This window comes from Pieris brassicae, chromosome 3, assembly GCF_905147105.1.
Source record: "Pieris brassicae chromosome 3, ilPieBrab1.1, whole genome shotgun sequence".
Lineage (NCBI taxonomy): Eukaryota > Metazoa > Arthropoda > Insecta > Lepidoptera > Pieridae > Pieris > Pieris brassicae.
In genome coordinates this window covers 6,691,755-6,934,237 of record NC_059667.1, presented here as the reverse complement: position 1 = coordinate 6,934,237, position 242,483 = coordinate 6,691,755, and the positions used below count along the sequence as shown (strand labels likewise).

The 242,483-nt window shown below is 34.5% G+C and overlaps 21 protein-coding genes across 37 annotated transcripts; 8 read left to right on the top strand and 13 right to left on the bottom strand.

Annotated features, from left to right (window-relative positions):
- The first annotated feature begins 1,202 nt into the window (after positions 1-1,202).
- On the top strand, positions 1,203-3,780 carry LOC123707094 (zinc finger protein 529). Its single transcript, XM_045656882.1, has 4 exons — positions 1,203-2,069; positions 2,406-2,603; positions 3,126-3,229; positions 3,310-3,780. Exons 1-4 carry the CDS (start codon positions 1,250-1,252, stop codon positions 3,763-3,765), a joined length of 1,578 nt encoding a protein of 525 aa, XP_045512838.1. The 5' UTR covers positions 1,203-1,249; the 3' UTR covers positions 3,766-3,780.
- A 1,446-nt stretch (positions 3,781-5,226) lies between these two features.
- LOC123707273 (E3 ubiquitin-protein ligase TRIP12) lies at positions 5,227-36,789 on the top strand. 6 transcript variants are annotated; one of them, XM_045657178.1, is made up of 39 exons: positions 5,227-5,567; positions 11,003-11,274; positions 13,163-14,073; positions 14,274-14,372; positions 14,459-14,550; positions 14,669-14,767; positions 14,943-15,048; positions 15,687-15,760; positions 16,657-16,753; positions 17,299-17,490; positions 17,761-17,951; positions 18,704-18,892; positions 19,098-19,246; positions 20,105-20,240; positions 20,867-21,031; positions 21,309-21,483; positions 21,902-22,120; positions 22,229-22,407; positions 23,067-23,270; positions 23,594-23,726; positions 24,952-25,033; positions 25,308-25,474; positions 25,825-26,005; positions 26,946-27,141; positions 27,362-27,537; positions 27,678-27,870; positions 28,368-28,480; positions 28,898-29,023; positions 30,072-30,196; positions 30,528-30,680; positions 30,894-31,111; positions 31,402-31,493; positions 31,817-32,051; positions 32,449-32,907; positions 33,175-33,363; positions 33,738-33,906; positions 34,448-34,564; positions 35,405-35,584; positions 35,869-36,789. In XM_045657178.1, exons 2-39 carry the CDS (start codon positions 11,219-11,221, stop codon positions 36,063-36,065), a joined length of 6,834 nt encoding a protein of 2,277 aa, XP_045513134.1. In that variant the 5' UTR covers positions 5,227-5,567; positions 11,003-11,218; the 3' UTR covers positions 36,066-36,789. The 6 variants fall into 6 exon arrangements, with proteins under 6 accessions (XP_045513134.1, XP_045513137.1, XP_045513132.1 ...); XM_045657181.1 differs by having other exon boundaries at positions 17,758-17,951; positions 21,929-22,120; XM_045657176.1 differs by having other exon boundaries at positions 17,758-17,951; positions 35,869-36,788.
- Positions 36,790-36,835: 46 nt separating this feature from the next.
- LOC123707274 (transmembrane protein 256 homolog) lies at positions 36,836-37,980 on the bottom strand. Its single transcript, XM_045657182.1, has 3 exons — positions 37,720-37,980; positions 37,312-37,587; positions 36,836-37,239 (listed from the first exon to the last, which is right to left on the bottom strand). Exons 1-3 carry the CDS (start codon positions 37,789-37,791, stop codon positions 37,096-37,098), a joined length of 492 nt encoding a protein of 163 aa, XP_045513138.1. The 5' UTR covers positions 37,792-37,980; the 3' UTR covers positions 36,836-37,095.
- Positions 37,981-40,921: 2,941 nt separating this feature from the next.
- On the bottom strand, positions 40,922-52,753 carry LOC123706729 (inter-alpha-trypsin inhibitor heavy chain H4-like). Of its 3 annotated transcripts, none has more exons than XM_045656105.1 (22): positions 52,595-52,753; positions 51,167-51,298; positions 50,188-50,411; positions 49,705-49,815; positions 49,125-49,378; positions 48,073-48,176; positions 47,871-48,002; positions 47,526-47,726; positions 47,024-47,183; positions 46,746-46,913; positions 46,330-46,464; positions 46,051-46,217; positions 45,156-45,302; positions 44,795-44,974; positions 44,391-44,478; positions 44,234-44,275; positions 43,330-43,434; positions 42,849-42,935; positions 42,617-42,679; positions 42,210-42,388; positions 41,365-41,513; positions 40,922-41,131 (listed from the first exon to the last, which is right to left on the bottom strand). In XM_045656105.1, the coding sequence occupies exons 2-22, from the start codon at positions 51,281-51,283 to the stop codon at positions 41,086-41,088; spliced, it is 2,859 nt and encodes a 952-aa protein (XP_045512061.1). In that variant the 5' UTR covers positions 51,284-51,298; positions 52,595-52,753; the 3' UTR covers positions 40,922-41,085. The 3 variants fall into 3 exon arrangements, with proteins under 3 accessions (XP_045512061.1, XP_045512062.1, XP_045512063.1); XM_045656106.1 differs by lacking the exon at positions 52,595-52,753 and adding an exon at positions 51,690-51,708; XM_045656107.1 differs by lacking the exon at positions 43,330-43,434.
- Positions 52,754-54,565: 1,812 nt separating this feature from the next.
- LOC123706810 (GTPase-activating protein) lies at positions 54,566-77,650 on the bottom strand. The gene is made up of 16 exons (XM_045656265.1): positions 77,104-77,650; positions 72,792-72,912; positions 68,962-69,751; positions 68,432-68,547; positions 67,795-67,987; positions 63,996-64,144; positions 62,539-62,755; positions 62,041-62,244; positions 61,612-61,755; positions 60,591-60,685; positions 59,809-59,919; positions 59,385-59,521; positions 58,755-58,896; positions 57,605-57,819; positions 57,066-57,198; positions 54,566-56,906 (listed from the first exon to the last, which is right to left on the bottom strand). Exons 1-16 carry the CDS (start codon positions 77,186-77,188, stop codon positions 55,574-55,576), a joined length of 4,185 nt encoding a protein of 1,394 aa, XP_045512221.1. The 5' UTR covers positions 77,189-77,650; the 3' UTR covers positions 54,566-55,573.
- An 860-nt stretch (positions 77,651-78,510) lies between these two features.
- Positions 78,511-81,075, top strand: LOC123707088 (histone-lysine N-methyltransferase SETMAR-like). Of its 2 annotated transcripts, XM_045656873.1 has the most exons (5): positions 78,511-78,621; positions 79,987-80,081; positions 80,225-80,427; positions 80,643-80,808; positions 80,954-81,075. In XM_045656873.1, the coding sequence occupies exons 2-5, from the start codon at positions 79,997-79,999 to the stop codon at positions 80,995-80,997; spliced, it is 498 nt and encodes a 165-aa protein (XP_045512829.1). In that variant the 5' UTR covers positions 78,511-78,621; positions 79,987-79,996; the 3' UTR covers positions 80,998-81,075. The 2 variants fall into 2 exon arrangements, with proteins under 2 accessions (XP_045512829.1, XP_045512828.1); XM_045656872.1 differs by lacking the exons at positions 78,511-78,621; positions 80,225-80,427; positions 80,643-80,808; positions 80,954-81,075 and adding an exon at positions 78,866-79,780.
- Positions 81,076-81,471: 396 nt separating this feature from the next.
- Positions 81,472-83,056, bottom strand: LOC123707087 (serine/arginine repetitive matrix protein 2-like). The gene is made up of 3 exons (XM_045656871.1): positions 82,809-83,056; positions 82,332-82,727; positions 81,472-82,241 (listed from the first exon to the last, which is right to left on the bottom strand). The coding sequence occupies exons 1-3, from the start codon at positions 82,834-82,836 to the stop codon at positions 81,535-81,537; spliced, it is 1,131 nt and encodes a 376-aa protein (XP_045512827.1). The 5' UTR covers positions 82,837-83,056; the 3' UTR covers positions 81,472-81,534.
- Positions 83,057-84,876: 1,820 nt separating this feature from the next.
- LOC123707408 lies at positions 84,877-87,528 on the top strand. The gene has a single exon (XM_045657424.1). It carries the CDS (start codon positions 84,965-84,967, stop codon positions 87,083-87,085), a length of 2,121 nt encoding a protein of 706 aa, XP_045513380.1. The 5' UTR covers positions 84,877-84,964; the 3' UTR covers positions 87,086-87,528.
- Positions 87,466-92,293, bottom strand: LOC123707409 (mitochondrial DNA helicase). Of its 2 annotated transcripts, XM_045657426.1 has the most exons (11): positions 92,153-92,293; positions 91,790-91,981; positions 91,447-91,673; positions 91,112-91,376; positions 90,703-90,850; positions 90,404-90,560; positions 90,058-90,207; positions 88,986-89,174; positions 88,723-88,911; positions 88,370-88,456; positions 87,466-88,042 (listed from the first exon to the last, which is right to left on the bottom strand). In XM_045657426.1, exons 2-11 carry the CDS (start codon positions 91,905-91,907, stop codon positions 87,740-87,742), a joined length of 1,833 nt encoding a protein of 610 aa, XP_045513382.1. In that variant the 5' UTR covers positions 91,908-91,981; positions 92,153-92,293; the 3' UTR covers positions 87,466-87,739. The 2 variants fall into 2 exon arrangements, with proteins under 2 accessions (XP_045513382.1, XP_045513381.1); XM_045657425.1 differs by lacking the exon at positions 92,153-92,293 and having other exon boundaries at positions 91,790-92,138.
- A 257-nt stretch (positions 92,294-92,550) lies between these two features.
- On the top strand, positions 92,551-124,297 carry LOC123707407 (mediator of RNA polymerase II transcription subunit 12). Of its 4 annotated transcripts, none has more exons than XM_045657421.1 (48): positions 92,551-92,987; positions 93,106-93,265; positions 93,343-93,534; positions 93,739-93,849; positions 93,930-94,031; positions 94,236-94,416; positions 94,718-94,893; positions 95,317-95,678; positions 97,294-97,443; positions 98,503-98,590; positions 98,795-98,940; positions 99,379-99,520; positions 100,049-100,156; positions 100,979-101,104; positions 101,974-102,116; positions 103,090-103,226; positions 103,620-103,702; positions 104,060-104,257; positions 104,335-104,447; positions 104,785-104,967; positions 105,453-105,597; positions 105,766-105,955; positions 106,150-106,241; positions 106,376-106,484; positions 107,234-107,451; positions 108,077-108,247; positions 108,639-108,779; positions 109,830-109,950; positions 110,085-110,126; positions 110,642-110,827; positions 110,910-110,997; positions 111,230-111,393; positions 111,745-111,868; positions 112,475-112,584; positions 112,878-113,028; positions 113,224-113,468; positions 113,988-114,192; positions 114,269-114,316; positions 114,494-114,633; positions 115,450-115,552; positions 115,842-115,940; positions 116,684-116,798; positions 117,983-118,098; positions 119,169-119,269; positions 120,695-120,992; positions 121,422-121,715; positions 122,420-122,497; positions 123,711-124,297. In XM_045657421.1, exons 1-48 carry the CDS (start codon positions 92,793-92,795, stop codon positions 123,930-123,932), a joined length of 7,212 nt encoding a protein of 2,403 aa, XP_045513377.1. In that variant the 5' UTR covers positions 92,551-92,792; the 3' UTR covers positions 123,933-124,297. The 4 variants fall into 4 exon arrangements, with proteins under 4 accessions (XP_045513377.1, XP_045513378.1, XP_045513375.1 ...); XM_045657422.1 differs by having other exon boundaries at positions 104,057-104,257; positions 114,000-114,192; XM_045657419.1 differs by having other exon boundaries at positions 104,057-104,257.
- Positions 124,298-130,310: 6,013 nt separating this feature from the next.
- Positions 130,311-130,944, top strand: LOC123707237 (nucleoside diphosphate kinase). The gene has a single exon (XM_045657120.1). The coding sequence runs from the start codon at positions 130,415-130,417 to the stop codon at positions 130,874-130,876; it is 462 nt and encodes a 153-aa protein (XP_045513076.1). The 5' UTR covers positions 130,311-130,414; the 3' UTR covers positions 130,877-130,944.
- A 138-nt stretch (positions 130,945-131,082) lies between these two features.
- On the bottom strand, positions 131,083-138,291 carry LOC123707236 (zinc finger protein 3-like). 2 transcript variants are annotated; one of them, XM_045657118.1, is made up of 11 exons: positions 138,157-138,291; positions 137,607-137,804; positions 137,185-137,494; positions 136,778-136,909; positions 136,183-136,326; positions 135,336-135,452; positions 134,722-135,025; positions 133,815-133,905; positions 133,236-133,312; positions 132,302-132,459; positions 131,083-131,778 (listed from the first exon to the last, which is right to left on the bottom strand). In XM_045657118.1, the coding sequence occupies exons 2-11, from the start codon at positions 137,739-137,741 to the stop codon at positions 131,633-131,635; spliced, it is 1,614 nt and encodes a 537-aa protein (XP_045513074.1). In that variant the 5' UTR covers positions 137,742-137,804; positions 138,157-138,291; the 3' UTR covers positions 131,083-131,632. The 2 variants fall into 2 exon arrangements, with proteins under 2 accessions (XP_045513074.1, XP_045513075.1); XM_045657119.1 differs by lacking the exon at positions 138,157-138,291 and adding an exon at positions 137,932-137,992.
- Positions 138,292-138,907: 616 nt separating this feature from the next.
- LOC123707165 (general transcription factor 3C polypeptide 6-like) lies at positions 138,908-140,038 on the bottom strand. The gene is made up of 3 exons (XM_045656997.1): positions 139,854-140,038; positions 139,581-139,751; positions 138,908-139,362 (listed from the first exon to the last, which is right to left on the bottom strand). The coding sequence occupies exons 1-3, from the start codon at positions 140,011-140,013 to the stop codon at positions 139,223-139,225; spliced, it is 471 nt and encodes a 156-aa protein (XP_045512953.1). The 5' UTR covers positions 140,014-140,038; the 3' UTR covers positions 138,908-139,222.
- An 8,064-nt stretch (positions 140,039-148,102) lies between these two features.
- Positions 148,103-148,926, bottom strand: LOC123706813 (endothelial differentiation-related factor 1 homolog). Its single transcript, XM_045656270.1, has one exon. It carries the CDS (start codon positions 148,785-148,787, stop codon positions 148,347-148,349), a length of 441 nt encoding a protein of 146 aa, XP_045512226.1. The 5' UTR covers positions 148,788-148,926; the 3' UTR covers positions 148,103-148,346.
- A 303-nt stretch (positions 148,927-149,229) lies between these two features.
- On the top strand, positions 149,230-162,873 carry LOC123706811 (probable nucleoporin Nup54). Of its 2 annotated transcripts, XM_045656267.1 has the most exons (14): positions 149,233-149,429; positions 149,498-149,617; positions 149,720-149,818; positions 150,177-150,391; positions 150,893-151,025; positions 151,748-151,904; positions 152,722-152,830; positions 154,367-154,550; positions 155,142-155,230; positions 156,114-156,281; positions 156,863-156,982; positions 162,066-162,153; positions 162,287-162,428; positions 162,486-162,873. In XM_045656267.1, the coding sequence occupies exons 1-13, from the start codon at positions 149,369-149,371 to the stop codon at positions 162,418-162,420; spliced, it is 1,677 nt and encodes a 558-aa protein (XP_045512223.1). In that variant the 5' UTR covers positions 149,233-149,368; the 3' UTR covers positions 162,421-162,428; positions 162,486-162,873. The 2 variants fall into 2 exon arrangements, with proteins under 2 accessions (XP_045512222.1, XP_045512223.1); XM_045656266.1 differs by having other exon boundaries at positions 149,230-149,429; positions 162,287-162,872.
- A 133-nt stretch (positions 162,874-163,006) lies between these two features.
- On the bottom strand, positions 163,007-168,299 carry LOC123706812 (zinc finger protein GLIS2-like). Of its 2 annotated transcripts, none has more exons than XM_045656268.1 (5): positions 168,237-168,299; positions 164,485-164,635; positions 164,098-164,318; positions 163,798-163,945; positions 163,007-163,604 (listed from the first exon to the last, which is right to left on the bottom strand). In XM_045656268.1, the coding sequence occupies exons 1-5, from the start codon at positions 168,266-168,268 to the stop codon at positions 163,038-163,040; spliced, it is 1,119 nt and encodes a 372-aa protein (XP_045512224.1). In that variant the 5' UTR covers positions 168,269-168,299; the 3' UTR covers positions 163,007-163,037. The 2 variants fall into 2 exon arrangements, with proteins under 2 accessions (XP_045512224.1, XP_045512225.1); XM_045656269.1 differs by lacking the exon at positions 168,237-168,299 and adding an exon at positions 167,164-167,257.
- A 1,125-nt stretch (positions 168,300-169,424) lies between these two features.
- Positions 169,425-191,348, bottom strand: LOC123706721 (UPF0676 protein C1494.01-like). The gene is made up of 7 exons (XM_045656087.1): positions 190,663-191,348; positions 176,558-176,673; positions 175,764-175,898; positions 175,055-175,208; positions 173,432-173,646; positions 172,594-172,707; positions 169,425-171,904 (listed from the first exon to the last, which is right to left on the bottom strand). The coding sequence occupies exons 1-7, from the start codon at positions 190,730-190,732 to the stop codon at positions 171,683-171,685; spliced, it is 1,026 nt and encodes a 341-aa protein (XP_045512043.1). The 5' UTR covers positions 190,733-191,348; the 3' UTR covers positions 169,425-171,682.
- Positions 191,349-191,591: 243 nt separating this feature from the next.
- Positions 191,592-193,465, bottom strand: LOC123706722 (NEDD8-conjugating enzyme Ubc12). Its single transcript, XM_045656088.1, has 4 exons — positions 193,233-193,465; positions 192,987-193,120; positions 192,391-192,558; positions 191,592-191,788 (listed from the first exon to the last, which is right to left on the bottom strand). Exons 1-4 carry the CDS (start codon positions 193,339-193,341, stop codon positions 191,648-191,650), a joined length of 552 nt encoding a protein of 183 aa, XP_045512044.1. The 5' UTR covers positions 193,342-193,465; the 3' UTR covers positions 191,592-191,647.
- Positions 193,466-193,829: 364 nt separating this feature from the next.
- Positions 193,830-201,987, top strand: LOC123707059. Its single transcript, XM_045656831.1, has 6 exons — positions 193,830-194,145; positions 194,227-195,523; positions 195,968-196,130; positions 197,662-197,924; positions 198,279-198,462; positions 199,533-201,987. The coding sequence occupies exons 1-6, from the start codon at positions 194,083-194,085 to the stop codon at positions 201,523-201,525; spliced, it is 3,963 nt and encodes a 1,320-aa protein (XP_045512787.1). The 5' UTR covers positions 193,830-194,082; the 3' UTR covers positions 201,526-201,987.
- Positions 201,988-202,218: 231 nt separating this feature from the next.
- Positions 202,219-227,527, bottom strand: LOC123707050 (collagen alpha-1(I) chain-like). The gene is made up of 32 exons (XM_045656820.1): positions 227,346-227,527; positions 226,460-226,672; positions 224,741-224,900; positions 224,150-224,312; positions 223,275-223,722; positions 222,441-222,544; positions 221,672-221,782; positions 220,746-220,940; positions 220,533-220,607; positions 220,263-220,373; positions 213,380-213,640; positions 212,618-212,815; positions 211,930-212,046; positions 211,766-211,856; positions 211,493-211,590; positions 211,267-211,428; positions 211,075-211,119; positions 210,794-211,000; positions 210,231-210,482; positions 209,970-210,150; positions 208,312-208,454; positions 207,956-208,172; positions 207,248-207,408; positions 206,900-207,169; positions 206,441-206,602; positions 205,951-206,166; positions 205,600-205,852; positions 205,032-205,178; positions 204,068-204,219; positions 203,428-203,543; positions 202,834-202,936; positions 202,219-202,418 (listed from the first exon to the last, which is right to left on the bottom strand). The coding sequence occupies exons 1-32, from the start codon at positions 227,410-227,412 to the stop codon at positions 202,281-202,283; spliced, it is 5,337 nt and encodes a 1,778-aa protein (XP_045512776.1). The 5' UTR covers positions 227,413-227,527; the 3' UTR covers positions 202,219-202,280.
- Positions 227,528-234,397: 6,870 nt separating this feature from the next.
- On the bottom strand, positions 234,398-240,348 carry LOC123707656 (probable maleylacetoacetate isomerase 1). Of its 2 annotated transcripts, none has more exons than XM_045657914.1 (5): positions 240,198-240,348; positions 239,396-239,570; positions 236,558-236,676; positions 234,942-235,159; positions 234,398-234,620 (listed from the first exon to the last, which is right to left on the bottom strand). In XM_045657914.1, exons 1-5 carry the CDS (start codon positions 240,207-240,209, stop codon positions 234,506-234,508), a joined length of 639 nt encoding a protein of 212 aa, XP_045513870.1. In that variant the 5' UTR covers positions 240,210-240,348; the 3' UTR covers positions 234,398-234,505. The 2 variants fall into 2 exon arrangements, with proteins under 2 accessions (XP_045513870.1, XP_045513871.1); XM_045657915.1 differs by having other exon boundaries at positions 234,942-235,138.
- Between the last annotated feature and the right edge of the window lie 2,135 nt (positions 240,349-242,483).

Genomic DNA, 242,483 nt, shown 5'->3' with positions numbered 1-242,483 from the left:
ATAATTCACAACCTTTTTACCGAATTCTAACAAGGCTAATCCTTCAAATGCAAACACAAATCTATTTCTTAATGGCATGTGTAGTCTCAATCTTAAGTTTTGGTATGTAAGTATGTATACATAATCTAATCATTATTGTAAAAAGTTTGCGATGCTTTAACAATGTCAAGTCATTCAAGAATATTTTTGTCTCTACTAGATAAGTTTATTTATACTTACTCTAGCTAACTAGGGTTGTCTGGAGGAACTGCACTTGGCAATCAGAATACCCTTTTATATCTTTTGCTACTTTCTGTTCTTATCTATTTTAGTGATATTTATTTATTAGCAATCATAACAATCAAATATACAGCATTTACAAATTTCTTAAACTATATAGTATTAATAAAAATAATTAAAAGAAAATTAAAACAAATTTTAAAAGTTTGGTCCCCGTGGCAGTGTACTTTTAACGCTGGCAGCATTTCCTCGCTGTATTGCGTTTTGCTCAACGATTAATCGTTGAGAGAGGAAGGTCCAGCACTTGGATCACCGGTACTATCTACCAGGTGCCAACTTAAACCTTTAATGAGCGCCTGTGCACTTGAATCCCAAGACCCAAGAGTCTACTCGAAAGTGAACAATATCGAAGTTGGAGGAAAGACTCTTACATTTCAGCCGTTCATTATTTTCCACCTGCTTTGCTGGTGCGACAGCCTCAACTTTTTTGATTGTCCGAGGGGGGTGAGACACACGTAGCATCCCATACCGTCCCATCTTCCAAGGAATCGACGACATCCCATCCGGCCGCTTGCCATCATCTCATCGTAGCGATGCAAGTTAACATAGATTTCTGTTTTTTGATAACTACACATAGAATACAGTATGGTACATAATAAGAAAATACAACCAGCGTACAAACGACGCCACGAGTTTAGGGTAAAGAACAGCAGTAGCCTAACACTACTCTTAAATTAATATCAGTAGATATTTATGTAAAAACAATATTAAACCTGTCGATTATTTTATTTGTATTTTTTACATGAAATTTTCAATGTATATATATTCGGAGATAGAAAAGACCCTTTTTAGTTTCGGGACCTTTTTAAACAGTAGAAAAGTTTACGTGCAAAATTACTTGAAATGTTGCCAAAAATAGACGCGTAATCCTCCCAAAATAACTCCAATGAAGATTAGTTTCTTACTAACAGCGGAGAGTTACGCTAACGTGTTTTTATATCATTTTGCCCAAAATAGCGTTTTTATTAAAATGAGTGCAGACGCAGCCACAATTCCTTGTCCTGTTTGTTTGCATATTGGTACCTTTAATACGGTCGAAACACTTAAAGAGCGCTTAATATTTGTGTCTACCAATAAGATTGTGTGTCCCGTTTGTCAAGAAGAGGTGAATGGGTTGGATAAATTAACCATACATTTATTCAGTCACGTGAATATTTCTGCAATTGTACAAGAAGACAGGAGGCAAAAGGACAATAAACAAGGTACTACCCCAGAAACCCAAGTACCATCAGAAAATGTAAAAAAACTAAAACCATCTATACCTAAAAATAAATCGTATGCTACACCTGTGAAGTTTGTTAAAATATATCCAAAATTGCCTGTCGTGGCTTTAAATACGATGCCAGTTATAAACAGCAATGTGACAAACAACTCCTTATTATTAACTACAATTAAAACTAACAGTCCAATTGAGACAAATAATAATAAATGTAATATCTGTGGAGTACAATTTATAAACGAAGAAATCTTTAAAATGCATAATAGTATTATACATAACTTAGAGGATAAAACAACTCAGCCTACAAAATATAACTGTCATCTATGTTCCAAATATTTTAAAATGCGGGGTTCGCTTATGGTGCACTTGAGAGTAGCTCATTATGGATTTACACAGAACTTTGAAAGTGACTTAACAGACGCGGGAAATAATAATGTGAACAAGAAAATTGAAGAAATTGAGAAACCGATGACGTGTTGTAGAAATGATGGTAAACAGTGGCAATGTGACGTTTGCAACAAATATTTTACAACAAAATATTTTTTGAAGAAACATAAACGGCTACATACAGGTTAACAACTCTTAAGGTAAACTATACTAACAAATAACTAAAAAAATCCATTATAATTGTTAACACACCAAAAACACGCTATTATTGAACATTCATTAAATTAAAAATTATCCATTTCATTTATGAAATTGTTCAACAATTGTCATCGTTTGTCTTTAATAACAAGCCTACTGATAATATCTACGTTGCTAGCATCGTCAGTTAGTTTGATAACATTTTACGTCAGTATGAATGTGAAAACCCAATATGAACGAAAGCCGCATCCATGATTCATGATTGATTGAATAGATTCTGGAAAGTCCATCTCTTTATATTTAATAAGATTTTTGCCCGCAGGTGAAACCCCCTATGCCTGTTCGCAGTGCAACAAGACCTTTACATTTCAACAATCTTATCACAAACATCTCCTTTACCACAATGATGACAAACCACACACCTGCACCTACTGTGGTCGTGCTTTTAAAGAATTATCTACTTTACATAACCATCAGAGAATACATACAGGCGAAAAACCGTTTGCCTGTGAAACTTGTGGTAAAGTTGAAAATATTAATTCTTGAACCTTGATAATGATTTACCAATATAAAAACGCTTTAAATTCTTGTGAAAATGATTACCTTAGATATATGTATATTGAGAGCAGTGTCGGCCTAGTAGCTTCAGCGTGCGATTGTCAACCCTGAGGTCGTAGGTTCGAACCCCGGATGTGCACCAATGCATTGTCTGTATGGGCATTTAACACTCCCTCGTACGTTGAAGGAAAACATCACCTAGTTGCGCCTATTAAGGCAAAACAAATGATACAGAAATCGAAATTGATACAGAAATATGAGGCCCAGATCTAAAAAGGCTATAGTGCTAATGATTTATATATATGACACTAACCAGGTTAAATAATTGAATATTATAAAGGATGCGTGTTCGCTCTAACTTATTATTTTCTTAATTTCAAGTAATTATTATAGATAAAGTACACATTACGCAAATGGAAGTAAAGTTTATTTGAAAACTAACGAGAAAGTTGTATATATTTTGTATCAACGTCTTTACTTTCAGGCAAGTGCTTCCGCCAGAGAGTGTCGTATTTAGTTCATAGAAGAATACATACAGGGGCTATGCCTTATAAATGTACCGCATGTGATAAAAGTTTTAGGTATAAAGTGAGTACATATAATTATCGCGGTTATTAAAGTAGTTTTAATAACATACATATTGAAATTACAATCTTTTTCATTGTCAGGTTTCTCAAAGGACACACAAGTGTCCATCGCAACCACCAGGAACAGTAATAAGGAAATCGTGCGAATTAGTTGAAAAATTAAAAAAAACTAAACGCTCACCCATGTCGAGTCCCAAGTCGCAAAATGAATCTATACACAATTCTTACCCAGAAGTGTCTGAAGCTAATGCTGAATTGGTCCGCACAGGGGCTCAATTATCATTAGAAGATATGGAATCAGAAAATTTCAGTATAATATCTGATAATATTGTTGGAAATTCACACGGAATTAACATGTTGAATAATATAGCATCAATTAGTCATAAGAAGCAAGGAAAAAGCAATTCATATAATTCTGAAATCGATGAGCTGATAGAATCAATACCAGTGCAAGTTAAAAATATTCCTTCCCCCTCTGATATATTAAAAAATCTTTGCCTTACAAATGAGGAGGATTACTTAAGTATTCTTGATTAAACCTTAATTAAATTATTGATTTTTAATTATCTTGTTGATGAAATCCTGCCACCATTACGTACTGTGCAATCGAATACAATATATTAGGTTCTTACATATGAAATTGGCGTTTTGTCGTAATGGTAACTTTGATATCAAATATCTTCTGTTTGGTTAGGAATTCCAAATTTGTACAGCTACTACGAGTACGAGCATTTGTTTCTCGAACACCATGATTCATTTTCCCGCTTCATTTTTTTTTCGTCACTCTTTTTATAAAATGGAATATTGACATATTAAACATAACAATCTCCCGGTATTTACGAGTACGAGTTCTACCGTAGCACCAGTGCTGTAGAAATGGGGTCGAAGGATTAATTATGTGTATGGAGGCAGTGTCGCAAAAGAAAACACAGAGTTTCTTTCTGGAAATTTCAACCTGCAGAACAAGCCCCGTGGAAGCCGATTCATCGCAAACCACGTCTAAGTTACCTGCAGGCACTCGAAGCAAATTGGGAAGGTGAAAAAGCTTGAAAGGTACCTCACGAATTGAGTGAAGTAAATCGACAAACGTTTGTCGAGTGCTGCGTTATATTATTCAACCGGCACAATAATTAAGGAATTTTAAATCATATCATTACCTGTGATGAAAAGTGGACCCCTACGATAATCAGAAGCGCTCATCGTAATGGCTGAACCCAGCCAAAACTGCAAAATAAGCGAAAATTAGCTCCGAAAAAGTTTTTAGTACCTACCGGAGTCGTTCACTATAACTTTCGGCTACTGCAAACCATGATGGAATAGCTAGCTGCTAAACAACCAAGTCTAAACCGCTCTAGGCCACTACTGCTTCACGACAACGCTAGACCAAATACTGCTACCAAATTTGGTAGCAGTCTGTGATATGAATGTCTTAGACATCCACCATACTCTCCGGACCTTGCTCCAACAGATAACCATTTTTTAGAAATTTGGATAACTTCTTGAAAGGTAAAAAATTCAACTCTTATGGGGCAGTCGAAACCACCTTTAAAGATTTTATTGATTCCCGTCCGAATTGTTTTTTTAGTAAAGGAATCAATACCTATAACATTGCAAAAATCCTTAGATAACAATGGTACATACTTTGATTCATTAAATATATATGCAATTTAAAAAAAAAAACCTCCCATACAAAACGCCAATTTCACGTGTAAGGACGTTATATTATTACATCCTGCAATGTTCAAACTGCGAAGCAGTTAGACGTATAACTAAGTGTTTATAGAAAAAAAACAATATGTTTTAAATTGGTATTTCATTAAAGTTAAAATAAAATATTTACTTAATTATTTGTTTTTACCAAATTGCAACTTGGTGTTAGCCACTCAATTTTTTACCTGTATTAAGTATATTTTACAGACCATCTATAACACTGTGTTGCTACATCAAAAACGTATAGTTACCTATAGAACAAGCTCTAGTCTTTATGGTGAAGATAACTATCGGCCAGCTGTTTTTGTTCCAAATGTTTGGATTCTTGAAATGGATTAAAATTGAATAGTGTCAAATGATTACATTGAATCAGTGCCAATTACTCTGAATGCGTTTATGTGGTGTATTTTTATGTTTTGTGTAATTAGAGATACCTACGGGTCGCTTCCTCATGACAAAACATTAAATCGATTCAGCATTTTGTTAAATTTACAACACCACAAATGCAGTTCAAAGTAGCATTCAATTACGTAGTATTTTTATGATTTTACGCATTGGATTCGCGTAAACTCTGTGTGCTGTTAATTTTCGTGAACAAAATCGTCGATAAAAGCTTTTCCATTGTAAAGGTAAGATTTTTTGCTACTTATTGAGTATAAGTATATCTATGATTAATCAATAATAGTTTGATGAATGTGGTGATGATGAATCTTGCATGTTGCAATATTATTATACATGTTTAAGTAGAAGGAATTCTCAACCTTGATATTTAAACTTATTTCCCTTAATCGTATTTTATAAGCACCTAAATGGTTCTCTTTGTAACAAAGGAAACTATTGTCTCTTGAAATATTATTTATTAGTATTTACTTAATTGTATTTTAGTCAATTTAATTCATCCTACCTTTTATTAAAATATCAAAAAATTATAAATTAAGCAGTTATTATGTTGAGTTTTTCTTTGTGCTGTTACATGGAACCTGTTAATGCCATTTAGGTCATAACAATAATATCACTTTGTATATCTAGGCCATGTTTTGAATGTTCAATTCTTGACACATTTAGTGTGAAATTAAAAGTTATCACAATATACATAATTATTTCAAAGATAATAAAATATATTTAATATTTTTAATGTTTCTGTAATATTGATATTATTTTATTTAACATGCTTATTTTATATTAAAAATATTTTAAATGATTATCTTTGTGTACACAACTTTTTTTAAGTAAATCCTTATTTAAGTAATGCAATATGGTTAATAAGTTAAGATTGTTAGCATTTATTTGAACCAATAATAATACTTCCAGTATTAGAAATTAAATCATATCATTTAAGTGGTCTTGTATCAAAATATGTATTAGTATTTTGTGTAATTATCAATATAGTGTAAATCCACAAGGCAAGGAGCATATACTTTATGATAAAGAGTATAGTCATTACATTAACTTACTGTATAAATTAACACAACAGTAAGTATTACAAGTGGCTTGAACCTTAACCCACACCAGGGATTACTTTTTCTAATGTTCCTATAATTATGTATAAAAGTGTTGTTTGAATAATTGACTCTTAGAATATATTGTTTTTACCCCAAACATTAATTATTTGTTTGGGGTAAATATAATATAATAATAAATATTGTAATGAACAATATATTCAAAATTACACCTTTCCTTCATTCTATGGCAAGAAAGTCTGGATTCTCTTTTAAGCATCTGAAATACACATTAATCATTATGATTTACAAGTAGTAATTAAATTATAGGCACTTTTTATTTCTTCCCTTTATTATAATTGGAAAAATGGTTATCTTGGCCTAAAGAAGGCTAAGACTTATCTTTAAAATACATTATATTTTATAATTTACATGAAAATCATTCATTTTATTTTTAGCTATTTTGAAATCACTTAAGAAGAATTAAATAAAATCAAATGTATATTATTATTATTAGTACATATTGGTGCATTCAATTTAAAAGGTAGGAGTAGGAATTTAAAATACTTTTATTACAGCAATGGACACGTATTTCGTAATATGTGACGTCATCAATGCGCTGTTGGTAATTGCTGATTCAAACTGTGATATCATTAGAATTATTATATTGAGTCGTACTGTGATTGTGCTTAATTTTACTTATGACTATAGATAACAGCTAGAGCATTTGCGAACATGACGTTCACAAGAATATCCTTCCGTTGTCAACTAGGGCTAGATCTATGTACATACAGTTATGAGCGTGGAGGCAGGGTGGATGTTTGATCCTCGGCACCTCTATCGATCCGGCTCTGTCGCGGCCCGGACAAGCTATACTTAGGCTATAGACTATACTTCGTTACCTGGTTCCATACAGTCTTTTTAACAAAAATAATTCAGCAACAAAATCGTGGCCTGTTAATAGTTCCGAAAGTTCGACGAAAGTAAGATCTCTCTACCTACCCTCACGCGTTGTCGAGTCTCACCAATACCTTCTATGACTTTTCTTTGTTGTGTCAATTTTTTATGAAGTACACATTCTAGAGATCCGAAGAACTTGACTATCGCGAAAATCATTATAGGCTATTTAAGTAACAGTCATATTAAAGTAATAATGTTAATGTAAACAGTGGTAAACTGTAATGAATCCCTACTATATATTGTTTTACTTGCTTACCCACGCCTTAGTAACGTAACGAACATAATGCAATTTCCGACAAGGTCGTTTGATAAAACTGTTCGCGTGTACATACGTAAGGTATACCTAGGCATATTGATTGCTTGTTAAATAATTATTACATAGATTCACTATTTGCTCGAATACCTTAAAAGGCAAGGCAATAAGCCTTTTTGGAAGCGTTTATTGAAGAGCTTGATGATTTGATTGTTACTTTAGCTCCAATATTCATCAGCCACCTAAAATCTCTAAATGTGATGATTAATATTATTTCACTTAATTAAATTAGTATTCAAATTTCATTTACGTAATTTATTATACTTTGATACAATAGAAGCAATTAGTACTTTGTAAATTAAAGATATCTTATGACAAAGAGAACAGAGAAATTCTTTGTCAATAGATTTTTAGTTAAGAGTGTCTTCGTGTCTTTATTTCCCTTAAGAGTATATGCGCTAGAAGGTATATCATTATTTGATTTATGTACAAAGTAAAGGAAATATTTATTTGTATTCTGTATGCAGCGATAATCCGTAGTCTTTGGGCGCATGGTTCATTGCGCAACATGGTTGTCGTAACTCGTACCTTTTGGTTCTATGTTGGAGATATTGTTACCAGTTGCGACACCATAGCTTTCACTGAAATTTAACCTACAAAATCCCATTTTTATGTATTTAATAAAAAGGAAAGCCTTTAAGATTAGTCTTTGTTTGATTCAGTGATAGACTATTTTGCTGTCTTAGTTCTGGATGTACAGATGGAATGCACATTTAGGGTTGGTATAAGATTTTATATAATATGTCTTTAATTACAGTAAATATACAATATTTTAATCGTTACGAAGTTCAATTTTTCTAATTGAATTCTAATAAGTGTATATGAATCTGTAACAAAGAAAAACATGTTCGCATGTAAATTATTTTTAGTATAAAGAAAATACAGATTTAAATTATGCATTTCAAATAAAAAGGCATTGGGTGACTTTTGCAGTCTACAGTGCAGGTATAGTGAACAAGGCAAAGATTTAGACTCCTTTTTGTTATTTATTTAAACAAAAGTAATTTACCAACAATCTGTTTGTCTTGAACGCATTGAAACATTTTTAAGGTTTGTAGTATTTTATTAAAATACATTAAACGCATGTGTGGAAAAGCCCGTTTGAAACTATTGTAGCTAGTAAAAATTGCGACAAATTTCAATTTCTACCAAAAACCAAATATAATACCTAGGTATACTCTGGTGGCACACTCGTTTCAATAATGCTTTGTTTCTTGTCTTTGCTATTCTTTGTTCACACATTTTTAAATAATGCTATGTAGGTCAGCAAAGCTATATCGCATAATCGTCTGTGTTAGCTAAAGTGATTATTAATGCTTACACATCTATTTTAATGGTTATATGTCGTAAACGAAAAATTAATTGTTATTTTGTATTTATTAATAGGGTTCTGACAGTTTAGTGCATACTGCTAAATCAAAGGGTCGTTAAGGTCACTGAACCCATAGGGAACCAAAGACGAGTGTTTCGCCACTGGCGGGGGCGCGGGAGCTGCGAAGGCCCGGTCGTTGACTCCCCCTTGCACTGTAAACAGATTTATTTTGATAGTATGTGTTTGGATTATCCCGAATTAGTTCTAAAGCCCTTTAATCGCTGTCTGATACTTTTTAAATCGGGAAAAAATTCGGCAATATTGACCAAAATTAGGCAATATATATTGTGAACTCAAGTATGAATCACGCTATGAACTAATTATTCTTATTGTTGATTAAAAATAATATAGAATGAAACAAGGGAACCTCTATTAGTTTTGGTATCAAGCCGATCATATAAAAGTGAATGTTTCCAAGCTACTGAACCGGTGTGCTAACGGTTTGCGGGATCAAAATAAACCGTGCTATAGTTGCAGTTATGTTTATCGACTCTGAGCCAAACATCAGCAGAGACCGACGGACTTGATAATGTGACTGCATATCGTTATCGTCATTTCTAACGCATACAAAATCTGCAAAACTATCTTTCTATAATCAGATTTTTTTTTGTAAACTGTATATCTGATTGTTATAATTCTATTATGTAAGTTCTTATTATAAATATTAAATTTGTAGTTTCGCTATTACGCTTTAAATTATATTAAAAATAATTTCAAGCGTCCACGTACAGAATAATTATCGTAATGGCTCTGTGTTTCGGAAGGGTTAAGTTCGTTTCAGGCTTGACCACTGATTTCTGAGCAACGAGGCCATCAGGTATTGCACGTGCCCTCAGTACCTACTATCGGGTTGACGACCCATGGCCTTGGGGCGCAGACCCTTTACGATTTAAAATTACATTTTAAAAATAGAAATACAATCAATACAAATAAAACACGCTGAATAAAATGTGACGTATTATTTTTTTTATTTATTTACATTACAATTTAAGTGACATTTCAAAGAATTTAGAAAACATACATAATAATTCATCGAAGTATAATGAAGTAAACATAGCAGAGAATTTTTGTGAGCATGTTTATAAACATTACATTTATCTTGAAAGATAGGTAGAAATAACTGACCACACAGTGATTAATATAATAGTGATAATAATAATGAGTGCATACTGAACTAATGAATGTACACAAGGCTGGTTCAATGTGCTTTGTTCCAACTTTCAACTTCCACTATTGATCCAGAATCTCGCGTTCACAGAGACCCTGACCAGACAAGTACCTACTGCCTACACAGGTAGGCGCAAATAGAATTAACCAAACCTATTCAAGTTTTACTACCTGCTCATGCTTTGATACTTTCAAAATACACATTGCACTATTACTACGATGCTAACTATAAAAAAAACTAAATTTCAATTATAATTCTTTTTCATAGCAAACTCATCTGCACAAGATTTTATTACAATTACAATGTCGGTTCTTTTTTATTAATATATAACTTTTTAATAAGAAAATTGGGTAGTATTGTTTGACTATAAATTAATTTAATTTGATATTTTTTATTCTAATGTGTTATTTATACATAGTGACATGTAGAAGTATTTTTTAATAAAAACATTTGTATATGGTAATTTTGGTAATGGCAATTTTCCCCGATTTTATGGCCATGCGCAAGCGGTAGCGTTGGCAACATTGATTTAGTTTGTTTGACAGACGGCCAGCTGTGACTTGCAGTGAATATTATTGAAAAATACGACGAATATCGCCCTTGATGTGTCATTTCTTTTAGTATTTTTCATAAAACGTGGTCTAAATAATATTTAACATCTTGAATTGCTAACTAATAATATCATTCCGAATTGAAAACAATCGAAGGCCTGCTTCGGTGGCAGGTATCGTGTTCTAATTAATAATTGATATGTTTATGTAACGTAGTGTTATGTTCATTTCTTTTGCTGATTTTCGTTATCTTTGTTCCAGATTTGAGGAGAAGTTTAACATTTATTATCTGTATATTTTGCAAGTGCAGTAAGTGAAATAGTTTAGTGGAAATAGGTGATGTGGTTTTGAAGTTTGCTATAGTGGATGCATAGACAGTGGTTCAGTGTTCGCCCGGGCATGGTTCCGGGCAGGTAGCGGGCGCGGGCGGCCTGCGCAGGCCACACACAAGCAGCCCCGTTTTTCTCAGCGTCGTCTATGGCCGAGCAACACACCACACCGTCGCACTCTGCACTCACGAGAGAGTCCAGCAGGTAATATAATCATGAACCTGGGACACAGTAACCATATTTGATTAGTAGATAACACCATGTCAACCCACGATGGTGTGGGTTATCCTGTACAGGCCATGCTACAGTAATGTGTACCAATATGAATCTATTTCTTATAATGATTTTGACATGAACCAGAAAATGAACCATTCAAAAAAATATTAAAGTCATCAACAATCAAACTTACAGTGAGAGTTATGTAAAACTTTTTATGTTTAGTATGTAAAAAATACTCATTACTTCATTCAATTATTCTTGTAATTAAGCAGTCCTAGTACCTATTATGATGTAAAATATTGATATCTTAGTCAGCATACCAACAACTCATACAGGCAATAAGCTTTACATTTATGTGTTTCTACTTGACAAAGAATAAATTGTGCTGTTTTTTTATTTATAGTACCTACCCTCATATTTAATTCATAATTATAAATAAGGGTTGGTTTAAATATGATGTGTTTTAAAAATTCTTTGAAAAGATAAATATTTTAAGATTTTATTATGATGCAACATATAGTAAAGTCAATTTTAATCAGAATCTTTTATTATCTATTCATCATTGTCTAATATTTTTTGTAATGGTAATAATTTATTTATTTGTTTATTTTTTTTTTTGGTTTATCAGGGTTAAGTGGTAATCTTACATAATAGGAAGGATTTACTCAATATTATTTTCTCGTGTTATCAGACTTTCTCAACTAAGCAATGTTTACAATATCCCACAAATATTGCTGTATATTTTTCATAGTACTAACTAGTTACGAGAAACTAGAAATATATAACTATTCATATTTTGTACTGTCCAATTAGCAACTCATGGAAATAGTTAAACTAAATAAAACTCCAATAAAATCTAAGTTAACAAATTAAAGCAATACTCATGAATAAGAAAAAATATAATCAGCATGGTCATGCCTCAAATTAACATTGTTTCCACCATAAAAATAAATAATCTATGATTAGTCTCTGTAGTCAAATTACAAATTCCAAATTGTTCAGCATTTGACACAAAGTGTTCTTTAATATTTTTAAAGTATTTATATTGATTAGACTTTCACATATGTTTGTTTACATGAAAAGCACCTTGACATTTTAAATAAGGCAAAAATAGTAAGATTATTTGAATGTAAGGATATATTACTAAAACTCGGTATTGCCAAGACTTGTGATAATGTAACAATTCTAAACCCCCAAATTCTTATATTTAACATGGAATACTTTTTGAAAGTTAAATGAGTATTTCTCCAAACTTGTTTGCTATGTCTAGAAGAAGAAAGAAGAGAACTAAGAGTACAGTGCAATAACAATTTTACCATCATACAAAATAATTCAATTAATTGTGTAAATTCTATGTCGTTAAATGGAGAGAAGAAAAACGTATAGATAATCCATTACTCCTATTAGTCAAGGTCAACAACAGTCTTCATGTGCAAGCAATCCTAATTTGTAAACAAAAGAACGAATATCTTAGAAAGTCTGTATCCATGATGCCGACAGTCGAGTTCATAGTGGGTTAGGATAATATAACGACAAGAGAACGTAGACAGCTGCGTAATTTTTACTAATTTTAGCAATTTAAAAAGTACTTTTATCCCTCAATTGTTGTCGTTATTGAGAGTGGGAGTAATGCTATGTAGAGTGTATCATTGTATGGAAGATAAGATAAACCAACCAAAGCCAATTGATTTCGACCCTTTAGGGAGATTGACGTGAAATCAAGGGACGTTACATAGAGTTTACTGTACTACACAAATTGATTTCGCTGAACTAATCGTTTACTTTTGTCATTTTGCGAAAACCAATTTTAAATGTTGTTAGATTTACACTATCAAAATAAATTATTAAGTGAAATTATTGAATTGTTTTGCAGGTCTTCTCCTAGCAGGGTGGTGGGCGGTCGGTGCTTACGTAACGTGCGTAAGGCGAGCACCAGTCGTCGCAACAAACGCACCGCGACGTCGCCCCAACCGCATACCAGCCGCGAAGCTGTACCGGAGTCCCCAAGCTCTAACATTGAATTACGAAGAAGTTCACGTCTGGTTAACTCGCTGCCCAGATCTGATTACTCACTCTCTGAAAGGTGGTCCTACGGAACGGACGTATACGAAACCCGATACGATACTTCAGATTCAAAACACGGTGATACCCCACACACAGCCGGTGAACACTCAAAACGTCGCCGAACTTCATTGAATGACAAGAAAAAACCCAAAAGGCGTTTATCGTCAAAAATAAGTGAGTGCATAGCGTATTGCACACGTTCACGGACTGCTCTTAGGTCTGAGAGTGTTTGTGAGCAATCCAAAAATACAAACGCACAACCCGCGCAACGTTCCATACATATTGCTACCACATCTTCAGCTCCTCAAGCCACATCGAACCTGAGTGAAGGAGGATTATTGCCATTGGACGAACGAGACTACGTGTACTCCCCCTTCAGCTCCTCGACTGTTACTGACCTACTTGATTCAGATTATTCCGTCTATAGTCCAACGGCCAGCCGAAGGAAGGGAAAGAAAAGGAAACGACCATCACATCGTTCACTATCAACTAGAAAGAGTAGTTATTGCTTGTTTGAAATAGAAGAGCCCAAAAAAATTAAAATAGACGTGCGGACAAAAGATCCAGCAGAAACAAAGATTACTTTTAGTGAGAGGGCATCTCTTGATCAAGATACAGGAAAAGACCCGCTCAGTGCTCCAACGTGTACATATTCATTACGAAAACGTCATAATCGAGACCTCGGCCCGCCCACATCCACTGTTGTCAACGACAGTTCAGGTAAACATATCAACAAATTCCTATTTACTTTAGTAAACAAATGTCGTCTAGTCCAAACGTCATATGAATATAGCATTTATTATGATGATATAATTCCGCTATTTAATATTGAACTGAGCTAGATTGCTTATCAGATGTCTTATCATTTATTAAGTGCATTTATTGTAGATAGTATGAAACATTTGTATGTGTTGTTACAGTGAATACGACAACAAACGACACATCGTTTCTTTCGGATCGTAAAAGCGCAACCGAACGCGGCAGGACTGTATCTCCGCCGCCATTTAAAGATCTACAAGGTAACTACTAATTAGCTTCGATTTATTATTATTATAGCTATTAAATTCAATTAATGAGGAAATAACTGTTTAATTATCTATTTCAGAAGCTAGTTCGTCAAAACCGCATTGTTCTGATAGCAAACTACTTATTGTACCCCGAGATCTACCATACTTACGACAAACTAACGCCAGAAGAGTGAGTATAACATTTATATATTTGTGGAAATATTTCAGATACTTTTTTAAATTAATAAATATATACTTAATTATATTTTTGATTATGTGTAATAATAATTAATGCATCTCAATAAAAGAGTATCGCTGCTGCAACGGGTGCTACTCTGGGTGCTTGTTTGACGAGAGGAGCTAGCACCTCTCAACGGCAGAGGCAGGAATCTTCATCCAAGAGACAGGTTTGTACCGTTCGTACAATTTTTTTTAATGTTGTAAGACTTATTTAATAGTATATTGTTTAAAGATGACATAAATATAAACATTAGAAACAAGGTTAAATTGTTGATACATATGGTAAAAAAATTGCCAATGCTGATTTGGTGTGTTCTGAATTTTTCGGTCGGTTTTTATTAGTCGAGCGGGGGCGGGGCCGAAGAGCCGGGCAGTAGCGGCCGGCGTGCGCGCACGCGCGACATGCCGCAGCCGCAGCCACATAATACCGCGCGTAAGGACAAACGAGGTAATGACCTAATCATTAACTTGGGTTTTATTTATTATTTTTCCTTTTTCACATATAGTAAATAAGAAAGCAAAATGTACAACAATACATGACGGGGAAGAAAATTACTTTTTAGTCATTTTTTTCTAGCCTAACGGACTAGACTGTTGCTTTCGAAATTGCGTATAATATAATCTATATTATGGCAAGGCTAGAGTTTAATTATTCCAGATTTATAATGCTGATCATGTACTTGGGGTCATAACGTAACTTTAAACAACCAGCTCATTAGTAATCAAATAATTAGAATGATAGTGTTTCTTTCTAAGGAAGATTAAGTACCCTCTCATTAACACCGGAACTAATTTGACTTTTGGTCCTTCAACACAAGAGTATGGAATTAAAAAAAACCGGCATAGCATACACGAGCCTTAGAAGTGTTGCTGCTTAAAAAAATGGTTTCAATCCCAAAATTAGATATCACTTTTCGAACTCATAGTCACTATTTTCTTCATACTTCATGAAGATTAGAAGTGTTGATACATTTCTACCATATTGTTATTTTATAACACGCAAGGACAAATGATAACACTTTTACTACAATTATAAAAATTAAGACGTGTCTAATAATACATTTTTATCTATGACTTATTTTAAAGGTAAAAGCAGTCTGGGTTCGTGCGCAAGCACAGGTGCTGCATCCAGCCGGTCTCATTCGCAATCTGTAACCACGGTAAGTACCTATTAGGTTTATTAATGAATGTGTTAAGGAACGTAACGGCCCCGGAATACATACAAGGACGGATTTGTATTTATATATAGAATCTTGAATACTTTCAGAATGTTCAAGATAAATGTGTTATGAGTTTTAAACAAAATTATAGAAAAAGAAAGTCCAATATAAAATCGTAATCTTTATACATGTTATATTTCTGAATTGTATTGTCTACGGAAAATTCTACTTATATTCGAGAATATTCTTAAAATCTTATTCGGTAATAGCGCACATTAACTAAGTACTCTTTCGGCTCATTCTGTTAGTTAATGTGGTGCAATTAAATTAATATTTATTATAAATAATTATTATGTATTTGACCAGACCGACTGTGTTACTCTCGGTGTATAAGCGGGTTGTCGTCTTGTCTGCTGTCTGAATATATAGTGTTTAATAATAATAAAGCCTTTACTAGTAAATTGAACTGTGTGACACCGGTCGGTAACTGTTACGCGTTTCCGCATGGGCCTTCCCTAGTGATTGCCTCATTATCCTTTGTCTTACTCGGTCAGGTAACTCTCGCTATTTCATCCTTGTAGACTTCCTCCTTGCTTTTGCCTCTTGGGCACCATTCGGCTATGTCCCTACTCCAATTTACTACTCATAGTTAGGTGATCTGCCCATTTCCAATTGTGTAATGTAATGACGTCAATGATTTTGTTTTGTTAGGTATTGCGGTTAATTTTGTTTTGTCTCTTAATTTTACGTTAAATATACGTTCCATGTTTTGTTGGCAGGGCTCAAGTTGATGGATATTGTGTTTAGTCGCTTTCCATATTTGGTATCCTTATGCATAGAAAATGCTTAAATTTTCTTTCATCTTTAGCTTCCAAACCAAACATTCTTATTTACAGGGTGCAATAGCGTCCACATCGTCTACGCCGCCTGTGTCTGCCTCAGCGGTATCAATGCCTGATAACGCTTCCAACGATGCCAAGCCTAAGGGCAAAGGTGTGTATACTGTTTGTAAACACTTTACTCACTAACATAGTATTAAAATATGTTTTTCATAATGTGTAAAAGCTATTTTAACATTTAACATAAGGTTATTAACACAGAGTTCACAACACAAAAAAACATGTGTGTGTACTAGTGTACACACGTAAGATGTGAAACTTCTTCATGACCTTATTTTTCGAAAAATGATCTACTATATGCAACTTTACAGAAATTGGTTAAATAATGTTAAATATAAAGCTTAACAAAAGCAAAACAAAAGGCTTTTATTGTCATAGAAATGAATACAAATATTACAATTATTTCATTTTACTAAGATTATTACAGAATTTCATTAATTGTAATATAATTATTACTATCACTGTTATTGTTATTATAATTTTTTGTTATTAATGGCTTCGAATCTTTTCCAATCAACCGTGGTAGGGACTAGAAAACATTGGAAAAATGTGACGCGTAACGGAATAATGTGACGGTAATTTTTTTCCAACCCCAAAAATCAAGTTTCACTTCAATAAAAATTGACCGAATATTTCTAGCATCGTCACCGGCGGAGGACTGCAGCGGCGGCGGCAGTGGCGTTGGTGGTGCCGAAGAGTCTTCTTCCGAGGAAGGAGAAGTCGGACGTCTACAGGCGCTGCTCGAAGCTCGTGGTCTTCCGCCACACTTGCTGGGAGCCCTTGGACCCCGGATGCAGCATCTCTTACATAGGACTGTGACTGCAAATTCTGGTAGATATTTCATGTTAATTTTGGGTCTACTTACAGGCCGATTTTAATACTCAAGTACTACTAAAATAATAATAACGACAATTACTTCCCTTATAAACATGAATTAAAGATATATTAGGCCTATACCATAGACAAGAATCATTTGAGTTACTTTGACAATCCTCAATATATACACTCTATTTTAATATTTTTGGTCTTATGGAGTCTCGAAGAGTTATTGAACTTTTCTAAGTATTCAAATTACTAAACCGATAAATACCTTTCGAGCAGCGGCATCGAAGGCGGCCCAGCTGCTCTCCGGTCTCCAAGCGACCGGTGATGAAGGGCAGCAGTTACAAGCGGTGATTGAGATGTGTCAACTGTTGGTTATGGGCAATGAGGATACACTCGCTGGTTTCCCAGTACGACAAGTGGTACCTGCACTTGTCAATCTATTGGCTGCCGAGCATAACTTTGATATGGTAAGATTTGATTACATTTTACTCTGGTTTATAGGAGAAATATGTTTTTGTTTAGTTGTATAAAGTACTACTTGATAATCTTTATAAATATTGTGTATACAAGATATGAAGTGTTTTCTAGTTATAATTACTAAGCTAAATATAATTGTATAAAAATTATTGTCACTCTTTGTACATAACCTACTTAATTTTTTTTAGATCTTCAATTATTTTTAGATATGGTTTTATTTCTTGATAATTGAATGAGGAATTTATAAACACAAATTACTCGCAAAAACGCACTAATTACACACACAAAATTATTCGAGAAGGTTCCGATCTTCCCTCTCTCTCGTGTATTATTCCGTCCTTGTCCCACACCTAGATAATTCGATCTAGAGAATTTCCTCATCAAAGGGGGTATAACAGCTAGGCCTGAAAACGCATGAAATCTACACCACTCCACTGCACATGTTGTGAAACTGCCTGAAAAAATGCTTAAGCCTCCTGAAAACTTGGGTAACATGTGCAATTTACAATTTTCTAATATGTGATTGAGCCTCAGCTGAAACGGTCAGAAATCACATTTCAGCCTGCCGAAAAATTCCATAACTAGTGGAAAAATCTAGAAACATTGCAGTCAACTCGTCTTGGTAACAATATATTATAGTAGGTCCTGTTTTTCTTAATTTTATACAACCCAAAGATTGAGGGTATATAGAACCGTCACTTAATCGTGATAACAATTAATATATGTATATTCTTTTCCTCAGATGAACCACGCCTGCCGTGCCCTCACATACATGCTAGAGGCTTTACCGCGTAGCTCTGGGGCAGTGGCCTTAGCCGTGCCTGCCTTCCTAGACAAACTGCAAGCCATCACCTGCATGGATGTTGCTGAGCAATCCCTCACAGCACTGGATATGCTATCCAGGAGACACTCTAAGGCGATTTTGCAAGCGGTGAGAAAATATTTTTATTTGTTAATGGCGATTTCTCTGAAATTGATTAGGAACCCTCCCTTATAGTAAATTATTAATAACCGGTTTTCTTTAATTCAGTCAATTCTGCAGTTTTACAAAATTAACTTACATCAACCTCTTTTTAATGCTGAAAATTTTCCAGCATGGTTATAAAAAATAGTAGGTAAAATGTGTTTGTTTTTAGCGCGGTGTGTCAGCGTGTCTCACATACCTGGATTTCTTCTCCATCAACGCTCAGCGGGCCGCGTTGTCGATCACCGCCAACTGTTGTCAAAATCTGACACCGGACGAGTTCCATCTTGTTAGAGAATCTCTTCAATTATTGGCCAACCGGTAAGCTTTATTTATAATAACATATCTGAAGTTTTGGAGGATATTTTTCTTGAACTGCAAAAGGAAGAATCCAGAGAATCGCTAACCAACCATTTTTTAGAGGTACTGTGTAGGTAGTAGGTGTTATTAAGAATTAGGGATCACAAATTTAATACTCAAATACTTACTTACACTTTCTTCGCCCCCATCGGCGAGTAGAGACCATGTCTCCCCGCGCGCTGCAGCCCCCACCAAGGGCATCTATACAGACCGCCCCCGTACCGCCCTGTATTAGCAGGGTGCGAACACAGACATCACCCGAAGGGGCATATGCCCCAAACGGGCCTAAACTCCGCCCTCGCGAGGGAGGATGTAGCAAAAGCTACCTTACCGCACTTCGCCCAAAGTTCTTTCTCTTGAGAAAACAACACTATACACTCACTAACAATCTTAAGCAACATCTTGTGCTCAAAGCGAAACAACACTTGTTGTGCAACAGTAGTAAATTTATAGTATGTGTTACGTAGAACTTACTACTTCATGTAAATATGATCATAGGTATGTCAAATGGATGTGAGTAGCTGCCCCCAACTCGGGGAGTCCTGCTGTAATGCACTATCTCGTTTTCCTTATTATGTGTAATAAAAGTTTTTTCTACATAATACATAGAATATGATTAATAAACTTCTCTATATATTTAGGTAATTTGGTTCCAGTATATTATTGTCCATCTCGATTGCCCTGATAATATAATATAATATATTGCATCAATATACACAATGACCAGTTGTTATCATAATAATTCGAAAACAAATGTACATGAAATCTGATTTTTTACTTCATTGCTTAAAAATGTTATATAAATTCAATGAATTTCAGATTAACAATCCAAGACAAGAAATCGGTAGAATGTGTTTGCCTGGCATTTTCCCGTTTAGTGGACAGCTTCCAACATGATCCAGCTCGTTTACAGGAGATAGCCACGCCTGAATTGCTCACCAATTTGCAACAGCTTGTAAGTACTCTTAAATTATATGAATTGAGGGTGTTACAATTTAAAATAAGTTACCATCAGTTATAAAAGGAGAACAAAGTTATGCCCGGTTTAAAAAGCTACTAAAACTCACACAATTAATACATACAAATAAGTGCTAAAAATTATGTATACATATATACTAACAAAAATAAAATAACACAACCTATGTAGATTAAGTATACACCTCTAAAGTTAAAATATACATTTGTAACTACTATTCGTATTAAACAAAAACAAATAAAATCGAATAGTTAAAATGTTTTATAAACCATGTATATATACCCAAAATATATAAATAGAATAATAAACTAAAAATAAAATTGTCTAATAAAAAATAATATAATAAATATAAACTAGCTATATCAGACTATGCCATCAATGCCACATGTACAATATGTCTATATTTTGCTTAGTTGACTGATCGAGTTTATTGCGTTTACCCAAAATTTTTGTTACTGTTATGTTTTTGTTATTTTATATACCTACATCTATGCGCCCTAATTATTAATCTTAGTTTTATGTATTGTTTCTCGAATCTCTATGTGAATTGTTTAGCAATTCTTATGAGAAATAAATTTATTCTTAAACCGTAAAATTTATTTCAGCTGGTAGTACAACCACCGTTGATAGCTGGTAACACCTTTATCACGGTACTTCGTTTGTTGTGGGTGATGTGCGCCGCTTGCCCGCAACTAGCACTCGCTCTACACCAACGTTCCATAGCTGATACCTTGCTTTGTCTGCTGACTGGATCCACCGTTCATCATGAGGTAAGGACTACAAAGTCATGTAAGGTTTTTATATAAAATAAACATTTATACTTTATATGCTACTGCCAAAATACTTTTTAGAAATATACATAGATTGATATAACATTTCATTGAATAACGTTTTTTTGTTACATTCTCTTAAAACCCTTGAAAATAAAATCTCGAAACGATTTAAAATAAAATAAATAATTTGTAATTACTTAACAATTCAAGTTTCTGGATACCGTGTAGCTTACTGGATACCGTGTGATCAAACATCTGATATTTTACATTACAGCAAGTAGAGCTATTACCACGGCTGCCACAAGAGCTGTATGAGATTACCTGCCTCATTGGTGAGCTGATGCCGCGTTTGCCCACTGACGGCATATTCGCCGTTGACGCACACTTGGATAGACCCTGGTCTGCTAACACCGAACGCGGGGCACAATGGCAATGGAGAGATGATAGAGGTATAAAAAATTAATTTACGCAATTTTCTGTTAAGCTAAGCTTTTCTGGTAGCTTTTCCGGATAACTTAAGTCTACATGAAACGAGGGTAACTTGAAATGTAAGAGATAGAGATATAGAGACATACTTTTATAGAAAAATAATTGATTGAGTTGTTTCAAATTGCAGAAATTTTGAACTGTTTAAAGCAATTTTTTATGTTTTTTTTTATTTGCATAACATACTAATTATATAAGATATACATCATCGCTAACAGTAGTTTTAATTGTATGCGGTCGTGTGTTTATCTGCGTCTGTATTTTCACTATTGTTTGTATAAAGAAATTCTTCGGGAATGAATCCCAGGATCTCGCATTCGTGAGAGCTAGGCGGCTAGTGCGTGTAGTGAAGTATAGTTGAATCAACCTACACCTGTGTAGGTGTATGGCGGTGTTATTCTTGGGCAGAATGTCGAGCGTTGGAGGCGGGAGTCAGCGGCTGCGAGGAAGAAGTCTGCCTGGCAACCCTCGGGCGCTCCTACACGGTGGACCTGACGGCCATGCAGCAGCTCAACGACCACACTGGCACCGCGAGGCCTGTGCAGCGTCTGCCTCCTGCTGCTCCGCCGCCTACCACTGCTGATGGAAATCCTGCGCCAGGTGGGTTAATATTAAAAAATTCTAAGTTTTCATAGCATTTATTTTAATTACAAAAGAGTTTATTACAATTTTACATGTAAAATATCCCAATTTTCTGTACGTTCTCAGATCCACGTATAGCCATGGTGCGGACGAGCCCGTCTCTCGTACGTGCACTATTAGCCGTTCTGCACGAGGTGTATTGGAGCTCAGCTGGGCCTGCCGTGCGCTCTCAGGCCCTCAAAGCCATATTGCGCTGCGTGTATTATGCTGACGCTCAGTTGCTTCGACAGGTGCTTAAGACTCAGGTAAAAACATTGCATCTTATATATAGGCCTATATGTTTTCTACTTTTGTGACGAAAAATTACATTAAAATTGCAACTTGAAGGACTCCCTTTTGCCTGGGATACTATTTACCTAATCGAATATCGTAACAGAAGATATTGAAAGCATAGTATTGTCTTTTGTTAACATAGCTTTTACACATTCAAAGAAAACAATTTTTTTTTGTTAGTCGATACCAACTCTGGGGAAATAAATCAAATAATACAGCTTTCTTGACTGAGATACTTTTGACATTCAACACCTTTTGTCTTCAGTCTCCGTGACCACGCACGCTGTAAAGCACGTGAAACATCAGAAAAAATTCTATTTATAATTATAAAATTTATTATATATTAAAATTATATTACATAATTTTAAATATAAATTAATACTTAATAATATTATCGTAAACTTATGTTTACGATAATACAAATAGCTTTAATCCGGTTAAAAAATTGTTTTCTTTCAATATTGAAAGAAGTTTCATACGCCTTACAAAGTGTTTCCGGAGCAATGGCTAGTAAGTTAAAAATATCTAAAAGTGTGTCGGCAACGGTTTATAAAAGCCCTAGTAAGAACAAATAGTCTGAAACGTGATTCATAAGTGTCAAGTCTCTTCTTAACTTCTAAATTTCTTATAGGTTATATCCTCTCACATCGCGGGTATGATGGCATCCAGTGACCTTCGCATAGTGGTGGGGTCCCTTCAGCTTGCAGAAATCCTGATGCAGCGTTTGTCCGAAGAAATGGGCGCCCAGTTTCGTCGTGAGGGAGTTCTGCATCAAGTTGCTCAGTTGGCCCAAAAGGCGCCTGCACCTCAGCCCGCTAGGCAGGCCAAACTTAAGGTATAAAAAAATGCCTTTTAAGAGAGAAAAACATTTACGAAATTAAAGAATTTATATTGAATATCACAATTAAGAAATTACGTTGTTTATTTAGTTATACTGGTGACTTCGTATAAGTTGTATAAACACTTATGTAATATTCCTCTTACAAATGTAAAATATGAAACAGCTTTGGTTTTACAGCTCGACCTTATTCGAAGAATGATACATCTATTTAGTTAGGTACCCTTTGGGGCTTCTTATTTTGCTATACAAAAATCTACAATCTCTTTTCTATTCAACTGATTTGACGCCGGACCTATATAGATTGTATTTGTTTACAGTCTCCGAGCGGAACAAGTGTACGGGGTACCGGCAATGCATCTCCACCAGCTTCTACGTCCTCATCTCCTCTGGAGCACAATAATATATCACTCGCATTTTCCGCATCTGGATCTTTCATCGCAAGCACTTTACGTGAGTTTTTTTTAAATAATTTGTATACATCATTTCTTTATGTCTTTTTACAAACTCCTACTTATCCAATCCTATAGGACTGGATCGTTTTGATTATTTTTTTATGCGTTCGTTTTTTGTACGTGTGACGTGTGTATAGTACAATGTTATATACAGACTTCAACAAGACTATATATTTATAACAATTGAATAAATGCGAAATAATGTAATGCTAATTGCTAAATGTGTTGAAGAGAGTTGCTACGTCTGGCTATAATCTAGGGCCGTAACTCCGGCGATTAAGGTAATCACCAACGCTTAATAAACTAAGTGAGCAAAATGTACAGACGTGGCTCGTTCACAATCTTTTTTTTTTCAACTATACATTCAACAGTGCGATGATATATAAATTAAAAATTAGCCTATTCATTTGTTTTTTTTTATTATAAAGGACCCCCTACATACTAGCCTATCGCAGGCACGCAGTCAGGTAGATATGTGACCGAGTAACTAAGTAGGGGAGTGTCGAAGTCTCCCATTTCTTAAAAAGTGATATATTAACTTTGAGGGTTGGCGTCTTCCGCTTGCCTATACATTAATAATGCCATAAAATAATTAAGCCTCAAAATTTTATACAGAAATCATTATAAATAATTTTAATTTTTCAAGCACCTCTTATAGAGTATAGGCCTCCTCCGACTTGCTCCATCTCTCTTTATCTTGAGCATTTTTGTCCCAATCTTCTCCACCAATTTCTTTAAGATCGTCAGCCCACCCTGCAAGAGGGCGACCTCTCTTATTCCTTTTGTTCCTTTCCATCGTGTTACCCTCTGTCCATCTGCCATTGTTCATGCGAGTAGAATGGCCCGCCCATTAACAGTTTTTTTGCAATGGGACAGTTCATCAATAGCTCTTGTTTTCATTCTTATTACTTCTAATATTGTAATTATAGTTTATATGTAATATTAAGTTAACTTCATTTCCTACAATACCAGTAAATAGCTTAAACTAAGGTAATGTTCATTATGTTTTGACACTACGTTTATTTGTCCGAGATACTGCACTTGCACTTATATTAATTACCCTACACTAGTTTTAGTAACTCAAAACTTTTAGTTCTCATTAGGCGTCTTTTATTAAACTTAAAATGACAAAACTGAATGTACTGTACCCCTACTTAAGTTAACGGAAATAAACTACTTTGAAATAACATATTCTAAATATTGATAATATATGTATTTTTCAGTGGCAGCTACTGAAGCCGGGATGTCGGAAGCTGGACCTGCAACGTCAGCATCCACTCATCAAACAACCACATCTGTTCATAGGTTTGTTTCTTTTAATAACATACATTTCTGTTTTGTGTGTAGTGTCTGTTTCTGGCTGTTATTGTCTAAACATTAAGGTTATTATTATTACACACTTATCAAACTAAATTTACTGATAATATTTAATAAATAATTCAAGAAATGTTGATTTCAAAGAGCAACAATTGTGCTCTAGTCTGGTTTCATAAGAGTTGCCAACAGGCAGGAGATGCCACATTAATTTTTATTAAATAACAAAAAAGATTACAACTTATACAAGAACGCATTCCATTAGATCCGGCAGTCCGCTGCAACTGGCTGATATGTTGAAGCGCAAGCGCCCCGTGAAGCGTTCGGGTGGCGCAGGCGCACGTAGACCGCGGACTCGTGAAGAAGTGACTTTGGGACATCACGCTCTCGGACAGGCTCAGCCGCCTGCCGCGCCCACAACGGCACCGCATTGTACGTAATATTCGTCATGTCCGCTATCTTGAAGTTATATCTTATATGTATGTATATTATAAATTAAGTGCAAGTTTTGTAAAGTATATAAAAGTCGTTTAGTATTATACATGTTCTGTGCAGACATGGGTGGATATCTGAAAAACTAATGAACCGATTTTGATAAAACTTGTTCTCTCTCCTAAGTTGGAATGTTTAAATAAAAATATGATCGAATCCCGATTAAACTATTACTCTTATATTTTTCGAAATCAGTAAAAACCTCCAAAGAGTTTTATCAATATATGCAGTTTGGCATGTTCTTTGTGAACCTTCAAATTAAATAACTTCAAAATAAATATATTCCACAGCATCTAACACGGCATCGGCGGGTAGATCAGCCAACCGTGTAGGCGGGACGTCTAAAACATCTTCATTCCTGTCGTCACTGAATCCGTCGCGTTGGGGTCGGTCGCCTCATGCGCACACGCATAAGGACGCTGGTCTTCTCGCATCGCCACATGCGTCGGCTAATTTGTCGCTACAAAACAAGTTAGTAGTCAATTTATAATTAAATTTAGGACACACAAAATTTTGTGTGATTATTCGTATAGTTAGTAGTATTAGGGAGTATAAATTAAGTTGAACATTTTTAAAAGACCGGCAACGCACTCGCGAGCCCTCTGGCATTGAGAGGGTTCATGGGCCGCGGTATCACTTAACATCAGGTAAACCTCCTGCCCGTTTGCCCCGTTCTATATAAAAAAAAATAAGGACTCATGTAAATACATTTGGGGAAACGAATAGAAACTGATTAAAATTTAATACCTAAAAAAATTAGTGGTCCTTTTTAGGTCTGGGCCTCAGATTTCTGTATTTGTTTTCGTGATCATTTGTTTTTTCTAATAGGCAAGTAGGTGATCAGCATTCTGTGTCTGAAATACGCCGTCGACTTTTTGTGTCTAAGGCATGTGTGTGTTTTTCAACGTACGAGCAAGTGTTATACGCGTATATAGTATAGTATATACGCGTATAACCTACGAGTTCAGGGATGAGAGTTGCATCCTGTATCCACTAGACCAGCACATCAGATATCTATGTTTACTTTATTTTCTTGCATAACAGTAAATTTTTAATTATTCAAAAGAATACAGACAAAACTGTAACTTTAATTTAAACAAGATTTAAGACAAATAATGGAGAATGCAAGGCAATTCCTTTTTTTCTTTCTTTTTTTTTACATACTAAGGTTGCTTAAAAGAGATCGCTTATTAGCGATAAAGCAGCCCGTTGCCTCCTTAATAGTCTATGTTATTTGTAGTGTAACTAAGTTTAAATAAATAAAATCTTAAATTCTAACTAAAATATACCTAGGTCAAATATTTTAAAGAAATTTAGTATTGTATGTTTAGAGATTTTTCTATTTTGGTGTTAACTTTATATTATGGTCGAGGAGTTTGAGGCAGATAATGCATTATAATAATGTGTTCAGGGAGAAAGTCCGCGAGTGGATAGAGTGCGTAGCGAGCCGCCTTCAACGCGAGTGGGGCGCTTTGGGCGGCGGGGGCGGCGCCCTGCAGCAGTTGGCGGCACTCGCCGTTGCTTTGCCGCGCAGGGCTGATTTGGCACTCGACCCGTTGCTAGTACTGCGGGACACGCTTGCGAGACATGATCTGTCGCCTTTTGAGGTATAGTATAAATTTGAGAGGGCTAAAAAAGGGTCTTAATCTCATTAATTTTTTTTTTAATTTCTCTTAACAAATATGGTCTAAAAATGAAGATGATTATAACAAATAGAAAAAAATAATTAGATATAAATAAAACAAGAGGATTAATCAATTCCAAATACATTTCCTATTAACACTTATTTAATCACGATGACATATATAAATTTGTATACTTTATCAGGTGAATCACTCCGGTGTCATCGGCGCCTTACTCCAATTCCTAACTGGGTCGGAGTCAGACTCAGAGGAGCAGGAAGGTGAAGGCGAGGGTCGGGACTCAGCCGAACAAATCGCAGCTTGTGAAGACCGTTTACGACTCTTCTTACATGTCTTCGCTGATATGCCGCTTGCATCCGAGTGAGTTTCAAATATACATTCTAGCTTTTTCATTGTAAATATATTATTTACACTACTTAAGCTGTAACTAAGACAAGCTGATAACTTTTTTTAGGTTTGTTTTTAAAATATTTAATTATTTTGGTTTTAAAATTTATTAGTGAAAACGAATGGATGGAAAAAGCTAGCAGTATCGGCGGTTTTGCTTCAATCGGCGCAGGCGCATTAAGCGCACTGGTGTCAAAGGTGAACGCGTGCGTGTCGCACTTGGAACAGTTTCCTGTACGCGTACACGACTTGCCCGCTCGTCCTGCCACCTCAGCGCTTAAGTTCTTCAACACGCATCAGCTAATGGTAATTATTTTTTAACTTACTCAATATTCTATCGCGTGTCTCTATATGTATGAATTTTCCATTGGCGTAATCAGGAACTATAATATTAATGCATTCTGATAGTCTCGCGAGTAAGATTTTGATTACGTAAATTCTAATAAAATGAAACCACTTGAAATAAAAACAATAACGCTTTGTTTTTAAAAACATTTGTCAAATATCTTCGGTAGTATTGAAATAGTCATGTGGCAAGTGTATATTGTCATATTTGTCTACCTTTAAAAGTGTAGTCAAACTATTCCGCATGTGATACATTTCTGGTCATATGTTCTCTCAATACTCGTGAAATAAGAAATGTTATTTCTGATTATAATAGATAATACATATTATAATACAGAAACATATAACATTATATTCTATCGTATTCTATGAACAGCCCTATTTCTATAGGACAAAGATTTTACGTACCCCTTTACAACTGTTCGAATAATATGCATAATTCACATTTCCTAATGTAGATACAACCGTTACAGTGTGATCTCAAACGTCATCCAACATGTACCACATTGAAGCAGTGGAAGGGAGGAGTGGTACGGATAGACCCCTTAGCATTAGTACAGGCCATTGAACGGTAAGATTTCAGCATTTTTATAGGATAACGGAAGAGGGTGAAATTTTGATAGGATTTTCCATTGAAACCATAAAAAGTTCGTCAATTTTATAAACGTTCAGTTATATGTATATAGCGTGTAAAACTCTTGACAAGTTTAATTAGAGGATAGTTGTACGCTTAAGTACGTGCGTAATTGTGTTATGTTACTAAATAAATTTCTCTCATAAAGTGTATAATTACGTCTTTAGGGTATAGTAGAGTTTCGTGAAACGTATTTAAATTGGAATTATTCCATTTATAAATCGATGTAAAAATGTTTATCTCAGGAACTTACTGACTTATGTCCTTGGGTATAAAAGAGGCACTTCATTATTTCTAAGAAATTAGAGATTCAAATAGAAGTCGGCTTTGAATCACTCATCTTTGGTAATACAGGTATCTAGCACAGCGCGGCTATGCTCAAGCCCGTAGTCGTGAGGGCACAGGCCCCCATACTGATGATGAAGCCGCCTCCGATGACGACGTTGAAGACACACTTGCTACTACTCACCATGTCGCTGAGTAAGCAGATTTTTACTTACTTCTCCATGTTAATTTATCGCAGATACAATACAAATAAAAGCAATACGAGTACTTATCATATTTATATGTGTGTGTGTGTGTTGTATTGAGACCGCTATGTTGCTGTAAATTTTAAATCTACAATAGAAAATTTCTGTTTTTAAATACAGTATTAACTCTATATAACAACACAGAAGGAACTGTGCATTTTATGGCGTTATAGAGAGTAGTCGATAAATGGAGAGAAGAAAAAAGTATAGATAATCCATGACTCCTACTTATTAGTCATGATCAACAACAGTACACGTGCAAGCAATCCCAATTTGTTAACAAAAAAACGAATATCTTAGAAAGTTCGTATGCATGATGCCGATAGTCGAGTTTATTGTGGTCTAGGATAATAAAGCTACAAAAGAACGTACACAACTGCGCAGTTTTTACTAGTTTTAGCAATTTAAAAGTACTTTATTACTTAATTCATATCGTTATTGAAAGTGGGTGTAAAATGCTACGTAGAGTATATTATAGTATGGAAAACCAACCAAAGCCAATTGATTTCGACGCTTCAGAGAGTTCATCGGTAAATTGAGGGAGTTTTCTTGTATTTGATTACTGTTGTATCTCATTTAAATGAAAACAGCGGCACTACAACCGATATAGGTCTGAGCCTCAAACTTCTATATCTGCTTCATGATCATACGCCAATCTAATATGCACCTAGGTCAGCCTCCTGTGCCTGACACACGCCGTTGACTTTTTGGATCACCGTTCAAGCGAATGTTAAATGCGCTGCGGTATCTCAATATTAACTTCAAAGATGATAAGTTGGTGGTGCTTTTAAAAAATATTCATTTCACCTGAAAGCCTCACGTACAGCAACGAACGTGAATCAAGCTAATTTCTAGACAAAAATAAAACCGCTATAAGCTGTATTGGACGGAACTTAATGATTTTGCAGAACGTGCACATATACATTTACTAGTAAACAAATTTAAACTGCAAAGGAATAATATGTATCGCAGTTTTCTAAAGATTGACTTTTATACAGGTCGGATCATAAATTGGAGTTTCTAATTGGAGATACGGTTTTGCCGTACAACATGACAGTATATCAGGCTGTAAGACAGTTTGGTGAACAAAATGACGCAGACACTGACACAGAGACACCTCTGGGTAAGTTGTTTTTACTTAAACTTTCTATTAATGCTATATAAACATATTTAATTAATGGGCAAGAATTGACCAACTTTAGTTTACTTGTATAAGACACCAGATGCAGAAATATTTATTTCGTACTTCGACAGCTTCTTAATTATATATAATAATTATACTAAAGATGGAATTGGTACATAATATATAACAAAACGTTGAAGCATTTACGAAAATAAAAAAGCAATAAAAAATATTAAATACATTTAACTAAGTAATACCTAATTGGATATTTTTAATACAACTTTTAAGTATATTCCGCGTTAGCAAGTTGAAAACATATAATATTTTGCAGCAAACGCCGGTATATGGGTACAAACACACACAATATATTATCGCGCTGTGGAAGGAGGCGAACAGCCACGTGCTGACTCTTCTACGTCGCGTAAAGGAAAAGGACAAACGACTAAAATGTCTTCACGACGGAAACCAGACTTATTGTGGACTGGTATGTAGACACATCAAACCAATTTGATATTTATTTGTAAAAATCTGACTATGAAAAACAATTTATGCCAAACTAAGTTCGTTACGTGTACGCGTTAACACGAGACATACGTCATGTTTCAAATCCGTCCAATAACATTCGAAAACGTTTCGTTATACATTCTAAAAAGGTTTGCCCCATCTGTATCAGCTAGTTTTGCTTTTAATTTTACAGAAGGCGTAGTACCGGCACAGTTAAGCTCGCTAGCGGTAATGCTGCGGTCTGGTGCGATCTCAAAGTGGGGCACAGACATGAATGACGCATCATTGCCTGCCCTGGCTCTGCTCCGAGCATTGCATGCCCTATCTCGGCACTGGCATACGTTGTACCGTGCTGCCTGTTTGCCTGACCATCGCTCGTTAGTGCCCAACTCGGACTTTATTAATACGAAGGTATACATTTTTTTAATACTTTAATTTCTTGTCTATGGAACAACTTTATTGTTTGATATTTTAGTTTAAAAAATCATTACCATCATTACATTATTGTACAAAAACCCTTAGAATAATACTAAAAAACGCATATTTAACGTAGGAATATAAAAAATATCCTTCTGTATGCAAACGTCATGGCGGATGGATTTCCGGATCCGGTTAACCGGCTCATTCATGTTACTTTTATGTTTATAGGCAATAATGCACATAATATTTTCTGGATTATTAATCTTTATAACTCTTTACAGCTTGCCGCAAAGGCAAATCGACAATTACAAGACCCACTTGTAATAATGACTGGAAACTTACCGCCTTGGTTGAAGAAAATTGCATATGCTTGGTAAGTTTAATTTCATATAAACACTTACGGCGAGGTATGCATTTATCATCGTATGTATTATAACAATATAATGAGTTTGAAATAGTTTATATTTTTACTGCTACCAAACTTTTTAAAATACCAATTATTTAATATTATTTATAAGTATTCAGTTTCTTTCATCCATAATATACAATTATGTGGAAATTAACAGCAAGTAACTCACATAACTCAATTGGCTTTATTATTATTATTTTACGTGCATTAAAGTGCGGCATTCATTAAATGGTGTTCTTTTTAAATGGGAATAATATCATTACATAATAAATTATATTCTTTTATAGCCCCTTCATACTGCCGTTCGAATGCCGTCACCTATTGTTCTACGTGGTGTCCTTCGACCGTGACCGGGCCTTGCAGCGTTTACTAGAAGCGGGAGGAGAAAGGGGAGCTCCAGCTGGAGGCTCCAGTGAAGCAGAGAGAGTGGCCCCGAGGTTGGATCGGCGCAAGCGCACCGTGCAAAGGGACAATGTGCTGAGGCAGGCCGAGCATGTTATGCACGAGTTTGGACATTCAAAGGTAGCTCAATTTAATCTAAAAAGCTTAATTGTTTTTTTTATCTCGCCATCCACGACTTGGAAATTCGAATAAACGTTAACTTCTATAATTAATCCAAGTACATATTATCAAAATAAAGTTGTATACACATGAATCTCTTACGAAAATTATACTAATATTTCTAGTAACTACTTTAGTTTGAGTGAACAGTGTTGGCCTAGTGGTAAAACATCGTGAGGAAACCGGCTTGCCTTAGACCCAAAAAGTTGACGGCGTGTGTCAGGCACATAAGGCTGATCACCTACTTGCCTATTCGATTTAAAAAAATACAGATACAGAAATCTGAGGCCCAGACCTGAAAAGGTTGTAGCGCCAATGATTGATTAACTACTTTAGTTTAATGTCACAACTATTGCAGGCTCTGTTAGAAATCCAATACGAAAACGAAGTTGGCACGGGTCTCGGGCCGACATTAGAATTCTACGCGCTCGTATCGCAAGAGTTGCAGCGGGCTGATCTCGATTTGTGGCACGGCAGTGAGAACTTCAAACAGAAGCCCACGTCATTTGGTGGGGAGATAGTCAAAAGCCAGCCAGCAGTGGTCTCGGATAGGTCTTCGGATGCCGCCACCCGTTTAGCTTCTTCAGTGCGTGACGCATTGAATCTTGACGACGACCGTTCGCCCGAGCCGTCTGACTTGGAGAAGGAGACCTCCATACCTTCCCCCGCACCTGACGCCACTTATGTTTCATGGCCGTGTGGCCTTTTCCCACAAGCTATCGGCAGGAATGCGAGAGCCTCTCATCTCTCAAGGGTGAAAGCTAAATTCCGCTTCCTTGGAAAGTTTATGGCTAAAGCGGTAATGGATTCTAGAATGGTGAGTTAAAATGTTATGAAAATGAAAATCCCAAGGCGTCACGCGATTTTTAAAAATTTCTCTCAAATCTTTTTTTAAATTTATGTCGATATTATTTGTTTTTGTTATATAGAGCATTTATGTTTTGTATATATTTTATTAATAATTTAAAGTTTTTTCTTAGTTGAGCATTATATACATATACATTGAGCGTTGTATAACTGTTTTTCGTTAAGTGGACCTATACGTAGAACTGTGCACGTTAACATGCGCGTATACCGTGTACAGGTGGACATTCCCCTATCGGTGTCCATGTATCGATGGGCAGTAAGCGAGCAGCAGTGGCTCAATCTTAGCGACGTACGACACGTCTCTCCTGAACTGTGGCGGTCGTTGTGTCGCCTGCGACGCGTCGCCGATCGGGCACAGGCTATCGCCACGGATGATAACTACTCATCTGAACAAAGGAATCAAATGGTATTTAGTATTGCCTTTTGTTAACATAGCTTTTACACATTAAGAAAACACTTTTTAAACGGACTGAAGCTATGCATTAAAAACGTATAATTATTTACATAATTTTACTTGCTTTATTTACGTGCTTTATTTACGTGCTTTTCAGCGTGCGTAGTCACGGTGACTGAAGACAAAAGGTGTTGACCGGCTCAAAGCACGCGAAACGTCGGCAAAAATTTGTACATTAATAATAATACATAGCTTCAATCCGCTTAAAAAGTGTTTTCTCAAATGGTATTTACATCATTATATTTGAATTTAATAGATATAAAAACCAATAAATGGTATGTGATTTTTAATTGTATAACATAATATTTGTATATGGTAAAAATTAGATTAACGCTTTGGAGCTGGATGGATGTCCTATCGAAGAGCTGGGTCTAGATTTTATCCTTCCTGGAGACGGATGCACAGAGCTAAGGCGCGGCGGGCGGGACATACCCGTCACGGCTCACAACTTACATCATTATATCGCCCTCGTCACACACTGGCTGTTGTATGAAGGTATGGAAATAAATTATTGAACGGTCACAAATGCCGGAAGGCTGCATCAAATTTGATAATTACTTCCTTGGTAGAGATATAGATCACGGTTTGTATAAAGAAAATACAAAAAGATACTTTTTCTCTGTCTTAGATCTAGTACATTGAGTAAGATAGACTGTAAGAGTATATTAACTGAGGCTGGCTATATATCACGGTTCAATCGAATAAGTCTAATCTGTTTACGAAATAAATCTAGACTGTTAATATCAATGTTTAATTTCAAATATAAAAAAATTACTAATAACAACAGTTACTGGCCTGGTTATGTCGATTTTTAGGAAATTTCCCATAGACAACGCAAAATTTCCGCCGAGATTAATAAAAAATTTAATAAGTACAAAATCGTTAATTTTCATACGTTGTTCGAACGTGTAATAAACTCCCTGCATTAGAAGCATATGATAAGTATATCTTAGACTATTTAATAATGAATATTAGACTCAAAGTAGCGGAGGCAACTCGGTATCGGACAAAGTAAATAATACTTATTTTTCTCCAGGTGTAACAAAACAGATGGACGCGTTTAAAGAAGGTTTTGAATCAGTATTCCCGTTGGCCAATCTCAAAATATTCTATCCAGAAGAATTGGAACAAGTCTTCTGTGGCAGTCCATCAGGTATAATCAACGATTTACACTGTTTCGACACGTTTTTTTTACTTTGGCTAATATACATTGACTTCCTTATACCAGATATCATTTTCATATCAGCATCTGAAACAATACGAGATATTAGTATAATACTGGCAAATAAACAGACCGAAAGGAGGTCGTAACACATTATTTGCTTTATTATAACTTATATTTATTCAAATGTCAAATGTTATTTAAAAAACTAGTTCTATATAAAAAATATTACTGGCATTTCTGTAGGCGCTTTGTATCCTATAAAACCAAATCAAATCAAAAATGTTTATTGTGTCTCAAATTTTACATTAAATACATGAGTTGAGACAGCCCTCGTAAGTAGTCAGAGACAATGGTTGGGGTTGACTCGCTACTTCTCTTATTTATACAAGATTGACACGGCTGTTAGAAAACAATACAAAACAGAACCCTGCCAAGAAGCAACGCCGGTAAAAAATTAAATAAAATGTAATTCTCATAGTTTCTCTGAAATTTCTATGAACTTATTCTATGCATGTGTGTCTGTGTGTTTGTGCGCGTGTGTGCTGTGTGTATGAGAGTGAGTGTTTGTTGTTAGTATATAATTATGTATGTATGTCTCAAACTAGCGAATTCGTACTAAAATTTGCTCAGATCACATATTTTAAAGTTTTTAGCCAATCTGTTATAACTTTCTTACATTCATACAAAAATCTCTAGGATGTAATTGAAGTTTAGAGTTTATTTTAATCCTATCCTATAAAACAGGTATTAAAAACATGGTGTTTAATACTGTAGTTTTCGGATGGCAATTTCCATATATAGGTTTTTAAAAATATAATTTATCCTCAGGCGGCAGAGAGCAGCGTTGGGAGCCCCGTATGCTTGCAGATTGTATTCGACCAGACCACGGATTCAACGCTGAGTCGCGTGCTATACGTATGCTCATAGATATACTGGCCTCATACAATCGGGAGGAACAACGGCTGTTCTTACAATTCGTTACTGGAAGCCCTCGCCTACCCACTGGTGGTAAATACCATAAATCTATTTACTTCAAAGTGAACTTGAATAACCTATTTATTTGTGCTGCCTAACTGTACTGATCCTCAATATTTACTATAACTCATTTCTCAAACAACCTTCTAAAAATATTTTATATGGTTTAAACATTGAAACATCTTATCTGAAATATGTTTTTAATGGAAACGATGCAGGTACTTAAAGCGAATATGGGTCCAACATATCCGCAGTTACGATATTAATAGAGATTTATAAAGCCTTATTTTCGTTATTGAGCCGCATTTCTCTTCCAGGCTTCAAATCTCTAAACCCGCCGTTGACGGTAGTCCGTAAGTCGTTGGAGTCGTCGTTAGACCCGGACGAATACTTGCCGTCAGTGATGACGTGCGTGAACTATCTCAAACTGCCCGACTACAGCAGTGCCGAGGTGATGCGTGCCAAACTGCGACTCGCCGCCTCAGAAGGACAGCATTCCTTCCATCTCTCCTAAATTGTCGTTTATTGTATATGCTTCATACCTCCATCGTGTAAATGTTAAATGCGGTTAGTGATATTAATAATTACTATATAAATCGTTTTGCAGCATCGGACTGCTGTTTATGTGCAATTGAGAGTGATTTAATTCAGTGCGACAGACACTAAAGGTTCTGTGTTCTATTGTTTGTTAGATTTATGTAGATTTCAGAGATATGTTAATACTTATATTTTGCGTTAATTTAATTTGATAGTCTTATATTATCATTATTTGGAGAAGATTTTTTAATTGTCTAAAAACTCAAGAATACTGTTTGTCACGTTATCTAACATTCAAATTTATTCTGTAGTAAAATGACATGTAAAAAATATCAGCCCTTAGAAACTAATGATTCTCCATATACTGTATTAAGTGTGATGTGGACTATGGCTTAAGAATTGTGAGCAACTGTAAGTAGCTGAGCTCATATTGCCACTATTGTTTATGATAACATAAGCTAATTTTAATGGACCATCAATAGTCTCTTTATGAACTTCTATGCGTTACTATAGCATTTACAACCAAATGGTGTGTTTTGATTAATATTTAAGTATCATAAAGGAATAAAAAAAGTGCAAAATTTAATATGTAACAATTTCAATAAAACCATGTAAACAATACTATTTCGCAATTTCTTTTTTGTCCTGTTATAGAGGTAATATTGTTGTAGACACTAAAATGGCATCTATCCAATATTCGCACTCAACCTGTTGGAAATATTTGTAGAGATTAATTAAAACAAGACATGTATTGATAAACTTTTAATAAAACTATTTACAGCAGAGCAATATAAGGATATCAAACTGAAAAACATAATTTCTATCTCTTCACCTTCAAGAAATGTGATGTGAAAAATAAATTTTATTATAACAATACTTAAAACTTACTCTAAAAACTGAACTACTAACACATTAAATATAAGATATTACAATTAAAGCATTGAAGCTATATTTTCTACACCCTATACCCTATAATGAGGAATGAAAATCTACCAAAAATTGCTATTTTACAATACCATAGCCAGCCAGCCAAGAATTAGACAGGAACCTCCGATGGGTGTGAGTCTCCTAAGTGCACGCTCTCCTGTAAATGCGTGATAGTAACATGTGCCGCAAAAGAGTCCCATGCCAGTAATGAAGAAAGAACCAGCCTAAAATAAGTTAAAACAATTAATTTTTTTCATATTAAGTGATCTTTCAATAAAGTTAAGTCTAAAACTCACAATGTAAGGTCTCCTACACAAGGGGACTGTCATTAACGCTAAAGTGTGCAGAAAGTGAAATCTGTTAGCAGTTTCAAATATCTTCTTTAAGTCTTCCTTAGTCTCAGTTTCTGAGAAAGTGCGATGAGCCCCCATCGCACCTAGAACAACAGCTGCAGCTCCACTTAAGCCTGCTATCCTTACAAAGGGTCCAGCCTGTCGTGCTAATTCCCAAAGTGGCATTTTAATGATTATGGTGGCTGGTGGTGATTCTATAGATTTACTTTTAAATACTCCCTAAAAATAAAATAATTATATATTATCCAAATAAATCACAAATAATACATCCAGATAATATAAAAAATGGCTGAATTCAAAAACTACTAATAACGAATTTGCTATGTCATGCTGTAAATTACAAAAACTTACAATATTTCGTAAAATATTCATAGCTCCCTCCGTCACCGTATTTATCATAAGTGTATCGACCAGATTCACCATACCTTTTAACTTTTACGCAATAATTATTTTCAAACGCTGAGGCTCAAAATCAAGGTTCTTTTGATGTGTAAATAATGGAACAATAAGTTTTCCTCTTTTAAAGAAAGTCAGAAAATTCTTATTGATTGGGATTAACAATATCAAAAAATCAATTTAATCAGTTACGGTTATCTTAAGTCTGCCCAGACATTACTGATTTTGTCAGATTACAGAATTGACAATGACAAATATTTACTAATCTGCGTATCTGTGACGTCTTTCGTATAAACTATATTGTGGTGTTACCACAAAATTTACTCGATAATTTAGTAAGTCTCAAAAATTACTCTGAGTCCCTACGATTATTAATTTATTATATGAAGATACTTCAAAAATATGTTGGTTTTTCACCTATAAGTCCACGCTAATTCTAGTTTCAGTATCTCACCCTTAAAATAGACTTTAGATGGTTAGAAAACGTGTAAAACGTAAAAGTAGGACATCTAGTCTATTTGGCTTGAGACGTTATATAATGGTTTAACATTATAGAATGGTGTGTAATACCTTTTCAGAATCCCTATTGAATGCGCCAAAACTTGTAATACTACTAATACTACGGTAGAGTTTTTCTTTTCCCAGAGGGGTCCGAAGTAAACAAAAACTTATGATTTGAGAAAATTTTATATCGTATAACTTAATATTAACTTCAATACACCCAATAAATAACCAGAAAACTATGTCTAATGCAAGGTCAATACTCATCAGTACCAATCTATTGGATATTACGAAAAAGATACAGGTGTACATTTTTTTCGAATATTATTAAGAATTAGTAAAAAAAGTCAATTTTCTTTTAAAAACGTAAAATAAATGATAACTGTGCAGGGGTTGAGCTGAAGGACCTCTCGTAGAACAATTTTTAGCTGCTGATGACCCCAACTAACCCCTAGTTGCGATTGATCCACGATTTTTGGGCAAGTTGTATAGATGAATGACAAAACTTTTTAAAGTGATCTTTTGCTGATTTTGGTGATCATAAATTTATTAATCAAATTTTACGTGTTTTTCGCTAAGAAGCCCCTTCTGTCGCAACTCCACTTTTTGATGACACTCTTCTTAAAGCCGCAACCAGCATCGGATTACTTGGCGTTGACATATCGAAATCATTTGGAGGAAAAGCTCTCCTCACCTCTGGGCGGGAGCTGACCAGTACTAGCTCCTTCCACTTGACCGTATTCAACGAAAAGTCGAATCGTCGGCGACCAATCCCTTTTGATATTGGCTTGATCCCTTGACATTGTGTAGAGATGTGGAGTCACTCTACATCTTCTACTGCATTTACCATGGCGATTGTTCAGAGGAATCGTTCTGATTAAAATCTGCAGCTGAGTATCATTATTGGACGTCGAGGCAGAATACGAAATTCGACCCGTATCACCTCGATGTCTGTCGTTCCACAACTGAGCGTTTTTTACGGCAGTTTTTGCCGGGCACTACCAGTATGCGGAAACAGCTGCCCACTGAAGTACTCGAACCAATGCCACTTAGGGTCCTTCAAGAAAAGAGCGACGAACTCGCGAGCCCTCTGGCATTAAGTGTCCATGGCCGGCGGGTATCACTTAACAAGAGATGATCCCCCTGTCCGTTGGCCTCCTTTTCTAAATAAAAAGAAATTCTGTTGCCTGTGGGTCTAGCTGTACCGCTACCGAAAAGTTTCTGCAGTGTAAACTCTACATATAATGACACTGAAGGGTTTTATGGCGTTAAGAGTGTTGTAGTTAAATGGAGAGAAGAAAAAATTATAGATAATCCATGACTCCTACTTAGTCAACAGTCTACACGTGCAAGCCCAAATCCCAATTTGTAAACAAATGAACGAATATCTTAGAAAGTTCGTATGCACGATGCCGATAGTCGAGTTTATTGCGGGCTAGGATAATAAAACGACAAAAGAATGTACACACCTGCGCAGTTTATACTAATTGTATCAACTTAAAAAGTACTTTATTTCTCAATTGTTGTCGATATTGAGTGGGTGTAATTTTTTATTTATTTTATTTATTTATTAACACTTCGTTACATTACAATTTTTTTAAAAATGAACATATTTAAATCAAAAGGAGGGTAAGGAGGTAATGCTATGTAGATTGTATCATTGTATAGAAGACAAGCTTAACCAACCAAAGCCAATTGATTTCGACGCTTTAGAGAGTTCGTCGGTAAATTGAGGGACGGTACATGGATACACTGTATTTGCAGTACAATTGTATGAAAACCAGATATAATACAAATTGTTTTAATATGTTTCTTTTACATACCTTTTTTTATGAAGGAGGTAAAAATGCACAACTGCAGGCCCGCGAGCGCATGCAGTCGCTATCGCGGGGACTGTGGGGATGGTTAACTCTTATCCCTCTGCTAATCAGAGGGGAGAAACCCGACCCACTAAAATTTCCTCCTGAGCCCTCCATATCGCCTGCTATGCCGGACACATTCAATCTGAATGAATGACGTCCCCCGGGAGTCGCACTAGGCATTCAACCCAGGGAACTCAGGCGAATATGACTGCATACGGGCTCAGCGACGGCGCAGCGGGACGCTGTTGGGCAAACGCTCCTCGCGTCTTTCCCCCGCGCCCCCGCCTCACCGCCGCCAAGCACAATCTCCCGGCCATCGCCACGCACCTCCCGCTGACACTCGGCAGCCTCCTTCTGCAGCAGAACACGCTCACAGAAGAAGGCTACCGCACGCCATGCCTTTTGGCTACCAAGCATTGCTTGTTTTACATACCTAGTCCATATTAATGCAACTACCACAAATATATTTCTACAATTTAACAATGTTAAAAACACATCAACCTAAAATTTAATTTTTATTCATACAAATATCGACAGCTGCGCTAGGAGCCTACGTGCCAGCGGGGTCCGATAAATAAAATACGGCAAACATTCTTTTATTTTCTTTCTATTTCAAACCTTTTCTATTGCATACGTTTTCATTCGTTTGCTGTGTGCATGTGTCGGCATGTCGGTAGGTGGCGCCCATAGTTTAATATATACAAACTTTTTACCCTCTTCTATGTACCATATCGTACAAATAGTTTGATTAATCAGCATAATATGTACTTAATAAGACACAATAAAAAACCTTATTTAATATTTAAATATATATTAACTAAATATAAGGCATGAAACTACGTTGCCATTTTTTCCAGCGCTCTTGTGATTACCTACTGCTTACTTATAAAAGCAACTTTTCATTTATTTTTGACTATATTTAATCTCATTAGAAGGTATATTTATACATTCACGTTTCTCATGACTTATCGACGTCATCATTCCCACAGCATATTCCAGCATACCTGAAAATAAGATATCTATTTGAAAAAACAGTATAAGAAAGTTTCCCAAGTGAAAGAAAACAGATAAACACTTTAGTCGTTATAATAAATTACATTGGAACGAATTTGCATAGCTCGTCGTTTATCCATGCTTAGCACCCAAATAAATAATAAAGTAATAAGTATATGTATTTCTGTCTAGAGCTCGAATACAGGAACTAGTATAAACGTTATGATGATATCTAAGTACGAACCCATTTCCAACAACACAATAAAACTCTTCATATTGCTCCATGGTGACATTCTTGGCTGAACGGCATCGCGTCAGATACACGCACAATCCTGCCTCACCACCTACGGCCTTCTCACAACTAGCATCACCTCCGGTAGTTCTTGGCACTGGCTACATATATTAGTTTTCATTAATTTATGAAGGATATTGATTTGAAAGAATTGGTGAAAATAACTACAGCAGCAACGCCATATTTTGTACGCTTTTCGTTTACATGTTTCGGTAAAAAAAACGATTAAACATTGCTTTACTCAGCGAAGGTAGCGTTGCAAATACAAAAGTCATAGTAAGCCGGCTAATATTAACATCGAATAATAAGCGAACCGACCGTCAGCTGCCCAAGTAGCGATGGGTGTGGTTGTGACAGGTTGCAAAAGTCGTACAAAAAAGTAATATGTAGTAGAAACGCTGACTGAAACTGTTTTCATAAATTGTTAACATCGTACTGAGCTGTAAAAAATAATCAGCTGCATCGTGGAGCGGGGGCTATGCGTCAGCTAAGAAGTTTTTTCAGGTAAGAATGATGTTAAATATACATCAATCAGCAAAAAGAAAAGAAAAAAATCAAGCGGCATACTTTTAATTTTTTTTTAAACCACTTTCGCAACCTTCCAAGCCAACACCCACTGCTGGTGCGCCAGATGACGCTTGGTTCACTTGTTACACATCCGAGTTATATTGAAAATAATGGCAATCGATCGGCGTAAAAACACTAGCTAAAATGCTCCCGGACTAGACAAAGACAAAATAAAGAAGAAAAATTTGATGAGGTATTATTAATAATAAAATTGTATCTATTATACGAACATCAGATTTCCCAGGCAGTTTGAGGCTAATTTCAGTACCATTAACGGTAAAATTGTAGGATTTAGTATAAGCTTCACACAAAGTCGCGACCCATGAAACGTCCGCTAGTGTGGATTGGTGTAACACGGAGGCAGTTGTTGAAGAAAATTGCGAATCCAATGATGACGAAATACGAGTGTCTGTAATGCAAGTACATATTATTTTATTACATTTCTTATTTAATCTGTGAGCTCGAATTATTGTTAAATATTTGTTAAAAACGTTAAATAAGCAATTCAATATTGTTTAATGTAAAATTAATTCTTTTTCTTATGCCTTATAATAGCTGATTATAATAAAGTCTTTAATCACAGATTATTATCGTACAAGTTGCACTTGTACAACAATAAGATAGTTAGGATACATACCGATAATATCTGCATCATATTCTTCTTCTTCAGCGTGATAAGATCCAAAATCAGCGTGCGGACCTAGTACATTAGTTAACATCAGTTGTTCAGCTTTCTTAGCTCATAAACATTGACGGTTTTTTTAAGATTAGACTTTTATATAAGAACTTGAAAAATAAGATTACGATAAACACTCACAACTATAACCATAGAGCGGAGAAGTAAACAGTGCATATAATGGTAAACTTACTCATGAACATCGGCGACGCTGGCAGAGCAGATGAAGCAAAATAATTCAGGTTTGAGGAGATGGCGCTGGGCATGTGTCCAGACAAGGCTAAAACATAATAGGCTGTTAGGCTGTACAAAGGACTCGTGAAGTGGAGGTTACAGATATTATTAAGGGTCAAATTTTACAATATCAATGAAAAAATGTCTGTAAAAGATGAATTACATAGTATTTCGAGGTCAAACGTATGCCGGGTTGCATGCGATTAGCGGGATTGTGGTTTGGGATGAGGTATAAAGCTTATGCCTAATAAAGTGTTGAAATTTCTATAAAATGAAGCGGTGCCAGTGCACCAGGCTGAAAACGCACCGAGCAATGAAATTTGGGGACATATTAAATGTGTATGCGTAAGGAAAAGTGAATAGGCTAAATGTCATTTCCCTAACCTTGGAGAAATTCTGCAATGACAATACCGGTGAAAAGCCAAATCGCATGATATTACCTAATACTTTGTTGGATGATTGTATAGAATTGTACATTGAGGCAAAAGATGGGCTGCGTGGCAAGTAAACCGGAAGATAGTGTGATTTGTAACCGGCTTTATTACCTGCAAAATTGGGAAATTTATCATAACCCTTATGTGGGAGAGACTACGCTATGGCAATTCCTCTTAGTTAAAACGTTTAAAAATATTTACTTAACTTATAAATCAGTTTCTAATCTCAGAAAATTGAAAGCAGTATTAAAAAACACTGAACTCAGCTGGAATAGCAATTATATTTATTTTATAGAAAAAGTAATAAAACAATTTATGTAACTTTAAAAGGAATTTTTAAAAGCCAATCTGTGATTGACTTTTACGGGTAGTAAGACGAGTTAGTGTTTTAGCGCTAGTTCGCATTAGTAATAAGAGGTAAATTAGTGTAAGCAGTTAGTGTAACACATGAACAAAGTACAATCATCTAAATAAAGAATATAGGAAGTGCTTTGGAAACTTTTCTTATTTATACTCGTCTATTCTTATATCATAAAGCAAAAGTTGGTATGTTTGAAGTTTGCAAAATGCAATAATATATTTCTCATTGAAGCTTTTGTTGCGTTTGTCGCTGCGTAAAGATTTTTAGTAACGCAATTTTACTTGCAGACAGACAATGCTTTTTACAAATAATGTTTTATTTCCGAAGGTTTTTTTACAAAGACAATATTAACCCTTGTCCAAGTTAAGCCTATTATGGGTAAAATATCTTAGTACCTAGATGTCAGGCTCTATAGTCCCACATAGAAACTGCATAAAACCTGCTTTGAACACAATCGTAATATATTCATTTCATCAGAAATAATAAATGATTTCGTGTTGAAGATTGTCGATTAAAATACGGAAATACAATAGTATGTTGCATACTTACGTATTGCACTTAATTGTGATCCATAAGCAGCATATTCTGGCCCTGAAATGAATGCATTTTCTTTCATTTAATATTATTCGTTTAAAATTCTATTATTAAAGACTAAAAGTTTTTATTTATTAACTTGAATATAACAATTGTAAATATTTTAACTTACGTTGGGAATCAACTGGCTCAGTGTTAACAGCATTTGTTGCATTGGGCTTAACCACGACAAGAGACGTTAGAGGTGTCACAAATTCGTACTGAAATAGGTCAATTGTATTCATTGTGTAAAGTAATAATAGTAAGTGTATCTAATTGAAAATGAAGGTATTTTATTTTTTACGTTCATTAAGATACGTTATATAAAAAAATAACTGAGAATGTAAACAGTGAAAGAACAAAGTATATTTGCTCTTGAACATATATTAACATTATAGTTTTGAGCGGGAACCAATCGGTGACATAGACATTGTTTCTGCCCTGTACAAAATATTAGCTGTATTTTTAGTCTATTTTTATTTTTATATATATTGCGTTTGTAAATAAATATGTAACAGCAGATTGCTTTAACTGTACCTGTAAAGCTATTCCTAGGGCTCGCTTTTCTGGGCTTGTTTCCGATTTGTCATCTCCATCAATAGCGTCCTTTTCGTCTAACAATTGTTTGATGGTGAGATACGCCCACAACCTCTCCAGCGGCATGTACTCATTTTTAGTTTTACTTACTGAGATTTTCGGTGAAATTGTGTACTTTTTCTGAAACACGTAATTACAATTAAGATTATACAGTATGTTAATGTACTTATAAAATGTTTGTTAGCTGTGAAATTGTCATTATAATTCATTTCTCATTCTAGACGTTACCCGCCGATTATATAAATTCAACTACAGGTACGTTAGTTAAGAGAAAATATTCTATAGATTTATTTATATTTACCTTGCCGTGGCCATCGTCGACATTAGAGAAACCTGTCACTTGTGGCTCGATCACTTGCGCGTTGTCCTCAACTCTTCCGGCAACAACCAACTCAGAACCTTCATACACAGCGCGAAATTTGCTGCGAGTTACCGAACCTTCTTTGACCTATTTAAATAAGAGTAAAATGTAAGCGAACGCAAGATATAGCTACGAAGCTTCTATATTTTATAATAACAATTCAGAGGCACTGCTTTAGGATTTTTAGGTTTAAGGCAAAACTCTTCTAGCTTAAGAGTAGACGGAACTATATCGATTTATTTCGAAAGCACTGACCAATGCTAATAAATTATTCATTGAAGTAGGGAATACCAAGTTTAACAACCAATTTAAATTACTACACAATTAATAAACAAATACAGTGTAAGATTTCGAAAACAAGTCATACAAACAACTCATACAAGTGTCATTAATATAGTCAATATTAGAAAGTATGTCATCGAGCTATGTCGAATTCATCCAAGGAATAATAAATAGAAGCTATGTACCTTCATGTTGCCGAAATACATTGGGGCTATTTATAGTTAAAAAATATTGTGTGTCATAGATGTCTAAAAATATTTCCTTGAAGAAGAAATTAAAAGTATAAAGCACGAAACGTTGCTTGAGTTCCGGGACTTTAATGAGTTTACTTTACATATCGTTATTTTTAAATTTAATTTAAAAGGACAATTTGAATATTATAAATATAAATAATAAACTAAATTAACATATTGTTTTGTTCAATCAAATGGCGAACAGCGCTTTAGTTTGTTACCTTATACCAGTCCTTGTAGAAAGCGTAACGGTGTAATGATAACATGCATTTCAATTATAAAGTGTATTGGTCCTTTTACGTAAAAAGAAACCTGCTAACCTGATCCTTGGGGTAAGTGAAATGCACATTGGAGAGCAGTGGGGATGAAACTTGTTGGTAAAACTCCCGTAATTGCAAAGCAGCATCAGCAGCTTCGTAGATATGACGCATAAAGCCTTCATTGCGCAGTGACAGCTTACGCAGGAAAGTACGGTCAGCATCCTCACCTGTGTAAATAAAACAAATACATTAATTAAGCTGAAACACTACTAAGTACGATATACTTGTGCTAAAATTATTTAGTTATATATAGCTATAGTTATTTAAAAAATTTCATACCAAAAGCAAGGGCGAAAATCGTGGCCTTTTTCTCGCCGTAATTCTTTTCAGAGATGTGGCTTAGAATGCGCGCCGTGCTGGTCTCTCCTTCGGTGGGGTCTCCATCAGTCAAAAATATTATAATTGGTTCCAGCTCTAAGGATTTGAAAGGTAAAATTATTTTATATATATGTACGTATACCAATATTAATAGATTTCGCTCTTCACGTAAGAACAAACGATAAGTAGGTACGAGGAGAAAGTTCTTTTAGTATAGGACAATCTACTTATGGTTTTGGGACGATGTATATTTGTCTATTTATCATGCAGGTTTTATGTACAGTTTTATACAACTTACTTCTAGCTAGCTCAGTTTCTATAAAATTCTTATATTCTTAGAAAGTTTTCCATACCCATAAATGAATAAGACGACTTACCGTTTTTGATATCATTGTCTTCCGACAGGGCGCGTTCTTCTTCTGCTGCCACTGTAGTCGATTGTTCTGTTGTAGTTTCGTTTTCCTTTGCAATTGGTTTCACTTTCCAGTCAACTCCCTTGCGAATAAGATCTATAGCTACGCTCAATGCGCTGTGTATGTTGGTACCTAAAATTGTTCATAGTTATTTCTTCACATATACATATGTTTTCACATATATGACTCGGACCCGAGTTAATGACCTGTTTTTTTAATAACTAATAATAATAATAATTTACCGCCAAACGCCTGCATCCTGGATATAATAACTTTAGCTTTATCTATATTTTCAGGAGTCACAAGTGATGGAGGAATCAGCACTGTATTCTCTCGTCTGGTGTAGCTCCAAGTACGACGTTTGTCCGATTCGGGCTTATCCGCTTCATTGAGGTTATGAACCTATTTTCAGAAGGTAAATTTCGTTTTAATTTTGTATTAGTTTCGGAGAATATTTGGAAGCACAATATTATATAGCTTTATATGTCTTTCGATATAAGATATAGAGACATACGACGATCAACTTCAGTTTTACAGATATCAAAAGAGTTTGCAATGTATACGTTTCAAGTAATAAATGCGACAGGATTTGTTCATTACCAACAAGACGGCTAAGAAATATGAACTAGCTTTATTCTTAATACGATACGATTCATCGGGCTTATGGAATGCAGACGCACGTATTCATACAAGTTGCATATTTATACAGCTTTTTCTCACTAAGTTTACGTAAACAAACCATACCGTGACGTCAGAGTTGAATTCAATGATACTGAAATAGTCGCCTGGATTCAGTTTACTGAGGATAGTTTGCATGGCTTCACGCAGCTGTTCAATTTTACGACCCATCATAGATCCTGACGTATCCAATACAAATACAGCATGTTTCTTTAGTGGAGGAAGTGAGCCCGGCACTAAGAAATGAACGAAGTAACCGTCGTTTACCTGAAAAAGTCTTATAGTTAACACGATTAAGGCGACAAATCCAATAAAGATAGTAAGTTTAAGAGTTTATTACTAATTCTCCTTTTCAAATTAGCAAAAGCCTATTATATTTGACTGTCAGATTGCATAAATATATTTTCTTACTAATATATCCTTTGTATTTGTACGGTCCACATCATATTGTACAACGAACTGACCAATCGTTCCTTCTTGTTTATCTTCATCAGCCGAGCGTAAGTAATATGGTCTGTGAGATGCAGATTCTTTAGATTTTGTCTGTAATACAAATAGTACGCCGTTTAATTATGTTTCGATAATCTTCTTGAAGATGAAAGAGGAAACTCACAGTATAGATATCAATAAGTCTTCTCTGTTCCTGTAGGTCTGGTTTGAAAGTAATTGTTGCTTCTCTATCATCATGCCCTCTATCAATAGCAGCAATAGGGTTTTCTATAAAAAAATAAACTGTTATAGATGCACTCTAGAGTAAGATATCCAGTTATATAGTTATATAACTAGTCTCGCTATCAATACATAAAACTTTTATTTTTTTAAATTTTGTAATTGAATGAATGAATGAATTTCGAACACATTTATTATTTCAAAAACTTCTTTTGATTTTGCGCCATTTCACATAATTTTTCGTGTTCATTATCAGTTCCACACCAAGTGGGTATGGAGCCTTCGGTCATATTCCACTTCAAAAGCTTGGTATCTGCCGTATGTTCGTATATCGTGGGTACTATCAATAGATACAACAACAATTTGTCTGTCGAAGACCAGAAAAGATCTGTGCAACTTGCTGTGCTGTTAAAGCCAGAACTTGTCGAAACCCCATTAGGAAACAAAAAATCTTATTGCGAGAAACAAACTTTCCCGTTAGAAGAGTCCTATAAAACCAGTTGCATATTATAAAACAAGTCCTGAAGCTTGGTCTTATCGATACACAGGAAATATCAAAACTCCTCCTGTCGCTCACAGTTCTAAAGAAGCTGCTAGTTTGGTGGGATATGTCTTATCAAGGAGTCACCAAGCTACATTTGTGAAAAAGGATTAAAAACTTCAGCCAAAATGTCACTCAGCAAAACACTTTTTAAAAATAATCCGTGGACATTATATATTATATTACGTAATAAATATATATATTACGTTTATATAATAATATTACATAACTTCATTAAAACAAATGCATTTTCATTTGTAACAGAACTTATGGCTGGACTAGCTAGTTTTGACTCGCAAAGTAAAGCTCTATATTTTAGATAAGTTGAAATAGTTATACAGGGTACAAGCTAGTGGCTTGTAAAAAAATAATGTGACAGCAGGCACGTGTCTACCTACTCCACATTCACTATTTGTTTTATTTAATTAACAAGTATTGTGTGTGTATATACTCACGCGCATCTGCGTCTGTTGCATCAACTTCGTTGCCGGTTTTCACTTCAGGTACTCTTAATGTTGTTATCTTTTCACTTTCTTTAATATGTACAGTGACCTTAAGTTTAGGTACTAGGGCTCCAGGGTGAAGGTTTATGGCGTGGTTGTAAACTCCATTTCGTCGAACGAGCAGTTCTTCATAAGTTAGATTGAACACTGCGGTGCTATTTGGCTCAACATTTACGGCGACAGTAAAGTGATTGGAATCGCGAGCCCTTAAATTTAAATTAAAACAATAAAAAATCGGGAAAAACGTAACATTTTCCGTAAATGACAACTAGAGGTACCTGAATCGCTTTGTTTTGTTAGGTAATAATCTGATTGTCTTTAATTTTTATTTCTCGTGTAAGCATATCCCAACAATAACTCAAACATTTACCTCAAAGGCCGTTCGAATAAAAGTAATATAGAACGAGATAATACCATCTACTGATTTCAGTATTAAGCCTGCCCATCTACATCCAACGTCCATTTTTATTTTAACTGATTTTGTGATATTGTTTGTGATGTAAATAAAGTTAGTTATATCATTAAATCTTACTTTGCAGACACGTGCGCTGCGCTAATACCCTGGGAAACAGCTTGGTTGTAAATATTTTTTGCCTCTTCTTTCTCTTTGACATAGGCTTTGTAAGACTTTCCATCTAATGTCCTAAAAAAAGACATTTTATTTTAAAACCATATTTACATTTTGTTTGAAGTACTAGCGCATTTAATTCCATACATGCACCATAATTCCTTTTTTAAATATTTTCTCCAAATTATCATTCTCTAGGAGAACCTAAGAGCAAATAAGAAAATGTGAAATAAGCACCAACGTATGGTTTCTATGTTATTTGGCAAACAAAATAATGAATCATTAGGAAAGTATTCGTGTAGCAAACTTTAACATATAGAAAATCTATGATTTGAAACTGTCCATTAATGGACATAGTCGTAATAACAAATACGTATAGCGAAAGAATTATTAAGCTTCAGGTAAGCGTAATCAGGTTTCGTGATGGCACCATAATATACTACATACATGATAAACCCGCTAATGAAAGCAGTCTCTGGTAGAAGCATACGGAAGACTGCTTCTTGTGATCGCTTGGCTGGGTTCCGTACAGTGGTCACTACAGCTGTGCTCGCATATCTTAATGCAATTTCGGAGTGCACGCGCATCTCAGTTATTTTTATCGGAATGTTCGGTTCTTCTGTAGTTATTTCCACATCAGGACTAGGGCTAGGAGTAGAGGTCGAGGATTCCTGAATGACATTATAATCATTGGAATAGTTAGAAAATACTCCATATATGTAACTTACAACAAAGAAGATTTCAAAGCAAGAAAATTCACGATACGATTCATTCTGCTTAGAAAGATAAGAAATAAATACCGGCAGGCATAGCCCAGATATTATATAAAACAATGTTAAGAAAGCCATCAACACTCTTTTGTTTTTTAATGATAAAGTCATTGCTTTGCCTCGTGTCAGAACTAGTTCATAAAATCGATAAAGTTTAAGTTCGGGATTTTATATTTGTAATATATATATCTTCATTAAAAGATTAAATACGCTGATTAATGAAATGATGACTTGACAGCAACATTAGGGATTCATGATCCTCCATACTGCCGCATTGAAAGGCCATAAATTTTAAGATGATGTCGCAGTAGTCGGCGCGGCACACGATTTTTTTAAGGCATCAGGAAAAAGATGTTATTAAATGGAGAATTTTAGCTTAAGGATAAATATATACTAAATGTCTAAAGCTTAAAGGTCAAGGACTGCGTCGATAAATAAAATAACATTTAATAAAAGATAACTGCATCATACTCATTATCACTTTTTATTGAACAACACTAAGTATCTGTTAAAGAAGTTTCTAGTAATAAAATTCCTTTAGTTTGCACAGTCATCCGAATCTCATTAAAAATATAATTCAACGGATTAAGGGTAACTATTTAAAGTACTAGTTGAAATTTCTGGTTATTTTAATACGGTCAAAAAAAATTACAAACCTCAACATCTGACCGGGTAACGACAATCGTTTCCTGCGTTGTTACTGCTGCTGACGATGCAAAACTTATAAACAGGCTCACGCACAAAATTGCGCGGAACAACTTAATTCTCCCCATGGCGGAGATTTTGAGCTGTGGAAAAGATATTCCTATATCATGTTATTTCAGTGTGTTCGTAATGAACTAAATTTAAGTTTAAGATCTAGTTACCGCCGAACCTATTGCGTCCGTAAAAACTGTGAAATAACGGACATCTAATAGAAAGTTTGTTCCTCAAAGAAATTCTAACGAAATTTCAAATATTACGATTTATTACCAAAGGGATCGCTTAGGCCTATATTACCTATATTAAAATTTTCAAAAACCTCTAATATTGTTTATAATGTTCTCAAAAAGATTTTCTTTATAATTAATTAGCTATAAATTTAAGCTTAAACATAGCGATCGCGTAGGCGATAATGATCGATGGATGAAATTGGTCATGATGTTACAACAACAACAACGAAAAAGTAACTGAGTTAACCTGCCCTTAGGAGAAATAACACATATTATTTATTATATGCAAATACTTATAAAATTCCATATCTTTCTCAATAAATGTTATTAAACAAATTTATGAATTCTTTAAAACGTGAACTTTGTGATTAAGCTAGAGTGTAATTAATAAATAATAATTGTTTGTTGAAATATGATATCGTGAGTCGTGACCCGCCTTGACTGGATAATTCCAAGAAGCGAGATGTTTATCCTCAAGCAACCACTTTAAAGAAAACCTGTTACTTAATTGAGTAAGGAATACATAGCCATCGATTAGTGGGATTGCAGTTCAAACCCTTTTTACGGGAGTTTTCTTTTACTTGTTCTCGTCTATAAATATATATATATATTTATAGCCTAATATCATAAATATATATATATATATTTGGTATAATAAAGTACAGGATTTTATCGTGATAAAAAGCAATTTTTTAGCTAGCCGATATCTCAGTAAAAGCTAAATACTAATTACATACCCAGATTTTTGCCATAGGATTTACTAGAAATAAAGCGATAAAATATGTGTCAACTAACTGTGAAATAACGGCTTCTGTAAACTTCGGCATCGAAATTAATACTAAATACTTAATTATTCAGAAATACGGTACATATTCATACTAGAAAGCCATAAAACTCAAGCCAGTTTCAAGTTCAATGAAACAAAACAAAACAACATTACAAAACCAGTTGTGTACATCATAGGATTACAAGAATTGGCCATTTGCGTATTCTTCTGTCCACTTCACCTACCTTAGAACAAGGAATTGTAGTATTTACATAACCGTACCGTACCATACTTAACAAAAATCCTTCTGAATGAATTCAAAATGCACTTTTTATCCAAGTAATTTGAAGAATAGTAATTTAAAGAACGTGTGGAAATTTGCTTACCGATTTGTTTTGACGCTCAACTGGATGATTGCTTCAATTGTAAAATGTTCCTTAGGTACACGACTAGTCTATAGATACTCTTTAGTTTTATAACGGACGTGTGTTCTCTGCTCGGCGGCAGTCGCGAAACTCGTTACTATAACTATCACGTCTTCTTATATATGCACTATATTTACAGTGTTATTTAGCTGATATACACGACTTCGTTTTGGTAAAGCTAAGCTAAGCGTTGGTAAAAATAATTACTTAAATTTATTGAATAGATTGAAAGTAGCATGTTGTATAAGACTTCTCGCTAAGAGAGCTAAGAGCTAATCTTTTGCAAAGTGTGTATTGGGAATAAGCGTCCAAATTGCTTTCGTACCTTGATATATTAACCGGTCTTACTTTATTTACATTGATTAATTAAATTGACAAAACTGTTTAATGTTCATTATTTTAGTAATGCATTTTTATTACCATCAATACTTCATAGTATATCAATGTAATAAAGTAAAACCTAAAAACAAAATTGTCCCACTAGATGTAAAAGATGGCGACGACCATAATCGTTTAAATTATTCGGCGTGAATTGACAATACATAGATTCTAAGAAATCTCAAACTGATTACGGGGGAAAACCAAAGCTTAGCTTTACCGATATAGTATACATTGTTCATCTGTATTCTACAAATTATCTTAATAATTCTGTGATGCTGATTATATTGTTATACAGTTGCTTCCGTGGACTTAACGATTGACGGAGCAATAACTATATCCTCTAGTAGCCCACGACTTCGTAACACGATCACATTGAGTATATTTATATTTTTGCACGTAAGGTCTAAGTAGTGGGATAACTCCCGAGGAACTGATTAAAATTGCATGGTGTTATTGTAATTGTGTACCAAGGTGACTATATCAAGTATGACATGAATAGTTATAGGTACATATATAAGTTAAAATCCTTAATGGATGAACTACATGTTCTTTGTGTATTGTATAGTTTAAAAATATAAAGAAATGAAGGAAATTTCTTTACGTATGATTGGGTGTCTTTGGTATATTTACGATTTCTATCTAAATGTTAATATTTGTGCACAATAGAAGACCAGCCAATATTCAAACACTATTTCTAAGGCCAATACTTCGCTAACATACTTCAAATAATATAAATCATTTTGAAAATAAGATTCATTCGATTTATCAAATTTAGAATCGTTTTTTACGAGATCGGTATAAAACATTGGTCATTTTGTATGTTTTAGAAAAACAATTGTGTTTAATCTGTAATTAGTATTAACATCATCCTTATCCAATTTTTAATACTAAAACACGAGGAAGTAGATAAATGTGCCTAGTGTTTTTATTGTATAACCACAACTTATTCTGGGAAGGTGAAGAAGATTAACAAACTTTGGATTTCCCTTTTTATTATTATTTTAGACGATGATTGACGATAACATCTTATCATTAAAGATATTTGAAGCACGTCTTTCAATAAAAAATGATAAACTAGAGAGGAGCTTTTTATCGCCCTAGTACATTAATAAATATACGTAGTGTACTTTAGTCATCATAGATATCATAGAGACAGTTTAACATCGTTACTATATCATTCAAACTTTTAAAAGAATTTGAATTAAAGCAGTGATTTAAATTTTATTTCAGCACTGTATAAAACCAATTTTTTAGGCTGCTGTTGTTTGTTTTATAAAAGTGGGCTTAAACTTTCGAGAATTTCGGACTTTATTAAGGTATTATAAGTATTTAGGTAATTCCCATCAAGATGTATTGACAATTTTTAATTGTCACCTAATATAGCTATAATGGTTTTATTTATAGAGAGACACACATATAAATAAAAAATATGTATATCATTCAAGGTCGGTTATGGGTCAATTAAACAAATCATTTAAATTTGTACTTAGTGTAATTTTATTAACAAAATGTAATAAGTGAAATAAATAACATCATATATTTAAAAGAAATATGAAATTTGTACAATTTTAATATTTCTTAAAGTTTATTTATCGTAAATTAATCCGAGATAATGCACCTTAACAACGAACATATAATATACAGTTTGAGAATAATATAGTCTGTCGTACGTTTATTTTATACAAAACAACATTAAACTTAATAAAAGATGCATTTTGTAAATTCAATCACAGAACGATGCACTTTAGGCGTGGTCTAAGGCTATGTTTAGAATTTCGCTATATAATATATATTTGCATTAATATCACTTTTAAGTACATAATAATATGTAGGTGCAAATAACGCTAAATGGTGTTTCGTTTTAATATAAGTTGAGTTTTATAAATTTTAGAATCACTACTTAAATTAGCAAATTTTAAATAGTATATCTAATTAGGTCATTAAATTTAATATACAAAGAGGCTCGCGCCACGTATGACACTCGTTAAGACGATACATTAAGGGCGATTAAGCTCCAATTACGAGGTAAATATTATTGTAATAACAGTGTTTATTTAAATGCATTTCTATTATAATATTTCACGTTGCATTTAGACAAATGATAATTGACACCCGAGTAATCGGCTGCCTTAAGTGAGGACTTAACAAGGGTCACATCCAAGAATAGTATGAAAATATAACTTAATATTCATAATTTACAGTTATCTACATAAATAGCTTAAATTTATTTTACAAAGCTAACAAGTCAAAAGCGACATTGGCGTCAAGTGGACATCGATATTGTTCTCTACTATTAGTTCATATAAATACGCCACAACTCAGTCGTGCGGGAATGGCTGAATTTTGGCACCCTTTGAGTATTCCATTAGCCTAAATTTATCGGCGCTCACGAAATCCTAAAACTAGAGGAGGCACATGCTCAGGTCGAAAACGAGTTCGAAAAATATAGAAATAAATATAAAGTATACATTCGCACCATCTTACATACGAGTGGACAGGAGAGAGATTACCACCGCAGCCTTCGAAACGAGAGCCAGCGCAGCCCTCAATCGCTCGGCTTTACAGTCTAATATCGTTGGTGGCGGCCGTCAGCAGAGTCGCCGATGGCCGCCATTGCTCACCGGAGGGCGGGTCTTCGCTCACGTAAGCGTGACACTGCACTTCGTCTTGCGTGCTGTACCGCTGGAGGGAGGGAAACTTGACGCTGCTCATGTGCAACGGCCGGGAGGGAATGCTGACCGTCGTCGCCGAGCGCTCGATGCGTTTGCCCGCGTTGCCCGCGGTCAAATCTAACGATTGCCCGCGTCCGTACAGTCGCGATTGGCCAAATCTCGGCGTCAACCGCCCTATCAAATTGTCCTCCTTGCTCTTGCTCTTCGAACCTTCCTCCGTTTTCGTCTCCGACTTCGGCTTCTTCTTTAGAAAGAAAGGGGTGAATCGCTCGGCCAAAGGCCTCGACGCATTCGCGACGTCGTGAACGTTCGAGGTGGAATTCGAAGTCTTGAGGGTTTTTATCGACTTCGACTGAGTTTTTATAGGATTAGACTTCCTCTGCAAACTTATTCTGGAGAACATTCCATATTCTTCTTTGTCTTTCTTTTCTTTTGCTTCGTCGCATTTCTCGGTGGAGGCGTCTTCGTCTTCGCACACTTTGAGGACGCAGTACGTGTCCCTCTGCAATTCGTCAAGCAGGCTGTCGTCGTTCGAGACCGTGTCTATTTTGCTCGTCGGTCGTTCGCAGTTCTCCTGATCCGGTTCACAGTTCATGTCTTCCGGGAGGCTGGCGGTGGAAGTGGCCGGTAATACTGTCTGTTCGTCCGTCTTCGTCTCTTCGACCGGTTTCGTCCGGCGCGCCGTGTTGCCGCGCGGTGGGACCGCAGGCGGGACGTCTTCCGAAGCCTGGGCGTGACTCATGAAATTGGCCATCAGCTCATACTCCTTGCAGCGATTCGAGAGTTCGTATTCGCTACGTTTGGGCATCACGTCGGGCTTGGGCCGGCGGACGGGCGGTTTCCTCTCCACGTCGACGTATTCGCAGAGAGGGGGGCGGGAGGGGGAGAGCCGGGCCGGTTTGGGCGGTCGAGCCGGTTTGTCGGCGGAGGCGTCGCTGTCCTCTGACGGCTCGTGCTTGAGGCAGGCCATCGCTAGGTAGCCGCTGCCGGTGGATTTGTTGGATTTGCCGGAGGAGCGGTCGTCCGCGAGGCGGGGCAGCTTGAGCGACTCCGAGCTGGAGCACATGTCGAGCGAGGGTTGCGGAGGAAGTGCCTTCCCGTCTAAGTCAATGGTGGGGGAGCCGGCCCCTCTCCACGCCCGCCAAAGAGCCCCGCTCCCGCTCTCCGCTGCCCCCGCTCCTGCCAGGTGCAGGTAGTTGTCGTCGCCGATGGGGGCTTGTCTATAAGAAATAATATATTAAGATATGCTCAAAAATTTCAAACATAAGGCAACAACTCCAATTTCGAAATTCCAAGTTGAGCTGTTGATCACAATTTCATTGAGACATAACGTACATATATTTTCACGCAAATTAACGACTGAATAAAAAAAGACTCACTTGCTGCCATATTTAGTTTCTCTGGCCAAGGACCGCCTGTACGTACAATGCCGGGTCTCGAGGTCGAACATCACTTTTTGTAGTTCACGGAGTGTCGACGCTTCAGCTTCGCGCTCTTGTGGATTTGTATCATCTGTAGATAAAAAATCTAATTTTTAAAACAAGAAAATACACTTAAGCAGAAATATAAGAATTGAATCATTTAGATAGATGCCGAAAGCCGAAATTGAAAATTTCATTGATATTTTCCGCGACTGGAGCTAATTATTAACTGTTTTGCTTCCCATCTCTCTCAGGGCAACTTAAAACAAAAAACGAATTTTGCTTTAACTTTTAAAAACATAGTTAAATCGTTGGGTCAAAATTAGAAGTAATAAAATTTATTTTAGACACATTTCAGGATAAATTTATAATTTATTGAGTGTTGTATTGTTTAAGGTTCGTACCACAACCAAGATTAACTTTTAAGATTAAGCTTTAAAGCCTAAATGCTAATAATAATTTATCCCCCACAATCTTAAAAATCAAAAATCACCTACCAGGCGGTCGATGTAATCTCGTATCTAATAACTTCGTATGCGACATGAGCAATGCATGTAGCCGTTGAAGGTCCCTCGCAGGGTCCAACCTCAGAGCCAGTGCTGCGGGGCCTCGTACTACGCCGTCCCCCCTCAGGGAGCCCGCAGGACCCCATTCAGCCACGCCCTCCATCCCACCCCCACAGCCCTCGGCATCTGCTTCACTACGGCCGCAACTGTACATAAACATACAATTATATATATTTATTTGTTTATTTACACTTCCTTGCAGTAGTCCAATTAAAATATTAAAATAAAAAGGACGGCAACTGGCGGCCTTATCGCTTTAGAGCGACCTCTTCCAGACAACCCTATATATAATTTTGTACGTTATAGATATGCCGCAGTAGAGTAGTTAAATCAGAGAGTTAATTGAATCTCTAGACACTTAATTAAAAACTGATACGTATATCATTTAAATAAAATAAATGAATTCATTTATGAATAAAAACATGACACGATAACTGTCTTACAAACTTTAATTATTCTTTATTCATTTATCTTTAAGAAATATTTTTTAAGTGTTAACATTTCAATGCCAAAAATGTAAATTCTCTCGAAAAGGGCACTTATGACAGAATCTATGAAAATAATAAATGAACTTTTCAATTCGTCCGTTGAATGAAGTGACAAAAGGTCTGCCTCATGTCAGTTCCCTATACTGTAAGAAATAGTATTTTTGTCAATATTTTATTATATTAAAGTTTAATATTGTGTGTAAAAATGGAAATAGTTGCCGCATTAGTTAGCTTATTTTGTTAAAAATAAATAAATAATCTTCAACACATATATCCAGCATTTGTTTGTAATACTAAAATGTCTAATGTATATCCATTTGAATCTTATACTATATATAAGAATATGATGTCTAGAACGTGCGATATCAACTAAAGAGTTTAAATAATATTGTAAATTTTTCAGACAAACGAAAGTACAGATACCGGCAAACTTCTTGAACAAATGTCCTTGCCTGCGCAGAAGCAATTTTTAGGTATCACTGGGCGGCCGGAGAGTGACGTTTTCAATCCAGTCCAATTATGATTTGTATTCATACTTAATACTCATGGAAAATTCACCAAAATAAGCCTAGTATGAATTAGTAAATACATACCATGACCACTTGGTGTCAACGTAGTAGCCCCTATGCGGGGGCGTGGCGGGCGAACGACGGCACAATGCAGAGAGAAGTCGTAACCACTCAGCGCGCTCCACACAATTGCTTGCTTGTACGAACAGGACACGCTCTCTATGCACTGGAATTTATATTTTTAAATTAGTTTTTTTATTTACCTAACTAGTATACCTATTTATTCGTATAGGTAACACACACACATGTACACATATGAACATCAAAAAAATAAATATAAATGGAATGCTTTTAATTTTACATTTTCTGCCAGTTCTCAAATCGAGGGCGTAGAACGAAAGAGAAGAACTGGCAATAAACTCTCCGCCACTCTTTTTAATCGCCAAGATTTTTTGTTCTACACGTTTGTAAGGACATTATTAAAATATATATTTTTTAACCACGGTCATGTGCCGACGAAGAAGTCTTCTATACGCACAAAGTTTAATAACTTGAATACAGCGATGGAAATATTTATACAAAAATAAAAACGCTTAACTATTGGTGTAACTAATTACCACTCTTTGCCTGGTAACTCGACATCAAAGCCAGAATCTCCTATTTATAAATGAGTCATGAGGCCCACGCCATATTATTAATCAGCTCATCATATACCTATTTGGAAGATATTATTGGCATCCAAGGGCGCTCCGGCTGGCGGGCAATCTACTGGCGACACCGACAACACGCCGGAGAGGGGTAACCGATGCGCAGCTGCTTTTGCCCCACAGCGAGACCACCACAACTCACCACTGAAACGCATTAATATTATTTATTTATTGATGATAAAATAACCTTCTAACTTGAAGTACGTATGTTTGTCCACATTGTCGTTTCACACAACACAAGTTTCATCAAAATAGGTTCAATAGATTTCAGATATATCGTACTTCTGTTGAGAAAATTTCTGAAATATCAAATTCTAAGATCAGACCATACACATAAACACGTTAATTAATATATTGATAAAAATTAATATTATGAAATTGCGTCTAAAATAAATAAAAAGATAAGGGTATTTTAAAAATTTGGATATTACCTGGTAAGTCTAAAGTGTCTCCGTTTGGAGTGCGTATGCGCCGGTCTCACCCAGCGCCTGCGCGGGGAGCCAGGGCCCATACGAACGCCCTCGGAACGTTTTATCATCGTCCTGTTAATGATTAAATTAATGTAATGAAAACTTAATACATACACATACATAAACTATGAAAGGTCCTTATTAATCAAGTTTTATTATGTAATCCGTTGAAATAAATTCATAAATAAACTAATTATGGGTTTAATTACATTAATTATATCCTTTATTTATGAACGGTTTTATTTCACGTTCGAGTAACCAAATTATAAACAAACTTAACATTGTAAATATTTTTGTTATGACACAAAATTTGAGTACAAAGCACGTATTCTAGAACACCTTAATCCAGTTGCGACAGCTGCCAAACCATTTTTCTATATGAAGTTTGACATATTTGATAATGGCTAAAGACGATCTTGTCACTTAAGACACAAATTAGAATATGGACCTATATACGCTGTTATTATTTAAGACCTAATAATTGTATTATATGTGTAATGCGTACACGCAAATTATTATAGTAATAAATAAATTATATTACTATCGCCCATCTTATCGAAAATACGTAACAAACTTCATAAAAATCGGTTCAACCATTTACGAGAAATCTAGTATAATATACAAATGTCTTACCATGATCTCTCCCAGTCGATACGAAAGCAAAAATTTAAAACACTGAATTAAACATATAAATATTTTGGACAAAATTTTAAAAGACAATGTGACCATCTATAAAAACTCACCCTTCTTTAAGTAGGACCGATGTTTCTTGTACATTATTATTTTGCGTGTCCGAACTGGTTGAGATTATTTCCAGAAATTGTTTTATCGCTTGCACCTATAGTAGAGAAACAAAATGCAACCTTCAGAAAGTATATACAATAGGACAGTAACTTATTAATATTATTTTCAAAGCATTCGTATTTTATAAGTAATAATTTGAATGTAAAAGAAAAATTGCGATTGTCTATGAGTAAGTTGGACTAAGTATGAACCGTTTGGGTTAAATATTTGTATAAAAATCTTACAGCGTTTAAGTAACTTAAGGCTCATCCTATAACTCTTGTCAATCACGGAATAGAGTGATTCTAATCTCATCAAAGTCACTTTAAAATATACAGCCTTTTTTTCAAAATCCAACTTATAAAGCGATCGGACAAAACAAAATAATGTATTAATTTAATATATTAAGTAATTAATATTTTAATAGTGACTAAAGATCCTAGACATAGTTATTTTAATTGTAACACATAGTTATTTTAAAGTTTTAATTAAACATTAACAATTTCGAATCCCGCCAAAATGCTTCTCAAGGCAAGATGGCGTCCCTGTGACGTACCATGTAAACACCTAAACACACGTAAAGTTTTTCGTGTTAACTATCATTCTTAACATAGAGAAAAACACAAACCACAAAATATAAGTTATATTTTGATAAAAACAGTCTCTGTCAAAATTAAACTCCATGATAGTATTAGGCAGGCGAAGACATATTGTTTATTGGCATGATACGTCATCGTCGATTTGACTAATCTGTGAACACTTTATGTCACGTGACTTACATAACAATTAATTATTGTAGATAACAAGTTCTTATTGCATAACGGTTTTTAACGCCGTACTCTAAGTAACAATTTAATTTTCATCCTTTCGTATACCCTATTAACATGTTCTTATTCTAAGTCCATCGATAAATATTTTGTTATCTATAATATGGGACATTAATTAAAAATAACACGCAACGTCAAATATTTTAACACATACATGTCTTGTGGTGCAAAAGCTTCTATAGAGTTCGGCCATGTACTCCTCCTTGCAGACCTGCTGCGCTGACCGGCTGCTCACCAAATTGCCCAAAGACTGGATCGTCTTCGAGATCAATGTCAACGTCCGCGTTGTTTGGAGGTCCTGCAATTTAATCGAAACTTTTGATTACATAACTGTGAGACACACAACAGACTGTGTTTATGCAGGCAAGCAAATTAGGTATTACTTAGTTGAAATGTAATTAATAATTTTATTGCTTTTTTCTTTTCGTACAAATTTGACCTTTTTGTACATTTTATGTATTCCATATTTGGCTTTATCTATAGTATAATTGTTTTTTGTTAATAAATGTTAGCTGTGGTATGACGAAATAAGTAAATGAATAAAGGAATCGTGTATTGCTAAATAGAAACTTGTTTTACTTACAATTTGTTCAGTTGTGAGATCGAAAAGCCTCGGACCTAGTATGGCAGGGGCGAAGAAACGTAAAAAGATAAATCCAGAGACTACAGAGTATCGAACTTCAGCGTTGTGTGGGAAATGCCTTGCTGCACACTGCCGTAATGCGTCGAATAGGCGACACATCACTGATGGACAAGTGCCGTACGATGACGTTATTGCGGCAAATACCTGAAGAAAAAACGATAATTTTTTTATGCAATTCCCCAAATGAATTTTTTAAACTTTGGAGTAGGTACAATAAGGGAATTTGTTATAGGAATAGGACAAGAGGCAAACGTTAAGGCGTTTACCGCCGCCCATGTTTGAAGTTTCCAAGTGCGTAGCAACCACAATTAGTGGTGGTGCACGGCAAGAAGTGTCTTAAAAACTACTCTGACACATTAAGGCTCGGTAAGGCACGCGAGTGCGTTGCCGTCCTCTTACGATTTTTCAGTCTATGCGTAAAAGATAAAAGATTATTACCCTCTCAACATAGTCCTTCAAATTAGCCAGGTTAGCAGCGATATCTGCAGATGGCTTAACTCTGGCTGGGTCAATCTCGCAGGGCCTCTTCTCATGAAGAACTGCTGCGAGTGTAGGCCGTAGTACTGAACGAAGATAGGCGGCTCCCGTTAGCCTCATCGCCTCATCCATCATTTTGGATACCAGCGTGTTGCCACGGAATATTGTTGTCGCGTCACTATAAAAATATATTTAGTTACATACTAAGGCTGGAAATATTCTCTTGATCTTAAAAAAAATATATTTAAATAATGTAACTCGCATTCCAGATTTGAATAATATTTTTCTAACTTCATATATTAATAAAAAATATTTATTAAGGTTCATAATACATAATAAATAAAGTATATTATTAAATACTACTACGGTTCCTAATAATGGTCCTTCGAAACATTGTTTTTGAAAAGTTTTCTTCTTTTTGGGCCATTTTTGTTTCCATTAATGCATATACTACGTAGAATGAAACGTAATCTAAAATATAATAATCAGCTAGTCTATTTATATTTTTTATCTACATTTCACTTCCTGTGTAACAGAAGATTCAACTCAATTTGCACTCGGTTATCAATGCAAACTGATATGTACTAGGTAATAAGCGATTAATATGGCGCATAAGTAAGATGACACTATCGCCAGCAAACCGAAACTTACTAGTCAAACGTTTACGATGAAACTGTATTAAATTAAAAAATATATATATTATTATTATGCTATTCAGTCAGCGAGTGTGACAAGAAAAAATGGAAACGAAAGAGTCAAGGTAGAAGATTGAAGGACGATATAGATGAGGATTCGAACCTCTAGAGAACGCCAAGATCGGAAAAAAATTGAGGAGGCATTTGTCAAAAATTTGTCCATAGATATTAAGTAGGCAATAAATATTATATTACTCAAGCACATATACTTTATATTTATCAAGCTAATCAGCATTAAAGGCTTCTTATATTTAATTGTGAGTCTCGTCATCCTATTAATAATATTTGTGAAACTTGACAATGAAACCTTGCCTAATGTCAATTACTAATTCAAATGACATTTTTGTAACGCACATATTTCGAAATATTCCCACAGAAAACAAAGCTTTATGTTGTACGCTGTCATTTGTATAATCATTTGATTGCGAATTAAATCTTTATATCAAGAAAGTCATCTGATATAATTACATATTACATTTATAAGAAAAATCCCACATTAATTACATTTTACAACGCCATTTCAAAACCTTCAAAAACATAATATAACGCAACGTATTCACGTATCATTAAAATAGAATCAATTTTTAACTGACACTTAGAATTATTTTATTATTAATTATTAAAAATTACTTAGATTTTGCTAACTTTAACGTGTTTTTTTGTAATTCTTGAAATAAATAACATTTAAAGATTTTTTTTTGGACGAAATTAAAAGCTACTCACGTGAGGACAGAAATCTCAGCATCAGCGAGTTCTTTAACGATGGGAACGATGAGATCATGATGTGTGAAGAGTCTTACAAGGGGCTGGGCGGCTTCCGTCTTACTAGATACTATTTCGCCTAAGATGTATACCGCTGAGGTTGTTATTGGCTGCAAAACAAAAAATCGTTAAGTTAAAAGACAATTATGTCTATATTATTTTATATTCATAATAAAACGCCTTATTGGGATTCGATACTTAATGACCATTTGTGTTGGTAAAAATCATGTTCGTATTTAAGGGAGAAAATAAAAAAAAAATTAATTTTGACTAGTAACTACTAGTAAACAACTTTTCTTTTGATATATTTTTATGTCAGTTTAATAATAAAGGAATCAACTTGGTTTCACAATAAATTATGAATTGAAAAACTCGACTGAAAAAATGGTAAATAATTTGGGACCTCCACTCCTCTGTTGTCCCAAAGCTTCAAATCTAGCTTCGGTGAAAATTGTCAACGAAAGAGACTCAATTGTTTTAGCCGTTCAAAGCCGACAAACATGTAGATAACCTAACGTCCCTACTCCAGACCAGCTTTGAACGGTCGTGTCCCCTTACCATACCTAGGTGGGGGAGTAGAGTGGTGCCCCGAACTGGAGAGACACCGAAAGAAGGTCAGGAAGCTGTTCAATAGAGCAGGAAATACCCGTTTACCTGCCGACTGGGACAAGTACACAATCGCGAGAAGACGATTCAAAAAACTTTTACGTTCTAGGAAGCAAGAGTGCTGGAGACACTTCTGCACCAGCATTGAAAGCAACAACCAGGCAACCAGAGTGAAATCATGCCTCTCTAGTGAGCCTTATCACTCAATCGGTTGTCTTAAAAAACCTGATAAATCATTTACAAAAACCGATGCAGAAACATGTGAACTACTGATGGAAACACACTTTCCAGGCTGCATAATTGCCAACGACCAAGCATGGCAACCCTACTCAGAAAGAGCCACCACCGACTCAGACTGGAATGTAGCTCACAAAATAATCACAAATAAAAAAGTAACATGGGCAATCAACTCCTTCCTACCATTCAAAGCGGCTGGCCTGGATGGCATCTTCCCAGGCCTACTAAGATGGAGTGGAAACCTTTTGGTGGACTATCTTGTCTCAATCTTCCGAGCATGTATAGCCCACCGCTACATACCTTTGAAATGGAGGGAAGTGAAAATAATATTCATCCCAAAACCAGGCAGAGAGGACTATACCCAGGCGAAATCCTTCAGACCCATAAGCCTCACATCTTTCCTGTTAAAAACAATGGAGAGGCTTGGAGATCTGGAAATACGTAGCCAGGTATCGCTATCCAAATTCCTGCACCCAAATCAACATGCCTACCGCCCAGGCAAGTCAACGGATTCATCACTCCACAACGTTGTGTCTCGCATTGGCGACTCCCTGAAGTTAAAACAGTCAACCCTTGGTGCATTTATTGACATCGAAGGCGCTTTTGACAAAACAAACTTCACGAGCATTACCAGAGCACTCGTTACATGTGGAGTATCATCAACCCTGATAGGGTGGATAAACAACATGCTAAAACAACGAGCTATACAGTTCACTGTTAATTCCACGACACGGGGCATTGTCAGCAGAGGCTGTCCGCAAGGTGGTGTCTTATCGCCGCTACTGTGGAACCTCGTAGTTAACGAGCTCATCACAGAACTCAACGCTGGCAACCTCTACACAGTGGGTTATGCGGACGACATAGCTATCTTGATATCGGGAAGCTTTGAAAGTACCCTATGCGATCTCATGGGAAGGGCTTTCAAAGTAATTGAGAGATGGTGCAACAAGCACGAGCTATCTGTCAACCCATCAAAAACAGAGTTAATACTCTTTACAAACCGGAGGGTTCTGGGACCACACAGGCTTCCAAAACTCTTCAACACACAACTCAAACTCAAAAATGAAATAAAGTACTTGGGTGTGATTCTGGACAGTAAACTGCTCTGGAACAAACACCTAGAACACAAACTGAGCAAAGCAACGATCGCCTTCTATCAATGCAAAAAGATGCTAGGCGTGAAATGGGGCTTATCGCCTAAAATAACATTATGGCTATACACTGCCATAATCAGGCCAATGCTGGCCTATGGAGCCCTGGTTTGGTGGCCAAGATCTGAACTTCAAATGGCGATCACGAAACTGGGACGCTTCCAAAGGCTTGCCTTGTCCGCTGCTAGCGGTTGTATGAGAACAACTCCGACCGCAGCAATGGAGATAGCCCTGCAAATCTTACCTCTAGACCTACACATACAGCAGGAGGCGGCACTAGCGGCCATCAGGCTTATGGTATTGGACCTATGGGGAAAAAACCACTACAGTTCACACACAGTGATTCTCAACAGGGCAATAGAGTACCAACCTCTTATAGCTGCGCCATGTGACAGAATCACTAATCAATTAATATTCAACAAGAAATATCTTATACAACCGAGAGAAGAGGAGCAAGATCAGTCGCCCCTGAATGAGCTACGTATATACACTGATGGTTCAAAAACAGGGTGTGGCTCAGGCGCTGGTATTTTCTCCTTTGATCTCAACATCAACATACACCTACCTCTGGGCACACAAAGCACAATCTTCCAATGTGAATGTGTCGCTCTAACCGAAGCAGCCAGAGCCGTACAGCGGATGGGAGTCAATGACTTTTACATTAAGCTCATATCGGACAGTGCATCCGTGCTGATGGCGCTCGGTAACGAAAACACAAACAGCAAATTAATACTGGAGTGTCACGAAGCACTGGAGGCAATAGCTCTAACAAATAGAGTTACCTTACAGTGGATTAAGGGACACAGTGGCTCTCTCGGCAACGATGCAGCCGACGAGCTTGCGAGAAGAGGCTCTGGTATGATACCTGCTGGCCCGCATCCGCTCCTCCCCTTGCCCTTCTCGCTAGTTCGAACCTGGATTCGCCAGAGATCCACTGTACTCCAGAATCAACGATGGTCGCGAAGTGTAGATTGCAAACAGTCCAAAATGGCTCTGCCGGCTGTGAACCCGCAACTTACTAAGCGACTTCTAAACCTGAACAGAACCAATCTCAAAACAATCATAGGGACAATCACGGGCCATTGTCTCCTTAACAAACATCTTTTCGTCCTAGGCGCAACAGACAGCCCCTTGTGCAGAGGCTGTTTCAGCGCAGAGGAATCAGTCACCCACGTAGTCCTGGAATGCGAGGCTGTGGCTAATCAACGTACAAAAATCCTCGGAACAGTGAGGTCGCTCCGCGAAGCCTGTGAAGTGCCCGGGAGACTTCTGTGCTTCTGGAAGGAGTTGGGCTGGCTAAATTAGCCAGGGCTTCTACGCACAACGGACCGACTACGTGTCTAAGTGCGGAAATTGAGTCCACCTACCTACCTACCTACCCTAGCCGTTCAAAGTAACAATGAAACAATCTTGCCACCAGAGGTCCTGGCTTTCGTATCACAACCTATGATTATGAGAAACAATTCATCTTTTAATATTAGTTTGATAATCTGTTTACTGAATAATCTATGTATAATCAAAACTAACATAATCTAAATAAACAAGGTCTCGTACAGTTACATCCGTACAAAAAGGTTTCACGTAAGCTAAGCCATATAAAATTCTCTTCCCACGGTTACGGGTAAAATATGCCAAACAAAGCCTGTGGGAATAATTAACCATCTTTTGAATTACGAGGTCAATTAAGAAAAATAGTTGCAGCATCCTGGACATAATACATGGTAGCATAATATGAAACAAATACGGAGAAAAGTGAGCTCAAATACCTTCTGATGTACACTTCTGAGAAAAAGCTCCTCTAATTGCCGATAGTGTTGTAAGGGAAAAACGTGGTCGACAGTGTATCTGAGCAGGAGCCGCAAAGACCCAAGGGTAGAACTGCCTGCTGCTGACAACCGCGTGCCGGGCGGAGTCGCACCTCGTGACAACGCGCCGCCCGCCCTTGATGTTAGGAAGAACCTTAGGAAAAAACCAAGTGAATCTTATAAGTAAACGTAATGAAAATTAACTTATTCTCGATAAGTTATTTTAGATTATAGTAGCTTCGATAAAAAGCAAATTTACGTTTCCAGACTTAATCCTAATTGGTATTATCTAACCGTTCAAATTGCAGCATAATATAAATATATAATTTATATTATTATATATTATTTTTTCTTCACTCACAGTGGTTGCCTGGAAGAGTTCGCTCGAAAGCGATAAGGCCGCCAGTTGCCCTCCTTTTGATTTAATTATGTTCAATTCTTGTATTTTATATTGTGTAATTTAGTGTAGTTTTTAATGTGCGTAACGAAGTGTAAATAAATAAATAAACTTAATATAACAAACTTTTTTAGTTGACGATTTTTTATGTGTATGATTTTGTATATTATAGTAACGAAGCGTAAATAAATAATATCTTACCATGCACACAAAGGATCGGGCGCTGGTTGTCTTAACTGTAAGCGGACTTCTCCCAAAAACACGGGAGTAGCCGCGTCATGCCAGACTGACACTCTAGCCTCGCACGCCACACCAGCCTATTCATAAAAGTTAAATTTTAATTAATACATTTATTTGCTAAAATTTAATAGTATAACCCAGTTGTATTGTTGCAGTGTTGGCCTAGTGGCTTCAGCGAGCGACTTTCATCCCTGAGGTCGTAGGTTTGATCCCCGTGCACCAATGGATTTTCTTACTTTGTGCGCATTTAACTTTAACATTAGCTCGAACGGTGAAGAAAAACATCGTGAGGAAACCGGCTTGCCTTTGACCCAAAAAGTCGACGGTGTGTGTCAGGCAAAGGCTGACCACCTACTTGCCTATTCAATTCACAAATTATCATGAACCAGATACAGAAATTTGTGGCCCACACTTAAAAAGGTTGTAGCGCCATTGATTATTATTATTATCAATAGTAATTCAAAATCACTATAAAGTATACAATTATTTACCGTCTGCGATCCATCCTTATCCTTAGGATCAGCCTCCATGACGAGATCAAAACAAAAAATTTCATCAAATTGTGGATTGACCGTCTTTTTTCTCGGTTTCGTGCGCTTTTCTACCCTCCTTCCATTCGAATACAACAACGTTACTAGCGCAAACGGATCACACTGCCCATTCTTGGTGGTCAGTTCTGAACATTCTAAAACCCTTAAGCGTATCGTGTCAGGTCCAACGTGTGCCGCGCAATGTCTTTCTGGATCCGACCAATAGTCGGCTGCGGTGGGAGACGGCGATTCTGCCATTGTGTGCATCGGTGGTTTCGGGCGTACAGACCATTGCGCGCGATCCTTTAAACTTTCTGAGCGGGAGAGGGACAGTGCAGGTTCCGTTGCAACAGCCGCTAACAGCTTTTTACTAGTCGAACTCGAACACGAGCCGAATCGCATGCTCTCTTTACAATATTCTGATAGTCTAGTGAGATTGTTTGCCTTCGCCTTGGAACATTCGCTGAAGTCGGGATCGGGAGGTTTAGGGTCCATGCGCAATCGTTTTCTTGAGTCCTCCATGGAGAGTTCAATGTATGCTTTACCCTGTACTTCCGAGTCCGCATCCACCGGTCGCAGAGCGAACCAGTGGTCAGTATTGTTATACTTCTCCAAATCTTCTCTTTTGATAGCAACTTTTCCGAGGACTTTGTCCTGCTTGCTAGCCTGTTTGTCACGGTCGAACACGTATATGGATAAGTATCTAAATCTGCGGGGCACTTCGAATTGGAATTCTTCGCCAAAAAATGGGCTGTAACAGAAATGACCTATTGTAGAAATTTATATTTTATATAAATTTCAATATATATTAAGATACACATTTCAAGTTACCGTCATGTTTCACAATTGAACCCTGATGTTCTAAACAAAATACAATGTAGTGAAATATTTCATTACTTTGAGTCAACTGCAAAAACGTTTACGTAGGCTGCCCTATTGACAAATGATACCAAACATATCCGTTCAAGTAAGTGCGATAAGGATCATCGCGCGGATGTGCGTGGGCCTTTGTAGTCAACAAAGGTGAAAGTTTCAACGCTCGTATTATAATAGTCACCGTGGAATTTTTTGGGTTATTATGAAAACTAACACTCGTACGATGTAACAATGTAAGCATGATAAATTGTTTGTTTTGATCATTCCATACTATATGACGCGAACTCTTCCTTTTTTCGTGGAAATTAGTTATTATGTACCTAGATAATTTATTGTCGGCTTTACAAAACGCGATATAACACAGTTTAGAATGTTATATATATCCGTTACGTATAAAGAAGACATACTTTATTATACTAATAAGGATCATTCAATGCATTCTAAGTCGATTTGCTAAGACAAGCTGACTAACTGTCGTAGGCACTAGGCCTGTAAAACGTTTTACATAATTACAGTTTGCTAGGTGCAATATTGTGTGCATCGGTTTTTAACGCTCATATTACATTCCGCTAGGTATCAAGTGAGTTCGTTGAAGTCGCATCCGGCGCCACAGTAGTATTAATAAACCGGAGGCGGAACCGCCACCATGAGCGGGGGCGGCAACACAAATACTTTATTATATGCCGGCCACAAAAAGTTAAGTTAGTTGCATCAACTGCCATAACTGAGTCACGCAGGTTCCGAAGCCGTTATATGGTCTATGAAGCACCATCAATAGAGTAAATGTTTCATAAGTGATTATTGTAATTGGCAACGATCCGAACAAACGCAAAAGTATATATGCGAAATGCAACATGCTGTAAAAACGACATTATTGCAATATGTTTGTCCCTACTTGGTAAATCCTTTGTGTCAGTTACAACGAAACCGCTCTAAAAACTAACAGCATGCCTATAATTGATCAATTTCGTTTCGCCTGTGTGATCATTCAGATAAATAAAACCTAACTTACACAATCAGCCTCGGTACCCTGTACCCTAACCATTACTAAAATTTTATCACCGTCAAATGGTTGAGAACCGAACCTGGGAGTCAATGCATTTGTATCGTACAATCACTGGTACCTCTCGTCTACTATTATCTACGTCTATTGAGTCATGTTTCTAAAAAACGTCAATATAAAAAAAAACCTCAAAAGCATTTCTATATTTGTCAGTGTATGTGTTTTCGTTGAAGTATAATTTGAATAAAACACTAACCAGTAACCAAATGAGTACTAACATAAAACAGTCTTATGTAGAGCAATGCACTATCACGGTTTCAAAGCCGTTCCTGGATCATACGATCATTTTACGCCACACGGTTCCGGCGTCAATTTATCACTTAAAAGCTTCCGGTTTAGCTGTACTTCACGTTCAAAAAGGAATGGTTAAGATGAGCCACTGTTTCAATTATTTCTGAACGTGACATCATTCATACGGGAATAAATTAATGCGAAAATCGGTGCGTGTACTTTTACTAAAAAAACCACTGTGGCCTTATAAAACGTAGATTAACATTAATACCGTCTTGGTAACCTTAGTTACGATGTTATTTCTATAATTATAACCGAGATAACAATTACGGCCGATGGGGTTAAATAAACAGTTTTGATCTATCTAAAAAAATATTAACTATGTATATTAAAATTCGATGTAGTAGTACTATTAATATAAATACAATTATAATGACAATAATATCGCGTCCCTCCTAAGTATACTATTATATAGTTACAGACAAATGATAAGGGTATCATAAGACAAAGAACCCATTAAGCAAATAGAAGTGACGTGACGTTTCCTTCGATATCCGTCACAGCGTCCTGCTCACCTCGGAGGTCACTAAATTATTATCAATTACATTTCCTTTCTGCCTCAATTAAATAATACAGAAATTCCGGGTCTATTACACCGGCAATAAACCGGAAAGGTCCGGAATTTTACATACCTATGTGAATATTATAACCATACAAGACAATCTACTTATATCACAATTTAGTTCTTATCTTATTTCGTTGACTAACACGACGCTATATTTAGAAGTCATAGTGAATGAATGTTTATGATGATAAAAAGCAACAGAATCCCGTAAACAAATAAAAACAGGCAAAGTATTTTCTGTATTTTAAACTTCGAAAACCGTTCGATAGGGTGCAGCGGAAGGGACGTTCCGCGACGGCGCGCGCCCGCCGGAAGTGCATCCGGGACGTGGCGCGCCGCACCACACCCCCGCTGCGACCGACAATCAATCCTCCCCTTTCTCAAAAGATTCACGATTTACTCTCACACTTTACAATTTTAATTCAAGTAGAATAGCAGTCATTACTATTACCATTCTTAAACCGTAATTACATATAAAAATCTGGCAAATCTCAAAACGATTCCGATTAAAGCACTAACAAAAATTAGCAAGCTATTATTAATATGACTTCTATGATTAGACAATTTTGTATGTTGTCTCTTAGGCAAACCCACTGTTGACATTTATGGTTGAATAAAAAGCACCCACGTCTATGAGTATGCACGACAAACCTCTAAACGTTTAATAAAACTGGTGCAATTTAATTACTTTCGAATTGAACGAAGCCTTGACCCAATAGTAACAGCACCCTAATTTTAATGCGGAAACGTTTCCCACATGGCCGCAGTATCAACAGGAAGGCTGTCCAGAAAGGCGGAAACACGACAATGGGACCGTTATGAGCGACAACACGTAAATTGAACCTTATGATATTGTGTTTCGATAATGATTTCTGGACAAAGAGCCTTTTTTTTAAAATAGCTATTTCCATATAACACCAGAAGACCTATGACTGTAGGCATTAATTTCGCTACGAGTTATTCATATAAATACTGACTAATAAAAATGGTACTTACTTGAGTGTTCTTTCAATAGTGGATGTGCGAAATATTTCTTCTTGGTCCAAGGACAGCACGCAGTATATATCGCGGGCACACGCGGCTCCATTGTTACGACCTGGTAAATTCTTAGCTTCACCTAGAGAAGACAAAACAAAAACAATTTATCGGAAACGCAAACAACTTTTCGTTCTAAGTACAAATAATATAAACCACTTTAATAACATTATAAAAACTAACAACGTCGATTTCTAAAATATCAACCCGCTCTCAAGTTGAGAATATACAGATTTAATTGTTCAAGTAATGGATCCTTGTTAACAAACTAAATTGGATATAGGGGTAATTGAATCATCGTACGTGAAACTTGTTATATACGAAGCGTGACCTAGCGTCACTTAACGAGGTGTCTCCAATTACACACGCCATTGGACTCGCCTAGCAGTTGTCAGCGTGTCGTCATCACTCATTTGCGTAATGCTCGTACAATTGTTTTAATAACTCTTGACAAAATAATTGCACTACCGAATTGCATGGCACGTGAACCTTTAAATTTTTTACACAATCCGACCTTGTTAAAACTTTAAATTATATAACAGTGCTTTTCAACTGTTTTCTAATGTAATAGAAATAATGAAGGTGTACAATTATAACCTTATAGCAGAGCCACATTGGAGTCAAAGGAATTTAATGAACGGCATTTAAAGAAGGGTCCATTGATTGTGTAAGAATTGCAATTTGCGACCTCGTCAGAAATGGCTGTATACGGCCGGACAAGGCGAGTCAACCATTACGTATTTGGCACAAAGATTTAAGAATCTCGTTGTGCTAGTTATACGACTCTATAATGACCTTTTTGGGTAAGATAATATTTTAAAAAATCTTAATTACTTTGCCTATTATCTCTACAAGTACACCTGTAATCGAAACTTCGTACTGTTCTGTAAATATAAACATAACACAGATATGATTTCTACATAATATTAGTACCCGTAAGAACAATGGACGGAGAGAAACTTCGTAACAATAATTTAAAACAGTATAATAATTACTATAATTTTTAATGCAAAAACAACAACCATCAGAGCGACAGTAACACCATCAAAGTAGATCGTGGGAGTGAAACGGGACTCTGTATACCATAAGCTAGTCTGAGGAAACGAGCAATCTGTACCGAGCACAATAGCAAATACCATTATAATATTTCCACACTTATATGCGTGTTGCGTTTGTTTCGAAATCGAGAGTAGCTTACTAACGATAAGTACTTAACTACGTAGGTTAGTTCTGTTTGAGCGAGTACAAAATTAATTCATAATATTTGTCGTCTAACTAGCGTAGGCAATATTGAATAGCAATCCTACTGAATACATCCTACGTAAGAGAACAGGCTCTTTGCGATATCTAGGTTTCTGGGGTCTACCTACAACTAAACATACAGGTGGGCTTTTAAGACTGTATTTTTGCAATATATTATGGATATTTCAACAACGACTTATCATAAAAGGACAGAGAAACGTCAATAATTTTATAGGCGCGTATTGTAAGTGATACTGTAGGTAGTTACTAGATATACCTAACAGTTTCTACCTCGTAGTATTTCGTCGAGAAGACAAATAAATTAAATTAACAAGAGAATAAAGTAAACAAATATTACATAAATTAGTTTGAATAATGAAGTTTTAGCAGATATACAACAACAAAACGGATTTTTATTTTTCTACAGTTCATGTTACTGTAAAAACATATTTGGTTTTAATTTTTAATTTGCAGAAACGCTACTTCCTTATCAAAATCTTATCTACAAGTTGAGCAGATAAAACTTTTGAATGAGCATATAGATACACGTGAAACCGTCAAGGCAACAAACAGCACACAATGATAGCGACTATAAATGAGCGTTTTTCATTAACAGCGCGTCGAGTTTCCATGAATGGTTGCGCTCAATGGAAAACGCTAGGTCGCCCCATTCACGGAGTGTAGTAGATAACTCCTCCATCAGCGAGCCACTAGCACACAAACATTTTTATGTCACTCGTCGCCTCATCAACCAATACGTCACGTCACGCCGCTGAAATTTAGCTAGTAATCACTTAATTTAATACTAAGTGCGTCGCATTTGTGAGTCACTTTCATATAACATCGATGGATTTTCTCAGACTTTAATCATTAAATTTAAAGTGAAGCCGTACTTATTTGTTGCCGTTGTTCTTGCAAATATCATTATTATAGTACATATATATTATGCAAACAAAGTCATAAATAATTACTTTTGTTATGAAAAAGGAAATTCAATAAAATAATATTAACATATACCATTCCATAACATAAAAATAGGAAAAATATGGGAATTTATCATTAAAACATATCTCATAAATATGCAATTTAAACATATCTTAATTATGATGAAAAGGATATATTCTCGTATATAGAATCATAAAATTTAATATTTAAAAAAGTATTATTTATATTTTATTACTCAAATTACCATTGACTATATTTGTAACTTATCCCTACAAGCATATAAAATTAACTATATAGAACTCACTGTGTAAAGGTTGCAATTATTATCCTAAAATATCGTTGTGTAAGGTTCATAGTAGGTATGTGATATTGTAGAAGTGAAAAGGATCGTAGGTCACGCTCCGGAAGGCATATTGCGCCTTATCAATTCAGACACATATAAGTCTTATCGCCAGTCTATGCGCCGGCACACACATAAATCAATCATGTTTGACTATTTACACTAAACATTTTTAAGCTAATGAGCATGTTAATATATATACTAGGGCAGAATAATATGTTTAGAGCCAATCATCTTGTTTTATCAACATGTATGGGATTCATAAAAACTTAATGTATATTTAAAATGCAACCAATATGGTAGTACTAATTAAATAAACATCTTAAAATTATTTTTACAACAAATATGTTGAGTGATTTTACTGCTCTAATCAGGACTGGTCACTTAGTACCAGCTTGCTCGGAGTGTCAAATAGGCATATCTAGGGATACCAGATGCCTGTAGATAGAGACTTGTTCCACTTTCAAGTGGTAAATTGGCAGCTGTCATGTAAGATTCATCATGTCATGAAGAACAAGACTCATTGTGGGTCACTAAGTCAGTGTAGGTAAGTTGGACTAAATTCAGAAATGTCTCTCAACATGCAAAATATACTTTTACTAGCAGTCATGTAGAAAAGGTCTAGTATATATAAGCTTAGTACTGCTTAACACACTTTTACTTAATAATGTAAAACACACTTGACACAAGTTCCCGATGTGACTCTGACTTTAAATACTTAATAGACCATATGTAGGACTTGACTTGTTATTTAATAGGTAGTGTTAAAATATAAGAAATTGGTCTAAGGCAATTACCTATTAATATACGGGAGCTAGAAAATTATAAAAAAATTATATTTAGTATAAATTCCATAATAGTATTTATATTTTCCTGTATTCCATTTTATTTTACTATTTGTGACATTAAACAGCCACAATTTTGATTTTAATTTGAAATTTATGAATTAAAACCATGAGGTTTGATATATAAAAATTAATTAATAGTATAATTTAGTGGAAACTAAATAGATACTGCCCAATAAATATTACACTTATCACGGTTTTAGATAAGAATAAACAGTGCAATCGCATTTTAAGTATGTTTATGTAGAAGCATGGATAGGGTACAAGATGTACAAATAGGCATCAACTACTGCTTTTAATAGTAAAAATATAAAGTCCTATTTGGTAATTTAAGCCAAATTGGCAAATAAATTTCCTCATAATAAAGATTCATCCACTTTTACTAGTATTTTAAAGGACATTGTCATTTCTAGAGATTCAGATAAAGTTAATTTGTAGCAATAAAAAACAAATCCATGTTTTGGTACTAAAATGTAACTGATCATTGCTAATTCATAGTAAGAAAGTATACAACCGATATCTAATCTATTATGATCTTAGCACGAGTTCATTGTGTTCTCTGAGTTTCATTCATAAATTACGCGAACTGTCAAACTAACACTACAAAAACAATGGATAATGCAAACCAAAACCCAATAAAAATACATAATTATATTACTGCTTTATAATATAGATAGAGTTCATTTTTCCATGGCTTATAGGTACCATCATTATTAGTTTCAGGTCAATCGAAGAAGAAACCAGCAGTGTACTCACCAGTTACCACCTGTTCACTATTTAACTGTCAGTAACACATAATCAATACACCGTTCTAGTGATCCTAATATTATTATATGGCGTTAAATAAACCACTATAAATAATAATTACAGTTAAAAGGTACGGTAAGGCACTGATACATACCAATTTTTATTTTCAATCGTTCTTCTACTCGCACTTTACGCGTTTCGTCCGCCATGTTAAATCCATAACTGTTTATCTCTTTCATCCGCTGTTATCTCTTTCGGAGCGAGCCCCTCGGCCGGCTTGTCCCGCCACTTCCGGAGTGTCGTAACTAGTAATATTCTACTTGGAATTGAGGAAATTGTCTCAAAAATAAGCTTCTTTATTTATTTCTTGAAGTCGTACGTTTAATATGATCATTTTATAACTATAACACACTGCGCATGCACAATTTTCACTTCTATTCATTCATCAATGAATGCACTTTAGAGCCTTTACTAGCGAAGAATGATTTCCCCATCAAAAATAAACACTGTATGCAAATATAATAAAATATTCAGTTACACTGTAAATGTAAAAACATTAATCACACATAAAACTTCTGAGACAACACTTTATTCTCAAGAAACTAATCGAATATTGCCATAACATTGCCCCATTGATGAACTAAAAACTATGAATGGAAAATGACGTCACGTCACAACATTGCGACTGCGCTATACTGGCGAGTGCTACTGGCGACTGACGAGAATAGATGATAGAAAGGTACAGACTATACACGGACTTCGATTTACTACGCTGAAATCCGAACTGGATCGGGCGTTACGTAGTTACTAACCTGTTGAAAATGGCTACATTGACGCTGGCAGCAGTAGTAAGTATATTTTAAATAATTTTAGATATGTACCTACAACAGAGATAAAATAAAGTTCTTCACTGTGTCTGTCTTTCTGTTCACGATAAACTCACAAAAACTACAGCACGGAATTTATGTCCCAACTCAACCCATCCAAATTATGTCTTTTCTTCTAGATACATAATTTTACTAGTACAATAATTCACAACTTAGATTTAGTTGAAAACGATTAAACGGTATTTTTGAGAAATACCCAAAAAATAGCAAACAGGGATAAAAAGATAGTGGCCTATCCCGGCTTCAACCGGTTGAGCCTTATTTTTTGACATGTTTTGGAAATAAATGTGTTAAATCTATTTTACTCAGGGATAATGTAGTACTCTTATGGTTAAAGAATTTAAGGAATCAGTACATTAGCTTTACTTAAAGCATGGTGCTTACTGCTCACTCGTTTGAGTGGAAAGTCCTAAGTTAGAGTTTTTAGCAGGGAAAATAAGAATATAGATACCGGCAACAGAAAAAAACATTTTTATTATCTTAATATTAAAATCTGTGTCCCACTAATTTCTAAGAATTTGTATGAACATTGGAAATTTGATATACTGATTTCTGCAAAGCTCTCTTAAAATAAAATATTTAATTTTAAACGATGCTTCCATAACCACCAAACCTTGATTATTATGTCAAAATGTCCTTTGTATATAATCATTTGTTAAACGTCATGAGGTCACGCTTGTCGCAAAGTGACTTTGTCTAATATTAAATATTCAACAAAGTTCAAATAAGTAATCTGAAATCTGATTTTGTAAGGCTGGTAATTGCCAATTCACAGATCACAATTGGTACTATTTTTCGATTTTAATTATTATTCCTCTCTATTCTCATTTCTCAAAAAAGTCGTGATCTTTACTTATTGAATAATCATTGTGATATAAACTTTATATTATGCTATAGGAATTCAAGTATTTGCGCTTTTTCAGTGTAAAGTACGAATAGTAAATATTTAAGAAAAAAAGCAATGAATGATTCAAGGAGAAAACTTCTGTGAAAGTGTTTAGAAAGTTTAGGCAGATTTTGCGAGTGTGTTTATTGTTTAGCTATACAATTTAAAAACATTTAATGTTATCTATACAATTAGTTTAACTTATGCATACAGCTTTGCAACTGTTGACTGAAATGGGATGGATAACTACATCCATATAGATAGCAATATATACTATATTACTGAAAATATACCCGGTCCCAGTGATTTTACCTCTGAATATAACACACTTATTGATGCTTTTAATTCACAAATAACCCGTTGCTGTCTATGTATATTATGTTCAAATGATTGTCCCTGTGTGTCCACTTATAGAAACAAAAACCATTTAGATCAGTTTAATGATTTTGAGTCGGTAATTTCTCTATCAGAATGTAATGATTGCTGTTCTTGCTCTAACATTTGTAACAATCGCACTGTTCAAAGAGGCCCTATTGAAAATCTTTACATTAAGGAATGTGAATTAAAAGGATATGGTTTGTTTTGTAAAGAATTTATTTCGAAGGGTTCTTTTATTTGTGAATATGCTGGTGAGATTTTGACTAAATCTGAAGCAGATAGAAGGCACCATTCTAATAGCTTACAAAATAAAATGAATTACATACTAAGTTTAAAGGAAATTGTTGATGATAAAATCATTGAAACATATGTAGATCCTAGTATGTTTGGTAATATTGGGCGATATATAAATCATTGTTGTGAACCAAATTCAATTATGATACCCATTCGTGTCAATTCTATGATACCAAAATTAGCTCTATTCAGTTGTTTGAATATTGAACCTCATACAGAAATAACATTTAATTATGGTGCCAATAATAAAATTTTGCCTCAACAATTCAAAGTAGACAGAAAGAAATGTTTATGTAATAGCTCTAACTGTCTTGGTTACTTGCCTTTTGATCCATAGAATTAATTATTTAAGGAATATTAATATATATTTTAAAATGTTGAAATAGGTAGGTAATATTTTACATGTTTAAATTTTTTTTTTATATAATATGCTCGTTAATCGTTGGCCATACTTTGAATAAATATTATACCAATTATTATTCTATAACTATGCATAACAATAGTATCATTAAAATTATGTTTTATATTTGGGTAAAAAAAGTAATTTTACTAATTTGTCATGGATTTAATAAACTTGATTTTTTTATTACAGGTAATCAGGAATGCTTTCTGTCTTTTTCTTACTAGTTATATGTTTATGCAATAACTTTGATACAATTTTTTGTAAGGAAGATACTCATGGCCAAGGTAAGAAGTTAATGCTTGGTACTTTGTTCATTGTTATGTTATTTAATTCACTCTTGTATTTCTCTTTGTAAAAACTTATATAAATAAATTCAAAAAGGTTGTGGTTTTGCAAGTCAAGTTTATTGTTATTTTCTCAATTACAGAAGTACTTTTGTGTCGGAAATGTGGCACTGATTTGGTGGACTCATACTATTTATTCAATAAATTAAGTCCAGGTGCAAATAAAGTAGAAAAACAGAGCATGTTTGGAAAAGAGAATGTTACAGTACAGACACTAATAAACCCCTTTGGAATTAACTTTGAAATAATTACTAGTGAAAAAGCCAAGTGTAAAAACATTGGACCTGTAAGTGAAATCATAGTTTCTTCCTTATTCAGTTAAATATTTATATGAGATACATACTGATGTCTCAAACAGATATTATTTCTAAAGATTTCATTGTGAATACATTTGTGAATAAAAAATGTATCACAATGAAATCTTTAGAAATAATACTAATAGGATAAAACTCACTGACTTATACAGATATGGTAAAAAAATTTAAAAGAATTTATTTTTAGAGTCAAGGTGCTGATTCGTGGTTTCCAGGATATTCTTGGCAAATTTGTGTTTGTCCACACTGTGGCCAGCATATAGGTTGGACATTCACAAGATCAGAGTCTAAAAATGAAGACGGTATGGATTCATTCCATGGCTTGATATTAAAAAACATTCTTGGCGAAAATTGTAAGTTCAGTACAAATTTAATATTAGTTCCAGTAATGCAAAAAGTCATTAGATAAATGTTCAAATATTGAACAATATAATAAAACCCAATGATATATCATACTACATAAACTACTACTTTCAAGTAATTTCAAATTATTTTCAGTTACAGACTCCCTAATAATGCTGCCGAAAATTTATAACATGTAAACAGAAAACCTACAGAGGCAATTATTGATTTTTATAGTTTTTTAAAGCTCTTAGATAATATATGGTATTTTAGAAAGACAAAGTTTATTTATTCTTAGTTTTTATTTCACTCTGTATAAAAAACCAATAGTCTATCAAGATACGCATTTTCAACATAGACTGTCATAAGAACTTAACATGTATAAGTTTAAGACAAAAACAATAAGCATTAATTTACAGTATGTATTTAAAGGTGTGTCACTGCATATTGCAATTTCTATAATAAATTACATTTACGCATGGTAAAGATATACACTAAATCTATTTAGAGTTACAAGCTGATATTTTACATACATATCCTCTAATTAATTTTTAAGCTGTTAGCTATGAAGGGCCTAACCTAGCTATAACAGCTTAAAGGTAGTTAATATTCAATACAAAAAATCTTGTACTTATTACTTAGTTTACACATCTTATTACAAAACAAAAACATTATTTTATAAACAGAATATGTTATGTTATAACTGAAAATTCAAGCTTAATAGATTTATTTCCACTTCAAGCCATAGCAAATCTCTGATGTAATGGTTGTTGTGTTGTAGCAGGAGTAGGTGTGAAATTTACACCTGCAGGAGTTTCGATTGTATTACTTCCATAATTTTTACCTTGAATAGCAGCAATTTCTTGCTGTAACTTTGGGTTGAGAATTTGTTTGTTTACAAACTTTCTTCCAACTCCACGATTGCTACCTCTCCCTCTACCTCGCCCTCGTCCTGGGGACTGTGTTGATCTTTTACTTGCATTTGACCTGTTTGATCCTACTGATTTTGCACTTCCTGGTCCACCTCTTTTACGAACACCTCCATATTCATTGTTAAGTTGTGCTAATGTTTGCTTACTTAAATAATTGCTATTGCCAACACTGTTTCTACGCCTTTTAACAAAATCATTAGCTACACTTACTGTAAGTTGAGAAGCAGATCCATTAAATGAGTTGTTTCTGGACCGAGTAAATGTCTGTGACCTTATGACATTTGATCTCTGTTGTTCATGAAGAATTTGATCAGATCTTAGACCTACATTACTGTATTTATTTCTTGTTGTAAAACCACGGCCCCGTTTTGCAATACCACGCTTAGCAACAGCCAGGGGTTTATAATTGTTATTCATATTTCCCTTTCGATTAACCAAACCCAATCTGCTATGAATTCCACTTTGCAAACGAGACATAGAATTAGAGCGCCTTAATTGCATTTGAAACCCACCTGTAAAGATTTTTTTTTTATAAACAAATATTAATCAGTACAATTGTAAATAATCAACAGTATAGGAATTACTCGATTATAATTAATTACCTCTATTTGCTCTATTAAATCTGAGAAGTTTTGGCATTTCATTGTCTTGATTTTCAAGACCCGCTCTTCCTTTAGGAGTTAAGCCTCTGATCTGGGAACGTGATCTAGATGTTGACCTTGCTCGAGAATTTGATCTACGACGTTGCTGTGAACGCGATCTATTTCTGGATTGTGATCTGCCTCGAGACTGAGATCGACCCCTTGGCTGCACTAAGCCTCTAGGTCCTCTGGAACGGGAGCGTGAGCGCTGTTGACCATTTGGCGTTCCAGATCGAGACTGTGATCGCCCTCGGTTAGCGGCACCTCGTCCACCACGACCCCTTCCTCTACCTCTTCCACCGCCGCGACCACGAGCTGATCCTCCTCTTTTAGTCTTGTTGTTTTTTATTATTTCATCTACAAAATGTTATTAACAGTAAAAATTCACACAAAGCATACTTAAAACACCTCATTGCCTCAGATAGATGTTTTACTTACCTAAAGACATATTGACAGTGTCTGCCATTATGCAGAAGTAATATTTCGTGGTATATACACGTTTCTTTATATATTCAAACCAATTATTATCCAAATTCTAAATATGAATACTAATTCATCTACAGCAAAAGTGTGAGTAATGTGATTCTTGACACCTTCAAAAACCTAACAAATATGAAATTTTACTAAGATGGAGATTGTCCACAGATGAGTTTGACCGCAAAAACACAGCGCAGAATTTTGAGATTGCCGATTGAAAATAAAAAGGTAATAATAATATTATGTGTTTTTTTTAAAGGAATCTCGCTGTTGGCCTTAAGGGCCTTTAAAGCTCAGCTCGGGCTGTTTTGGCGAGCGTAGCTCGGCCAGAATGGCGTTTTGTCCCGCGGCTAGCGCAAGGGCGTCTCCTGTGAGACTCGAACCTCGGCTTGTGCCGTCGCGGGGCGGTCAATCGCCTGAAGGGCAGGACGGAAGCTCACTGGAGTGAGCGAAGTGCGAAGTAAAGGTCCTCGCCTTCCCCGGTGAAGGCGGTTTTTTACCCTAATCTGTGATTGGCTATTTTTATTATTTTTGCCGCGCGGGCGGCTTTTAATTTATCGTTTGCTACGGTAATTGGATCATCCGGATCCGTTAGTATGTGTCGGGGCCTCCTGCGAGCCTTTTTTGTCGGGAAGGGGTAATAGTTGATGCTATTACGCACCAGCGGATTGGGATGGTGTTTAGCCTTGTTAAAGTGGCGTGTGGACGCCAACTTCATCCATTGGGCTATGGTAGGGAGCTCCAGGTCGTGGTGGAGATCGACGTTTCTCACATAGAAGGGCGCACCGGTCGCGATTCTCATGAATCGCGACTGGAGCACCTGTAGCCGGTGAATATAGGAGGGGGCACAATATTATGTCTTGAGTCACTAGCTATATATATAAAATATGCACAGATAGAAGAAAAAATGTACAGTTTCATTCATTGTCACTTATTTTTAGTGACGTTGCCGATACCTAAAGTCAAGATAAATATTTAAGAAACATAACATAAACATTTACATGAACTTGTTTTAGTAGATATTCTGACCTAGAAATATTAAGAAACCTCTGAAATTAACTATAACATAGTAGTCGGGGGCGTATTTTTTTATATAGTTTTATATTTCACATAAGTATGTATGTCGAAATTACAAACGACTCGACGAATTGCAACATAATAGAAATAGGGACTGAACTATTACATAATATTTTTCTGTAATAAACACGTCCGCTTTTTTCTCTCATTATCTTTTTATATTAGTAAAACTATATAACTCTTTTTTAAAACTTATTTGCGTAAAGTAAGTTAGTATTGTTATTTTCTAAATAAAAACAAAAATTGGCGAGTGGAGGCTGCACGAGTTGTATCCATCCACACTCTCAATTTATTTAGTTACTTACTAAATTTACTACAAGATGGACGTCCTTTACGTAATTTGATGTGAACGTTAGCTACTTTATGTGGGCTCTACCAATATTTCAATGACTTGATTTTATATTATATAATAAAAATATATATAATTTAATTTAAGCTTTTTTCTTTTTTAGGTATCCTCCAAAAGTCACAATTAATTTGTAGTTTTTAACTTTTGTATAGGTATATTTGATACTTTGCTTAACCCACTTTTGGAATGATAGGTTCCATTAGAATTCTTGCTTAATTGCATTACAATTCCATAAAAGCCATACAGAAACCGAGGCCATGGAGGACCAAGGGACACGAACGCACCGTCCACACTCTCGCACTCGCGTCTACTCGTGTAGTGGATGGGGGTTAAAACCCAAGCCACTTAACTCGTGCAAATTGCAATAATAAACGTAGCTACAGCAAGCAATAGCAACCCTATTGTTTTTGCGGATCCTTTGTTAACTTCTTAACTATTATTTTAAGGAAACAATGTTGTTAAATATTAGGATCATTATTATCTTGACTTCTCCTTTACCGAACACTTTCTACAACTCTGTAGCAATTTTGACATATTGAAACTAATCTATGGCGTCTATAAATCAATTATTTTGAGACAAACCAAAATATTTGTATTTTCGTAGGTCAATTTTTTCAAGTTTTCATTTAAATTATAATTATACGTCAATATAATATATTTTTTTGTTGGTGAGTTTCTTACAACCGTTACAATGTCGTTTTTTAAAAATGTTACATCGGGTTTTAATATTCGTAGTCGAGATACCGTTCTAAAAGAATCATTAATAAATAACTTGTCGGAGTGTGTAAAAGACATCCAATACAATAGCCAATTTGAAGAAAATTTCCACAGTATCTTGGGTTCAACTGATTCAACAAACACATTGTGCATGGCATTAGAAGCTATATTTTTACATGGTTTAAAAGATACGTTTTTACGAAAAGCAAAAAATGTGATTTCTGGAGATCCAGACTATCGGCCGCAGTCAAGCTTCTGGCCACTTATTTTAGTACTGTCCCATCGTCAAAATATTGATCAGATATCTGCGTTACCACAAATTAACACTGAAATAGGACAATGTAGAGCATGGCTTCGTATAGCACTCAATGAATGTTTACTTTCATCATACATGTCCACTCTTGTAAAAAATATATCTGCTGTCAAGCCATTCTACAACAGAAGTGCGTTTGTTTGTGATTCTGAAGTTCTTGAAGTAGCGCAAAAAGTAATACAAGGATTAGAAACATGTGTTCAGTTTAATTTGCCAACAAACTCAAGTCTTCTTAATCAATGGCCAGAGCAAGTATTGATGCAAGCTGGTATCTGGGTACCAACTATGAAAGTGGCTCCTATTTCTGCTGGTTTGGATGTTGTTAGCACTTTGTCTGATGATGTAAAACCAAAGTTAGCATTAACTCCAAACAAATCATCCAAAGTTACAGGTTTAGGTAAAATGTGGGCTTTGAATGAAGATGAAGCTCTAGATTTTATACTGTCTAAGGATTCAGGACAGACTTCAAGTAATGACAATGTAACAGTAATTGAAAAAAAAAATGAGAATGTTAACGTAACTTATTTAAATCCTGAAATTGGAACTATTGTTAAAGAAACTGGGGAAGAACCTAGTGTGATGCAAGATTCAATTCAAATATATGGCACATCTGTTGATTCTGTGGGTTTTGATGCTCCTAGTGATGTTGTTATAACAGGAAATTCTTTAAGTGGCAAAGGTTGGTCCAAAGATTTGAATGATGATAATGAATCTGTTAACTCAAATTCATCTTATGGGAGTAGTATGATAAAAACTCCAGAACTTAAGAGTCTTTCATCTCTTATTGATAACTCAAACTTGTATGTTGAGACAAACACTAACACTCCTAACTTAAGAGATATTATGAAAGATATTCATAAAGAGTTGAAAATTACCACTGAAGATAATGATGATTGTCAATTGATTATTGAGGATAATGCTCCTGATGATCCATCATTACATAGCTTAGATTTTGAGGTCATTTCAAATTCAACAGGTTCATTCACAGTTAATGAATTACAAAAAATGATGAAGCAATTAGGGTTGCTATCTAGAGAAAAGGGTCTAGATAGTCAAAACTATCAATGTCATGGTTGTCAGGATCTCTTAGGAAGCACAGTATCAAAGGCCAAAGTTTGTGGTTATACTGGAGAATACTTTTGCTCTAATTGCATGGATCCTAACGTATTCATTATTCCTGCTCGAGTTATTCATAACTGGGATTTTAAAAGATATCCTGTTTCCAAAAGAGCAGCACTATTTCTTTTGGAATTTCAACATCAACCATGGATAGATATGAAAAAGCTGAATCCAAAAATTTATGTTGGAGTGTCAGATATGGAAAACTTGCAAGAATTAAGAGTTCAATTAAATTTTCTAAGAGCATACATATTTACCTGTCGGGAGCCAGTAATTGAAGAATTGCAAAAACGGGTATGGCCAAGGGAGTATTTATATGATCATGTGCATTTGTATACTATTTCAGATTTGGCTCAAATACCAAATGGATCTTTAGTGTTGCAATTGGAAAAAGTTGTCCACTTTGCTAAAGGTCATGTTTTAGAGTGTTGGCTCTGTAACCAGAAAGGCTTTATATGTGAGGTTTGCAGAGACCCAAAAATATTATATCCTTTTGAAACTAGTACAACATTTAGATGTGATGAGTGCTCAAGCGTATTTCATTCTAAATGTTTAAATGACACTTTGCCATGTCCTAAATGTAAGAGGAAGCAAGAGCGTACAAATGATTCAACTTTAATTGATGCACTACATTGTCTTAAATTGAAAAATACAGATAAGTGAAATGTGTATACTACACAAGTGAAATATGTAGTATTTTGCTACATTGGAAAATGCTGTTATTGAGAAGGAAGTCAAAATTGGCCAAGAAACCTAGTTTGTGTCAGTGCGGTGTAAAATAAGGATATATTAATAAGGTAGGCTTAGGATAAATATAAATAATATCATGTATATCAAGAAATTATTGGATTAAAAATCCTTTTGTAGACCTTAATATGATCCCTATGACAGAATTGTTATTATAACTATATGTGTATGAAATTAGTGAAACTAGTAAAATTTCACATATTATAGTGAAAAGATAATGTAACATAGATTTATCTTATCTGGATAGAACAATAGGATATTTAAAAATACACCTTTACAAATTTTAATATATAATCTTGCTGTTAGTTATTAGGATGTATTGTATTGTAATCTAAGTTTATTTAACAAAAATTACCAACATTAATCTTTTGGGAACCTTGGCTTGTAAAACATTGTTCACTTAACATATAATTTAGTTGCAAAATAAATACTAATCTATTTTTGACATTTAATGACTATCAATATACCCAAACATATATACTAAAAACATCTAATAGTATGCAACAGTTATTAGTGAAAATAAAAAAGGAATAAATCACTTAAACAAATATTAATGTAAATTTCTTGTACTTATCTAGTTCTATTTAAATTTAATATATCATTAAGAAAACTATCTACATTTTCTTTCTTATTATTTTTACTTTTACTGCTTTGCAATATTTGGCTAATATTTTGGGGCTCATCTAATGAATATTCTTGAAAACAATTGTCCAGCAGTTTTTCTGGTTCATCTTGTTTCTTTGGCTTTTTTTTAGGCTGATAGCTTAAGGCATCTTTATCAAAGTCCAACGGTACAATTCCTAGGTCACCACTATAACGATTTTTCGCCACTTGTAAATATTTCTTTCCTCTGACTGCCGTCAATCGTTTATCCTAGAATTAAAATAATCTTTTGTTGAGATATTATGCCGTTTTGTCTTTAGTGTTTTGAAGATCGCAATAAAAACATAAATCAAAATTATGCACATGTACTTATGACCTGCACCAATATTCTGTAAATGTTGGTTAATTATTATCTTCTGAATTCTGTTAGAGAATCTTTCTAGAGTATCAGCATTATAATCACTTTAAAATGGTTTTAAATCAGTTCAGACTTCATAAGTGTAATAACGTAACAGTAATTCACATGTGAATTAACATTTATATCCATAGTTTTCATTTAATAACACATGAACAAAATTTTACCACAACACAAATTACCTGAATAATTAACACATTATCAGCTTCCTGTGATGCTTTTGCACTGCCAAAAATAGAGCTAGTTGACAGGTCCTCGGAATCTCTTTCCTATAAATATTAATTACTATTACTAAATGGCATTCTGCTTACAGGTTAAAATAAATATAATAATAAAGTTATCATTACATAGGGGTACGATAAAACTTATATTGGGATTAAAAGTTAATAAAGACATTGAGAATGTGTTATTTGTTTTAAGGTTACGCAAGGATGATTGATGATTACAGATAACTGGTACTACGACGCGAAAACAAATAAATTAATTATTTTGATTCCACAGAAATCACGGGTTGCAAAACCACTTGTATACATACCTTTCTAGGGTGCATGACAAGTGTAACATGGCAGTGCCTAGCAGTTGCAAAGGTTCTGAATGCGGAGATTACCGCGTCTTGCCGCAAATATCGGTCACCCTCTCTTTCTTCTCCCATGCCGAGCATGAATTGCACGTTGTCTACCACCACGTGAGAGATATCGTACATGTAACGTGCGTGTTCTACCGCCTGTAAACAAAATACCCGTTTAAATATTTTTATTATTTCCTATTTTTTTTTTTGCTTCTTAAAGGAATACTTACTTCCATTACAACTTTAATCGGTTGTTGTCCATGAAACGCGAGGTAGAAGACGGGAAGCTTCTGAAATTCATCAGCAAACTTTGGAAATTCGTTTAGATTCTGTTCTAGGGGCACTCCCGCGAATTGTTGCAGCATTGTACGAGCCAAACGAAAATTGCGGATTTCAAAACTACCCCATAGCGTTGTTACCTAAAAAAATAGATATAACGTTTATAATATTAAGGTCAGCCAAACAACTATCAAAAAATTTAATAGTTTAGTACAAATTTGTAGAACACAGTCAACTGTGACTCTTAACTTGCTGGTAAGTTAAGAGTCACAGACCGTAAGTATTTCTTAAAGATAACACAGTACATCTTGTCTTCAAATAATAATAAAAGGCTTTTATTTCAATCATCTCATTCTTTTTAGATATCTGTGTACCTTTTGTGGAAAAGGCCTCCTCAAAATCCCGTTATTCCTGTCTAAACTGTGCCACTCTTTGCCATGTATCACCTTCTATTTAATACTTTCTTGCTCCACTTTTCCCTGTTCCCTTTGCCATTTAACCCGCCCTTAAGTTTATTTACTTTTATTGTAACATCTGCAACCTTATTCTTCTTAATGATGTATTCATAATATTATCTATAATTTTATTCCCTATCATACACTGTTCCATCAATCCATGAATATGTACAGGTAGTATATACAAGAATTGAAAAGCTTTCTTTTAATTACTATGCTCGTTTTCTTATTTTTCATTCTCTAGGCGCCCAAAAGCTCTGCCATGCTTTTGCTATTATATGTGTTGATTTCTTTTATTGCTGCATCATTATTATTTTGCATTAATCCAAAGACCATACGTCCTTCTTTTCGAGTCTCGTCGTCAGTTTTATGACCATCCTCTCCAATTCTTTGCGTCAAACTTTCGCCGTTTATTATAAGTCTAATTTTATTCCAACGTAGCTTTCTGTTTATTTCCCCCAGAACCCCCGAAAACAGTTTTGGCGACATCTTGATTTAACAACATTTGCGGTTCAATAATCTGGAATGTTTTCTATGTTTTGAATAAAGCGAAATCTAAAATACGAACCCCTTGTTGTGCAAGATCAAGTGACATCTCTGCACAAAGCGTGGTCTTCCCACATCCCGTGGGTCCCGTCATCACTGTGAGCTCTCCTCGTCTGTGGCCCCCCAGCAATTTTGTAAGCGCTGGAAACCTCTTCCATTTCACTCCTCTCACCTAAAACATTATTAAGATGGTAAAATTGCTGTCTTATATTTTTGTTTAAGGTTAATCCAAAAACTCTAGCTGACAAGGAAGCAATCATAGTTCAATGTGAGCATTATGCTAAAGATCAGCTTGTATATTTTGTTTAATACAATTATAATTAGGCTGTTTTAATCATGTAAATTATGTTAAGATTCTATGATCATACCTTATCAATGTTTGTCAGTTCTGCATAAACATCATCTCTTAATGAGGCAAATGTGGTAATAGATCTATGTGAAGCTGGTTTTGCTTCTGACACAAGTGTTTTTAAAGATAAATTAGCTGAGGCTGCTTCTGACGCAGTTACCAGGCCATCTGTGGGTCTAAATGTTCAAATTCATATAATTAAGCTAAATATAAATAAGAATATATATATATATATATATATATATATATATATATATTGTCTCTTAGCGAGTATTGCTTTAAGGCACACACGCCTTTTGTGAATCAAGAATAATTTACCTAACAAAAAAACACCTATCTTCCCCAAGTTTCTCAGCAACTGCTCTCATATTCTCCCAATCACCCCACAAGCAGAGCTTTTGGTATCGCTCCAAAACAGGAAGCACAACAGGTGGCAAACTACAGTTACTCAACCATATTAATTTACCTGTAACATGAAGTGGTTAACACAAAATTATCTTTGCAATTTTTTTATACACAAGGTAAGGTATGACAATTTCCTCTTTCTCAAAGGGCAAATTATATATTTGAAATTCACTTTGATGACATGTACTAGTTTTGTTAGGTCCCTGGTTTTATTCTTAAAGAAACAATAAATGTTAAATTGTTTCCTCTCAAAAATATGCATAAAACAAATTATTAATAAAACACAATACAATGCAAATCCCAGGGATCTACCAGGGCTTACCAGCAACTTTATTAGAAGCTAAGCTTAAAACATCCTGAATACTTGGCACCAAAATAGCCTGATCAGTCTTGAGAGTTTTAAATGATCGACATGAGAAAAGCCCAGCTAGGTGATGACCGCATGTTTCTACTTCTTCCTCTCTTCCTGCTTGAATTTTTCTATATCCAATAATTGTATCCAAAGAATTTTTTAAGGGAAAATATAATACTGTCTGATTCTTGGATACTCGTACATCACATAGTACCTTGTGGGCTTCACTGTGATACTAAAACATATTTTCATATTACGCAAAGGGAACTGGATATTTCACAAATTACTGGCAAACTTGTACTTACAGGAAATTCAAATAATCGAAAAAGATCTAAAACTTCATTTTCACTAAGGTTCAATAATGAGGTAGTTTCAGCAAGGAGGTTCTCCCAATGTTTATCAAATTCATATTTATCTTGTTGCAACTTATCACAGTAATCCTTTATACTTCCTTCCACTTTAGACTTCTTTATAAGTCTCTCAAGAATATTCCAATCACCGTGTACATTGCATTTAGGGCACAAGAAGTATCCTGTAACATTAGAATTGTTACCCAATTTTTTATAAGGAATGGGAGTATATTTTTAAACATACTTTCATCAGATAATAGGAATCTACAGGTATCACTTAGTAATATTGTGAACGTACCGGTTGTTTTATTTATGTATATCTTACTATCTGGTTTATTTTCTTCACTAAGGCAAAGGGAGCACTTAGTGGTAAGGGACGTAAACCCATCTTGCACCGCAAAGCCTTTCTGCCGCATTAGTTTTCGAATATCAGACACTGATATTTTTGGAATATCATTTATTCCTACGTTTTGTATTTGTCGCAATAAACCTGCATTAAACGTATTATTGCTGACATTTAAGAAATATCTTACTGTTGTTAGTCTTAATATTTTGAACATATTTATTGGCCTTTTATAAAATAAATTAGGTCAACAATTAAATCATTACAAAATCATACAAGAATAAAATATACAAATGTAAATTATATTGTATATATAACCTAAATTAAGTTAATGAAAGTCTCCTCATTGTTTGTTTACATTTTCCATTTCCATGTTAAGACTACTGACAATTTCCCACAGAGTTCTTCAGATCATGTCTAATCTGTGACCCTACAGGGAATGTCGGTTACATTCCATAAAACTTTGTGCTAAAGATATGCTAAATAACAATAAATATTTAATCTAAATCTTATGCATAAAATATACAAAGGTCAACACCAAAATCTATTTTTATTTCTTGTAATTTTATTTTGTGAATAGACGTTTAAATTTGTAAAGATAAAACTATGGAGATGTCAATTATCAAGGAGATGTCAATACCTGTAATGCCATTATTTTCTCTTATTGGCTGTCATATCGCTTAAGTCAGATTTAATTCCTCTCGTATGTCTGTGGTTACATGGTTGAGTTATTGGTCAAGGAAATCAAAGAAGTTTGTTTTCTTTTGGACTTGGAATTCATTTTTAAATGATATTTATTCTTTTTACTCCACAAATTCTACAATAAATGAAATATTTTCATAATGGAGGAGTTCACACAATAGTAGATATATAAGTATCTAGAACATCCAGCATGAACTGTTAGGGGTGTATTGCGTTATTGTATAGTCTAGTAGATAGTGTCCTTTCATCAGTCAAGATGGGGATTATGTACGAAAAACGACCTCTTAAAAGACCTCGATTAGGCCCCCCCGATGTGTACCCACAAGAACCCAGGCAAAAGGAAGATGAACTTACTTCAGCAAATGTAAAACATGGTTTTACAACTGCTCCACAATCTAGTGATGAGTTTGGAACAGCCAGAAATTTTAATCATTCTGCTTTCGCTACCAAGGTGATTTACTTAAAATTTAAGTTTTATATCATTTACAGAGTGTAGCAATATGAAAGTCTTAGATGGGATCAATTTATTATTAATAATAACAAAGTTTTATTGTTTACTGTTGTTTCAGATTGGACAATTCTTTTCTGGTATACTTTCCAAGAAGGAAGAACTCAATACATTACCTGACTGTGGAAAGAAGAGACAGCAAGTAAACCCTAAGGATAATTTTTGGCCTGCTACAGCAAGAACTAAACCACAAATTGAAGCCTGGTTTAAAGATTTAGCTGGTACCTAGTCTAGGGTTTTACGGTTTAGTACTTGATGAATTGTGTTGTATTTTATAAATTTTTCTTGTATGCTTTAGGTAGCAAGCCATTGTCAGTATTAGCAAAGAAGGCCCCAAATTTTAACAAAAAAGAGGAAATATTTATAACACTCACTGAGTACCAAGTGGCAATGCCCAGAGCTGCATGGTTTATTAAATTAAGCTCTGCTTACACAGTTGCTGTTTCTGAAGCTAAAATTAAAAAGAGGCAGCACCCTGATCCTACCACAGGTCAGTTTTTGAATATACTTATTTAAGAAAATAGATAGATCAAATGGGAATAATGTTGATAGCTTTTAAGTACAGTTGTTGGCAAATAATTTTCCTCTACCACCTTAAGTCTGACCAATTGCTTCTGACCTCAAGCCTTATGATTCACCATCAATTAATTTCTATGAATTTTTAGTTTTTTGTTTATATTTAATTATATTTCAGAATGGACAACAACATTAATCAAATTTTTAAAGGATCAAATACCAAAACTAGCTGAATATTATCAAAGTGGCTTAGGAAATATTTCTGACAAAACTCCTCCATCTCAATCAGGTAAGTTATAAATGGTTTTATGTCAATAAACTATAGCAATAATAATTAATTATGTATAATTATTTTAACAACCCTTACAGGTCAAGGTACTCCGAGTCACAATATATCAGGACATCTTCCAGGCAGCTCAACACCCAATTCCACAGCATCAAATTCAATGCACTCTCCTGGGAGTTCAAGCTGTATGGGTTTCTATTTATTGTTATTATATTTATTAAAAAAAAGGTTATTTAAAATTAAAAAGTAGTTTATCAGTCACTAGTAGTGCTCAAAGAAAGGCATTCACTTTATTGAAGTTATATACTTTTTTAAACAATGAGTTTAGTTTCTAATATCATTTCACAAATTTGTGAATAAAAATATATTTTTAATCTGTATAATTTTAGTATTAGGGTCATCAACGCCAGGCCCAGAGAGCACAGACTGGCGTCAAGCTTTAAAACAATGGAACTATTGTTGCCGTCTAGCAAAGTATCTTTTAGATGAGGGCTTATTAGACAGACATGATTTTCTCAGTTGGATTATTGAATTACTTGATAAAAGAACTCTTGATGATGGTCTACTAAGGTAATTTTAAGATACATGTGAAATGCCACAACCACACAATCCTATTTGTTATAATATGAAACATAACAAATATATGCCTATTCTTTGTATTGGTAAAATATAACTTAACAAATTTAATTACCTATGGTAGGTTTTTTAGTAACAATTTTTATTTATAAAGAAATAATTTGCCAAACACAAAGAACAAACTTAAATGTATTTGTTGAATATCCACAAAATGGAATTTATTATAGAACACAAAAAACATAATTCTAATAAATGTAGGATGTATGCTTATAATTAAAATATTAACTTATTACAGGTTATTCCTCCCTTTGGCATTACAATACATGTGCGAGTTTGTATGTTGCGAGGGTCTATCACGCCGCCTTGCTACCACTTGTGCTAAGAAAAGTGCGGCCATATGTTCAGTTCTATCTGAAACAACTCTTCGTACACTTAATCAGCCAGCTGTTTTTAAAAATGACAGAAATGCAGGTTAGCTTAATTCTAAAAAAATATCAACAGCCCTACAACCTTTTTAGGCCTGGGTCACAGATTTCTGTATCAATTTCATGATCATTTGTTAAACTAATAGGCAAGTAGGTGATCAGCCTTCTGTGCCTGAAACACGCCGTCGACTTTTTGGGTCTAAGCCAAGCCGGTTTCCTCACAATCTTTCCTTTACCGTTGTAGCGAATGTTAAATACGCACATAAAAAGAAAGTCCATTGGTGTCCAGCCGCGGATCGAACTGACGACCTCAGGGATGAGAGTCGCACGCTGAAGGCATTAGGCCAAAACTGCTCGTTGAATAAGTTAAACCTCTTTTTTTATAATACAACTTGACTATTCTCATTTTATTTTGATTAAAACTTGGTATAAATAACGGTTTTGACGGTTGCATTATTGTTTGTTTCAGATATAAATTGCGAACCACTCTCACCAGTCGAAACAAATGTTGATGTCAAACCGAATATAAATCAAATCAAACGATCTGCGACTCCCGCAGACCAGAATCACGGCACGCCAAATCCAAACCATTCCCTTGGGACTCCAAACCCTAACCACTCTTTGGGAACACCAAATCCCATGGGAACGCCTAATCCGTCCCAGCCGTTGGAGCAAGTGAAAGAAGAGAATGAGTCCCCTACACGGGACACTAAGACAACCTTGAATACAGTTATAACTGCGTCTCTTAATCCAGTGCAAGTCGGTTTTGGTGAAATATTGAATTGTTCCTTTCATAGAGATGTCATAATTCAGTTGGGAACTATATTACAGGTGAGTTTATAGCATAGAAATCATCATTAAAAATAGTGGAGGGATTTTAAATTTATATTGATATTAATATTGTATTCGGGTTACATTTGAATCGACCTCTTTTGCCGTGAATTTATACGCTCTTCATATATCGACGTCTCTCGCTGACTGGAAACAAATTTATGTTTATATGTTTAATAAAGTTTTATTATTATAGAAAGTATATAATTTTGAGTTAACTGTATTGGTTTAAAAAAATACAAATTAACGTAAACATACTATTTAAATTACCACTCTCACAGCAATTAATCACGTGTCTTCACTATTGGCTTTTTATAGATGTCGTTCTGTGCTTTCAAAAATGCATTGACTACAGACAAGCTTGAGCCCGTGTTCAGATATCCTTCGATACAATTCGAGATCTTTCTAAGCAGTAATAGTTGAAATTCTATCGTCATCACACGATTCTAAAACGCTCGTACTCTTTATCTTTTCACACATTGACCTTATATTACGGAGTTCTATTATGTTCAGTCTGACCTTGAGAAACATTCTTCTCCCTCTCTCTTTCTCTCGCACAGGATTCCGTTCACACCTCAGAAAGGTCCTTCCAAAGATACATAACGGTCCTTCACCAAAACGTGTTTCTTAAATTGTTTTGCAGATAAGGCTTGCCTTGAAGCAGTCTGAACAGTGTTTTGAATTTATATTTTTAGGGTGAGATAGAGCCCCACTTAAAACGGTCGTAAATCACATTTTAGCTTGTTAAAAACGTCTATAAGTAGTAGAAAAGTCGATCAGATCCGGTGGTACTACAATCCTTGATCGAACGGACGCATGTATCTTTACTTGATATTGTTACGAGCTAGGGGATTGGATAGAAAATGCCGTAGATTTCTTCAAGGGTTTATTTCTTGATAAATCAATTAGTAATTTATGAGCACACATTACTCGCAAAAATGCACTTATTACACGCACAAAATACAGTCAATAATTATTTAATTATGCACACTTCACACTGTACTTTATAACTTGTCTTCACTTTATTCGCACTTTAACGCTTCGGCGTTTATCTTTTGATATCGCATTCAAAACTGAACTAACTGGTCGCGTTTTGGCTCGCTTATCTTAACTTATTCAATTTTAAACAATATTCGAGAACTCTCTAGGCGGGATTGCTACTGAGTAGCGATTGCACAATTCTAGAACGTCCGTACTCTTTGTTTCTTTGTCTTGTTTCTTTCGCACACTCTGTCCTTGTCGTACGGCGTTCTTAAGTACTCAGTCTAGCTTCGAGAAGGTTCCGATCTTCCCTCTCTCTCGCGTTTCCGTCCTTGTCCCACACCTAAAACTTCGGTCTAGGAGATTCCTTCATCTTAGGGGTTATTACCCCTGAACCTGAAAACGGGTCTGCTGAACACTGCACCACTCGACTACACATGTTCTGAAACTGCCTGTTTCAGCCTTCTGAAAACTAGGGTAACATTATGAAAATACAACTTTCTAATATATGATTGACCCTCTCCTGAAACGGTCAGAAATCTTATTTCAGCCTGCTGAAAAGTTTTCTAAGTAGTGGAAAAATCTAGAAACATTGCAGTCGACCCGTCTTCGTAACAATATGTTTTTCTTTCAGATTATATGTATTGAATGCCCCACTGCCATGATTTGGTCTGGATGTGGGTCGGCCTTTCAAGGCTCGCCTTTAGACATTCTTCCTTTACCACCATCAGCGTTGCCCATGCCTCATATGGATTCAGAAATTACTGAAGAGCACAAACGACTGGTAAGTCAACTGAACACTTGGTTAATATTCTTATAGATCAGAACTAAGGGGAAGATAACATTGGAACCGATTCGTAGCTGAAGTCACAATCTCGTCTTGAGTGCTGTCAAATATGCCAAACTTCAGCGAGTGAAAGCGGCCCTTTTGTGTGTGACTTTAAAAATAAGACTAACCATTAGTAAAAAGTATAATAATAAAAATAAAAAAGCTTTTTTTTCTTGCAAACTTTTTTCTTTGCAAGAAAATAGGATAAGAAATGTTATTTTACATAGATATCATTAGTGTTGGCCTCATTCCTGAAGTATGAACCCCGGCAATGCACTAAACAGACACTACAGACTTTCTGTCTGTGTGAGCATTTAACACGCTCGTACGGTGAAGGAAAAAACATGCCTTAGAATCAGACGTGATTCGCGTGCGTCAGGCATAGAAGGCTCAAAGTCAAAAGTAAAAAAACATTTATTCATATAGGTAACACAATGTACACTTATGAACGTCAAGAAAAGAAATATACTTTAATTGGTTTTAATTTTACATTTACTGTCAGTTCTGAAGGGCGTAGAACGGAAGAGAAGAACTCGCAATAAACAGATGACCTACTCGCATATAAAAAAAAATGGTCACGTACAGAAAACTGTGGCCCAGACCTAAAAGTTGTATCGCCACTGACACTTGATATCATTTGATCCCAATAAAATGCACTTCATCATACATAATTTTCTACATACATACAAATTTTAGTTATTAGTAAGTTCGGATTAGGTGGCGCTTAACATCGATTTTTTTAATTGACCAGCCCACAAAGGGAGGGAGCGTTCAAGTATTACGTAACGAATTTTGAGGGGTTGTAAAACGTTACGATGCGGGGCGGGGATTAAATTACGCGTATTAATATTATTATTTACTTTACGCCACATAATGGTAAGTTTTAGGTAAGTATAACGATTCACTGGGAACGAAACGTTTTACTTTTAGAAACAGAAAACGTTACGGTGCGTTTCACGCTCCCTAACGAATATATCGAGCTCCTATTTAACTCTTAAAACTGCATTTTGATAGGTGTATGAAGCTGAACAAGAAATTTCCGCTAGAAGTAAGAAAGCGGAGAGCAAATGGTGTACAGATAAATGGCAAACTAGTTCCCAAGGTTAGTTTATTTTAAAGGATAAATAATTTTAACGTAAAATAAACTATTTCAAAACAGTATAAGTAATAAATACTGTAGACGTTACCTACTATAAAATCCTTTTTAATTGAATTGAATAAATTAATATATATACATAAGTTATATTACATTTGTATCTCTAGTCTCTTTGTTAGAATAACATTTGATTTACAAACTTAATTTCAGCACGTGTACTAGCGGTCCTTGAAGCCCTAGACCGACATTGCTTTGATCGTGTCGATCCAAACAATAATTTAGATACACTATATAAAGAAGTTTTCGCCAATTGCACTTCGCCAAACAAAGATGGGATTCAAGATCCTAAAGACCCCGTAAGTACTTAGAAAATCAATAATAATATTCAGCTATGTTTTATTTCACAATAAAAATGTATTAATAAACCAATAAATGGTAAAGTTTTTACATTTGTAACCCTATTTAATTAAAAAAAGAAAAGAAAAAATTGTATGTATTGCTGACCACTTCTTATTGTTTGGCCGTGAAAATATAAAAAAAAAACAAATCTTTCTACTCCAAATCCAAAATGGAATATGTGGATAATGGAAATGTTGTAAGGGAATGTTTTTTTTTTGGAATTTATGGCCTGGTATCTAGAGGCCAAGTCTTGAGTATTTTTATTCCATTGAATGTTTAGTATATTTTAACAGCGTTGCCACAATTTACTCCATTAATCTCTGGCATAATAAAACTTTTGGCAACGTCAAGTTCATCAGTCAATCGTTTTCATACGTTAAAAATATTTGTACCAGGAGTACGTATGTTCGTACGCAGTGGTGCGTGTACTATGCGAATGGGCCGTTTGCGGTGCACGTTGGGGCGAGCATCGCGCTATGGCCGCCGCTGCTCTACTTGATAGGAGGCAGCATCATCATCACCATCATGAGCATCAAGGTAAGACCAGTACGAAATGTTGATGACATAATTACTATTACATAATAAGTTTTAACCAACGTGAAAAGCTACTAAAAATTATTTTTAAAAGTTATTTTAGGGTTTAAAATTTTCACATATAATTTCTCCTGTATGTTGCATTATGTTCAAGAGTTATTATTTAAATGGCAATTTAAGTGGGTAGTTTGATATTTATATTTTTTGTTAATTGTTGTATCCAGTGAATTTATATATAATCTGAAGTGTAACATAGTTCTAGTATGTAATAAAGGAACTAAATAAATATATATATATATATAATAGAATATTATGAAATTGCTATCAGTGAATTGTAATCTATAAATACAATCTATAAAACACAGTGCGTGAGTATCGAAAGCAATTATCTTTTTCTTCAAGAACAACATTACATAGTCAATGGCGCTTATATGTATGTAGTCTGATTTTTATATTTACATAATAATCTAATGTATATTCAATTATAGTTAAAATTCAGTATTGATCTTATTTGTTTTACTTTACAATAAGGGTCTGATGACAAGGAATCAATCAGCTCCGCAACGGGACTCTACAATGGTCCACCAATTTTCCAGAATTTATTGCTTCGCTTTCTAGATAATGATGCACCAGTCTTAGGTAATTTTAAATACACTAAAAATAAGTATTATTTAAATTGCTGTACGTATTCGGATGTTAAAAACATATTGAGTTCAAAGGTAATCAACATTTTTTGTTAGATTTGTCCAAAAAGGTTACATATAATATATGGCATAACTATAGTCGACGCATTGGAAACTCAGGCTTCATGTTATAAATCATATTTATCTGTCTGTCTCGCTCACACTTGTGGTCTTATGGACAGGTGTAGTGATCTGCCCAAGAATTATAAACTTGCTAGTTATGATCGATACGCTAAATTTTGTTAAATATTAATAGGAATAATTTTTCGCTATCTGATAATGAGTGTCATAAGAAAAAATCTTAGAAAAACAACAACCCTCTCCAACCTACTCGTATCGACCAATCAGGAGTCAGACTGCTAATGAAGATCACGATGACGCTTCGACGCCGCGTGCGCAGGCTAAGTATTCATAAAAGGTTGCATTGCGTGCACATTCCTATTGTCAGTGACATTTATTGCCCGACGACTCGGTTTAAAATGCGTCGATTTTAGTAATGTAATTTAGTAAATTTTATTTTAAGTATAATTTATGATTGTTATCATAATCGTAGGACATAAAGTGTTACTATTTTATGTTTCATCGTCACATAAATGTAGATAGAATAGAATGCATACTGATGGCGATAAATTTTTATAACACCTTATTGTCTTAGTTTTAAGGTGTATATTGCAATGCACGTTGTTTTTGTGTTCTACGTTTGCTTAGACAAATTGTATGTCACCATTCCTATAAGGCAAGTAATGAGATTATTAGATTTTTAAATTGTGTTTTATAGATGAAAGTTCGAACGCGCCTCCGGGTAATCGGCAGCAATTTGCCAATTTGGTCCATTTGTTTGGTGAGCTGATTCGGAGAGATGTGTTCTCGCACGACGCTTATATGTGTACATTAATCTCACGAGGTAAATAAATATACGACCGTAAAAATATTTACTTAAATTAACTGGATGTAAATTAAAAAATGGATTCCGGAAATGTCTAACTTTAATGTATAGTTGAGTAATAAATTTTCAGATTTCTTACCCTCTCAGCGCTTACAGATAATATAAGTAAATTTCATTTCTTATGCCGCAAAGAAAAATATGTTTACAAATACAGTGTAAACTCCATGTAACGTCCCTCAATTTAACGACGAACTCCCTAAAGCTTCGAAGTCAATTGGCTTTGGTTGGTTTAGCTTGGCTACCATACAATAATACACTCTACATAGGATTACACCCACTCTCAATATCGATAACAATTGAGTAATAAAGAACTTTTAAGTTGCTAAAATTAGTAATTAGTGCAAGCTTATAAAAAAAAACATTTTTTTTATGTGGGTTAGTTTAAGTAACTATATAAAAAATATTTTACGTATACTCAGACATATATAAAAAAAAAACATGAAAATCGGTCAAGCCAATTTGGAGGAATTTCGTTACAAATACATGTCACGAGATAAAAAACAAAATAAATCAATGGCGCTACAACCTAATTAGGGCCTCAGATTTGTGTATCGATTTCATGGTCATTTGCCAGTTTAATAGGCAAGTAGTTGATCATTATCCTGTGCCTGACACACGCGTTGACTTTTTGGGTTTAAGGCAAGCCGGTTTCCTCACAATTCGAACGAATGTCAAATGCGCACATAGAAAGAAAGTCCATTGGCGCACAGCACGGGATCGGCTCTACGACCTCAGGGATGAGAGTCGCACGCTGAAGATAATGATTTTAATTTGTTCCACGAAATTGTTATACTTAATAACGAAAATTAATCATGGTCTGTTTGTAGGTGACCTTATATCACCGACGGAGCCCATAGTTAGTTCTGGTTCTGGGAATCACACAGTAGCCCAGCCAGTTAACAGCGCGGGCACAAATCACAACATGGACGACGATATTTTCGCTGGTATCGATTTGAAACCTAAAATGGAGGTATGTCTATGTACTGAACATAACTTTGTTTCTATTACAAATTAGATTAACCATTTTTTACATAGTCAGATTGTTCTTCATAATAACTGTTTAAAATCCCCGGTCATAGAAAAATGATAAGAGTAACAGTTATTATAAAAAGTGATCAATAAAATTGCATCAAATTTAGATGAAGAATTATTGTAGTATACGTATATATATACGAAAGAATACACGTATAATTGTTGCAAACAATGACATGAAAATAGTACATAGATCAGTCACCGTCGGACGTCAAAGCAAAATATTAAATACCACACGTTTTTTTCCTCACCACCACGATGTGGGACCAGCTACCCACTGTATATCCGAACAAATTCGACTTAGGGACTCTCAAGAAAAGAGCGTACCAATTCTTAACAGGCCGACACGCACTTGCAAGCCTTCTGGCAATTTGAATGTCGATGTCAATGTAGGCGGTTGTATCACCTAACATCAGATGAGCCTCCCGTTTGCCCTCTGTAATATAAAAAAAACCATAGAGACATCTGTCGATAAATATGTAAACTAAACAGTCAATGTCAAGTGTACTTTCGTTCTTTTGCTCTATAAATTATTAGTCGTTACCATACAACAACGTGTTTTACTTATAAATAAGTTTATAAGGGTTAACTAGGTATACGTAGTAAGAACTGAGCGCTTTATGACGTCACTAATGCATTAATAAAAATTATAAACAATTCTTTGTTTATTTTATAAATGAAGACTTAAAGTTTACACACGGGCGTAAAATCAGTGGCGATATGGGGACAATGGTGGTGGGGACGAAATCGGCTCGTAGTTCAAATCAGCAGAATCATATTAGGGTACGATTTTGCCCTACCACGAGGCAATCTAAGGTGCTCCCCAGCACTTTCCCGATATTTCCCGATAGATATTAAGTATATTGCAAACAATGTTAACAATTTTTTTATATTGTTTATATAATTTATAGGAGAATGTACGTATGGATCTAGACGACTCCAAAATCGACGACGATTTGGACAAATTACTGCAGCATATCAAAGAAGATCAGCAGAATTCGATGGACGCACCAGACAGCCCGAAGGATCCAGGGGAACCCTCCCACAGGTATGTGTATTATTTAATCACATGAATTAATTTGTATACAATATTTTTTTGGCATACCCTCTTTGCATTATATTTAACCAATTTCTATTTAGATGTGAAATCTTAACAAATAACTCACTTTTAGTTTATTTACAAAAATACATACCTAACAGTACTAAACCAATACAAGGATATCGAAAAATAATAATATTAAATACATAAAATACACAATATCGTTACTGTGAACTCACTCTACGATATACACATTCGTAGTAACAGAAGATCTGTAAGCGGATTCTGTGTGAATAATTATTTTCCATTTATATACCGTAAAGTATACTAATATTTTATGTTTAGTTACAGATACTGCAAGAAAATATTCAATAAATGAATAAATTGAAATTTATTTTTTAGTGTTAACTCACCAATGATGGGCGCTGGCGGAATGAGTATACCTGGTATGCAGACCATTGGAATGGGTCCCATGTCCGTCCCAGGTATATTTATTGTTTTCCAATGGCTCTATAACTCCAAAATTGATTGATTGAGACGATCAATTCAATATATAATAAAAAAATTTCAAACTGAATCAACTTCTTCTTAAAGCTCTGTTAAATTGGTTACAAAATATTTTTATGTGTATTCACCAACCATAATTTCGAAAATTGTTTTTTTAGATATTTTAATTTAATAGCTGAAATCGTTTGGGATGTCAGAAACTGGATACAGTAAATATTATCGTATTGACCTATATAAATATCAAAAGTGTTCCTGAAACGCGTGACTGGCGGACTGTACGTGGCTAAGCGTAATCCTATTACAATTGTAGTCAAATTTATGTAAATTGTTAGCAGGTATCCGTCCTACGAGTTCTAATGGGTCAAACACAAGTGGTACCGTGTCCCGACACTACCACTATACGATGCACTTCCCGCTACCACCCACTGAGCCAGAGCATACACCACACGATGCAAATCAAAGACACATATTGCTGTATGGCGTTGGAAGGCAAAGGGATGACGCTAAGCATGCGGTTAAGAAGATGACCAAAGGTATGTGAAAAATTCTTGAAATAGTTTTCACTCGAGCATCTTAACAATATCATTTCATTAAAATGATTTATTTTCAGAAATATGTAAATTATTCTCGAAGAAGTTTTCAATTGACGTCGCGGAAGGTGGTAAAATTAAGAAGCATTCCCGTAGTGAGTTCAATTTTGAGGCGGTGACGCAAAAGTTTCAAGTGAGTAGGACATAGGAATTAGGTCGATGGAATTTTATTGATTATCAGAAAAATATTTATCAGTTTTAACGGCTGCTAATAAGGGGGGATAATCACAATTTTATAATTGAATGAAAGTATATATCTGCCTCCCCCTGCAGAGTATAATGTAAACACGCACTTATAATTTTAAAAAAAACTATTAATTTAAGAAATCCTTACGTGAAATTTTTATTTTTACAGACGTAAAACTTAGTACGAGAAAATATTTACAATTCACATTTTTGGCTATTGACGAAATGCGTAGTAATTAGATAATAGATTTGATATGTGTTGAATGACTTTGTATATTTTATAGTCAATGTCAATGTACGAGCAAGGCGCGGTGTCGTGGGCCGTGGGCGGAGCGGTGTGTGAAGCATTGGCCGCGTACGCTGCGGGCGCCACTACGTACTTGCCGCAGCCCGAACACGTGGCGTTCGCGCTTGACTTAATGGAGATCGCCCTTAACGTGCACGGGCTTATTGAGACGTGCATTCAGGTTTGTTTCCTATTATATAAACTAGGTTCAACTTGTTGAAACTGTAGCTATTGCTTGAATCTTGGATCAAAAAAAACTTAGTCAAAATTGGTGATCCGTTTAGTAAGTTTTTGTAAATTTGCAATTAAAATTGTCGTATACTTATGAAAGTGTTTATTTATAAGAATATTCTACAAAAAAAAAATTGGTTGATGTTTAAACTATTAAAAACATTATTATTAGAAACATAATAACTTCATATAGCTGCTGTGGTCTCAGGCAGAATGACCAGTGCTGTGGAACAACTCGGCTCCTCAGCATAATGCTGAGGCAGGGCCAATTACAGTCACAGCACACACGCATTACACAATTAAACCTTTTTCTGTAAAATAAAATGTTATCTCTCTATTATTATTATTTTTTTATTTATTTTTTGATTATTGTTATTTTATGTGTTTCTGTGTGTGTGTTTTGTTAGTAATAAATGTTATGTCTATATAAAACAGATATTAAAAGAACTATCGGAGGTGGAGGCAGCGTTGACGACTCGCAACGCACCAAGCAGTGGTTTGGCGGCACCGCGTGCGTATACGTCGGCACTTGCTCTTTATACGGTTGGCGCTTTGAGGAGATACCACTCTTGTTTACTGTGTAAGTTAATTTTCTCAGTTATACTTCCTAATAAATGTCTTGATTTTGAATATATATATATAATTTTATTTTATTATCGTTAAAAATTCAATCTTTCTATTTCCACTAAAAAACTAAATCATATTTCGTGGAAACTTATAAAAATATACCTAATTTTGTTTAACATAGTATGTGTGGAGCAAACATCAGCAGTATTCGAACAACTATGCCGGCTGGTGAAATGTGTTGTGAACCCTGGGGATTGCGGATCAGCAGAAAGATGCGTCCTCGCTCAACTGCACGACCTGTATAAGGCGGCGGCACATCTGTTCCACGCCCCACATGCAGATACCTTTGCTAATGCCTATCCTAAGATCAAGTGAGTTGGTCTATAATTTCGTATTTTTTTAGGTTCTTGATTGCACTTTAAAAAGTAACAATATACAAGGGGTGGTCAATAAATAGTGCAAATGCGATACATACTTTTAATGTATAAGATTTTTAATCTTTTTTGGTATTTTTAAATTCATGTTTTGAAATTGATATTGATAGAGTTTGAAACGTTTTTTTCAGGCAAGCTCTTTACTCACCTCTTACGCCGACACCTTCGAACTTTCAATACAACCCACAATTTCTTAGTGAATTTTTCACTAATCCGAGAAAAGGTGTGTATTATATACATGTGTTATAAATTCTGGTTGGAGTAAGTCTTTTGGTATTTTGAGTATATTTTTCCACGCATAAAAAATAACTGTACTACAATAATTAATTATTTTAATTAATATTAGTCATATTTTAGGTAAAATCGAAATATCATGGGCACGCCAAGTGGCTGAATCGCCAGCAAATCGCTACAGTTTTGTGTGCTCTGCAATGTTAGCTGTTTGCAGAGAAGTTGATAATGATCGGTAAGAACTTTCGGTAACTTTAAGTCGCGATAACTACGTTAATCTATGTACTCAATGACTATAATTTACCTTATAATTGTGCCCATAGCGACGCTCAGATACAGGACGATTCTAGACAGTTCTTATATATTTCAAAAAATTATATAATAATTTTATGTTGTAATTCGTTTTATGTGTCCACTAACAATATCTAACAAAGCGTATAAAATTTTATGCTGAATACTTGTAAATTTGAGTGTATGTTATGGTTTAAAGGTGAACATTAAATTTATTGTTTGAAATTCACAGAAGAAAATCACAATCAAAAAATCATTTATTTACCGTCAAAAAAAGAAATATACATTAAATGCTTCTAATTTTACATTTTCTGCCAGTTCTCAAATCGAGGGCGTAGAACGGAAGAGAAGAACTGGCAATAAACTTTCCGCCACTCTGTTTAATCGTCAAGTTTTTTTGTTATACACAACGTTTGTAAGGAGCTGCAACCATTACACCATGTTCTACATAACATCTTAAGTAACAAATAATAATAAAATAAATTAAAAACAAAGATTTGTCTCAGATTGTCAAAGAACCTCAATCAGCTCTATCCAATAAATGAATAAATCAAATATTAAATATATGTCTATGTCTGTATAAAGTAAGAAAAGCTCTCAAAAATAATAAAGAGACACAAAGTGCCTACGTAATACTTGAAAGGCCCCATTATCTATATCAATTAAAGATTTGTGATAAAAAAATATTAACAGTGTGAACGAGATAGGCGTTCTATGTGCGGAGATGACGGCATGGTGCAGTGGTTTGGCCGCTGAATGGCTCGGAGCCCTAGTGGCACTTTGTGGAGCGCAACACTACCCTCCTAATGCTGCCCACGCCCCGCCACTGTACCCTGATTTGCTTAATCATAGGGACTTACACGATGCAGCTGCTCATGATGCACTAGCTGTCTTCACTTCTATACTTGTTGGTATGTATCTGGCCTTTAAAGGATTTTTGCCGAGCTATTTTTTTGCAGTACCCATTGTATTGCAAAAAAATTGCTCGGCTCTTGAAAATGGTTTAATTCTTGAATAACTTAAATATTTATGGGTCCATCAAGAAAAGAGCGTACCAATTCTTAAAAGGTCGGCAACGCACTCGCGAGCCTTCTGGCATTGAGAGTGTCCATGTTTCACTTAACCAGATGAGCCTCTAAAAAACTAAATCAACAAATTTGAAGTCACCTCACTCACGATTACTATTTTTCATGATGAAGCCAATCTTAAACTTTTTTTATATCCATTTCTACCACATTAGGTACTTTAGTCGATATAACACATGAAATTATATATTTTTTTATATTCCTCTATACAACTCCTGTCTAGCAAACTTTACAAGATTATTTGCAGTTCTTGGTATCGGCACGTAACTTGTTAGGAATTTTCATGGGCGGCGGTATCACTTAACATCAGGTGAGCCTCTTGCCAGTTTGCCTGCTATTACATAAAAAAAGGTTGAAAACGCATGTAAACCTTGAATATCAGAAAATCTAAAACTGGCTTCTGCGCATCCAACAACTGACGCTTCGAGAATGATTCGTCACCTTGTTGCAGCTCGTCATTGTTTCTCACTTGAGGACTTTGTGCGACACGCGGCTTTGCCTTCCCTCGTAAAGGCTTGTAACGCCAGCAATCATCCATCAGCGCCATCGCCGGATGCCGGCGCACGTCTGACCTGCCATTTACTTCTGAGACTGTTTAAGACTGTCGATACGCCGCAGCCAGGTAAGAATCATCATAAAAAATCAGTCAACTCTTCCGTGTCTTTCTGTCGAATTGTGTTTACGCTGTGTAGAAATGAGATGGATGAGTACTTTAATTAGAAGACAACATACAATTGTTATCTGCTGTCGAATAAAAAAACTACTCTAGCCTAACATTTTTACTTGGAATCACTACATAATCATACAAAAGACGGTCTCTCGATCTAATTCTGCTTCAATATTCTCAATTACCTCTTAGATTATTCTTACTGTTGTAAACCTCCATTTTGTAAAGTATTCCCACAGTGATGATATTCAACAAACACGTATTTGTCGTTATTTGATCAGAAGCGGTAAATAATTGTTCTAATAAAAGTTTTTGTAATGCATGTCCCATATTTATTTTTATCTAGGACTGTACAGTGTCTCTACATCTCCCGGACCGGGCGGTAGCGGCGCTGGAGTTCGATTATCATGCGATCGGCATTTACTTGCCGCTGCTCATAAGAATATTGGGGTTGCACCCGTTTTGGCCACCCTTAAGGCTATACTAAGTAAGTACAACAAATTGTAATATATTCCAGTTACAGTGCCAGATACTTTTCTTTGTCTGTAAGAGCGTCGCTGTCACGGATATTAGTATTGCCAGTAAATAAAAATTAACCATTATAAGGGGAATAATTTGTCATGCAGGGTAACTTAATAATTTATTGAAATGTCTTTTTAAACATGTAGCTAGAAATTACAGTTCTAGGCTTAAATAAATGTGACACAAACTTAGAAACAACTGATAGGTTTTGTTACCTGTACTATTAATATAATATCTTTAAAAATTTCTCATCAAAATATCAGAATCTTTTGATAATTAACTTTGCCATCGTAATTAATATTGCATGGAATAAAACTAAATATTTTAGTTGGATTTTATTAGATGTTGGTAGATAGAAAAAGTATTTATTGTACGCACGTAAAAGAAAATAAACAATGTCAGTCTGATATTTCAGAATGGCGACGTTTGTACCAATATCAGCCGGTCAAGAAAAGTACTCAAACTTAAATCAACTTTTAAAAGTTCTCTAAGATTGGCATGGCATGGCATGGCATGGCATTTATTGAAATGAGGATTGTGGCTTGAGATACCTAATGGAATACGGGCGTTATTGTCGGGTGTAGGGAAAAATCTGACGTATATTACGTCGTACGTACGTCGTCGTCGCGTGTCAACTCTGATATCAATCAAACGGAACGCTCAATGGTTTCGTCTTTCGTTTTACATTCTCAACTCTCTTAAGGTATAATAGAAGAACGTCTTGATGAAATATATTTGCCTGATTTAGACAACTGTCTTAATTCTTATAAATCACTGGAAAATAAAATACGTTTTTTTACATTGGGTTTGAGGTTTGATATTAAGGTTTGGATTTTCCTTTAGTGGTTCGATATATAGTTTATTTATTTATTTATACTTTGTTACCATAATATACATTATATACAAACAAAAAACAAAAAGTAAGTAACTTATGTGTAACCTGCATGACTAAAGGTTACATAAGTTATTAGGCAACAGGCGGCATCCATATTCTATGTAATTGTTTTCCTTGTAGTGGTCGGAGATTCAACAGCACGTGAGTCTGGTAAGCCGAGTGGAAAGAAGTCAAGTGAACTCTCCCATATACTTGGAACAAGTGATACGGTCCCTAGTGACGCACAACTTGATCTATTGTCGTGAGTATTTTCTTATTTATTTCCAAATACAACTTAAAAATATTTTACTATGTATTTTTTGATATGAATATATTTTGATACTTGAAATCCGGAATGCGAAGAACGTTATTGATTAGCAATGTTTTCGTTCATAGGATGGTAGAAACAGAGATGAATGGGGGCCATAAAACGCCTAGGTTTGTTTTCTTTCCTTTTTTGAGTTCAGCACCTCATCCCCTCATTCACAGACTAAGGGTGGAGTTCATTTCACTTGGGCTCATGGAGTTTCGTTATCGTTGTTCCTATTGAAATTCCATTCCAAGAGATTCTTTTTGGATTGGACTCTCAGCGTCGATAAAATTATATTGGAACAAAGATAATGAATGTCTAATGTGGTTAAGCTTTCAATGGTTTGTTATTGTTTACATGTACTAAAATAAACACCATTTATAAACCTACGTGTATTCAACTTGTTATTAATCTGTTACAATAGAGGACGCACTTTAAAAACACCCCTAGATAATAAACCCCCTTTAATTACCCTGAGTCATTGTATCGCTTTGTCGCTGTGCCCATTTTTATCACTCTCCCTAAAACATCTTTTGTATATACCAACTAAACTTTCTGAAATGGGATGTTTCTATGTAAATAACACAAAAATCCTTTTAAACCCATTTTCTTAGAAAATATTTGAACCGTTCTCGAATTACAGAGGGAATGGTGGTGTTGGATCAACATTGCTAGATTCGTCACAGTCTTTGTCCTCTCTTGCGAGGAGGGTTCTAGTTGAAATCTGCTCTGAAGAATGGGTTCTACAGAAATGTTTGCAGAACCCAGACGAATTGTATCAACCCGATATGCTGCTTGACCCTGTCCTTACACCACGACAAGCTCAAAGGTATGATCCAGTTAATTCTTATTTTAGTCCTTATGAATGTTGTTTGGAAATTTCAGCGTTTCTCAATGTAGCCATTTTTCAGATTGCTACACATGATATGTTATCCGGACTCGGCAAGTCACACGCATCCCGATCTTGACCAGAAAACTATGATAACACGTCTGCTAGAGGTATCTAACAATTCAAATAATAATTAGAATCTATAATTTTTTTTATTGAAAAGTTTTATATGCTGCTTTAGAAAGTGGCTTTTAATGAAAAAATTAATAAGATTTCTAATATTATTTTTCTATAACATTTTCATACTATCATTTCGATACATAATAATTACCTAACTTTTCTATATGACTTTGGACTTTGATCCTCATACTATAACTTACAAGTTTTATGTATATTTTTAAGAACCTGGAACAGTGGTCTCTACGTATGTCGTGGCTAGACCTGCAGCTAATGTTTAAGCAGTTCCAAAGTGGGTCATCGGAATTGAGCGCGTGGCTTGATACCGTCGCACGCGCAGTTATCAACGTCTTTCAGCAGCCAGCACCACCACCACCTGATAAAGATAGGTAATGCCTCCAGAGGATATGAATTGTTTGTAATAATAATTATGATGGCATGCAGATAATTTTGTCACGATGCAGAAGCATGTCACGCTGAGAATAATTGCGCTGTTTTATATAAATATAATAAATTTTATTTTATTTCAAATTAATCCTAAACACTTGGTGGTATTTCACTGGAGTAATTATAATACTGGTTACCAGATCTCAGAAAACGAAAATTCTATTAAAAATATCCTAACTGAAATCGATTTTTTTCTGATGTTAGCTTTCAACACTGAATAAAATACAAAATTGTCAATTGTCAACTGATTCAATGAGATACTTCAGGTACTTCAGGTGATGTATTTATTGCAGAATGGGTACTGAGCGCGGCGTGGTGAGTACCAGTAAGTGGTCTCAGTCTGTGTGGCTGGTTGCGCCACTTGTCGCGAAGTTGCCGCCTGCTGTACAAGGCCGAGTGTTGAAGCAAGCTGGACAGGTACAATATGAAAAGCAAAAACACCTTATAACTTCAATATTACAGAATTTTCCGTTCTTTTATGTTTCCCTATACATTTAATAACTGTTACGAATAGTAAAAAATATGTAAATTAGTTATCAATTCTTAGGCTAACTACAAAATTATCTACACTAATATTATAAAGGAAATATTCGGATTTCTATATACATATTTGTAACGAATATCCTCAAGAAGTGTACCGAGGTTAAAGTACAGAGTAATGTATAAAAGTTAGTGGCAGGTTTTAGCTCTTCCCCTTAGATTTCTGTATTATGTTGTCAATCTAAAAGGCAAGTAGATGATCAGCCTTCTCCTGTGCCTGATTAACGCCGTCGACTTTTTGGGTCAAAAGCAAGCCGGTTTTCTCGCGTTGTTCCTTCACGGTTCGAGCGAATGTCATATGCTCATATGTAATGTTGTAAGTAATCAAACCTCCAAGTAAATTATGCTGTGTTTATAACAAAATATTATAAAAAGAAATGTTTAGAAGTGTAAACCTGTTAGTATCAATAAGTGTCAATATTTCAGAGGAGTTATGTTAAAATATAATTTGATTAAGTACATTTTTTTACATTGTTACAACAGATCCTAGAGAGTGGTTGGGGTGCCGGATGTAGTGGTAACTGCTCAGGTGGTGGTGGCGGAAGTGGTTCACATCGGGACTGCAAGAGCCACCAGAGTCCCAGTTACAAAGGGTAAGTTGTTGTTGTTATTATTTTGACATTCAAATAATTATCTTAAACGAGATTTTATACGAGTTACCGAGATGCTAAAAAAATTGTAGTACGTTTTTCGTAGATAATCAGGTTTTGAAATGAACTTAAATGACTTGTGATGATGTTTTAATAGCGTTTATTATGTAGCGAACTTACACGGAAGTCGATGTTTTATTGTTACGGGAAATTAGTAGAAAAACATGCATGAATCGTTTTTAATTTGAAACAAACAAATATACCAGAACACACGTTCAAATCACACGTTTTAACAGATCAGCAGGCGGCGGTGGTGGTGGCAAGCGCGGTGTTGGGAGCGCAGCGTGCGGTGGATCATGCGCGTGCGCAGCGTCAGCATTGAGACTAGCAAACGAGCCATTATTGTCCCTTGTTCTCACCTGTTTACGACACCAGGATGATCAGAAGGTATAAAATATTACTGTATATTTTATGGTTTGATTGATTAACATATTTCTTTCGATAGTTTAATCAAAAATCTTTTTCAATATTACTTTGTATCGTTAATTGACATTTTTGGTCTGTTATTTATATTTTTCGATGTACAATCTTGTAACTTATGTAAGTCTTATTTACACTAACGTTTGTCATGGTAACCTCCAGGAAAGTCTGCTCAGCTCGATCCACGCCCAACTGCAGCACTATTTAAACCACGCCCGTGATCACGAACGATCAGCTTGCGGTGACACCTGGCAGGAGGAAGCGGCACCCGAGGCTTTGTTACTGCGATTCTCCCTTGCTGGAGGAATGTTTGACGCCATCCGCCGTTCCTACCAGCTGACCTCGGATTGGGCAGTTCTGCTGACACAGCTGGTTGCCCATCAAGTTATCGACGCATATAACAATAGGTAGGTTTGAGAACTGGAGGATTAGGCGGTTTGTGTAAGAGGAAATGAATGTAAGAAGTTTGAAAGTCTATACTAGTGTGATGAATTGGTACTTTTAAATGACTGTAAGTGGAGATCATGTAATAAATAATTTTCATACAATTATAAAGCAAAAGGTTATCTACTATATAGGTGACGGATAAACAGAAATAATTGGAACTGAAACAAAGAACATAGAATTATGAATTACAGACCTAAGTGTTTAAGTTATTTTAAGTTCAATTATATATAGTAATGATATGTATTTATTAATGTTTTATTTTATTTTATAGTTTAATTTTTAATCGGCAAATGCGGCTATATTCAGGTATCTAAAAAATCACCTCATCGGTGTCGGGTTATCACCTCGCATTACATTGTCACAACGCACGCAGCAAGTCCTCCTAACATTGTTAAATTTGGTCACAGAGTAAATTAGCGCACTTTTGACTTGCTGCGTGCCCGCAAAGGGATTGTCAATCTACAGTAAATTTATTGTAGTCTGTGTCGCAGCAACTTGTTCACGACATTGATCGACATGCTAGCGACTCTGATACACTCGACGCTGGCTGAAGGCGGTGACGATAACAATAGGAAGCACTACCAGAACCTGATGAAGAAGCTCAAGAAAGAAATTGGCGACCGACATGGTCCCAGCGTACAGGCTGTGAAACAGTTGCTACCGCTTTCCAAAAATACTGTTGAGGTGTGTTTTTGTCCATATTTACGGTAAATGGGTTGTATTTTTTGATATATGTGTTAAAAATTTAATATTTTGACAGGTTATCGCCTGCGAGAAAATTACGAGTTTTGACAGTGACAAAAAGCAGGTTTGTTAAAATTATATTCTAAATGAAATTGACTGAACATTAGGTTTTGTAAAAACTTGAAAGACACTTCAAGTTTGACGTTTTACGCTGACTTTTATGAACTGTTATATTTAAAAACGAAAAGACCCATGAGTCGAATGTATCAAAAACTATAAAATTAATATTTCTAATCGACAGGGTCTCCGACTAACAGACAAGTTAGCAGTATCAAGTTGGGAGCTAGTAGAGGGCGGGAGAAATCCAGCTCCACTCTCGTGGACTCTCTTCGCCGCCACCAAGATTGAGAGGAAACCGCTCACTTATGAAAACTCACATCGGTATTTCATCTTTTTTTTTCTCCCATATAACATTTACAACAATAAATACGATTACAGTTCAGAAGGTATTGGGAGACTGGTTTCCAAACTAGGTAAGTACCTGTGATATGGATAACCAGGCTTCCATTCACAACAAGGTCATATTGAGTGGTAACAAAAAATACGTACATATGTGGGTAGGCAAACAAATTTAACGTTTTAAATAAATATGTCATGTTCGACTCTGATCGTGAGTCGAGAGAGGTTAATGTGCCAGAACCTGACCTTTGACCTCTTTGATTACCTTAGCACGAAAGTCAAAAACAGGTTTTTACTATCCCTACGTACAATTTTATGTCCCCATGTTCATTTTATGTTCTTTTGTCATATGTTGTGACTTGTTCAGTCAATTTTAGCCATGTAAATTTAGTTTTTGTTCGAAGTATAATCTACGGTGGCATCTATCAATATTTAGTTACACCGGTCTATGATAACAATGAAAGCAAGTTTTAGCTGTCCTTTGGATGTACTTTATATTCGACGTATGAACAAAATTATATGCAAACACATGATCCGCTAAGGACGCAAATCGATTTTGATTATCAATGGATTTTTATGTGCACATTTAAGACTGAAGGAAAATGTTATAAACCGGAATGCCTCAGACCCAAACGTGTAAAGCGTATACACAAAGTTGCATCCAAACTTGATATTTTTTGTAGAATAATTATTGTATGTGTATGTGGTTTATAAATTGATTATTTTCGTATTGCAGTGAATAAAACCCGCTAGCCGTAGTTATGTAGAGATATTTTTATACGATTATTTTTTGTATAGATTATTGAAGTACCACACGCACAGCTTAGTGAAACCGCTCAGCTACTACTTGGAACCATTGCCGCTTCCTCCCGAAGATTTAGACAACAATGACAGCAAACAGGTACTCTTGTACTTATTATATATTTTCATGTAAGAATTTCTTATTTGCAGTACTTTATCGTCGAACTTTTGTAGACTTAATATCATATATTTGTCTATACTTAATCAACTCCATGATCAAGGATTTGACGTATACCAAAGGTTCCTGGAGAATGTATCTTCAGGTTCGATTTCCAACGATTCATGGATGCATAGAAAGACGCTGAAATATTGCTATTAAATTGAGTGATTATCAGGATCATCCTTATTATATCCTTATTATCCTATAACCTTATTATATATTATTACAGGACAACGGAAGTCTGGATTCAAGTCCGACGGGGTCTGGTAAGGGCCGCAAAATGTCCTGCAAAATGAACAAGATGAAGAAATCAAAACCAACAACTCCGGTGAGTACTAACGACAATATCTATTACTTTTACTTGCATATGGCCCATGGCTTTTTACTTTTTACCGCAGTAAAAAAACCCCCGGTAAGAATCCTGTCTATTATTAGGGGTGTTAAATTTCGTTATGTACTTGTCGCAGTAAAGAAGTTAAATCAGAGAGTTAATTGAATCACTAGACAGTTAATTAAATGTCGATATTCCATCAAGTCGCTAGCATTTTGATTTAAATAAAGCAGCGTCGAAAACGTTTAACTATCTGTCTGACCGAAAGCCAGCGTGTTGATTAAAAATGTAAAACAAGAGTCCGCCATGATTATTTCATTTGTTATTGTTATTTCTATGTGATTTGAAGAACTGAGAGCTTGGATATTCCGTGCTTTGCTTCATTGTAAATGGTTAGGTTAGGTCTTGTTGTCTAGGAACGTTTAGGAAAGTGGTTAAACCTTTCGTTCACTCACTTGTCTGATGGAACTTTAGCAACTTGATTGAATATCGATTTTTATATAACTGTCTAGAGATTCAATTAACTCTCTGATTTAACTACTTTACTGCGATATACCTATATTGATTGTCGTTAAGATCCATAAAAAAGAGAAAATAACCTAGGAAACATGTTTACATATTTACTCCAATACAGTTTAGTAGTTTGAGGTTATATAATAAAATATTCCGTATTTTTTTTTAGTTGACGGGTATTTCATTTTTTTTTATACTCTATATATTTATCTTTGTGTTTTTGTCAGACAAATGGCGTGGGTGGGGCAATGGGTAGTGGGATGGCGACGCAACAACAACCGCAATTTATGCCGCAACAACAACAGTGGTTCCCACACGGACAAAACTACTATAATCCATCAGGTTTGTTTATTTGTTGTTACGTTTTTCAAGAACGTAAAAAGCACGGAGGGTAGACACAAAATTCTATAGCAAAAATGTTTTTATATACTTCTGTCTCATACTAATTAAATATATAATAGTATTTTTGTTCGTATCATTAAAACATTACTCTGTCAGTCCTTACAGTTCGATAGCTGTTTTGCTTATACACTGTTCTAAAGCAACATTCGCTGTTATTCTTGGATACTGCTATACTGGACAAACGTCCCAAATATAGCGTTTGTACAACCCCATGTTTTTCAAATTCGTTTTCGTTTCTCAGCGATCGTTCTCTTTTCTGGGCTGTTACTTGTATAACAAACTTAACAAAACTCTAAATATATATCCTAAAACTAAAAAATATGTTAAGCAAGTAGTTCATAAATGTTTACTTACTTTGAACTATGACCAAACGGAAAATCTGCTAGATGTAATTTTTACATATATTAATGGCGTGTGCCTGATACACACCCACACACTCCCTTACAACACTTACTCACACACACACACTCGTGCACACCATCTCTCTTTATCACATACACACACTCTCGCACACACCCCGTCACATACACCCATACAAACTTTATTTCTACTTCTAACTAGTGGACTGTTTTGTTTTTCTTTCTTTATTTAAAACGTTAATTTTGTTTACCTATCCAAATATGTATGTACTTTTTGTTACCACTCAGTATGACTTTGCTGTCTGCCTGTTTACTGTATATGTATGCTGGAAGCCTGATTATTCATATCACAGGTTCTTACCTGGTTTGGAAACCAGTCTCACAATACCTTCTTAACTGTAATATTATATTGGAGAAAATAAAGAATCATCCTTAATACTTACTAAAATATACAGAATTTATAAAGATTTATCGAGCGGAAAGTGTAAGACTATCACTAGATTTATATATAGATAGATCAGATATCGGAATCAAGAAATGTTTCATTCAACCCTTGTTCGTAGCAATATCCTAATAAATTGCTGATTGTTTGTCTGGCCAAAACTCGATGAGGGCTGTCTCGATCTGGCTAATTTTGATATTGAAATATTTGTGGAAGTCATCTGTTTTTAAATTTGACCTTATCATCTTAATTTTGACCACAAATATATGAGGGTGATATGAAGTGTACGGCTTTAATAGTAGTAATAAAAAATATTTTTTCAGCGGGCGTCAACCCACGCGGCGTAGTTCCGCCCACAAATGCCCAAGGTGCGTCAAAGCAGGCGCTCAGTAACATGCTGCGGAATCGATTCCCCTTCTCACAGATGACACAAATGCAGGTTGGAATACCATTATTACTTTGATAAAGCGAACTTAGTTATTACAACGAACTATAATGTACTGTAAATTGTTATACTAATAAACATATCAATGAATCAATATTAAGGTGACTTGAAAATATCTCTGTGAACTTTTCATTAATATTTCACATTATAGACGAGTCGATTTCGGTGCCTATGAATCCGAAACAAACGAAATGTTTGCGTGTACATTTACACACGTAAGAAGCGAAACTTCTTTATGAGCTTACTTTTCGAAAAAAGATCTACTATATGCAACTTTACAGAAATTAGTTAAATAAAGTTAAATCAGATAAAGTTTAACAAAAGGCTTTTATTATCATAGACATGAATCCAAATAATACAATTATTTCATTTAACCTTATTACTACTAAGATTATTACAGAATTTTATTAATTGTAATAGAATTATTACTATCATTGTTATTGTTGTTATATATTTTTGTTATTAATGGTTTCGAATCTCTTCGAATCAACCGTGGTAGGGACAAGAAAAACATGGCTCGTAACGGAAAAATATGACGCGTAACCGGAAAATGTGACAGTATTTTTTTTCGAACGCCGATATAGAAGTTTCACTTCAATAAATGAAAACCATAAAGTATGTCCCTGGGTTCGCTATGAGTTCTTTTCCTTGTTTAATAAGGCTAGATTTTATTAAAATTATACAATAATGATGTATAATATTCTTACAATTAATTTATGAAGCAGTTAGTTTGGAAAGTTTATTTTAAAGTTTTGCCTCGGCATGGACACAGACTTTGCCTCCTCGGATTGTGTTTGTCATTTGACGGTTGACTTACTGTAGTTATCAACTTCAACTGCTGTAATAAAAAAAAACGATTTAGCTTTTTTCAAAGAAATAAAAATACATTCATTTGATTAAAGCAAACATATATATAAACAATACTAACACAATGACTTTAATTAGAAATGGGTACTAGTCAGCTTTAACTTAACCAAAACTGATTTTCAGTGGACCGTTGAAAATTCAATTAGTTTTGCTTTTTGGAGTTATATTTAAGTACTGTATGTTTTGAAAAAATACAGCAGAGTAGTGGATACCCGGGAGCTCCTCAGCCTCGCGGTCCTTTCCCACGTCAGGCAATGAGGCAGATGCAGCCAAATCAAATGGGACAGATGCAGCCCAAGTGAGTTGTTCTAATATAATATATCAACTACCAAATAATATTGAATCTTAAGAAAACACTTTTTAAACGGATTGAAGCTATGTATTATTATTATAAACATATAATTATTTACATAATTTTAAATTTTTCCGTGCTTCCGTTTCGCGTGCTTTACAGCGTGCGTGGTCACGGTGACTGAAGACAAATGGTGTTGAATGTCAAAAGTATCACAGCTGTAGTGAAAGTTAATACAAAGCTTCAATCCGTTTAAAAAGTGTTTTCTTAATGTGTAAAAGCTATGTTAACAAAAGACAATAATATTGAATCTTGTAAATTAATCTAGTCTATTGTAGAATATAATAGTTGGAGCAGTCTTGATTTACCGATTTTACCGTCAACCCTCGGTCGTGTGTTCAAATCACGTTTGTGTATCGATAGTCTTTTAAGGAAAACAATGTGTTCTCAATTTTTTTATCTAATCTACTCGTACTTTGCGTCTTTAATAATAGAATATAGAAACTATAACACAATTCGGAAATACATAATAGAATAATGGACAATAAAAGTTATAAGTACTCACGTAAATGGATAACCCCATTTGCTCTAGGGTTCGCAACTGTACGATAACTATCGTACATAGATAATTTTATAACGATGCATGATGGTTAACTACGCGGGTTTGATCGATATTTTTTAATGGGTATATAGAACTGGATACTGATGGTAGACACGGTAATTTTACAGCCCTGGTACGATAGCTCGCTAGCTGTATAGGTTGTAAACACCGATCATATGATGAAATAACAAAAGTATTCCCACATCCATAGATTATAATACTATAGAATACAGAAGAGGGCTCTGACTCTGTAAATTCCAATAGTGATCACGATCTCCAGAATATGTTTTTATATTGCGATCCCAAGGTTGCAGCTTCTGTTTCTGATATTTATTTATTTATTTCGTAACCCTACAGCCAACATAAATACAACAAAAAGCAGTTATATTAAACATATACCCAAAGATGGAATACATAATATATACAAATAATGAAATATAATATTAAGAATAATTACGCAGAAATTGCACATAAAAGGTTAGAATCGTTATCGGAAGGTATATAGGAAAATCTCGCTTTAGGAAGTTACAGAGTAAGGCCGCTGAGCTTTCTTCAAGCGTCTACACAGTCCTAAAATTAAAGGCAATATCGGGGAAGTGGTGGGGAGCACCCTGGATAGCCTCGTGGTACTGATTCGAACTACGAGCCGAATTCGTCCCCATTGGGACCATTGTCCCGATGTAGCCACAGATTTTAAGTCCGTTAAATTAGTTGTCTAAGTTTGTCACAACCATATTTTGTTAAGAATAATATTAAATTTTGTTGCTTTACGATTCTTTCGATTACGTTTTGGACGTTAGACATAAATTAGGCTTAATTAATTATTACAGCCAAATGAATCCGATGAGCGGAATGGGCGGTATGGGTCCCATGGGACAAATGGGTGGAGTTCAAATGGGACCGGGACAGATGAGTGCCGGCCAGATGGGCGGTGGACAAATGGGCAGCGGGCAAATGGGCGGCGCGCAGATGGCTAGTGGACAAATGGCCGGTGGGCAAATGTCCAGTAGTCAGATGGGAGGAATGGGTGGGCAAATGTTCGGAGGGCAGTATGCTGGTATGCAACAGAGTTATGGTGGTTATGGACAGCAGATGATGCAGGGTGGTCAGCAACAAATGATGAACCAGGTAAACCGCCTACGATCTTAAATATATGCATACATTTTAATTATTATTATTTTATGTAATATAATAGCGACGATACATTGTTTATGGAACATATGAGCAGCGCTCTGTGGATGTATTTGAAACTTTCGTAGTTCGATTATTATCCGAGAAATTTATTTTATGTATACATAAGATGTATAGAAAATATACGCTTTCATATCTCTCGCTTATACTTATAAAGACCCAAACATCGCAGAGTTTGTGGGTTGCATATTAATTTTTTTTAAAGAACGGGCGGGAGCCTCGCCTTTATTTATAGATGCTGTCATTTTAGCTAACGCTGGCTTCTTAGTTTGATAATCGTTGTGAACCCGGACGATAATTTAGTGGCCAGCATATTTTTTAAATATATTACCTATCTAATGTGTTCTGTTTAATTTAATTATTCAGGGTATGAGTCAAGGCGTGAACCAAATGTCTCAGCAAGTTAACCCAATGAGTCAGGGAGTTAACTCCATCGGACAAAATGTGGGACAGATGAACCAAGGAGTGGGGCAGTCTGCTCAAATGCCACAGAGTATGGGGCAAATGAGTCAGGGAATGGGACAAATGAGTCAATCGATGGGGCAGATGAGTCAAATGGCACAAGGGGGTGGTATGGGTATGAATAGTCAGGGTGGCTCAATGGGACCCCAAGGAGGCAATGGTATGGGAGGTTTTCCGGGGCAACAATCATTCCAACAGGTATGTACATGTAGTTATGAATAGAATATCATGATGATGATCTGGTCCAGGGATCTACGTCTAGATCTAGGGCGAATATATACAAAATGCTTATGGTCAATCTTAACTTAAATTGTTTCTAGATAGTAGTTAAATAGATATCTCTATAACTTTTTGTTAAATAATGTAGGATTGTTGGCTAACATTGTAACGGATTCCTATTATATCCGGTTATCAAAATTAAAAAAAATTAGGTTGTCTATAAAGTCGCACAACGGACGATAATTTTACGTAATAACGTCCTAAGAAAACATTGATGAAAATTTGCATACTTTTATGAATTGAATTGAAGTATTATCACTAAATTAACATTATTTTGTGTAATACAAAGGAGTTAATTAAAAAATTACATTCTTTTCGATAAATGAACATATATTTGCACGCTATTTAATTTTTTAACCCTAATTATGCATACTAATTACATTAATTATAAATGCGGCACAATACAAGCGCTTAGGCTAATCCTGCCTCTCTATTGCTTGTTCCGCACTCTCGTACGCTCGGCTCAGGCGGAACGTGACAATGAGTTTTTTTGTACGTTCAGCCAGCGTTCATCGATTTATAAGTTGTCAATCATTATATCATAATTATATTCAAAAGAATCAGGAAGTAGCTTCCTATAAGTGTTTCAGTCATTGTCATATTAATCACAAGGAAAATTTCAGAACATGATGAGCGGTCGCGCAAGTCAAGAAGCATATTTAGCGCAGCAAAGACAAAACGCCCGCCCACAGTATATTCAGGTACATGTATACAAATATTAGAATACATTAAATGAATAAGGACTGGGGAATTACTTGTACACACCGCAAGCTACCCGCGTTTAGCGCGAATAAACAATACATAGTTTGTCATACGTGTAAAACACGATGAAAGAAAATGTTTACATGTACTAGTTAGTGGACACACGTAAGAAGTAAAACTTCTTTATGACGTTATTTTTCGAAAAAATTATCTATTATATGCTACTTTACAGAAATTGGTTAAATAAAGTTAAATTAGATAAAGTTTAACATAAGGCTTTTATTATCATAGATATGAATACAAATAATACATTTCTTTCATTTTACCTTATTACTACTAAGATTATTACAGAATTTCATTAATTGTAATAGAATTATTACTATTATTGTTATAGTTATTTATTTAATTTATATATGGCTTTGAATCAACCGTGGTAGGGACAAGAAAAATGTGACGGTAGATTTTATTCCAACGCCACTAAAGAAGTTTCACTACAAAAAGTGTTATTTAGAATAAATCATACGAAACATGATATTAAAAAACTATTGTTATTGTTTGCATTATCGATTTTTTCATAAAAAAACAATAAAAATCACAATATTATTATACGTCAGTATTTAGGTCATATATTGTTTTTAAAAAATAATATATGTCTATTTGTGTCATTTAGGAATGATAATTATAACGTAAAAAATATGATGTTTGTTTAAGTGCTTACAAGCTACGACTAGGGACAGCCGCCATCTTGCCTAGTGAAGTGTAATTTGGCGGGTTTCTTGAATTTATGAATGTATTTTTTAAGCCAATACTGAACAGAATTTAGAAAAATCTAATAAGTTTGTAAAGCTCATAGTGGGAAAATCAAAGACAATACTGGTACGAAACTGGTACATTCGAGCAAAAAGTTATCTAACCGGTTTTAAGGTATATGCTAATTTGTCTTGTGTGAATATGTCCAGCGAAGCACAAGCCATAATTTTGCAACTGGCTAAATATTTTTTTAACTGACAAATTATGTTTAAATCCGAATTACAAATGTATTCGATTTAAAAATGAGGCCCTCTGAGCTCGATGTGATAAATAGGTCGTGTTTAACCGAGCTAGCTAACTAGCGCTTTATAATTCGTGTTGTACCTAAGATATTTGTTTTTGACTTCTATTTTTTTATGATTACTTATATATAGAAATACTTTACATTTCTTTATATTATAGCAAGCACCAAACGTGACAATGGGTGGTATGGGCGGTCCAGCTCCGCCCTACCGTGGAATGCAGCCGCAACAAAACGCCCAATATCAGCAACAGATGACGCAACAGCAACGCATGCGACAACAAATGCTTGCTATGCAGCAACAGCAGCAGCAGCAGCAACAGCAACAAGGGCCTTTGGTGCAGCACTTGCAGCGGCAACAGTACCAACAGCCATATCAGTGATCGCCTTAAATTAGGCTAAAATGTGTAAATCCCCTAAATTGGGGCATGGGGCAGATCGTGTTCAGCTAGCCTGTGCCTTGCAAATTTAGATAATTATAAATTAGTCATTTTACAATTTGTATCACATTTTTTTATCAAATTGACTGAATATTATCAGTGTATCACTGAAAATAGACATTTACATTCATTATTAACAATTACATAAACGAAAAACCGATTGAGAGGGATCTTTAATTTTAACTCCAATTTTCTTTCATACATATGCGTCCAGTTGGATATGTATAAATGATAAAAGAAAACATCTTTTAATTTTTATTTATAATACTTTCAAAGAAATACACATACATAAATTGTAGCCTTGTAAATTAGGTATATTAAACTGTTTTAATAAATTATTTATACTAGTTATTAGACATTTAAGTTACATTGTGTATAACTTCTTTCAAAAACATAGTATATTTTATTACAAATCATGTAATCATCATTTTCGCTAATTTGAATGTATTAATTTTTAACATAGCAACATTTAGAAATGATTTAATGTTCTGATGTTTTATAGTTGTCAATATAATAAAAAGATTAAATAGCGAATAATTTTTGTAAGTAGTGTAGTTTTAAGTTAATAAATTAGCTTGGATGTAAATAATTAAACTATAGGAAGTAAATAGGGAAATACATTTTTTGTTTTTTTTCAATGAGTTTTATTTTTAGTTAAGGACTACTACTAGCTTAACTAATTTATCGAATGAAGGTGTAAAAATAATGTTTATATGATGTTGTCGACTGAATTTCTTGAATTTTTTCGCACATCAGTTTGTAGATATTTCTGATTTTGCATTAGGGTGGGTAAAAGATTTTTTTAAGTAATCGATTTCGCTTCGAATTATTTTAAGTGGAACTGCCCGCGCAACGCCCTTGAAGCCCGTCTCACGTGTGCCGTTGGGTATAGTTTAATGTTTTAATTAGTATTCATTAAAATACCTGTTGCTTTTGTTAAAGAAACTCTGTTGTTTAATAAAAGAAGATTTTTTGACATTCTGAATGTCTTGTTTGAAAGGAGACGCGAAGTTGTGGTAAAACGATTGGGTCACAAATGATCGATCGTGGAGTATATTTAAACTAGAATTTAGATCGTTATACGTAACGTTGACATGGCTTCTGTATTATATGATGTAATCAGTACAAACTCTAATAAGTTTTCTACTTATGCGGAATACGCGCGTAAATCTTTCTCGTCTTAATATTGTTAAAGGTTTATCCGATCACCTGTTGCTGAAAACCGCCATTGTTGTTCGAGGCTTTAGTGATCCCCAAATAAAAGCCGCGGCCACAAATGTTAAATTACACTCAGTGTTGAAAAAGATTTGATTGAGTTTTTATGTGTTTATATAAAACCTAAATACGATTCCCACCAATCTAACAACACTGTTCGTCCTTTTAGTAGTTCAGGTACGTCTATACGCGAAAACGCGAGGCGTCTAGGCTTGATAATAACAAAATTACTTGCCACACCTGTGGAAAATTAGGTCATAAGAAATGGCATTGTCCTAAAAAGCTTAGAGCTGACCCTACTTCTACTCAGGGTGACAGTTTCACAAAACCATCTCCAATTGCATCAAGCGATAACCAGAATAGATTAGTTAAATATTGCACATTTTATGACGGTGGTGATAAAAAAATTTACTTCACAAACAATAATATAAATACCCCATTAATACCAATTATCTGTACCAACAGATAAGGATTACTAGCGATAATTAACGAATTTTCAGATTTATTTATATCTGGCACTGCAACCTCTACCGTGAACACAGGCAGCAGTGAAATGCGATTAACTTCGACTACCCCAGTAAGACATCGTCCTTACAACCTTGCGGTAGATGAAAAGAATAGAGTTCGTGACATTGTCAGCGATTTGCTCACTAAGGGTATAATTCGAGAGTCTCAGTCTCACTATGCGAGCCCTATTATTTTAGTCAAAACCAAGATGGCAGTGATAGAATGTGCGTCGATTATCGGGCCCTCAATTCTGTCACTGTCAAGGAGAGATTTCCCTTGCCGCTTATCGATGACCATGTTGACAAGCTTGGTAGCTATAAAATCTTTACCGGTCTTGATATGGCTACTGGATTTCACCAAGTGCCGATGAAGGACGATGACTCAATTAGCAAGACTGTCTTCGTGACTCCCGAAGGATATTATGAATATTTGAAAATGTCCTACGGGTCGGCCAACGCACCAGACAGTTTACCAGAGAATCATCTCCAAAACAAACAAACATTAATAGATGCTGGCAAAGTCCTTACGTATATAGATGACGTTTTATTATTGTCGAATTCAGCACGGCAAGACCTTGACACGTTAAAAGAAGTTTTACAGTCATTAAAGACAGCGGGATTTTCTATTATTTAAAAAAAAATTAGACTCAGAAATTGAATACTTGGGGCGATTGATTGGTCATGGTCAGGTTAGGCCGAGTCTGGGGAAGGTCGATGCACTTATTAGATCTTCAAAACCAACAAACATCAAGGAGTTTCGCCAGTTTCTAGGCTTAGCGGGATATTTACATCGCTATATATCAGGTTATGTTTCTAAGACGGCGTGTATAGCAAAGTTGTTAGGAAAAGGGCAACCATTTTTGTGGGGTGCTGAGCAGGATACTGCTCGCGATTATATAATTCACTGTTTAACAAATGAACTGGTTTTAGCGATATTCAATGACATAACCCTCTACTGCCAATGTGTCTCATATTCGAAATCCGAGCAACTAGCCGAAGATCACCCAAACCGCTGATACGGAGACACAAGAGTTAATTTCTAGATTAAGAGACGGGCAACTTAATCATAATAGGTACGCGATAAAAAATGATTTGTTGTACGACAAATATACACCAACTGGGGAAGACCCGCGACTCCTGTGTTACATTCCTAAGGGTCATAGACTCAGCTTGTCCAGGGTGTTCCACGATGAACATGATGATATCGGGACAGAACAACTGACCTTATATTAAGACACTTTTGGTTTCCTAGTTTGCAACAGTTTGTAAGATAGTACATGTGTCATTGTCTTATATGTCTAGCACATAAAAAGGTCCCCAGGGCTCACAGGGACTTCACCACTACAGTTACTAGTCGGTATCAACGCAGACACTCCAGTCATCAGATCGTTAGTGCGAGATGTGGCACTTACTAACTCTAATCCCAATCGGGAGGCTCTCCTAACTTTTCGCAGACAACGAGATTCCGAACTGCTTGCAACCAATCAACAGCGCCAGGATGCCTACGTTAACGTCGTATTCATTTCTCGCTTCCTCTCAAAGAGCGAAAACCATTTCAAGCCCTTAATTATCGTGGTGAGCCTGCCCGATAGCTTTCAGATAATCCCACCACCTCGAACCTTTGATCCTACAAGTAGGGCTCCGCCTGTTACCTTAGGTCTCTTGGTACAGACATCCCGTACTTATTTATATATTCACTATTTATGTGTTAGGGTACATCTGTAGGGCTTAGGGATCCGTAGGGTTGTCAGGTTCTTACATCTCACCCTCTCATATATTTAGTTATCTAGTGCAGCTTGCTCATACATACAATACATAAACAATACAGATACTCCTGACATTCAATACATATAAAGATTAAACACACATTTCACAGTCCATTAGCTAGCAAGCTGTACACCTAGGTATATCTTGCTTCACTTCCACTTAAAAATCTAAAACTCGATTTCGTCGAGTTAAAGCGTAAAAATAAGTAGATATTTTACAAACTTTTTACCGTAATATTCTGATGTTTAATTATAATCGGTATATTTAGACTAAATCTATAGTTAGTGAGCTGGCGAGCGAATTTCTATATGATCAGCACACATGGCAGGCACATCAAAAGGAGGGTGATATTATGTAGACATGTCTGCCTCTGGGGCTGATGATCATAGTCATCATAGATCATCACTGTAAACACAAAAATTCGTAGAGGCAGACATCCAGAGCTCTGACTTTTGAAGTTTTCATTTTTTTTATAATTTAAAAATCTCTATATGAAGTGCACACTTGGTAGATTGAAACTGTTCGATTGAAAAAAAATGAGAAGGACTACGAAAAAAAATAATCTGCCAGCATGTTACCTCTGCGTTAGCTATTGACAGCGTTTCAAAAATGTAAAAAAGTGCTATATTATGCACACATGTCTGCCTCTTGGATTGATGATTGAATTTCTTATGAAAACCAAGAAACTCGTCGTCCAGGCCTCTGATATTTCAAAGGCATTTGAAGTTCTGACCTTTTCCGTATTGTGTACCTGAATGTATATGGTGTATATCTATATATACAGATACATGACTTAATATTAGAAGTAAATAGAAAGAAACAGAAGACAGTCTTCCCTTTTATTATGCTCGCTTTTCCTCTCTCTCTCGCTCTCAGGCACTTCCACAAGGACGTCTCGAAAGCGTAAGGCTTTGTACACAGCAGAGATTTCAGAGCGGGTTCTCCAAAACGTCCATCACTAGTTTTGGAGTATTTCGAGTAATTCGATTCTCCGAAGTTTTTCGAATGATTTTAGAGTGTGTAAGCGTTTATACACATAATATTTGAAGATATCGGAAGTGCTCTTGATTCCATGAATTTAAAACACTTACACCTAAAAATCAGTGAGCAAAATGTATGCCAAATGTTTTGTCGTATCCCGGATTGAATCAATCGAAGGTGCGCAGTGAGAACCGTGTGCAAATTACTTAGTAGACCTTTTTTTAACATTTTTTCTTTTACCGTTCCATGACAATGCAGAGCCCTGAATGTCTGCCTCTGCGATTTTCTCGGTTCCAAGATGTTTGTGACCATGAACCCCAGAGGCATACATGTGGAAATGATTTAATATCCCCCTTTTTTTAAGCAACTTCGCAGCGACGTAGGACCTTAATTGACCGGACTAAATCAATTCGTACTGACGTAAACTGCAATCTACCTCGATGTGAAACTTGCAAATCATATATGTAAATGCTCACCAGCATAACTACTATATCACATCTACCTTTCAAAGTCAGATTTTGTTTTTTTTTATAAGAACGTCTACATGTGGCCACATAGAATAACACGTGTGCTTTCAACTAGACTCGGTTACCTGTCAGCACTTGTTAAATACGGGGTGTGTTTTTGCAGGCAAATTTCCGTGGATATTTGGAAGTGGATTGTGCGTCATGGCGAAAACACCGATTCGTTTAATGAATTGTTTGACATGTAAAACAATTTGTTGAGTATTTTGATGATAGTTTCGTTGCTGTAACTCATGCTTTACAAAAGTTAAGATAGCGGGCAAAGTTACTCAGTAATGTGCAGCAGTAGTCATTGTCAACATTGCCCGCCGTCAAAAAACATCCAGGGTTGTCAATTTAGTTTCATTTTATATGACTGCCAAAAATGAGAGTAATGTTTACAGAGTTTATGTCTGTTTATGTTGTATTTTATATTTCACCAGTCATCCACATAATATATTTTATATAAATAAAATAAATAAATATTATTATATAGGTATGATGTATTGTTGGAATCCTTACATCATCTAAATTCTCTACAAAAAAAGAGTGTGAAACACTTTGTAGGTAACGTTCTTTCGATTAATGGTGTTAATCCTACAGTAATTTTTTTACGAAAAGTTAAAGAATCAAATGTGATACAGGAATGACCTTTTCATATCCAACAGTTGATGACACTTGCTCCATAAAACATTTAGAAGATATTATAACAGTTTTACCCGAGCCAACTATAACTCGACGTGGTCAAATATTATTTCACGTGGATTTTAGTAATTTTAACATACAAAAAGTTTACTCGACGGAATTTGTGTAAATTTTAAAATAAATACATAAAAATTCAGTAATACAGAATAATTTTATTAAGACTAATTTAATTTTATGGCAAAAAGTTACTAAAGAACTTAATAAGAATAATATATAGAAATAAAATTATTATGTTAAATGATTGAAGTGATATCTTAATGACTGTACTGTCTAAAGAATATTTTTAATAATAACATAAAAATAACTGAGAAAAAAAAATAAAAATGCTCAAATGACCTACTCATAAAATTGTTATTTTTTTTATTTACGTACGACACACAAGGAAAGGTACCCGCTGGCTTAATCCGGTTCTATAATTATATATTTGTTTTTCTTATGGCAATAGTTTTAACTTTATACCTGTTTCATGTAAAATTAGAAATTTTTATTATTGAGTTCCAACCGAGCCTTACTCAAGGTCCTGCGCGAACTAGGCAGTATGTCAAAATAAAATTAACTGACATCTGACACCACGCTATTCCATTTTAACAGTCGTCTTGACAATTGACCATCACTTTGGAATGACATAGCCACCTACGATTTATTTCTTTCTATTCTGTCTCCGTCATTGACCGGCTGGCCGACCACGACGCGGTTGCATTTTCTTTACCACATTGCTGTGAAATAATTGGTAACCTCTTATACCACAATGGCCGAACCACGTGAAAGGACATTCCTCATGATTAAACCTGATGGCGTCCAAAGGGGCCTTGTTGGGCAAATTATAGAACGTTTTGAAAAGAAAGGCTTCAAATTGGTAGCATTGAAATTCGTCTGGCCATCGGAGGAACTTTTGCAGAAACACTACAGTGACCTATCCGCACGTCCCTTCTTCCCTGGACTTGTCAAATACATGAGCTCCGGACCTGTTGTTCCCATGGTCTGGGAAGGTTTAAACGTTGTCAAGACTGGTAGACAAATGCTTGGTGCTACAAATCCTGCTGATTCTCTGCCTGGCACCATCCGTGGGGATCTCTGCGTTGAAGTCGGTCGGAACATTATCCACGGATCTGACAGTGTTGACTCTGCTAACAAGGAAATTGCTCTCTGGTTTACTGAAAAGGAACTTGTTGGGTGGACCCCAGCTGCAGAAAAATGGGTTTATGAATAAACATACCTTCATAAAATTCCCAGTTATTGTTAAGCTTGTAACTAATCAAAATATAAATATATTGTAAATTTATCTTTTATTATTAAATTCCTATTTGTTATAACACAAATCAAGACTTGTGTATTGAGTATCTGTATTGTAGGTTCTTTATTGATGCAATTTCATACATTTGAACTAAATTATTTTTGGGTTAAAATGAAAGTTAATATGTTATCGACGTTTATTTTAGTTGAAAAATGCTAATTTAAGAGCATCATTTTGATGCAGTATTGTTTCTCTTTGTCTGGATGAGATGTTTCTTTTCATTGAATAATTCCAAATATGGACAAGAAAGAATTTATAACTTCTCACCCATTACATTATTATGTACCTATATTAAAATATTCTAATACTAAATCACAATTTTAAGTCTAGTCTTAAATAACATATATACAGTTTTTGCATAAAGGGTAAATTTTCCATTATTGGTTTCTTTTACAATAAATTATGTTTTACACTGCTAAATTAATAAATCAAACTAATTATTGTTTACATAACCATTTTAAACTTTTGCAAAGTAGACACCACTTCCTTGTAATAAAAGTAAACAATATTGGTAAACCTTTTCTTACATAAGTTGGCAGTGACTTTTTCATCAGTATCTTACAAATAATATACTACAGATTTCGATTATTTACATATTGTCTTGAGTACATAATATACTTATGTTATTTAATACTATGATAGCGTTGTTATAACTAAAGGAATATGTTGGACTCATAGACTCTGTTCAGGACAATGTTCAACTTCCACGGCTGGTTGTGTGGTCTGTGGTTGTTGGTTCGTTGAAATTGTTTGAAGTTGGGTTGCTTGCTGTTCTAATTGATTCTGGTGTATCTTGGATGGTAATGGTGCAGTTTGACCTAGAAAGTAAAATAATATAAAAAATTTGCTATGACAAATTTCAATCCTGGGTGGATGATAAGATGGAAACAATAAAGTTTAACAATCAACGGTTGTAAAAGCCCTAGCATTTAAGATGTTTTCGTTAATTATAGAAAACAGCATGTATTTATGAGTATGTTTACTGACTGACATTGACCTAATAGGATAAACTGAGAAAATAGTTTACACAACCTTGAACTATTATATAAAGGTAGACTTGACATAGCATTGATATTACTGTCACAAAAAGCAGTCAAATGTCTAAGTTTTTAATTTTATTACAATAATTATAAAATCAATCAGTATAGTTTGAATATTGTTGAAAGAAATGTAATATTGTTGAAAGAATAGTCTTCCTGATAAAAAATATAATGTTCTTTCAACTTAAAACTACAAAATAGATCAGTTGTGCTGAACCCTCTAGCAATAAGCTTTTATTTTAAAGCAGCCATAATATTATTTCTGAAACATACCAACATTTGATTGACAAAAGTTACTTACCATACTTGTCATGGATCCCTCTGTGCCTCTTCAGGGCAAATCGGTCAGCAAAAGCTGCTGTACAGATATCGCACTTGAAAGGCTTTTCCCCAGAGTGCACCTTTGCATGGTTCTTTAAATGAGCTGCCTGACTAAACGCTGAACCACATGTATCACATCTGTAAACAGATTGAAATTAATGCAAGATGTTTTAATAAATCATACCATAATAATACATTGAGCTCTGGAGTTTTATCAAATCATTATTTTACACAAGAATAAAATAAATCAAATCAAATTCAGAATGTAAAAAAGGACTTCACTATGTTATTGTCGTTGACATTTCCCATCAAGCTAACAAAGTTCATCAGACTAAAGTACAGTGGATGAGGGGAATCTCTATAAGCCGACTGTCAAGGGAAATGCAAAAAAAAACCTTCCTTCCTAAAACTTCGAGATATATATATGATTTAACTGCTGAAATTTTGACTTACAGAGGCATGATTTTTAAGTGCATTTTCGATTTAAGAGTTGAATTTGATACTTCGTAGGGAAATAATAGTATTCTTTTGTTAACATAGCTTTTACAAATTAAGAAAACTCATTTATATTAATAATACATAACTTCAATTCGTTTAAAAAGTGTTTTCTTAAAGGGAAATAATACTTGTTTGAGTTACAAAGTCTAAATATTTCGAGATACCGCGTATTTAGCGCTTGAGCGGAAGGGAAAGTGCAATTTTTTCGACTTCCTGAGGATCTCGATCGATCTCGATATAACGAGGTTCAATTTATAGAGATTCCAAAGTATTAAACATTTTCATATGGTCACGTATGAAACTCCTTATACACTGTATGCATATTGCATATTATGTCTATTTTGATCTTGATATACATTTAGTGGATCATAAAATGTAGGAAATGTTGCACATTATGGATAAGATTGAAGTCTTACTTGTAAGGTTTCTCCCCAGTGTGAATACGTCGATGGTTCCATAGAGTCGCGTGGCGTGCGAAACCTTTGTCGCAGACCTAAAAATATCAACACTTATTAGATAAAAATGGCTAGGGGTTAAATTATCAATTGCATTATAAAATTATCTTGTGAAGTGATACATTTGTTTGCAATTTTATTGTTATAGCCAGTCTTTATGAAGTTTGTATTGTGATTTAATTCCCAGGAAAACAAAGAGAATGTCTGATAGCCTCACCAATTTGTTGTTTAATTAGCGAAACGGTACTTTAATGGGCATTCGAAACAGTTTATTTTAATCTCATATTTTTTTAAAAGTTTTATACATTTTTCGTCTGTATAAAGAACATTCAGTTGCCTTTTAACCTAAAATAAGGTCAAGTTTGTATAACACCGAGAGATAAGTCTAAAGTCAATTGGAATTATGCAAAATTGTGATAATTAATGCATTGTACCCCATCTAATCGTTTTTTTCCCATTTGTAGTAATAAAACTTTAATCTCATTTAAGTTTCTTGTAGTTTCTCACACTACACTTATCTAAACATTTATAAATAATTACCTCGCAGACATATGGCTTTTCTCCGGAATGCGTTCTTTCATGGTTTTTTAAATGTGGAGATTGTGAAAACTGCATACCGCATGTATTACATCTGAAAATTACGATAGTGTTAGTGGCGCCATCACCCAAGCACCAAATTTATTAATGTTATTAAATATTAAATTAACTGTTAGTCAGTTAAATAAAACCTAAATATATTAAAATATTTAAGATTTTATATTAAACATATTAAGCTTGGCGACACTTCAAATTTATAATATTGTTTTACAAATATAGTCCTAATGTGATTAAACGATTACGGTATTATATAAGTTGCTGCGTTATACGGTTCCAAGAATGTATGGGACCAAGTTTCTCAAAATGGTCACCTATATTCTATATTCCTATTCTAGCAGTGAACAAACAGTTTTTAAATGTAGTTCTAAAAATCATTTAACATTTATTGTTTTTTTTTACCCTTAAATTAAGTTAATAAAGCCGCGTATCCATTATGCAAGTATGACGCTTGTATGAGTATCACACTTGTGTGCAAGAGAGTTGAATTGGAAACACGAAATGCATACAAATTAGTTCTTCTTACAGCGTTTAACACGAGAAGACGTGCTGTGGTAAATATGAAAATAAAATTAAAATTTTATTGTTTACTCTATATTCCCAATTAGCACTCAGTTTTGTAAGTTAATCTTGCACACTTCCCTCGATAGACGAGCGCATGCGCTTGAGTGTTGCGAATACAAGTTGCAAGTTGTATGCAAATCATTTGCATACGTCGCATATGGAAACGTCGAAGTGTGATTGCCATATATCAAATCCAATATTTTTGTGATATACTTAGCGCCAAGTCTCATCTTTGAGTAAGAGGTTTATTATATAAATACACAGCTTTCAATATAATGTATTTAGTTACCTATAAGGCTTTTCTCCAGTATGTATACGAGAATGGTTTTTAAGATACACCGCTTTAGCAAATGCAATCCCACAAATGCCACATTTAAAGTTCTTTTCACCAGAATGTAGTTTTTTGTGTGACCATAAAGAGGAATATCGTGAGAATGATCCACCACAAATATTACAATGATATGACTTATCCGGGTTTTGAGGATTATTTTTATTTTTGTTGCCACCTACAAATATTATACCAGAGCCATTACAGTTCTGGCATTTAGTCACTGAGGCTAAGTTTCTCTTTTTTACAGGATGATGTCCCGGCACTGAAAAAAATGGTTTATTTTCTTAATTTTTCAAATTCATTACACAATAAAACCTACTTCGATTTTTTAAATGCCGAAATATAAAACCACTATTTACCAACAAGATTGATATATTATATCATAACAATCTTGTCGAGAGGGGAGAGTTGGCATTATTTTTTTTATTATAGATATATCTTTATAATTTTTCACAGTAGACAATATACAAGGTGAGTCTTATCATGAGGTCTTACAAGAAGATTTAGAAGCTAGAACTTATAGGGTGTTTATTATATATTAGCGTTGGTTAAAATCGTGAGAATTAACTTACAGTGTTTCTGCTGTTGTTGATTGGACTGTGCGGTTGCCAAAGGGTCTGTGGAGGGCTGTACCCCACTCACTTCATACTTTACATTATCTTCAGCCACAAATATTTGAGCCGTATTCACTGATGGAAAATAAAGTTTTGTTAAATTAGGCACACTAAAGCGATAATAAAATTGTAATTTTAATTTGGTTCCTTTATGGAATAGTAATCTCTTTACATCACAGCATAACTATACTTACAAAACAATTCATTCATTAAAACAGTACAATTAGATTTATTTATTTTTTATGAATAAGGCTAGGTTCAGTGCCAAACCGTAACATCTATTATTCAAATATTCTTTTTGAAAACATTTTGCGGTATTGATTATACATAATATACATTTAAAACCTATAAGACTGATAACAAAAACTATTGTTATTTTTTATAGGTAAAATATTTTAAATATTAGTTATTGTGACTGAAGCTGAAGCACTTAAACATGGAATTTTAATCATAAATACATCATTTAATTATTAATACAATTAATAAACACTGTATATATTGTTTTGTTTACATTATTAATGTCTGGGTTGTCTAGAATGCCCTTTACATCTTTTGTATTCTCTTAAAATATTTTTCTTGTTTTGTAAAATTGTTTGTGATGTAACATAAGATTTATTAATATAATTTTTAAAAAGGTGATTAAATGCATGTATAGTACTTGACTTTAAAATAGCAATATTTAACATTTTCATACAAGCTAAGTTATGAAGCACACACCTAATCAGAGTTTTATATATCATCTAATAGAGAATATTTATTATACTATAGTTAAGCATACATAACTAAAAATATTGATAGTTCTTACAGTGACTTTGTCTGTGTTCAATGTTAACCTGGGCTATACAATTTTCACATCTGATCAGTTTGGGTCCTTTCCGTTTTGGGTTGTTGGGGATCACATTGCCACATGTAATGCATTTCTGTATTTTGTCTAATAAAACAGGTTTTGCTAAAAAAAAAGGATTATTAATATACAACTTTTCCACCAACAATATTTTAAGTCTGAATACATTGTTTAATCATTACATAGAACATAATAGTTATTATCTTACTCCCTTATACATTTACATACTATAAACCTTAAATAGCTATTGAATTGACTAATATAGTATTTGTCCATAGAATTATATAAAAGAATTTAAAAAAATTAAAACTGAAATCTTATAAATTACCAGAAGTGGGTGTATTGAGGATGAAATTTAAGATGAAATAAAAGAGAATTCATTTTTTACATAAAATACATGAAAGCCAATGAATTATAAACATTTAAAACTAAAAGAAATAAATTTTAAATTTAAATAATACTCTTTAAAAACTATTACAACCTTTTTTGCTGTTCTCTTTTAATCAAGATTGATATAGAAATTCAACATTTAAAAGGATAAGAAAACATTACTCACTATCCTGTATTGGTACGTGTTGTTGCTGCTGTTGTTGGTCACTAGGATCTGAAGATAGTATTTGTATGTGTGGGGGCATTGCAACATCATTAGCAGAGCTAACTCCAGTCGTCACTACTGTTATATTAGTGTCTGGAATTAGAGTTAACAAGGTTTCATTTAGGATCCTTAAATAAAGTTAGTTCTAAAGCCATGCTACAGATCACCTTAATATGTTTTTTATGTTAATACAGTGAAATCATAATATAACATGGCAACTTATATCAAAATATTTGTATATAAAACTTTTTCATTAACAAATACAAAATAACAAACATCATCAAATTACAATTCATCTAAAATGTATAAGCAATAAAACTCTCTCTACTTCTAATATTATTGGAAAAACATTAATAAGTTACAAATACCTGTATCTTGCGTATGTATTCTTTTATGAGCATTCAATAAAGTCAAATGTCCAAACATTAGACCACAAACATCACACTTGAAACTTATATTAGAAATAGTATTCTGAATTCCATTTGGAGCTATTTGCATTTGGTTCACTAATGCATAGTTGTATGTGGAAAAAGGCTGTGCAATATAACAAGTTTTATCATCGCCAGTTGTCAGTTGGGCTATGTTGACACCACCAGCTACTGTTCCTGCTCCAGTTGTTGCCCCAGCATTAATTTTACCAATCATGTTAACATTGGTATAACAGAAAGTTGGGAATTCCTTTAAAAAAAGCATTTGTTTTTAAATAATTCACCATACTTAAAATTTATCAAAGTCACTTTAATAAGTTTTATTCCTCATTAAATTACATATCTTTATAATGTATAACTACCTGCTGGGTTTGCTGTGCTTGTTGCGCGGGTTTTTGTTGAACATTCTCAATACCTTTTCCTTGTGATTTCTGAGCATGTTCTTGATACTGTAAAGCCGGCACAGCTCCAGCTTGTACAGTATTAGTCGTGAACATTTTGAATGTTTTTACATTACCTAGTGAGTTTCTTCGAAAACTCGTTAATTAATACCGATGGAACTGGAAATAAAATTGTAATTCTTTATCTTATTAAGAGTGAAATATTCAATAATTTGAAACTAAAAGCGCGGCTTTATTTCTACACGAGAAACTTCAAAACATATCGTGCGAAGGTAACGGGAAATACCTCTTATCGTTCTACTCTACTCGTAAAAAGCTACGTTCGATGAAAGCCGTGTACATCTCAATAGGAGGTGTCGATTGAAAGAAAAGGATGACGATGAATATCTATAGACGCGCTTCAAGCATAACACGGACGCCATTGTATAATTACAATTCCTTATTAAAAAGAGTATTTAATGCTTTTATTGTATATAATATACACCAGCATAATCATTCTATATAATCTTACCTTTACAAAGACTTATGTTTATGTTTATAATTTAAAACTATTCAAATAATAAATTTATTGTATTTCTATCTCTCTTTGAAATTTTCAATTCTCCATCTCACTGCGTAAATGAAATGGCGATAGGAAGAAAATGGCGACCGGCAGGCGAGTACAGATAATTCAATGTTTGCACCGCTGACTAGTAAGACAATTGTCAAAGTAAAGGCACCATAAATGACTACACCCTCGCAGAGGAAAGAAATCTATGGTTAAATTTAACTTGTCTTTTTCTTCCTACAATACGATTTCAATTTCATATGAATGAGACAAATTTTTTTGTTTGTGATCTTACTTCTAGCGGTAAAAATATCTTAATGAGTTTAAGTACGTGCCAAAAAACCGCCATATTATGCTAAGACTATTGTAACTAGAATATATATAGTAGATTCTACTAGAATAAAATATTAATGTTTATATTATTATTTATAGAATTCCTAAAAAAATAAAGCTATAGAAAAAATGGTGAGCTCAGGAGCTACTAGGGAGATAAATACTATACTATAGAAGATAGTAATATACTATAGAGACTATAAACTTTCCTGTTTATAGTCAGTTATTATTATTCATCTATATTTATTCACTTTATTAGATATAAATTAATTAAAGACTGAATTAAGTTTTCTTTATAACTTGGTATTTTTCTTCAGAAGTAGATAGAAAATTAAAGTGGGTTATGAAAATTATCATATTTAATACAATATCCAATATTTGCCATCAGCTTTGTTTTATTAGACTTAGCCAACACTTTCAAATCAGATTTTTAAAGTATCTTAATTCATTTTTCTAAATTTTTAACATCGAAGTAAACCTACTTGCTAACTTAAAAACTAAAGCAACACAGTTCCACTTATATAGTATTTGATCAGTTTTAAAATTAATAATGACAAATATTGACATTTTGTGCATTGTAAACTGCATGTTCATACATTAAAGGCATAAATAAAAGACATTTTATAAAAATAATCATATGAATTACTTATAGTAAATAACAAGTAAGATGATAAAGAATTATTTTCCTCTTTATCACTTACTTTGTTTTATTAAACAATTCAGGGTGTGATACCATCCAATCTTTTTTGAATCTTTCTACAGCTTCTGCCACTGAAGTAAATGCAACTGCTGATATCTCATGGTCTGTTTTATCTTGTTTTATTTGAGCTTCACTTTCTGTAAAAATATGTTTAGCCTTATAACTTTGCAAAAGCACATTTTTTTGGCCTACTGGGAATCAAACCCAGGATACCTTTGTCTGTATTTTATGACATGTATTTTAACAATTTTGTCATGGAAGTCTCTGTAGAAATTAGAGTAGAAACATACTGGGATTTAATTAAAGTTATATTTTAAAACTTCATGTAAATATTAAACCAAGCATTAAAACTAACCGGTTCCTTCTTTCATCTTTATATAAACATGTTCAGCTTTTACAGTTTTTCTTGATTTTGTCAAATATTTAAGACTCTTTTCAGGCAACTTGTCGAATAGTAGATCACTTGTTTGTGCTAAAGGATCTTCTTCAAAAAAAATATGTGTTCCTAATGGATTTTCATAGGAACCTGTAAATGGGTATGGATTATGGAAATCATATTATGCATGAATTATATTGTGTATTGTTTTCTAACTTACAGTTCTTTGGTGTAAAGGTTGTATTATATTACCTGAGAAAAATGTGTTATCTAGCTGAATTAAAGGATTTTTAGTATCAATACCTAGAACATGAATATTACTATATTTTTCTAGTTTAACGCTATCGTCAAACTCAATAAATATGTAATGTTCTTCTTCGTCATCTGATAATTCATAATCCTTGGAAGACATTTCCGTCAATAATATTTTAAACTGCGTAAATAGCACAGAGTAATGAACAGTAAACAATATATCCACTATATTATTATTATCTTTGGTTAAACATATATCTGTGCGTATAGGCTATATGCACATAAAAAGTTGGCTTTATTCAACTTGAAGAAGGATATGCATATTACTAGATATTTAAGTCTAATGTGATTATTACTATTTTCTTTATTCGTACAAAGGAGTCCTTACATTCTCCTTAGCTTTATTGGAGTCGATAGGATGAGAGAACATATATTCAGGAGGATTACAGTTGGTGGAAGTTGGTGGGTGGGAAGTTGGGGTTGGTGTTGGTGGGAATCGCTGATGGAGTGAGGTCAGCATTGCCTAGAAAAAGCCAAAAAAAACCTTCTGCTGTGTTACGTAGTGGAACACTAGTATAAGCAGAACCCCGACCAGTCCGAGTCATCCACGTCCTAGTCGTCCACCCTGGGACCTACTGCAGCCACGCTCAAGCGTGCCCACTACCTAGAGCTGCAGATGAGCTGAGGATGCAGGGCAAAAGGCGAATATTCTGCGCCTTAAAACAGAATCCACTCACTAGGGAGATAACCCGTATAAAACCGAGCATGTCTGGATGCTCTAAAGTGGCAGCCCCACTATCAGACTAGGGCACAGTGGGTTAATCTCCTGCTTGCCTGAAAAACCAACGATTCAAGAAACCGAAACAGTGAGAAACCGGACCGATCTTTTACCGACGACCTTTGGCATTAAATCACGGACACGAATTGCTTTTTGGAATATAAAAACGCTAAGTAACGACACTCGACTAGCACAAGCAGAAGCTGAAATGATAAGATATAATCTACAAATACTTGGTTTAAGTGAAGTGCGTAGAAATGGTTTTGGCGAACTGAGAACGTCCAAAGGCCTAACTCTTCTATACTCCGGGAAGGAAAATGAGGATGACGACCTTGAATATGGCGTCGCTTTCCTCCTCTCTAACTCCGCAAAGAAAAGTCTTTTGGACTGGAAACCGATCTCAGACCGAATCATTTGGCCCCGCTTCAACTCAAGAGCACGGAAGATCTCCATTGTGCAGTGTTACGCTCCCACCAACACGTCTGCGGAGGACATCAAGGATGACTTTTACAACGCTCTAAATGCCACACTTAAAGGTATTAAGAAACAAGATATTGTGATCGTCATGGGAGACCTTAACGCAAAAGTGGGAAGCGAAAACAGTAACTGTGAGCGCAACATGGGCAAACATGGACTCGGAGTACGGAACGAGAATGGTGAACGGTTTATAGAGTTTTGCCAACACCATGACCTGACCATCGGTGGGACACTTTTTATTCATAGAGATGTACATAAATACACATGGAACTCCCCTGATGGCTCCACGAAAAACCAAATTGACGACCTTGCGATCAGTTCGAAGTGGCGCTCGTCACTCCTCGATGTCCGAAACCGAAGAGGCGCTGATATTGACAGCGACCACCATCTGGTTGTAGCCGAAATGCGACTCAAGATTGCAGTTGCGCGACTAGCTGGTGCCCCTGGTAGAGCTGGAAGAAGGTTTGACGTCACTAAACTGCGAGATCCTGAAATTTTGAACAGGTTCAGGCTTGAACTTCGTAACCGCTTCACCGGACTTCACGCCGACGATGACTCAATAGACGGAGAGTGGAAACGCATCAAAGTGGCCTACACAGAGATCAGCTCTTCTGTCTTAGGTCATACTAAGCACTCGCGCGTGGATTGGATGTCACAAGCTACTTGGCAGCTGATAAACGACCGTAGGGAACTCCACCTAAAACTGCTCGGAACCAACGACGAACTACTACAAGCCGACCTCAGACAGCAGTATCGGGAGATTCGTAAGAAGATCTATCGCAGCTCGCGAAAGGACAGAAGGTTGTGGGTTGACGGTATTGCTGACCACGCTCAAATTGCCGCTAACACCGGCAACATGGGAGAACTGTATAAAGCGACTAAAATCTTGGCAGGAAAGATAAGTCAGCATAAAAAGCCTCTAAAATCAAAAGACGGTCAACTTATCGTAACAGCAGAAGGACAACTACGACGCTGGCGTGAACACTTCGAGGAAACCTTTCGTCCCACAGCTACGCATGGAGGCATGCAAGACACATTTCCACCACCCAGGCCACTAGACATCGATATCGAACCACCTACACGTGATGAAGTGGAGAGAGCGGTCATGGGTCTTAAGACTGGTAAAGCACCAGGGCTTGATTTAATAGCCGCAGAAATGTTAAAAGCGGACCTGGCTACTACCGTCGACACGCTGACACCTTTGATTGGGAAAATCTGGGCCAGCGAGAAGCTTCCGGAGGACTGGAATAGGGGCCTTCTTATTACTGTGCCCAAAAAAGGTGATCTAAGCCAATGCAGCAATTGGAGAGGTATCACCTTGCTCTCGGCCCCTTCCAAGGTTTTCTGCAGAATTATCTTGGACAGGTTGTCTGCAGCCGTTGAGCCTCTCCTTCGCATAGAACAAGCTGGCTTCCGGCCTAACCGCTCGTGTACCGACCAAATTAACACTCTTCGTATCATTCTCGAACAGGCATCAGAATGGCAGAGAGAGATTTATCTTACCTTTGTTGACTTCGAAAAAGCTTTCGATACATTGAGATGGAGCAGCATATGGTCGCGACTCTCTAACATTGGTGTCCCGCCAAAGATAATTAACCTAGTTAAGGCCAGCTATAGGAACTATTCTTGTAGAGTGATTCACGATGGTCTCGTCTCAGACGATATTCAAGTGCACGCAGGCGTCCGGCAAGGCTGCTTACTCTCGCCACTACTTTTCCTGGTTGTTCTCGACGGGATTATGGATCGCATACATCAGAACCAGCGTCGCGGAATAGAGTGGGGATTAACCAACATCTTAGAAGATTTGGATTACGCCGATGACCTCTGTCTGCTGAGTCACACGCACCGCGACATGCAATCTAAGTTGGACGACCTGGAACGCGAGGCGGGATTTGCGGGACTCAAAATCAACACCCGGAAAACGAAAGAAATGCGTGTTGGAGTTGAGAATCGCACCCCAATGCGGGTGGGTGCAGAGGACATAGAAAGCGTTCAACAATTTGTTTACCTCGGAAGCGTCGTGTCTGAAACTGGAGGTACAGAAGAGGACATCACTTCGCGCATTGCCAAGGCCAGAGCAACCTTTGCACAACTTCGGCCTATATGGCAGTCACGGATGTTGACGCGTCGAATCAAGGTTAAAATATTCGGATCCAACGTCAAATCTGTGCTGCTCTATGGGTGTGAAACGTGGAAGGTCACCAAACACATCTCGCACCGACTCCAAGCCTTCGTTAACCGCTGTCTTCGCCGTATTCTGAACATCTACTGGCCTGAAAAGATCTCTAACGAGCAACTTTGGGAGCGCTGTCGAGAAACCCCGATCAGCCAGCAGATCAAGCGACGCAAATGGAATTGGATAGGCCATACACTCCGAAGGGATCTCAATCATATTCCCAAGCAGGCGCTTGATTGGAATCCGCAAGGAAAGCGGAAGCGTGGCCGTCCCAAACAAACCTGGCGCCGAACAGTTGCGGACGAGGCAAAGAGAGCCGGAAAGACTTGGAGCGAGGTGAAACACGAGGCTCAAGACCGAACGCGATGGAGACTCACTGTGGACGCCCTCTGCCCCACCTAGGGGTTATAGGACATTAAGTCAAGTTAAGTAAGTCACAGTTGGTGGAAATGACAAGAAGTAATCGTATAGAGTGTGGTTGAGGACACATTGCGACTCCTTAGAGCTAATTGCACCGTTCGCCAATATATCTTTCTATTTGTCCATTACCATGTGGACTGTGCATAGGTTGCTGCAATTTCTATTTCATGTAATTTTTTTAAAATATCTTTAAAGAATATGTATTTCACTTAGAATAGGTATATATAAAATAATCCTAGGTAGTTATAGTAGGCAATTGAGTGGATGTAATACCGAACCATAAAAAAACCAATCAATCAGTCATTATCAAATCAGTTTGATATCATCAGTTGAATATGCCAGATATATGCTATACCCGAGTGAATTTACGACGAATTGAGTTACGATTCATGAATTTAATTTATGGTGAGTGGGAGGAAGATTGAACGGATTTTTGATGAGATGAGCAGAGTTGTGTTTGAGCCTCTTGTAGAACAATAAATATTAACCTTCTCTAATGAATGATTAGTAAAAAGCAAAAACTATTATTTTATATAATATCAATAACATATTGTAATTTAGTTCCAAAGCAGAGAAAATAAGTAAACAAAATAAATATAGATGCGACTACAAAACAGGGTAAAGATGAAAACGTGACGGGGAAAGAGTGAATATGGGTCGTCTACGGTTTTAAGTCCATAGTTTTTAGAGCCTTGAAAATTCACAACTGACTTTAGTGAAAAAATACCTTTATTTAACAAAGATAGAGCTAATTGTTTCTATATATATATATATCAATCTTACCCCAACGGGGAAATATTGAAACGTTCTCAAACTTATGCCATCTCAGTTTTAAGCCATCCAGGAATACCACGCAAATTTTCCTTTAAATAAAATTCAGGGGATATATATATTTTTTTAATTGGTCTAACGGCCGCTAGAACAGCGATATTTTCTATGCCTGTGCCATGTTGAGCTTTTATTCAGAGAAAGTGCATGACATTTACAGAATTTAACCAAGCTGGTCCTTGAACTGGTGTTATACCCCCAGGAACCATCCTGGGGGTGTAATGGGGTAACATAGCGTTCCACGAGAAAAAATACTTCTTTTCTAGATAGCCCAAGACCCTATTATTGAAAAACTTAAAGGGTATTTGCTAATCTCATTTCGATTTTGAGCGATGAGAAAATACTCGATGGTGACCGAATGTAATCTTTTAACGCCGTTTTTTTTATTCAATAGGTTGTAAACCGTAGCGATGGGTATTTCATAACTTTTAGCTGCTCCAAATGTCCGTCTAAAACATTTTCTATGGCTTTGGCCATATCGTCTCGAGTATAGGATGTTACATAATTAATGAAACATTACTTAGGTATTAATAGTGCCTTCTGATATTGATGGATAGTGAATACCTTTTTATTTAATTTCAAAATGAACATTTTATTTGAAGTAAAAATTAAAATAGTTCAATCGTAATTTAATTTATTCACTTATCTTTGCATATTCATTAATGTATACATAATCCTGTGGAAATATCAATTAGCTACGTTCCCAATTTATTTCCTATGTTACATGTTAAAGTTTCAGAATAACTTTTGTATATTTAGTTTACTCCGGAATTATTTTTTGGGTAAAGACGGAATATTTAGATATTTCCTAAATGATTAAGTAGCCGTATTTTAATATGATTTCGTTACTAAGAATAAAAAGCTGTTATTAAATATTTCTATGAGACAGTCGCAGCTATCTTGTAATTCCAGTAACAGTACATGGGGTAAGAATTTACGAAAGAATCACGTCGCAGAAATTATCCAAATTCACGCACTTCACGTACCCAGAGTACGTATGTACGTACGCTTATGTACGTACGTTACGTACGTAACTTTGACTGTGGTTTGGAACAAATTGTGCAATAAACTTTATTACATTAATGAATAAACTTTATTAAATTAAGCAATAAACTTTATTAAATTAAGATTTAAGAAACTTTATTTAATTGTTTACTTTGTTTATTGTTTATTTTACTTTGTTTATTTAATAAACTTTATCAACTTGAGAATTAAGCTTTATAAAATTGAGATATAAACTTACAAACAATAAAAATAGTATTTATTTCTTTAAAAAACAATTAACTCAATAATCCAAGCCACATTGTAGTAACATGATAAAATTGACAAAATTAAAAGAAAAGGAGGGCAGGGCAACTGGTGGCCTTATGCTTGCGAGCGATCTCTTCCAGGCAAACATTGTGAAGAAGAAAAATATATTAAATTAGATAAAGTTAGCAAGAAGTGCAAAATATATATAATACATATAGTTTTATTTGGACAAAAATACGAAACTAAAAAAGGATACATGAAAAATTAAAAAGTGTACATGAATAGGGACGGATGGTGAATTCCATAGCACTCGCTGCTGACTGCAGAGACCTTAAAGGATTCGCCAAGAAAGGAAGAGTTATGCGATGGGATTTCCACGAAATACTTTTTTGAACAGCGTAAGATATAGCTTCTTAAAAATTTAAATCATTTTTGAGATAGGAAGGAGTTTAAGTGTTGAACAGGATGGAATATAAGAGATAGAGAACGTGAGCGTCACGTCGCTGACGAATAGTTAACCAACCTAGTCGCTTACGAGATATGATCGTACTTTCTTAGACCTAATATAAAATACACAGTACACAGAAATTTTGGAGAATTTAATTTTGAATCCTTGACGAATATCATTGATTGAACATAAAAGCAATGCATTGCTGATCGGTTATTAATTTGAAATTACGTTATATTAAAACAACATAAAAGTTAGACATGCTATCGCTGACCTTTTTAGCCGTTATCAAATTCCACAACTTTTCTCAAGAATTCAATCTACCTATATCTCTTATCGTTAGCGAGGCGTTCAGTAGTAACGTTATTGCTCAACGGTTTTTTCTCCGATTTACTTTGCAAATCCGACTACCACGAAAGTCATTTCTTTTTTAAAAATCGGTTCAGTACATACAGAGTTTATACCCTTCATCCTTACGAATTTTATGTTAGTAGAGATAATCGGAATTATATCTTTGCTTAGATTGTTACTGTTTGTCTGTTTTTTCGTGTTGCGGTACTTCCGCGGTACATACTTTTGCAAAAAAATCCTCTTTTACCAGATTTTTCTACAATTTGTACCAGCTATGTGCATGTCGCACGTGAAGGTTGTTATTATTCCCACATTAGTAGAATTTCACAAAGTTTTATATGGCGCGATTATTTTTATTTGGAGTCACTTAGGAATCAGAATTACTGCTAATCTGATAAAAATCTTCACCATCAATGTGTGCTAATACTAAGCTGCGAGCTTGTTTAAATACATTATCTAAAGAAAGAGCATTATTCTCAAGCAATCTTTCAGCAATAAATGCTTCTCTAATTTATTTGTATTTCTTTCTGTTCAGCAGTAACTTGCTTAAATAAGCGTGTTGGACATAACTTGCAAATAGAAGCAAATTATTTCGCCAGTATTTTGAAACCGTGTTGCAATTCATTGCCTTGAATTATTGTAATAGGGTTTAATTTATGCGTTGAATGATTCATTTGGTGTTTTAAGACCTATTTCTTAATCTTTATGGGCACCGTCCGGTATATTATGTGCAAAAATGTGAAGAAAAAGATAATGATCATTTATTGATAATTCAAGCTTTATTTCTATGGCTGTAATGATTTGTAAGATTATGTGAAATTTCTGAAAGTATATGTCCACCGAGGGACTGATCTTCATTAAAGGATAGAACTAGTCTGGACACAAATACTTGTCCACTTTAAAATCTCATTTATTTATTTTTAGTAGAATAAATTGTATGAAGAAAGTAAGTTTATTCAACTAAAACATGATTCCTAAATATAACTTTTGTATTGAATTAAAGAGACTGATAAATTAACATTAATTACATACCTTTTTAAACAGAAGATTATTGTAGAAATAAGATTTACATCTTCATTTGATTCTTATAAAACCATTTTAAAAAGAGAGAGATTCTTGTTGTTTTTTTTTTAATTTGTATTATTTATTGACAAGAAGAACCGTCTTTAGTGGGGATGTTTGGTACTTTATCACATTGTCAAAAAAAATTAATATTATTTATTTAATTTTTTCCTGTAAACATAGATTAAATAAGTATAGCATAGTTACTATGGTATATTGTGTATACCATATGTCTCATCTATCCAAAAACGAAAATTATAATTTTCTGACATTTTTGTTTATTGACCATTGTCCCATTATTTTATAAAACTCTCAACCTATTTTTGATAGAAAATCATATTCAATAATCAAACATACTGAAGTACATGGAATGTTATTTTCTTTGTAGATTTCTCACTGAAAATAAAATTATTAAGTCCTATAAAGTTAGTTTTTAAACACTTGTTTAGTCATAAATATTGATTTATTATGTATTCAAAATTTGTATTCTTTTTGCATTTTATAATTTTAAAATATTAAAATTGTTTACAATGGCAACACAAAAATAGAAGGTATTTCCAGAAACCAAACAAATAAATGCTTACATCATAGTTAGTCACAAGTTTGAGAACTTTAAATGCATTATAATGTTCAAAAACAAAAAGGAGAAATATTATGCAATAAAGTAATCGGAGTTTAGGTCTTCACCTCCCAGAGAACTCGCTATTTCTTTACTCCAGGAGGCTGTAGTGGTAGGCCACGTTCTTTCCCACGTAGTTTTATGCCAATTGCCCGCTCAATTTTGCCGAGAACGATATTATTTGGTATTCCACGTCCTGCTTCATAATCGTTAACAATTTGTGGTTTTTCACAAATTTTTGTGGCCAGATCTTTTTGACTCATTCCCTTTGATTGTCTTCCTTGCATTATCAACTTTCCAAGATCTAAAGGAATTTTATCGTGTCGCAATTCCTCTGTTTCTCTATCCAGTTTAGCTGTATTTTTTGTGGTGCCATGCTGTTTATTTGTACCCGCACCATATTTTTGTTGAGTATCTACTGGTATTCCTTGACGTCGTGCTGCATTTACAGCTTGTTCAGTCTTTAAGGCTGATGCCTTTGGGGGCTTCTTGCGTAAGATGGTAACAGTGTCCCAATCCGACATTTTATTTAGGAGAATGTGTATTTTTAAGTTAAATAAGGATAAGCTTTTTTTCACTTTATTCAATATCGGAAATATAGAATTAGTTACGCAGACCTTAATAAAATGTGCTTGATTTTGTCATTACTTGACAATTTTTAGACATCAGACAGTAACTAAAAGACAGACTGCTATAAGGAACCACAGACTTATTTTTTATAATATATAGACAATCCACAGAAATGTATTAATATTACAATTTATGTAACTGTGATAATTATACTATAAAAATTTGCTTGAAATTGATAACCTCCGGGTTTTATTTTCAAGAAAATTTAATAAATCAATCTGTCCCTATTTCATCCTCTCCACCAAACGCTTCGGCCTAACCAATACTATTTCATTTTTCTACAAAGGAGCTCTGTCTATTATACTGATTACTGGTTTATATTTCAGAGAATCTGTGGAGCGCGAAAAGTAAATACACAGATTACTAACAGTCACCATATTAATAAAAAAGTGTTGAATAGCTTAAGAAAATATTTCCCTCGTATTTCAGAAGTGTGCAAATAAAAAAACACATGAATTAAAAATTAAAACTTAAAATGTCCTTCTCATTTGGATCTACTGCGTCTCAAGCTACTCCGTTTGGTTCAAGTTCAAAACGTAAGCCGAATTTCATACGTTTAACTTTTAAAATGTCTGTGTTTTTAAGAATTATATCTACATTCTAGCATCATTTTCATTTGGGAGCACTAACACTGCTACAACAAGTCAAGCAGGATTTAGTGGATTTGGAACTAGCACCACTTCATCAGGTTTTGGTAGCTTTGGCTCAACTTCAACTGCCGCAGGTACACACACTGTACTTAGTTGTGTATTTTTAGTCTTATCAATATTAAAAAAATCTTTTTTTAATTATTACATATCTTCTTTAAATAATCGTTGTTTTGTAGCAACACCCTTTGGTGGCCTAGGAAGCACTCCAGCATCTACAGCGCCATCCCTATTTGGAGGTACCACTTTTGGAAATACAGCTGCTAAACCAAATACAGGTCTGTATATGAAGATTTTGTACTTTCACAATAATAATCCCTTGCTGAAACCCTATATGTTGGTTGTATCAATGTGTTGTATCTTTTTCTTTTAGGTATATAGATAGATAAGTAGGTTATCATTCATAAATTTTGGTAACATTGTACATTCTTGTTGAATGACAACATCAGTTCTCTAATAGTATTAGCAATGTGCTTATTGCCCATATGGAAAAAAGTGGTTCATTGCCGTTATTTGAATGTTAATCAGGCTAAAGATTTACATTGTTAAGCCACTGCTCTCATTTTGTTGTAACTGATAATAAAGAATAATTGACTTGACTTTTAAAAATTTAACATACTCTAACATAAATTCCAGGATTTGGTACAGGAACTTTTGGAGCAAATACTGGATTTGGCACTGGTACATCAAATTTTGGTAGTACAGCACCATCATTTGGAACCAACACATTTGGCACAGGTTCTACCTTTGGATCAACATTTGGTAAACCAACTACAACAGGATTTTCTGGTTTTGCCACTGGACTCGGAACCACTTCAGCTTTTGGGCAACAGCAGCAACCACAGCAACAGGTTTGAATAATATTTCTTTTTATGTTAGGGAATGGATTGGCGGAATAAATAACTAAATATTGACTATATATACTAGCATATCACATAAACAACTAAAATATCCTAATTTTTTAATAAAAAGCACACTTATAAAATTTGACTTTTAAGCCACCTAATGTTGTAAGTTTCCGTGTATGTCACAAAGCTTTGTTATCATTTGTTCAGGAAATCTTTACTTTTTGACCTTTAGTTATAGATTATAGTGTATGGTTGAACATTGACCATGCTAAAGGAGTTTATTGGAGAACCCAAAAGAACAAGCATAATAATTCTCCATGGTCTGTTTCTTTGATGGTTTTCCAAAACCAAAGTTTTTTAAAACCTTTTTTGAGTCCCAGGAATTAGACCCATATTAATGTGTCTGGGTTGTATGGAGAATATTTCTAAGTTATAACAGTTCCTGGTTATTAAATAATCCTTGATAGTTAGCTGTTTATTTATAGTGGTTAAATTACATTTTAGCAACAGCAGCCCCAAGGACCAACAAATGCCCATGAAGCACTTGTAGCTGCTGTGTTCAGTTGCAATGTGTTTGGAGATGAACGGGACCAAGTTTTAGCTAAATGGAATTTATTGCAAGCTCAATGGGGCACTGGTGAATATTCCTTTAATACTCCTTGAGCCTATTTTAAAATAACTCATGAGCCTTTTTCCTATTTTATTATTCAACATAGACAACATACCATTGCCCAGCAACACTATCACAATGATTGAACGTGACTCTTAATAACATCTTTCTAATTAAACATCAATAAATCAGTCTAATGCACACTTAACTAAATTACTAGTTTGTCTCTTTCTGTCAAATTGTGCTAATAATATGATGATGTATGATGAAAAGGGATGGGCTATGTTTTTTTTTATGAAGAAGGGTGCATATATATTTTTTGTTTTATTAAAGCAGCAATATAAGTGCCTGCCTCATGTATTTTTAATTTATAATTTTTAAAAACTTTTTTGAATATACAATTATGAAAACTACAGATTCTGTAGGTTCTATTATTGTTTTATATGTATTATTTAATTTGAAAGAAGAAGAAGTTAATGTGTTGTGTTGTGTGAAGTGCTGACGAAGTTTATGGACATTTCTCATTTTTTTCCAAATTTAAGCCTTCTAAATGAAACTATATTTTACTGAACACAAGTGAAACTATCAATAAAGGATTGAACTTACTAGCCAAATTTCATATAAATATTTAGTAATTGTTCTTATGTACAAAAGTTTCATAATCGCAATTTACTGAAGTATCTTCTACCATAGGTCTTCTTTCTTTCAGCATATTTAAATCAATACTACTTTTCTTATTTTATTTTCAGGTCAAGCTTACTATAATAGAAGTGCACCACCGCTCGAGTTAAATGAGCAAAATCCATTATGCCGGTTCAAGGCTGTGGGTTATTCAAGGCTTGGTGGTAAAGAAGACAAAGATGGACATGTTGCTATGATGTTTAACAAACCAGAACAGGAAATAAAGTATGTACATATAAGAAAACACAAATTAAATAATGCTTAAAATATATATTGTGCAGAAATTAATTTTAAATTTTAAAAATTTGTTAATGGAGCGTTCAGATATTACGTCACGCAATTTTTGGAGACTCTTGATCCCCCCATGAAACGCGTCGTAACGTTTCTGTATCCAATAGTGACTCTTTATACATAAAACTTACATTATGTGGTGTAAAGTAATGAAAAGTGGAAAATAATATTAACAATAACGCGTAATTTGTCCCCGCCCCGCATCGTAATGTTCTAAAAGAGGACCCCCCCCCAAAATTCGTTACGTAATACTTGAACGCTCCCTAATTCAGATTAAATTAATTTATTAGTAATGAAAGTAAATATTGCACAGTAAGACAGAGATATTTCTAAATTGTTTGGTAATGATTTCTTAATGGACAAATATTAAGTATTGGTATAATTGGACAATTTAGTTATTGCAATAGAAAAGTAATATAATCGCTCTGGGTGAAAAATTAATTATATATTTACGTCAAAACGGAGGCCGGACATGTATGTACATGTTAGATGATTGCCAGTCTCGTCTGTTCTAAGGTACATTGGTACTCTTTGTTTTGTTAGTAAGCGAACAAAAATTACCTACTAAATCATATTATTTATGTAAGAAAAGTTAATATGTATTGATATACTCGAATACATAACGTAAATATCATAAATTTCGGCAAGGCCTCTCTATGGTTTCACGTTTTGATCACATTACAAAATACATAATATCAATATTTTTGACACAAGTTGTTTTATGTCTTCCAAAATGTGTTTTTAATTTCAGGAGCAATCAGCAGGGATTTATTACTTCGTTGGCTGGCCTTCTTGGTAATAAGCCGAATTTAGCTGCCAATATCGAGACTGTCAAAGCCGTGTCCGATAAAAAATGTCAGGTGAGAAATGAACTTTCTGTAATTGCCGGACTTTTTTTAATATTTTTGCATAAATAATATATCCATAATATTAAGTATATTTTGTATTGAAATAGAATCTATAAAATTCAAAATCATTTATTCATATAGGTAACACGATGTACACTTATGAACGTTAAAAACAGAAATGTATATAAAATGCTTCTAATTATACATTTACTTATTACGTCAGCAGATTTACAGCAATTTCCCCCCCCCCCCCCCTCTTTGTCAGCAAAATACATAACCATCTTAAGTTTTGTCGGCATCCTCGAAAATGAATTTAGTTTTCAAGCATAGACGATGTGTGGGTGGGTAATATGTATAAAAATGTAAATAATTACTGATGACATAATCACCAAATAACAAAATCATCTTACATAATACTTGAACGGCCCTTTAAGTGTGATTTAATATGTCACAAATCAAATAAATTAGACTCAACTCTGAATTAAGATTCATATAATACTCACTAACCCACTTATTAATAATATCTTATTGCCTTATTTTATTGTAGTTTTTACTATTTCGTCTCTTTCTACCAAATTGTGTTTATGCTGTGTTAGAGAGAGACACTTGAGTTCAAACGGTGCTATAGACTGTAAAGGAAATGCCAATGATTTTTCTGTCTATGTATATATAGGAGAATAAATTTTACAAGCGAAAGTTAAACATGAGACCCAAAAAATAAATCAATGGCGCTACAACCTTTGTTAGGTCTGGGCCTCAGATTACTGTATCTGTTTCATAATCATTTGTTAATCGAATAGGCGTGTGTGTGTGTGGTTGTACCCTGGCTCAGCATTATGCTTTGGAGCAGCCGTGTTCCACAGCAGTGGTCATGCTGTCAGAGACAGTTTGCGCCTCAGACGCAAAAAACGAAACTAATGTAATAATAATGATAGTAGAAAAAGTAATAATAGTAAAAATTTACAGTGTATGTAAAGAAGTCTTGGAAGATTTGTTTGTAAAATATATAGTAAATAGAAAATAATTCTTACTAAAATAAATAGATCAATACATATTTTTGCTATGCTTATTCATGTAATATAAAAAGATAAACATATTCAATAAATAAATAATTCTTCATACTCATAATTTATTTCCAAATTCCAATTGGAAATTGGTCGTCCTCTTGCACGGTGGGCTGACGAGCTTAATAAAGTTGGTGGAGAGGATTGGGAGAAAAATGCTCAAAACAAAGAGAGATGGAGCCAATTGGATATAAAAAAAGGAAAAATATATATGTGTACATGTATATATATATATATATTGCGTGTTTGTATATTTTGTTAACTTTACAAGGAATAAATGAGGCTTAATTATTATAATTATTCATAATTTATACAAATAGGAATAAGCAGAATATTTATGTATTTTTAAGTACGTCGTAAGGGAATGTCTAAGTACATTTCTACATCTTAACTTGACCATTAATTGAACTAGAATGGTTTAAATGTTGGTATAGGTTTGTTGGCATAGGTTTAAAAAAATAATTAGCTTTATTATAATTACTAGGTGGTGGTATACGTAGTGGATAAAGGTGCGGGTGGGTGCCATATAAACGCGTCTGAATTGAGCTCCTTTCTTAACAATGGAGCGGCTCGGAACACGCTGACTGGCGCGGGATGCACCAGCATAACTCCAGTTACAAGACCAACGCCACAGATGTTAGATCAGTACTTACAGGCTCCACCGCCAGGTATTGTTTCATTATTTTATAGATTTGGATGTTTTAGGCTTTTGTTTTGACAAAGTATCACTACATATTTTTAAATACCTTTAATATGATTTAAGTATAAAAGAGTGGGTTCACTTTCGTAAATATGATAAGGAATAGCTTTTATCAAAATTTAGTTTTTCGTTTTCAAAATTTAATTTAGATATTCTGGCACAATTATCAAAAGTCAACATGTGTTATTAAAAGAAAATGTGTCAATCTGTACCATGTATCATCAGTATGTGTACTCGCGATCTTTATTCAACAAGTGCCTGTACGGGACAATGCGACAAACATAATAATTATATCAATAGAAGTTTATTCATTATAGAAATACATACATCATCCTTTCAGACTATGGCCATACTAATATGATAATGTCGAGAAAAATAACATACAATAAAGTATATAATATTAAACACACAATATCGCTACTGTGAATTCACTCTGCAAACTTAAACATGTCGATATTGTCGAGACAGCGTTCAGTAAGCGCAACGTTTTGGATAAGGGGGATCTGTGCAAAAGACTGGTTCTTGCCAATTAAATATAAATAAAAAAACAAATTTCTAGGTATGGATATGCGCCTTTGGAAACAAGCTCAAGCTGACAACCCTGATCCAGAAAACTACATTCCTGTGCCCATAATTGGATTTTCTGAGGTATTTAATAATTTATGATATACTGAAAAAAATTGGTTTGACTCAAGAAATTGTTTTAATTAAATTAAAAAGCTTGTTCACCCATATATGTAATTATTGTTTTGAATTTTTAATATTTCCCTTCATATCAGTCTTGCTTATGTATGGTATATGACATAGAGTCATTATTTTTTAAATTTTATAATCTGTATAATTATTATTTTGTGTGGAAAGTCAACTGTGGCGGTTATGCGAACTAATATAATTCTAATTTACTTCATTTCATTGAGTGACAAAAATTATATATTGTTTCATATTAAGTATCGAGACTCTCCAACTATGATGACAGATGACAACTATGATGAGTGTTGTCAACATAAAATAATAAATCTTAAATTCCATGTCCTTTATTGTTATTTGTTAAATGTTAGTGTTTAGTCCGTATTGTAGATTTATATGTAAATATATAGAAAGCAATAAAATTAAAGTGTAATGTATATATAACAACTAACAATCGAATTTCAACTTTTTTTTAGGTGCATATTAAAAATTAACTTTATTATTTTCACCGATCAATCTCCATCGTGCCTTCTCCATCTACACGACACTGGCGAAGTATCTTGTGCCCAGTTGGTACAAATAAAAGCCATAAACAAGAATTGAATTGAATTAAATTCCATTATGGGTTTATTAACATGAACAAGTTTGATATTCGTAACTCAAGTATTTTTTTTGAGTCAACCCTGAGAACATTCGAACACTTACGGGAGCATGTATAGGGAACGGACACCGTATATATTGTTTGCAAGTGAAAGATCCATTGCTTAAAATAAATTGATGTTAGAGATGTTAATATAGCTAGCTTTTTATCTTTACCGCAGTTGTAATACTTATGTCTCAACAGATCAAATTCCGTGCACAATGCCAAACATCAGAGTCTGGTCTGCAAGCCAGCTATCTTCGTAAAGCGTCTGAAACATTGAGCGAGTTGCGTACGCGTCGCGCCGCTTCCGCAGCGACTCTTGCGCAGCTAACAGCGCGACTTAACTCCTTGAGACACACTTTATTACAGGTGGGTTTGATATAATAAATGTCTGGTATATTTAATTTTCAAGCTAAATACGACTTTAGGGTAAGAGTCGAGACAATGTCGAATCCAATAGCTTTTTGACATACGAAAGTCAAACTTAGCGTAAAGGCAAAAATCATTATTTCTCTGGAAGAACAGAAGAACGATCACCACCTTTTAATGATCACTAAAATGAACCAGAAATGTCCCATAGCAGGTTATAGAGCTTTGAACAAACTTTAAGTTTATTTTTGATCATGGAACTATATCAGCGTTTTAAGACAAGTTAGTTTATTAGATTTCTAAGCAATTTTTTTTCTCTCCGGGATTCCAGATGTATATGTACATATTGGAGGTCACAATATTATATAATAATTTAACTTGACGTCAATAAATTATATTTTTCACTACCAAACAAAGTTAAAGTTGTGTCTTAAAAAAATAAATAATGAAATATATTGTGTAAAGCTAAAAAATCAATCGATACAAAATATTTTTACGATCAAATAGTACAAAATTAATTCCAAATATCCTACTATATTTTATTTTCAGTTGATTAACAAAGATTTTAAATGAATTTATAGGTGATTGCACGTCAAGAAGTCCTGGGACGTGTCGGCGCAGCTTTAAGCCCCGAGGAAGAAGCGTCTCGTGCGAGATTACAAGAATTAGCCACACAACTGGCGGCCCCGCCCCTCTATAATGTAAGTACCGAAGGAGATAGGCCTCCATACACTTTCTATTATTATTTCTTTTGTGGGTGTGGGTTTAAAAGCTACGATGGGGGAGGCAGGGATTTCAATTATTACTTCTTTACACCACATCATTGTTAATTACGTATAAAGAGTCACTGAGTGGTCACGAAATGTTTTACTATTGGGTACAGAAAACCGTTACGGCGCGTTACACGAGGGTACAAGAATCTCCATACATTTAATACTTGAACGCACCCTTTAATTATAATAATTATTATTATTATTCGAAGCCAAAATTTGTTCATTTGTTTGTCAATACTATCTAACAATTGAGACATCTATCTAACTTAGAGCACCTCGTATGCACCATGCATATTTAAATAAAAACGTGTGCGTGTACTAGTGTACACACGTGAGAAGTGAAACTTGTTTATGGCCTTATTTTTCGAAAAATGATCTACTATATATGCAACTTTACAGAAATTGGTTAAATAAAGTTAAATTAGATAAAGTTTAACAAAAGGCTTTTACTATCGCAGACATTAATATAAATAATACAATTATTTCATTTTACCTTATTACTACTAAGATAAGTACAGGATTTCATTAATTGTAATATAATTATTACTATCATTGTTATCGTTATTATATATTTTTGTTATTAATGGCTTCGAATCAACCGTGAGTCAAATCAACAAACGGCGCGTAACGGAAAAATGTGACGCGTAACCGAAGAATGTGACGTTTTTTTTTACAACGCCGATAATGAAGTTTCACTTCAAAAAACTGCTCTCTTGGTTAAAATATTGGTAATTTAATATTTTATTTAATCTATTGATTGACGTTCATTTGACGTATTCATTAATCGTGGTTGTTAGCAATATATAATTTAGTTTCTCCGTTGTGGTTTAAAACATTCTTATTCCACCGTCTATGTCAGGCACAGAAGCCCGATCACTTACTTAAAGGCAAGTCCTTATAGTAAAAAAAATGTTTAGGAAATACATATAGAAATGGGAGGCCAAGATTAACAGCTATAGCGCCACTGGTTTTTTTATTTTTAGTATTAAGAGAGGTAACGACAAAACCTAATGACTTTACGGTCTATATTAAACTATTAATTAAATATTATTGTTACCCAAAGAAAACTTAAAAAACGGCATCGCTTGTATACATTATGACATTGACATTATGCCTTTATTCATAAATATTTTTCTACTAATATGTAAACAATTTTATTTCTTTACCATTACATTGTTTAGTCAATAAAATATACGTGTGGATATAATAATAAATATACAGGATCTTTAAACAAGAATGGCATGTATATGTAAGATTACGTATTATGTATTAGTAGATTTGTATCAGTAATATACAAAAGTTTATCTTTTCACTGGCCGATGATAATTTTTAGTCTTTTTCGATAAGCATAATTTGGAAAGAAAATATTTTCAATACCGTGGTTTCAATACCGTCAATTGAATAATGTAAAAAATATTATTTCTATACAAAACGCTTATAAGATTTTTTAGTCTAAAAGATTATGATTATTGGTATAGTTCAAAATCGTGTTATAAAATAGAAGCCCTTATTTAATGAATGAAACTTAATTCATATAGCAATAGATTGCGATATTAAAAGTTAGTTCATACAACATTTTTAGTCTTTATTCATACTGAATTAGAACCGTGATCCGTGGACTTTATCACTTTGATATGACAAAAGATAAAACATAGCAGACATCAATTACCTAAAACCTCACTGCTTGGCATTCACTTGCCGCGTGTCGTTATCGGTCTTATCTCCAGACGTTTGCATAGACATCGTATGTGGTACGTGAGTTTTATCTACGAAGGTTTTGCAAAATTACATTGTCATTCATAATTTTCTTTAATTTATGTAAAAATTGTAATTTAACTTCTAAAAATCTTAATGATAGCTGGTATTATGAAGCATATGTAATTTGCTGTTTCAGTCTCATTTGATGAGTATGTAATCCCATTTGATTTAATCTTAGTCTGGCCATAAATACTGTTACAATTGAAAATTAACAAAATATTACATTGGAATCTGTCATTTTTATATGATTGTTCATTGAGTCATTTTGGCGCCAATATATTGTACAATATTTTGCGGTATTAAAATGGAGTGTGGTGATAAAGAGAACCGAAACGCTGTGATTGCATTACACAAAGTAGCCAAATGCAATTTTTAAAACTCCATACGTTTGCTTATTAGTAAAATGTTTGTGTACTGGGCTGTTAGGTACAACGAAACCTCCTCTGTTTGTAACAGAAAAATATCTGGCCATCCACGTCGTCCTCCTACGAAAAAGGTAAGGGTAAGGGAAACCTTAAAGCTTTAACCACCTTTTTCGAATTTGAAGAAATCCTGTGCGAAAGCAAAAGATTTTATCTCGGGAGATGAAGATAATACCATGTCGCGTATTTTTAAAGATGACTTAGGATTTGTGCCTATAAGAGACGTACTAGTCATTTCTTAACTGATATTTTAAAATAGATAAGGGTGGTAAAACCGAAACAACTACTGAAGCGGTACCCAAAGGGAGGTCACAGAAAAAAAATTGTTTTAGGATGAGAAATGTTTTACAATCGAGCAACATTTTAACAAACAATATGACCGTATTTATGCTCTAAGGAAGCTTTCCAATTAGTTGACAGAGTGCAACGTGGCCACTATCCGACTTGATGAACAGTGATGGTTTGGCAAGGTATTAGCTATGAAGGAGTGACTGAGCCATACGTTTGTGAAAAAGATATCAAAACATCGGCACAAGTGTATCAAGATACCATTCTCTAAAAGGTAGTGAAGCCCCTTAACAACAGCATGTTTAAGAACCAAGAATGGTCCTTCCAGCAAGACTGCGCCGGGTCATAAAGCTCGGTCTCGTTGTTTGCAAACGAACGTTTCGGACTTAAACGGAGTTGAAGACTGGCCGTCGTTTAATCCCGTTCTTAATCCGCTGGAGCGTAAGGCTTGCTTTAAACGCCATGATAATTTTGAGTCCTTAAAACAATCCCTACGATTGACAGTAAAGAATTTTCCCATGGAAAGAGTGCGTGCTTCTATTGATAACTGGCCTCAACGTTTAAAGGAATTTATTGCAGCCAATGGTGATCCCATTTATGTTTTAAATTAACACACTGTTAAAGTAATAAATGTTATTCGCATTAGATTCTGACATGCAATTACCAAAATCAATAATTCGTTAAACAGTTGTTGAAAGAATTCGTAAGTGAATTCAAGAACGTTGGATGTAAACGAATTTAAAAAAATTGCGCTGCGTGATGCTTTTAAGTATATTTATGCCTATATACAACATTATGGATTGTACAAAATAATAGATAGAAAAAAGTATATATAAGACTAGGTGGTCTTATATATTCTCACACGAAAACTATGTCATAGATAAAATTGTCTATTATCGTCCTTTCTCTATGTAATGAAAAACGCGTAAGCTTAGTTTTATAATAGATGAATCGGAATGATTGCACATTGCCTCGTTTCATAAAAACGTAAACACAATTTGACAGAAAGAGAACTAAAAGAGCCTATCTGCATGAAACTGGTTTAGTTTTTATGATTAAGGTGTATGTATGTAATGTAAACATATAGCTGCTAGTTGCATATCGTTGCTGGTAATAAAGTATTAATATCATGAAATAAAAACTGAAATTATCTCAGATACCATTATTTTTCCAAATCAGGAAAAGATTGTATGTAGCCTGGAAAATTTTGAACACTCGAGAGATTACGTCCAATATCCATGTTAGGGTCATAACATGATCGCGTGTTAGGTTTTATATCGGTATTATCTAAGGAACTGGTTTTAACTGGTGCAACAGGTGATTGTCATTTTTGAATCATTAACTCATGACAGTGCATTGATAAAGAATAATATATCTGACTTCAAGCTCACCTTAATGCGTGTTATAGAATATCGCGAAGACGTTTTATGAGTTCATTATTGCACGACTGAAATTTTCTACTAGTAAATAAACTTACAATTACTGGACAGATTTCCATAATTCTATAGAATTGGTATAGTATCTTCTACGTTTTTACCCACAATATACAATATTGATATTCATTATAAACTTGTTTTCTACCTTTAAATTGATAGAAAAAAATCGATTAATTGTCCCATAACATACCAACTTTGCAAATAAACGTTATTGTAGTTTTTGTAAGATAGCTTTCTGAAAAAATGCTCGATTATGAAAATATAGTATTCTCAGTGAAAATAAAACTGATATACAGTTTTATTAAATAATAATTTCATACAGTTGATTCCAGTTTAAATATAGTAAGTTCAAAAAAAAGCAAATGTTAAAAAAAGAGTATACTCTTCCCTCAAAGGCAGGCAACGCATTTTGGGCGACCCATAGCCTTGTTTATCATAATAAAAATAAGCAAAGACAAACGTACCGACTGGGTCAGTCGTTTATTGTACAATAAACAAAAATTTTAAGAATTAATTAATTGATATTGCCTGTCTCGGTCGTCGTAATCTTACTAAAAGATAAGTGCCTTCGCAATTTTTTTCTAATTTGTTTTGTTATTAAATTATAATATTTCTTCTATTCTAGTAACTCTATATTTATTATTTTACATCCGAGTAGAAAAATTGACGATTCATAGCTGTACGCCTATTAGTTTGAATTTAGGATTCGTATAATAATAGTTAATAATCATTAGATATTTATAATTTAATCGGTTCCATTACTTATTATCAAAACGATATAATAAATATTATCTGTTTAAATAATTTGTTATCTATGGTATAATAAATGTAAGTTTGCTTTCACGGTCACAAATGTCTAGTCAGAATTTGTAGTCACTAATTGTATTTTTTATTAGATTTATAACCAAACAGTTACGTAAGCGTCTGGTTTTTACGTCACAATGCACAATGCCATTTTTTAATTTTTGTTACCTTATTCAATTTTAAATTGAGTAAAATGTTTGAAATTAAAGGAAAAATTATATTAGAAACACGTGACATAACACATAAATAAGGGACTTATACGTACTAACGAATTTTAACAGTGTCTTATAATTTTCTTCGCAGGGTCGATTGAATGAGCTATTATGCGCGGTGCGACTTCAGCGCAGCGCCTGCGCGGGCGCACCTTATGAGAGATATCATTTGGACCCAGGTAATAAAAATCCCCTTATTCTTTAATAATTGGGAATTCACACTATCCATATTTGGTTCGCTCCTAAAGAAATACGTGATATTCTCCATGTACAAAATTCCCGAAAATATTGTAATATTTTTTAATCATTTAGGTGCGCAAGAAGACGTAAAGCAATTCCTGTCTTTCCAACAACGTGGTATGGCCCATTTGATGGATACAGCTAAAAAAGATCTTGCAGCCCTCAACACTATCGCAGAGGGGATGGCCAAACTTGTCCGAGCCTAGCACTACGCCCCACAATTATCAGACATACACATATGCTGGTACACATAGGACATCAATTTAAGTCCACCCAAATGTACCTGCTCGAAATGTAGCCGATTATGGACGGATACTAAGGGTAATAGATTTAGCGCTCTTGTATGTTAAAATTTTAAACGTTCTGGAAGTCTGATTAGTCATTGTTGATCATTAAATGAAACCATTGAGTGTATTTTATGTTTAATTACTTTTTGTCATATTATAAAGCCAGTCAAAACATCTTCGTCTTGCAAATATAAAGAAGGTTGATATGGTGGAGTATGTATTTGTAACTAGTTTAGGCTCTAAGAGTCTCTATAAATATTTTTGTTATCATTCTTGAAACTAATATTTTTTATTAAATTAAATTTGTACAATTGTAATTCTGTAGTTATGTTCCATACATAATTAATTCAGTGAATTATATTTTTGAATAAATGTAACTATAAAACTAGTTTTTATGTTTTTTCTCATAAATTATTTCAACTTTCTTGCTACTACTAATTATTTTTGCACATATCTGGAACCCTTATATTAATGACAATTAATCAGTAGGTGAGTAAAACGAAAGTTAGCATAAATAATCTATATTATTGTAACAACTAACTTTTAGTACTTAAATCTAAGGGTAACTCCGTATGCCTAAGTCCTTCAATTGGTCTGCATTGAATACGTTTAGCACATATTAAATTCAATGGAACATCTGAATTTTCCGGAAATGAATTTTCCACGTCTATTCTACTTTCGTAGTATTGAGGCCTGTAAAGAGGGTAGTCCTGTGTAGAGTAACTCAACGTGTGATCATACATTCTGGTATATACTGGATAGGTTTCTTGAGGTTCCTTATACACTGGCTCAGTTCGGATATATGTTGGGTGGTAGTTCACTGGATACGATTCTGAAATATGGTATGTGTATGGTGATATCCTATGGTCGATCACAGGATCTATGGTTTCGCGCATTGGGGATATACTCTCAGCTCGTGGTGCTAATTTTGGATTCTCCTTTTCTGTGAAGTGTTTGTATGCCTTGACGTGTTTACGCAAGCTGGACGGATCGGTGTACCGTTTGGTGCAACCTGGTGCTTTGCAGCAGTACGGCTTGTCTACTTTGTGAGTCCGTGTGTGTTTGAAACGATCGCTAGAATTTGAATACGCTTTGCCGCAGCCCTGAGAAAGAAAGAAATAAATTACTAAATATTCAACTTCACATATAGTCATATTAAATCATGAAGAGGTTGCCTAAAAGATAGAAGGAATTATCAGAGGCAAGAATACAGAACAAGAACTATTTGGATACGGGACTTTACTTTAATTGATAACAAGAAGATAAACAAAACAGATGAGTTTAAATAATATTTACCTCATATGGACAGACGTAAGGTTTTTCCCCGGAATGCGACCGGAGATGAATTTTGAGGTTTTCCGCCCTTGAAAAGCTTTTCTGGCATTGATTGCAAGTGTGAGGACGCTCATTAGTGTGAATTCTCATGTGCACTATCATTTTGTATCTGTAAAGAAAATCTGGTTAGATTTTATATAATAAATTATAATTATTGCGCTGTTGTTAATAATTTTCATAATTATTTCAAGAGAATTTTAGAGGGGTGTTTTTTACTAAGTCTATTTAAAAACAAGAAAGAAACTATTTAAAAAAAATTACCTTGCATTAAAACCTCTTTGAGATCTTGTACACCCCCTCCAACAACAGTAGAAGTATCCATCGCTATGCGCATGCGCATGGACTCTCGCTACGTGTGCCGACAGACGAGAAACGGAATCGAATCTTACGCCGCATCCTCTCCATTCGCATATGCATTCATCTGATCCCGAATCATTGAGTCTCTCTGGTGACAAACTTCCACAGGAGTCACTGTCCGAAATCTAAATAAAAAAAATAGATTAAAATTCTTTAAGTAGATTATGTACAGAGGAGTAGGATGGATTAGTATCGCTGGTTAAGTAGGTATGGTAGATATCTTATATTTTTTTATGCACCTAAAAATCTCGGACATTTTATTACTGTCTAGTTATTGTATTAATAACGCACCTGTGGTGGTGGGGGTGGCACTGTAACAGATCGAGCGACATAGGGCGCGAAACGTTCAGTTGGAATCCATGGTACTCTGCAACCCTCATGCAATTCTGGTCTCCACGTCGGAAAGAGCAACATTTTTGTAACAGTGGTCACTTCACAATCGCTGTGTAAAATGAAGTATGTATCTACAACGTTGCCTATTTATAATGTCTGCCAGTGATATAACACTGATAAGGAATCCCCTGCGAATATCGCTTAGATTACCGCTAACGCTCACAACAAAACTATTTGATTCTACTTTGAAAATTTTAATTAATGCACGTGTGTACACGACTGAGAGTTTGGTATAAAGTAAATGATGTTGTCATGTTATCAGAAGCCGCTCGCTTCGGCCTGTGTCCAGTTAATACCAGTATGATAGGCCTCAGTTCATAGGTGACTGATACCACCGTGTTTATGTTATGCGACCTCAGTCTTCATTGGGGATTGGGCGTTTGGCAATACTGAATTTTGCTATTGCAATTTTGCTCATAGGTTTTATGAGAAATAGCGTTAAATCACCTCTACGTAGGATTCAGGACTACCTTCGTCAGTTGTTGGGTATAATTTCTCCCAAAAAAATATTTTTTTATGTTTCCATATGTTTTGTATATAACAATTCGGTGAATATTTAGAATTCAGAGATATTCGAGAAAAATACGTTTTAAATACGTAATGGTCAAAACGAAAAGTTAAAATATAGGTCTTTTAGAACTTAATTTAAATACAAGTCTAGAATAAACATTGATCTATCCTGCGTCACAATGAATGTTGCGCTCATTATATTCTTGATTGAACGAGTTATTCTTTATCAGTGTGCGTGTGTGAGTAGCGTACGTGTGGACGTGCATTATATTGTGTGGATTGTCGCGGCCCCCTGCGGCCGGTGCGTGCGCCGGTTTCAGCCGGTTCTCTTATCTTTAACTCTTGTTATGACGAACTATTGACGTAATTATCACAGGCCAGTTTTTAATTGTTGTGTATGTAATGAAAAATTCTCTTTATATACAGGAAAATACTTTGTAATAGTCATTTACCCATCCAACCGCTAACACAACGTTATGTAGGAATCTGGTTAACTGGTAGTACCGTTTTATGTTTTTCTTGGATTCAATAGAGTTCAACCAACACAAATAAGTTATATATGCCACCTACTTATAGTCAAATCTTGGTTTCTCCCTGGTGTTTTGAACAGGAGTATAAACGTGCAAGTACATTGTTTATGCCGTTGACGCCAACTTTGACTCAAGCCTAGATTAAACCGGTTGACTGTTATCTGTTGTCTCCAAGCGTTAAATATTTCATCATGAGCAAAATACTTTGTCATGGTTGTTTTTGCAAGTGATTTGGAGAGAAAATAAATTCTTTTTGCGATGGAAGTACAGTTGACTTAGTTGTTCAAAGATAATTTGTAAAAAGAGACAAATTTGACAAAATATAGTAATGACCTTAAAGTAACCATAACTTCTATTCTTTGAATGCATAGCGACTACGCTTGGAACTTTATAATATGCTTTAACAATGGTTAAAGCAGATTAACTGCTTATTCAAAAATTATCCGCGAATTATACTTTAATTAAAATTCAGCGTGAACTACAAGTGCGTACATACTGCAGAAGTATTTCATACAAAGTAAATTAACAAATTTTGGTAATCTAGAATAATGATAATTATATGTACGTTATTATAAATTTTATGTGGAATAAATAAAATGTAGTTTTATTTTATACACGAGTCTATTAATCACACATTCAATAATAAATATTAATAATAACATCATGGGCTGTTACGATAATCGGTTTTTACGACCAAATGTGAGTAGTCCATGTCGTTATAATAGATTTTGACTGTATTCCATCCTGGCAGTCTATTACTTAGACAACCTTGCAAACTGTTAGTACTGGTAGAATGCCATATCCACGTGTATCTGATTTTAATGTGACGAATAGCAATTTCGCTAAACAACCAGAACTTCTTATAGACTCAGAGAAACATAGTGTATGGAGTTATTTTGTTTAGTGTTTGAGATAAGTTTATTGCTTACTGGATTAAATAGGGTTAGTTGATATATCGTCTCGAACTGTAATCGTTTAGTAAATTGTGATTTCACAATGCCGGCTACATACGTCTGGAGGCAATATAGGAGTGGAGGCACCCAGGTGTAATATTTTTATTTGTTGATCAAATATGTATGATAAATGAATCAGGCGTTACTTCGCTGAAACCCATTTTAGGCTAATGCTAATTACACACACACACACATATATAACATCTTTTAATAATATATATATATATTATTAAAAGATCTAAAACAAAGCGTCTAGACACGGAATTTCCACTCACCGATAGAGCCATTGGGGTACTTGCTGATTGCTTGAGAGGACAAATATATATTGAAGATAAATATATAATATAATGGTGTTCGAACAAAGTACTGTAGGTAAAAATAAAACGCAAAAAAAAATTCAAAGAAATAGTTGTTAACTAGTGCTCAGTCTGAATTTGTTTCCTTTTCTTCTGAATCTCTATTATAGAGGCCCCTTTTTGTGGAGGCCCTCCCCTAAATTCGCCTTTCCCTGAATCCGCTTGATAGTATTATTCTAGCAGACCAATGTCTACAGATACGTATGTAACTTTATTTATAGAATGTACCTAATGCTTATCGCCAGACGTGATTATCGTTCGGTTGATATTGGTGATACATGTGATACAACGTTTGCATGAGCTACTCCGTCTTTGATCACTTTACATATGAAAATCACGCTTTCCCCTCATGATTTTATTCAAGTACAATATATATTTCAATCTCTTGCATAATTTCATGATTGTTTCATAAAGTTATGTGGATTTTTTCAGGCAGTACCGCGTGATATGTGCGTGTACCGATCAACGACTTCTATCGTACCCATAACCGTAACCAACGCAATTCAAATAGATCACAGATAATTTTCTGTTGGCAGTCTCGTAACTTCACGTTGGGACATCATATATTTGCGTATGTGTCATTGGAAATTTAGTTAACACCTACTTGGTGATCTGTCTTTGGTGCCCTTCCAAAAGTTATTATATACTATGAAAAGAAGAACAGTACCGAATCAATGGATTGATTCTTATTTTTTATAATTAATACTGTTGATTATGTGTTATCAAATCAAAAATATATATTTTCATGTAAACACGTAAAGTACCAAGTAGCATATATTAATTTGTAAAATGTATTACATTACCAATAACTATTTTTCGAACTCGATTAATCGGCAAATTTTTAAAGAATTAATCTATTGGTCCAAAGGTTGGGATTTATTTACCTCAGTGGAGAAATTTAAGAGGACATTACAATTTTGTCACTATTTATAAAACATTACCAAACCAATTTGATACAATGGATGGTGCTTGCTTTTGAGTCCGTGTGTCTGCATGTTAATTTTCATCAGTGTAAAACAAAACCTGAATATACACTCGATCAGGCGTTTACAATTCAAAATAGGTTTATATAGACGTATAAGTTAAACACCTTTTATTAAATACGGAGGGTAGTTGATATATTTCAAAATAATTATTTGGAAATCCTACTAATAAGAGATCCTAAAAAAATAAAACTACCCAAATCAGACAGACGTTTCGCAGTCATCACAAATCAAAAAAATAATTTGAAATTTATCCTCGAATAGAAAATACATTTCCCAACATATTTATTATATACATACATATGCCAAAATTCTTACCATTTAGCTGGCACAGCATATATTTCACGCATAAAAAGTCCTACACAGTCTACTGTCCGCCAACTACTATTATAATTAGGTACTTTCCCGCCAAAAGGCTCGACCACACGCGAACTATATCAAAATAAAAATACTAAAATAGCGTGGTGATTGTGTCGCGGTGAAATTGAAACGCGATTTGCTCTTCGTGCCGTGTCCATTCGACTTTCCCCCCAACAGAGTTAATATCATTAATAGCAAATTCTTATTTCCAATGGGAGCGTTCTAATAAAATATCATGGCTAAACAAGGGTAAGATTCAGAAATGAGACTTAAAGCTAAGCGTGCTTCCTGTATGTAAAAAAGGTATTGGAACTTGACCTATCCCCAGCATTTGAAGAAGGTTAATATAACTATGTAATTCGATACGCGAAATTTGACATGCGCGCACATTGAAAGGTTGGGTGGTTGCGATTAAGCTTTAGGAATTAACCCCAGTCTAAATTGATTTCCGTTATTAATTAATAATTATATTAATATCTTCTGAGCTTTGACACTTTTTGAAAATCTTATGAATTTGTGGGAAAAACTTACAAAATTGGCAATTGAAATTTTATTGCGTATCTACACGTTATAATTAATTGTTGCTAAAGGCGTCGCGTCACCAGGGGAGTTGAGAACACCTTTTTTTATTTATAGCTAATGTTTTAAATTAATGTCTTATTTGTTACTGTTTACGTAATGTATTGTACGTTGAAAGTTTAACTTGTTTTATACAATTCGTGCCTACTTCTGTTAGTCCCTGATAGGTCAAATTGTAGGTCCCTATATCTTTCGCTGACCGCAGCTGCTAAAAGGCGCTCTGCTGAGTAAAAAATAAAAAAGTATACATATATATCTGGCTCTTGTTTTTTAACAATACGATGACTAATAAGAGCCTGACGCCAAGCCCACTAACGCCAAACGAATTTGTTTGAGAAGGACATGAACTCATGGTTCGTCACTTGGCGATTTGGCGGATTCATTCTGCTTACAGTAATGTTATAATCCTTATTTAAATTCAACTTTTTAGGAACCAGTTTTTTGGGGTCCAGCTAAGTATATTTTCATTCTCAATGTTCCTTCGAATTTATTTACTTGAGACAAAAAAATCATTTAAATTAGATTGTTGTCTAGTATATGTCATTTAAGGTTAAAGTAAATAAAATATTTCGTTCTAATCGTTTATTGAATAAAATACAATTTCACAAACTTTCAATTATTTCAATTAAGTATATAGTATTTTACCTACAGAGGTATGTCATTGGTCCATAAATTACGCATATGACCGAATATCAACGGTTTAAGAAGATTAAAAAAACTCTAATAAGCTAAACAAAGCACTTGTGCAACGAAATTATCTTGTGGCCATTTCTGGTGAAAAGAATGTAGAATTCATAAGTATTAGATATTTCCCAGCATATAATTTAAGTGGCTTAAAATTTAAACATTCTTAAGTACGTTTGGCAGTGCACGTAGATTTTACAATAAATTTTCTTGTGATCGGAAATAGCTTTTCGTAACTATGTAAGATATACAAGGTTTTGGGCCCGCGAAACAAATGTTATTCTTTAAAATGATTGGCAATAAAAAGTCTAAGGGAGGTTTAGAACCGGTTTTAGAGCTAACTATGACTTCCATATGTCAAAATCGATTAATACATTGTTGACGCATGGTACTTATGGTCACACTTAACGCTAAGACTCGTTGAATTTTACCCTAACGTACTTTATCACCATTGTCTATCTCAGTGCTAAACGAACCTTGTATATCTGTATTGAACTATTTTATGAAGCTAAGTACAAATTGAGCTAAATACATTGCTAGATAAAAGTACTAGTAGTAAACGTGTAGATAAAAAGAAAAATGCTGAAGCAAGAACTCGTGAAACACAAAGATTTAAATATAGAAAATAAATCACGTCGCTAATTGCTAGATTACAATAAAAAAATAGACAAGTCAAAAACGTTATATTAAAACCCCCTACTAATCAACATACAAGATTTTATGGTGTTATTTCAAAAACGAATTTTTCTTACGTCGAATATAGTTTTTTTTAATATTTGATAGAAAATAATTAAGATCTGATAGTGGTTACAAGAGATTAAGTGTAAATATTTTTATATAAGTTATGAAACCCGTTATGAAAATAACACCATATATAATTATAATAAGTACACATAGCTTACACTCGTAATAATGTTGGGAATGATAGACTCAATCCTAATTGTAATTTCGGCAAGTAATAAATGCTACTAACTACGGAGCCATTTCGCTTAAAAGTAAATCTAAGTACGGAAAATGCCACATCAGAATACTATTACAGCAAACTACAAAATAATACGTTGTATGTTCCAATTGCAGAAAAATACTCTTGGTTCTATGTACAAGTACCAGCTATTCACAAATCGTATAAAAAAAGGAAAAACTTTGGCAATCATTCAAAGAAATTACTACAAAAGCAAATCAATATAGTCTGTGCAATTTAGTATAATGTAAGTAGTCTGTGCATCTTTCTATTTCATACAATGACACGATGTTGTTGTATCTAGTTAATACAACAGCAACGTGTATTAACTCCAATTACTGTTATAAATTAAGATTCTGTAGTAAAATCTACACCTAGTATTTATAGTTGGAAATCGGATATAGGACCCAGGTGTAATATAACTATGTTATATTGCTTGTCTGTGAAACATTAAATTGCAACTGTCAGGTTGTCATAATTCCGAGTCACGCGTCAAATATTAAAAATAAAGTTTTAATTTTGTTTGTATTATTTATACATTAACCTACCACATATACCTGTCAACGTAAATACCGCAAATTATAGTTTCCGATGGTAATATCGATAATTCCATGAGAAACGGCTCCTTTTCTATTATAAAGTAACACATAAAACTTATTAATAGATGTTATACGCATCGGTAATAGTGGAAAAATTGCGCTAATGAAGTCGGCACTTGCGTCTTCAAATTCTGGAATAATTCTGGCTTTTATAAAACTTAGGTTAATTTTACATTGTTACTTTTAGTTCAATTATAAAGGTTTTACTGAATAATGTGTTCAAGTTAATTTCAATTATTGCTAGATCACGCTTTTTATAGAAACTCTACAATGCGTAACTATTTAGATGAATGTTTGGTATTTAGAAGAAAGTGCTTACAGTCGTATTTTAGTCATATTTTTGAATAAAACACATTTATAGTGCATATGGATCATGTAAATATTTTTTTGTTACCTTAAAGAATATGAAAGCCAATTTTATACGACAGTTTTTTACTGTCAATATAAACGACTCGAATAATATAAAATTTACGTTTATATCAGTTAAGTTTTATTTAATTCTAGTACTTGCGCAAATCAAAACAGTTATAGAGTTAACCAAATGTTTTTCTTGACGCACTCTTTCCACTATTCCGTGCTAGTCATGCGTACGTTTCCCTAAAGCGTTTTTGTATGTGATGAGCGGCGTTTAGAAGACGATGGTGGAGCGAAAGGTGTGGTGGGGCACAAACTGGTGGAGTCGGGGCAAGAGGAATGATTAGTGGGGGAACTGTGGCATCCTTGTCGGGATGACAGAAGAACGCAACGCAATGGCGGCCGCGAGCTCGAGCGTACATTCCAGATGGTACCACGACACGGTGCATCTGTAACAAAGATAGACTAAATTATCATTCGGAATTTAAATATTGGATTAGTGTTAATTGTCAATTAAACGTGTACAATGAATTTTTTTTATTTTACAGAATAATATATCATGGTATATTACATTTGAAAAGCACTGTGGTTTTAATGTAACAATAACAGTCTTGTTAGGTGCGCGATAAATGCATACAAAAATAATTCTTTAACTTGTTTTTTATATTGCTTAACGTGATGATGTTACGCTTAACGAGCAGTGTTGGGTTTAGAAAACGCGACTCTAATCCCTTATGTTGTAGATTTGGGTCCCGGCTGTGCACCTATGGACTATCTTTCTATGTACGCATTTAACATTCGCTCGGAAATCGGCTTGCCTTAGACCCAAAAAGTCGACGGCGTAGGTACTACAGGAGGCTGCTCATTATTTGCCTATGATGAAATGATCATGAAACAGAAATCTGATGCCCATAACCAATTAGTAGGTACCAACGTACCAATCCAACCGACAGCTCGGGTCTGTACATCACGCTCAACTCGGTTTTTATTGTCATATCGAAAAACTATTGAAACTTTTTAAAACTGGAGCATTGATTTTTAGATTTATAATTACATAAAAAAAAGATGATAAAATTATATCTATTGGTCAATATGTTAGGCAGTGAAGTAAAATCAGCAAACTTAATATAATACTAACCAAAGCCGGAAGCTTATTTGTAGTCCAGCTACCGAGTAGTTCACCAGTCTGAACAAGAATGGCTCCAGGTAGATGACCGACAGCTTGCCATTTCTCACTTCCGTTCAATTTTACCTGAAAATAAATACAATAAAATTATTTTCTTTTAAAAGCACATGTTACGCGAAAAATTGATACAAGGGAGTTTTGAAGTTGCTATTATAAGCAGTAAATTAAATTTAGAATATTTGAACATGGCTCTGTCACGTTGATCGCAATTAGATCTAAATAAATATGAAATTCACATCGATGTTTAAACTGCTGCGCGAGTAAGTTGGTAACGTTACTATTTGAGCTTTGTATTGGACATTTCTGAAAACTTTACTAAAATATCCAATATTTTTGCCATGTTAGTACGAGTTTCAACGGACGATATCGTGTAAACATTGGGAACTTATACAATACCTTTACCAACATTATAACACAATTCACAACGGGTTTAAGAAAAAGAAAGAAAACAACTTGTACAGGTAGCTTTGGTCGCATTAAACTATTAGAAATTATCTCATAATTTATTTTTATTGTATTTATTTACACTTCGTTGCATTAATACAGAAATACAGTAAAATAAAAATAGTTAAAGTAAGAGGACAACTGGCGGTTGGTATCGCTTCCGAGCGACCTCTTCCAGGCAAGAAAAAAAACACTGCGAAAATGTAATAAGTACTGTTTTTGTGTTTAATGGCCTTTAGTGATATATGACTCTTAGCGTCTGACTTTTTATTTTATTCTTTCTCCAAGGGACAGTCAAACTTAATTGTAAATTAATGTATGGATTTTTGATTAGCCTTATATATACCTCTAGTCCTCCTTCTGAATCCTGTGCTACCAGAGTGAAAGTACACCTGTCGCTATGTGCTCCACAACGGGTGTAGGCAATAGCATCATGACAGCACGGTCCCTTATCTTCTGGGGGCACTGGGGGATAGTAGAGAAGCTGCATGCATGAGGGGTTGCGTCCATCGCTTTGCAGCATACCGGAGTGAGAGGCCAGCAAAGCGGATGGTGGAAGACCTGAGGATTAAACAAGATTATAAGTATTTTTGTAATAGTATAAATAGTTTACCTATCGCTTGAATTGCTGAAGAACAGGGTTATCCACGTGAACTTTTATTTAGTCCGTTTTCCTTTGAAATAGCGGAAATTATTTAAAAGTTTTTGTCAGATTTTTTGTGTTATACATATAAACACATACTCAACTAACTTTATTCGTATAACCAAGTACAGTAATGAAAGTCAATAGAAAAAGATGATAGATTTATTCTAAATTAACATTTACTACCAGTTCGCAGGTCAAGGGCGTAGAGCGGGCCAGAAGAACTGGCAAGAAAATTTCCGCCACTCTTTTTAATCGCAAAGTTTTGAGTTATACAAATTGTTTGTAAGGCAGAGTTATAAATATTTGACCTGGAGCAAATCAATCACAAGGATTAGGATCATTTAAAATCTTTATTGATTAATTTACGTTTAACGAGACCTTTTTAAGAAGAATTCAGTGATAATTCTCTAATTTCGCTTAGAAATTTGTTGTAAAAACGAATACAATTTCCATACAAGAAGTGGTTTATTATCTGGAGCCTAGTTGGTCGTACGCTTTGATTAATTATGTTTCGAGTATTATATTGGTAAAAGTCACAATTTGTTTTAAAATCGTTCATATTTTTTTAACATACAACATGGCTTCAAGAATATTTTGACCAGATAGTGTCATAATCATTAATTCCTTAAACTTATCCCGCTGGGAAACATAACAAATCCCACGAACAGCCGGAACATACATCCTATGTACATACTTAGAACATTGATTCTACAAGTAGAACAGGTTCATACAAAACTCAAATTTATAAAGTCACTAGTATTTCCATTAACTTTTAAGCTTAGTTACATAAAGATAAAAGACAGATTTTGTTTTGTCGTTCGTGTACAAGTCGCTTATTACATAAATAATACATAATTTGTATTGCATGAGCAAAAATATGTTAATTACGCAATATACTGTGACAACAATTTTTAACACTCGATGGCCAAACAACATACCGTGAATAATATCTGATAAACAATACCAATACATTAAAATTGACAACATATATTTTTTAAATAGTAGCTTTCCACACAGGAAATCTAAAGTTCCTAGCAGGCCTAGTTCTATTATTCAATTCTGTCTGAATCTCATGCCAAGAATTAAGCATAGTCGAAAAGATCATAATTTAATGGTTATTGTTCCATAAATGTTTTACTAACACGTGTATTAATCCAATTTAAAAGAAAAAAAACCCAATGCGTTTTGATACTTTCACAGTGGTAGAAAAAAAAGACTTCTCGGACTAGATTTGAGTTTGATTGAAGTTTCGAAACAAAGGTATTATATTGAAAAGTGGCAACACCGTTATTAAAACACATCTAAACAATTTGAAAGTCTTACCGAAAACAGACGCCAAGGCCTGTAGCAACACTCTAGACAGGTTGGTGAGGTCGTGTGCGAGGGGAAAGGTGTGAGAGGGGAAGTCAGGCACCTCCTCCTGCGCAGGCATTGCGGCGGCAGACAGAGTCGTGATGTTGAACGAGTGACGTAATTCCTAGAAATTCAAAAAGAAGTCATACAGACCTAGTTACAAGGTTAGATGCATGTAACATTTAGCTTTAATCTAAAAATAACAACCTTGAAGCATTTCTAATAACCTACTTAGTATTTAATAAATATATGGTTTACGATAAGGCAGTAGCATAGGACAGGAAGTGGTCCTTGGGTGGCTTGGCAAATCCCAAGAGCCTCGCCACCCCCCTGAATAGCAGAAAGCTTTCGAGTGTAGCCCCATAGTCCCCGCGTCAATCGCGACATCCATTTAAAAATAAAAAGGACAGGGAGTGATATGGAAAACTATCGTTCCGGAGGCACGGACAGATTTTGGGTCGGAGAGTGTTGTAAATAAAATGACGTTTTTTTTTAAATTACATGCCTATATGAGATGTTTATAACGTTAAGGCAGTCAATAAACCTTTTAAGCCTACCTGTGTTCCACATGAGATCGTGGAGGAGAACACTTATTAACTGTAGCAAATTTCTAATATCATTATTTATTTATTCATATAACATGTTTTGGAGACCGGCTAATATAAAGGTCACTGTTAACCTTTTTAGTGTCATCGAATTGTTCGGTTCCCGGGCGAACGTAACCATGCTTGTTGACAGGATTGCAGAGGTACTGCGCTTGACATCCCTCTGGTAGAGCGCAGAAGTTATCTAAATCAGCATACACTGTTTTTAGCTGAAACATTAGGGTGGTTATTAAACAACAATATAAATTCCCTTTTTCATTGGGTTAGAAATGTTTTAGGTCATTGACAATATTGTTTTTACACTTAAGTGAGCGTGTTTAGAACGCTCAGGTACATTGTTAATAAATTGTGATGAATTGATGAGTGATTAAAAAAAATTATATTGTTATTTACAGAACAAACAAACGGGCAGCAGGCTCACCTGTTGTTACGAGTAAGTGATACCGCCCCCATGGACACTCTCAATGCCAGAGGGCTCGCCAGTGCGTTCTGGCCTTTTAAGAATTGGTACGCTCTTTTCTTGAAGGACTTTAAATCGAATTGGTCGTTTTATTGACAAAACGAAAGATCGTCGAAATGCAAACTTCCCTCTATAGTCTTATACATTTAAATAAAGTAAACAGATGTGTTACTGGTATGGTCTACACTTGCGTGGTGTATTGTAAACGTACGAGGCTCGTTTGGACTATTTCAAGTTAGATACTCTAAAACTCCGACGTGACTTCATTTTCCTTTGATATATTGCTTACGTTCTAATATAATTGATGTGTATGTGAATGTGTGTTAAATTGGAGATGTCATATTTTCTTGTATTTTTAGGCATACACATAGTCTTAGAATGTATAGAAAAATAAATACAAAAATATACCTTCTCCTCAGCAATGCCGTGGTTGACCAGCAGTGCTAGGCCCTTAGTACTAAGGGCGGCAAACAGTTGCTGGCCAATGCGACGTACCACTGATTTCATAGGACATATTTCCGTTCCTGAAATACAAGTAAAAAGTTTTAGGCATATTGATTTACGATTATCTACACTAATATGAGAAAAAGATATTTGTTTGTAACCGATGAAATTATTATCCACACAATATGAAATCACTTTAAAGAATTTGAAGATAACAGCTTTTTTAATGTGCTTTCTCTAAAGTTTTTTTTCAAGTCACGAAATGCATATAATTAAACCACACTAGTACACAATTTTGACAGCATTTTCATTACGCATGAAGTATAGCTTGCACAGAATATAGGGTTATTTCCACCTATCTAAGCAATAAAGTGAATAATACAAGCTAATATTTCCTACATAATAAAATGTTTTACGATTAGATTACCAGCGAATTCATACTGGGAGGACCCCAGAGAGTAATTTCAAGGTAGTGTTTTTAGTTTAGAGCCGTAAGGCAGCCGTTTCTGGCAAAACCCGTGAATGGCAATTAATTACTATATTCTTCAATCGTAAGACCCACAAAGAAAAAAAAATTAAATCTATAAACCCTACAGGGACAAAGTTCAATATTGTCGTCTTAATACGTCACAGCGCAACAAGGACAACTACATTTCATAATTAAAAGTAATTATCAGCTATACTAAATTCCTAAGCATTGAGATTCTTGCTTTACTTGGAATTTAATGTTGTTTGCTAGTACTACCTGAATTGTATCTGTTTCATGACGCAAGCTCCTGTAGGGTCTGCAATTCTATTTTTGTTGTTATTAGGTGAAAATTGTAATAGTGATAATTTGGAATTTAATTAGACTAGATTAGTTTGTTTCGACATAGTTAGAGTTGCTACGTAAAATGGTATTTTCAGTTAGGATATTAATTACAAGACTCGCTACGTTGTGAGTTGTGACCTTTTATAAAAACGTTCATTCGTATGGTGGACTCGTTTTAGGCACTTAGACTAATTGTTCATTCATTTAGCACTCAAAATAAATCCAGATTAACTCGCAACGTACTAAACGTTTGAACGAATACCCGTAAACTAAAACTTTGAGGTGAGGTACAGTTACATGAATACGTAATCAAAATATCTTTAGTAATGTCACTGCTATTGAGAAAAACAGTTTTTAAACTATTGAAATATGTAGACGAACAGTTCGTGGAGGTTTGGCCGTGACATCATTTTCCTGACGCTCACGTATCCTGCCCTGTGGCGTGATGGTATTATGTTTCTACTCCGTTGTATCAGATACCAAATGTTTGAACACAATTGACTAATTACCTTAAAATTTTATGTCCAAAGAATACTCGTGTGGGTGTGATAAGATAAGCCGTTAAAACTATGAGTAGTAAATATTATGATACTAACACAGCGAATAATAAAGTACGACTATATACACTCAGGTCAAAATTATCAAAAAGATTGTTACATTATCTTTGATAATAAAGTTTCTTGGAGGTTCGTATTGTGATAAATGTAATAAAAAAGTAGTATGCCACTGAGTTTTTTTACGATTACGTAATCCAATTTTGAATGTGTATTTTTATTTATAAGACATTCCCTACAAATATTAATGACATCACTACATAAATTATATCCTTAAACTGCAATTTAACTCATTAAGCACGAAGTGTAAAATATAAAAACCATAAAATTAGGTGTAAACATAAAGTCTATTAACCACACGTTGTTCCTATCGGGATCAGATTTAGAACGAATGCTTGACCTACTTTCGGTGATTAATTTGTTTGCAGTACTCAAGTGAGAACACGAGTTGAACACGCAAAGAGCATTATACCAATAAAATGGATCATAAACTAATCTTTAGTGACTAAATCACGGCTTTGGAAGATTTGAAGCACGCTTTAGTGTTTCATGTTTTTATGATTGAAGATTGAAATTACTTTGCTAATTCTTTTATATCTTGTTAAAAGATAAGTTTAAGTGTTAGTATATGGTTTAATCTTTGCAAATATACCTGCATAGAAAACGACCCTTATAGTAGAGACTGAAGTTGGAGCTTATTATGTTCATCTTAGATCTAATAAAGGCGATGTATTTAATACAGTATAAAGTTTATAAGTATCTCTAAAAATCTAATAAGTTTGTATTGGTTGCAGATTGATCCGGAATCTAGGAAGGAAATATTATGAAATCATGAATGACGACTTTGCAAGAAGCGAGTCAATACAAACCTACTTTGGCCACTGGTTCTTTGTTAGAACTCTGCACTGTAGTTTATAGGCCATATTATTGATATTCAATTCTTGGGTAAACCATTTTTTTATCAGTGTTATGGTTTGGTTGAAAGCGATGTCGAACGTAAAATATCATACCATAACTTTAATTGAAAACATTTATTAAAACATATACCTTATAATGTTGTTTTAATATTAAATTTTCTAGGAATTATATTAAATTTACTAGTTTTAATAAGTGCGTAATCGTGTATTATCTGAAATAAACAAGTTGGTATCTACGATATTTTATAACTTCGAAAGCGGTCGTTATAAAGCTTTTTATCAATTCATGATGGAAAATATTAAATCAACACAATTATGCGTAAAAAAAATATTATAAGCGCTTCGTCATGGTTCACGTTTGATTATTTAATCAAAGAGTTTATAACGGATTTTCAAGAATATCAAGTTTCAAGTAACACTCGAGATATCGTTGTGACGACTTCCTCGTAATGCCTAATAGAGTCTAGATTGCAAGTCAAGCTATCTGAGCCGGCATTTCATGCAACTAAAGCTAACCTTTTTTGTACTGACTGGTGATTATTTCTATGTAATTGATAATTACCTTAAACCAACCCACAAACCTTCGCAACACTGTGACTTTACAATTACTTGATACATTTGATTAAATAACTAATTCATTTAATACTTTAACCATTTATAGTGAGTGAAACATTTCACTATTTTCACCAGAACCATTAGTGAAAATATGATATAGATAAAAGTAAAACGGTGGTTTTATATTCGTGAATTGCCCAATCTTATTTATGGCAATGTGTTTGTATGATTGATATTTTTAATTATGCAATTATTATTTTTCCTTGCATTGCATTATTACACGGAAATTAAACTCAAAGAGGTTCTTATATAAATCAATGCAACATGCAATAAGTATTAATATATCGAAGCAAAGAATAATGCAAATTCTAATAAATGCGGGTATACGTCATAAAAACGATAGATTTAATAAACTGCTCTATTGTTAGTTTTTTATGTTCTATTGTGCGACAGTTCCGTCACATAACTGTGTATTGGGGAAGTGCGTTTCTCTTTACAATCAAACAGACTACTTTCCTAATTAGTAATACATATATACATTGTATAAGCTGGATTTTTTGGTATAGTTTCCGCGGTGACAACGATAGTTTTCTGTCCGATTACAGAGAAAGCTGGGATACATACCATAACGAAAAAAATTAATGAAACATATGTAATGTATCAGCCATATGCATGAGGTTACAGGACTTTTGCAAACTCCACACAATTACGCAAAAGGTGACAAGACCTCAATAATTGGATGTACGAATTGTTATAGAACAATTGACATCTCCCTAACCGTGCATGCTAAGGTTGTATAGAGTTACAGCTATTCATATCAAGCTCATTATTTAAATATCAGGCGAACCTTGGCCTCGTTTCACGTTTTTACCTCATCTTTTTAAGATTCATTGAAATATAATTCGTTTAGTCCTTTTTATGACTGTCATTTTTCAAATAAAGCCTTCACAAATTGTTCAGGTTATATGCAGAAGTAGAAACCAAGTATCGTATTTAGTAAATTTTGTGTTTCAATTAGAGAAGTCTGAATATTTTATGGCATATATAAATAGTTTAATTATCACGAACTCAAATTGTCAACTCAAAATTAAATAAAAATTAAATTCGTTAAATATTTTCATAAACCACACGTGCTAACCAAAGAGTATATCTTTTGTTTTATGTAAGTGTTTATATCTCATGTTTATTAAGATATACATAGATATGATATTTGTAGTGGTAGATAGAATTAGATTACATGTCTTTAGCTTATCATTAGATATATTACGTAATTTGATAATATTAAATAATAGTCATCAAATTGCAATATGAGTTTAAAGTTGCTGCATTGTACTCATTTGATAGACCAGCATGATGCAAGTAATTGCATAATTGCTTAAACTAGAACGATACAATTACAATCACCGGTGACTGAATGGCATTGTTGGCGATTTAATTTATATTTCATGTAATGTATTTGATATTAATTATTACATATAAATATTTGTAGATTGTTTACACAATAAAACATTGAGGTTACTTTATAAATAGGCCTTAAAACTATCCGAAAATGTTGGAGTTACTCTCGTAATAAAAACTATGATAATATATTTATTTTAATACATCCATTTTCAGTCAAGTGTTTTCTTATTTATTTTCCGAATTAATCCTTTGCATGCGAATCAGTATAATAAACGAAAAATGTATATCTCTTAGGTGTAACTGTTTAGGTTTTTATTTTTACCATTTCTCGTTACAGGTTAAACTTTCATTGGTCGAATTTACCTTTCAAAAAGCTTTTACAGATGGTTAGATCTTTTATAGGTGAAAGTCTTACGATGGTTCGAAATATATTTTTTTAAGTGTCAGTACGACCTCTTTTTTGTGTTGATGGTATTAACTTCCTTATAAAAATAATGATATATAAACTTTCAAATCGTAAATGTAATACCATTAAGTACATATTTGCAAAGTAGGTTTTGTACGGTATATTGTGTAGAAGGTTGGGAAAAACGAAATTGTTGTTTTTTTCCTTATGGTATACGTATGACGCTGTCATTTTATTATTTAAATATACAATACTTTTTATCCTTTAAATTGTGAGCCATTGCTAAATAATAAATTTTAATATATAGATTGAGGAAGTCTGGCTAAGCCTTATATACATGATAGGTCGATTTGAGCTGCGAGTCGGCATGACGAAATCATGAAGGCCACGATAATGCTTTGTTTTATTTCTTTGTAGATGTTTTACGTGTAAATACATGACGATAGTTTAATATTCCAATACTCAGTTCAGTATGTTGAAGTTTTCTTTTGTATCACATATAATAAAACTAATTTAGAATTGGTTATAGTTCAATGAAACTTAAGTAGACATTTTACGTTGTTTGATTAGACGTGAATATTCAAAAATGTTTTGTTTGTTTCGTTCATTTCTTTATGTTTAAAGTATTGTATATGTTATTTGGTTTTGCTAACCTTGTTTAATTTAATTATTCCTTAGAAGGTTGCCTGATAGATATCGTTAGAGAGCGATAAGACGGGTTGTCCTCATAATTCCAGTATTTTAATCGTGGCAATAGTGTGAAATAAAGGAAAATATTTTTATTTATTTAAAGATGATCTTATTACACGTTTATACCTATTCCGCGGAACTTATTAAATATAATATATCTACTTAAATGACACATACGAGGAGGAAAACGGATGTCGTATAGCATGTGTAACATTTATTGTGAGATTTGTAGGTAATTTAAGCTAAGTTCTTTGACAAATTACCTTCCTCATTACGTTAGCATTAAGTGACTTGCAATATATATATTAATTTTTAAACTGCGTTTTATCCTAACATTTACCTTAACCTACGAAAGATTTATTATACGTTTACAAATAAAGAAATAGATCGTTCCATTCCAATTTCGCTAAGCTATATTTCTATATAGCTTATACCCGTAGATTTAGAGTAACTTATATACGTCAAAGCGCAATCGTTCGATCACAACCACATTTAATCACAATAAAACCTTATCACATAGTTATAAGATTCCGTTTCCTTAACATTCAATCATTATTTTCAAAATCGCACTAGGAAAATGAACGCGGCCTTTTCTATGTGTCATGTGTAGCATTTCTAAAGGAAGTTATATTTAATATTATACCCATTGTTATTAAAGAGCTCTGAATATTAAAATTCTAGTACTAAGAGCGTCATTGTGATTGTGGCATTGCAAATGGGTAAGTAGGTAACTAGGCTAGTGGGTACAGCGTGAACATCAAGTGGGTTCGCAAAATATACGTTCCTCGTCCAAAACACGCGGTCGTTATGTGCTGTAAACTGCTTTTGGGACACAGCAATACTTAAAAATGTTTTGCATAAATGTATACACCGCACTTTCGCGACTAAACATTGGAGACCACATTATGAATATGTTAAGAAGATGTTAATAGAATTTATGGTGATGAGTTACTAGCATAGAATCTCTGATATTCAAATAAATTGCGGTACACGATAACGAAATTCAATTAAAACAGTAGAATAATTTTTTTACTCTTCTTGTGGTATTGACTCTATAATCTATAACATAAGCTATGCTGTGAATGAATAAACAGTGTACTTTACCCTAACATCTGCATAATTTTATAAAGATTCATAGTTTACTTCTATATATTTTGTCTCTCTATTTTAGATGAAAGTTTCGTAATCCTTTAATACTTTGTTTAATTTAAAATTAACAAATTAAATTAAAAAAAAACAAATAATTATGAGTATATCTAGTATCTATGTAATATTGTTTCTCTCTTCGATCGGTAGTTCAAGTCTGAGCGCCGTGGTCAGCATGGAAACATCTGGAACAGACAACCTGTCGTCCAGACAACCTGTCGTCTGCTCCAGTTGACACCGTCCGTAGGTGTCCAACGCCTCTCTTATTACAGTGTAGAATTTGAGGATGACAAATCCTTCACTTAATCGGTTCATGTAATTGGTGAGCTACCACAGGATCTTTGACCTTTCGTGTCAACCACGATTAATTTTTCCAAGTTCTCTCCAGTCCAAATCATCGCCTCTGGACAAATTGTATCTAGATGTTTATGACGAGTTTTAATAAATTTTAATCAATAATTAATGTTAGTATTATGAACTTTGATCACAATGATACTTAAGCAAATTGTTAATTACATAATTAAGATTTAACATTTAGAATGAACATTTATAAAATATATATTTATAAACCAACTTATTAAAATTTAAAACTTATTAAATATAACATTTAATTGAGTTTGTGAAAATACTTCTAAGCGATAAGATTTAGATTTCATGGAGAGTTCATTACGATGTGGATTACATTGAACAAAACAAAATTATGAAAATAAAATCTAAGGAACACGATTTTAACGATATTCATTAAATATTATTCTTGACACATTCATTCCTTAACTTTTTTTTAATTGCTACAAATTTATGGAAAAAGTCCACTCAAGGAGTTACCTTAGGCTGAACGACTACTTACCTGAGGAAATTAATAATGAAACAGGCATATAAGCGCATCTTCAGTAATCGGGGGCTACCAACTTTTATATACACTTATTAATGTATTTCAATAAAACTTTAATGTTTTGCTTATACGCTAAAAAAGAAACAGCGGCATTCGTTGCAAGTTTGTTTACTTAACCGTTTAACGTGCACGTGCTAATAAGAGTTCTATCAACAACATTCAGTAAACGACTTTAATTGTTTATCAATAATACATTTGAAGTTATGATAAATGGAGCCTGGTAAAACTGAAGGTTATGTAAATTTTTAAAAACATTTACTTTTATTCGAACTTAATAAACGCAAGCAAGGGAAAACGGGATTAGCCTGGAGCTTGAAAAAATCACTTTACGACAGTTTTGACGAACGAATTTGTATGAAAATGGTCACGCAAAACGGACAAGACGCTCACCTCATGTTAAGTTTACACCGCCCATGGACACTTAAATTGCCAAAAGGCTCGCAAGTGAGTTGCAATGGAACGCAATTCTTCAATTGTAATAATTTCAGAAGTTAGCAACAAGAAATTGATCAGATTAAATATTGTTTACATTATGGTGTACTGTATTACACTTTAATCAAAATAATGTGGATTTTGTGAGTTCTAATGTGTCTCCATAAAACTATGAAAATATCTAGTACGTATAAAAATCGGGTTTCAATACATATAACGTAATTTTTGTTTCATTATCATTATAGTACTAACTAACTTTATTTGTTACGTCAGCTTGTTATTATCTACAGTTGGCTTTATCAAATGCTTCATGTTATCAATTTTAAAGTGACTCTGAAATTAATTAATGGTTTTTAATTAACCACAAACATTTTTAGATAATAAATATGACATTTCCAAGTTGGAAAATTAAAATAAATTGTCTATATGTAAAAACCATAGCTTCAATAACTCTAGATAACTGACAAGTGGCGAAAAATAGATACAGAGTGAATATAATTATTTTGTCTCTGGTATTAAAAAAAACTCTACAATAGGGTTTGTTTCAATTACGTTGTAGCCAATTGAAGTTATTTTGGTATCAAATTCATTGAGATATTTTCGATTGTAACAAAAAATGTTCCTGACCTTCGTTAGATTTACATTTATTTATATATAAGGGAGGTAATAAAAATTGTTTAGTGACTGTTACTTGACTTGAATCTAAAATTATTATTTCGTTAAGAAAGTGTAGGTATTAACTCCATATCATATGAGGTTTCAACGTTAAAGAGTATTAAAAAACATCAATTTTGATGTTAGAATACCGTAGATACGGTATAATACCGTATATGTTATAAGCTATTTCATCTAAAGTATATAAAATTTTTGGTAAACAAAAATGTTACAAAAGACAATAAACATATCAGTACATGTATATATCTTCAATATAGAAACCTACTTTAGAGCCTCTGATAAGGGAAACCCTATCAATGCATCGCACAACTTTTCCACCAATTTAAAATTATATTCGTGGATATTTTTGTGTTGACCAGTTTGAGGCCATTACACAGTTAATTGTAATTTATGAAACTATTGCAATATTAACTGCATTAAAACACGACTGTTTGATATTTAAAATATTTTAAATATCTGCTAAGATTTTCAATATAGTAGGTATCATAGAGGTATTTGAATACGTAGTTTCTTTTCGTTTGTCTTGACAAGTTTCGCGTTTCTGACCTCTCATCCAAAATATTGTCCGAACTTTTATTCAGATCCATTAAGATACGACATTTTAAAAGTTTTCGACCCTTATGAAACACACTATAATACACAACTAAGTACGTACATAACTAACTACATACTTAAGCGCAAAAAATTCCAACAGCACCGCTCATGCGCAGAAGCAGACGCTGCCATAGAGATGATGCGCCTGGTATAGAAGTTTCAGTTGAGCAGTGTTGGCCTAGTGGCTTCAGCATGCGACTGTCATCCCTGAGGTCGTAGGTTCGATTCCCGGCTGTGCACCAATGGATTTTTTTCTATGTGCGCATAACATTAGCTCGAGCGGTGAAGGAAAACATCGTGAGGAAACCGGCTTGTCTTAGAACCAACAAGTCGACAGCGTGCGTCAGGCACAGAAGGCTGATCACCTACTTGCGTATTCGATTAATAAATGATCAAGAAACAGATACAGAATCTGAGGCCCAGACCTGAAAAAGTTTGCAGCGCCATTGATTTATTTTATTTATAGAAGTTACAGTAATAATTTGATAAGATTCATTTGACGTTGACGTGACCCGCCGCCTATAGACACCCATAAAACCAGGCTGTTTGGTTGTGGCTGTTGGCCACCTATAGTAATTGAACTTAATATTGTTGTACTAGTGGGCCATGGGAACCATGTCTTAAAAATAGTAGTTACCTACTATTTTTTTAAAAGTATAGATTTCTTATCAAAATCATAACAAAAGACTGGATTGTTCTTGCCATACATCCATCACATGCTATCCGAGAAACGATCGCTAAATTAACTGATTACAATTTATGACGTGTATCGTTTCATGCAACGAATTCATTGACCATATCAAAGTTATTAATGCATATTGTATTATATTTTTTGAACAAATTAAACGCAATTCTGCGCAATTAAGCAGCAGCTAGAAGGAAGTCTTAACATAAAACCGTAATTTTAAAAAGAACACGGAGTTCGCGTTGCACAAAACTATGTTGCTTTATTTATTTACTTATTTTAACTAAGCGTCAAATTCATAACAAACATGATTACTAATCACCATAATGTTTTGGTGTAGTTTTTAATTAAAACATTAAATAATCTAAATTGGTACTTTTTTATTTAAAGATAATATCGCTAAAGCTTCCTTTGAAAGAAGAAATATAAACTATGAGTCTCTGACCCAACCTATGTAGTACATACATTCAAATTAAGAACGTATTTAGGTATTAAATGGTGGTTTTATATAATTGTTAATGTATTTGCATTATGCTTTAGCACGAAAGTACGTAATGTAGTCGTTTATTAATTTTTGTATTCCGATTCGGTGTGGGTCCTTTGACGTCGGTATTAACACGTTTCACACATATGGTATTCAATACAATGGTTAACATTATCATTGGCGTGTTCGTACACAATGGCGACACAAACAATGGCATTCTTTTATTTGGTAGTGAGCAAATATTTGATGTCTTACAATTGTCGTAGACGGAAACTTGATTTTCGTCAGAACATTATTTGTATCGCAAAATTAAATAGACTTTTAGATATGAAATAAGAAAATTAATAGTATTAACATGATTCTAATGATGAACGACGACACATAATCACTTAGGCGGCATACACATTACGCCCCTCAACCCAAAGGGAAGTTAAGGTGTAGGAAAGTCCACTCCTGCCACAAATCGAAATAAAAATATAATTTCACTAATGTACACATATGTCAGTAAAAATGGTTCTAAATTTATATTTACTGCCAGTTCTCATATCAAAGGCGTAGAACGGACAAGAAGAACTTGCAATAAACCCTCCGCCACTCTATTAAATCGCTGAGGTGTTTGTTTAATTTTTATTTTAAATCAATTATTACGAATATACTTTTGTGGTAATATTCCACGGACTCCCCTGTGGAATGGCGATCCAGAGGATTCAGAAGTCTACACGGCCTCGTTGGAACTACCCGATATAGAGCCCACTGAAATATTTGATTAACAAAGAGCCTAGAATGGCCGTGTCCGTGTATAAAAAGAAAAACTTTTTTTTACACCTTGCCTACAAAAGCGGACAAAGGAAAAATATATAAAAAATCAGTACCGTACTGTACAGTAAAGGTACTATTTGAAAACGTCCTTGAAAAAAATACTTGGTCGTCGATTTCTTTTTATACCTAAATTCGATATCACTTTAGTAATTTCGTAGTAAGTTCATGACTGACCAGTTAACAACATCGTTTTCCAGTGACATCTATACAGGTAACGGATTATTTCGTCATACAACTTATCGCGCACATTTATTAGTGACCTACTTAATATTAACGGATAACCGGAAATGTTCTCTCTGTATATTATAATCAAATATTTAAATAAATGTATAATGTCAATCGATTCTAATATGTCATAGTGTTATAGAAATATTGTAATAACAATTATTTTTCTAAGAATAGAGTGAAGACTGGAGTGCCGATATAAATGTTTATTTAAAATAAACATACTTAAAAATGAAACCCGGAATTCATATTGGTTCTCATATCAATTTTATTTTTACTTCAAATGACTGAAAACTTATGTCGTTAATGACGCAATGCAAATCTTATCCATTCTTAAATTACGATTTGATCAATCGATTTACGTGATTTAAATATTTTACGAGTCCATTCTGTCCAGAATCAATCAAAGAAAACCTCAAAAAATTTGAAAATGTAATATAAGCTGATTTTATTATATTATACGTGGGTAACACTGAAAATGTTTAGAACTAGCCAGTTAGAAACTTGGCTAATGAAAACTTTTTTGAATTTCAATTTTAGAACTCTTTGGTAACCTAATGTAGTATATTTATATTTTCTAAACATTTTCAGTGTTACCTGGTAACTGGTTTTTATATATTTCGACAGTTATCGCCATGAGGTTGACTATACCTAGACATATCTTATATCTTATCATAGCCCTGCGTATTTAGCATACGACCTTCGTCATTTGCCAGACGTAAGCAGTTGTGAAATAAAAAGGTTATATTGAATTCTAAAAGTATTATAAGAATTATTTATATACGTTGTTTAAGTATATCCGTGTATTGCGACTTCGCCGGTAAGGGGATACAATCCATGTAATCATATCTCAAACTATGTAGCTAATGATCAGACATCGTAGACAAAACCTATATCGTCTATAAATAACCCTCTCCGTAGAAAAAGAACACAATAACAATAACAACAATAATAATAATGTCCTAATTTAAATGGTGAGCGTAATGTGTAAATTAATTAAAATCGTATTATTTAAGAAACTATTTTTCTTTAATTTCGACAGATAAAATTTTTGTTTATTATATGGCAATAGTTATGATAATAATACAATTTTTTAAATTAAATATGACGTTTTCCATATTTGTTTTTTGGCAAAAAATTATGTCTATATTTATGATATTTTAAATTGTATGCATATAATCGAACAATTAGAGTCTTTACATACAAACATGACCTTTTAATTTGGCAGTATCTGACCTTTAGCGTTCTTTTGCAGGGGCAAATTCAAATAACACATACCAAGGTTTTACAATACAACAACGACTGATTAGGTTCCGAGAAATACAGATAATACATATTTCGATGCGTATTCGATTCAATGCGTTCGTCCCTAGTCCTGAGATCGAATATTCCAGATATAATAATAAATATATTTACGATTCTAAGTTTATTAGCCAAGAGTCCTAAACAACAATTCCAACATTTATATAAAACATCCGGTCTCTAAATAATAATAATTTCTAAGTACACGTGGACAAGAAACCTTAGGGGGGCAAATGCAAATGTAGGTACAACTAGTTTCCAAATCTCAGATATACATAATGAAGAATCGATTTTTACCAAAGTTCCTATTTATATTCAAGTATCGACAAACTCGAGTATTTGCAACAATGAATCAGTGTCTGCAATGCGGTTAGTCTGCAATTATGGAACTTGTCTCACTTAGAGCGGCATAGCGTGTAAGAAAAAAAAGGGACTCCTTAGCCCCACATAGGGTTCAAACGGTCGTTGCCCTTGCGTAAGGTTTCTTTATAAATATACGTAGACGGCTCATATTATTAATTTTATTTAATATAATACGATTTCAAGGTAGTCATTTGTTCGTGAATTTTTTATCAGTTGACTATTATCATTGATTGATTGTTTTGAATAATACATTTAATATTGGAGGTATTATTCAAAACAATGTGTGCTTTTCATTTATCAATACTAATATTCTAAAGAGAAGTGATTTGTATTTGTTGGATCGATCAAACTCAAAACTACGTCACCGATTTTAAAAAAATTGTTCATCATTAGAATACTACATTATCTGTGAGTAATAAATAGGCAATTTATTAACAAAATATGTCAAAATATAAGCTCCCACCCAGTTATTAATAAATGTTGAAATTGCGAGTATAAAATGTCGAAGATTTCCTCAAACTTCCAACTATGTTATAACAATGATGTTGATCATCACTTTCTTAATCCTCTGTTGATTACTTTGTCTACTAGATACTTCGGGACTTGCATAATATAAGACAAACAAATATGCAATCTTGCTGTTCAACTGTTTATTTATCTACATATATTCGGTTTCATAACGAGCCAAATATGCACAATGCATGTATAATCCGTGTCACATTTCTTTGCTTGAGAAGCATAGATAAGATTCATTAGATTAGTCTGATTTACAGTGCTTCATTCACTGCATTACTAACAATGGTTTCATGCTGCATTAGTAAACTGTTATTTTAAGGGGAAATAGGTGGTTCAACGGCGAAACCCGACCCGCTAAGGTCTTTGAACTTGATTGAGTTTAAAATTTATCTACCCAAGATTGAGTTTCAAATACATATCCCATCGAAAGCATTGCACAGCTGTCGGGTGCATCCGAGTTCGACCACCTATAATTGGGGATATGCGCAGGTATAGGCCTTTGTAGAGATGAAACTTTTGAATGCAGGTAACAACTTTTTTCAGTTAGGTCATAAATTTATTAAACTAATGGTAAAGTTTGGAGTATAGAAAAGTATGCTCACCTATGTGTGCTAGGTCAATAATGGGAATTTCGCAGCGCGCAAGAAGGGTCTCCTCCTGAGGGCTCGCCATAATTGCCGCTTGTCGCTCGCGCACTTAACACAAGCGCCTTATCACACTCCTCGGTAATTAGCAATTAGCGATCGTGACAAAACGATAACAGAAGAATAGGCTATGACACTAGGCTATACGAAACCGTACGTTAAAGTTTATTAAAGTTGTGAATGGTCTTTTGATTACCCCTGGTATAGAAGCGTTCAGAACTCATTTGCATAACCTTGTAGTTCCTACTTGAGGCGTTGAGCGATCTGACGTAGCAGCAATGAGCTATACTGACTTGACACATTAAAAATTGGTTTCTTTAGTTCTCTCACAATAAATGTGTAAGGATGTTGCACCCGCGTGTTTGACGGCGTCGCGCCCCCCCGTCCCTTGCGAGTTTCGAATGTCTTTTGGTCTAAACTGGCTCACCGTGCGCGATGAGCGTTACCCTCCGGCCGTTAGCTCTCACTTGTATATCATCGCGCAAACTTTCGTAACCGTATAGCGTGTCGAAATCACTCCGCCCAATACAAGACTTTAGAAAGTGTAGCGTGGCAACGTGAGACCTGCTCAACGATCGAAATGGTACTGACTCGCCACGAGCGCGTACGCGATACGAGTTGAGCCCCAACTGAGTCACGCTCGGCGGCCGGCGCTCACTCACTCATTGCTCACTTCATGCCACTCTATATGTATAGTATGGACGACAAACGTGTTTGTATCGTATTTCCCACGTTACTCACTGTCCCCATTTTCTCAAATTCACGGAGTATTCTAAATGCGACCTATGAATTAAAATGTGCAGATGGAGTGATTTATATATTATGATATTATTTAAAAATATGTACCACTTAGTATCAATAGGTCTATATGGTTATAAAGAGTAGAGAATTGTGAGATTTATTTATTTGTATAGTGTTAATATAATTTACAGCTGAGTTGTGTTCACTTGAGGCACCGTTCAAAGTAGGAGGTCCCTACATAACCACCACGCATAGCTCTTTGCACATGCTGCTCAAACAGTCTTCGGTTGCTCTGAAGCTCATCTGCGGCTTCCTTATTCAATGGGTCTTCAGGATTTGGTTCCTACGAAAAAAAAACGTTAACACTAATTATTTCTGCATAATATAGGTTGACTTTGATATTCCAAATAATCTAAGAGTAAAATTATACTAATAATTTAGAGGTAATTAAGCTAATAATAATAATGTGGTAAAATAGTGTCCTTTACAGCTAAAGCATAGGGGGGACAAACAAGCCTACATTATGCCCAAAAAAGGTAGTTTTAGTGGGTGTCCTGCCAAGGTGACAGAGTTAAATATTTTACTCTAGGCTTAAAAACTTTCTACCCATTCAACTCAAAAAGATTTTTTTCTTAATTGTATAACAAAATACCTAAGACCCTGAGACATGACAAAATTAACTTATATTTGATTTTCTTGAACAATGAAAAACCACCATTACAGAAAAATGTAGATATGTTAACTTTAAATAATGGAGGTTATTTATAGAAGCCTTATTTATACATTAACCTATTAACAATTCTTTTAAATCTAGTGATTATTCTTTATTTATCAAATATATAAACATTATAGGGAAAATATTATGACCCATGTTCATACACAAATAAATTATTGTATAATTGCATTCCATTTAATATGGCAGAATATCATATTACAAATACTTACCAAAAATAAATACTGTAATCCATAGACTATAGAATTAACGGTTAGCACTGGTTTCCAGTCTTCTCTGAGTATATTTAAGCAAACATTGCCCTCTAGATCTATGTTAGGGTGATATACTGAAGTTTCACATTTGACTTTGGGCGGTTCATGTGGATAATTTGGTCCTACCTATAAGGCAAAAAGAATTAAGATGAACATGTAATTTGAAATGGATAAAAAAGTTTTAGAAAAAAAAGCAAGGAATGAATAACATTCTTAAAAAGAACTAAAAAACCTTTACTTACTAAGGTTATCTATTTGTATCTGCTATCTTTAGTTTTTGCTTAGTAGATAAATTCTACTTTTCTTTATTTGAAGTTATGGTATATATTATTGTATAGCTTCATTATGAGGTTTGTGTAAAAATTCTGTTTAAAACAGTATTTAATAAATAATTTCATATCTTGAACTTGAAATGATTCAGAATAAATATATGATGAAAATTGAGCTATATTTATTGTTGACGAATAAAATTTCTTATTTTTTATAAAACAAGTAAATATTACATTTTACAAGGATCATACAAATAATGCATTGTTATGTTGCATCAGTCTTACCTTAAAACTAAATACAAATCTTCCTCCTCTATAAAAGCCCTCATCAGGACAAATTATTAATTTAAAATTGAGTAAATCATCTGGATCAGGGAACTCTGTGCTACATGTCTTGGGTAAATTTAATTCATTTAAATCTGTAATTAGAAAAAGCGTTGTAACAAAGAATAACTAATAAAATATATATTAACAATTGTAAATTATATCTGGAATTTTAAGTAAAATAACAGTCAATTTATAAGTATATACCTTTTGTGATTCGCAACTGTGCTGCTGACGCTTTTTTCTGTGATCCACCTGCTCGTGCAGAGCCTTCTTCATCCTTTTTTTGTTGTTTTAATGAGAACAGTTTAATCATTGTCTTTAATGCGAAATAAATACACGAAAATATTAATTATTATATTTTTAATTCAGATTTCAGAGGAAAAATCACAATAACTCCCATATAGATATGACTATTGACAGTTATTTGTTGACAACTTAGCAATGACAAGGTAAATCGTTGTGTTATCTTAAGAAAGAGACTGTGCTAGTATATATAGTAAAATAAGTGCTGTGCACAGCCTAGATTGGATATTCTAAAGTCCATCATTGTAAGCTTGTAATTATGTTAATAGTAAATTAATATGTACTACTACTCGTAAAACTAATCTGCCCTAGGTATCATGTATATTTATATGATTTTCGTATATTTACAAGTAATGTATCACTTTTCTAATAAAAAAATAATACAATAAAAAGGAAAAGAAGCAATTTGCGAAATGGCCGATGGTAATTTGATATTCTATGTATATGTGCGCACGTTTTGGTAGTATAACAGTATAATAGTTAGCACAACTACTTCCAGATAGCGCTAGTGCGCTACAATTCCGAGTGTTGACTCTATATCCTATATATAATATACTCTATGATATAAATAATTATAAAATATGGTAATTCGTTCGTTGGTGTTGTGATGTTGTCATTGTATTTTTGTTACTCCTTATGTTTTTTTATCTAAAACATATTTAATGTCAAGCATTGTAATGCGGTGGTAGTACATATGTATTCTTGAGATGAGAAATATTTGATTAATTTATAAATATATATCGATGCAACAATGTCTACCGATATAATTGAGTTGGGTTCGTCTGATGATGAAATGGAACCGGTACCGAAAAAGGTTTCTAAAACGTTTTGAAGTCAATTTCTATGCATCCAAATTAGACAAAACCTTTACTTTAAAACTATTTTATTTTTTCAGAAAAAAGTTATGCCAAATGCTATGGTTAGAATTCCTTCTCACAGAAAACTTCCAGGCGTAACTATTAAACCTGTCAAAGCCAAGAAAGTTATACCGAATGTAGGAATAAAAAAAACAGTTGCAATCCCTAGAATCAGTATTAATCCACTACATGCTAAGCATACAAATTCTAGAAATTCACTTCTAAAACCAATCCTGAAAAAAAATTGTACTGCTTCAGGATCTTTTCCAAATATAACCAATGTTGATTCTTCTAATCGAATAGGGTCAAAGTTATTAGGAAAATTACCATCGAGCATTACTGTTAAAAAAGCGACAGTGTCTAAAACTGTAAGCATACCTATACAAAAGGCCAAGCTGGCACAGCAAATAGTGCTACCAGCTGAAATTCATAATAAACCTATATTATTACCAAAACCACTACCACAGTGGTATAAAAAACCGGAAGATTTAGAATCTGAAACACATTTGCAGGTAAAAGAAAGACATGATGTAGATATAATTTCTATGGAAGAAAAGAATAACATAGAACCTACACAACTTATAGAAATAACTATTGATGATAGCCCAGTAAAAGTTTCTACCATCAAACGAACAGAAGATACTGCTATAATGATTGATGATAGCCCTGCTAAAGGTGCCTCACGTATGAAATGTGACTTAAACCAACAAAAAGAAAAACAAAGTAAAAAGATGTTGAACTATGAAAATATTAAAATAGTGAAAGACATTGCGGGTATGATAGAAGTTGAAGTAGATGCTATTGATGTTGACGAATTAAGAAATGAACCATTTGGCACACAATCTAAGATTATCCAAAACAATAAACTTCAAAATCACAAGGATGTCAACATAAAAGAAAACCATTGTAGTGAAAATACAAGCATAAACGAGGAAATAGAATTTGTCAATGAAAAGAAACACAGAGATGAAATTGAAACACAAGTACCTGAGAAAGAAAAGGTTAAAGAACCTGCCAACGATGGTGGTGGATTGTGGAACAAGGATGGTGAATTTAATCCCATATACCAAAAATTCATAGATACTTGTTTCCACCATGAGAATTCTAATGATATGCAGTATATTGTTGAAAAAAAAATCAAGTCTTATTATAGGCAGTGTCCCAAAGAATATGTAGACTCTGAAGAGTTTTTAGATTTAGTATCTGGTAAAATTATAGCTATAGAAGCGTCTCCAAACAAAATGTATCTTTACATTAGGGATGTGGTGAATGAGTTAAATATACAAAGAAAAATGGCTAGGCCAGGAACTTCATCAAAAACGGAAACATCTGCAGGTAAAAACAAATTAATATTTTTCAATTATTTTTCAGAAAAGTACACCTTGCTGAAGTGGGTAGAAAATATATATTGTGATCTTGTTTCATCATTCATTTGTATTCAGTTTGTATTGAATCAGGGAGTCAAAATTTCATAGCAATAAATTAAAGATATGAGGAAATATTAAATTGTCCATATGTGACTTTAGTAAATTTTAGTATTCCTGAGTATAATATGAGACAATCTTTATCTTTCCTGGGAAAGGATCTACAAAAATTATTATTTTTTAATTATAATAAAATTACTTATATGAAACCTCTTTTTCTATTTTATTTAATTTCAGTATTTATAAAGATGACTAACACTAATAGTCATTAAAAAGTCTAGTTGCATAGATTTAACTAAAGTACTCTAATTAGTCTCTTTTTGTCAGAATGAAAACCAAAAAATAATCTTTACAGAATGTCCAGCTATAGATATAAGTGAATGTGATGCAAAACATCAGAGACATATTAAAAAACTTGAGAAGACATTAACAAAACTACACAGAGCTATTCAAAAGTTGGAGGAACAAGAAGTTGACTTTGATGAGGAAGATGACTCAATATATTTACTAACAGAGAGGTATTTTGTTATTTTAACTCATATACTTACCTAGTTACACCTACTACTTAGTTGGTTACCATCAGCTTCATGAATAATCATACTGATCAGGTTTTATTGACACATGGAAAAAGTAAGATAGAAGCAAGCGAACAGTAAGTTAAAATTAATTTTGGTTATTAGGTAAAATAAATATCCATCAAACAATTATTTTATTTCTTATAAGACAATATCTATTCATTTCTTTTATTATTTACTTATTGCGCACTAAGGCTCCTGTTCGTGGTCCTATAACTAAGCACATTTTCATGCCTTTTCTTAAATCCTGAAGGCGGCCCAGCCTGCTGCATTGTCAGGTTACCTCCTCCTATATGTTCAAGACATATGTACTTCATATCTATCACACCCTGTTGTATTAAATCCCAGATGAAATTAACCTTCAACTCCATTAATTACTTAAGATGTCTTGTAGCACATGGTGTAATGGTTGCAGCTCCTTACAAACATTGTGTATAACAAAAAACTTGAACTTGAACTTAAAAAGAGTGGCGGAGAGTTTATTGCGTTCTTCCTTTCTACGCCCTAGATTTGAGTACTGGCAGTAATTGTAAAATTAGAAGCATTTACAAAAACACTTTTTGAACGGATTAAATCTATGTATTATAATAATACATAGCAAATTCGAAGCATTTAATGTATATTTCTTTATTGACATTCATAAGTGTTACCTATATGAATAAATGAGTGTGATTGATTTTTTTTTACTTTATTGTTTCAATTTTGACGTAATATTGTTTTGATAACTTTAATGCTGCTTGATTTATCATTAAGTACTGGTTGTTTTCATTTAGGTAGCCGAACAAGGATTTTCAAGGTATTGATTGCTTCCATTGCAGCTTGTGCTTTCTTATGATGTTCTCTACTAAGTTCTGATTAATTTAGAATAAATAATTAAGACAAACATTATATTTTGTATTGTGGCATACATATATACAAGTAGATTTTTGTATGGACTATGGACTAATGTTTACAAATGTATTATTTGTGAGCATTTTATAGGCGTGGGCGATATTTAGCCTTTCTCATATTAATTTACTTTAAGCAGTTTTGAATGAAAGTCGCTTTGTTTAAATTGGCATCGTCTTTATACTGAATATAAATGCCAAGCAATTTTTGCGATTTTCTCAAGTCTTTCATATCAACTTTTTGAGCATTTTTGGACATGAGGAAAAAATAACCATATCGTCTAAATATACGGAGGTAACTGTTTTGAAATAAGCAACAGCTATAGATGTCTGAAATCCGATGGATTTTAATTTAATATACAATGTTATGAATCATTTAACATCTTAATGTTTTATTGAAAAGATATTTGTTTATCATAATAAAAAAAATTGGATTGTTCAGCCATTAAAAAGACCAGGGCATCTAGTATTAAATGCAAAATTTTTGTATCAATTGTGTGTATTATCTTACAAATTAACATAATATACTTAAATTACTACATTTAACAAAACACCCAAATATTTTAAGATGTCGTTTTTAATTTCAGATATAAAGAGAGGTTACTTCGTGTTCATGCAAAGTTGTGTCAATTAACACAAACCAAGATGCCATCTGAGCCATATATTAAGCTGGAAACTAGAGCTGGCCGGCCAAAAGGACCAGCAGCAAGACTTGAGAAATGGATTAATAAGAAAGTGCCCATCGGTAAACCACTGCCATTCCCCGATTTTCATGATGTACTACGTTGCGTGAGAGAGGCAAATGCTGAAGATAAGTTGGGCTGGAGCGAAACGGAAATTTTAGACGAAGGTATATTGATCATTGCCTGGCCTGTGAAGTTGTTAGGGATCATATATATATTATTTTTTATCGGTTATTTGCTATATTATATGCCTTGAAACCTATAGTTTGTAGGTGAGTTATAATTGTTCGAGCCAAGGACGCATTTTTTCTGGGCAGGGTTTTCATTAATTCTAAAGTGCCATCCATGGCTGTCAAAATAGAATTTAAGTGCCAAAGCAGCGACAGTTTGCTGTAGAATAGCAAAGGCTTTTAATAATGTATAATATTTTACTGACTAAAATATTGTTAAAGCCTTCCCTGAGCCAGGAGTTTGTATAGTACAATACTTTTCCTATTACTTATCATATGTATTTTGTACAGCACGCGAACTATTCATATTTTGTGGAAAAACACTAAAGAGACGGAGACAAGAAAATGATTGGAGAATAGCTGCGTCACGGTTGCCTGTTAATGAAGATCCTGCTGAAAATGATGATAAGCTTAAAAATAAATTAGACGAAAATAAAATGCTGGCAAAACGTAATGAAACTGATATTTTAAACAAGTGAGTATATTTATAATAATGCTACCTGCATAATAATAATGTTAAATATTGTTTTTAAACAGAAGTAGGGTAGCATCTAAACAAGCTATTTTTATTTTTTACGAATATTTAATGATTTAATTACTGGAAAAAAGTCGATATGCACTGCTGATGAAGTTAGTATGCATCATCTATAATATAAAAATGAATCGCAAAATGTGTTGGTCAGCGCATAACTCTACAACACCTGGAACAATTGTACCAATTCTTTTTTTTAAATGTTCGTTGAAGTCTAAGGATTGTTATTACGGCGAGAACAATTCGAATAATTTCCGGGAAAACCCTAAAACAGCCCTTTTCTTTTTCCCATACAAACGTTTTCTAAATAAAATATAGAGTCAATTTGAACTTGCTATTCAATAAAGTTCATATTAACTTACAAGCACTCACTGATGTCTAAGCAATGTCGCGTTCCGAAACACAACAAGTAATAATATCGCGAACCCGACAAAATTGAATTGTCAAAAATGTGAGAGTTGGCTTCGCGATATTATTTCTTTTGTTTTAGTTTCGGCATGCGACATAAAATGCATATGTTTTCACGTTAAAAAAAGGATTTAATTTTTGAATTATTAATTTATTATCCCTATCTGAGCAAAATTATTTAAATACATCCTAATAGGAAATATATCAATGAGGCACACAATTTTTAAATATTTGTCACTTTTAGGTTCCCACTATCCTTTTAGATTATTTTCCAATCAGGTTTGATCCCTAAGTTCGCCTCTTAGTTTGAAGCCCTCTAGCAGACATCCCAGTCGGGGTTTTTTAATGGGTCACAGAAGAGTGGCCAAAGTTCGTGGAAGCGAAGATACTTTGGTCACCCGAGCTGAACCTCACACATCTGCCTATCATCAGGGTGATGGTTCTGCCATGAGAATTTTTTCGGCGTCTATAAAATTGGTAGGAACAAAAAACTGCCACATTTCAAATCTTTTTGACAGAACGAAGTCTGTGGGGTCCGCTAGTATTAATATAAATTATAACTGGTACATTTATTTTTTTGTGTTTTATTGTGTAAATCTTTTCAGATATGTTGATAGGCAGAATCAGCTTAATTTGGAACCTGAAGTTATCGGCGATAAAGAAGCGGAAGAGTCACCATTTGAAAGTGATGAAGAGGATGATATTGATAGCAATATTGTACCAATTAAGAAAAAGATAAAAATTGCAAAGGAAGAAACAAATGTTGAGACTGATATTTCAGTAATGGATTCATCTAATAAAGATGAATCTAATCTGTTGAAAAAATTGTATTCGGAATCCGATTCTGATTCGCCAATTAACCTCACTGATTCGGACGATGAACATAATTCTCCTACAGTGATTAACAGTGATGTGATCAGTATTGAAGACTCAAGTTACTCAGAATCAGAAAATTGTGTACACGAACCCGATGAGTCTAACATCTGTCCTGTTCAAATGGATATTGAACTAAGTGATGATTCGATTATCAGAGACGACGAAAGTAACAATAAAGAGTATCTCACCGTAGATATAACGGAAGATATTCAAGAGCTTTTAACTATTAAGAATGTGATTGAACAAAATAAGAGTCTAGTAAGTCCAAAAGACAGCTCAAATAATGTAGATATAATTAATAATGATGATATTGAAATTATAAATGATACTTCAAATCAAGGTACTGAAAGAGCTGCAACTATTGAGATCAACAACGTTGAAGCCGTTACAACAGATGAACCTATTGAAAAGAGGAATTCGTATGAGACCAAAACGATGGTTAATGATACTGATCAGTTAAATTACGGTAAGATTAAAGTAAAAGATAAGCAAACCAAAAAATGTGAGGAAAGTATACCTGAAATGATGACTAAACAAGTTAAGGATGAATCAAACAATGTCAAAGTTACTAGTAATAATCAGCTCATTGGTAAAGAGAAGTGTAATACTGAAAAGAAAAACTCAGATATAGATTTGAACGTCGAAACGGCATCTAATGATGTTGCCACTACGGATAAACCATTTAATATACCTACGAAAATGGAAATGACAAAAGAACACATAGACGTGGAAATAAATGTTACTGACATTATACGCAAGAGCAATACTGAGATTGAAACAGTAAAGAAAACTAATATTGAATCGAACGATGGTATATCCCTGAATGTAGAGAAGAGTAATTCTGAACTTGAAATACCAAGTACATATACTGATTTAAAAATGACGGAGTCAGATGTAAGGACACATAAAAATAGAGAAATTGTAGACGAAGATAACATTGAAATGACGATTGAGCATATAGATATAAACTTGAAGAACAGAGATATTAAAATAACAAGTAATAAAGTTGATAATGAAATAAATGACAAATTTACAGATAAATCCATTCGTACAGAGAAGGATATTACTACGAAAATTAATAAAACTGACTTAGGTACGGATGTAAATGTTCTGAAACTTTTCAATGATCCAATGTCAAATAACACTATAGATAATAGGGATTGTAATGGGGACGTTGAAATGGTAGACATACAGTGTGTCGTGCCTGTAAATAAAGAAAAAATGGATCTAACAGCGACTGTAGCTAAAAGCAATGTCGGAACAAATTTCGTTAAAGATTGTTCCGATGTACAATTAAATAACTCTGAACCTGAAAAAAACTATAATGATACTAATGATCCAACAACCAAAGCTGCCAGTATTCTGAATAATGATGAAAATTCAACTATCATTTCAGACATATGTACTAAAATTATTGAAAACATCGAAAATGTAACCAATATTAATCACGGCCATGAGAATGTTGATGGAGATATGGTTGATTCCTTAAATGATTATATAATGCATGCTGTAGAAGTTCCATTTAATACTGAAAGAAAGCAGAGAGATAACTTTAACAAAAAGGAAACTGAAGTTGTCCCAAAATCTAACGACGATTGTGGGAAATTAGAAAATAATATGTTGATTATCGAAAATTGTTCAAATCACATTACAGAAGTCAATGACACAATTGATAAAAAACATGAAAATCCCAAAATGATGGAAGCACTTTCTGATATTTAAAAATATTATAAAACTGAGACTGATCAGACGTTGATTGAACACAATAAATATATATAGACATTGTTAATTAAATGTAATACCTTTATGGATGTGGACATTTTACTGAATATAATTATTAAGGCTTATAATTATTTGCTATTATGTGACTTCATCACAAATTAGCTCAATCATTGTATAAGTTGTAGTATACAGGTAAGTTTAAATTTTCAATATAATATTTAAAATACTGTGTATTTTTTTTTCGAAAATATTCCATACGACCCACGTTTTTACACACGACAAATTTAATGACAATTCATGACAAGTTTATAATTAAATTGATATTTTTTTCTTTATAAAATATTGGGTTCGTTTAGGCTTAGATTTCATATCCTCGACCTCTAATGAAAAATGTACTCCCCACAATAGTGCCTAAAAGCAAAAACAAATGTGCTGGCAGAAATTAAATTAAATATTCGTCAATTTGCGTCCAAAATATTTTATAAAATAAAAAGTTGGAACTAATAAGTGTGTTTTTCCTACCTTTAATGGCAAAGACTTTTTTATCAATTTAAAGACTTAAATCAAAATCTAGCACTAAAGCGCTTGATTGTTGCTTTTGTTGTAAAAGTCATGTTCAAATTTTAAATTCGTAAAATTTCTTGTCAGCCAATGTTCAAGGATAAAATTTATATAACTTTTCTGTAACAACATTTTATTTACAAAATATACAAAGGCCCGAGCTAAATACAAAAATACATCATTATTTACACATATCAAGTAAAACATATAGGTCCTGGCTTAAAGGAGAACTTGTGTTGTGCGTCTACAAACGACAATGGTTGAAAATCTGTTATGGGCAGTTTGTCACTTCGGGTCGTTTTTAATTCTAGAAGTATCTCTCCAACTCCCTCCTGTAAATATAAATTATAAGTTAATACTTCTCAATTTAGCTGTCCATTATCTCTTCTCTTCAACTATCATACAAATCAAAAGGAAAAATATGTTTCGCATTAACCATGTAATGGCACTACTAGTAGTAGAATTATGGATATTATGAACTTTTCTTAAGAGCTTGTTGAAGGTTTTTTATGTACGCATAGATTACTATAAATATACGAGTTTAAAGTTCTAGACTGCTGCTTTTTGCTGTACTATTGTAAGACAATATGAAGAGATGCTCTTTGAATCTTGTCTATTAACTAAATTTACGAGATTAATACGGTGGGTTAATTTGTAAGTGTTGATTAGTTTTCTCGGATTTCCATTCGGAATATATTGACTTAAGTATACTAGTATATACTATAAAATATGTGTGATCAAACCTACCACGCAACTGTCCTGTATTATTTGAGGTTTCTGGAACTCCATCGCATTTTGGCCGAACAGCTTGATATTATTAGACCGTAACAAATCCGCCGGAATGTCAGATCTACAAAGAAATAATACAACATGTAATGATCATTATTTATAACTTTAATAATAATACTTTGTTATTATATTAGGTATTATCAATTAAAATTCTACACTTTATATCAGACAGTTGACGAATAACGAACAGGACTGTTTATTTTAATAATTTATTGTGTTTCTTAACATTTAAACTATACCATACCATGTTTTTTTAAATATAATTCTAGTACAAGTAAATAAAAAAGTGAAGAAATCATCATTTCTAGAAAGCTATCAAAGCTAATCACTAACTGGACTAGTTGTGCTATCCTATACGGGTTTTTGCCTCGGACTGCATTCGTTTCGTTGATCATTTTGTTTGTTCACCTGCCGATTTTTGGGGCTAATACTGTCCGTTTTTTGACAAAGGTTTTCTTTACCATGTAACTTAATGAATACACAACCTAAGGGTCGTACTTGCCTATAGAGAAAGATGTGAATGCATTTATGGAAGCATACACAGATACATACCTTTGGGAAATTTTAGTTGTAACGCAAAAGTATGTAAAATTTTGCTTAGCGCTGTTGGATAGTAAGCGGAGAAATCGTAGTTGTATCATCCCTGCGCCTTCGGCTTCATAGGAGATCTAAAGAAAAACGTTTAAATATTTGGATTATAATGCGTAATATTATGTTTTAGTGCGCAATGAAGTATCGCGATACATCACTAATTATAAACGTGGACTGTAAATTTTAGAAAAAAATATTTTGCATTGTAATACTGAACAAATTAAAGGCGGTCCAATAGTTTTTGAGCTATACGCTTAAATCAATACAAATCAATCCTTTAATGAAATAATATAAATTCCCTATGTCTCAAATAAATTTTTAATAAGTGATCGTGATGATATTGTTAAAGTAAAGCTTAATAATTATTTTAATGTTTAATAAGGTTGCAATAAAAATCAAAATAACATCAATGTAATTAAATAGGCTATCTATCGAGATGGGACGAAAATCAGCGGAAACTTATCCAGTCTTTCATCTAAAATCATTTATTGTGAATAAAAATTATACAACTTTCCTATTCGTGACCAATGTTTGGAACAACTATATTTAAAATAAAGGCCCCTGAAATTCACGCGACGCAGATATTGTCATCAAAGCTTACCTTAAATCCATTTTTAATATGAGAAAATTTATGTCCGTCGGATTCAAAGACAGTTTGATCAATACTGTCAGGGTAAATGCATGTACTGTGTCCCTTGCAATAAGCATGGATAGGCCTCGCAGTTCCACCTCTGGCGTCTATCCAATAGAACCCTGAAGATAAATTTCGGAATTTCTCAAAGCTTGCCTTTTAAAGGTCTAATTATAAGTGCTTAAAAGTTTTGTTACAATAAAACAAAGAAAAAGAAATCACGCAAAATTTATGATTTAGTCTCTCTGTTTGTCTTTAAAATTATTGTCGTATTTTCATAATAATTATTGTCCGTCTCGTTTGTATTTAAATCACTATTTCTTGTATATATTATTATTATTAAAGTAGAAATACTATACTTAATCAAATAAATAAAATTTAACAAAGTACTTTAAAAATACGTTAAGTTACCACGTTAGAGAATCTTAGACATACAGCAAGGAATTGAAGGTTCTTAAAATATGTGGGGTAAAATCGATATCTGTTACCATATTTTTTTTTGCATGGACATCTAATTAGTATAGATAGATAACCAGCGTCAAATTAAAAAAATACAAATCTAAATGTAAAAACAGGAAAACTGCCATACGGCCGGCCTACCCTAGTAGAATATATGAATATTAGTGTTTGTATATACCATCGTAACTTTAATTTACGGTTTATTATGCCGTAGGACAACGCCCCCTCCGTGGCTTGTAGGCTGTAAGCTGATCACCGCCCTTAAAAGATCAATTAAACAAAACAATTGCTCCATATTAGGACGGCATTTGTAAATTACGAAATAAGGTCTAAATATGTTATGTGTATGAATTTCTCAATTTCATTTTGTTATTTATTTGTGTGGTGCTGCCATCAAAATTAGCGAAATTATTTTGCACTGTCAATTTTATTGAGACAATCAAATACTGCTTGTATTATAGCGCTAAGAACTTACCGTCAGTAAGATTCGAATGGGAATCCCTTAAATCACGACATGATAAGGCTGGATTATTTCTCGTTCCCCAAGGTCGTTTGGAAGCTTCTAGGGTGGATCTGGCGGATATTACACCAGCCATGACTTCGCGGGCCCATTCTATTTCCTCTGAAATTTCACTCTTACATTACACAATTCTACTTGGAGTCTATATATAGAAGAAGGAGAAGGAAGAAGATACATAAAAAATAAAATGTGCTCGTTGTTTGCGCTCATTGATATCAAGAGTTTACAATATTTGTTCTTCTTGTATTTAGTTTGTTAGTTATATCTACGTAGCGCCTCACAATCACTACGATGTTGTCATATCTGTTCTTAAGTCTCCTAACAAAGTTATTTCGATCGCTGAGGGTATACGACATTTCAACATAGCCATTAGGGCTCCAGACAGTGATAAGACTGGTCGATCTTCCGCTTCCCTTTAAGATAAAGGAAGCACACCACATAATTCCTACACTTTTATTTAAATAATAAACAAAGGTTTTAGTCAGTTAAAAAAGGTATAATTAAGTATAAAAACGTGTTGTGCCTTCTTCCAAATTTTCTTCGGTTGTTGCTTCATAGTCCTCATTAATATATCTCCGGCTCCTTGTCCTGAACAGTTCAGCAGGTAGCTGTGGCATAGGTGCAGGAGGTCCCGGTGGGCCCGGTAATCCCGGTGGACCTGGAAGACCCGGTCTTCCTTCTGGTCCTGGAGTTCCCTTAGGACCTATAGGTCCTTCTTGCCCTGGATGACCGGAAGGACCCATGTCTCCTTTTAGACCTGAAGGACCAGTTGTCCCCTGGAAAATTAATATAAGCCGTAAAAAGATGTGGCTATATAAAATTAAATATGAAATATTTTTGGTACATATGAAGTTTTCACTATAACGAAATTTACCACATCTCCCTTAGGTCCTGGTAATCCAGCTGGGCCTACTGGACCCAATTTTCCTGCTTCGCCTTGATCCCCCTTTATTCCTATAGGACCTGTATCGCCTATGTGCCCCTTTGGTCCTCGATTCCCTTTATCGCCTTTGACGCCTATAGGACCAACCGCACCACTTGGCCCAGGTGGACCGATTATACCTGACAGTCCTGGAACTCCTAAATCGCCCTAAAAATCCGTAAATATGAAAATTATATAATACTGTAAACAAAACGAATAAAAAGGCTTTACATCAATATTATTGGTTTATTTTGAGAACTAATGTTTTGATGAATAATAACTATTGTCAATTTCTTCAACTATTATAACTAAAAATAAAAAGCTGTTCGTTTTGAAGTTTGTAATTTGAATAATACACTGCAATATTAGACAAAAGTATAATAATAAAATATAAATAGCAAAAAATTAAATACAGCGAAAGTGTAAAAAAAGGTAAACTGACCGGTGGTCCTGGTAAGCCGCGAACTCCTCGTTGACCCTCTATCCCCATGGGACCAATGGGTCCTATAGGTCCAGGCTCTCCAGGTGAACCCTTTGGTCCCAAATCGCCCTTTTCCCCAGGAAGTCCCGCGTTTCCTTGGAGTCCTGGTGAACCTTCCGCACCCTGGATTTAGATACACGTACTATAATAATTACTGAAATTAAGATAACCGATATAGATTAAAGTTTTAAAAGCAAGGTGCCTTTATAGCGTAGTCGAGTATTTGGACAATTGTATTGACACCAACCCATCTAATTGTACCACTATCTTGGCAAATAAACGATTTATTATTATTATTATAATAATTAAACTTAAAGAATTTAATATTTTATAATAAAATATAAAAAATATAACTTTTTTTAAGAACAGAAACTAAAATAATTATTCATTAGTTTTTAGTTCATATCATTTTATACTTACAGGGTTACCTGGAGTCCCATTTTCACCCGGTTTTCCTGTTGGCCCAGGTGGACCAATAGGTCCTTGAGGACCTGTGCTGCCTTCAGGACCATCGACACCAGGTTCCCCTTTAATTCCTTGGGGACCAGGATCGCCTCTATCGCCAGGAAATCCAGCAGGACCTATATCACCCTTCGAACCCTCAGTGCCAGGAGGTCCTTTAGGCCCCATTTCCCCTCTAGTGCCTGAAGGACCTTCGTCTCCTTTTTGACCTGCAGGTCCTCTTTGCCCCTATATAAAGAATATTCATGTTACATTTTGTAATTACTTTTATGTATAATTTTTCGAACTTTGTCAATGCTTACTTACCATTTTTCCTTCTGGACCTTGTGATCCCTGTGGTCCAGGTGCACCTGGACTACCTACTTCACCATGTTGTCCTTCAGGCCCTCGAGGGCCCATTTCTCCTGTAACGCCTTTAACACCACGTTTCCCGGGTGGCCCAGTAATACCTATTAATCCTGGGGGACCTGTAATCAGGAAAGCGACAATTTAATTTAATAAAACATTTATATAGCCTACGGCAATAAATTGTCGTTAAATAAGTTTTATTTAAAAGGTCTTGAAAAGTTGTTGTAAGTTTTATTTGAAAGTTGTAAAAGTTGTTGTAAGTTTTATTTAAAAATTGTTAAAAAGTTGTTAAAGTTGTTGTAAGTTTTATAAAAATTGATGAAGTCGTTGTAAGTTTTATTTGAAAGTGGTTATAAGTGGGTAAAAAAACGTTATATATAGTTTGCTGCCTTATTAACCCCTTCAGACTTAAATTTAATTTAATTAAATTATTTTTTAAGTTGACTTGATTAAAGTATAATGAACATATTTTTCTTTAAAAAAATATAATTTTCCTTTTACAGTTTTCTAGAAAATTTTATGTCCACTAAAATGGACGTCAGGTTCTAAGTGTTGTTTTTCAATGTGAACCCGGATTTATAATAATAAATTAACCTACAAACTATTCTATACGTTGTATAGGCTAAGTGGACTACAGATGATTCTCTGTTTTATATTAATATTTACCGGGGTGTCCCATATCTCCCCTGTCGCCTTTTAGTCCTTGGTCTCCTTTTACTCCTTCTGGACCAGTTTTCCCAATTGGCCCGAGAGGACCACGGGTTCCGTCTGTCCCAGGCATACCAGGAGGCCCTGGTTCTCCAGGGGGGCCTTTATCTCCAGGCAAACCCACGGAACCAAGTTCACCACGTAGGCCCTGACTTCCTGGTGAACCTTGAGGCCCCTAAACATTTTGTAACAAATTATTATTTAATATATAATATAACTTGTACACTCCTGTAATACGATTTGGCGTTAGGCTTTTACTCAGATTGCATTTTGTATATTGACTATCATTTCAAGATAAATTTCAAACCACTTACAGGTTCACCAATTGCTCCTTTAAATCCTTTTTCCCCTGGGGGCCCTGCTTCTCCTTTATCTCCGTCCTCCCCGGGAGGACCTATAGGACCAGGCGCTCCTGCTAGTCCTCTGGCACCTGTAGGACCATCTCTTCCGACCGGTCCTATAAGAAATATCAAACAACTAAGAGTAATAAAACCGATTATAATAATATTAGGTCCTTACATATGAAATTGGCGTTTTATATGGGAGGAACAAAAAGTCGAATATTTTTAAATATAATATATTTAATTAATCAAAGTATGAACCATTGTTTTCTATGCACTTTTGCCATCTCATAGGTAGTTTGTCGATCGCTTTACTAAAAAAACCAGTCGGACGGGAATCAATAAAATTTGTGAAGGCGATTTGGACTGCCCCATTAGAGTTAAAGTTTTTCCCTTGCAAGAAGTTGTCCAAATTTCGAAAAAAAATGGTAATCTGAGGAGCAAGGTCCCGAGAGTACGGAGGATGTCTTAGACATTCCAATTGAAGCTCTTCTAATTTGGTAGCCGTCTGTTGTGCAGTGTGTGGTCTAGCGTTGTCGTGAAGTAGCAGTGGCGTGGAGCGATTGACCAGCCTAGGTTGTTTAGCCGCTAGCTCTTCTATCATGGTTTGCAATTGCTGACAATAGACATCAGCCGTAATAGTCTGGCCAGATTTGAGAAAACTGCAATGAACAATACGGGCACTAGTCCACCAAACGCTTACAAGTAACTTTTTGGGGTTAATTTTCGCTTGGGGCAGGATTTGGCTGGCTAGCCAGGATCCAACCATTGCGCTGAGCGCTTCTGATTATCGTAAAGAATCCATTTTTCATCACAGGTAATGATTTGGTTTACAATACCTTCATTATTGTGCCGGTTCAGTAATGTAACGCAGCAGTCGACGCGCGTTTGCCGGTTTGCTTCAGTCAATTCGTGAGGTGAGGACCTTTCAAGCTTTTTAATCTTGAATTAAAACAGTTTTATCACTAACACCGCAGCTTGCAGCTAACTGGGACGTGGTTTGCGATGGATCCGCTTCCACAATAGCCTTCAATACTTCATTATCAACTTGGGTCTCAGGCCGTCCACGGGGCTTGTTCTGCAGGTCGAAATTTCCAGAACGAAAACGTTGGAACCAAAAACGAACTGTGTTTTCTTTTGCAACATGACCGCCATACACATCATTCACCCTTTGAGTCGTTTCCGCAGCACTAGTGCCACGGCACAACTCGTACTTGTAAATAATGCGATACTTTAAGTTTTCCATTTTGAAAAATGAGTGACGCAAACGATGAATGCCTGAATCGAAGCACAAATACATGAGTAAATATCTGTACAAATTTGAATTTGGAATTCCTTACCAAAGAGGAGAACATCGTGATTAAAGTGGCCAGTACGAAATACGCCAATTTCATATGTAAGGACCTAATATAATACTTTCTTTTATATTTTTTAATATTCTTGCATGCAGTGAACAATATAAAAAATGATAAAACGTGCCTTACGTTTTATAATTTTTTACTTTGGTTTTATTTCAAAGTCTTCAAAGTATTTATGTAGTAGTGAGTTACTTTTTGAAACGAATACAAGAAAATATTAATTGTTTTACAATGTAAAGTTAAATTGATTAAAAGAAAATTGAAAATATTAACCTGGCGGGCCCGGTTCACCAATTTCGCCTTTTTGACCCCCGGAGCCGGGTGAACCACGAGGTCCTTCTCTACCAATTGGACCCTGAGGGCCCTCGTGGCCTAGTCCACCCTGTTCTCCCTTATCACCTCGAACGCCTGGAGGTCCAGAAGGACCCATGTCACCTTTTTGCCCTGGTGTACCCTATAATAAGAAAAAAAAGTAGTGTTATTAAGTAAATTATTATAGTAGTGTTTTTAAAATATAAATCATGAGACATTTACCGCGGTACCTGGTGGACCAGGTTCTCCGTTTTGTCCCGTTAGTCCCGGAGATCCCACAGGACCTGATTTTCCTTCCGGACCGGGAGGTCCAGGTGGACCTTCTTTACCCATTTCACCCGCTGCACCAATCTCGCCAGGTGTTCCAGGTATTCCCGAAGGACCTTGAGGCCCAGGCGGCCCTTGATCGCCATTCTGTCCTTGTGGTCCCATTACACCGGGCGACCCTGGTTGTCCAAGAGCTCCAGTTTCACCCTATTCAAATTATTTTAATCTTTTAAGTACACTCAGTACAAGTACATCGTTTTCACATTCTGCGTATCGTAAATTGCGTCATTTTTCTAATGCAGATTCAATGTAACATAATAATGACCAGACGATTTTTTTTATGTCCTTAACCGTGGGTTGAGGATTGATTTAGTAAAACTAGTGTAGTAAATATACTTAAGTGCAAGAGCGGTATCTCGGTCACATTAACACTCTTTTATGAACTTGTAAGAAAAAAGTAAACCGTTACTAAATGTTATTAATGAACCAAAGTATAAATTCTACAAATAACGTCTTACAGATGGACCGCGTTCGCCAGGTAAACCTGGCAGGCCAGTTTTTCCATCAGTTCCAGGTGGTCCCAAAGAACCCGGGAATCCCCTTGGCCCTTCAACACCTTGGGGTCCTCTTTCTCCACTTGAACCTGGTGGGCCAGGTTGACCAGTATCACCCTTTGGACCTGGTGGACCGTCAGAACCACGTCTTCCACGCGGGCCTCTATAACCCTATAAATAAAATGTCTTTAATTTGACATTTAAGTTTTATTTAAGTCTTAGTTATTATTTAAAAGGAGACTAACCCTGGGACCATTTTCACCTCGATCGCCGATAGCTCCAACCAAACCCTTAAATGATAAATAAGTTTTACATTACAGTCAAAGTAAACTAGTAACAATGACAGTTAGATTTAAAAAATCTCAAAAATCTATTGATGAATAATGATGATATAATAAGCAAAGGAAACCGCAAAATAATATAAAATTATAGCTTACAGCAATTCCTTTATTTCCACGTCGCCCTCGCCTACCAGAAGCACCTTTATCTCCCTTATCCCCTTGACTGCCTGGATAGCCAGGAGGACCTTGCAGACCCATAGCCCCCTTTTCGCCAGAAGTTCCAATTGACCCAGTTTCCCCTCTTGGTCCTTCAATACCCTATGGAGAATTTTAGATTATAAATTGACAAATTTCATTTTATGACTCATTTTGTTTTATATACCTTTTGTCCTTCTGGGCCTTCTATACCAGGTGCTCCTGGTTCTCCTGTTAGGCCTCGTTCCCCTTTTGGTCCCATTTCACCTTTTTCTCCTTCGATTCCTAAAGGTGAACGATAATAATTCAATGGTCTACATTATATAATGCCCTTCATTTATGTGAAAATATTGTATCTACATTATATAGTACAACTATATTGATGGTATTTTCAATGTTTTAAATATTTTATTTATAATATATAATATATACCTTGCTAGTTGAGTTAATAAAAATTTACCTCTAATTCCTTTATCACCCTTGTCTCCAATGAATCCTCTTGGCCCGTCATCGCCTTTTAATCCACGAGGACCAGGAAATCCTAACATTCCCTGATCAAAAAAATATCGTTTATCAAATCAATATAATGTTATTGTATGGTTTCAAATATTAAGTGTAAATTACCTGTGGTCCTGGTGGGCCTCCTTCTCCAGCGGGACCTTGTTGCCCGGGATTGCCAGGAGTTCCAGGTGAGCCTTCTGGCCCTGGAAGGCCCGATATTCCTGGTTTTCCTTGTGGCCCCTGTACATTAAACAGAACACGTTTGAACTCATATATGGAATACATAATGTACACAAAAAGATTTAAACATTTACGAAACTTATAAAGGAAAAAAATAATTAAATTTTTTAAATGCACTTTATTAAGTGATACCGAATTCCGCTGTTTTGTGTGATGGTGTCGATGTGAGGGTATGTATGGGGGATTTGCTCATTATGCAGGTGATGTAGTGCTATGGATGTTTTAAATACTTGAAGCATCTTCTGCGATAGTTTAAACAAGTCAAAGCTGGTCGTTGTATGTCCGGGGTGCGCGATACAAAACTGGGATTTAGTTGGTGTTGATGTGAGGAACAAAGAACGACTACGAATTTGGTAGGCAGGAACATAGCAGTGATTTTTTTCTAGCAGTGAGCTGTAATTAATTTTATTTGAGATGATGTGATTAGTAACATGACTTTTTAATGAATGTGTATGACGATAAAACGACGTCGCTATTAAGGGGTTCCTTCTCAGCAGGATCTACTGGAAGAAGGAATGTTTGTAACTAATAGATATGAAAAATTTGATAGATATGAAAAATTTCGACTTACTTGAATACCCGGTACCCCCATTGGTCCTTGAGGTCCTGGTGATCCAGCAGGCCCCATTAAACCCGACTGTCCTTGGGAACCTGGAGGACCAGGCTGCCCAGCTGCACCTTTTGTTCCTTGGGGCCCTTCATTACCTGGTATGCCTGGATATCCTATAAGACCAGGATATCCTCTAGGTCCCATAAAGCCTCTAGGGCCCTAAAATAACGATATATTTATTCAAAATTTGTATGAATATTTAATTCATCATAAATTGTTTAGTTAAGTTAACCATATTAGGGGTCCTAGGTTCGGTTTCGTGTTTCGAAGAATATCAGTTTAATCTAAGACCTACGAGTATAAGTATATATTCCATACACTTTTAAGGACATGTAGGATAATATATAAAATACATATGGTTTTTGATATTAATATGAAAAACTACATAAATCAGAGGCGCCATAACCTTTTTAGGTGTGGGCCTCAGAATTCTGTATATGTTTCGTGATCATTTGGCAATCTAATAGGCAAGTAGGTGATCAGCCTCCTGTGCCTGACACACACGGTTGACTTTTTCGTCTAAGGCAAGCCGGTTTCCTCACGAAGTTTTCCTTAACCGTTCGAGCTAATGTTAAATGGGCACATAGTAAGAAAATCCATTGGTGCACAGCCGAGGATCGAACCTACAACCTCGAGAGAGGATGAGAGTCGCACCCTGAAGCCACAAGGGCAACGCTGCTGTTTTCTTATTTGATATTAATATAGTTGTAATTATTTAAATACCAATTCTCCTATCAATCCTGGAGGTCCAGGTGGCCCGTCATCTCCCTGTGGTCCATCTGAGCCAGGCGCTCCTAACTCTCCTTGCAATCCCGGTGTACCACTTTCGCCCTTATCTCCCGGCATACCAATTGATCCGGGATATCCTTGGTCTCCTTTCATTCCGGTAGTACCGGGTGGTCCTCTTTCGCCATCCCTACCTGCATGGCCACGCCGTCCTAGTCTACCCGGTGGTCCTTGCAAACCTCTAGGACCTGGAGGACCCTTTAACAGTTTACATATTGTTTAGTTACAATATTTGGTGTATGTTTTTTTTAAATTACAAGACGAAGATAGTTTTGAAAAATGCTTACACGTTTAATGGTTAATATATAACGTTATATGAGATAATATAGACCTCTAGTCATTTATATTATTGTTACGAGCTAGGGGATCGGATAGAAAATGCCGTAGATTTATTCAAGGGTTTATTTCTTGATAAATCAATGAGGAAGTTATGGGCACTAATTAATTGCAGAGATGCACTATTAGCACACAAAAACACAGTCACTAATTACTTCACTTATGCACACTTCACACAGTACTTTATCACTTATTCGCACTTTATCGCTTCGGTGTTTCGCTCTTGTTATCGCATTCAAAACTAAGTGATTAGTCGCGTTTCGGCTCGCTTATATATCCCTGGGAATAATTCTAAACAATATTCGAGAACTTTCTAGGCGGGCTTGCTACTGAGTAGCGATTGCACAATTCTAGAACGTTCGCACTCTTTGTCTCTTTCGCACGTTGCTCCGTCCTTCTCGTACGGCGTTCTAGAGTGCTCGTCTAGTTTCGAGAAAGTTCTGATCTTCTCTCTCTCTCTCTCTCGTATCATTTCGTCCTTGTCTCACACCTAGAAAGTTCGGTCTAGAATATTCCTTCACCAAAGGGGTATAACTAGGCCTGAAATCGCCTGAAAACGGGTCTCCTGAAAACTGCACCACTCGACTACACATGTTCTGAAACTGACTGAAAAAATGTTTCAGCTTCCTGAAAACTAGGGTAACATTATGGAAATTACAATTAACTAATAAGTGATTGAGCCTCTCCTGAAACGGTCAGAAATCACTTTTTAGCCTGCTGAAAAGTTCTCTAACTAGTGGAAAAATCTAGAAACATGCAGTCGACCCGTCTTCGTAACACTACCCCCTCCTTAGACATGCTCGTCCCGAGCATCATTACATCCTTTATAGGGAGCCAATCGATTTATGTGAACGACTTTCGGTTTGCTCCTTAAACCACCCACTTTCTTTATGCGATAGGTAACGTCATTTATCTTCGTGACTATCGTGTATGGACCGTCCCAGTCAGCTTGAAGCTTTGGTGATTTGCCTTTTCGTTTTGTTGGGTTATGGAGCCATACTTGCGAGCCTTCTTTAAATTCTATGTGATTCGTCTTTCTGTCATACCTAATCTTCGTAGTCTCACTTATTTTACTTTGTGATGCTCGTACGTGTTCATGGATTTCGTCCAGTTTATTACGCAGATCCGAAGCATATTCTGTAACACTCTCCGGTGTGTCAGGTGGTCGCCCAGTTACAATATCCGCTGGTAATCTAAGTTGTCTCCCAAACATGGCTAAAGCAGGAGTAACATTTGTGGTTTCATGAACCGCAGACCGGTATGACATTAGAAATAATGGAATATACTTGTCCCAGTCTTTTTGATGGTTGTCCACCAGTTTTGCCAAGTGCCTTTCCAAAGTTTGATTGAAGCGTTCCACCATTCCATCTGACTGTGGGTGATATGGAGTAGTCCGCGTCTTATGAATTCCCATTAATCGGCACAATTCTTGAAATAGTAGAGACTCAAAATTTCTTCCCTGATCACTGTGCATTTCCAAAGGTACTCCAAATCTAGAGAATACGTCATTTACAAGTATCTCAGCTACTGTAACTGCCTCTTGATTGGGAATAGGGAATACTTCGGGCCACTTCGTAAAATAATCCATAACAACCATGATGTACTTATTTCCTTTTTCTGTTAACGGAAATGGTCCAGCTATGTCAACTGCTATCCTCTCCCATGGAGCTCCGACATTGTATTTCTTCATACTCGCTCTAGTTCTCGACTGTGGGCCTTTAACAGCTGCCCAAGCTTTACATTTCCGAATCCAGTCTTCTACATCTTCGCGGCAATGTATCCAATAAAATCTCTCTTTAATTTTCAAAAGAGTCCTTTTTACACCTAAGTGTCCGCCTGATGAGCCGTCATGAAACATTTCCAATATGTTGCGAATCTTGGCTCTTGGCACAACTAACTGTAGATGAGATGCATCCCCTCGAGCGTTTTCCCATTTACGACATAACACCCCATTATGGACTACTAAGCTATCCCATTGAGCCCAGTAACTCTTGGTCGTGGTGCTAGTAGATGCAACATCATTCCATCGCGGCTTTATAGCTGAAGATTTCATCCAGTCCAGAATTGGTTTAATGTCAGAATCTTGTTGTTGCTCTTCCTGAATTAATTTACCACACCAATCTGGACTAATGGTATCCGTTCTGAGTATCCTCACATGGGCAACCTCTCTACCTTCGTGTCTTGTACAATGTTTACAGTCTTCCTCACATGGCCTACGAGACAATGCATCTGCGTTCCCGTGCGCTCTACCCTTGCGATGTTCAGTAGCAAAGTCATACTCTTGCAATTGTTCGATCCATCGAGCCACTTGTCCTTCTGGGTTCTTGAACTGAAGTAGCCATTTTAATGCAGCATGATCTGTTCTAAGATGGAACTTGCGACCTAGTAAGTATTTACTGAAATGCTGCAGCGTCTTCACAACAGCCAGTAGTTCCCTCCGAGTGACACAGTAGTTTCGTTCTGGTTTCGATAACGACTTGCTGAAGTAGGCTATTACTTCCTCGCGCTCACCTTTTACCTGTGATAGTACACCTCCGATGCCAATTCCACTGGCATCTCTATCTACCACATATTCGCCATCATGGTCCGGGTAGCCTAGTATCGGAGTCTCACATAGTCGGTTCTTGAGCTCATTAAATGCAACTTCACACTCTCCATCCCATGTGAATTTCCTCTTCTCTTCGGTGAGTCTGTGAAGAGGTTTTGCAATATCCGCGAAATTTTTCACGAATCTTCGGTAGTAAGAACATAAGCCTAAGAAAGCACGGACTTCAGTTTTATCTTTAGGTACTGGCCATTCTTTCACCGCAACTATCTTCTCGGGATCTGTTCGAACTCCGTCCTGCGATATAATGTGACCCAAGTAGCTCACTTCTCTTTTAAAAAATAAACATTTCTTTGGACTTAATTTCAGGTTGGCTTTATGGAGTCTGGTGAGCACCCGTTGCAGATTCCGTATATGATCTTCAAAATTTCTCCCAATGATGACTACATCATCCAAGTACACTAAGCAGGCTTGCCCTATCAGTCCTGACAGTACTTTCTCCATTAGTCTTTCAAAGGTAGCAGGCGCATTGCAAAGCCCAAACGGCATAACTTTAAACTGCCATAGTCCTTTTCCAGTTGAGAACGCTGTCTTCTCTTTATGACTTGGGTCTATCTCCACCTGCCAGTACCCACTTTTCAAGTCTAAAGTTGTAAACCATTTTGCCCCACTTAAGGTATCCAAGGTGTCATCTATTCTAGGTAAGGGATAACTGTCCTTCTTTGTGATATCGTTAAGACGACGGTAGTCGACACAGAACCTTAAACTGTTATCCTTTTTCTTGACTAAAACTACTGGAGAGCACCAAGGGCTAGAAGATGATTCAATGACATTATGATTTGACATTTCCGCAATCATCTTGTCTATATTCTTTTCATATGCGACAGGTACTCGTCGCGGTCGCAAACGTATCGGTGCTTCGGTTCCAGTCTCAATTCGATGTTTAACTACACCTGTCCTGCCTAGATCTCCATCGTGTGTAGCAAACATGTCTGAAAATGACTTCAATAGTTCCTTTACTTTCAACATTTCTTCTTTTGACAAGGTTTCCTTACAGTCCTTTAATACTTCTTCAACTATATCTCGTTGTTTACTGACTGTACTATTTTCAGTGATAGATCTATAGACGTCGTACCCTCCCTTCAATGTATTACCTTTTAGAGAAACTACCTCATCTCTACACTTGAACGTACCGTTCTCCAAGTCAATCTTACAGTTGTAATGCTTCATGAAGTCTAAACCGATAATACAGTCATCCACGATGTCAGCAATAATCACCTTATGTCTATATGATCTTCCCCCAAACTTGAAGGTAGCGATACCTTCCCCTCGAACGGTTATGTGCTGACCAGTAGCTGTAAGGAGCTCTACATTTCCACCAGAAAGGCTTTTGTAAAATGACTTCAGAAGTTGGTATCTAATTACTGTCCGGGAAGCTCGAGTATCAAGGGTTAACTCACACCTACATCCGTTTACTTCTCCGTCGATAACAATGGTATTCCCATCCTGAGTTTGAGTGATCATAACTTTTGGGGCCTTCCTTACAGAACCGGCCAGCACCCGCCCCGTGGTCCTGGCTTCTACTCGTTTCCCTGCCGCTGTTCAGCGGCAGTCACACCCGCTGCTTCCGGTTCCCCACCTCTAGTCTTTATTTCGCCTCTGAGATCTTTTTTAGGGCATGAAAACCTCATATGCCCTATTTCCCCACAGAGGTAACAGGTGGGTCCACGTTGGGTACTTGGTTTTTCCGTGACAGCCCTAATGCGGTTAGGTCGATGATCCTTGCAAAATGCTTCCACCTCCAACGCATGGGCAAGAGCATCCTTAAGTTCCTTATGGTGACCGAGGTTCACAGCCATTCGAATTTCACGGTCTCGAATACCGTCGACAAAAGCTTGAACCAGCATCTTGTCTGCAACATCTGGTGAGGATGCGTAGGCCTTCCTTACCAGCTTCTCTATTTCAAGTCCCCATTTTTGCAAACTTTCATTTGTCTGCTGTATTCTATCTTTCAATTGAGCCCTGTAAACGTGCTCTAAATGTGCGTCTCCATACCGTGATTCCAGGGCATCTAGCAGTTGCTTCAACGTCACCTTACCTTTCTTGGTATCTAATATGGAGAGGGCTTCGTCTTGCAATCCCAGAATAAGGGCGGTAACTGCTTGATCGTCAGTCCACCCGTTTGACTGCTACAGTCTCAAATTGAAGCTTGTACGCGCCCCAAGAAGATGTACCATCAAAGGGAGGCACTTTCACATTTCCAGGTGGTGCTACAGTCGTGACAACACCAGAGGTCTTCAGGCATTGGATTTCATTTTCTAATCCAAGGATACGTTTATCCTGCTTGGATAGCTTACAATCCATATTAGATTCCAAATTCTCGATCTTTTCATCTACCTGTATTTTCAGGTCACAAAGTTTTTCTCCTATACGGCGAGCCTGCTCCTCTTGACGTCGTGCCTGCTCCTCTATCATGCGACGTGTCTGAGCCTGTTCTTCCATCATTTGGCGTGTATGTTCGTCTTGACGGCGTGCCTGTTCTTCTTGACGGCGTGCCTGTTCTTCCATCATTTGTTTTGTCTGTTCTTCCTGACGGCATGCCTGTTCTTCTTGCCGGCGTGTCTGTTCTTCAATCATTTGGCGTGTCTGTTCTTCCTGACGGCGTGCCTGTTCTTCAATCATTTGGCGTGTCTGTTCTTCCTGACGGCGTGCCTGTTCTTCCTGACGGCGTGCCTGTTCTTCCTGATGGCGTGTCTGTTCTTCCTGACGGCGTGCCTGTTCTTCCTGACGGCGTGCCTGTTCTTCCATCATTTGTCGTGTCTGTTCTTCTTGACGGCGTGCCTGTGCTTCCATCATTTGCTGCAGAGCAAGGAGGATGTTGCCATCGTTACTTTCACCCATCCCGCGGTTCGCATCGAAACTTTGTCGCCGGGCGGCGTCGCGTGCTGATTGCGCCCTTGTCTGCACTCCCTCCGCAGCTGAAGACTCTGCCACAGACTCCTCTTGATTCTCCCTTGGAGTAATTGGCATGCTTCTATCCCACTTCTGACACCAAAATGTTACGAGCTAGTGGATCGGATAGAAAATGCCGTAGATTTATTCAAGGGTTTATTTCTTGATAAATCAATGTGGAAGTTATGGGCACTAATTAATTGCAGAGATGCACTATTAGCACACAAAAACACAGTCACTAATTACTTCACTTATGCACACTTCACACAGTACTTTATCACTTATTCGCACTTTATCGCTTCGGTGTTTCGCTCTTGTTATCGCATTCAAAACTAAGTGATTAGTCGCGTTTCGGCTCGCTTATATATCCCTGGGAATAATTCTAAACAATATTCGAGAACTTTCTAGGCGGGCTTGCTACTGAGTAGCGATTGCACAATTCTAGAACGTTCGCACTCTTTGTCTCTTTCGCACGTTGCTCCGTCCTTCTCGTACGGCGTTCTAGAGTGCTCGTCTAGTTTCGAGAAAGTTCTGATCTTCTCTCTCTCTCTCTCTCGTATCATTTCGTCCTTGTCTCACACCTAGAAAGTTCGGTCTAGAATATTCCTTCACCAAAGGGGTATAACTAGGCCTGAAAACGCCTGAAAACGGGTCTCCTGAAAACTGCACCACTCGACTACACATGTTCTGAAACTGACTGAAAAAATGTTTCAGCTTCCTGAAAACTAGGGTAACATTATGGAAATTACAATTAACTAATATGTGATTGAGCCTCTCCTGAAACGGTCAGAAATCACTTTTCAGCCTGCTGAAAAGTTCTCTAACTAGTGGAAAAATCTAGAAACATGCAGTCGACCCGTCTTCGTAACATTATTAAGCTTAAATAATTGGTTTTGTGTGAAATTTGTTGTGTGCTTGAACTTAAAGGTATATTATTTATAAATTTCACGGACCTGTATTTTATTAAATTAGGTTTTTTTAAATTACCGGTTCTCCCTGGTCTCCTTGTTCACCTTTTGGTCCTTCTGGACCCATTTCACCCTCGGGGCCTTGAGGACCTGTGAGCCCCATAGGACCTTCTGAACCACGCATGGCAGCCTATAAATATAATTATATGTAACAGCTTTCGTCATGGCATTGAGTGTCCACGGGCGGATATATCACTTAACGACAGGTGAGCCCCCTGCCCGTTTGCCCCCTGTTCCATAAAAAAACTAATATACATACTATAAATATAATATTTGGAAAAAATATTACCATATGCTGTGTTAAAATTTGTCGTAAAGCTTCCGATTGTGCGTCAGGTCCCTTTTCGTTTCCAGACTGCTGTAGCTGAAACAAGATAAAAGTTTTCTTGAAAGTTTTCACATTTACTATAATTAAATTAATCAGGATTTAAGATAATTACTATTTTAAGATAATAAATATTTGATGTAATTTTTTAAATTAAGATTATAAATATATACTTACAGGTACCACGAATACATGCCCCGGAGCCCCGGGAAAACCTTGTTGACCCTCTAACCCTGTCTTTCCGGGGTCCCCCTTAGGTCCCCTCGGTCCTTGAGGGCCTGGTGGGCCAGGGTACCCTCTTGGTCCCAAATAGTTTTCATTACTACCATAATCATAATACGTATCAGACGAGTCATAACTTGAACCATTACCCTGTTTGAGTAAAAATAATGTTATGACAAAAATTTATTAACATACAAAATACTGTTTGATTAAAATCACATTTATGACTAAAAAGGTCGACATAGTAACGTATTTCCGAGAATTCTGGATTTATGAATGAGTTCCTATCCTATAAAAATAAATGTAATGCAATAATTTTTAATTGCAATCAAATAGTTAAACAATTTAGTCTGGTTAAACGCAGTTTTCTTGTTAAATTAACTATTAATTTAACAGTTTAAATAGGTAATTTTACTTTGCATATGACATACGTCAAAAAATGCATGAATTATAAATTAAATCTAATATAATATTAATTATGGACGTCTAGTCTTAAATACTGATAAACTGTGTTAATATTTTTACTATATATATTTACGATTATTAAATATTTGCATAAAGCAAAACAAAAAATATCAGTGGCGCTACAACCTTTTTAGGTATGGGCCTCAAATTTTTGCATCTGTTTCATGATCATTTTTCAATCTAATAGGCCAGTAGGTGATCAGCCTCCTGTGCCTGACACACGCCGTTGACGTTTTGGGTCTAAGGCAAGCTGGTTTCCTCACGAGGTTTTCTTCAGCGGATGTAAAATGCGCACATTCACACAAGTCCATTGGTGCACCGCCGGGTATCGAACCTACAACCTCAGGGATGAGAGTCGCACGCTAAATCCACTATATCAACGCTGCTCATTTGCATAAAGTATGAAATATACATACCGTTTCAGGTGGATGTGTAAGCCAATCTGAATCTTGAGTGGTTGTCATAGGTGCGTATGAAGATTCCGTTGTGATTAGTGTTATTTCTCCATCATTATCTATTGTGGTTGGCTGTAAATATTTAAAAATTGTTCTTATGCTCTTCTTTCGAAGGTAGGCGATAATCATGGCATTTGGTTGCCGCAATGAACAGTGACCTGGTTCTTTGATCAAATTATTTTTTATTACTATTCTGCGACCATATCGAACATAGGACAACATAACAGACTTAGGAACTTTTAGGGATCCACCACGGCTGTGGGTCCCTGTGTGCTCCACCACTATGTATACAAAAAATTGTTACGCCATGGCTATAAAACTGTTTAATCACCTTCCTAGAAGATCACTGCCATGTAATCCAAAAAGGCAAAGTGCCTTTATAGCGCAGGCGAGTATTTGGGATATGGGTTTGTCACTGATTGTAAATAATTCAACTTTGACATTATTTTATGTTCTTAATAAGACATTATAAAAACTTATATGACATTTGCATATATAGCTGATTGTGCGGATATTTGTAATTGATCGATCTAACCACTATCTTGGCAAAAAAACGATTATTATTATTATTTAAAATTTATCATTAACTTTCAGGCATGAGATCACATTCTTGGAGGGAAGTTGGGTTTAAAAATTCTTCTATTCTTCTCGAAACTTCTAACTATTAATGGTTTATTGTTATAATATGGAAAAATGTTTACGAGAAGAAAGTAGTATTTTATTCACTTACTTGAAATGTACTTATGTCAAGACTATTGGGCGTTGTTACTTCGTTGTTCGATGGTGTAATAAAATCATCTACGCCTGTAAATCTGCCAAATATGCTGTTTTCATCTATAATAAAATCAAGTTATTATGTAATTATGCAATAGTTCTTCAAACTAAAATCTAATATTTCTAGATAACTATTAAACAATATTTAAGTAAAGCAGAATGAACATGAGCAGTGTTGGCGTAGTGGCTATGTAGTGCTGCCATCCCTGAGGTCGTTGATTCCAACCCCAGCCTTTCACCAATGGAATTTATGTGCGCATTTAACACTCGCTCGTACGGAAGTGGAAAACATCGTGAGGAAACTGGCATGCCTTAGGGCTTAGATCTAGGAAGTAGACGGCCGGTGTGTTTCGGAGACAAAAGGATGATAAAACAGATACAGTTATCTAAGACCTGGACCTAAAAGTTTGCGCCAATGCTTAAGAATGTAGTTTACGACACGTCCTGTGGCAATAATATTTGTATAGATCCACTCCGATCCACTAGATCCGTCCACTATGTAAAATATGCCAAGTTAAGATTAAGATAAGGAGGAATGAAAATCTGATCGTAATGAATTTTACTTCTGTATCAATGCGAAGAAAGCGCGTTAACTTCTAAAAGCTCTGGTGTAGTGACACAATCACTAAATGCATTTTATTAAATGTATACAAAATATATAGAAAAAGATTTATTTGTAACAGTTTTATGCAAAAACATGCTGATAAAGCATTTGGTATTTAGAACGGATTTTAACCAACGGATTCGTAGTTTAATATCAACCAAATCTAATTAAAAACCAATGACTTACCATTATCTGTTGAAACTGGGAATGAACTAAACCCATAATTTTCTGGATACTGCCAATATGGTCTTTCTGTAACTTGGTTAGAAGCAAACTGAGTCTGATTGCGTCCATCAAAAAATTGAAGATTATACTGATTTTCCTCTTGAGAGAACGTCAGAGGCGTTGTAGCACGAACTACTTTTCTAGTCAATTCATTTTCTGTTTCCGCATATTCACGGTTTTCTGTTGATTCTAGACTAGATGGGTCTGAGTAATCTATATTTCTAGTTGGTTGATTAGCTGAATATTCGCGAGTTCTGGTAGATTCTAGTGTAGAAACTTCTACATTTCTAGATTGTAAATCATTTTCTGATACAGAATAACCATTTTTATTGCAATTAGGTGCTATGCTTAAGCACATATCATATGCAAGGTCTGGTTGATTTGCGAATTGAAGTAGTTCTATATCACCCTAAAAATAATCTTTGTATAAGTTAACGAGAACCATTAAATATTTTTTTGATTTACGAATAATAACAATTCATATATCAATAACAAATTCATATCCAGTAACTTTACAAAAGGTCACCGTGATATTGTAGTTAATTTTAATATTTAGTTATTCCAAAAAAACAGAAATGTATTTAACGAAAGTTTAACTATTTTTCCGTACACCGAAGCGTCGACATTAATAACAATACTAATATAATACTCAAAAACACTACAACAATTAATTAATTAAATTAACTAATTTCTTTCAATTAAATTAAAAAATTCAAACAAGGCATGAATTGGTTAGGCACAACGACGGACAGAAGGAACGTGTTATTGAACCATAACCATGTATTTTTATCCCATTCATTATAACGAATATAGCTGCTAACGTCAAAATATCCTACCTCATAATACTGATCCGGTGTGACCTGTGTCCCAACAACTAACGCTCCAGCCAAGTTGAAGGTGCTTCCCGGCTTCCTCAACAGTGGTAAAGTACCCTTTACTTCACAATCTACCAGTAGTGTCACAGAATCCCCTTTTATGCTTATAGCGATACGGTGCCATCTACGACACATTTGAAACTTTGTAGCTAGCATTTAATTCAACGAGATTAAATCCCTAAATCCAGTTTAGTGTACATCAAAAGCGCAGATAATTTGATACTAACTTTGATTTTTTAAGTGATTAACCTAAGAGCCTTTTAGTTGGCACCTGGTTGTCTACCAGTGACACCAGAGTTGGTGTTTTCCTTGATCAGCGAACAAGTATCGCAATACGGCAAAAAAATAAATAGTCCTAGGTACACAGGGCCCAAACTTTTTAAATTTATTTTAGTTTTCTATTTATCTATTTTTAATTATTATTATGGAGGTTAAGAGTGTGCGATAAATTAACATCGTGATATATCTAATAATGCATTATACATTATTTGTATAGAATATCTACATCGCCAAAGTTTTTAAACTATGAGAAGTCCTTATTTTAAATTATACCTGTCGTCAGCTATATTGACTCTGTAAGTCAAAAGTTCGTGGTCTTCCGGATCGGCTCTGGTATCTTCATAGTAGAGTTCTATTAATTCACCAACCACCACTTGTAGCTGCTCATCGCCAGCGTCAGAATACAGCACGAATAGTGGGTTTTGATCAGTGCCTAAAAATACATAATAAAAAAAGAAAGATTTTCCTCAGCACAGACCGCACAACACTACGTATTGTGTACGTAAATTATACATATAGTTAATATATTAATCATTCAATCAATAATAAATAAATTCACAAAGGATTATGTTGTACTTTAATAGCGTCTATTAGTATTAGTAAGGAAGTCTGGAAATAACCTTTTAAATACTAACTTTCTTGCAAAATAGATCAGATATGATCATATATAAAATATGATCATAATAAATAAATGTTTGCTTTGTAGTATTTTTATAGTAGTAATTTGTTTTGTCATAATTATATGCAGTTATTTCATATATACATTTATTTCATTTATATTTTTTTAATACAGTTGCTCAAAAAGTGGCGTATTGCAGGGACGTATAGCGTTCGGGATGTGGGATATATTACACACACTTTTACCATTTCCGCACTCGTGCGTTCTCTTTCCCAACTGTCAAAACAATGTCTATTAAAAAGAAAAAAACAACCACGAAGTTTTTACTAAAATAAATTTATAGAAGTTTTTATGATTCATGCAAATATTTCTAAAAAGAAGCTACTAATTTGTTTCAATATAAGATTTAATTAAATGAGTTAGGTTATATTTCATTTCATCTAAATAAATTTATTTTTATATCAATAAAAAAATTCTACTGAATTCAGTACACGCGCGGAACCGTCATTGCAACCTGTTCCGTCTGTCAACCTCACCATTACAGGCTTTCGCACTTGTAATGAAATAGACTTATAGCCTATGAAAATATTGAGTGATGTAAAGCTTATTAACGTTCACCGTCGACACACATCGTCTTAATTCAAAGAACAAAATGAACGAACATATGTAATGGAATGAGTGTAAACATTTGAACATATAACATTTGGCGCCAAACATTAGTATTGACATAAGTCATTTGTCAATTACATTACCGCGCACGTGTATAAGCGGGCCCGCCAATAAAATAGCTGCGAACTTCGAATTTCTGGCTAATCATACTTTCTTGATACTAGTTGTTACACGTTAGGGTTTTAAATTACGTTTAAAAAAATGTCGATATAAAAAATGATTTAAATTCTTATTGCTTTTATAAGCGTTGTGAAATAATGTTAATTGCTAAAATATACGATCATTTATATATGCCGTACGGAATTTTATATACAATGCAATAAATATTTTAAGTGTAATGTTTAAATTTGGTGTCTAGTATTAATATAGCTATAGCGATTTTACAACACCAATATTCGAATGGGTTAAAAATACAGTGTAAGCTGTTTGTTAAGTTATACTCCCAAAACGTGGAAATTACTCGACTTTAGTGAGTAAACGGTATTGTCCAAACAATGTAACGTATCTTTCCATTAAACCACAACTCTATAATTCCAGTAAAAGTGCAGGCCTTTTCGCGTAGGCATAAAATGCTTCCACAGAAGGTATATAATTGTTTAGTTTTTTATTTACATTAGATTTTGCAAATAAAATGTTTCTAAGCCTAAAACTGCGTTTATATGTACATATTACATTAAACGCAGCGAATAAAATAGTCAAATTACCTCTTAACCGAAGTACGGCAATAATAGAGAAATCCTCCGGAAATGTATTGTAGAAAATTCCAGCTGCTAGCTGATGGAGAGTGGCATTCTCATTTAGAGAAAATGCGGAAGGAGGCTCCAGTTGCGATTGACAACGTCCCGGAACTCTGGCTACTCCATCAGGTAATTCACCATCATTGACAATAGAAAGCACGTCGAAAATTTCTAGTTTCTCTGCAAATTATACAGTAATTTAAACGAACCTACCAACATACCTATACTCAGAGACATTAGCCAAAATAATTGTGTTTTCAAACGGAAAAATTAATAAAAAATAACTTTATTTGACTCAAAAAACATTACATTTTGTACATTCTAAAGGTTGTAAACATACAAAAGGCAACAAAACGTTGAGGTACAATATCCATTTTTGTTAACCTTATACATAATATACTTTTATGAGCACTAGCGTTTAAACTAGGCCTAGGCCTAGGGGTAAGTAGAAATATCTGAATCGATAATTATTTTATATAAGTTTAGACGTTGAAAAATGTATAATATAGTTTGATATAAATAAATCGGCGCTACAACCCTTAGTTTGATATAACCCACTCATAAATAAAGATAAAAAAAAACTGGTTTAAAAAAAGCCTAGATAAAGCAACTTACTCCATTTCACTACTCTATTTCAAAATAAAACAGATTATTGTTATATACTAATTTATACACAAAAATTTTGTTTTTCTACATTTGGAACTCAGAAACTAAATATGTTGCGAATGATGTGTCTACTCAACATCAATTGACTTTAAAGTAAAGGAATACATCAACATGTAGAAAGTTTTTTCTGAAAAAGAACTTGACTTTAAAAGTAAAAATATAGGCATTAAATAATAACAAAACTTACCATTCTCGTAACCGTAAGTAAGGACATAAAACAATAAAAGCAGAAATCCTTTCATCTGCAAAGCCATTGCGGCCCGAATAAATTAAACTTATATACACTATCCCATCCCGGCTTCCCCATTATACATATCTAAAGAGACATTTCTCTTTACCGCCCAAGATGGTACTGATTTCTTGGACGAACCACTTAAACACATCGCCTCTCTATTAAAATTCCGTCTGTTTTCGTGTCGAAACAATAAAGATCAATTACACGTTCAATTCGAAACTATGTGTGTCCCAATAGGATTTTCTAAGTAATTTTGTATATTCACTATTTGTCTGAAACTCAAAATAACTTTATTCAAAGTCAAAGTTAAAACCCATTAATCATATAGGCAATGTACACTTATGAACTTTAAAAAAAAGGAATACACATTAAATGCTTCTAATTTATAACTGATAACTGAACTGGAGCAAATCAATTACAAGAAGTGTGATCATTTAAATAATCGTCAAATTTATAAAAAGATTTATTTATTATTTAGCGATAGTTTTGAATTTTCAGTGATAGGTCTCTAATTTCACGTGGGAGTTTGTTGTAAAAACGAATACAACTTCCATATAAAAGGTTTATGTTCTGGTGCCTGGTCGTGATCATCTAGATCAAGATAAATGAAAATAATAATGTTAACAAAACAAAAATGATGTATCGTGTGTAATTTTAAATTGATTTAAAAGCGTAATTGATAACAGGTAATAAATATTTACTGTTTATTTTATCGTTTTGACAAGCTTCATTTTCCAATTCAATTCCAATCTGTCTAAATTCAGTACGATTCTCTTTAATGGGATGATTTTTCTTTCATTGTGATGTATCATACAATATCACGGTGAAACTTTCAAGATTCTGAACCACATCGGGTAAGTTAATTAATCAGTAAGTACAAATATCAATAACAGTTAACCCGGCAAACGAATGTTGATTAATTTTGGTCGATACTTCTGTTTCACTACGGTCTTATTAAATGAATTAAGGTCACACTGTCTCCGATACATTATGTACATGTAATAAAATTCATAGAAATATATTTGCTTTTATTTCTTTGATACGGCGAGTCTTTAAGACAAATTAAACATAACTAATTCTGACTATTGGTTCAGTTAAATAAAAAATAAACGCAAAATACTAATACAAAAAACCGAATGACAATGACGAAACTTATGTTTGAATGAAAAAATAATTGTTTTGTGCTCTTGTAAAACACTTACCAGAACAAGATTATTGAAAAAAAAATCAATTTCCTATTGTTAGCTTCTAATATTAATTTAATTAAATTCTAAACATTTTTATGAAACATATTCTTAATAATCTTGCTACAAGTGCGCATGTGCAATAGTTACTCATTTGACTCGTTCGGTTGTTTATCAGTTGTTACGAATTGACTCGACCATTTTCCCGAAGTGGGATGGTCGAGTCGGAGGAGGGAGTTGTGATTATAAAAGAGGTTGTGATACATGCGCACGGGCCTTTTCTTCGTACAAGTTTGAAGTTATACAGTTCACGTAAAATCAGTGAAGTAAATTATAGTGAATTAAGTCATCATTGAAGTGTTTAATTTCCTACCCTAAGAACTAAATCAACTACCGCTAACACTATGTTATGAAATCCATTACATTGGAAAATGAAGGAATCCAAAGTACAGCAGATGTTTCTCCAAACACTAAGGAATCGGTTTAAAAACAAATATTCAGATTTCAAATCTCGTTTTTATGGAGGTTTGTTACTTAATTTTACAAAACAACCGGATTATTTACATTTTTAGAACAATACAACTTAATGAACTGAATTAAATTCAAATCTCCATCTCTTGAGATCAGCCCACTCTTGAAATTTAAATTATTCATTGCCAAACGGTTCTAGACGTCTCTATCGACAGATTAAATTCAATTTGACGCTCCGTTACGAATTAAGGATCACATTTTGTGCCTACATTTGTAATGAAACTTATTATTATAAGTTATAACGTATATTAACGTTATACCTATATTTATATTAGGTCCTTACATATCAAATTAGCGTATTTCGTACTGGCCACTTTAATCACGATGTTCTCCTCTTTGGTAAGGAATTCCAAATTCAAATTTGTACAGATATTTACTCATGTATTTGTGCTTCGATGACCGTCATTCATCGTTTGCGTCACTCATTTTACAAAATGGAAAACTTAAAGTATCGCATTATTTACAAGTACGAGTTGTGCCGTGGCACTAGTGCTGCGGAAACGACTCAAAGGGTGAATGATGTGTATAGCGGTCATGTTGCAAAAGAAAACACAGTTCGTTTTTGGTTCCAACCACTTTGTTTTGGAATCGTTGGATTACTTGGATATTACTATTACTGGTACAGCCCCACAGCTGGCAACCATGAGTCCATACAGGTGTCAAGACTTGTTTGTAGATCAATAATTTATTTTGTACTGATAATGTGGAATGCCGTCCGAGCAACCAGTACAATTTAGAGTAACGGAGATCCAACTCTTCCCGTTTCTTTTTAACATGGACCTTCCATCGGAGTTTGCTGTCTAGCGTCATACCTAGTACTTAGCTGAATTTTGGAACGGCACTTTGACGTTATCAATATATACTGGCAGGTAATTTGATGTTTTATTGGAAAAGTTTATGTGAACTGATTTAGACTGATTTAGTTTTATCCGCCATTTTTTGGTCCACAAGGCAACAATATTTATGGCTTTTTGTAATTTTACTACCGCTTCCTTTTCAGTAGCCGCCGTAGACATGATAGCAGTATCATCGGCAAAGGTCGCGATAACGTTATCTTTTAGATCAGGAATAACGTATGTGTATAAGAGGTACAGGACCGGACCTAATACACTCCCTTGCGGCACCCCAGCTTTTATTTCTTTTAGTTCTGAATAATCATCTTCTGGTCGTACCCTAAACATTCTTTGTGTTAAATATGACTCAAGGATATTTGAAAATTGACGAGGCAGTAATTTCCTTAATTTATGAACAGTGAAGAAGTCCTCGATGCCACACTTTATCAAATGCCTGAGCTACATCCAGAAAGACAGTGGAGCAGATTTTTTGTTCTTCTAGTGCTTTTTCAATATTATTTGTGATTCTATGAACCTGCTCTATGGTAGAATGTTTGTCTCTAAAACCGAATTGGTAATCTGGTATGAGCTGCTTCTTGACAATAATAGGGTTAAGACGTTTGAGAAAGAGTTTCTCAAATGGCTTTGCTATAACTGGTAACAGTGAGATTGGCCTGTAAGACGTGACTTCGTGTGGAGGTTTGGGAATCATTATAACTTAACTTATTTTCACATATTGGGAACATATTGAAGTCGAAATGAGGCATTAACTAAGGTCGTCATTTTAACTACGGCGTAAATAAATCAAAACCTGGTGCCTTCTTTTTAGTTAGACATTTAATTTCACATTAAACTTCTTTTGATGTGACTAGACGGATGCTCTTCTGGCGATATTTCTTCGAAGTCAAGTGAATCTTCTTCGATTTGAAGAATTTCGATGTTCACCAAATCTTTGTACCACGATAGCAGGAGGCACCAGGAGCTATCGACGCATGGTTTGAGCTTGCCGCCAAAATGAAAAACACCAATGAATATGAAAAAAGTAAAACTATGTCTCGATAGCTCCTATTACCGCCTGCTATCTTGGTACAAAGCTGATGAAATTAATGTTTTAATAAGAATTCCGATGTTCACCAAATCTTTGTACCACGATAGCAGGAGGCACCAGGAGCTATCGACGCATGGTTTGAGCTTGCCGCCAAAATGAAAAACACCAATTAATATGAAAAAAGTAAAACTATGTCTCGATAGCTCCTAGTACCGCCTGCTATCTTGGTACAAAGCTGATGAAATGAATGGTTTAATAAGAATTTCGATGTTTACCTGCCTTTGTACAAAGACAGCAGAAGGCACCAGAAGCTATCAACGCATGGTTTGAGCTTGCCGCCAAAATGAAAAACAATGAATATGAAAAAAGTAAAACCATGTCTCGGTAGCTCCTATTACCGCCTGCTATCTTGGTACAAAGCTGATTAAATTAATGTTTTAATAAGAATTTCGATGTTCACCAAATCTTTGTACCACGATAGCAGGAGGCACCAGGAGCTATCGACGCATGGTTTGAGCTTGCCGCCAAAATGAAAAACACCAATGAATATGAAAAAAGTAAAACCATATCTCGATAGCTCCTATTACCGCCTGCTATCTTGGTACAAAGCTGATTAAATTAATGTTTTAATAAGAATTTCGATGTTTACCAGCCTTTGTACCACGACAGCAGGAGGCACCAGGAGCTATCGACGCATGGTTTGAGCTTACCACCAAAATGAAAATCACCAATGAATATGAAAAAAGTAAAACCATGTCTCGGTAGCTCCTAGTACCGCCTGCTATCATGGTACAAAGCTGATGAAATTAATGGTTTAATAAGAATTTCGATGTTTACCAGCCTTTGTACAAAGACAGCAGGAGGCACCAGAAGCTATCAACGCATGGTTTGAGCTTGCCGCCAAAATGAAAAACAATGAATATGAAAAAAGTAAAACCATATCTCGATAGATCCTATTACCGCCTGCTATCTTGGTACAAAGCTGATTAAATTAATGTTTTAATAAGAATTTCGATGTTCACCAAATCTTTGTACCACGATAGCAGGAGGCACCAGGAGCTATCGACGCATGGTTTGAGCTTGCCGCCAAAATGAAAAACACCAATTAATATGAAAAAAGTAAAACTATGTCTCGATAGCTCCTAGTACCGCCTGCTATCTTGGTACAAAGCTGATGAAATTAATGTTTTAATAAGAATTTCAATGTTTACCAGCCTTTGTACCACGACAGCAGGAGGCACCAGAAGCTATCAACGCATGGTTTGAGCTTGCCGCCAAAATGAAAAACAATGAATATGAAGAAAGTAAAACTATGTCTCGATAGCTCCTATTACCGCCTGCTATCTTGGTACAAAGCTGATGAAATTAATGTTTTAATAAGAATTCCGATGTTTACCAAGTCTTTGTACCACGACAGCAGGAGGCACCAGGAGCTATCGACGCATGGTTTGATCTTACCACCAAAATGAAAATCACCAATGCATATGAAAAAAGTAAAACCATGTCTCGATAGCTCCTAGTACCGCCTGCTATCTTAGTACAAAGCTATTGAAATTAATATTTTAATAAAAATTTCGTTGTTTACCAAGTCTTTGTAACACGACAGCAGGAGGCACCAGGAGCTATCGTAAAACCATGTCTCGATAGTTCCTTGTAACTTTTGCTGTACTGGTTGGTACAAAGCCGTTAAAATTAATGTTTTAATAAGAATTTCGTTGTTTACCAAGTCTTTGTACCACGACAGCAGGAGGCACCAGGAGCAATCGACGCTAGGTGTGAGCTTATCGACAAAATGAAAAAAACGTGAGGAAACGGGCCTCCCTTAGACCCAAATAGACGACGGCGTGTCAGGGACAGGAGACTGATCACCTACTTTTCTATTAAGTTGCCAAATGATCATGAAACAAATACAGAAATCTGAGGCCCAGACCTAAAAAGGTAGCACCACTGATTTATTTATTAAAGTTAGCAGAAGAACTGTTTTAGTATTCTAGCATTATCTTATACATATTTTCGGTCATAGGCCATTGGCATTTATACCACGGAAGTCCACGCTCCTAATTAGTACAGCAAAGCTTCGTTGTTGCTCTGTCCGAGAATTCATTAGAACTATTAAGAACGAATTCGAGACGCCTGTATGCAGCATCAGAAAGTGAAGGAATGTGTTCGCGAGTAGGGTACAAAAATTACTTCTGTAACTACTTATCTTATTTAATCTGTTGCATATTTTGTAGGCATCGGTAGTTATGGAGGAAGCTAGAAAAGGACACCTAATTACACCTTTCAATATTAAATAGGAGTTTATATCGACACTAGCTAAAAAAAATTCTTTTGTCTCATTCTGTGAAATTGTGTTTACGCTGTTATAAAGAGAAAGATTTTCAGTGAGATGTGTGCAATTCTGATTTACGTTTGACGAATAAACGTAAATGTTACACTAGACGTATCAGTTTCCTCACGACGTTTTCGTACACGCCTACCTCTCTTTTCGCATTCACTTACACTCACAATATTAAGAGTAGTATGATTGTATTAGTATTAATTAGTAGATATGTTATAAGAACCTACAATTATGGAAAGGGTCACCAGGAAAATGAAAGTGATGTCGCTCTCTCGGTGGGCTGAAGAGTTTAAGGGAGAAAAATGCTCAAGACAGAGAGAGAAAAAAAATATTTTAAATGTATTTGTAATAATAATTATTATTATATATACAGCAATGGCTTTAGATTGTATTAATATTGGTAACTTCTATTATGCGAATTGAAATGTAGGTCATCTTCAATTGTATTGTTTGAATAAGGGGCGTTAATACCAAGTTTACTAGGAAAGTTTGATCGTTAAAGCGCTCGTATAAACTTACCTATAAAACATTGTTTGGGTTACAATAATAGTATTTTTGCTCGTGGGCGTTTTCGATGGAGAAGTTGGAAAAACAGATAAACAATTATTGTTTACGCAAATAATTAATGAAATCTCGTGGAATTGGGTTATTTTTAACGTTATCGATCAATGTTATGACATTTTGGTAAATATAAAGTAATTAATAATAAAAAATAATGTATAAAGTTTATTTAAATATAAATGGATAACACTTAAAGGTTTATATTAATAAAAATAAATGAAACAAAATTATAAACCATTTATAAGAAAATTTTCTAGCAGTAATTTTATTTATTATGCAGCAAGACCAACAAGTATTAGCCTAATATTATTTTATATTAAAAAATCTCTGACAAATACGGTAGGTTCTAAAATTCGTACATAATTTGACCGATAAAGTTTGTTATTAATAATATTTTTCACAAATTAAGAGAATCCTACTCTACCTAAGCTTGATTTTGACACAATTTTTGGCGGCATACATTTCTACAAACAAATAAAAAAAAACAATAATGAAAGAACGAACTGTAACACTAATTATATAATTCACTTTATAGCTTTTAAAAGTACAACGTTGATATTTAAAAAAATATTGCTTATACCTAACCCATATTTATATAACAAAGTTGGTAACCTTTATTTCTTCTGGTCCTTAACTATCATTGGGTGCGTTTTCCTGAAACTTTCTTCTTTTAATAGTTTTTCATACAATTTGGAGACTATCGGATATTTGCCGAGATCCAATTTGTGCCTGGAACAAAAGTTACGTTAACATCACCAAACGACTTCTAAAATGCCTTTATATATTTCGGTACCCTAAATAGGTTACGTAAAATTACAAAATTAAATTAATCTATATATTCACATAAAATTTTAGTGTTATGAAAACAATAAAAAATTTTATGGATATAACGGAAAAAGTTATTGAAAACTAGTTTTTCTAAAAAAGATATAAGTAAATAAGGTAAAGTCGATTACGACTAATAGGGTCTAGAATTATTAAACAATATTTCTTTATACTTACACATATACATAGTCTAACAATGAACAACACCGTATATCTTAAACTCACCTTGTAACAGCATTATACACTTGTGGGACCAAACAAAGATCAGCCTTAGTCATTTGGTCCCCAACACTATAAGCCCCAGCAGAATTTTTCAAAAGTTCCTCAAGGCTTTGAAGTCTACGCTCTGTCCAGTGTTTTGTGAATACCGTATACTTATCGTCGGTCTCGAAATAGCTCTTTAATCCAATGTTTTGAAGTGGCTGGATACCGGAAACAACAATCTGTTTGGATGAAAAGCCATTGCGAATTAAATATAAAGGAATTGCTTTCAAGTCTTTGTAGTCTAGATGTGATGTCGTAAGTAAATTGAACTGATAAAAATGGCGCACTTTCAGCGATATGAAAGTTGCGGCATTAAAATGATTTATGTGCTAATCATTATTATTTTATGATCAATTTAGAGATTAATATCGATGTAATATATTTTAACGATTTGGCATTTTTAGCATTAAAATAGTTACAATTGTATAACCTCTTTCTTTCTACACATATTTATTGTCATAAAGTGTTAATATTGTATGATTGTGTGGTTAAATTAATAAACACACTATGAGGGCATAAAGGATGCACTGCTAAGTCTGCGATTTTAAAAATGGAAAACAGATTTCGGTTTCTTTTCTTGTAAGGCCTAAAAAGATAGGTTTCAGTACTACGCTAGACACTACTACTAAGCTAGGCAGTTGCGGATTGCGCTTTAGATAACTGAAATATTTTTCTGTAAGTGTTTGAATGTAAAACACATCTGATGCTGTTATGTTTCGCACGTTTCTAAATCTATTAAGTTTCCAATAATAAGACGTATTTGAAGTAAGTTGTGTACAAAAATATTGATATGACAGGTTAATATATAAGTCATAAAAACTTTGAAATTACGTTTGTGAACGCGTCAAAAACTTATTAAATACCCAGTTTCGTTTGTAAAGTTCATGTAGATTGGAATGTTTATAACAGTAGCACTAGCAATATTTGTAAATAGTGGTTAAATGCACTAGTATTTATGGTTTTAAAGTTATTTGGCTTTGATGGTGTTAATCTATGATCTCTGTGACATATAATGACAATGACAGCTGACAGTAGTGCCATTGCTACGACATATATTCCTGTATCGGGTTTAACCCGAAAAACTGAAGCGTTAAATATTTACCATAATTGTTGCGTAAATGCCGATTTTAAAATATATTTTTTTGTAATTTGATCAAAACACAGTAGACAATTTACAACATCATCGTGGATCATTGACCGCTTTAAGGCCATGATCTATTCAAAAGTATGATTTGTTACAATTAATAGCTATTTCATATGATTTGTTACATACCAATAAAATAGGCGCACTACATGTAACGTATTCGTAAATTTTTAAGATGTCTTTACTCTAAAAAGGACTTAAGAAAGCCAGCAAAAAGTGAAACCCAAAAATAAATTTTAAATATCGGCTGGATGAAAATTTGAAGAAAACTAAAGGAGAATTCCGACACTATGTATTGAACACATTGTAACAGTATATAGATGTATAAAAAATAAAGACTTCAATGAAATAGAGAACTATTACAATGAAATAGAGTATATATAATATATAAAACCACACCGTGCGATAAAAAATATATTATTATAAAAATTACCTCACAGATTTCTTGCATGCGGGCTCTTTGTAATGGTGTACTGGGTTTCAAGGGTGGATCGGGTCGTGTGTCATCTAGATAGTCAATAATTGCCATCGACTCCACGATTGTAGCACCATCTACAGTAGTATGTTTTAATAAAAAGCTTGTAAATATTAATATAGTAATTAGTATATAGTATTGATCTTTAAATGCAAAAAGTAAGTTTTCCGTGAGAGCATCACTAGTGTTCTATGCATTTAGAAAGAAGAACGAAGGAAAAAAAGAGGAGAGGAAGAAACATGAAAACAAGAAAATTTATTCGGTCAACTTAATTTAAGTCAAAAAGGAATCAACTCTGATATTGTTGGTCAACACGAGATCCAAAAACTGATAAAAAAAGGCAAAACATTCTCATAAAAATTCTATGCAAAACCAAAAAAGTATAATGTAGGAAACAATTGTTGAATTAGGGTTGATTTCTGATTTTCACTGTAATTAAGAGTATCTATAGGTATTATGTACAAATGCTCTTTGTCTTTATATTTCTAAGAAGCTGAACAAGCCAGCTCTTCGATGAATAGTTTTAATTGATGTCATTCTAACGCATTGTTTATAGTCTAGATCTGAGTTAAATGAGATAGACTAGACAATTTATTATTCGCACTCAGGCTAATATACTATTGAATATTTACATATACATTCGTATAGTACTTCGGTCAATAGACTCGACCTAAATACGTGTCAATTTATCTCGCCTTTTACTCCACTTATTAAACGCCTCGTGTTATAGAACGTTACTTCAAGATAATGTAAATTTATTGTGATTTTTATTACTGCTCTATTTTGACAAAAACGCCTAATATTTTGTTTAGGTATGACGCACAGGACGATCTGACTTCAACCTACCCTTTCGTCTTCTCTAGTACTCTTACGTCTCTTTCAGTCCAATTGTGTTTAAGCTGTGATCTATAACTGTGTTCAGAGTGACATATTTTTATAAGTAAGACAGTATATAACGCTCATATAAATGTATGTTTTTTTTTAAATCCTGGCGGGGTAAACTAAAATTTTAATGATTCAGTGAATTTTAGATGAAATTTATTATTACTCTATAAATAAATAATTTTGGTTTTATATAGTGACATCATATCGTCGAAATTTCCAGAACGAAAACGTTGGAACCAAAAATACACTGTTTTCCTTTGCGACACCGCCGCCATACACATCATTAATCCTTCAAGCCGTTTCTGCAGAACTGGTGCTACGGTGGAACTCGTACTCGTAAATAACGAGATATTTCATGTTTTCCATTTTATAAATAGAGTGACGCAAAGAAAAATTTAAAACAAGAAAATAGAATGAATCATGATTTTCAAAAAAACGAAAATGAATGAATTTGTAGCTCCTGTAGGTCCTGTAATTTGTAGGTCAAAGTGGTACGACAAAACGCCAATTTCATATGTAAGGACCTAATATATAGAAAATTATAAATTCGCCAAATCATTAAATTGAAACCTTTATGAAAATATAAGAACGTTATACTATTTTAAATCTCTATTTTCGATGTGATCGCAAAAATACGTGAGAGGTTAAAATAACACCTACGCTCTAATGGCCCTGATTATAGCTTCATAATTATTCAATATAGATCAATAAGCAAATGTACGCGTTAATTAGGACCGTGAGTGCGAAATAAGTGGACTCGTGAGAGTGAAGAGCCCGTGACGAACACTACAAGTGATGACATCTGCGGTACTAATTATAAATCACAATGGCCTATTTATTTAACTAATTATTTATTAGCCACACGGCGTAAAAGGCGAACTACTGCTTCAGATTTGTTATGCACAGAAGGATTATTTATGGTATATAAGCTATGTTATACATTGATGCAAAATATTTGCTCCATGTGCACATTTGCAGGTGCATGTCAAGTATGTTATATACTTCAGAAATAGAAGATAAATATTGTGTAGTAAACATTGAGTCAGTAAACATCTCAGATTGACATCTGCATGATTATGACATTTATAAGAAGCCTTTATCTTATATTATATATATATATATATATAAATATAAATAAATCCCTATTTCCCTTAGTCACGGCATCACGCGTGTACGGCCGGACCGATTTCGCTAATTATTTGTTTGTTATTGTCACAACAACAAAACTACCAACAAAACTATTTACATACGCGCCAGAAAAACAAACAAAGAATTTTGAATATCATAAAGCATTTTTAGTTAATTATACCAATTTGAAATCATTATTAATAGTTAAGACCTTGGTCCGCTAGTTAAATATATTTTGTATTAACACATCAATATTTTGTTAAATCTATTAGACTTTTTTAATATTCACTAAACCTCTTCAATCTAAGCTTTAACAAAATGCGATCATGACGGGAATCTGGAATTGTGAAACGTACGAATATTGGTATAAGCTTTTATCGCACGAACGTATTGATGTAATGTGGGAATTTTAAAAGGCTCCGAAATTCATTTTCACCCGACAGAATATAATTCGGTTTCGTAAGGAAATTATTTGCCTTAGGGAATAGACCTTTATGAGTATGCCTGACATTGTTCCCACATCACATTTGAGGGACGTTTTTAATATCGAAATAAATTTGTATTTATATGGAATATTTTTGGATTTTCTGATTCATATTTTATACAGGTTCAAATATATATCTAGACCTAAACAAAAAAAGTTCTCGTTCAAAAAATAACATTAGTCTTAAACGTTTGTTAGTCTAATTTTTTTTCATCATCTTTACATCGGTCCACTAAATTATCAACATCGTTTGATACTTTAAAATAAAACTATTAACAAAGTAAAAGTTCTTTTCTTACCAACAAATAAAGCAGGAACTTTTTGGGATGGATTAATGGCTCGGAACTGCGGAGTTAATTGTGCCTTTTCTCGCACGATGTCTATTGACCGTTCTTCAAATGCCATATTCTTCAGATGCATCGCAACTCGCACTCGCCATGTACAAGAAGACAACCAGTATCCATACAAAATTGTCTAAGTAACATTTGTACAAATTGTATGTTTAAAATTGACCACAGATTATTTTTATCACATTTAGTTTTTATTGTGAACAAAATATGTGTATGTGTGTGTGTAATAGGTACTTATAAAATTAGTAATAATAAATCAAGAAAATCTGGTTCATATTAAACTCAATATGACGTCAACGTGCGTTTAAGTTTCCTTTTATATGTGTTAATAAATCAATTTATTACTGTCTTTTTTTCTTATTTTCAATACTACCTATATGTATATATATTTTCTCAAACTAGTATGATATAATTCACTCCATCAATGTGTTCGTTTTGTCAATAAGTTTTGTTTTGCCAAATAATATTAATGTATAAATATATGAATTTTATATCAATAAAAGGAGTTAGTGCCCGCGATAGACATAACTTTGTGTTAGAACACCTCTTAGTGGTAATATTATTTTATGCTGATCCAATCTGCATAACCAAAAATTAGGGGCAAGGTGTACTAGATTGTAAATCATGTCATGATTGATACCAAATTTCCATTATATTTTATGTTCTTTATTTAAATTAAAATGTTTCTGCACAGCACAAGTTAACCTTTTGTTAAATAGTTTCGAAATAAGAGGTTATATTTCGTACTTACCGTGTTAGCCATGTTAATCAAACCTTAGAGTAAATTATACTCATTAAAATTCCAAGCATTTACCTATTGACCTTGATAAATTTTTGGATTCTAATCATAACTATTTGTTTACCATATTTATCAGCTGAGATAACAAACTAACAAGGGTACTGTCTACACTCAATGTCACATGCCATTGACAACTGACATTTCTCTTATAAGACAACATACAGAAGCTACAGGCAATAACGTCGGTATAAACTACAGATTTATTAAATACTACTTAACCAGTTTTATGTCGCTCAGAATATATTAACGTACTACGAGTCAAAACTTCAAAATGAAATTTAATTTAGTTAGTTTTTAACAGAACCATATAATTTTATATAGTAATATTATGTTAAAGCTAAAAGTTTTTAAATGAAAATCCAAATGTTCACATGCCGCTTTTTATTTACATTATATTTATCATTGTTATAGTAACATAGAGATCTCTAATTATTTACCATATAATATTATTATTTTTCTCTAGATCTGATACATAGCTTTTTTACTTAGGAGTATCTAAATTACACATAGGTATTCCTTTATGTTACGCATGATTAGAAACTGTTTTTTTTAATATTTAGATTTTAGGCGTTGTCGGACTCCATGTTTGCCTACAATTCTTGATCTTTTATTTGGGGTAATAATATAAATTATTATTACTATTTTACTGCGCAATTTAAATAGATTGAGCAAGCAGAAATCCCAAGCCTCTGAAAACATTTTCGATTTTTAAATTTGATTTTAATGAAATGTAAAAATCGAAAAAGAAAATCTACTTGTATCAAAGTTTACAATTTGAATACAAATTAATAAAATCAGAAAATATGTATTCACTACGGCCTACGCAACTACGTTGATCAAAATTATTGTACTTTTCAGCTTTGCATGCTTACTTCGTTAACTGATTGGACACTTTCTTATAGTTATGAGGTTTTCTTGGTCTGAGGACTCAGCCCCATCTCAAGGGTGAACCGGGTGGTCGCAGGAAGGTTGCTCGAGTTTCAGCTGTGAGAGTACTATCACCACCACCACCACCATCATCAGGAAGACCGTAAAAGGCGTGAAGATGCCGTCGGTGGTGCAATTCGTGACCCCTGTGAAGTCCTTGCAATCTGCTCCAAAGAGAAAAGATTCTCTTTTTCACAACTTTTTTATTTTTGTTGGATTTTGACTCTGCAACAATAGAATATTTATTATTATTTAAACGTTTAATCTTCACTTTAGTGCCCACATGCATATGCTCAATAGTTGAGTTACAAACGGTAAGTAATAATAACTCTTAATAATAAAAATAATAACACAGGTCAACATAAAATTAGACTGAATTTATAGCATACAATTTCGATATTTTAGGTCGTAATTAGACGATAGAAAAATATGACATAAAAAAGTTTGCTTTTGTATTTACGAGACCAATGGTATTTTTCAAAATCTGTGGCTTTAATTTTGAATTGAAAATTAAACCATTCAAATTAATATGTATACATACTCGTTGTTTATCACTCGAGTGCCATCTAGCGGCACTATGTAAAGATAAAAACGATACACTGTTAGCGCGGTATTTTAGAACGTATATAATATTTAGGAATAAATTACACACACATTTCTTATAATAATCAGATATAACAATCACTACTATAACTATCACAAAAGCAAACTTTGTGCAAAATTACAATTTAAAAAAAGGAAGTATTTGTGCATAATTAACCGAAAAATTATAAAAAAAGCCTTAGGACAAAAAACGTTTTATTGTCCGTTTGTTAGTGAAAAATCACTATCATATCTTCTGCGTCTTTCTTAATCTAACTAAACACTCGTATCTATTTATGCGTCGAATAAATAATTTTAAAAAATTATCCCGTTATTTCAAACTGACCTTCTTCAATCACTTCATCATCATCATCGCTCCTCACATCGTTTGAATAACTGATTTCATCTTGAAGAATTTTGTTTAATTCACCATCTTTCGTTTGCGTCATGATATCTAAGGGTACTGGCATAGAATAATGGTACATTGTTGGCTTCATATTCTCTATGTTATCCGTCAAATAGGATAAGCGAATTTTGAGAATTAGCAACGGGCTAATTGTCACGACCTCTTCGTATTTTTTTAATGAATCTTCGATCAATTTAATCTTTTTAATATAGTCTCTTGTAGTATCTCTTTTTTTGATTTCCTTCGGTCTGTGGTGTCCTTCATTTTTGCGTGTGCGAAACTGATCTATGCTATTGGAATTACGCGGTTCAAGTTCTTTACGG

Excerpts from the sequence above, each read along its gene's own strand:
- LOC123707656 (XM_045657914.1), bottom strand. Across the intron at positions 235,160-236,557 it reads GCATGCAAGAAATCTGTGAG|ATTGTTGTTTCCGGTATCCA; the intron begins GTAATTTTTATA and ends TCATCCAAACAG. Across the intron at positions 234,621-234,941 it reads GTGTATAATGCTGTTACAAG|GCACAAATTGGATCTCGGCA; the intron begins GTGAGTTTAAGA and ends CTTTTGTTCCAG.
- LOC123707408 (XM_045657424.1), top strand. The coding sequence starts at position 84,965 with ATGTCGTTTTTTAAAAATGTTACATCGGGTTTTAATATTCGTAGTCGA.
- LOC123707165 (XM_045656997.1), bottom strand. The coding sequence starts at position 140,013 with ATGTCTTCCAAGGATTATGAATTATCAGATGACGAAGAAGAACATTAC. Across the intron at positions 139,752-139,853 it reads AGATAACACATTTTTCTCAG|GTTCCTATGAAAATCCATTA; the intron begins GTAATATAATAC and ends ACCCATTTACAG. Across the intron at positions 139,363-139,580 it reads AAAGATGAAAGAAGGAACCG|AAAGTGAAGCTCAAATAAAA; the intron begins GTTAGTTTTAAT and ends ATATTTTTACAG.
- LOC123707088 (XM_045656872.1), top strand. The coding sequence starts at position 78,961 with ATGGATAACTACATCCATATAGATAGCAATATATACTATATTACTGAA.
- LOC123707059 (XM_045656831.1), top strand. The coding sequence starts at position 194,083 with ATGTCTACCGATATAATTGAGTTGGGTTCGTCTGATGATGAAATGGAA. Across the intron at positions 195,524-195,967 it reads AAAAACGGAAACATCTGCAG|AATGTCCAGCTATAGATATA; the intron begins GTAAAAACAAAT and ends TAATCTTTACAG. Across the intron at positions 197,925-198,278 it reads AACGGAAATTTTAGACGAAG|CACGCGAACTATTCATATTT; the intron begins GTATATTGATCA and ends TATTTTGTACAG.
- LOC123707236 (XM_045657118.1), bottom strand. The coding sequence starts at position 137,741 with ATGTTCACGACTAATACTGTACAAGCTGGAGCTGTGCCGGCTTTACAG. Across the intron at positions 132,460-133,235 it reads ACTGGGGAGAAACCTTACAA|ATGTGATACATGTGGTTCAG; the intron begins GTAAGACTTCAA and ends ATCTGTTTACAG. Across the intron at positions 131,779-132,301 it reads AGGGATCCATGACAAGTATG|GTCAAACTGCACCATTACCA; the intron begins GTAAGTAACTTT and ends TTTACTTTCTAG.
- LOC123707407 (XM_045657419.1), top strand. The coding sequence starts at position 92,793 with ATGGGGATTATGTACGAAAAACGACCTCTTAAAAGACCTCGATTAGGC. Across the intron at positions 114,317-114,493 it reads TTGACAGTGACAAAAAGCAG|GGTCTCCGACTAACAGACAA; the intron begins GTTTGTTAAAAT and ends TCTAATCGACAG. Across the intron at positions 119,270-120,694 it reads ATGGGACAGATGCAGCCCAA|CCAAATGAATCCGATGAGCG; the intron begins GTGAGTTGTTCT and ends TAATTATTACAG.
- LOC123706813 (XM_045656270.1), bottom strand. The coding sequence starts at position 148,787 with ATGTCGGATTGGGACACTGTTACCATCTTACGCAAGAAGCCCCCAAAG.
- LOC123707409 (XM_045657425.1), bottom strand. The coding sequence starts at position 92,051 with ATGTTCAAAATATTAAGACTAACAACAGTAAGATATTTCTTAAATGTC. Across the intron at positions 90,208-90,403 it reads AACTGACAAACATTGATAAG|GTGAGAGGAGTGAAATGGAA; the intron begins GTATGATCATAG and ends ATAATGTTTTAG. Across the intron at positions 88,912-88,985 it reads CGATTAAAGTTGTAATGGAA|GCGGTAGAACACGCACGTTA; the intron begins GTAAGTATTCCT and ends TTTTGTTTACAG.
- LOC123706811 (XM_045656267.1), top strand. The coding sequence starts at position 149,369 with ATGTCCTTCTCATTTGGATCTACTGCGTCTCAAGCTACTCCGTTTGGT. Across the intron at positions 149,430-149,497 it reads GTTTGGTTCAAGTTCAAAAC|CATCATTTTCATTTGGGAGC; the intron begins GTAAGCCGAATT and ends TCTACATTCTAG. Across the intron at positions 149,819-150,176 it reads AGCTGCTAAACCAAATACAG|GATTTGGTACAGGAACTTTT; the intron begins GTCTGTATATGA and ends CATAAATTCCAG.
- LOC123707087 (XM_045656871.1), bottom strand. The coding sequence starts at position 82,836 with ATGGCAGACACTGTCAATATGTCTTTAG. Across the intron at positions 82,728-82,808 it reads CACTGTCAATATGTCTTTAG|ATGAAATAATAAAAAACAAC; the intron begins GTAAGTAAAACA and ends AACATTTTGTAG. Across the intron at positions 82,242-82,331 it reads ATTTAATAGAGCAAATAGAG|GTGGGTTTCAAATGCAATTA; the intron begins GTAATTAATTAT and ends AAATCTTTACAG.
- LOC123707274 (XM_045657182.1), bottom strand. The coding sequence starts at position 37,791 with ATGGTGAATCTGGTCGATACACTTATGATAAATACGGTGACGGAGGGA. Across the intron at positions 37,588-37,719 it reads TGAATATTTTACGAAATATT|GGAGTATTTAAAAGTAAATC; the intron begins GTAAGTTTTTGT and ends TTTTATTTTTAG. Across the intron at positions 37,240-37,311 it reads TGTGTAGGAGACCTTACATT|GCTGGTTCTTTCTTCATTAC; the intron begins GTGAGTTTTAGA and ends AACTTATTTTAG.
- LOC123706722 (XM_045656088.1), bottom strand. The coding sequence starts at position 193,341 with ATGATTAAACTGTTCTCATTAAAACAACAAAAAAAGGATGAAGAAGGC. Across the intron at positions 193,121-193,232 it reads ACAGTTGCGAATCACAAAAG|ATTTAAATGAATTAAATTTA; the intron begins GTATATACTTAT and ends TTCTAATTACAG. Across the intron at positions 192,559-192,986 it reads GATTTGTATTTAGTTTTAAG|GTAGGACCAAATTATCCACA; the intron begins GTAAGACTGATG and ends TTTGCCTTATAG.
- LOC123706810 (XM_045656265.1), bottom strand. The coding sequence starts at position 77,188 with ATGAAAGAGATAAACAGTTATGGATTTAACATGGCGGACGAAACGCGT. Across the intron at positions 67,988-68,431 it reads CCCGATCCTTTGTGTGCATG|GTTCTTCCTAACATCAAGGG; the intron begins GTAAGATATTAT and ends TTTTTTCCTAAG. Across the intron at positions 59,522-59,808 it reads AGACACTTTAGACTTACCAG|TGGTGAGTTGTGGTGGTCTC; the intron begins GTAATATCCAAA and ends AATGCGTTTCAG.
- LOC123706721 (XM_045656087.1), bottom strand. The coding sequence starts at position 190,732 with ATGGCGAGCCCTCAGGAGGAGACCCTTCTTGCGCGCTGCGAAATTCCC. Across the intron at positions 175,899-176,557 it reads ACGGCATTGCTGAGGAGAAG|CTAAAAACAGTGTATGCTGA; the intron begins GTATATTTTTGT and ends CTAATGTTTCAG. Across the intron at positions 173,647-175,054 it reads GGCCTTGGCGTCTGTTTTCG|GTCTTCCACCATCCGCTTTG; the intron begins GTAAGACTTTCA and ends TTTAATCCTCAG.
- LOC123706729 (XM_045656105.1), bottom strand. The coding sequence starts at position 51,283 with ATGGGGAGAATTAAGTTGTTCCGCGCAATTTTGTGCGTGAGCCTGTTT. Across the intron at positions 46,914-47,023 it reads CAGGATGCAGGCGTTTGGCG|GTACCAACATACACAGCGCA; the intron begins GTAAATTATTAT and ends GAACAATTTTAG. Across the intron at positions 46,218-46,329 it reads GATTTTCGCCCTTGCTTTTG|GTGAGGATGCTGACCGTACT; the intron begins GTATGAAATTTT and ends TTATTTACACAG.
- LOC123707273 (XM_045657176.1), top strand. The coding sequence starts at position 11,219 with ATGGCCGAGCAACACACCACACCGTCGCACTCTGCACTCACGAGAGAG. Across the intron at positions 15,761-16,656 it reads ATTCGCAATCTGTAACCACG|GGTGCAATAGCGTCCACATC; the intron begins GTAAGTACCTAT and ends TCTTATTTACAG. Across the intron at positions 33,364-33,737 it reads CTGAACAAAGGAATCAAATG|ATTAACGCTTTGGAGCTGGA; the intron begins GTATTTAGTATT and ends GGTAAAAATTAG.
- LOC123707094 (XM_045656882.1), top strand. The coding sequence starts at position 1,250 with ATGAGTGCAGACGCAGCCACAATTCCTTGTCCTGTTTGTTTGCATATT. Across the intron at positions 2,070-2,405 it reads ACATAAACGGCTACATACAG|GTGAAACCCCCTATGCCTGT; the intron begins GTTAACAACTCT and ends TTTTGCCCGCAG. Across the intron at positions 2,604-3,125 it reads GTTTGCCTGTGAAACTTGTG|GCAAGTGCTTCCGCCAGAGA; the intron begins GTAAAGTTGAAA and ends CTTTACTTTCAG.
- LOC123707237 (XM_045657120.1), top strand. The coding sequence starts at position 130,415 with ATGGCCGAACCACGTGAAAGGACATTCCTCATGATTAAACCTGATGGC.
- LOC123707050 (XM_045656820.1), bottom strand. The coding sequence starts at position 227,412 with ATGGCTTTGCAGATGAAAGGATTTCTGCTTTTATTGTTTTATGTCCTT. Across the intron at positions 220,374-220,532 it reads AAATTTTAACACAGCATATG|GCTGCCATGCGTGGTTCAGA; the intron begins GTAATATTTTTT and ends TTATATTTATAG. Across the intron at positions 212,816-213,379 it reads CAGGATTGATAGGAGAATTG|GGCCCTAGAGGCTTTATGGG; the intron begins GTATTTAAATAA and ends TCGTTATTTTAG.
- LOC123706812 (XM_045656268.1), bottom strand. The coding sequence starts at position 168,268 with ATGCGTGAAATATATGCTGTGCCAGCTAAATG. Across the intron at positions 164,319-164,484 it reads TGCCACCCCCACCACCACAG|ATTTCGGACAGTGACTCCTG; the intron begins GTGCGTTATTAA and ends TTTTTTATTTAG. Across the intron at positions 163,605-163,797 it reads CTTACGTCTGTCCATATGAG|GGCTGCGGCAAAGCGTATTC; the intron begins GTAAATATTATT and ends TTTCTTTCTCAG.